The sequence below is a fragment of the Lepidochelys kempii genome, chromosome 8 (assembly GCF_965140265.1).
Source record: "Lepidochelys kempii isolate rLepKem1 chromosome 8, rLepKem1.hap2, whole genome shotgun sequence".
Lineage (NCBI taxonomy): Eukaryota > Metazoa > Chordata > Testudines > Cheloniidae > Lepidochelys > Lepidochelys kempii.
Genome location: NC_133263.1, coordinates 92485437 through 92729229, shown reverse-complemented (window position 1 = coordinate 92729229; position 243793 = coordinate 92485437). Strand labels below are relative to the sequence as shown.

Sequence of the window (243793 nt, the reverse complement as noted above, 5' to 3'; positions counted from 1 at the left end):
CTGTTTGGGCAGTTATTATACAGCTACCTGTGATGACATAGCTGGTTGCACCAGCTATTACCATGTGGAGAGGAGAATTGAGTTCAAGACTAGAAATTCAATTCTTCTCCTCTCCAAACTCTGTCAGAGAACATTCTCACTTGCTGTGGGCAAAGAGAGAGTGAACAGATTGTGTCACCCTTGAGACCTTACAAACTGACAGTCTTTGGAGTAGCATTAACAGCAGCCGCTGAAGACGATACTGTATCTGTCCTCTGGGCTATACAGTGATGCTGAGTACTTGATTATAAAAAGAAAAGGAGTACTTGTGCACCTTAGAGACGAACAAATTTATTTGAGCATAAACTTTCGTGAGCTACAGCTCACTTCATCGGATGCATTCAGTGGAAAATACAGCGGGGAGATTTATATACATAGAGAACATGAAACAATGGATGTTACCATACACACTGTAATGACAGTGATCACTTAAGATGAGCTATTACCAGCAGGAGAGGGGGGGCGGGGGGGGTTGGGGAGGGGCATTTCCAGCAGTTGACAAGAACGTCTGAGGAACAGTGGGGGGCGGGGGTTTTACTTTTTGTAATGACCCATCCACTCCCAGTCTCTATTTAAGCCTAAGTTAATTGTATCCAGTTTGCAAATTAATTGGAATTCAGCAGTCTCTTGTTGGAGTCTGGTTTTGAAGTTTTTTTGTTGAAGAATTGCAACTTTTAGGTCTGTAATCGAGTGACCAGAGATATTGAAGTGTTCTCCGACTGGTATTTGAATGTTATAATTCTTGACATCTGATTTGTGACCATTTATTCTTTTACGTAGAGACTGTCCAATTTGACCAATGTACATGGCAGAGGGGCATTGCTGGCACATGATGGCATATATCACATTGGTGGATGTGCAGGTGAACGAGCCTCTGATAGTGTGGCTGATGTGATTAGGCCCTATGATGGTGTCCCCTGAATAGATATGTGGACACAGTTGGCAACTGGCTTTGTTGCAAGGGTAGGTTCCTGGGTTAGTGGTTCTGTTGTGTGGTGTGTGGTTGCTGGTGAGTATTTGCTTCAGGTTGGAGGGCTGTCTGTAAGCAAGGACTGGCCTGTCTCCCAAGATCTGTGAGAGAGATGGGTCGTCCTTCAGGATAGGTTGTAGATCCTTGATGATGCATTTGGAGAGGTTTTAAAAGTAAGAGGAAAAAATGACAATCCAGAATGAAAAAGAGATGAGAGCTCTGTAACTATCCTCAGACCTCCCTGCACTGTTGTCGGGGAAATAAGAAGCAATATTAGACTTAACTAGAGTAATTCATCTATATTTTACTCCTTCAAGTATGGAATTTTTCCAACAATACTTAACAAGCAAATTTTGTATTACATTTTGAGCAAACATTTTATTTGCTGCTAAAACAATTATACCAACAGAACAAAACCTTAACTATTGTACCACTAAGACATAACATCCAGTCTTTAGTCTATTATGTCCAGATCCAAAGAAGCCAATCATGACTTCAATTAACTAAAAATACTTTCATTAGAACAAGAAACAGCAACATAAAAAATTACTGTACCACACCCTAAAAGTGCTGTGTCCTGACAGAAGAAAAGGAGGACTTGTGGCACCTTAGAGATGAACAAATTTATTTGAACATAATCTTTCATGAGCTACGGCTCACTTCATCGAATGCATCCGATGAAGTGAGCTGTAGCTCATGAAAGCTTAGGCTCAAATAAATTAGTTTATCTCTAAGGTGCCACAAGTACTCCTTTTCTTTTGCGAATACAGACTAACACGGCCGCTATTCTGAAATGTGTCCTGACAGTAACACCACTCATTCTTAAAAATTCCAACCATCTCAGCCTGACTCTGCTTTTAATTAAGTATATCCCACTTTTCTGTTCACAGTATAGTGGAAGGCAGTGTCGTCCAGTGGATAAGATACAGAAGTGGTTTCTATTTCCCTGTTCTGCCACTTGCTGCATGACCTTAGACAAGTCATTTTGGACAGTTATAAAGTTTGGCCTCTGATTTTTGCTTGCCCGACTTGAGACACTTACGACCTCATTTTCAGAGATGCTAACTATACACAGCTCCCACTGACATCAACTGGAATTGTAGGAACCTTAGCGCTTCTGAAAATCATGTCCAACAGTCTCCAATTTGGCACCCAAAATCAGTGGCTACTTTTAGAGAATGTGGGCCTTGGCTTCTCTGTGACTCCCTATCCCAACCTGTAAATTGGGAATAATGTTTGATGAACCTTTAGAGAGATGAGATGGGTAAAGTAATATCTTTTATTGGAACAACTTGTGTTGGTGAGAGAGACAAGCTTTTGAGCTACACAGAGCTCTTCCTTAGGTCTGGAAAAAGTATTCAGAGTGTCACAGCTAAGGTCAAAAAATAAATTATCATAACTAGTTTCCACGTATTCTATGGGATCATTCAAGACAAAGTAGCCTGTTAACACCCCGGTAGTCACAGGACAAAAAGGGGGTTAGTGGATACAAATTGTTGTAATAAGTCATAAATCCACTATCTTTATTAAGACAATTATTTTTAGTGTCTTTGTAAAGTTCATGAAGATCTACAGAGGAAAAGCTCCAGATAAATGCTAATTATTATTATTTATGGTTGAGACAAAGTGAGATATCTCTGTATCAAATTATGAACTCCACTTTGTATTTTGGGCTAACCACATATCCAAACTTGCCAGACAGCAGCCTATTATGTATTCCAGACAGCTGCCCTGCCCAGGAAAGGTGCTTGACACCTTATTGAAAGACTATCACTGAGAAGCCACCAAGACTGTGATCTGGGGCCATCAATTATGTTTCTTAACTTCTGGCCCCCAAGAAACAGTGGTTTTTCTACACTGGGGACTTAGGAACAGTGCACGTTAGGACTTTTGTTTTCAAAGACCTGGATCTTTTAAGTGCTTTCAGAATAAAGTTTTGCTGGTTAAGATATTTCTTTGCTAAGCTTGTGCTCCTTTCTTTCCTACCACATTGCCATCAGAGGGGTTCAACTAGAATCCCAGAGTGCCCACAGCCTAGATGGAGCTCTGGGGAAGCACGTAGAAGAAACTGGAGGGGAAGAGGGCCTGCGCAGATCTTACAGACCCCGATTGTGGGATCTAGAGTGGCTGGGTGGCAGCACCACACATCTCAGCAAAAGAGCATCAAAGAAGATGTCTGAAGTCTAGAACTAGAAATAGTGACGGGCCTATATACAGATCAAGTTGACTTGGCAGCATGGGGGACCAAACACCTGGTTCCACCCGCAACAGACCATACAGAGTGGTACTGGGCCAGGCTGTCACAATTATTACTATCGTTAATGCTGGGAACCAGTTTTCAGCGTAAAGCGGTGTCTGAGGCGCTGGGAGGTTGTGCGGGGGCAGCGGCCGCGTGGGTGGAGACGGGAGGGCGAAGTCGCGTCGGCTGAGGGCATGTGGATGAGGCGGCAGTGGGCGTGGTGTGGGTGACGAGGTGGAGGGGCCTGTGTGCACAGGGTGGTGGCGGCGACTGGTTGGAGGCAGGGTGACCAGACAGCAAGTGTGAAAAATCAGGACAGGGTGGTGGTGGTGGTGGGAAGTAATAGGAGCCTATATAAGAAAAAGAGGCAAAAATCGGGACAGCGGGTCACCCTAGCTGGAGGTGCAGTGGCGTCTGGTGGGTTGGGGGCCAGGACGGTGGGGCTGTGGTGGTGATGGCGGCCAGTAGGAGGGGCTGATGGTGGTGGGTGGCTGGTGGCTGTGACAGTGGCCGAGGGGCTGGACGGCGGCTGGGGAGACGGAGACGGAGAGGCAGGGGAATGGGCTGCGGGGCTCTGGTGGTGGCGGCAGCGACTGAGGAGGGCTGAGCCGCAGGAGGGGGGCGGGGTGGTGCGCGCGCTGGGGCTGTCCGACGCGGTGGTTGTTCCAGGTGAAGCAGAACCTCCCGCTTGGACTGGCCGCTGGCCAGCTCTGAGAGCCCCAACCCGCACCGCTCCCGGCTTCCCTTGCGCGGCCCCGATCGGCGCTCGCTCCCCGGCCGAACCCTCCCCGCCTCTGGGTTCCCTGATTGGTGCAAACGCGTGGTGGGCGAGGCTCTTGGCACTAGCCCCGCCTTCCCTTCTAGTGATTGGAGGGCTCCCATGTCAGTCAAGGCCAGGGCAGTGGGCGGGTGTGGCTGGGTGACCGTGGCGCTGTAGCGCGGGGGGAGGAGGGGTTGTCACGTAAGCTGCGCATTGTGTTAGGCGTAAGTGAGGTTAGTGCATTGAGTTGGTTACGCAGCGCTCCTGAGAGAGGAGCTAGCCAGCCAGCGCTGAGAGGAGGAGGCTGCCGCCGCCGCCGCCATGGAGGTGAAGCCCAGCGAGCAGCTGCTCTGCGACAGCCTCATGCTGTGGGTGAGTAAGCATGGGGCCGGGCGGCCTGACCCCTCTTGGGGCGGGCGGGGGGCTCTGGCCTGTCAGCAAGCTGCCCTGCATAAGCGATGCCCGTATCCTCCGCCCCGCATAACCTGCCCCTTGGTACCGTCACCAGCCTGTGCACCTGCCCCGGGTATTCATCCCCACGCCCGGTTAACACCGCCTCCCATTTAGTGGCCCTGGGCCGCGATCCCCGCGCTGTATCATTGCCCCTCGCCCGTGGGCTCATATCTTGTATAACGCCCCCCGCCCGCTAGAATTCCCTGCCCGTCGCTGTGGCGTTCGCTACCTTAGCAGCGTGGCTTGTATCTGTCACGGGTGGGTCTTGTCCCCTTTCCTCTCCTCAGGGGGTTTGCAGGAGGGTGTCCTTTTAAAATGCTCCTTTTATTAGATCTCTCCCTTCTATGCAGTGCCCCCTTCCCCTCACGCCCTGTGTAATATCCTCTCAGCTTACATAGCTTACACACCCTGTATAGTGCATCCAGGCCGCCCACATAAACAACTGGTTGAGTTCTTGCTTATGATGGTGTGCGTTTTGTAATGTGACAGAAGCTGGGAATACCAGGACAGAGCTAGTTCTTAGGCAGTTTCCAGGCTCTCTTGTAGACCAAAGAGGTTTAGGTGCTTTGACTAAGTGGCCAGTCTTTAGATCTGAAGCAAAACTCCCCTACCTGCTTAGTGTTGCCATCATCACTCAATATTGGGTTAGTTTCACACTGCAATTTTAAATCCACAAAGAGTAGGATTGTCCTTTACCAGCATTCTGGAAGCATTAAACTCTTCTCTCATGCTTTAACCTGTTTTGAGGTTTGGTTTTAACTCCAGACTCTCTTGATCTGTGGTATCCAGAATCTTGTTGCTTTTTCTTTTGCGGTTTCCTTTCCACCTCTTACAACAGCAGATCACAGTCCGGCTTATGAGAGTGTGATTGAAGAGGCTGACCTGCTCCGTGTGTCTCTGTCACAAGAATGACACCTTCATTCTCAGGTTCCCTTTAATGCAATCCCTCGCCCTCTGATGATAGGCTGTGCAGTTCTGTGCTTTGATTAAACATTTATAGCTATCGCTGCTTCTAAAATAAAGTCCCACAGGAGGAAGTTTTATGTTTAAAAAATGGAGATTATATGTTTAAGAGACATTTACAAACAATTTACACCCCAGAGGAGGAGAGAGACTGTTTAAAATTAATTATCCTTCTCTCCTTTTAGTCTACTGCTGTCTTTATAAAAAAAAAAAAAAGAGTACTTGTGGCACCTTAGAGACTAACCAATTTATTTGAGCATAAGCTTTCGTGAGCTACAGCTCACTTCAAATAAATTGGTTAGTCTCTAAGGTGCCACAAGTACTCTTTTTTTTTTTTTTTTTTTTGCGACTACAGACTATCACGGCTGCTACTCTGAATCCTCTCTTTTAAAGTTTCTCTCCACAGCTGAATGTGACTGTCAAATCTGCCCCATCATTTAAGTTACCAGAGATCTGCAACAATCTTGTCTAAAATGCTAGTGGTTTTGTGTGTGACATTAAAAAACAAACAACACAAAAAACCTCTTTGGCTACTGTCTTGAAATAATACTTGTGCAGAGTAATGTTAATTTTTAAAAAATAGTAATTTATATTTTATAATGTGTGTGTGTGAGAGAGAGAGAATTTTAATTTTTTCTAACTATTAAGTGGAAAGAAATAGGAATCGGACTTGATATGTTCTTTTACCAGCTTCTCGATTATGGTAGAAGGCTGCAGACCACTGAATTATGCATCAGCTTACGAAAGCTTATGCTCAAATAAATTGGTTAGTCTCTAAGGTGCCACAAGTACTCTACTCCTTTTCTTTTTGTGAATACAGACTAACACGGCTGCTACTCTAAAACCTGTCATAGTTAACAGGAGTGCTTTTGTGCCCTTTTAATATGCAAAGGGAAAATACTGCTTATGCTTACATCTCTGACCTAATAACCAAGGCTGTAAGAGATTGGGAAGGGAAATCTTAGAATCATAAACTTGTAGGACTGGTAGGGACCTTGAGAGGTCATCTACTCCAATCCTGTGCACTCATGGAAGAACTAAGTATTATCTAGACCATCCCTGACAGGTGTTCGTCTAACCTGCTCTTAAAAATCTTCAATGATGGAGATTCCACAACCTCCCAAGGCAATTTATTCCAGTGCTTAACTACCATGACAGGAAGTTTTTCCTCATGTCCAGTCTAAACTGCCCTTGCTGCAATTTAAGCCATTGCTTCTTGTCCTATCCTCAGAGGTTAAGGAGAACATTTTTTTCCTCCCTCTCCTTGTAACAACCTTTTATGTACTTGAAAACTGTTATCATGTCCCCTCTCAGTCTTCTCTTCTCCAGACTAAACAAACCCAGTTTTTTCAGTCTTCCCTCATAGGTTATGTTTTCTAGACCTTTAATCATTTTTGTTGCTCTTCTCTGGACTTTCTCCGATTTGTCCACATCTTTCCTGAAATGTGGCACCCAGAATTGGACAGAATACTGCAGTTGAGGCCTAATCACCATGGAGTAGAGCGGAAAAATTACATCTCGTGTCTTGCTTACAACACTCCTGCTAATACATCCCGAAATTATGTTTGCTTTTTTTGCAACAGTGTTACACTGTTGACTCATATTTTAGCTTGTGATCCACTGTGGCCCCAAGATCACTTTCTGCAGTACTCCTTCCTAGGCAGTCTTTTCCCATTTTGTATGTGTGCAACTGACTGTTCCTTCCTAGGTGTAGTACTTTGCATTTGTCTTTGTTGAATATCATCCTGTTTACTTCATACCACTTCTCCAGTTTGTCCAGGTTATTTTGAATTTTAATCCTACCCTCTAAAGTACTTGCAACCCCTCCCACCTTGGTATCATCTGCAAACTTTATATGTGTACTCTCTATACCATTATCTAAATCTTTGATGAAGTTATTGAACAGAACCAGACCCAGAACAGATCCCTGCAGAACCCCATGCGATATGCCCTTCCAGCTTGACTGAGAACTACCAGTTTTCCAACCTGTTATGTGCTCACCTTATAGTTGCTCCATCTGGGTTGTATTTCCTTAATTTGTTTATGAGAAAGTCACAGGAGACGGTATAAGGAGCCTTACAAAAATCAAGATATACTACATCTACCACTCTCCCCCCACCCCATGGCTTCTTCCGCTTGTTCCTGGATCAGGAAGCAAATTAACTGGAAGTGAAATTTTTTATAAGTAGAAAAATTGCTATTATGTTATAATTTGCATAAGAATCAAGTGACGTTTCTTGTAACGAACAAGTTATTGTTGCAATAACAATGGTTTTGGAGCAGTGGGCAGGTTTGACCATTCTCAGATACCAATATCCTTTGCATCTGATCATTATCTTTTCAGCATTAGCTTCGGTTTGGAAGCCTGTTAGATTATTAACAAAAACAATGAAAGGAAACTTACACCCAGTTAACACTTAAAGTGCAGACTTAAATTGACAAAAGCAAAAATGTAAGATCTTAAAACATTTAGTACAGTGGTTCTCAAGCTCTTCAAAATTTGCAGGGCTTCATGTGCAACAAATAATTTGATTAATCAAAATTGAACATTCTCCTTCAGTTCTGCTCATATTTTGGCTGATTTCTTGTCTCCCTAGTTGAGGACTTGCAGGTTCAAAGTGGCTTTGTCAAAAGATTTTGGTGGAACTGTATTGTACCAAATATTGAGAGACTTGCAGTAGGAATTATGTAAAGCCAGTGTTAGTTATACCAGGGCTATCTGGTCCAGAATGTTTCTTTGGAAATACTAGCCAGTTGGTGGGTGCCACATGGGAATGGGGGAGGGGAATTAATCACTCTTTAGAAGTAATTTAGAAATGCAGGGATAAAAAAATAACCAAGATAGAGATGGTTTAGCAGGACTTATAGGAAGTGGAACTCCATTTCTTACTCTTCCAACAAATTCAAACCATGTGCATGCATATATGGAGTAAAGTATTTGTAAATATATGGGTATGTTTTGATTACAGGGTCATGGAATTCAGATTCTCAATAATAGTTTAAAAATAACTTCATTTTTTTCTGCTAGCACATGCATAGTGTTACATGTTCAACATGTACAAAAATTAAATTCTGTATCTCTTTTCAGTCTGCCTTTCCTTCATCTTAGCATTGTTTCAGGGTTTTTTTTAGTTTTTTCCATTAATATACAAATAAAAATAGCCAATCCGAAGGCTCGCTGTAGCATAGATAAGAATCCAGAATTTTTTCTTAGTGCTGAAATGGGTGTGTCTAACTTATTTTTATTAGGACAGCTTTAGACATTATGGGCCTAACTCTCATTTATACCTCAGCTGTTTATACAGCTCTAATCATGGAAAGGGACCATAAAGTGAGTGTAATTATAATTTATTTCCACATAAAGTTCCCTTTAAACTGTTAGAGCAATGTAAAGGGGCTGTAGTGAAAATGAGAATCAGGCCCTGTACATTCAGATTGTTTGTGTGTTGCTATTACAGGGTGTACGTATTGCCATATGTGTGGTGGTGTGTGTTCTGGTTTTCTGGTCTTTCACTGATGTAACACGTAAGTTAGTGAATGCTTAACGGTATTAATAACCATATGCTGCTACAGTCTATGCAACTTTAATTTTCTATAACTATATCTAATATAGAATTCACTTCCAAAATAACAGTGGGGTGGGGGGAAGATGCTTTGTATTTGAAAGAATAGTTAATAGAGACTGTGAGCTATAATTATCTATAATATTAAGTGGTTTCAATTATTCTAGGTAATCATGAAAGAGAAGCTCAAGTGGTTTGTATTATCATTAGTATTGCAGAGGGATGTTCACCTTATTCATCATCTTCCTTTTGGTTATGCATTTTTACTGATGCAATCACTGTAGCATAAATACATATCCTCCATTGGGGGAGGGGAAAATGTGAATTACAAGTGTTAACTAATATTTGTACATATTGGATACCTGTTTAATATTTCAAAGTCATCACAGAATTAGTATGTTCTTCAGTCTGCTGTCTCATGGAATACTGTATTTTCAAATATAAAAAAGTTAGCTTAGTCAGATTAAGAAACATATTTTTATAAGTGCCCAGGAGAAACTGAACTTCTGTTGATCTAACATTATTACTTCCACACTAGTCCTCAAACTTAGATTTTCTGAATTGTGTCCCCAGAAAGAGAGCCTTTATTCCCTTCATATTAGGGAAACCACAATGCTTTCCACTGAGTTAAGAATGGAAATAATACCTGCAGCAACAGTCAGGGGGAAGCTATCTTTAGAGAAGACTTGTGTCATAGACACCTGTGTCACAGTGTCTTAGATATTTAAGTGCCTGGAACAATAGTATCTAGATAGTTTCTTAACATGCTAAAGTAATTGCTTCTCTTGAATTTCCTTTAGCATTGTGCTTTATATCAGAGGAGGCATGTGGCCAAATTATGCTTTTACATAGTTACTTTAGATTTACACCAGAATAACAGAACAGAATTTCTTTTTTTTTTTAGTAACATGACAAATACATACATGCAGTGCACTGACTTGCCTTTATGATGTCCAAGCATTACTTATGCCTCAGTCCTGCAAAGACACATACTTAACTTCAGGCACACGTGTAGTTCCATTGTCTCAGTGAGTCTGCTCATGTGCCTAAAGTTAAGCATGAGTGTGGTTTACCTCACACTGAAGTCAAGTGCTCAGGATCATGCCAGTAACCTACTTTCTTAGTTATGTTGACAGGAAACTTTTTTTTCTCCCTCTGTTCAGTATGTACACTTCTTATGTCTTTTAGACTGCGTTTTCACGCAAAACATATAAAACTTAACTCCTGTGATTCCAAAGTTTATGTGCTTGAGACAGTAAGTACCTAAGGAAATAGCTCTTAGCCAAGCCTTTGAGTGCTTCTACTACCTTTTTATAAGCAAAGGAGGAGAAAAGTCTTGGATATCTAGAGGAGCTATTTCATCCTCTCAAGTTCTAGCAGATGGTATTGCAGGTCAGGAATAACTCCGGCAGATGAGATTGATCACCATATTCAAGCCATCTACCTGGGCGGTTTTTAAGTTATTGTCGAGATTTATTTAGAATATATGGAAGTTGCAGTCTTAAAATCTTATTTGATCACCCACAAACCCAGGGGAAGATGCAGAGAGATTCTGCATTATAGAATGTTGAATCGCTGCCTCTGGGGAAGAAATCCTTATTTAAGATATTCTGTACTTATAGTTTCAGCCATTTGGCACTGGTAAACATTCTTAGTGTTGACTTCCTCTCTGTGAGTGGCTGCATAATGTTAGTTTGGGGCATTTTCTTAGTCCTAATCTTTTCTTTCCTCCCACTTGTAAAAAAAATCTGTAAACATTTCTATTCAAAATCTCTTTGGAGGCTAAACCTGTAGAACCTGTCCTCATAACTAATTTAGCTGTGGTAGCAGCTGGAGAGCCTCCAGATTGGATCCTTAGGTGGAAATTCGTTTTTTTCCCCCCTTCATCCAAGCACAGAAAACTAGAAACCTATCTGATAACTAGATATAAGTATGGTCCTACTTAAAAATGTATAGCTATTTGATGATGGAACATGCAACTTCTTAGGAGAAATCACATTAAGAATTATGTCGTAAGATGTGTAATACATCCTTCAAAGCATAGGCAATGCATCAGCCTAATAGTTGTGCTTCTACGTCAGAAAGTTTTTGCCCCACCCAATGGAGCAGGGAGCAAAGGTGATTTAAGTTGGATTCTGGGCTGTACTGGGTGCTAAAATGGGCCCCAGCACAAGTGAGAGCTGTTCCTGCATGCTCTAACTTGCAGGAGCCTATCAGAGATTGCCTATGGACTGCAGTGCTTGTGGCAGCCCTACACTGCACTAGGAGAATCATCCCCCTGGTCCTTTGCAGTGCCTTTGACTTCTGTAGGCTATGGGGTGGGGGATAGAATTTTCCCAGGATATATTTCTCTTCAGTGTCAGTTTAGCAAAGTTCCTGTCATTTTTCTATAAATGATTCTACTGCAAGTAATGGATCCTGCTTCCACTGAAGTCAGTTGCAAACCTCCATTGTCTTCAGAGGTCCAAAATCAGCCTGTAAATCTTGGAAAATTACTCAGACCTGTATAATATTAAAAAAACAAAACCTTGCTATTTACTTTCATATTGCCATTACCAGCAATGATGAGTTTAAAAACACACTGCGGGAGTACCAAGTATCAGAGGGGTAGCCGTCTTAGGGTACCCTAAATACTACGGAATTAGGTCGAATTTATAGAAGTCGGTTTTTTAGAAATCGGTTTTATATATCCGAGTGTGTGTGTCCCCACAGAAAATGCTCTAAGTGCATTAACTCGGCGGAGTGCTTCCACAGTACCGAGGCAAGCATAGACTTCCGGAGTGTTGCACTGTGGGTAGCTATCCCACAGTTCCCGCAGTTTCCGCTGCCCATTGGAATTCTGGGTTGAGATCCCAATGCCTGATGGGGCTAAAACATTGTCGCGGGTGGTTCTGGGTACATATCGTTAGGCCCCCCTTCCCTCCCTCCCTCGGTGAAAGCAAGGGCAGACAATCGTTTTGTGTCTTTTTTCCTGAGTTACCTGTGCAGACGCCATAGCACGGCAAGCATGGAGCCTGCTCAGGTAACCGTCACCCTATGTCTCCTGGGTGCTGACAGACGTGGTACTGCATTGCTACACAGCAGCATCAACCCCTTGCCTTGTGGCAGCAGACGGTACAATAAGACTGGTAGCCGTCATAGTCATGTCCGAGGTGCTCCTGGCCACGTCGGCCAGGAGCGCCTGGGCAGACATGGGCGCAGGGACTAAATTTGGAGTGACTTGACCAGGTCATTCTCTTTAGTCCTGCAGTCAGTCCTATTGAACCATCTTATGGTGAGCAGGCAGGCAATACGGATTGCTAGCAGTCCTACTGCATCATCTTCTGCCGGGCAGCCATGAGATGTGGATGGCATGCAGTCCTTCTGCACCGTCTGCTGCCAGCCAAAGATGTAAAAGATAGATGGAGTGGATCAAAACAAGAAATAGACCAGATTTGTTTTGTATTCATTTGCTTCCCCCCCTCCCCTGTCTAGGGGACTCATTCCTCTAGGTCACACTGCAGTCACTCACAGAGAAGGTGCAGCGAGGTAAATCTAGCCATGTATCAATCAGAGGCCAGGCTAACCTCCTTGTTCCAATAAGAACAATAACTTAGGTGCACCATTTCTTATTGGAACCCTCCGTGAAGTCCTGCCTGAAATACTCTTTGATGTAAAGCCACCCTGTTTGTTGATTTTAGCTCCCTGAAGCCAACCCTGTAAGCCATGTCGTCAGTCGCCCCTCCCTCCGTCAGAGCAACGGCAGACAATCATTCCGCGCCTTTTTTCTGTGCGGACGCCATACCAAGGCAAGCATGGAGGCCGCTCAGCTCACTTTGGCAATTAGGAGCACATTAAACACCACACGCATTATCCAGCAGTATATGCAGCACCAGAACCTGGCAGAGCGATACCGGGCGAGGAGGTGACGTCAGCGCGGTCATGTGAGTGATCAGGACATGGACACAGATTTCTCTGAAAGCATGGGCCCTGCCAATGCATGCATCATGGTGCTAATGGGGCAGGTTCATGCTGTGGAATGCCGATTCTCGGCTTGGGAAACAAGCACAGACTGGTGGGACCGCATAGTGTTGCAGGTCTGGGACAATTCCCAGTGGCTGCGAAACTTTCACATGCGTAAGGGCACTTTCATGGAACTTTGTGACTTGCTTTCCCCTGCCCTGAGGCGCATGAATACCAAGATGAGAGCAGCCCACACAGTTGAGAAGTGAGTGGCGATAGCCCTGTGGAAGCTTGCAACGCCAGACAGCTACCGGTCAGTTGGGAATCAATTTGGAGTGGGCAAATCTACTGTTGGGGCTGCTGTGATGCAAGTAGCCCATGCAATCAAAGATCTGCTGATATCAAGGGTAGTGACCCTGGGAAATGTGCAGGTCATAGTGGATGGCTTTGCTGCAATGGGATTCCCTAACTGTGGTGGGGCCATAGATGGAACCCATATCCCTATCTTGGCACCGGAGCACCAAGCTGGCATAAACCGCAAGAGGTACTTTTCAGTAGTGCTGCAAGCTCTGGTGGATCACAAGGGACGTTTCACCAACATCAACGTGGGATGGCCGGGAAAGGTACATGACTCTCGCATCTTCAGGAACTCTGGTCTGTTTCAAAAGCTGCAGGAAGGGACTTTATTCCCAGACCAGAAAATAACTGTTGGGGATGTTGAAATGCCTATATGTATCCTTGGGGACCCAGCCTACCCCTTAATGCCATGGCTCATGAAGCCGTACACAGGCAGCCTGGACAGTAGTCAGGAGCTGTTCAACTACAGGCTGAGCAAGTGCAGAATGGTGGTAGAATGTGCATTTGGACGTTTAAAGGCGCGCTGGCGCAGTTTACTGACTCGCTTAGACCTCAGCGAAACCAATATTCCCACTGTTATTACTGCTTGCTGTGTGCTCCACAATATCTGTGAGAGTAAGGGGGAGACGTTTATGGCAGGGTGGGAGGTTGAGGCAAATCGCCTGGCTGTTGGTTATGAGCAGCCAGACACCAGGGCGGTTAGAAGAGCACAGGAGGGCGCGGTACGTATCAGAGAAGCTTTGAAAACCAGTTTCATGATGGGCCAGGCTACGGTGTGAAAGTTCTGTTTGTTTCTCCTTGATGAAACCCCCCGCCCCTTGGTTCACTCTACTTCCCTGCAAGCTAACCACCCTCCCCTCCTCCCTTTAATCATTGCTTGCAGAGGCAATAAAGTCATTGTTGCTTCACATTCATGCATTCTTTATTCATTCATCACACAAATAGGGGGACGACTACCAAGGTAGCCCAGGAGGGGTGGTGGAGGAGGGAAGGAAAATGCCACACAGCACTTTAAAAGTTTACAACTTTAAAATTTATTGAATGCCAGCCTTCTTTTTTTGGGGGGGGGCAATTCTCTGTGGCGGAGTGGCTGGTTGGCCGGTTCTTGGGCATCTGGGTGTGGAGGCTATGGAACTTGGAGAGGAGGGCGGTTGGTTACACAGGGGCTGTAGTGGCAGTCTGTGCTCCAGCTGCCTTTGCTGCAGCTCAACCATACACTGGAGCATACTGGTTTGGTCCTCCAGCAGCCTCAGCATTGAATCCTGCCTCCTCTCATCACGCTGCCGCCACATTTGAGCTTCAGCCCTGTCTTCAGCCCGCCACCTCTCCTCCCGGTCATTTTGTGCTTTCCTGCACTCTGACATTATTTGCCTCCACGCATTTGTCTGTGCTCTGTCAGTGTGGGAGGACAGCATGAGCTCAGAGAACATTTCATCACGAGTGCGTTTTTTTTCTTTCTAATCTTCACTAGCCTCTGGGCAGGAGAAGATCCTGTGATCATTGAAACACATGCAGCTGGTGGAGGAAAAAAAAAGGGACAGCGGTATTTAAAAAGACACATTTTATAAAACAGTGGCTACAGTCTTTCAGGGTAAACCTTGCTGTTAACATTACATACATAGCACATGTGCTTTCATTACAAGGTCACATTTTGCCTCCCCCCACCGCGTGGCTACCCCCTCAACCCTTCCCCCTCCCCGTGGCTAACAGCGGGGAACATTTCTGTTCAGTCACAGGCAAACAGCTCAGCAGGAACGGGCTCCTCTGAATGTCCCCTGAAGAAAAGCACCCTATTTCAACCAGGAGACCATGAATGATATCTCACTCTCCTGAGGATAACACAGAGAGATAAAGAACGGATGTTGTTTGAGCACCAGCAAACATACACTGCAATGCTTTGTTGTACAATGATTCCCAAGTACGTGTTACTGGCCTGGAGTGGTAAAGTGTCCTACCATGAAGGACGCAATAAGGCTGCCCTCCCCAGAAACCTTTTGCAAAGGCTTTGGGAGTACATCCAGGAGAGCTGCGAATGCCAGGGCAAATTAATCCTTTCACATGCTTGTTTTTAAACCATGTATAGTATTTTAAAAGGTACACTCACCGGAGGTCCCTTCTCCGCCTGCTGGGTCCAGGAGGCAGCCTTGGGTGGGTTCGGGGGATACTAGCTCCAGGTCCAGGGTGAGAAACAGTTCCTAGCTGTCGGGAAAACCGGTTTCTCCGCTTGCTTGCTGTGAGCTATCTACAACCTCCTCCTCATCATCATCTTCTTCGTCCCCAAAACCTGCTTCCGTGTCGCCTCCATCTCCATTGAAGGAGTCAAACAACACGGCTGGGGTAGTGGTGGCTGAACCCCCTAAAATGGCATGCAGCTCATCATAGAAGTGGCATGTTTGGGGCTCTGACCCGGAGCGGCCATTCACCCCTCTGGTTTTCTGGTAGGCTTGCCTCAGCTCCTTAAGTTTCACGCGGCACTGCTTCGGATCCCTGTTATGGCCTCTGTCCTTCATGCCCTGGGAGATTTTGACAAAGGTTTTGGCATTTCGAAAACTGGAACAGAGTTCTGATAGCACGGATTCCTCTCCCCATACAGCGATCAGATCCCGTACCTCCCATTCAGTCCATGCTGGAGCTCTTTTGCGATTCTGGGACTCCATCATGGTCACCTCTGCTGATGAGCTCTGCATGGTCACCTGCAGCTTGCCACGCTGGCCAAACAGGAAATGAGATTCAAAAGTTCGCAGTTCTTTTCCTGTCTACCTGGCCAGTGTATCTGAGTTGAGACCGCTGTCCAGAGCGGTCACAATGGAGCACTCTGGGATAGCTCCCGGAGGCCAATACTGTCGAATTGTGTCCACAGTACCCCAAATTCGAGCCGGCAAGGCCGATTTAAGCGCTAATCCACTTGTCAGGGGTGGAGTAAGGAAATCGATTTTAAGAGCCCTTTAAGTCGAAATAAAGGGCTTCATCATGTGGACGGGTGCAGGTTTACATCGATTTAACGCTGCTAAATTCGACCTAAAGTCCTAGTGTAGACCAGGGCTTAGTCTGTATCCACAAAAATGAGGAGGAGTCTGGTGGCACCTTAAAGACTAACAGAAGTAGGCTCCTCACTAGGCTGCTCTTAAACCAAACTAAATGTATATTAGCATACCTAGAAGCAAATTAAATGGCAAAGATATACTTAGCAAGCACACAAAAAAAACTCTCAGGCAAAAGTGAGCATAGCCTCATAAGAACATAAACCGATTATCTTGGTTGCCTATGTTGCTCACAGCTATCAAAAAGTGACCCTGTACAACAAAGGAGAACAGAGAGCAAGTTCTTTTTAGCAAGTGCTTCTTTCCTTTTAATCCTAATTAGCAGCTTCTATTCCAGGAGATACCAGCATTTATAAAGTAGCACTACATGTCAGAAGGTTCATTAAGACCTTGTTTACTTACTTAAACAAGGGTTGAAAATGTTTATAGAAGTAAAGTGGTATGGCACATTGATGTGCATAGCAATCTTTAGGTATGAATGCCCATAAACTGAAAATTATGTTCTCCCAGTATAATGTCACTGGAAGTTTGAATTCAGATTTGCTCGAGCGTGACTCTTAGGCTTCTAAGCCCATCCTTACATGGGGCTGCTGTGTGTTGAGGGCTGCTCTGTTACAAGTTGAGACTAGTCCACAGCTGTTCTAGGGCTGTTTTCTCTAACTTACTTTTTATGCTACCAGGGACTACTGACTGTGTCTTTACCTACCTATTGTAATGTAGGGTAAGAACCACATCTTAATATAAAACACTCCAATTATGTTCTCTTTTTGCTTGAGCCATTTTCTGCCTGCTTATTTCAACTTAAACGCAACATCTTATGTTCTGGGCCCATGGACAATCTTTATAAAACATAATGCATAACAGTCATCTCAAGCTTCCACAGCTTGAAACAGGGTCTCCCACCACCCCTGCCTAAATAATCATACCCAAATTATGGGAGAATAGATGAATGAATCAATATTATCCAAAGGCCGGCAAATCCAAGCTTTGGCGAATGGATGGGAGAAGCAAAATTCCACCATTGATAATCCTTTCCTGAAACAGCTTTATCGTTTGTAGAGAGGTCTCCAAGGTAACCAGGACTCTACATATTTCACGGCTTTATAAATTGAAGTCAACACGTTAAAACTGTACTCAGAAATTAACTAGAGGCCAGTCAGAGCATGGAGCAGAAGTGTTGTCTGCGAATCTGTAGCAATAACAGGAATCCACAAAGCAGATGATCAGACACTTGACACAGTGTATCCCAGACTGTGCATGTAAAAATGTCTATTGAAGCACTGTCAGTGTTGGAGGTATGCATGTGACTTCTAGGATTTTTTTTTAAAAGGCCCCAGAGGCGATCCCGGCAATTACAGGCCAGTAAGCCTAACTTCAGTACCAGGCAAATTGGTTGAAACTGTAGTAAAGAACAGAATTATCAGACACATAGATGAACACGATTTGTTGGGAAAGAGTCAACATGGTTTTTGTAAAGGGAAATCATGCCCCATTAATTGACTAGAATTCTTTGAAAGGGCCAACAAGCATGTGGACAACGGTAATGCAGTGTATAAAGTGTACATAGATTTTCAGAAAGCCTTTGACAAGGTCCCTCACTAAAGGCTCTTAAGCAAAGTAAGTTGTCATGGGATAAGAGGGAAGGTAGTTTCATGGATCAGCAACTGGTTAAAATATAGGAAACAAAGGGTAGGAATAAATGGACAGTTTTCAGATTTGAGAGGGGTAAATAGTGGTGTCCCCCAGGGATTTGTACGGAGACCAGTCCTATTCAACATATTCATAAATTATCTGGAAAAAGGGGTAAACAGTGAGGTGGCAAAATTTGCAGATGATACAAAATTGCTCAAGACAGTTAATTCCGAAGCAGACTACCAAGAGTTACAAAGGGACCTCACAAAACTGGATGACTGGGCAACAAAATGGCAGATGAAATTCAGTGTTAATATAGGCAAAACATATTATATTGGAAAACATAATCCCAACTATACGTATAAAATGATGGGATCTAAATTAGCTATTACCACTCAAGAAAGAGATCTTGGAGTCATTGTGGATAGTTCTCTGAAAACATCCACTCAATATGCAGTGGCAGTTAAAAAAGTGAACAGAATGTTGGGAATCATGAAGAAAGGGATAGATAGAAAATATCATATTGCCTCCATATAAATCCGTGGTATGCGCGCATCTTGAATACTGTGTACAGATCTGGTTGCCCTGTCCCAAAAAAACATATATTGGAATTAGAAAAGTTACAGAAAAGGGCAACAAATTATTAGGGGCATGGAGCAGCTTCCATATGAGAAGAGATTAATAAAACTGGGACTTTTCAGCTTGGAAAAACGATGAGTAAGGGGGGAAATGATAGAGGTCTATAAAATCATGACTGGTGTGGAGAAAGTAGATCAGGAATAAGAACTAGAGGTCACCAAATGAAATTAATAGGCAGCAGGTTTCAAACAAACAAAAGGAAGTTTTTCTTCACACAGTACAGTTAACTTGTGGAATTCTTTGCCAGAGGATGTTGTGAAGGCGAAGACTATAACAAGGTTCAAAAAAGAACTAGATAAGTTCTTGGAGGGTAGGTCCATCAGTGGCTATTAGCCAGACTGGGCAGGGATGGTGTCCCTAGCCTCTGCTTGCCAGAAGCTAGGAATGGGCAACGGGATGGATCACTTGGTGATTACCTGTTCTGTTCATTCCCTCTGAAAGCCCCTGGCATTGGCCACTGTCAGAAGACAGGATATGGGGCTAGATGGACTTTTGGTCTGACCCAGTACGGCCGTTTTTATGTTCTTATGTTTTGTGCTACTCCTGGTGGAGCATAACAGAACACTGTCCCTTGCACTGGGCTCATGATTTAGCAACTATTGAACCCTTAGATATAAACTCTTAGGGGCAGGGATTGTCACTGTGTGTGTGTGTCATAAATATAAAGGGAAGGGTAAACCCCTTTAAAATCCCTCCTGGCCAGGAAAAAAAAAACTTCTCACCTGTAAAGAGAAAAGGAGTACTTGTGGCACCTTAGAGACTAACCAATTTATTCGTGAGCTACAACTCACTTCATCGGATGCATACCGTGGAAACTGCAGCAAACTTCATATACACATAGAGAACATGAAACAATACCTCCTCCCACCCCACTGTCCTGCTGGTAATAGCTTATCTAAAGTGATCATCAAGTTGGGCCATTTCCAGCACAAATCCAGGTTTTCTCACCCTCCACCCCCCCACACACAAACTCACTCTCCTGCTGGTAATAGCCCATCCAAAGTGACAACTCTCTACACAATGTGCATGATAATCAAGTTGGGCCATTTCCTGCACAAATCCAGGTTCTCTCACCCCCCTCCAAAAAACACACACACAAACTCACTCTCCTGCTGGTAATAGCTCATCCAAAGTGACCACTCTCCCTACAATGTGCATGGTAATCAAGGTGGGCCATGTCCAGCACAAATCCAGGCTTTCTCACCCCCCCCCCCTTTTTTTTTCTGACACACACACACACACACACACCCACCCACCCACCCCCCTCTGCCGGCAATAGCTCATCCAAACTGACCACTCTCCAAATTTAAATCCAAGTTTAACCAGAACGTCTGGGGGGGGGGGTAGGAAAAAACAAGGGGAAATAGGCTACCTTGCATAATGACTTAGCCACTTCCAGTCTCTGTTTAAGCCTAAATTAATAGTATCCAATTTGCAAATGAATTCCAATTCAGCAGTTTCTCGCTGGAGTCTGGATTTGAAGGTTTTTGTTTTAAGATAGCGACCTTCATTTCTGTGATTGCGTGACCAGAGAGATTGAAGTGTTCTCCGACTGGTTTATGAATGTTATAATTCTTGACATCTGATTTGTGTCCATTTATTCTTTTACGTAGAGACTGTCCAGTTTGACCAGTGTAAATGGCAGAGGGGCATTGCTGGCACATGATGGCATAGATCACATTGGTGGATGTGCAGGTGAACAAGCCTCTGATAGTGTGGCTGATGTTATTAGGCCCTGTGATGGTGTCCCCTGAATAGATATGTGGGCACAGTTGGCAACGGGCTTTGTTGCAAGGATAAGTTCCTGGGTTAGAGGTTCTGTTGTGTGGTATGTGGTTGTTGGTGAGTATTTGCTTCAGGTTGCGGGGCTGTCTGTAGGCAAGGACTGTCCTGTCTCCCAAGATTTGTGAGAGTGTTGGGTCATCCTTTAGGATAGGTTGTAGATCCTTAATAATGCGTTGGAGGGGTTTTAGTTGGGGGCTGAAGGTGACGGCTAGTGGCGTTCTGTTATTTTCTTTGTTAGGCCTGTCCTGTAGTAGGTAACTTCTGGGAACTCTTCTGGCTCTATCAATCTGTTTCTTCACTTCCGCATGTGGGTATTGTAGTTGTAAGAAAGCTTGACAGAGATCTTGTAGGTGTTTGTCTCTGTCTGAGGGGTTGGAGCAAATGCGGTTGTATCACAGAGCTTGGCTGTAGACGATGGATCGTGTGGTGTGGTCATAACTATTTTACATTTGGGGACAATGTATACCTTCAGATCAGCGGCACTGCTATGGGTACCCGCATGGCCCCACAGTATGCCAACATTTTTATGGCTGATTTAGAACAACGCTTCCTCAGCTCTCGTCCCCTAAAGCCCCTACTCTACTTGCGCTATATTGATGACATCTTCATCATCTGGACCCATGGAAAAGATGGAATTCCACCATGATTCCCTTGAGGAATTCCACCATGATTTCAACAACTTCCATCCCACCATCAACCTCAGCCTGGTCCAGTCCACACAAGAGATCCACTTCCTGGACACTACAGTGCTAATAAACAATGGTCACATAAACACCACCCTATACCGGAAACCTACTGACCGCTATTCCTACCTACATGCCTCCAGCTTTCACCCTGACCACACCACACGATCCATCGTCTACAGCCAAGCTTAGTTTACAATGACAGATAGGAATACCACTACTATGAAAAAACACTAGGTCAGCATATTTGAATATTTTAAACCAATATTGGTAATTGCTTTTCTGTCAAAGTATTGAGCAGAAATAGTTTATTGGCTTAGTTTACACATTTAGTTTGTGGAAGGGATTTTCATGTTCCAGACAACTTAAAATAAAGAGGCATCTTACTAAAGGTTCATACTAGGGAAAAATAGAGAAGTGTATCTAATTTCCTGTCTCTTTCTATGTTGAACTGGAAACATATTATTTGCCTTTCTTTAGTTGCAGACGTTTAATGCCTCTGGACCCTGCAAAGATGTTCAAGACTTGACAAATGGTGTTGCAATGGCACAGGTACTTCATCAAATGTAAGTTGACAGTTAAGTTCAAAAAGTATATATCAAATTACTCTATGATCTTATTTACTCTTTTACCATAGTACGAGATATTCAGAATAACAAAGTATATCTTCCTAGAAAATGTTACATATCTCAACTTGTATGATATGGGTGTTGTAACTGAGCGAAAAAGATGCCTTTATGGTGTCACAGTGGGGTTGATACTGACTGAATATCAACAACATGATAGAGTGGATGGTTTGGAGTAATTTCTCCACCCTCTTCTCCTCTGAGCTTTTAGTTTGGTTTTTTTAGTATAAGCATAGCTGAAGCACAGATTTTCCCTTCTGTCCCATAGATTGTTCAGAACTAGTTTGCGATGGAAAATTGATTTGTTACAGAATATGTTTGCAGTATTGTTGTAGTTGTGTTGGTCTCAGGATATGAGAGAGACAAGATGGGTGAGTTAATATCTTTTATTGGCCCAATTTCTGTTGGTGAAATAGAGAAGCTTTTGAGCTCCAAAGAGCTCTTCTTCAGGAGTTTGAAAGCTTGTCTCTTTCACCAACAGAAGTTGGTCCAATAAAAGATATTAACTCACCCACCTTGTCTCTCTTATTACAGAATAGTCTAATGGGAAAAGGTTTTGGGAGCATACATTGAATCTTTGTGTCTTGTTCATGGTGGAAAAAATGATATGGAATACAAACATTAGGATCATCTCTGTTCTCTTTTCTGTTTGTGTCTTCATGAATTGTTTTTGTTTTCTCAGTTAATTAATTGGGACAAACTATCCCTAAATTCCCAATAGCAGTACTCATGGAACTAGATGCAGGTCAGAATGTGCAAGGAGTACAAGATCATAATTAATTTCTCTTGACACCATTTTCATGGATATCAGTGCTTGAGTCCTTGCTCTACTTTCTTTTTAGAGAGAGGAACTGGAAATTCAGCCTACATGTCTTTGTGTAGTACTGCTATTGGGTTTGCCTAACTCCTTGACCCTTATGTTTTATGGGTAATTGGGAGCTTTTATAGTTCAAGTACTGAAGCGGTCATGGGAAAACCCCTATTTAAAAATGGGAGGGATATTGAAAATATTTTTCTGTCCTTCTGCTAAGATTACAACAGTGAATTGGGATTAGAATGGCGGAGTGGAGTCAAACACTAGTGGACATGTCACTTTGGTGGCATGCACACTGTTTGAAACTGCAGTCAGCTCAGACACAAGATCATAATATCATACTGTCCCTGAAATAATGTTATGCCTCAACTCAGCATTGTGACTTTACTGCTGGCTCAGATACGAAAAGAACGGTTTAATGCGGAGCCATATACTGTTTAAAAACACAGTTTTGGTGATTAGCAAGTTGATAAGTGTAAGCAGGTGTCTTTCCCAACTTGCTCCAAAACACACTACACACATGTTATATAAGGGCAAAGATAACCACCTGCTTAGGGTTTGGCTTTAACAAAATGATTCAAAGTGAAGTTACACAACTTTAAGCCCAAAATTACTCCTTCGGTTTGACTGCTCTTAGGGTTGCTCCCCGAGGACTGGTTAGCCTGGATCCTCTGACCAAAGGGACAGCACCCACTTCTGTATCTTGGCTGGGTTAACAAACTGCACCTACCACAATCAGCAGAGATTAGTTAGCGTCTTCCTGCTGTAACTACATCCTCACAGTTTGACAACGAACCATTGATAACTGCTCTTTGAGTACGGTGTCTCAGCCAGTTCTTCACCCACTTTATAGTAGTTTCTTCTCAACCACATTTCCCTAGTTTGCTTATGAGAACATCTTGTGGGACTGTGACAAGAGCCTTACTAAAATCAAGATGCGTCATGTATACTGTTTCCCCCAGCATGGTAGGCCAGTGACCCTGTCAAAGAAAGAAATTCAGTTGGTTTGGCATGATTTGTTTTTGACAAACCCATGCTGGCTATTCCTTATAACACTTTTCAGAGGAACAGCCGTGTTAGTCTGTATTCGCAAAAAGAAAAGGAGTACTTGTGGCACCTTAGAGACTAACCAATTAGCTCATGCTCAAATAAATTGGTTAGTCTCTAAGGTGCCACAAGTACTCCTTTCCTTATAACACTGTTATTCTCCAAGTGCTTACAAATTGATTGTTTAATAACTTATTCCAATATTGTTAAATGGTTCCATTGGTAAAGTAATAGCATGCATATGGACTGGCCTTTAAAGTCTCTCAAAGTCTCTTAATGAGAGCAAGATCCATTCAGTGGGACAACTTTATATTAGTGGCTCTGAAAAGAAATAGAAAAAGTTATGTAAAATGACAATCTAGAACAAATAACTTTTTCTTTCCTAATTCCATTGACTAATTAAACTGCTATAGGATAAGTGTTTAAATATGTTTACTCTAACTGTAATTGCTCTAGCTGGCTTTTGTCAGTTCAGATTTTTTTTAAATTGTTTATTCTAAACAGAAACATGATTTTTTTTGTCTGATGTTACAAAGCACAAAAACTAGGCACAGTAAAGAAATATTTTAGATATTTGTGTTTTAATTCACTATATTCTTGAAGCCTCAAAATTTCTTCTGCCCTGCAGAGTGGAGTGTCTTCTAAGGAATCTCCTTCCTTCGAAATTTTTAAGGTCAGGCTTGACAAAGCCCTGGCTGGGATGATTTAGTTGGGGATTGGTCCTGCTTTGAGCAGAGGGTTGGACTAGATGACCTCCTGAGGTCCCTTCCAACCCTGATATTCTGTGATTCTCTGATACCTAGCTTCCATGTCTTGTTCAGTAGAATTCACTCTCCAGGACAGAAAATTTCCAAGAATGTACCTCTTCAGATACTGTAGTGAATTTTCTAATATAAAACTAATGCTGGAGGTCTGATGTCTTATTTGAATTATGCCATTTTAATGTTTAGTAAATACATTTTATTTTTATTCTAGAGATGTTGCCTGGTTTGATGAATCATGGCTAAGCCGTATTAAAGAAGATGTTGGTGACAATTGGAGAATAAAGGTACCAAAAATGAAAGTTGGCAAAAGCTATTTGCAGTTGCTTAGGATGATTTTTCCTGAGTTTATCTAATATTACTATGTTGTAGTGTTGGGTGCGTGTGTGTGTGTGTGTGTGTGTGTGTGTCAAAAAGAGCAATAATTAACACATATATTCAAATTATATGTAACCGACTTGAACATATTTTACTATGATCTATGCTTCACATGCAGTTCCTTTCTCATCTTAATTTTGTCCCAGCCTCATTAAATATTTTTGTCATAAAACTACAGTGTACATTTTTTTTAAATGAAAAATAAAATGCAGTCAGATTATACTTTTGTTTTTTATCAGAGAAAAGTATCTATTCTTAATAGTAGCATATAACCAATGTTATCTTTTATACACTGTTAGGCCAGTAATCTGAAAAAGGTTCTGCAAGGAATTATGGACTACTATCATGAGGTATGGAAAAAGCAGCAGTTTTGTTGTTTTTGTTCATATAACACATAAGGATTGGTCTTTTTTGCTAAAGTTAATCCTGACTCTAGAATAATACTTACCTGTTCCTATAATGATACTCTTTTTGTGAAATGTATGTTTATCGCGTGGTATAAATGAAAATTCTCTCAATATAGAAATACTGAGGCCGCGTGTAAAACTTGTTTGGGTGGAGTGATGGGTATTTCTCAAGCATGCTATGACTTGACCAAGTAATAGAAACTCTGTAGAACTCAACACTGTGAATTTACACTGTCTAGTCCATTATGTTTTTAGCAGCAGACATGTTCAGCCAGCTGCAAATGAAATTCTCTACAACCTGGTTCTGCCTCTTTACTACGACATTAATGATTGCACATCCTGCAGAAACATGCTTGCTGCCATATAAGAAGAAAGTGAGGCTTTTGATATTGCATATTTATAAAAGCATCCTTTTGTGGAAAAGTATGCGACCTTATTTGGCTTTAAAAGCTAACTAGAGCTAGGCCTTATAACTATTTGGATGAGAAATCCCAGGAGGGGAGAGAACATCCTGTGAAACAATTTGTGCTGCTGCTCTTAGGTTCTGCAAATAGAAAAAACTGATTCTCTTAGCTTCATGGGTAGCCTGAAAGCTTTTAATATTTTGCGTGGTTTTTTTTTTTTGAAAGAAGCAAGGATAATCTTATTTGATATTTATTCACTTAGTTACTTTTCTCCACAGTACGCTTTCAAAATCAGTATTTATTTTTGCCAGAATCCACTTACTCATTGGATAATTTTGCTTTACTCGTGACTGAGAGATAGTCACTTCTATTCAAAGCTCCTTATTGTCACTTTCCAAAGCAATCTCTTGGGCTAAAATTTCAAATCTCTGTTCTAAGACTCAACGCAAATTGTTCTGGAAAACTTGCAGGGAGGGGGCGAAAAAAAAACTTGAATAAATTGATCAGACACTTAAATAAATGCACATTCAGGTTTTGACAAAATAATAATTTGATCACAGTACTTTTTCTGTTAGATTGTTAAGAAAAGGATACTAAATGACAACTGTTAATACACCACCCAACCTTGAGCCTTGAATTGCTATAAAGTGAGGCAGTTTAAAGTTAAGATTCCCACAATAACCCTAATTCTGCCTGCTTGAACGCTTTTTTTTTAAACAAAAAGATATTTCATTCTGTGATTATGTGCAAGATAACCAGCTTCCATTTGACAAACACAATATAATAATGAAAACAAACAACTTTTTTATGTCCTTCTCTCCCACTAAGATTGTCAATTGTGTTTATCTAATACAGCTATCACCAACCAGTCGATCGTGATCGACTGGTCTATCCTGGAGGATCTCCCAGTCGATCACAATCTCCAGTGTGCAGCTGGGCTGCTGCCAAGATAGGCTCCCTGCTGCCCCGGCCCCACGCCGCTCCTGGAAGCGGCCAGCGCAGCCTGGGGGTGGGGGGTCAGGGGTCTCCCGCCACACGCTGCTCCTGCCTGTAAGCACTGTCCCCACAGCTCCCTTTGGCTGGGAATGGGGAGCTGTGGGGGCGGTGCCTGCAGAGGGGGCATCACACACAGCCACATGCTCCCTGCCCCCAGGGGCTGCATTGGCCCTTTCCAGGAGTGGCATGGGGCCAAGGTAGGCAGAGAGCCTGCCTTAGTGGCAGCCATGCTGCGCCACTGACCGGGAGCCATTGGAGATAAGTGCTGCCCCACGGGAGGTTGCACCCCAGCCCTGAGCCCCCTCCTGGAGCCAGCACCCCGAGTCCCTTCTTGCACCCTGAACCCCCTCCTGCACCCTAAGCCCCAGCCCTGACCCTCCTCCCAGGATGAGCACCTCCACCCCTTCCTGCATCCCAGCCCTGACCCACCTCCCAGAGCCAGCACCCCGAATCCCCTCCTACACCCCAACACTCTGCCCCAGTCTGGAGCCCCCTCCTGCACCCAAACTCCCTCCCAGAGCTTGCACTCCTCACCCCCTCCTGCATCCCAACCCTCTGCCCCAGGCTCAGCCTAGAGCCCCCTCCCACATTGTGAAACTCTCGGCCCCAGCCCAGAGCCCTCATCCCTTTCCGAACCCCAACCCCCTGCCCCAGCCTGGTGAAAGCGAGTGAAGCTGTGGGAGAGCGAATGAGGGGGAGGGCGGGGTGGAATGGAGTGAGTGGGATGGGACTTTGGGGAAGGGACGGGGCCTCAGGGAGCGGGCAGGGTAGATCGTGGGTTGACCTTAAATTCAAAAAGTGATCTTGGGTGTAAAAAGGTTGGAGACCATTGATGTAAAATGTAGAAACAGTATTTTGTATTACTGCTCACCTGTTCCAGGAACATGTAACTAGTGATCATATAATACTTATGTGCAGGGGGCTGAGCAGGTATAAAACCCCTGAATTTTGTGCAGTTAGTGCATTGCTATTGCATATCCATTTTAAGGAACTCATCACCGTAGAATCTAGGTGTAATGTAGGCCTTTTTGTATTAACATATAGTATGGCACATTTTCATGGGTGGTGTATATGTGTTTTGGGTGCGTGGTTTTTTTTTTTTTTAGGGGGTTTTCCTGGAGATACTGCTTTAAAGCTATACATCCCTCCAGCTGTTTTGTTTTTCTAGGCCTTATCAAATTTCTTACTATTTTTCTTCATAGTCTTATTTCCTTAATTCAGTATTGCTATCTGAGTATGTTACCATTAGCAAAAGGCTGGGTGACAGACTAAGTAGTTCTTCTGTGTATAGTAACTCAAAGTGGTGTCTAGGGTCTTTCCTCCTCTGTCTCCAAAGATCATATTTACCTCCAGTAATATTTCCAGTTTTTTTGTCCAGACTGTGTTTCCCAGGCCAGATCTTTTTTTGCATGATAGATTAATATGTATATGGATGCTAAATCTTCATCATGCATATAATTGAAATGCCAAACTTATCTTTTATATTTTGCAGTTTTTAGGCCAGCAGATTTCAGAAGAACTTGTTCCTGACTTAAATCAGATATCTGAACATTCAGATCCTACAGAGCTGGGCAGGTTACTGCAGCTTATTTTAGGTTGTGCAGTCAACTGTGAAAAGAAACAAGGTACATGCTGTTTTCACCTGTTGAAACTATACCTAGGAACAACCTCCTGAGGCAACCCTTACTGTAGGAAATAGCAAATAGTAGCACACATACAGAATAAGATGGAATTGATGTCACATTTAAAAAATACTTTCTGTTCCTGAATCAAACAGTAGGTTTTAGCCTCTTTCTGCTAATGTGTTATACAATATTATTATCATAAACTCTTTGAAATTGGAGTTTGTGAAAACTAATAATAACTTTAGAAAGTGTCTGCATTCAGGTTCTTAGCTTGGCGTCAAATATTTTTTGTTAAAAGTGAACTGGAAAGTGACTTTTACATTTATTACTTATACTTTATAAAATCCTGGATTGATAACAAAATATGTGCCCAAGCATAAAATTTACAAATGAATAACTTAAACTATTGGTTTTAAAATGTATCTCTTATTTATCTGTAAAGGTCTAAGATGATTGCTTTTTGGTTGTTAATGCCCACATAAGCACCCATTACAGTGCAGGAAAACGCTTTGATCATTAATTAAATGACTTTTTTTTATTGAAAGTCTCTTTTGCATCAGTGATTATTTAGCAAAGTGGTATCATCTTGCATTGAGAATTAAAACATTTAGTGATGACATTTCATCTACCACGGTTCGTGTGCTATCTCAGTGACAAGTGTTTCTCCACCAAAAAATTTGAAAACTCAAACAAACCAAATAAAGCTGACACAGTAGGGTCAAATGTAAACTGGCAAAACTTTGGAAATGTAGATATTTAAAGGCTTTTCACTCCTCTGTACATACTGTAAATTTTAGAAGTACTCATAGTAAATAAGGTGTTAAATTGTTCTAATATGTCATGTGTTGTAAAATTTACAACTTTCATGCTGGAATGAAAAGCCTTAGTTTGAATTTTGGTCTCCTGTGAGTTTAAATGAAGCCCTTCTGTCTTAAATAGTAGTTTAATTTTGTGTTGTGAAATGGTGTAAATAGAAACTACAGCTTTTGCAATGCATAACATAAGCTATCTGTGCTATAAAACAACAGGTGCCTTTGTGGAAAAAGTTGTATTGTAAAGCTTTAGATCTGGTCGGTCAGTCTTCTTTTTTCTTAGTTAGCAGTCAAAAACATTTTGCAGTAATATTCTAGTCCTAGTATGTTCAAAGGGCCAAATTTTCTCTTGGCTATGTGTCTACCTCGGAAGGAAAACTTTGTCCTTAATCTAATCTTGCAAACTTCCGTATGATACAACCCATTGAAATTATGTGAGTAAACGTATGGGAGAATTGGGCCTATGTATATAGGGCCTCACTCCATATTTACTAATATGTCAGCATCACTGAAACTATTCTTAATAAGAGCAATAACTTTTTTGGAAATGATTTGTCATAGAATTATCATGTTCTTTGTTACATTGATGTCTGCTTTGTGGAAAGGGCAGAACATATGCCACTTCAAGCCATTTTATGGTAAATGTTGTCATAAGTAAATTATTGCAAATACTTTTTCGCCATTACAGAACATATACAAAATATAATGACCCTAGAAGAGTCTGTTCAACATGTTGTTATGGCTGCTATTCAAGAGGTAAGTAATAATTCATGTATAAACAGGAAATCTTGAATATAAATATATAGAGCCAGATCTTTACACCCTGCCCCTCTTCCCTTTCCAGCTGTTTTGCATTGATCACCAGGAAAAAGGAACCAGAAAGCTTCCTTAAAGGCAGTTGGGCATTCCCCGTGTGTCTTGTAAACAGCTCTATGCTATCTGTTCTCAATTCAGCTCTTGTGCCAGAGCACACTTTGTGTTCTGGGGATCCTTACTTGAGTGTTGGTCCTTAGAGGGCTGTTAAAAGCAGATGGAAGTTAGGGCAGCCCTTAAACTGCTCTGACTTCTGCACGGGACCAGCTCTCCTGAACTTCTTTTTCCCATGGGACCTTACCTAGCAGTTCTCTAAGTTTGGTAAAGTCTGCTTCTTTGAAGTCTGTTTTACTTGGAGCTCTTTGATTTAATTGGGGTTGGTCCTGATTTAGTTGGGGTTGGTCCTGCTTTGAGCAGGGGGTTGGACGAGATGACCTCCTGAGGTCTCTTCCAACCCTAATCTTCTATGATTCTACTAACACCTATCCTGCACTGAAAATATATCCAGTAATAAAACCTAATACAACTTTAGTTTCGATAGTTAAGAAACCAGTTGTGTTTAAGGGTACTAAGGTTTTGTGTGTAGGTAATAATTCTGCTAATCAGAATTTTGTTTGCTACATATTTTGACCTATTGAACTTCTGGCTAAAGTCTGGGTCTAGTGCTATGACTTTTTTTTTTTTTTTTCTGAGTAAGAGGCAAAGCTTATTAGCTGTGGTAGTTGGCAAACACAGTATCCAGTACTCCATACTAGTCTTCCAGTTGTTCCCTGTATGACAATTTATCGAAGAAATATTGGAGTGTGACAGCTGCTAATGCTGATTAAACTCATTGGGTGGACATCTGTCCACACTGAAATTGATGAGAGTTTTGCCATTGATTTCAGTGGAGCCAAAATTTAACCCATAAAGTTACTACATCTGTTTTGTTAAAAGAACAGAGTACTTTCTCTGGCTACTGTAGATCTTGAATTAACAGTTAAGTGTAACAGTGTAATACTCAAATACTAATTGTCACAGTTTCAGGGCATCTGCATCTGTATTCCTCCTCCGTGGTCCACCAAGGGCATCCATTCCAGGCTCCCAACTATCACCTCTCTTGCATGAAGACCTGCATCTCTCTCTCTCTCCTGACTGGCCGTTCTTTCAGGCTTCATGGTTCCCTACCTATACTGTTATCCCCAGAAAGACAGGGTCTGCACTTCGTGTTTTTTCCCAGAAGTTATGACTAGTGCATGGCTTGTAATCATAAGTTACCACACAGCTCTTTCTTTAGTCTTAATGTGAAAGCATTACAGGGAAAACATATTAAACAATAAAAGAACCTTCATGCATGAAAAAGTTTACCAGTGGTTACCCCCAACTCCAGACTCAAGCTCTGATAGGTTTCAGTCCTTCAAAACTCACAACTGGGTTTTCTCTGTGGTTAAGAGTTCATAGCTTTCTCAGATTCAGAACCCTGGTTGGGAAGTTCACCATTTCTTAGTATACTTCGGGCCTTTCATCTCCTATCTCTGGTAACAGATAATCAGCAGACGTGGCACACTTCTTAGGGCATAGTTTCAGAAGGCTGAGTTTTTGCATAAGTGGAGGTGGGAATTTTCATTAACCTCTTCCTAGGTATTCCTCCGGAAATCCACTTCAAACTTGGTGTCCTAAAAGTCCATTCTTGTCTTGTCCATACATTTTCAATATAATCCTTTGTACTCCCAGGCCTCACATCACATCTCCCCCTTAGAAAAGTTATGTGCAGTCCTGGCTCACAATAATACATAAACCATTCATTTAATACAATGGACCCCTGTCAAGGTTCCTTCCCCACTCTGAACTCTAGGGTACAGATGTGGGGACCTGCATGAAAAGCCCCCTAAGCTTATTTTTATCAGCTTAGGTTAAAACTTCCCCAAGGTACAAACTATTTTACCTTTTGCCCTTGGACTTTATTGCTGCCACCACCAAGCATCTAACAAATATATAACCAGGAAAGAGCCCACTTGGAAACATCTTTCCGCCCCAAATCGTCCCCAAACCCTACACCCCTTTCCTGGGGAAGGTTTGATAAAAATCCTCACCAATTTGCATTGGTGAACACAGACCCAAACCCTCGGATCTTAAGAACAATGAAAAAGCAATCAGGTTCTTAAAAGAAGAATTTTAATTGAAGAAAAAGTAAAAAAATCACCTCTGTAAAATCAGGATGGTAAATACCTTACAGGGTAATCAGATTCAAAACATAGAGAGTCCCTCTAGGCAAAACCTTAAGTTACAAAAAGACACAAAAACAGGAATATCCATTCCATTCAGCACTGCTTAATTTATCAGCCATTCAAAGAAACCAGAATCTAATGCATATCTAGCTAGATTACTTACTAAGTTCTAAGACCCCATTCCTTTTCTGTTCCTGGCAAAAACAACACACAGACAGAGCAAACCTTTGTTTCTCCCCCACTCCAGCTTTGAAAGTATCTTGTCTCCTCATTGGTCATTTTGGTCAGGTGCCAGAGAGGTTATCCTAGCTTCTTAACCCTTTACAGGTGAAAGGGTTTTTCCTCTGGCCAGGAGGGCTTTTAAAGGTGTTTACCCTTCCCTTTATATTTTGACACCCCCAAAGATACTTAACCTTAATTCAATAAGGTTTCCCAAGGATATGCAGGAAACTTCTGTATCTGTCCACTAACAACTACTGAAGTTAAATGGGGGAGAGGTGGTAAATCCAAGTTTTTATTCAATAACAGAAGCCACTAGCTCTATAGTAAAATAGTGCAAACAGATATAATGTATGTGGCATTTTTGTTTTGTTTTTTTTAGCTCATGAGCAAGGAAATACTGAGTTCTGTCACAAATGATACATCTGGTGAAATGGAGCAACAGGTAATTGCTTTATGTTCGTTATAATAGTCAAAGCAATGTTAAGAGTTTCAAAAATAATTTATTCACATCATGCTTGAAAATTCAGAGAGTAGACACAAAGGTGCCTCTCCCATCATCTTCAAAGAAAGACGTTTCAGTCCTTCATCTATACAAATTAACTTGCTTCTTGCTTTATACAGCCAGTGGTTTTTTCCTTCAGACCAGCTTACCAAAATCAATGCCCAGACTTGTATTTCACAAAAGGCAGAGCAACATGCTGTTGCTACCCTAGGAAGTTAGAGTAAATTTAACTCTTATCTTTCATTGTCTCCCATAGTGCAAGAAGTAGGTGAATGGCTGAGTAAAGCAGTGCACATAAACTTAGCTTTTTTTTAAAAGACGTGAAATGGCTGATCTTATCATCTCTGTTGCCTGAGTAGAGACTGCGGGAGGATATGACAGGAAGAGCAAGGAGTAAGGCTGCTATCAACCTCCATTTAGGTTAGAAAGTGCAGATGAGTACAGATACTGCAGAGAGATCCTGGAAAATATTTGAGTTGTATGTGATCCCAAACCCAGAGTTCTGTTCTTGAAGTTATAATTATCATTAATTTAAAAGCACTCCCCAAGAAAGAGCTCAGATGTTTCCCCTATGATGACATTGACCTTCCAGTTGCTGTCCGAGGAAGGATGGTCAGTAGCCTGGTTGCTTGTCTTGTATGCTGGAGTCTCGGGTTCAGTTCTCTGCCCTGCTGCAGATTCTCTCTGACCTTAGGCAAGCAAGTCACTTCGAGTACGTCTACACTGGAAGAAAAAAAAAAAAGCAAGCAAATGAAAACAAACACTTCTGTGGCAGCAAATCTCAGAACCTGGTTCTACAGTTTTTTCTGTCTGTTTTTGCAGTATAGATGTGCCTTACTCTCTCTCTCTCTGTCATATCTATCTTACATGTCACTCCTTGTACAGACAGGGAGCATATAAAATAATCTTAATTTCAATACATCTAACTTGCATTAAATCTTTTTTTTTTCTTTTTTTTCTTTTTTTTTTTAAGATGAAAAGAGCCCTGGAACACCTTCAAGAAGCACTAGCAGAAAAAGAAGAACTGAAGCAAAGATGTCAAGAACTAGACCTGCAGGTGAGGAGACACACACTTTTTCAAATATGTGACATCAAGAAATAGAAGCTCTGTTAAACAGTTGCAAAATGCAATGTCTTTAGAGGTTAAATTTCACCTATAAATTTTTTGTTCTTTCAGTTTGTACTGAAACAAAACTTCCACACTCTGAAATGCTTCATATATGCTATTGTTGGAAATATTATCCTTTAATGTAAATCCATGCTCAACTCCCCTGTGACTATTGGAAAATATATTGCTAACCCATAGTAGGAAAGATTTCTTGGCATAATAACTTGATATCTTGCAGTTAGTAAGCAGTCGTTGCAATCATGTAACTATGAATAGTAAAAATTATTATAAAAATGTTCCATAGTTTATTTTCAGCTAACAATAGCTTTAGCCCTTTTAAAAATATATTAAGAACCAATTCATTATAATGGACTGATTGCATTCACTGAAGGTGAAATAAAGCCATTTTCAGTAGGAAGCAGATGAAGAAAGTCTGTAATCAAGTAACTTTTTATCTCACTTGTTTGTAGAGTTTCAATATGGGGCATATTTTAACAGTTTTCTATATGGTGGTATTAACTTCAACTCACAAATCAGTAAAGTCGAGCTGAGGTGAGGTAATCCTTCTCCCCTGCATGATAGTGTTCCCATTCTCTTTCTGTTATTTAAGGTTCCACCTGCAGCTTTCTTTCTAAAACCAAACTTTCAGGGGTCTGTAATTCTGAAACTTGATATAAGAGGCCTCACCCTGAAAATGTGTTTTGCTCAGTGGTCAAAACTTGATCAACTTGCTTTTGCAGAGGTGGTATGGTAAATGATTTCTGGTAATTGCACCCACTGTAAATGTATGATTGTGCTGAATTTACCAAATAGCAAAGCTAAGGAAAGATTTTTAGCCTGTAACTTTATGCCAGCCATTTCTGCTTCAGTCCCAAATTGCCATTTCTGGTTGTGCTGTGATACCTATGATGCATCATTTTGAGAAGTCAGAACTACCACACAGCTGTTATAGACTTCTGTTTGGAGTAGTTAACTTGATGGTAGTTCACACAAATCTGGTTGGTCTATCCTCTTTGAATGTCATGACCGGGAGTAGTTGTTAAAAGTATGTATAGTTGAGCATGAATGTACATATGGTAACTAAAGTATATTAGTATGTACTAATGGAAAGTATATTTTGTAAAATAGGCGTCCATATTTTTGAAATTACACAATACGTATTTGTTCATTTCATCATCCAGTGGTGCGCCATGGTTTCAGCATAATGTATATGGTGTTGAAATGAAGTAGGAGACAGCCAATGTGACTCTGAGGGACCTGAAATGAGAGTGAAGGAAATGAGTGAGACATTCAGTTAATAAACATCCTGCTTTCTAAAAGTGTGTACTGTCTCCATGACTGAAGACTGATTAGGTCTTGTACAGGGAATAATAAAAGACTCTTAAGGCACAGATTTGCTCTAGGTCTGCAAATATACAGTAAATTGGCTTACCAGATATTCAGAGAATAGGACCTTAAAGCCAGTAAGTACTCAGTGAAGAGGTGGGAGAGTGCTTTTGGTTTCTTTTACATCTATTTAATTATAAACACTTAAATTGTGATATAATCATGGATAAATAAAAAATATTTTAATATTGCATCAGATTATTATGCTAACTTTATATCTTATTAAATATTGCCACCATGGTATGCTGCATATGTATTGAAAGTCATGATAATGGCTGACCTTTCTCATTTAAACTAATTCTTAATAAATTCACTTGTAAGGTCTCAGTCTTCCTTGATATTTTCCAAGAATATAAGAAAGGTAGGTTTCCTTTATGATTCAGGAAAACATAACCCAAAGAGCACATTCTACTGTTTAAGTGCCAGTTAACTAACCCATGCTATATGCTCTGATGTTTGATGAAGTATTAAAATTAACACACCATCTTTCACTAGAAAGAGCTTAAGGGTTCCGTCATTTAATCCTTGCCCATTTTATGGCTGTTTTAATATACTTACAAACTTAGTGTAATGTTGTGTTCCCGTTTGCTTAGCTGTGAACACTTTCAAAATCAAACCAGTTCCGTCACTGCAAAAATGCATGCCCTCTATGATGCTGTCTAGGATTTTTTGTGTGTCTGCTTATTAGCTTATGGCTCTTGGACCTGCTTTTTGCACAACCATCCATGACTGAATGCACAGCAGTGCAGTGTTAGTGTGCTAGCCAGTCCCATTCTGCTTTTTATTGTTAGTACACAAGCCAAATTGGAAATACTCTTCATCCTACTATTATTGTTTCTGTTCAGTTTCTATAGGCATTGTTTTTTTGAATTAATCATATTTGTTTCCTTTTGTTTTCATAAAATCTGAACATATCCGTAGGCCCCCGTATTTATAGTTTTCATTTATAAAACAAAACAAAAAAGACACACTTCCTTGCTTGACAACTTTCTTACGCTAAAGCAGCTAGGTGCTTAAGGGTATTTATAAATCACTTTCTAAATTTTTCAAATGTTTAACTTCTATGTAACAAATTATTTGGTGGCATCTTATAATCTATTATTTTGGGTTCTTCTTGGCAATTGGATGGGACCTATAAACTTGATGTTGTGTTATGTGCACTAGGTGGCTGCCCTTCAAGATGAAAAAAACAGTTTGATGTCTGAAAACGAGGTCATGAATGATCGATTAGACCAGTTAGATGGCTCTCTTGATGATCCAAATACTGTTGTTGCAAAAAAGTATTTCCATGCACAGCTGCAGCTAGAACAACTGCAGGAAGAAAACTTCAGGTACGAAATAACTTGCAGCTTTATTTAATCCTCTCTCAAAATGTTGTTGTCGTATGTGACGGGAGTTTCTTCTAAATACGCAGGATTTTCCTTCTCAGTTCACTTTTCTATTCACTATTCTAAAAGCTTCTCTCTTTCATTGAATTAATATAAACTATATTTTTAAAGGTACAGTTTAGTGTTTCCCCTAAACTACTTCCATTTTGGATGATCATTGAGACCATTAATGCTTTTCCTTCCACGATTTTCTAAAATATTGTGGGCTCTAATGGGAGGGAGAAAGGCAGGACCAAGGATAAGAACATGAAACCAAATGTTTCATGTGGTGATTTGTACTAATAAAACCCCAACATTGTCTGGGTCTAAGTGATTCACACTTTCTTTTACGGCAGTTATAAATGAACCAGAAACTCCTTTGAGTAAAATATTAACACAGTAAACTAACAGATCTGTTCAGATGATATGGTGTGTTTGTAGTAAATAGCCCTAGTGACAATACTTTCGTTAGTTGTTTTTTCCAGGCTTTAACTACCTTTTTTTTATTCTGTGTCTGCTAAGCTTATGTATTTTGAATATTTTTTACTGTTTCAATAGAAAGTGGATCATATTAGTTACATGAACAAAAGATAGGAAAATATATTTTCTTAACAGCTTCTTGTTTACAAAAGGCTTGAAGCTGCAAAGGATGATTATCGTGTTCACTGTGAAGATCTGGAGAAACAACTGATTGAGCTGCAACATAGAAATGATGAGTTGACCTGTTTGGCAGAAGAATCCAGGGCCCTAAAAGATGAAATTGACGTTCTTAGGTATGTAGTGGACATAGCTACCATTCAGACTGAAGGTTCCGAAAGAGAATGCCAAGGCTCCATATTTAAAGATAGACATTTCTGTATAAAATTACACAGCTTATGTCTTACCACAGGCAAACTTAAAACTAAATGGAAAAAAGGACCAGAGTGAAAAATAAAATTGGAAGGTGAAATGTAAGTTTATGAGCACAATAAGTACTCTGCATATCGACATTATTTTGCAAAAGACTCCCACATGAAGCAGGACTAAAAGATACAGCCTTTCTCCTCCTGATGTAGAAAACAAAATACCCTAGGAAATGAGAATGTTCTAATCATAATGGATTTTATTACCAACAGGATATTTTTATTGGCAAAGGCCCGCCTTTTCTGATACAGAAAAAAATTAATTGCCCAAATATAAGTCTCAAACCAAGTGAAAATGAAACTTAACTATCTGCACCTGTATTTTAGTTAGATTGTATTTTCAGGATTACAAGACTCAGTAGGGACAAAACACAACAAGCATGATGAGAACTCATCGTGTTGCGTTGAGTTCCACATATGTAAACTAAACTGGTTACTAAAAAGTACAGAAAGTAAATATGGTGCTATCATATTTCTAGAAATATAACCATGTAAAGTCACTCTTTTATTGTTATAGCAGATAATTTAATATAGAATAAAATATATTCCAATTTTACACTATATCAAGGTTCATAGAAGAGCATCAGGTTAAGTATAAGAGATTGGATTTTGGAATTACTCCTATGCTAATTTTTAATTTTGTAAGATGCCAGACAGTAAAGTGACTCAATATTTAGTTTAAAGGTTTGTTAATTCTTTTGTGCCAGTAAAACGAAGATCCATTTCTGTATTAAAATACCTTGATATTATTTGGACAGAACACTTTCTGTCTTATATACCTTTTTAAAAGGAACTGATCAATTTGTCTTCCTTGTTCATGCCTCCTGGCAAAGATACCCATAGGATAATGATCTCCAAAACATATCTGTAGTAGTAATGTACTGTAGCTTTGTACCTATTTCTGCTAGATAGAGGCACCAGTATTTTGCAGGCTTATTCAGCTGCAAGATCAATCTGTAGCCTAGAGCATAGTTCACTTGTATTAACTCCAACACCATCATGAATCTGTGGGGCCATTTAATATACTGTCTCCGTCTACAAGGCATATGTCAACACATGGTTTTGTGGGCCTGCATCTCCACAATGACTACTTTTAAAACTAAACTTTGTGTTTGAGTCTATATGAACCCTACAGCTTAAAAGAATTAAAATAATGCATTAGTTTTACACAGAGGACGTAACTCTAACCTTGGATATATGCATGCATCTCCCTGTCTAAGCTAATTGGAGCCATGCTTGCAGATGAGAGCAGAACTTACTGATTTGCTTGGTTGCAGTTTGTTTGTGTGAAAAATACATCTTACTGTTTCCATAATTCATATTTATTCTTGTAGAACTTTTGCAGATAAGGCAAGTAAACTGGAGTCAACAGTTGAAGTGTATCGTAAAAAACTGGAGGACTTGAATGACTTCCGCCGACAGGTAAAGTCTCTGCAAGACACCAACATGATGTATATGCATAATACAGTCAGCCTAGAGGAAGAGCTAAAGAAGGCAAATGCAGCACGTGCTCAGCTGGAAACATACAAAAGACAGGTAAGGCAACAACTGTATTCAACATCTTAACTATTCTCAGGTGTATTTTTATTAAAAATAATTACAGTTGACTGAAAAAAATTGAGCTGCTTGATCTAACGATTGTTGGGGCTGGTGTCAAGACTGTTCATAAGGAAACTTTCAGCTCTGCAATATACTCTGTCTCCCCTTTTCCCTTCCAAACTCTCACCAGCTGGCTTACCTGAGGTCATTTCTTGACCTGCAGTTCACGGCACAGTGTGCAACTCATCAGTTCAATGAGTGCAGTGGTGATCAGGTGTCCTGTTTTGTTTAATGTGTAGCTGACATCTTCTAGGTATGACATACTGTCTTACTGATTTTAAAAATCCTTTTTTAAAATATCTTGTTTTCATTTTCGGAAGTGCACAACAATTTGCTTCTGAAAGTTCCAAGCTAGTCATCAGAATTCCTATATGCCTTTTATTTAGGGGGAAAAAGGCTGCTGGCCAAGATGAACCATGTGTGTTGGTTGTATTCAGCAGAGACATAGACATTTTAGTTCTGATTAGATTACAACAACCATAGAAACCTACTTTATTAGGTTTCTGAGACCCTGTGACTAATGAACTGCTTGAACATGATCTTCCTCTTCTTAATCCAGCTCTTTTTCCCCACCCATAAGTGCCAGAGTTTAAAAAAATTATATTAATAACATCTTAGAACATACACTAAATATAACACCTATGTCATTATCATTCAAGGTCCAAGAGCTTCATAACAGACTTTCTGAGGAGTCCAAAAGAGCTGATACGTTAGCATTTGAATTGAAGCGACTTGAAGAAAAGCATGAATCTTTATTCAAAGAAAAAGAGGTAAGTCTTATGCATGAGTATTTACTCAAATTCACTAGAAAGTCTCTCAGACTTTTTGTGTGCTGGCCTGGCCAGAATTTTTCACTGTGGTCATCTTGAGAATAATTTCTCAGGTGCTCTTAGGCATCAGTAGTGCTGCCATAGGGATGAGATTTAGCCTTAGAAATTATGTATATAGTCACTTTAGTATACTGGTCTTTGTAACTTGGAAATTGATAGGTCAGCATTTGGTATAAACATTATCAAAAGCCTTCAGCATTTAACTCATGTCCTGAAAATAGTGTTATAAATGATGGATCTTTCATTCCTGATGGAATGTGCCAACATGAAACAATTTCGTCTTATTTCTACCTTAAATATGCTTTGACCTTTTCTTAGAGACTTATAGTGCAGCGGGATGCTCTGAAAGAAACTAATGAAGAGCTCCGGTGTTCTCAGATGCAACAGGATCACCTGAATCAAGCAGGTACTTTCTTGATGTTTTTTTAAAATAGATTGGTATGTTATCTGGAAGTGAATTTGTCAAATTTTCGTGCCTTTTCAGATGCATCTGCTGTAAAAAGTCATGAGAATCTTGCTGCTGAAATTCTACCAGTGGAATACAGGTAAGGAAAGAGCTCACCTTGAGCAATACCCTTCCCTTGCTAAAGTTCAGTGTCTCAAACAGCTTGTTGGGCAATTTACTACTTTTCAATTAAAAAAAACCTAGAAGTTTGATGTTCTTATAGGGAAGCCACTAGTAAAATGCTTTATAGACATTAAATTAAACCTTGCAACACGCTGTATAAGGTAGGAAGGTATCCTCATTTTGTAGATGAGGAAACTGAAGCGGAGTGGTTGAGAACTTGCTATGGTTATATGGAAAGTCTGGCAGAATCGAGGATAGGCAATCACAGAAGACTTGCAAAATGCAGGTTCAGCCCTGAATAATGTGGTGTTATATGTCTTACTAAATCTACAGTAAATGTGTTTTCTTCTGGGATAAGACTGGGATAAGAAGGCAAGGGTGGGGAAGAGACAGGACTGGGACAGTTTAGAAGGGGTGTAGCAGAAGGGGTCAAGTTTTGGGGAAACTGGCAGAAGTCTTCCCACTAGAGAACACTCCCTTCCAAGCCTGGAATGAAACTCAAGATTCCTGAGAATTATCATACCTTTGCTATCAGCAAATAGCTGAGAAACTCTCTGACAAAGAATGTCTCATCCCCCTCCAGCCCACGTAAGGGATGAGTATTCCTATCAGTTACTCTGTTAGCTCAAGTGGAAGAGGTGTGAGTGTTGCAGAAGTTCCAACTTTGCTGATGATCTATGAAGGTGTCAGTATGACACCACCTGATGAAATTTCTGCTGTTGTTTTTACAAACAGAATGATACAGGGTATAAATAGAAAAGGAGTACTTGTGGCACCTTAGAGACTAACCAATTTATTAGAGCATAAGCTTTCGTGAGCTACAGCTCACTTCCTCAGATGCATATCGTGGAAACTGCAGCAGGCTTTATATATACACAGAGAATATGAAACAATACCTCCTCCCACCCCACTGTCCTGCTGGTAATAGCTTATCTAAAGTGATCATCAGGTGGGCCATTTCCAGCACAAATCCACCCTCCACCCCCCCCCCACAAATTCACTCTCCTGCTGGTGATAGCCCATCCAAAGTGACAACTCTTTACACAATGTGCATGACAATCAAGTTGGGCTATTTCCTGCACAAATCCAGGTTTTCTCACATCCCCCCCACCCCCATACACACACAAACTCACTCTCCTGCTGGTAATAGCTCATCCAAACTGACCACTCTTCAAGTTTAAATCCAAGTTAAACCAGAACATCTGGGGGAGGGGGTAGGAAAAAACAAGAGGAAACAGGCTACCTTGCATAATGACTTAGCCACTCCCAGTCTCTATTTAAGCCTAAATTAATAGTATCCAATTTGCAAATGAATTCCAATTCAGCAGTTTCTCGCTGGAGTCTGGATTTGAAGGTTTTTTGTTTTAAGATAGCGACCTTCATGTCTGTGATTGCGTGACCAGAGAGATTGAAGTGTTCTCCGACTGGTTTATGAATGTTATAATTCTTGACATCTGATTTGTGTCCATTTATTCTTTTACGTAGAGACTGTCCAGTTTGACCAATGTATATGGCAGAGGGGCATTGCTGGCACATGATGGCATATATCACATTGGTGGATGTGCAGGTGAACGAGCCTCTGATAGTGTGGCTGATGTTATTAGGCCCTGTGATGGTGTCCCCTGAATAGATATGTGGGCACAATTGGCAACGGGCTTTGTTGCAAGGATAAGTTCCTGGGTTAGTGGTTCTGTTGTGTGGTATGTGGTTGTTGGTGAGTATTTGCTTCAGGTTGCGGGGCTGTCTGTAGGCAAGGACTGTCCTGTCTCCCAAGATTTGTGAGAGTGTTGGGTCATCCTTTAGGATAGGTTGTAGATCCTTAATAATGCGTTGGAGGGGTTTTAGTTGGGGGCTGAAGGTGACGGCTAGTGGCGTTCTGTTATTTTCTTTGTTAGGCCTGTCCTGTAGTAGGTAACTTCTGGGAACTCTTCTGGCTCTATCAATCTGTTTCTTTACTTCTGCATGTGGGTATTGTAGTTGTAAGAAAGCTTGACAGAGATCTTGTAGGTGTTTGTCTCTGTCTGAGGGGTTGGAGCAAATGCGGTTGTATCGCAGAGCTTGGCTGTAGACGATGGATCGTGTGGTGTGGTCAGGGTGAAAGCTGGAGGCATGCAGGTAAGAATAGCGGTCAGTAGGTTTCCGGTATAGGGTGGTGTTTATGTGACCATTGTTTATTAGCACTGTAGTGTCCAGGAAGTGGATCTCTTGTGTGGACTGGACCAGGCTGAGGTTGGTGGTGGGATGGAAATTGTTGAAATCATGGTGGAATTCCTCAAGGGCTTCTTTTCCATGGGTCCAGATGATGAAGATGTCATCAATATAGCGCAAGTAGAGTAGGGGCTTTAGGGGACGAGAGCTGAGGAAGCGTTGTTCTAAATCGGCCATAAAAATGTTGGCATACTGTGGGGCCATGCGGGTACCCATAGCAGTGCCGCTGATCTGAAGGTATACATTGTCCCCAAATGTGAAGTAGTTATGGGTAAGGACAAAGTCACAAAGTTCAGCTACCAGGTTAGCCGTGACATTATCGGGGATAGTGTTCTTGACGGCTTGTAGTCCATCTTTGTGTGGAATGTTGGTGTAGAGGGCTTCTACATCCATAGTGGCCAGGATGGTGTTATCAGGAAGATCACCGATGGATTGAAGTTTCCTCAGGAAGTCAGTGGTGTCTCGAAGGTAGCTGGGAGTGCTGGTAGCGTAGGGCCTGAGGAGGGAGTCTACATAGCCAGACAATCCTGCTGTCAGGGTGCCAATAAATAGTATGTGATCGTCTAAGTAGACTGCATTATAATGGATATACATTAGGGGGCTAAGTTAAGGTTTCACAGGCAATCTTAATTCTGACATTTTCCTAACTTTTGAATGCTTGATTTTGCAATATTAATAATGTTCTTTTAACAAAAGTATATTAATCACATCCAAATAAATTGATTTTTGTTAGTTTTATGTCAATTATCTCCAATTAAAATAAGCATATTTGGTTTGGTGTGTATTCTCTTTGTGAGGAAATCTACTGCTTTCTGTATTCTACTGAAACTAACAGAAAACTATGCCACTTGTTTTTACTGAAGAACATTCAGTACACTGGCATTTTAGTGAACTGGAATGCCACCTCTTCTGCAAAATTACTTTCTTTTTAGATAGTCAAGAATTATTTATATAAACTCTTCACAGAATGGAGACTTCTTGTTTTTGACCCATAGAGAAATGTTTATTCGACTGCAGCATGAAAACAAGATGCTTCTCTTGCAACAAGAGGGTTCAGAAAATGAACGTATTGTAGAACTCCAGGAACAACTAGAGCAAAAGCATCGGATGATGAATGAACTGGAAACAGAAAAAAGGTGATTTGCTTTCTTTTTTTTTAATCTTCTTTTAAAAATCTGAGAACAGTTTGGAGTAGGCACCAGTCAGAGAAAACAGCAGCTAATCGCACTGCAGAGAATAATCTCAGGGCTGCAACCTTAGAAGGGAGGCAGTGTGACTTGCCTTGCTGATCCAACACTAGTTGAAGGTAACCACTTGTTTTGTCCTTTGGCTAATGGAAGCATTGATGCAGTCATGACAAAGAGGAAGGGGAAAGGAAGCTGCAAAGAACATAGGAAGTGTAAACCTGCAGAAAAGACATCAGCAGGCCAGATGTGGCTGCTCCATGCTTTGATGAGGATATTCTTTAGGACTCATCTCTGGGTGATTCTTGATAGTCCTAGAGTGGGTGAAGAAAGTCGGTCACTATAGTTTTACATTGCTCAAAATGTAGACCTTTGGGCTGGGGAGCCAGAGTTGTGACACTGGGTGAATTTCTCCACTGGTTAAGGAATGCTGAATGCAGTTCATCTTAGGCTATAACAATTTAGGAATAGTTTAAATTGCTAAAAATTTTAAGTGTACTGCAAAGACTTTTGCGGAAAACCTAAGAATATGCTTGTGATATCTCCAAACAGGAGACTACATATAGGCCACTTAAAAATGTTCCAGTCTTATCCCCTTTCTTCATTCCAGTACATGTGCAAAGGTGTTTTTTTTTTAAATAGGATTAAAACTTTTTATTTGCATTATCTCAGCCCAAAAGCTAAGGTTTCTTCAAAACAAAATACATCAGCTCATACAATCTTACCAGATTCCCCAATAAAGTATCCAAATACTTAATATTTTAGTATCAGATAAATCATCTGCAGCAGGAAGGAAAAAATGCAATCTTCTACCCACCACTTCCAAGTAGGAAGCTTTCCGTGCTCAGCTGGGAGACCAGTGCCATCAACATCTGAAGTCTAAGGGCTTGGCTACACTTGCGAGTTACAGCGCAATAATGCAGCCCCGAGCACCCTAGCTCACTCCCCGTCCACACTGCCAAGGCACGTAGAGCGATCTGACTCCACGGCTACAGTGCTGCTGGTACTCCACCTCGGCGAGTGGAATAACATTTGCTGCGCCCCACTGGAGCGCCGCGGCGCCAGTGTGGACGAGGTGTTGCATTACTGCGCTCTGATTGACCTCCGGAAACGTCCCGTAATCCCCTTAAGTCAAGTGACCACTCTTGTCATTGTGAAATGGGCTGCAGAAATGCGGAAATGCCTGTTGAAAGCTCCATTTCAGAGAAGCCAACTGCTTATCAGCGCCAAGAAAAAGCAAAAGTTTTTACTGTTTGCTTTGAGTGAGTTGGGGGGGTGTCTGACCTTACAAGACAGCATGCTGCCACACTGTCAGCATCCCAAAAACCCACTCCCTTCCCCCCCCATACACACAACACACTCCCTGTCACACTCCACCCCACCCCCATTTGAAAAGCACGTTGCAGTCACTTGCATGCTGGGATAGCTGCCCATAATGCACCACTCCCAATGCCGCTGCAAGTGCCACAAATGTGGCTACGCCAGTGCGCTGTCAGCTGTCAGTGTGGACAGACTGCAGTGCTTTCCCTACTGCACTCTACGAAGGCGGGTTTAACTCACAGCGCTCTACATCTGCAAGTGTAGCCTTGCCCTAAGTCTTCATAAAAAAAAAAATACTAGCCCTTATGTTTTTAAAGATCATCAATCTCATTAGTTTTCATTCTTGTTGTTCAGAACGCGGAGGGCACCAGTTACCTGGACAAGAAGCATGTCCAGTTCACTGCTGCTGCTTTGATTAAGCTCCAAATACAGACCAGCATTGGAGGCAGTAGCGGCTGTGAGGGGCTAGATTAGTAGACACCCTATGTAACAGCCAGAATGAGATGGGAGAGAGAAAGTAGTAGAGACCCTCTCCATTGTTTGAAGCCAGGAGGCTTTGTGGTATGGGACAGGGTGCTCAAGGTAGTAGCAAAAGAGCAAGTAACTTCCCTTGTCCTACAGCCAGAAGGGGTTAGGGTTGGGAGGAGGGACTTCAGATTTGTCAGACTCCTTTAACCAAAAGCAGATACTGAAGATGAAGCCCTGAAATAGAGTCTAAGGGCAGCACTCTGGCAGGAATCCCAGCACTTTCTCAGGTACCGCAGACACTTCCCTTCTCTCCAGGTAGGCACTCTCCTCCACCACCTACACAGCCCTTCCCCCCCTACCCCCACCCCCCAAAAAAGTAAGTTGTAGCCTATGGGCTACTAAGTGTCCAGTAAATGTTCCAAGCACCTGCCTGCAGCAACTATAATTAGGTCTTATACACAAACAAAATATATATTGACTTCAGACACTTGCATTTTGTGTAACCCTACGGAAGAATTATAACCCAAATGTGTAGGGGAATAACTTCACTCTACATATCCTGATTACTAGAAGACAGATGAGTGACTGAGTTCTTTTACCTTGTAACAGGCTAAGCAATGAGCGTATTGGAGAGCTGCAGCAACAGATTGAGGATCTACAGAAGACTTTGCAGGAGCAAGGATCCAAGACAGAAGGAGTAAGTAAAAGCTAGAGGTTCTCAAACTTCTTGAAGGTGGAGACCTCTCACCAATTGTCTCAAAATTCTTGTGAGATAGTGTCAGACTTTCTTTAAACGTAATAAAAATGGTGCCCCGTCCCCTTTTCAGTCTTGCTGGTGCTGATAATTATTATAACAACAACAAGAATGTGGCTTGGTGGGGTTATTAGCCTAAGAGATAGTAATTTGCAGCAGGGAGAATAAAACTCTCCTGTCTGATCAGTCTGTCGAAGGTCTAGAGCAAGCCAAACTTGACAGGAATAGTTCAGCAGCATCCAGACACAGGGAAATTCTCAATCTCTCCAAACTGGGGAGTCATGAGTCCCCTCAGAGCAGCAGAGTCCCAGCTCAAAAACTTTTAAGCAACTTAAAAATGAAATGCAACTTCTCTAACCCTAACACTTAAATGCTTCCCTCCACTCTGTGAGAAGAGAATAGAGCCAGAATCCAAGTATCAGAATGCAGAAGAAGGAAGCGTTGTCTGTAGTGTGCTCCCTACATTTCCCCAACTCTGCTGAAGACCCTTTGGAATTCTTGCTCCATAGGTTGAAAAGCAGAAGAGCTGTGGGAGCCAGTCTTACTCTTCTGAGTAACTTTTTCTCGCTCAGATAGCAAAGTGTTGCAAGTTAACTCTCACAATGTGACCACAGGGATAGTAGCTGTACTGCCTGCCATTCTGCTCCTGCCATGATGCATCCTTAGGGGTCTCCCTCTTATGAGAGGGATGTGCCCTGAGGGCTAATTCATAAGGAAAGAAAGGACCATTGTAGTCTGACTTCCTGTTTAACACAGGCCATAGAACTTTATATGAATTAATTCCCGCTTGAAATAGAGCGTGTCTTTTAGAAAAAAATCCAATCTCGATTTAAAAATTTCCGGTGATGGAGAATCCACCGTGACTAAGGCTATGTTTTAGTTACGGATATTTGTAGTAAAAGTCATGGACAGGTCACGGGCAGTCAACAAAAATTCACGGCCCGTGACCTGGGGTCCATGACTTTTACTAAAAATACCTGTGACTTAAACTTGGGCGGGGACTGTGAGCAGTCTGGGGGCGGAAGTGGTCCAGGGGCACCCCGGGTGCTGGGGCAGGTGACCCAGGACCCCCACTGGTGCGGGGAGATGGTGCTGTGGGGGAGGAACTGACAGGGGCTCCCTAACTGGATCAGTGTCCCTGCAGCTTCTAGGCAGGGGAGGGGGACAAGCATCAGCTGCCGCAGCTCCCATTGGCCAGGAACCGCAGCCAATGGGCACTGCAGGGGTGGGGCCTGCAGGCAGCATGCTGCGCGGAGCCCTCCACAGCCCCTCCACCGCTTGGGAGCTGCAGTGCCATGCCAGTGGAAGCCCCCCACCCCAAGGTAAGCGCCCCACTGCCCCTAGCTTGAACCCCCTCTCACACACCCAAACTGCTGCTGCTGGCCCAAGGGCTGCCCGAGCCGGAATCCATGACAGACTCTCAGCCTACCATGACCCTTGGTAAGTTGTTCCAATGGTTAATTACCCTCACACAGTTAAAAATTGTGCCTTATTTCTAGTCTGAGTTTGTCTAGCATCAGCTTCAAGCCATTGGATCTTGTTATACCTTTTGTCTGCTAGGCTGAAGATCTTTTTATTATAAAACTTATGTTTGCTATGTTGGTTTTGGTAGACTGTCTGAACAAAGAGAAGGTTGCAGGAAGATTTGATCACAAAACAGATTGACCTCCTTAGAGTTTTTCACTGTAAGACGTGTTTTATAATGTCTTCTGTCTGCCAATCCCCTTCAACAACGTGTTTGTGTGATATAATTGTAATTATTTAAGATTACAATTTTTTAAACGTTTATGTTTTATTTACTTGAATCCTTGTTTTCAGGAGTGGTAAATTCAGGTTAGGATCAATAAGTCTTGAAAAACTAGTGAAAATTATGACAAAAAGCACAGCAATTGTGGGGTGTGTAGTTTTTACATTTTTTATTTTGTGTTTGAGTGACAGGCTTTAATCATTCTAAGGAATTCCCTATACCAGAATAAACCTCATAATGTGATTTCAGATTCTGAATTTGTACTCACGGAATTACCTCCGGATTTTAATTCCCTTTGGGATTGGGAAGATTTTCTTTCTGTGGAAGTGGCAAGTAGTTCTGTCCCCAGATCCTATTAGTTGCAGAATCTGGGAAGACTGATACTGCCTATAAATCACCCTGGCAAATTATATAATTGACTACTGTTTTTTTTTTCTTAAGTTAATCACATTAGCCTTGCTATTTTGAAGCTGAAAGTCATGGCAGTTGAGGCTACAATTCTTCCTAGTAAACAGTGAAGGCCAAAGTTATTAATGTTCTCATAAAAAGAGAGGCACTCAAAATTTAGATGGAAATCTTATGAATTGGCTTCATTTGCACTGTTTTTTTGGTAGGGGGAGCAGGTTAGTTTTTTTCAATTTTTTTTATTTTTGTTCTAACAATTTCAGAGGGAATTATTTCAAATGTAGGAAAATATTACAGTACGTACTGTGTATTTTAAAATAAACCTATTTTAAATTTCTAAATGTTCTAATGGTCTAAATTGAGACGTAAAGTTAACGAATGAAAAATATTTGGAGTCTGCTTTTGTAATCATGTTTTCTTGTTTCCTTCTTTCTGCTTCCTTCTTTGAATTGTCTCAGCCTTTCCACTTTTGCTGCCAAATGATTCTATAGCAAGAAGTATACTATAAAATCCAGAATGTCAGAGTGATACAAAGAATATGAATAAAATTATCTAAATGCGCAGAGACTATTACTTTTACCATGTGTATTTTACTGAACAATTCAGAAGTGTATCTGAAAAGTGAAACTTTTTAAAAAACCTGTTTGTAAAAGTTGGAGCTCCCATTTGTTTATGCACAGAGAGTTATATTTTTAATTTTCTGGACAATGTCTAAATTCGTTTTTAATTCTCTTACCTTTATAGTCCAGCAAGCTGAAGCAGAAGTTAGAAGCACATATGTAAGTAAAGCTAACTGATATTTATATACAGCCAAAAAAGAAACAGACCTCTAATTTAAGTTTTTCATATAAGCAGCAAATACATATAAGCACTATTAAAGGTCAACCTTATTTCCAAACATGGGAAATTCAGTTAAAACTGCCGCTCTATCCTTCAGTCACCTCATCAGGGCTCCCAGGTGTCACACACATCGCGTGATAGTCACAGCTCAGTCTGGTTGAGCGGCAGAAACTCTGCCTTTTGGTCCCCAGGGCCATTGCTGCAATGTTGAGTAGTCAGCCAGGCAGGCATCTTTTCTCTCCTTCCTCACCTTGCTGGATTTCAGTCAGGAAGGAGTTCCCAGGATGGGTGGTGGTTCTCATCCCCGCAGAGAGGCCACAAGGCTCCCTCTAACTTCCTTCTCCCTCCTGTGTTCCTGCAGCCAACTGCACCGAGTTTGCCCCACTTCCTGAACAGCAGCCTTCTGTGCCCCAATACCCTGCAGCCCCCTACTTCTTAGAAACCCCAGCACTCACCTATGCCAGCCAAAGCTGCCAGGTTTTGCGTAGCTCAATGTCCTACCTCTACCATTGCTTGGGGCAGCGTGTGTTGACCACAAGCTCAAGTTTATGATTATATGCAAATTAGCTCACTAACTTTGCAAACAGTATCTGCACAAAACTTGGCAGCTGTGCTTCACAGTGATATGAGCCTTGTTTTTGCAAGTCACTCTTCTGAGATCCCTTGAAAACAGTGTATTAGACAAACAGGGTGAATATACATATTCTCCTCCTCCAAGTGTTGTCCATATTGATCCCCCACTTTTGCAACGCGCATATGTAAGTTTTTTTTCAACTTTCCGAAAAGCAGCATCTGGGGCTGGACATATCCTCACTAACAGATCTGAATGCTTAGTGCTCTACCCCTTTGTTTAAGCTTACACCGAACTTCCCTGCCTTCCCAGCACCACAGGCTCTTTAACGATTGTGATTGTTGTCCTTTGAGTGATTGTGCATGTATACAGTCCATTGTAGGTCCATTTGTGCCCAATGCATTTGAGTCTGAGACTCTTGCTGGCAGTGCTAGGTAGTGTATGCACACCTCCTTGCACACAGAGCTGAGGGCAAAAGGGGCATGACCACTACCTCTGCCTCAGTTCTTTCTTACCACTCACGGCAAGAGTTGGAGCTTCCCATTGCTCTTAAGCTTCAGTTTGTTCAACTAACTTTACTAAAAAAAACCTTTGTGTACATAGTTTTTAGAGATTTTAGCATTAGTTACTATTAGAGCATAGTATTAGTTATGAGAGTAGTTTAGTAACTTATTCATTGGTGCTGGGTGTCTTTCATCATGCAGAGATCCCTAGGGTTTAAACTGTGTTACTTGCAGGGCCATGATCCCTGTAAATGATAGCCGCACAAGTTGCCTAATTCGTTTAGGCCAGGGACATGTTAAGGACAGATGTTCCGTTTATACCTCCTTTCCTGTGGGGACAAAGAAGCAAAGGGACTTCTGTCTTAAGGGACATTTATTTGAAAAGTGTCCTCCTTCAGCGCCTGACCGCAGCCATGAGAAGACGGAGAGTTCTTTAGTGCCTTTCTGGCTGCTTCAGTCTCAAAGCCAAAATCAGGAGAAAAATGATGTTCTGCTCCTGGGGCCTTCTCAAAGCCTTCAAAACAGTCTTCATTTTCTGAGGTGGACACAGTCCAGGTTGCATTCTTCATCCCAAAAGTGGGACAGATCTGCTAAAAATTCCTCCAGTATGGGAGTCAAGGTCTGGCCGTAAACACCAACATTCACCAGTACTGTCTGAGGCAGCACCATCAAGTCCGGCTCCAGCGGGGCCATCGAGACTGGTGGTTTCACCTTCTCTGTCAGCGATATCTACAGCACTGGTACTATTGGTTTCAGTGCCACTTGTGTTATCTGAGGAGTACTTATCTCCAATATGTGTACTGTCTGTGTCCCTGCAGCAAAAGACCTCATGTGCCTCCCTGTTCTTGACTCTCCTTTTCCTCACCATCTGGTACTGATTACAGTAGCTTTAACTACATTGGCATGAACAGCACAATTTATTTTCACTGTACATCATTCTGCATTCCATGGCCACCTGTCCTGGCCCTAGTGACTCCCTTGAACTGCTCCCAGAGCTTCCAGATCACCATCTGCTATGCAGTCTAGGAGCAAGTGACCTTTTCCAGTGCCTTGTCTATCAGGGAACATCTTCCAGTTTGTCAGCCATATCCAATTTTGGAATTGGCAGAGGAAGAGAAATCTAGGGATGAACCCACACATCTTTCTTTTCGCATTCTTCTTTCCCTGATGAGTGCATAACTCTTGAGTCATCTTCACCATTGTCTGGACACTTCCGAGTCTTTCAAGACCTCACAAGGTGTTCAGTTGTTAGGAGTAGTCAAAGTTGTGCATGAGAATCTGTACAAGTTTTTAGGTATTTTACAAGCTCCAGCCCTGGGAAGGGTTGTCCTTCCCATTAATGAAGCTCTATTCAATCCTGCTGAAACCCTTTGGCAAACCCCAGCTACTGTTCCACCCACTGCCAAACACATGGACAGGGGTTGTCAAGTTCCCCAGCAGGAATTTGATTCCCCCCACCACCACCCATTCTGTGCCAGACTCACGGCAGTAATCAAAGAAGACCTACCCCAAAGGACAAAGAATGTAAGCGACTTATACCACCACAAACCTTCAAATAAGTGTGCCAAATTCTCAAACATTGTTGTTCATATATATGTGTTATTTGGTTAGTATTTGCAAAATTTGCAAATTGCCTGAAGAATACGAGGTCCAGTTTCTGGCAGTAATCTCAGAAGCGCCTATCTCCAAGCGACCATTGATGCATCAGACACCACTTTGTACTCAATGGCTGCAGCCAGTTCAATGAGGCAGTCTTGGTTACAGGCCCTGGAGAGCTGTATAACACAATCAAAGACCTTCCATTTGATTATTTGAAATTGTTTTCTCGAATGACTGGTAATGCCATGTAGACCTTACAGACTCCCAAGCGACTCTCTCTTCTCTAGGAGTTTATATTCCAGCAACAAAAAGAAAACAGATCAAACCTCCGACACACTATCGATCTTCATTCTACCTGCTCAGACTTCAGGATCCTTCAGAGAGGAGATCTAAACCACCTAGATGTTGGACGTCAGCTTCGTCACCAGCAGGCTCTTCTTACCAGACTTCCACATTGAAACAGTCATTTTGATATTTTGATCAAGGACAGCACACCAACCACATCTCCACTCCTAGAGCCAAAACCTCCTTTTGGAAAGTGCCTCCATCTCTCTTTTGCAAGGCATGGTCTGAGATCACATAAGACAAGTGAGAGCTCAGCACTGTGAATGAAGGAGATCTGCAGCCTCCTCTTTGTGGGTTGGCCCTCCAGCCAGACCACTAAGGTCCTCCCCTTCTGGTGAACTCAGTCTTTCCAGACCTACTGTCTGGCTAGCATCTCCAAGGCCCTTGCCACTTCCCAGTGGTGGCTGGTAGGGGAACCCAGGCCTGCCCTCTATACTGGGTTCCAGCCCAGGGACTCTATAACAGGCAGCCTTGGTCCCTGTCCCTGGGCTTCCTCCTACATATCTAGCTTCCTCCGTCTCTGGGTTTGCCAGTCACCAATTTCCTCCATTCCAGTGAGCAACTGCAGATTACTTCCCTGCTGCCTTTCCCAGCAGCAGCTGCCCCCGTTTGCGGGCAGCTACCTGGCTTTATATAGCCTCTTCCCCCATTCCTGCACAGGTGAGCCTATCCTTAATAGCTGCCTCCAGCCTAAAGCTCCCCTGCTTACAGTCCAATTACCTGATTGGGCCCACCTAGCCTAATTCAGCTCGTGCTGCGCTGGTGTGGGGAGCACACCCCATCACACCAGGGCCGTACGCCCCTTTTATATCCTCTGCTTCGGGCATGAGGATGACAGGGTTGCATGCGCTGCCTGCTGTTACTGCTAGCAAAAAGTCTCTAACTTGAGTGCATTGGGCCAAGCGCCTACAGTGGAATGTATATGTGCACAATGCGTTTCAAAGTACAACAGGTGCTGTACAGTGTAGTCTCCGTTTTTCTAGGACAAAAAGAAAAGGAGGACTTGTGGCTCCTTAGAGACTAACATGTTTATTTGAGCATAAGCTTTCATGAGTCTTTTTTAGTTAGTCTTTGTTTTTGTTAGTCTCTAAGGTGCCACAAGTACTCCTTTTCTTTTTGCGAATACAGACTAACACGGCTGCTACTCTGAAACTTTTCTAGGGCAGTTTTTCGTTTATAACCATTACTTTTTTTTTTTTTTTTTTTTTTGGGTCACTGCCACAGCCCCCTCAGCTTCCTGAAAGAATTCCTTTCAGCCTATGTAGTCCCTGTCCAGGGGAGGATAGTGTGCTCTTGTTTAAGTTTGGAGTTAAATATGCCTTTTTCCAAGTCTCTCAGCTTAGAGGTGGTGCTTTTTTTCACTTTTTTTAATACTTTTTTTTTAAAAATTTCAGTTGAGAGAATAGGTTGGTGTTTCAACAACAACAACAAATCTTTTACCCGTATCATTTTTCAATATATTTATCATCACACTGAAGAATGTTCACACAAGTTTTCAGTTACTAGAGTGTGAAATGCTAGCATTAGCCTAACCTCTGGATCAAATCTCTGAATCCATAGGGAAAAACTGAATGAAGTCCATGATGAGTTACAGAAAAAAGAGGCACTTTTTGCAGAGCTCCAGCCAGATGCAAATCAGAACTGTAAGTATCTTCATGAGGTTACATAATATTTGCTCCTGAAAGTATCTCTGTAGTCATAAGTGCCTCCATGCACGAAGTACCATTTTTATACCAGTTTAACTTGGAAAATTAAGGTAAACTTGAAACAGAAAAAGAAGTGTGTGTGTGTATTTGTCCATTACAATGGGACTTCAGTCTTGGTTGGGACCTTTAGTACTAATGAAATATAAATAATTTCTTGTAAATAACTTCTCACCTGCTCTATCATTTGTCTCTCTCTCTCTAAATTATACTGAAATTTAATTTGGCCTCGAACTCTTCAGGGGCCTAATGCATTACATCCTAAACGCAATGCTCCTGGGGGAATTCTGCGCCAAAAAAATAAAAATTCTCTGCAGACTATTTTAAAATTCTGCAGATTTTATTTGTAAAATAACACTACATAATCATGCCAGTTTCAATTATTTTGGTAATTTATTTCAAAGTGCCTGTCAGCAAATATGTCTGTAACAATACAGACACACACAAAATTTCCCCCAGGAGTGAAGAGTTAAAGAAACCTCTGTGACAATACAGTTCTTGCTTCTCTGTCCCCATCTCCTCCAGAGCCCACCACTCACACACCCTTTTCCCCCAGAGCCAAGCTGTGCACCCCCCCAAGTCAATACACCCAAACCCCCTAACTCCCAAAGCGCAGCCCAAACACCCACACTCTCTCTTCTCCTCTCAGAGCCCAGTTGCAGGCCCCCACCCGGCCCAGATACCCGCACCACCTCCCCCCCAGAGCCCAGACACCCATCGCCCTACCCCTTAGAGCCCCGGGATCCAGAGGGAGAAAGAGCCTGATGCTCTTTCCCAGGCTTGCACAGAGTTTCCTGCGCGCCACCCTCTCCTTCCTGTGGGGAACTGCAGCTGTGGGGGATCCCTCTAGCTCTCTCCCCCTCCCTCCAGCAGTGTCTTCAGTGTGTGAGCTGGGCTCTGCCAGGTCCAGCAGCCCCTAGTGGCAACCAGCAGCACTGCAGCCGATTTCTGTGGGAGAAAGAAAATTCTGCGCAAAAAACATTAATTTCCGCAAAATTCTGCATTGCACAGTGGTGCAGAATTCCCCCAGGAGTCATACAAGCAGAATATTGATGAAGCTTTAAAAATACCTAGTCTCTGTCATTTTGGTGTTTTTTAAAATTTTTTTTTTCTAAATAGCTCAAAAGATTGATGAGCTGGAGGCAGCTTTGCGTAAAAAGGATGAAGACATGAAAGCAATGGAAGAAAGATATAAAATGTACCTGGAGAAAGCAAGAAATGTGAGTGGTATATTTCAATACAAATAAAGTCTATCATCTCTCCCCTCCCCATCGCCCCACATCTATGAATCAGTGATGCTGACAGGCTTCTCAAATATCCTGTATTAAAAGTGGTTTATCTTACATTTTTAGGCCAAATTCCTTGGTTACTGTAACTTGCATGCAGCATAGTGTAGAATATAACTCCAAATATGAAGAGCTGTTATTGACACTTCCATACTAACTGGCATCTTCTGTCATATTTGTGTCCTTCATTTGGATTTCACTGTTGCATGTTTTATTTCCAGCTGAGATGTGAGGTTGCTGAAGATGAAACATCAAGCATAATATATTCATTTTCTTCATACAGGTGATAAAAACCTTAGACCCCAAGCTAAATCCAGCATCAGCAGAAATTATGTTGCTGAGAAAGCAGCTAATAGAGAGAGACAAAAAAATTGAAGCACTGGAGGTAAAACTTCTCTTCTTGTTTTTTCTTTTTAAAATGCTTTGTGTGTCCTAAGTGGAGATCTCACTTGTGTGTGAGACACTGCAAAGAGTCTCTTTGATTCAGTTGCTTTTCTGTTACTCAAACTGCTCAACCTATCAAGCACAGAGATTTGACCTTGATTTGCTGACATTCTATCCTGAGGTGAATCTGTCAAGACTGTTCACGTATATACGTATTATAAAAGGTGTTTATTTTTAAGGTTACGTTTGTATTCCTTATGAAAAGTAATGTGTATGCATTTAAAACGTCTCAGAGGGATTTAAACTAAACTGTAGTTTAATCATAGTGCTACCAGTGCACTATGGTAAATGGTAATCTGTATAATACCATGCACTGTCGAACAAAACGTATGACTTCTTAAGTATAATTTAGTCTGTTACATGTCATGTATGTATTTTGCTATACATGTCAGTTATGTATTTTGCTATAGTTATTAAAATAATATTAGAGACACTAAAATATTACATGGGTAATACTAAAAATGCTGTTCCTAGTGATAGCTACCTGGGTAAATATAAAATTTCTAAACACAGTTTTTAAATCTTTAAGTTTCTAATCCTGCATTTGTTGTGCACTCAATATTCCCATTGACTTTTCTGTGTACTGACAGTAGACTCGGACCCTAGATTATTAAATCAGTGGGGATAATTGCTCATTTATGGCTGCTAATGCAGTGGAATTATGACTTTCTGAAATATTTGCACTGAACATGCTCTTGATTATATTTCCACAAAAAGGTTTCCTGTTTTCAGTGATGCATCATTTAAAAATTTTATCGGTCTGCCTTGGTAAGGGTGTTTCCTTTTCTTGCAATAGTCTATTATAATAAACAATTTCATCACTTTGATAGTCACTTTTGAAAATATATATAATTGTTTACGCTGTTTTAGTTGCGGTATTTGTATATTGCACTACTGTTTGTGTTTATCTCAGTCAAGTCCTCTAAGGAGAGTGGACTGTGATAAAGTTTTATATAATTAGCTACACTTTTCAGAACTTTTGGGTAGTTAAGATTCCCTTGTCTATTTCTAAATCTGTTTAATCTTTCTCTCTAGAGTGAATGTAAGATTGCCAAGTTGCGTGATTATGAAGAAAAGCTAATTGTATCTGCATGGTATAACAAGGTGGGTCAAAACAATCCACTTGTATGTCAGTATGGTAACTTAAAAGTCAGAAGTACCCAGGATGAGCTTATAAACAATTTGAAACTATCATTTTCTTGCTGTCTTGATCTGTTCCATACTTACATCCTGTTTCATTGACTACTACTGTGGTGATTTTGAGACCTGGTTACCTTTTTAGGTGTGTTACAAATTTGATTACCTATGGGAGGAAAAACCCAATTCTGTACAGTTATCTTTGTACAGACATCAAGGATGAAGGCTAAAACAGGCTTAGCCTCTTCCTAAAACAATAACCTATATGATAGGCGGGGCTGTTAGCACCACCTAGTATTAAGGTTGCCTGACACTTCCCATTAGAAACTCGTATTTTCAGTTTCTTAACGAGCTTTTTTTATCTGCCAAACTTTATCCATTGGGACTCAAATTCTGTGTGCTGAGTGACTGCCTCACGCGGAATTTTTTTTGGAAAGTTTTTTTTCAACCAAAACAATTCAGATATTTGTAAGAACAAAGTTAGGGAAAAATATTTTGCTTCAGTCTTCACTAAAAGGGTTAATGGTATCCAAATACTCAACACAAACAATATTAACAAGGGGAAAGGGAATGCAAGCCAAAATAGGGAAACCGGTTAAAGAATATTTAGATCAGTATTCAAGTTGGCTGGACCTGATTAAATTAATCCTAGAGTACTTAAGGAACTAGCTGAATCAATCTCTGAAGCGTTAGCAATTCTCTTTGCAAATTCATGTAGAACAAGTGAGATTTGGAGTGGACTGGAGAAGGGCAAACATAGTAGCTATTTTTAAAAAGGGGAACAAAGGCGACCCGGGAAATTATAGACCAGTCACCGTAAGTTGATATCTGGAAAGATCTTGAACAAATTATTATGCAATCATTTTGTAAGCACTTAAAGGAAAATAGGATTATAAGGAATAGCCAGTATGACTTTGTCAAGAACAAATCATGCCTCGCCTACCGAATTTCCTTCTTTGGCAAGGTTACTGGCTTTGTTGTTGGGGGGAGAAGCAGAGGATGTGCTATATTTTGATTTTTTAGCAAGGCTTTTGTCACAGTCCCATTTGATGTTCTCATAAGCAAACTAGGGAATATGGTGTAGATGAATTACTATAAGGTTGCACAACTGGTTGAGAGACCGTACTCAAAGTGGTTATCAATGGTTTGCTGTCAAACTGAGAGGGTGTATCTAGTGGGGTTCCATAGGGATCAGTCCTGGCTCTGGTACTAGTCAGTATTTTCATTAAGGACTTGGATAATTGAGTGGAGAGTATGCTTATAAAATCTGCAGATGACACCAAGCTGTGAGGGATTGCAAGCACTTAAGAGGACAGGATTAGAATTCAAAACCACCTTGACAAATTCAAGAATTGGTCTGAAATTTACAAGATTAAATTCAGTAAAGACAAGTGCAAAGAACTACACTTCAGGAGGAAAAATCAAGTGCACAACTACAAAATGCAGAATAACTTGCTAGGCAGTAGAACTACTGAAAAATATGAGTGTTACAGTGGATCGCAAATTGAATAGGAGTCAACAGTGCAATGCAGTTGCGAAATATCAATCTGAAGTGCTAATAACATTCTGAAGTGTATTAACCAGAGTGTCATATGTAAGACATTGGAGATAATTGTCCCTTTCTATTTGGCACTGGTAAGGCCACAGCAGTACTACTGTGTCCAGTTCTGGGCACCACACTTCAGGCAAGATGTGGACAAATTGGAGAGAGTCCACAGGAGAGCAACAAAAGATGATAAAAAGTTTAGAAAACCTGATCTGTGAAGAAAGGTTAAAAAAGCTGGGCATGTTAGTCTTGAGAAAAGGTGACTGAAGGAGGACCTGATAAGTCTTCAGATATGTTTAGGGCTGTTGTAAAGAGGATGGCGATCAATTGTTTTCCATGTCCACTGAAGGCAGGACAAGAAGTAGTGGGCTTGTAGAATAGAATATCAGGGTTGGAAGGGACCTCAGGAGGTCATCTAGTCCAACCCCCTGCTCAAAGCAGGACCAGTCCCCAATTAATCAAGCCTGACCTTAAAAACTTCTAAGGAAGGAGATTCTACCACCTCCCTAGGTAACGCATTCCAGTGTTTCACCACCCTCCTAGTGAAAAAGTTTTTCCTAATATCCAACCTAAATGGCTTACTCTGCAGCAAGGGAGATTTAGGTTAGATATTAGGAAAAAAACTATCTAACTGTAAGGGTAGTTACACACTGGAGTAGGCTTCAAAAGGAAGTTGTGGAATCCCCATCATTGGAGGTTTTTAAGAACAGGTTGAACAAACACCAGTGAGGGATGGTCTAGGTATACTCGGTCCTGCCTCAGCGCAGGGGGCTCAACTTGATAATTAACTTCTCAAGGTCCTTTCCAGCCCTACATTTCTATTATTCTGTTTTGCAATGTTTACCCCCCCCCCCCAAAAATCTGACTTTTTCCTCTCAGAAGCTCTAGTACGCCCATACTTTGGAGTAGGATCTTGAACTTTGGCACAGGGCTGGCCTTTGCGTTAGGGAATATGCCTTTTGCTGTTTCCGTGAAAATGCACTCAAATTTGGTTAAGTTATAAGCCTTTGAAATGTTTCAATTCCCACGTACTCATAGAGAAGACTTCAGCAGCTAAAATCTCTGAACTCTAAAGATTCTGTCCTCATTGAGCATGCTCAAGACCCTCACAGTTCTTCCATGTGGCTAGGGAAAGGAAAGGAGTAGATTGGGACAAGAAGACTGGGAGTGGTGAGGGGAAAGAAATTTGACTGAAAGCCGGGAATGGGGGAGGGAGTGGGAAAAGGGACTGGGACATGCAATTCAAAACTTCTGCTGCTTTTGATGATGTGAAAAAAATATCTCATTCACTTATTTTATTTCTTCCCAGAGCCTGGCTTTCCAGAAGCTCGGCATGGAATCCAGACTGGTGGCTAGCAGTGCCTGCAAAGACCCTGAGTCGTGCCCTCCTGGACGCTCTTTCCTGGCACAGCAACGATATGTCACCAATGCCAGGCGGAATCTCTCTATTAAAGTACCTAATGCAACATCGGATTAAACCACAAAGGAAATGTTTACACTAAAGTGTCCTTAAAATATTTTGTGGCTTCCATTGTAACTACCTGGCCGAGGAAGAGGTTGTGATGCTAGGCTTCAGCTATTTTAACATCAACACTGATTGAATACACAATGGTAAATTAATTTGGTGAATGGTTTCTAAAAATCATCAGCACACGTAGTCTACTAAAGACTGTTGCACCAGCGACCTTTTCTAAAAAGCAGCACTTAGATGGAAGTAGATTTGAATAACTGAAGTATGTGTTTACAAGCACAGCTTTAAAGATTTATATTTGTTTTCGTAATATATTGTACATAAATACAAAAAATTGACAATATATATTATATTTAATATTTTTAGTCTGGAATTGACTGTTTTTTTTAACAGAACAATTTTATGGAAAACATCAGAAAATTGATAACACTAGGTATATTTACTGGGTTCTTTATAACATAAAGAAAAATCAGTCCTTTGGCTAGAAGAGTCAATAGTTTTAAAATGATGCATTTGTGAATCAAGAGAATTTTGGCATTCCAAAACTGTTTAGTGACTTCAGGACTTAACTTTTAAGACAGAAGATATATCACTATCTCAATCAAGAGGCAGAAAGTTTCAGTCTATTTAAAATGGTAACTACTTAATTTGTTTGTTTAAATTTGTGTGTATACTTCTTAAGGAAAACCTGTCTTTAAGGTGCTGAATTCACTAAAGCCAAAAAGTCTGTTGCTTTGAATTTAATGTAGTAGTCAATAATGTTTTTAAAAAAACCCTTTTAAAATGTAGTTGTATTATATAATTTTTATTACAGTCTTTGGGAGAGGGGAAATCCCTAATATTTGTTCAGTTCACTTAGACAGCTTTGCGCATAGAAATCATTCTCATTCCTCAGGTTTTTATATATTTTCTTTAATTACTGTGAACTAATCACATCAAGCAGACAGGCTAGTGGAGATATCATTGTGCATGGTTAGTAACGATTGTTTGGCATGGAAAAGATAAAGGTATAAGACATCCGGTATTCCAGACCTCGGAAGATGAACATAGCTAGATGGATTGGTGTGAAATTTATTAATCGTAATTTGGGATGTTGCAGATTATGTACTATATGTATTTTATGACTTCTAAACAAAACTTTGTACTTTTGGATAATTTAAGTATTCTATCCAGATGTCTAGACGCTCTTTCCTTAAACCCGTTTATTAGATCATTTTAACAGTAGCTTTAATAAAAATTTGTTTCACACCTATCTATACAACACTTCAGTTGACATTTGTTTACAAAAATGGCTATTTTCACATCAAAAAGCACGTTTAAAAAAGACTTGAATTTTCCATGATCTTTATAAACTGACTAGACCAGTTTTGTCACATCAATAGTAAAATAACACAGTGAATAAAATCTCAACAGATTTAAAAGAAACCTAATCTAGCAAACTAAGGTAAAGATGTGAGGCTACCATACCTATCTGTAGCCCAGTATAGTAAACACAATCACGTGCTTGGATTAAAAGAATGTGTGTATCTTTTCAATATTAAAGCCATATTTATTTGAAAGCTGGACTCAGTTTTGCTTGCAAAATTCAAAAATAGGTCTTTTTGAGTTTGTAATGAAATATGAATTTTGAGTAGCTTTGCATTTCATTAGATACTTCACAAGCCCTCTAAAAAAGGCTTATCTTTTGATCTCTTGCTGCCCGAAGGTCCTGATAGTTCTGGAACTTGACCTCCTGCATGATTCCACAGGAAAAGTCTGTCCACTTGTTGAGTTTGTTTCTTTAAAAAGTGTTTTGCTCTCTTTACAGTATTATAAATATCGGCATTCAATTTGATTTCCTCCTAAAATGTTTATCAATAGAGAGAGCTGAAATCTAACCGTATACTACACTTATTTGTAATAAATATTCTAAATGAATTATTATTTTGTCTTTCAAGTTCTGTCTTGCAGAATTCTGTGCTTCTGTTGATGTCTCTTACTGATGCATTGATATTGCTGGATTGTGTTTTCGTATGTTTCTAAGCTTTGATTGCCTACTAATATTAAAAGTGGGTGGGTGGGTGGGGAGGCAACTTTTGCAGATGTCTTAGCATGACTCTTATGTTTAAAAAGTTTAGTATTTCAGTCTGTTCTTTGCCAAATGTGGAACAGAACAATCACGAATAGCATTGAATAGGTGTTTTTCCCTCTCAGTGCGATTTCACAAACACGGTAAGTCTTGAGCTTCCTTTTGAAAGCACTCATTTAGAATATAGTCCTAATGGATTCCGTCATGTGCATCACATTAGCGGTGCAGTGTCAATATCAGAAATCAGGTGCTAGTAGGAATAGAGCCCTTTCGCCAACCCTTCTCAAAACTGCAGACACCAGTTCCAAAGAACCTGAACAAGGAATATGATCCCTTTTACTTCGCTGAGGCTATGTCAGCTAAGTAGCAGTAAACATTTTAGTGGTTACTCAAGGACAACTTGGATTTTCAGGGAAGGATTATCTGTATGAGGGATTTATGGGATGGCCATCACTATGTATTTAGCTGTCAGCTGAAATTTTACTTACAATTATTGGAACTGGTAAAGCAGTATGTCACTTCTTTAGCATCTATTCAGGGCTAGTCAGAAGTTATAGAAGAACTATTTTCACAGGTCTGGTTAAATTTGGACCTCCACCTGCAAGTGAGGAATTGATCAACAGACCTCAGTATTGGATCACGAGCCATTAATGTACTATTCATTTCCTCTTGTTTTAAGGTGGTATAATAAAAGATGTAGTAGGATTAACCTTTATATTGAGCATGTTTTGAGCATCTTTATTGATGGCACACTCTTTAGAAAAGTGGTGAATTATTTAGCTACAAATTACTGAGCTATGTACAATTGGTATTGTGTCACAGATTTACTTAGTGTGGACAATTGGGGTGATCCAGAGACTAGGGCTATTTGCCATCTTGTGATAAATCTAATTTATGTTGTGTCCAGATGTCACAGCTGTAAATGCACACAGATTATTAAGTTAGATAATTGACTCCTGTTGTATTTCTCCAGTACAGCTAATAAAGTTGGAAAGAAGTAACTTTCTAATAAAGCTGGTAATATAGATCCAGTGATGAAAGAAAAAATGTCCTTTGCACCCTACATTGTAAATTACTAGAGCATTGTTTCATGGATGATTTTGGGGATAGAGAGTCTACCTGGTGTGAGACCATTTAATTTAATTTAATTTGTAATAAGATATTTGTGTGGGATTAACTCTGCCCCTTTGGTTGAAATATGGTTTTTCTGGTGGTTTCCATTAATAATCCTAATTTTGGATTAGTATATTTCTGTCATTCCTAGGTGTATCAGGCAGCTTTAACACACCTGTATTTTAAGAGATTAAGATACATTCAGTGAAATTAATGAAAATTTCACCCAGTATTTTTTCTTAACAAGAAATATGCAAAAGTATTCTGTTTTATAAGCATTTACTTTGTGACAACTAGTAAAAGCAATACTAATATTTTAAGCAGTCATAGATTAGGAATTTTTTTTAAAAAAGCCCAAATGCTACTTAGTTAATGGTGAATGATCAAGTAACTTTCCCAAATCTTTTACTTTTCTTTCCACTTGTCCGACCAGGTTTGAGGTTTCTGTATCAATGTCTAAATCTTCTGTTTTTAAAACAAATGTAAAAACTGTGTTATCACATAGAACTGGGGAAAAAATTGCACTAATTTTTAAACTCTGGTTTTATTCTTTCTCTGGAAAATATTCTTATATTCACATAAAGATTTTTAAAATGAATTCAGTGGTCTCTTTATTTTAAGTACTGCATTTAGTAAACTCTTTGTAATAGGAGCCATGTCTATGCCTTAGTTTGTACAGTGTCCTGATCCGCACCTTTGAGTGCTGTCATAATTACTGTGCTTAAAATGTTTGTAGTTTACAAGCTATAGATTTGTTTAAATCAACCTCGAGCTCCTCGCTCTTGCCATCAGAGTCCTGCATAACTTAATTCCTCCTACCTTTCTGCTCTTGTTTCCATTCAAGCTACATTACTAACTTTTCTTCAAGTGATTGTCCATTTGTATTCCACTTTTAGCAGTGCACATGCACCTCATGCACGTGAGATTGGATTATATTGTCCATTGGGGACTGCATCTACACCCCACATGCCCTCTGGTGTTTTGTAGCCAAGGATATAAAGGGCAGAGTGGCCACAACTGCCTATCATTTCCTTCTTGCCTCCCGGTGGCAGTGAGACGGAACCGTTTCAGCATCCACGTCTTTCTGCAAGTGTTCTCTAGTTTTGAGTTTAGCATTCCTTAGTATGGTATTCCTTGTTTCTTTGTGTGTTGGCAAATTAAAAATAAAAAGACAAGATCTCCAGCTTCAGGAGTGCATGGGTATTGGACCCCCCCAGTCCTCAAAACAGGGCAATTTAAATCCTGTGCATTTAGACTCTATGTCCCTCCTGCAAGGCAGCTGTTCATATTAATGATGGAGACTCAAAATGCTGCTTCTGCCTCAGTAAAGTATATATAGCCACTTAAGTGCTCAGTTTATTGCCTTTTTTTAAAAAGGACACAAAATGTGAGGGAATCCTTCCAAAAAACCGCTTTTCCTTGTGGAAAGATCTGTGAGTGCATCTTCTGTGCCAGATGAAGAGGAAACTGGACCAGATTGTGTCGGCTGCTGCTCCTGTTAGCCCCAGGACCACCCCAAGCTCCAGACTTTACATGTTGATTATGAAATTGTCAAGAGCCCCCCAATCTTTCTCAATGCAATCTTCTGAGGAGAGAGGGAGGGGAGAGCACTGCTCAGAATGATTAAAAAATGAAGGTTTCAGAGTAGCAGTCATGTTAGTTTGTATTCGCAAAAAGAAAAGGAGGACTTGTGGCACCTCAGAGACTAACCAATTTATCTGAGCATAAGCTTTCGTGAGCTACAGCTCACTTCATCGGATGCATGCAGTGGAAAATACAGTGGGGAGATTTATATACACAGAGAAAATGAAACAATGGGTGTTACCATACACACTGTAAAAAGAGTGATCACTTAAGGTGAGCTATTACTAGCAGGAGAGCAGGGTGGTGTGGCGGGGGAACCTTTTGTAGTGATAATCAAGGTGGGCCATTTCCAGCAGTTGACAAGAACGTCTGAGGAACAGTGGGGTGGGGTTGGGGAATAAACATGGGGAAATAGTTTTACTTTGTGTAATGACCCATCCACTCCCAGTCTCTATTCAAGTTTAAGTTAATTGTATCCAGTTTGCAAATTAATTCCAATTCAGCAGTCTCTCATTGGAGTCTGTTTCTGAAGTTTTTTTGTTAAAGAATTGCAACTTTTAGGTCTGTAATCGAGTGACCAGAGAGATTGAAGTGTTCTCCAACTGGTTTTTGAATGTTTGATGTTTGATTTGTGTCTATTTATTCTTTTATGTAGAGACTGTCCAGTTTGACCAATGTACATGGCAGAGGGGTATTGCTGGCACATGATGGCATATATCACATTGACTCCAAACCTGGGATGTTATCAGGACTCTCGCCCACTGTTTGTCTTGTATGAGACCATTCAGAAATTCTTCTAGACTATTTCTGGCCTCTGCTGCCAGAATGAAAAGTCAGCCTGTATCCTCTCAAAGACTGTCTAAATGGGTGTCAGACTGCAGGAGAACTTGCATACAAGAGCATAGATGGACCCACATACACATATTAAGGCCTATCCCATCAGAGCTCAAGCGGCCTCGGCAGCTTATCTAAGGGGCATTCCAGTGTCAGAGATTTGTAGAGCAGCTGTCTGGACTTCAGTTCACACCTTCACTCAACCTGACTCCGTGATGGGGGGACATCAGGTCCAATGTGCGCTTTTGGCAGTTATTTTACAGTTATTGTTTCAAAAGACTTAGAGTAACCTCCTGCAGGACCTGAAATCACTGCTTGTGGGTTTCTAGGAGTAGAATACTTGTGGACAATTGCTCAAAAAAGAGAGAATAGTTACTTGCTCGGCCGTAACTGTTGTTCATTGAGATGTGTTGTCCACATGTATTCCACAACCCACCTTCCTTCCCCTCAGCTATGGCACCCTATATCATCCAACACTGTCTAGAAATTGCAGCTGCTCTGCCCTTTATGCACTTGGCTGTGGAACAGAGAGGGCATGCAGGGCACAAGTGCAGCCCTAAGGGATACTGCTTTTCAAAAGAATTTGATCTCGTGTATAGGATGCATACACACCACCAGAAGTGGAACATACATGGACAACATATCTCAAAGAACCACAGTTACTACAGTAAGTAACTGTGCTTCCCCATCATGTATTTCACCCACTCTGATTTCTTGGCTTCTTCCCTGCAGCCCCTTTTTTGGGTGGAGCCTGCTGATATTGACCACTTTTCCTCCAAGGGGTAGTGTGTACCAGGGGTAACTGCTGAACAGTCATAGCTGTGGTTTCTGTTCTCCATTCTGACAGCTGACTCTGTTTGACCTAGGCAAGGGATTCAACTCTGTGTCTGTGTCCTCTGTGAAATCGGAATAAGGATCCTTATCCACCCTTTGCAAAGCACTGAGATCGTGGGATAAAAAGCATTTTCAGTGTTAGGTGGTATTACTTATTCACATCCCTCTTTAAAACACATTTCTTTTAAAAGATGGCTGAAATTTAGTCCTCTTAATGAACACTGTTAACAGAAAAGATGATGCAAACAAATAAGCTGAACAGAAAGGATGGACCTGAGAAGAGTGTGCATGATGGCTCAATGTCTTGCTTGTTTTTGTTGCATCCCAACCCTTGTATACATTAAAGAAAACTAAAAGAGCTGGACTGGTATACTGAGCAGCAATCGATGACTTCCTCCCTAACTACACAGTGACTGTATACAGATCAGTGAGCACTAGCCACTGGACCTATCCAGGATTCCAGTATGTTTTTTGTGTGGTTCAGCCATCTTTGCTTTAAAATGGAAATAGCTGCTGTTAAAATTTATACACCTGATATGATTTCAAACAACCTAATCAGCCAAATCACCAGGATCCTGGAAAGCACCTCCTTAAGGATTCTCTCCCTACTAAAGTGCAACTTTCTAGTCCCCAGACATTTCAGGCTTAGACCAAAAAATAATTTCCACACCTTGCCCTCACTCTCACATCCACAGCATTGTGGGGAGGGGGAACCCACCCTGTACACAAAATAAAGTGAAAACATTCGCACTTTGACTGAGAGTGGGCCCAGAAAATTGCAGCCTCAAAAATGAAAGAGTCCGAAAGTTATACCTCTGAGAAATGGGTTTAATGATGGAAGTTCTGAGGTAGTCTTAAGTATAGCTGTTGATAGCATGCCGGCTATTATATACAGTAGCGTAACAAATGCTAAATACATACGTATAATGTGTTTGACCGGAATTAAGTTAGCTGCTTTTAAAATACTGGGCTAAAACACAACAGCTATTTACCATGTATGTGACCCCAAAAAAGTTTAAAAAAAATAAACTACATTGGATCTGTTTAATGCAGGGGTATTTGAGAGAGGCAGAATGCAGCTACCTAAAAACAACTGGTCAGGAGAGTGGGGCTAGCCCACCTACCTCCTACCAACTAAAACGCTTTCATGTACCTTCTCTATATCTTTACACAGTAACAAAGTGTTTGGGCTTTAGTGTGCCTGTTACTGACACCTACCTAGGGTGAGGGCTCCATCTGGGGGTGTAGACTCCGAGGTGGGGCAAGAAATGAGGGGTTCAGGCTCCAAGAGGGTGTTCAGGGCTGGGGTGTGGGGTCTGAGAGGGAGTTAGGGCACAGGAGGCAGGACATGGGGGAGGAATTTCAGGGTGCGCCCTGCCTACCCTGGCTCCACACTGCTCCCAGAAGCAGCTGGCATGGCCAGGCTGTAGGCTGAGCCACAGCCAGGCGACTCTACATGGTGCATGCTGCCCTTGCCCACAGGTGCCGCCCTGGCAGCTCCTATTGGCTGTGGTTCCCGGCCAGTGGGAGCCGCGGAGCCGGCACAGGGGATGAGGGGGCAGCACGCTGAGCTTCCCTGAGCACCCTGTGCTTAGGGACTGGACATGCTGGCTGTTTCCAGGGAGCTGTGCAGAGCAGGGAGCCTGCCTTGGTCCCACTGTGCCGCCAACCAGACTTCTAACGGCAGTCAGTGGTGCTGACCGGAGCTGCCAGGGTCCCTTTTTGGCTGCGTGTTCTGGTCGAAAACTGGCTGCCTGCCAACCCTAGCTAGGGGCTGCAGCTCAGGGTGCAGGTAGCAGGTAGCTAGAGCCTGTGTGCGGGGAGTGGTGTAGCTCAGCGTACAAAGAGGGATGTAGTTTAAGGTGCAGGCGGGCGTAGCTAGGGGCTATGTGCTGGGAGCGGTAGCTGGGGCTGCGTGCTGGGAGTGGTGTATCTCAGGGTGAAGGTGAGGGGGTAACAAGGATCTGTGCACCAGGAGGGGTGAAGCTCAGGGTGCAGAGAGGGGTGTAGCTCAGGTTGCAGGCAGGGGGGTAGCTAGGGGCTGTGTGCAGGCAGGGTGTTGCTCACGGTGTAGGTAGGGGCTGTGTGCTTGGAAGGGTGGAGCTAGGGTGTACGAAGGAGCTGTGGCCGAGGGTCCAGGGGTGCTGCTGTTGCAGGGCCGGCCGGGGACTCGGTCCATAATTGGCACAGTGGAGGCAACTTCACTGGACAGGTGCTGGGGCAAGGGGTGCATTCTGCCTGCCTGATTACAAGATGGGCAGCGGGAGGGGGACACCCTGACCTCAGTCTCCACTCAGCTTTGCACGGCACTTCAGGAGGCAGGGTCCCACTCCCAATCAACTTGGCGGGGAGGGGCAGCATGGTTGCAGTGGGGTGGGGGGTGGGGAGGAGGAGTGGCACCATCCCTGTCCTGGGGCAACCTTCACCCAAATGTGGTATGAAACACAACCTCCCAGCACACACACCCCTTAGCTATCCCAGCCTGCCTGCACCCCCTCCCGGCACACACCCTGAACTGCCACCCTGTCTACACATAGCCCCTAGCTACTCCTGAGCTGCAGTCCCGTCTACACATAGCCCCTAGCTACTCCCTGCCTGCACACAGCCCCTAGCTACCCCTTTCTCTACACCCCTCTCTGCACCCTGAGCTACATCCCTCCCAGCACACACCCCGTAGCTACTACCTGCCAGTATCTGAGCTACATCCCTCCCTGTACACAGCCGCTGGCTATGGCATGCCTTGGCCCTGAACGGTCCCTGCACCCCCTGCCCACGACCCCCAGCTACCCTGCACCCTGGGCAGTTTTCAAACTCTTTGAGCTGAGCCCTCCCCCGCTTTGTGTTACAGTTTTTGGTCTCCCCCCCCCCCTCCACCCCGCATTAGCTGCAAGAAACCTACAGTTTGCAGGTGCCTAAGTAGCCCCTGGAATCATGGTGTATGACACATGCTGCTTAGTGTGAGGGCACGCTCGCTATGGCTGTCCAGCAATCCAAGCCCACTAGCTGGGGCAGCAATGCAGCTAGTGGGGAGAGGCTGAGAATAGCGTTCAGGTTTCTATTTGCCTCAGCTAGGCCAATAGGAGCACTGTAGAGGCAGTCCCTGGCGCGGGAGCAGAGTGCCTTGGCAAGCGCTTGAGTGGCAGCCTCCAGTTGCCAAAAAACATGACCTGCGTCCAAAGCTCAAGGGGCAGGTCATTGAAATGTAGCAGCAAATGGCTCATTGCACATGCTGGAGTATGGCTGCCATGTGACACCATTCCACCTCCCAGTCTGTGAAGCGCTCGCAATATGTTGCAAGGGGTGTGTACGAGAGAGAGAGAGAAAGAGAGAGAATGGGTGTCATCTGTTTTTTGTCTTGCTTGATCCCCGCAAACCAAGCCCAACAACCTAAGGGTAGCTTATACAGCCTCAGCCTCTTCTGTAGAGCCCCTGTTTGAAAGGGGTTTCGGGGGCTGAAGCTCCATTACCATGGTTCTGGGAAGCCAGTGAAGAGCAGCAAGGGGCCAGAAGATGACATGGAACCACAGGCTTTTAGCAGCTCCCGCAGAGCTCTACAGATTCTAGAAGCATAATAACCCTCCTGCCCCATATTTCAAGCAGCCACCCAGACCACTGTTGGAGCATGCTAGTCACTCAGTTGATCATGTCTGGAGGCTGCAGGGCTAGCCCCCTGCCAGCAGGACCGAATCATAGAAATGTACAGCTGGAATCATCAAGTCCAGCCCCCTGCACTCTGGCAGGACCAAGTATATCTAGACCATCCCTGACAGGTGTTTGTCTAACTTGTTCTTAAATACCTCCAGTGATGAGATTCCACAGTCTCTTTTTGATGTATATTCCACCTCTTAACTGCCCTTATAGTTAGGTTTTTTCCTAATATCTAACCTAAATCTCCCTTGCTACAGATTAAACCCATTACATCTTGTCCTGCCTTCAGTGGACATAAAGAACAATTGATTACCAGCCTCTTTATAACAGCCCTAAACATATTTGAAGACTGTTATCAGGTCTGCCCCTCTGTCTTTTCTCAAAAATAACAGGCCCAGCTTTTTAAATCTTGCCTCCCATGTCAAGGCTGCTAAATCATTTCCCCATGTTTATTCCCCGCCCCCCACTGTTCCTCAGATGTTCTTGTTAACTGCTGTAAATGGACCACCTTGATTATCCCTCCCCAGCTCTCCTGCTGGTAATAGCTCATCTTAAGTGATCACTCTCCTTACAGTGTGTATGATAACACCCATTTTTTCAGGTTCTGCGTGTATATAAATCTCCTCACTGTATTTTCCACTGAATGCATCCAATGAAGTGAGCTGTAGCCCACAAAAGCTTATGCTCAAATAAATTGGTTAGTCTCTAAGGTGCCACAAGTCCGCCTTTTCTTTTTGCGAATACAGACTAACACGGCTGCTACTCTGAAATAAATCATTTTTGTTGCTCGCCTCTGGACCGTCTCTCCCATTTGGCCACATCTTTTCTAAGGTGTGGTGCCCAGGTCTGGGGACAGTACTCCAGCGGAGGCCTCACCAGTGCTTAGCAGAGAGGGGCAGTTACCTCCCATGCAGATTTGCCAAACCTGCAAAAAATAAACCCCACAAAAAAACCCGCAGAAATTTGGCTTGTTTTTGGCTTAATTAGCTTGTGAGTTGCTGTTGGCTAGTTTCTGGCTTGTAGCTTGTTGCTTGTTGTAGCTTTTGGCTTCTTTTTTTTGATCAGCTCCTGGCAAGCAGGGGAGAGAGTCAGGGGTGCACAGCGGGCCCACCACCATCCCAGACTGCATGCCAGGCGTGGGGGAGATCTAGTCACATAGACTGTTGGAGTTCTTAGGGATTGGCTTGTTTTGGCTTTGTTTTGAATTAGGATTAGCTTTCTTTTTGGCTTATTGTGAAAGTCAGGGTGCTTATTTACCATGTGAAAGTTGAGAGCTGTGCACCCATGTCTTACATACGACACTCCTGTTAATACACTCCAGAATGATATTCGCCTTTTTTGCACCTGCATCATATTGTTGACTCCTATTCAATTTGTGCTCTCCTATAACCCCCAGATCCTTTTCAAACAGTTTACTGTCTAGCAAGTTAGTCCCCATTTTGTAGTTGTGTGTTTGATTTTTTTTCCTTCCTAAATGACGTACGTCTCGTTTGGGTTCAATTTCATCATGTTGAGTTCAGACCAGTTCTCCAATCTGACCTCTGCTGCTGAGGAACAGCTGCCAGGTAAGAGACCCACTTCAAGGAGCTTCCATGAGGTGCTGGGAAAGAAAGAGCCTTGTGGCTTGAGAGGTACTGGCCCCAGGGCAGGGACATACATAAAGACTTGATAGGTTTTGATGGGATAGTGGATGGGCTAGGTGGGACTTGTGGAGGAAGGAGGAGAGACTTTTATCCAGGTGATGTCACGTACATTAGCACTGAAGTGGATGTTTTTTAGAAGGATGGGCTCATTAAAACAGCAGCACATCACTGGCGAGCTGGGCTTTTTTTGTTTTTGTTTTTAATTTTTTTTCCTCATTCCTGACACTCCATGGTCAAGGCTGCTGAACAAACTCCGTGGTCTTACTGCTCTTTTGGTTGCGGGAGTTCGGGTGTGCGAGCCTATGTGCTAAATGCCTCCCGCAGGGAGCTGTGAGAACCCTTAACCCCGCATTGGCAAGCAACGTTAATAATCAGGAGGCTCCACTCCGTGTGCTGTTACCCTCCCTGTGATCCCCACTCCATTTTTTCTCCCAGGGACGTGGCAGCTAAAGAGGGATGTTTTAAAAGTGTATGACCTCTTCACAGACAAGTGTAATGTGTAGAATGAACAATTGGACTAGATTTGTCATGCCCAGTAACTTCATAAGCAAGGTGGCAACGCCAGCCGCACACTGGCAAACAAGAGCCTGTCCCGGCATGGTTCCGTTTAATATAATTATGCTGAGAGTATAAAAAGAGCTTCAGTGACTGGAAAAGAGCATTTCATGAATCCCAAAAGCACACATTACCTGTACAATGTTTCATGCCTCTTCCCCCTCAAAAAATCCAGCATCTTCTGTAATGGACATGTATAAAGCTTATTTTCAAAGCGGGGCAAGATGGTCTTGTTAAGACACTTGATTCGGCCTCGGGAAATCTGGGTTTCGTTCACTGATCTGCTACAAACTCCCTGAGTGACCTTGGGCAAGTCATCTGTAAACAGAGGTAATACTAGCTTCTTCCTGGTACTTCTTTTTCTGTCACTTTTGGAAGGACTCTCTGACTCAGTGCCTAGCAGAATGAGGCCCTGATCTCAATTGTGACTACAATACAACTAATGAGGTCGATGATGATGATGATGTCACTTATGCATTTGTACAGCGTTTGTCACAATGTCTTCCTGACCTGTCTGGCCTGTAGTCAATATCTCAATTTATGTGTTTAATAATATATTGGCAAAGCTAGTAAGTAATGACTTTCCTGTAACTTATTGTCACCCCTTTTTTGGCCTGAGCAGTTAGCCAATAGACAAGGGGGCCTGGAGGAATGTTTCCATTTGGAAGAAAAATTGATCAATCAGAAATTGATCCTGTTTATTTGCAAAGAATGCAAAGTCCTGTTTCCTTGAATACTGGATGATCGTACAAGTAGTCTCCTTGCTTATAATTCCAAGGCTTCCGTCTAGCCAGCACGCTGCCCAAAAAGCACTCTTGACTTTCTCTTACGGCAACTACTAATGTTTCTCTTGTTTATTTTCTGGCCCTCGCCACTTGCTTGCTAGCTGCCTCTGACTGGTACTGACATATAGACACACATATCTCCACCCAGTTAATCCCCAGCTGCCACATTTGCATTCAGTCTAGTTTTGGGCAGTGGTGTTTATCAGTCTCCGGGGGGGCCTCAGCCAAAACAATGGAAACCATTGCACCAAAGGGCCATTTAACTGTGCTTTCATTTATCCTGAATGAAAATTAGCTGTTATGATAAACAGCTTCAGAAAAATCTGGGACTTCCCCTAGAGCTAAGACACTGCTGTTAATCATGCAACCTCCAGTTTAACATTATAGTTGATATTGTAAGCGCATAGCCAAAAATGCAGTTCTGATTCTCCCTGATAAAATGCTGTACAATGACAAGTTTACAGTTTTACTTTAGGAAACTTGTAAAATATAACCACAACTATCTAACAACCTAAAAATGAACTAGACCTAAAACAATCCGTTAAAATGTGTACAGCTGATTCACAGTCCTGGACCACACACTGAATAATAGATGATGCTGAGGTCCAGTGCACTCTCCCAGGTGTCATAAATATGCAATTACACAACAGTGACTTTCTACAATGGCTGTAAAATTAAAACTAGATTGGGGTATGTGTGCCCCTGTGGTGCCTTGGGGTAGGTGGGGCATTTTATGAGAAGTGAGGGGAAGGGCAACAGTCCCCCTAATCGTACACGTTTTGTACGCCTCCACAGTCACTATGTTTAACAACTCTGAGTAGCAAAGTAACTCCTCCTCTTGTAGCTTTTATGCACACCAAAGCAAGTGTGGGGGGGGGGGAAGGGGCGCTGGGAGTGTAAAAAAGCAGGGCTAGCTAATGATAACCCAGTAGATACAAGAGAACAAGTGCTACAGAGAGTGGTATAGGAGAAAGCATAAATGGGCCAAGAAAGCACAAATGAACTGGCTTGCTTTCTGTGGAGCTCCATCTTATGCTTGAACTATTGTCAACTCACCCTTGACTGTTCTGCCCTGCCACCAGTCCTGTCTCCCGGAGGGCAGAATATGGTGGAATGGCATCTTAAAAAGGACACCCACCATTCAGGGCTCACGGCTCCGCTTCATGAAGGGGAATGTTTGGCCCCAACATACAAACATGCTTTATTTATTTAAATAGCAGAAGTAGTCTGTGTGCATGTTAACTAAAAGTTGTTGTACAGCCAAAGACAATGTTGTTTGAGAAAGCTAGGAAAGAAATGACTTGGACGGTGATATATAAATATGACGTGGGGGGAGGAGGGATTGAGAAAAGTTGAGAGGAAGTGTGCTCTCATGATTCAGCCACTGAACTGGGACTCAAGGCACATGGGTTCAATGCCCTACACTGCCAATGTCTTCCTCTGTGGCCTTCAGCAGGTCACTTAGTTGTTCTCTTTTCATCAGTTCCCCATCACTAAAATGGGGATCAGAATATTCTTCCTCACACCCCATATGCCTAGCTTGTTTATTTGAACTGTTAGTTCTCCAGAGCAGGGACTCTGGGGTGTTATAATCCCATCTGGAATTGTGGCCTCCTGTATTACAATACTCCTGTATTACAAACTATTATGAACAGTTTTTACACTGTGATTATCAAGAAAGGGAACAAAACGCCCCACAGCTGTTATTCCAGATGACCGGGAATTCTAAATGCATTCCCTAAGTCTTTGTGTGGCATTGTCATTGAACTTCCCACGAGTTACATTTTGGGCTGAGCGCCTGTCATGCATTTAGCTACTGGCAACATTAAGAAACGTGAGGAACCCGGCTAAGGACTCAAGATGCTCACACCTAAGGGTAGTTCTTCAGGGTCAGTCTGTAGGCACATCAGCTCTCCATCTGCCAGCAACTAGGCTGCCAACAGCATCAGATTGTTTGTTTGTTTTTTCCTCCTGAAGCAACCATGATTGGGACTGGGGTGACTCCGTCTGGCAGCAATCCAAACCTGCACACCTTCTGTAACGGTCTCACCACATCGCCTCCAACTGTGAGCCAAATGTAAACTGCCCAATGATGTGACTAGCTTTGTCTATGCTATGAGAGTAGTCAATAAAGAGGCACCGACTGGCATGGGCCATACAAAGCATCAAAAGCTGGGGAGGAAAGAGGATGCACTAATGGGGGGACAACAGTGAGCAGGCCAAGCAAAAGCAGAAATGGTTTGTGGCAGAGTAAGGCAGAGCTCTGTTATGGGTAAACATGGCTACCATCCTCAGTTATGCTACACATGGATAATGAAATGTTCATTTAGAATGCATGTACAACGTAAAATACAGAGACATCTTCCTAATGCAACGAGGAGTATATGTCATGTTCTTTGCTCACTAAATGAGTATATACTTACAATGTTTTAAAAACCCTCTAGGGCAGGGCTGGCCAACCTGTGGCTCCGTAGCCCCATGCGGCTCTTCAGACGTTAATATGCGGCTCCTTGTACAGACACCGACTCCGGGGCTGGAGCTACAGGAGCCAACTTTCCAATGTGCTGGGGGGAGGGGTGCTCATTGCTCAACCCCTGGCTCTGCCACAGGCCCTGCCCCCACTCCACCCCTTCCTGCCCCCTCCCCTGAGCCTGCCATGCCCTCGCTCCTCCCCCCAGAGCCTCCTGCATGACACGAAACAGCTGATCTGGAGGTGCGGGGAGGGAGGGTGAGGTGCTGATTGGTGGGGCTGCCGGTGGGTGGGAGGTGCTGGGAGCAGGGCGGGAGCTGATGGGGGGCTGCTGACCTATTACTGTGGCTCTTTGGCAATGTACATTGGTAAATTCTGGCTCCTTCTCTGGCTCAGTTTGGCCACCCCTGCGCTAGGGTTAGGGTGACCAGACAGCAAGTGTGAAAAATCAGGACAGGGGTGGGAGGTAATAGGAGCCTATATAAGACAAAGCCCCAAATATCAGAACTGTCCCTACAAAATCAGGACATCTGGTCACCCTATCTAGGGTGTCCAGCCAAGGGAGACAGATCGGGGAACACCAACTATTATGTGGTGCATAGAGAGAATTATAAGGGAGGGTTAGGACCTTAGTGCCTCAAGATGGGGAAACCAGCCCTCGAATGGAGGGGAGAGGTACTGAAATGTTCCGGTGGGCGAAGGGGCTAGGCTAGAGGTCAGAACCATAATGAACCCAAATAGCCTCATGTTTGCTAACAGCCCAGTGTGTATTGTAAGCAATGTAGAAATCAGGGCTTGGAGTGTCAGTGGTGCGAAAGGGCCCTAACGTCTTAAATGAAGACTCAATGGGGTAGATTCTATGTAAACAGTGAGGGCTTGTCTACACTGGAAATTGACATTAGTATAGCTATGTCCCTCAGGGGCATGAAACATCCACCCCCCAAGACACATAGATATACTGACCTAACCCCAGCATAGACAGTGCTAGGACAATGGAAGCGTTCATTGGTCGACCTCTCTGCTGCCTCTTGGGGAGGTGGATTAACTGCACTGCTGGGCGAACTCCTCACATTGACATAGTGAGTGTCTACACTAAAGTGCTGCACACGTGTTTGACGTGTAGACATACCCTAAGGCAATATCTGCACATCAGGCTAGAGGTGTAAATTCCACCTCATGGCGGCACAGCCATGCTAGATCTAATCAAGCGAGCACACTAAAAATAGAGGGTAGCCACAGCACGAGGGACTAGCTGCCCAACTGCGTGCCAGGTATCTGACAGGTACATTCCTGAGCAGCGAGGCCCGTCTGCTAGGAATTCCCAAAGAGATCATATTAGCCTAACTCTATCCAAAGAACCCAGGAGCACCTGAGTCAAATAGAAAGGCGGTGCTGAGCCTTATGGCATACATTTGAGAGGGGTGAGGATGTAAGTAGAGAGCATGGAGCATGTGGGAGCCACTCAGTGCAATTGAGGCCTCACTCAGTTGGCCTTGACCAGCAGGACAGAGCCCATGAGTAGAATCTTCCTTCACAATATAAAGAAGAGCGTTAATTTTCTATCTATAAATGTATTGGCTCAGATCCTGTCACTCTGGTGCCATAAAGCAACCTTAGAGCCAGCTAGCTTGTCTAGAGAGGGAGTCCTCTGCTCTTGAAGACTCCTTGGGTGCTAGAGAGCTGCTGTCACTGAAAGCAGAAGCTGGTTCTTAATTGTGAACATTCTGGTTGTAGCCAGACACTGAACTTTATTTGAAATTGTTCAGTAGATGCTTAGCCATGGCTGCAGAAAGAGTGGAAAAGCAATCTGAACTGGAGCATGTGATGCACATGAAAAATATCTGAAATGCTAAAAGAGCCGTCATAGAACAGCCTTCTGTGCAAGGCACTAACTACGGGTGTGTGGGGAGTCGAGGGGAGGAAAATGCCTTGCTAAGTAACTATCAAATGATTGCCCCCCCGCCCCCCCCCCCAGGATGTTGCCCCGGAATGGAGGGGTGTTGTCACCCCAGACTTTGATCAAGCTAATTGCAACTATATTGTGTGCATCCACCCACCATGAATTAATAAAATAGAACACCATCTAGTTGAAGGCTAATGTGAAGAAGCAGGACTTCTGGAGACAAGGTCAGATGCTAACTGCAGGCTTGCAGTTTCTGCTAATCAGAATGGGAGGTGGGGAGAAAAGAGTTAACAAATTGAGACTGAAAGAAAATAAGTGGATGGAGCCCTTGAGTTTGGGCGTGTTTGATATAGAAACTTATTATGACTAAGATTGTTAGACATGTTTTGTTGATAAGTAGTTTATTGTAGTTAGGAGAGGTGATGACTCAGTAGGGTAAGTAAGCTGTGTGTTTTGTAAACGTTAGCTATAAAAAGACTAGGTAATAGAGTGTACTTTGGAACAGTTCTCTGAAGCTATCCTGAGAGATGTTCCTGATATCATACTCCCTGGCGAAGCGACTGGCCATCATGGACCTGCTGCTAGTTTCTCAATACCAGCTCAGATTCTAGGTAATTATCCGGGATGTTCTAAACCTATTGCTTATGTGTGAGTGTGCTTGCATCTAATAAATTGGTGTTTTAGATAAGAGCACTCTTACGCATATCAATTTTGCATCAGCCGGAAGTGCTGAGCTCCCATTGATTTATTCCTGACACTGCCTGGAGTGAAACAGTTAAGTTACCACTGCTTTGGGTTCTGAAAGCCCTGGGTAACCCAGGATACATTCTTTGTGCTCAAGGTGCTATTAACCAAATGCACAGCAAAGTACATCAGCAGTAAGTGAAACAAGCAGCAGGAGAAAAAGCCTGGCGCCATAGCCAAGACTTGCAAAATAAACTGGAAGAAACCTCCAAATAGACAACCGGCGGGAGATTATTTTGCACATAGCCTAACTTCATCTCCAGTATCACTCTCCTTCTCCCCCACTGCCCCAGCAAACATTTGTAGTTGTGTGTTTGTTAATCTGTGGTGTGGCCCAACCCCCGCAGGCAAATGTAAGTTAGAGAACATGAAGGTAGGGGCAGAACTCGTGGTTCTATGACCGGCTCCAGCAGATGTGCCCCCTTTATGCTGAGGGGAGGTATAATAGATGAAGTTGCAGTGAGAGCTACCATGGTGCAGATTCACTGAACTCCAGAGACTTTCTTAGGGGGGAATGTATGCTGGGACTTGCATTTGCACCCTCAGGTGGGGCATACATGGGTAGAAATCCTTGGAAAGCCCTCCCAGCGTGGCAAAATCATTACATGGAAAAATGATGTGCATTTAATTCCTTCAGAGGAGGGGGGGGGGGTTTGCTTTGAGAAGGGACTCAGAAAAATCTTGTTTTTTCATGTAAGCAGAGTAAGTGGATCTTAACTGTAGTCCTGCCTTTGCTTTCACTGTTCCACTCTCGCCGTATGAAAGAAGCAGCAGAGGAAATGTAGTACGAGACTAACTGACAAAGCGTAAAAAGCCCATTTCCCCTCATATACACTTGGTTTCTAGACTCCAGCCTATTTTCTGCTTCACCCCCAAAGCTGGGAAGGGCTCTGCGCAATGGCTGCTTAACTGGCTGTCATCAGCGCTGGGTGTGCTTCAGCGGGGGATTGTGTGTGTAAGTACGTCTCTTTGGGATCCTTGGGGCTGAAAGGTGCTAGATCAGTGTATGATGTTGGGATTGTAGTAAACTAGCAGGAGGCTCCTCTTTAACCTACTCTTGCCCCATTAGCAGTCCTTATGAAGTTGCCAGATGAACTCAGAAATACACACCCTCTCTCTGAGTATGAGACCGAATCCTCCAATGAAAGCAAAAGTCTCTTCTTGTGTCATTAATTAGACCATCCAAATCTCCATCAGCACGACATTGCATCCATCATAATTGTATTACACTATTTTTCCTCACCAGCCTCCCATCTGGTTCAGGAGTAGGCTGATGAGGTTTTGGAGCAGAATAAATGGGAAAAGCACAATGCAACTTGGCTGGGGGAAGAAGAATGTCCTGAACTCTAATGCCATTCCACTGACTCCTTGGGTTTTTAGCAGCTGGTTGGGTGGGGGTTAGGCGCACACAACAGATAGGGAGAAAAAAGAAGGAGCCAAAGGGAAATTGCTTTTCAAATAATGGTGATTATATATACTTGAACTAAGCAATTACTATGGCAAGTGCAGGATAAATGGTCTTTTCATGTAGGCACAGTAGTGGGAGCCAGGAGATATGGAATCTACAGCTGTATACATAGATAGGAGATCTAGAGAAGTGAAAAGTGCTTTTCGTGTTCAGTGGGTATTGTGCACAGTTACTACACTGGGACTCTAGTAGGGGATTTTTCTGGATGGTAGGATTATACTCATGTTGCTGTTAGGGTAAAGCTCTCGGTGAATCGGTTATAAGGGGCTGTTAGGTATGCACTGCATTTTGTCATGGCTGCTCAGAACCTGGGCTTGGCGCTCTTTTATCTTGTTAGTACAACTCTCAGTAAACAAACTAGCTATGTAAATAACAATACAAACAAGTGCTCCTTATTAACTTAAAAATGTCAGTTATTGGAACTTTTTTTCAGAAAGTTATTTTTAAATTTGCAAAAAAATTTAATAACTTCTTTTACTCTTAGAATTTCTTGAGGAATCACTTTTCAAGGATTATAGGGCCAAAATCCAACATTGCTCAACAAATACTTTTAAATTACCCTTGAAAATACTATCCCCATTGCAAAATAAGGGATGTAACTGCTCTTTAACTACATTGATCCTCAGCCAGCCAACAAAATATCTGCCCCTCTGAAGTATTTCTAAAGCACCTAAATACCATAAAATAAACATCAAAAGTAAAATTAAGAACCATGGTAAATTTGCCTATGCAATGTCCAGCTCACCTTCGTTCAATGACATGTACACTAAACCAACCGCATCAGCAACCCCGCCGTTGCACCTGGACTAGTCCATATTTAATACTCTGTCCTAGTTCCCTTCCTGGCCCACCATCTAAAGCAGGGGTGGGCAAACTTTTTGGCTCGAGGGCCACTTCAGGGTTGTAAAATGGTATGGAGGGCCGGGTAGGGAAGGCTGTGCCTCCCCATACAGCCTGGCCCCTGCCTCCTATCTGCCCCCTCCCACTTCTCACTCCCTTCAGAACCCCTGACCCATCCAACCCCCCTGCTCCTTGTCCACTGACTGCCCCTCCCAGGACCCCCTGCCCCTAACCACCCCCCCGGGACCCCACACCCTATCCAACCCGCCCTGCTCCCTATCCCCTGACTACCCTGGGATCCCCGACCCATCCATCCCTCCCCCACTCCTTGTCCCCTGACTACCCCCTTCCAGGACCCCCATCCCTAACTGCCCCCCCAGGACCCCAACCCCTATCCAACCCCCCCTGCTCCCTGTCCCCCCTAACCTCCCACCCCCCGAACCTCCGCCCCATCCCACTGCCCCCTGTCCCCTGACTGCCCCCAGGGACCTCCTGCCCTCCCCCCATCCCCTTACCCTTACCAGGCCGCTCAGAGCGGCAGGACAGGCTTATTTGAAAGCCTGGGAGGTGGGCGGGTGCAAGCCGCACTGCCTGCGTGGTGGCGTAGCTGCAGCGGAGGGGGAGGGGCCGGGGGCGAGCCTCCCCGGCCAGGAGCTCAGGGGCCGGGCAGGATGGTCTCACAGGCTGGATGTGGCCCGTGGGCCATAGTTTGCCCTCCCCTGATCCGAAGTCCATGTGGTTTCTCCGCCACTCTCCTGGCAGCAGGGTAGAGCCCTAATACTGCTGTATAGGTTAGGAATTCAAATCCCAATGTGGGCAGGTTTTAAAAATGAATTAGTATTAACTTTTTTAAGTTCTCTCCTGGTTGTGTTTTTTTCAGTGACATTTTTAAAAAAAAAAAAATTGTTTTGAAAAAAGTTTCCATTGAAAAACTAAATACTGTATTTCATGAAAAACTGCAAATGAAACCAAATGTTCCTTTTGAAAGAATTCATGAAATATACTTACCTTTTTTCAACCAGATTGATATGGGAGTGGGAATTCTTAGGCCATCCTGAGTGTACATGCACACAGACTGGTATGGTAGGGACATAAGGAAGAGCTGCCGTCATGGTAAGATGTATCACAACAGCCAGAGCCCCTTTCCTAAATCAGGTTCCCAAATCATCCAGTTGCTGATATTGGGCCCCCGTTGGGTTATAAGAATGGAGGCAGGCAGGGAAATTTGGAGACATAGTGAACTGCAGATGCAGCCCTATATACTAGCACAGCAAACCCTAATTATTTTGAGAAATGGGGCAACGACGAAAATGTCCTGGCTTTCCCTACCGAGACAGCACACAGATCTGGTATGGCTGTGGGGAGAGAGTTAGTCCCATTCTGAACTGAAGACTTAGCTTCACGTCCTTCGGAGCTTGGAATGTGAATTTCTGGAGGAGGGTGGTGAAGAACAGGAACAGCTCTATTCTAGCCAGCTGCTCACCAAGGCAACCACGCTTTCCTGAAAAGAAGACAGTTGTGCACATCAGCCAGAGGATTCTTGTCAGAACAGTTTGGGTCTCATGACAAACGAGGCGTTAATTTCCCAAAGCAGCAATTTCGGAACAGCGAGGAAGAAGAGATGGTTTTGTCATCAGTTCCTCCCTTCTGAGTCCCTTTTTCCTGTTTTTAGGACTAAATTTTCCTTCACTTATAACTGTGGATGCTAAGGTTTACATTAATTATAACAGTACCTGTAACTCACGAAAGCTCATGCTCCAATAAATTGGTTAGTCTCTAAGGTGCCACAAGTACTCCTTTTCTTTTTGCGAATACAGACTAACACGGCTGTTACTCTGAAAACAGTACCTCCGTAATTCCTTCTATTAATAGAAAAAATCATGTCTGAGAGCTCTTGGATGATCAGCCACATCTCTGCATAGCTATCGAAGGCCTAATCTACACACATTTTTATACCAGTATAACAATGTCTTTATTCTAGTGCCTAATCTCAGTGTAGCTTATTCCCCTTCCCATAACTGCATCCACACTAGAAAGGCGGTGATGTTTTAACTTATATTGATTAAACAAAAATCACACACATAACTGACAGAAATCTAGGAGGTGTGTATACTAATAAAGTTAACACACTACAATTTCTGTGTCTAGCTGATGTCTTACTTCCCTAACACTCGCAGCTACACACAGCTGTATTATTTCTTGATTAAAAAGTTAAAATAAAATAACATAGGTGAGGTGCAATCTTTCCCTGGCCTAGCTTCTCCATGACATAACACATGGTGTGCTGAACACACGCAGGTCTCGTCAGCATTATTACTAAAGAAGAAAGCTGTGTGTCCCTGAATCTTAGTTTCTAGATAGACCGCTTAAAAAGACAAGGGTATTACATACTTTCCTTAGCCACACATAGCAAATACCAATATTGCTTGTTCTTTTCATTTGCAAGAAAGCACTGATAGACCTTTATATAAACGAGGCTTGTGCAAACCTGTGAATCCCTGGTTCACATGCATTTTTGTTTCAGGAACTTAATGCTAAAGCTCTTATTGATTTAAATTGTGTGGGATCAGCCCTTAATGAGCCCAAGTGATGGAGAATACACCACGTTCTATGGTAAAATGTTCTAAATGTTGATTGGTTTTTATGAGGGTGCTTCAGGGATCTCGCACACTTTTATCATCTTTACCACGTTTACTCCCCCTGCTGTCTCTCCCTACAACTGAAAAGAAGTGGTAAAAGGTGAGGAGGGCTATTCCTTCTGTCCTCACTCCTACATTCCCATCAAGTGAGACAGGCTACTTTCTCTTTGTGCCCATCGTAGGGTATGTCTACACTGGAGCTGGTGCACTAACACTAGAAGTGTATCCGTGGTGGCAAGAGCAGCTAGCCACCCAAGTATATTCGGAGGGTCTCGGAAGGGGGTGTACTCGGGACAGCTAGTCCATCCAGCTGCATGCACCACCACGGCTACACTTCTATTTTTAGCGCACTAGCTGACGCAGAGCAAGCATGGGTATATCACCCCCACCAAGAAAATTACACCTCCAGCTCCAGTGTACACATACCACCAAGGACAGGAGAGCTGAGGCTGCTCTTTGCCGTTGTTGTGTCGAGCCTTGTTCTAGGAGAGAGCACTTGCTAAAGAATGACAAGGCCTCTCTACCTATGAAAAAAACTGCACAAGCTGAACCCACAAACTCTGGCCATGATTTTCATTTCTGAGCTTTCTATTTTCCACTGTGCCTCTGTCACTGATAAATGTTGTGGGTTTTTTCTAAACTGAAACAGGGGAGAGGCCAAGACTTGGTGCTATAGTGCTAGTCGACAGAGTCAGACACATCTCACCTGCAGAGAATGGCAGGAAAGTTTCTCTTTTCTTGAACTGACCATCCTCCAGAAAATGCTTAGGATTAAAAGTCTGAGGGGTTTCCCACTCATTCTTGTCAAACAGCACAGATGTCAAATTGGGAATCAAAATGGTGCCCTAAAGAAAGAGAAAGAAAGGAATTTAAACCTTTCCTGATTCCATTTTTAATTGTGACCCGCAAAGAGGCAAAAAAGAAGGGGTCATGCCTTTCATTTTAATCTTTTATGATGTACAAAGAAGGCACAAAAGGATGTGTTTTTTTTAAACAGGATAATTTTCCAGCCACTTTTTTACACTAAATTTATCTAGAATTTCAAATCTGGCTTTCCCTGGTCTGACTAAAAATCACTTCCCATCTCAACTAAACAGATTCATTTCCTTCACAGGTGTGATGTTATAGACCTACTAGTTTTCCCGCATCTCCTAGGAAGAACAGCGTAGGCAAGGTTGAATTTCTAATAGAAAAAACAGGCAGAAAATATATAAACTCTCAGGTGTTCTCTATACAGCATAATACATCAAAAAGGAGCACAACCCATCCACCCACCTTTCTTTTTTAAGGGCCAAATTTTCAGGGATGTGGTGGTTGTTGGCCTTGAGTGATGTATATGTCTACAGTATATACCTATAGGCAAATCCAGCAAGTGCTCCTGCAAACTAACACTCATGTGTGCTAAAATTCTTTTTTGCACTCCTAATTGAAGATATAATGCACTCTCATAGAATATCAGGGTTGGAAGGGACCTCAGGGGGTCATCTAGTCCAACCCCCTGCTCAAAGCAGCACCAATCCCCAACTCTCCAGAACCCAGATGACCCCCTCAAGGATTGAGCTTACAACCCTGGGTTTAGCAGGCCAATGCTCAAACCACTGAGCTATCCCTCCCCCCACTCACCTCCTGCTACTGTGTGAAAATATTTCCCAAAAGTTATATTAATGAAGGGTTATTGTCAGCAGAATGGAAGGTTGACACAGGCAATGGTCTCCTGTGCACACTTGCTGGTAGAATGGTCTTCTACCTGGCTGACCTCCAGAATGAGCTCACTGCCCTTGAGCATGGATTTGTCCCCATTTCACTGAGGATCAGTCCACAAGCCGGAGAGGAAGAATGCACCCAGGTGTTAGGACCTGAGGAGAGCTTCTGCTGGACATACTCAGGGAACGTGGGGTAGGAATTCCAGCCTGCTCCCTTACATGGGGAGAAAGTGTGGCTCAGCAGCATGGCAAGGTGGAGTCAGAAAAGCAGCAGCTTGAGAAGAAAGCAGTTTAGAATTCTGGAGCTGCTGGAGACGAGATACGCCCCACCTGTAAAAAGCAGCAGCCACTCCCATCTGCAGACACCAAAACCCAGACCCTCATTTAGGCACATAACTGCCACTGATTTCCAAAAGAGTTAGGTGCCTAGATACCTTTAAATCTTTGCGTCCAAGAGCCTGGCTGACCTTTCATGAGTCAATAGGCACAGTGGAGAACTTGTGCTGGACCTAATTCTTAGTCCTTTTACGATGGTTTCACGCAATTAAAAATAAACAACTTACATCATGTTTTATGAAGACAGACTGCAAAAGTCTGCTCTAGATTCCAACTTCCTCAAAGCTTGAGAATGTGAGCATCCAAGGTTTTGGTTAAGGAATTTTAGCCCAATATAGAAATAGTTGTAAAATGCAGCTCTGGATCTGAGTTGATTCCCAAAATGGGTTCAGATTCAGAACGGGGTCCTCCTGGGTGCGAAGGTGTTTCTATCGGGGACTTTGGTTTGGGCTCATCTCCACTAATTTCTTAAACCAAGATAAGAAAGAAAATCATATTTCCTTCCAGCTTACTTTCGGCACATAGAATCCGGCCAGTGTAGTGTCACTAGTTGCCATTCTGGGCACATTTAAAGGCACGATGTTGCTTATCCTTTGCACTTCATGAATAACTGCATTGGTGTATGGCATGTTGTCCCTGTCACCCATGGCTGGCTGGCGAGACTGGCCAATCACTGCGTCAATCTCCACTTGCACTCTCTCTACGAAAAGAGCAGAGTTCACCACTGGTATGAGAATAAACAATATGTTCTTGAAACAACGGGCTTAAGTTGTGCAGGGTTCAGAGTTCATTGATTTTAAGGCTATACCTAATAAAGCTTAAGTCAAGCACTGGAAACAGCATCAATCTCAACGTAGAGATCTGAACATACAAATACATAAGAAAACTACAGCTGGTTAGCCACAGACAAATATAGTGGTAAGGAGGTGAGAGGAATTTTAAAATGTAATTCAGGCATAATAGGAAGACCTCCTTTTATACCTATATGGAAGTCAAGGGGCATTTACTCCACTTCTCAAAATCAAATGTAAAGGCATTATCAATACCTGTTTTGTCCCTGTTCAAAATAGCAAAGTCAATTACTGGCTGACCCAAGAGATATCTGAGCATGAAAATATTTATCTGCTGGTTTTCTCTGTCAGGCAAGACTCTCAAATTTTGTGGGCACAGGGTTATTCCAGCAGCTTTCCAAGAGTCCAAGGACTGCACCTATTTTGCATTAAATGAAGCAGATTATATCTGCCATTATTTTCAACACAGGTCCCCCTTGTAGCCTGCATGGGTCACATCTCAAGGCTGAAGAGGATTTAATAAATCAACATTCTGAGTTCTGTGAAAAGACCCCGCTGTGGCAAGGGTTAAGGGTAGAAATTCAAGAGCTATTAAGAAGTGAGAAATATAAATCATTACCATCTACCTTGAATGTCTGGATATATGGCCATGTACAGCAGAGCCCAGCGGAGGGTTGTAGATGTTGTCTCAGTTCCAGCAAAAAAAAGATCCAGTGTGGAAAATAAGAGATTTTCTTCATGGAAACTGGGGTCGGCGTCAGCCTTAGAATAAAGATATACGTGGGTGGGACTACTTTGGTGTATTAGTATTATACAAAACATCATTCCAGGCTCAATTTTGCAACGTGCTGGGTGCCCTGAATTTCCATTGCCTTCAGTGAGAGTTGAGAGCACCAGCACCTCACAGGACAGTACCATTAGATAGAAAGACTGTGCTTTTAGCACCATTCTTGAGAATGAAAAGTTTAAGCTGATACTAGGTGTGAGCAGAGGGCCTGCTGAAGTCAATGAAAGACTCCCAGGCACTTCAACCAGCTTTGGGTCTGGCCCCTAAAGCACAAGGTAACCTTACATTTTTAGGCCCCAATTCAGCAAAGCACTCAAGCATCCGAGTCGTCCCTCTGACTTCAGTGAGCCTGCTCTCCCCTGCTTAAAGGAAAACGTGCTTAAAGGCTTTGCTGAATCAGTTCCATCCTACCTGGGGTTTCTAACTGTAAATTAATGGCGGGTCAGATGCTCAGACAACTCAACTGGTGAGCCCTGTTACTGTCATTCTACTTCCAATTTTTAAAACAAAAAGTGCTTTGTTCCTGTTCACTTTGTTCTTTGCACTCTTACCTTTGCAATTTCCGTCAGATAACAGTCAATGAAGTCTCTGGGTTCAGATGGATTCCAGTCCTCTTTATGCTTTGCAATCATTTCCCTCACAAAACACTTCAGTTTTTCCCAGTTTTTAAAAATGGTGTGATGGGGTCCAGGTATCCACTTCATTATGGTGGGGAAGGAGTTATACAGCTTTTGACATACAAACAGCACACAATACGTTTTAGCCTCGTTTTAGAAAAGTGCTGATTAATACACTCACATGCATTTTGCTGAAGACACCGTGTTTATTAAACCACATTAATACATAATAGTATTATGGACGTGCTCAGAGCCCTCAGGACCCCAGTGTGGTAGGCAGTTCATATATACATAACAGTCAGCCCTGACTTGAGGCCCCGAGAATTCAAAGAGACAGAACAGACAAAGGGTGAGATAAAGGAAATATTATCACCATTTTAGAGAGTGAGCATTGAGGCAGAGAAAGATTAAGTGACTTGGCCAAGACCGCACAGGCATCTGTTACAGAGCCAGAAAGTGAAGCTGGGTGTCCTGAGTCCCAGTGCAGAGTTTTAACCACAAGCCCATTCTTTCTCGTTAAGATATGCACTGTGTTCTCTCCGCCCACTGCTGGGCTCGTCACCGGCTACTGCTCCTATTGCTTTGGCGCCCCCTACAGGAAAATGCACTGTATTACCTGAGGCTGTGTGTTAGCAGCCACTTCAGATGGCTGAATGGCCACCCTGGTAATGATTCGTTGATTTACTAGGGAGGAAGGATATAAAGGTCACCAGGCAGGCACTGTGCTTTGCCTCTCAACATGACCGCTGGTGCAGTGGCAGGATTATGTCTCATCTCAGCCACTATGCTGTGCTGAACTGGGAGGCAACAAGAGGAGAAAGGTCCAACAGGGGCTCGGTAACAATGTGTCCCTGGAAACCATGATCGTCCCTGATTTCAGGGCCTATGTCAGAGAGCCAGTACCATTATGAAACACAGTGCTTTGTCCCTGCAAATGGGGCCACCAGAAGAAGCTGCCAGCTGGACGAGACCTTGACCTTGAGAGTAGGTTGGCTTTGCCTCTGGGGGTCACCTCCCACTAGGCCTGTTGCGTAATAACACCTTGCCATCTTCACTGCCACAAGAGTATCCAGCGAATCTACCCCCCGCCACACAGGTCCTTTAGCCAACCCTGCCCTGAGCACAGAGTCCAATGCACAGTGTGACAGCAAGAAATGGAGTTGCTTGGGAGTAGCGAGGATTTGGCACTTTTTCTTCTTCCTCTCACCTACTCACACCTCCCTGATGCCCACTGAAACATCCCACTGGGTCGTCAGCCCCATTAGAGATCACACTAAGTGCCTGTGGGTTGGTGGCACTGGCATAGAGAAGTCAGACTGAGGATCTGCCAGGATAGCTTCATGCAGGCCAGGTGAAAGAGATTGGTTTCAGAGTAGCAGCCGTGTTAGTCTGTATCCGCAAAAAGAAAAGGAGTACTTGTGGCATCTTAGAGACTAACCAATTTATTTGAGCATAAGCTTTCATGAGCTATAGCTCACTTCATCGGATGCATGCAGTGGAAAATACAGTGGGGAGATTTTATATACACAGAGAACATGAAACAATGGGTGTTACCATACACACTGTAAGGAGAGTGATCAGGTAAGGTGAGCTATTACCAGCAGGAGAGAAAAAAACCTTTTGTAGTGATAATCAGGACGGGCCATTTCCAGCAGTTGACAGGAACGTGTGAGGAACAGTGGGGGAAGGGGGGAATAAACATGGAAAAATAGTTTTACTTTGTGTGATGACTCATCCACTCCCAGTCTTTATTCAAGCCTAATGTAATGGTGTCCAATTTGCAAATTAATTCCAATTCAGCAGTCTCTCACTGGAGTCTGTTTTTGAAGTTTTTTGTTGAAGAATTGCCACTTTTAGGTCTGTAGTCGAGTGACCAGAGAGATTGAAGTGTTCTCTGACTGGTTTTTGAATGTTATAATTCCTGACGTCTGATTTGTGTCCATTTATTCTTTTATGTAGAGACTGTGCAGTTTGACCAATGTACATGGCAGAGGGGCTTGCTGGCACATTCATGTTCTCTCTGTATATAAAATCTCCCCACTGTATTTTCCATTGCATGCATCCGATGAAGTGAGCTGTAGCTCACGAAAGCTTATGCTCAAATAAATTTGTTAGTCTCTAAAGTGCCACAAGTCCTCCTTTTCTTTTTTTTTAGGTGAAAGAGACTAACCAGAGGGGGTACTGAGGTGGAGAGAGATTTGTTGGGGAAATGAGAGCCTGGTTACCCCAGTCAGGCTATGGTAGAAGTGAATCTGGGACGACATTGTCACGCTCAGTCCTGCTTCCACTGAAACTGCTTATGCTCAAATAAATTGGTTAGTCTCTAAGTGCCACATGTACTCCTTTTCTTTTTGCTTGGGATTTTGCCATTGATTTCATGTTTACAGTCAAAATCAAACAAGTGCTACCTGGTTCCAAATAGTTCCCTGAAGGTACAAAGTCTCATCGATCAACTGCAGTAACTTCTGGAAGTGACTATCCTGATAGTCAAACCTGTCCCCAAAAGTGATGGAACAGATAACGTTGGAAACAGCATTGTTAATTTTAAAGTGAGGGTCAAAAGGTTCCTCTGGAAGAGAAAAGGAGAGAAATCGATGTTCTTGTTTCTTACAAAAGGGGAAGAAAGTTGCTGACAGACATAAACTATTTGATGTGTATGAAATCCATTAATAAAACCTGAAAATATGCATTTTTCACACACACCCACACACGCATACATATCCCTTGAGCAACGTTTGCTGCATTTCACACAGGTCTCTGGCTTTGTTATAGTACAAGGAGGTTTTACATACATGTGATTATGAACCAGTTTCTCTCCATGGTCATTAATCTTGGCAATGAACACTTCTGTGGGACTGTTTTGTAAATTTGTGTGGGTACGTAGAGTCTGAAGGCAAGCTGACGACTCAGCATTTCATGCCATTACTGACCAATATAAAAACATGAATCCCAAACACCACCAAACTTTTGGATCCGTATCCAGATCTGGACCGTGGCACCAAGGTGTATATATGTCTAATGGGCTAAGCCAATCCCTCATCTGAACTGAGGGTTAGGAAAGTTCTGGATTCAAACATCACATTTCAGGCACATCTCTGTTGTTTCACGTTCATTGACAAAGAAGAGCCACAATTTTTGATAGAACAATTAAAGTGTCATTCTCTCTAGTTCTCACCTTTTTCTTCTTCAATTGCATCTGTGAGGTATCTGCTCTCCTCCTGTATTCGTTCTTCCAAGCTCCTCTTCCCCAGGCCAAAGTTTCTTAGAGTTGATAAAGCAAATCTTCTTTGTTGTTTCCAGCCATGTCCATTAGAGTTGACTAATCCTGGGGTGAAAAATGACACCTGGTGTATTCAGAGTAACAGCCGTGTTAGTCTGTATTCGCAAAAAGAAAAGGAGGACTTGTGGCACCTTAGAGACTAACCAATTTATTTGAGCATAAGCTTTCATGAGCGACAGCTACAGCTCACTTCATCGGATGCATGGTGTATTGTAATGGTCATCAGAAGATTAGAAAACTTTAACACTCCTTTCCTTTTTCAAGTTTAAGTGAGGCCTGGCTATCTTTCCACAGGATATTTTCTTCTGTTCTGTTTGCCATGCTCATCGCTATTATAACTATTATATCAGAGTGCCTGGGCTCTAGCAATGGTGGGGTCATGTCCAACATGCAGAAGGTACACTTTTACAGAATGTACATAGAGCTGAGGTTGACAGAAGTAGGTCTCAATGCCGATCATGAATGAGGTTGGAAGATGCAATTTTGAGGGATTTCAGAAGTCTAAATCCTCCCACACTGACTCTTGCTGAAGGAAAACTTGCAAGGGACCATCCAGGAGGGAAGTCCATTCTACTTGCCATCACAGCTCCGTGGTAGCCATGTGACTCTCTGCTGCTGCCACCAGGGATGTAAACATGAGAAGTCAATGAGACATGAGCACATGTGTAAGTATTTGCAGAATTGAGGAAATTACTAAGGCCCAGATCCTCAAAGGTATTTAGGTGCCTAACTCCCATTGATTTTACTAGAAGTTAAACACCTTTGGACCTAAGTTACTACCCCAAAGCAGACTTCAATGAGACTGTTCACGTGCATAAAGTGAAGCCCATTTGTAAGTGTATGCAGGATCGGTGCCTTGATTATTAAAAATGTTACACCTGAAATACTTGAAGAAAAAGATAAAAAAGAAACTTACCAAACGTACCGAAGATTTCGTAGATAAGAGGCATTTGTGGGCGATCAAGAAAGTATTCACCCTGATGGACAAGCACATCCTTCACCAGCTGGAATCCATTTACAATCACAAATGTCAGGTTACCAGACTGCATGCTGAAAATGTTGCCATATTTTCCAGCAAGCTGGGGGGAAGAAAAGAGCATGTGGCTTAGTTCATATTTAATTTGTTTGATAATGAGAGCTAGAGCCCATGTGATGACTTCTTACTTTTTTTACAATTATTATTATTTATTATTTGTATTACAATAGCACTTAAGGTCCCAGCAGTTCAAGCACTGATTAAAAAGACAGACCCTTTTCCAAAAGAGATCACAACTGGATATAACAGGTGGATGAAGCATATAAATGGGGAGGAAAATGAGGTAACGGTAAAACAAGCATATCTAAGGACAGTGAATGCCCTGTGCCTTTTCCTAAGGGATGTCAAAATAAAACAGACCTTCTGGTAAATAATAATTATTGACAATCAGCCCACTCTAAGCTGAGAGGAGCAGACACCTTCCTGGCTGGTAGCAATACTGACTGTAGATAAGTTGCCCTTCAATGATCATTCCTATAGTGAAGAAATCAACACTCTGGTTTAAACAAAACACACTCTAGTTCTGTCAGAAGCACCCCTTCCTTCTGGCCTACACCCACCTCACAATATACTACGTAGCCCCCTGGGACACTTGGGGTGTGACTGAAAGCTGCGGAGAACAAATTACTGTCTTCCATGGAGGCCTGTGTGAAAGGAACCCATTCTAGCCCTTGCAAGGGGACGGCCCTCACAAATAACCTTCTAAATTCCCTTGGGCTTCATAAGTCACTTTCTAACCCCTTATGAGCTCCCAGTTAATCACATCCTCCCTCGTAGGGCAGGGTGCTTCCAACCCTTGCCCAACTCCCCGTACTCCTTACAAGTTTTTACCAAGCCTGCATTCTTCGCAAACCTGTTAAAACCCTGTAATTAAATTCCCTCAAGCCCTTTTGAAACGTCACTGAAAGTTCCCACACAACCTAGTTCCTTGTGAACTCTTTCCAACCCCGATGAGCACCAACCTCAAACCCTACACAGTCTCTTCCAAGTCTCAGTCCTTCGATACTTGGTAACTTTTTATGAGCCACTTCTTACCTGGTAAGTCCTTGTGGGCCTGCTCCTGCATTGCCCAACCCCCTGCACACATTGCAAGCCCCCTGTCACACTCACAACTCCCCACTAGCTACCTTCAAGCCAGGGTACATTGTGCACTGCATCAGACACTGCCATCCACATGTAATCAGGCCTCAATTCGCTGATACATCAAATCTAATTTAAACTGTACCCCAGCACAAAGCAGACATAAACCTGGAGGATCCTACCTCCTGAGGATTTCCAGGTGGAAAGGAGTCCACAGATGGGACCCCCCACATCCTGGACATTGGCTGAGGGAAAAGGGGTATGACCAGAGGTTTCCCTGTGCTCTGGTAATCCCAGGCAGCAGGCTTCCGGAATGGCCCACTGGGCCAGCTACTGTTAGTAGCTGGTACAACACAGATCAGTCTAGAGATGGCCCTAATTTATGCCAGGGGCCAGAACAGCACCAGAACAACCCCAAGGTCATGGCAGTGGAGAGGTTGTGCCATCATGAGTTGTGCCATACATCTTCAGGCGCAGCTGAGGGTCTGACCCAGGGCCTCTCTCACCCACCATTCCCTGGTTAAAAAAAACCTCTTGCAAACGGAACTCCTATCCTTGCTCCCCTTCCCCACTTACCTTCTCTATGGAGCTATGGGGCTGTTTGAAATCCAGATGGAGCATGTGGCCCAGGAAGGGCAGGGGCAAAGGTCCTGGAGGGAAATTCTTCGGCCGTCTCCTTTTCATGCAGTCAGCAATCAGCAGGAACAGGCCTAAGAACACGACCAGTGTCTGAAAGGGCATGCTCTGCCAGAGCCACATTAACCCAGGGACAGCCTGCAGCAGCATCTTCCCCGGCCAGGTGCACACCTGCAGCTGTATGAGGGACCAGTGACTGGGGTAGAGGGAAACCTGAGAGCAGCAGGCACAGCCCTGACCATCCACTTGCTGCTGACACTGGTGGAGGACAAAGTTTATAAGCAAAATCAACACGCCCTCAAACAGCTACACAACAGCTTTTGATGCCAGAGTCCTAACCCGGAAACCCTGCTAGAGCCCCCTCTCCTGGTTCCTTCAACTCACTGGGAAAGATTTGTCAGATTTTTCCTCCTTAGTTATAATTTCTCATTTTCTCCTGGTTCTTTTAAAAATTCAATTACAGATTCTCTCCTCCCACATCCTCTGTCATGAAAACTATCCAGTAAAACCAGATTTTCTACAAATCTGGTAGTCAGGAATGCAAAAGAACTTTTTACAGTAGGTGATAAATGTTTTGAAAGCATCATTTTTATTGCAATTCTTGTTTTGATGGCTTATGTTCGAGCCTGATGCCGCATTCTCTGAGCAATCAACTCCCATTGTCCTCCATAACAAGGTTTTTTTTTCTTTTTTGGCTCCCCTCACCAAGGTATTGGGCCACTTTACAATTATACATTTACTGGCCATTTCATTTAAGAATTTAGGCCCCAGGCCTGCAACGAGATCGAAGAGGGGGCCACAGTGATTAGGTTACATTATTAGAATTGAACATACCAATTGCAGTAGTTCCAAGAGGCCAGTCAGATGGGGACCCGTTGCACTAGGTGCTCTACAAACATACCATAAACGACAGTCTCTGCCCCAAAAAGCTTGCAGTAAAAGGCAGCAGTTCAGGAAACGAGCCCGATTCAGAAATGGTGCTTAAGCACATGCTTAACTTTAAGCACAGGCTTAAGTCTCACTGAAATCAATTAAGTATGTACTTGAAACTAAACAAGTGTGTAACTCCTTTCCTAAAGCAGGGTCTAGGAGCCCAACCAGCTGTTGAGCTTCAGTGATTTACTTTCCAGAAACGCTGTCATGGTGCTGTTGGTAATGTTCCCCCTATATTGTTGTGCGTCCATATTCTCCCATATGTGTACTACTCTACCCTTTGGCATACACAGCAATTTGCTATATTTAAACACACACACACACAGAGGCACACAGAATCTAAGTTTTAAATGGTTTCATAAGAATATTTATATTTTTAAAAAGTGGACACGGGGCCAGGTGTGCAAAGCGAACACAAGCTGGCTTCCATTTGAGTGCAATGCTACATTGCACATTCACTTTTGGGAAACTAGTACCTGTGTGTGCAATACAGAGCCTTTACACACACAGGCTGGACAATTGTTTGGGTATGTGTCAATTGCACCACTTCTGGCCACGCAGCTGTTTCTGTGCATGCATATACCATCTTTGGGGAAATTTGGCACATGGTGGGAGCCACCATTAATTCAGAGCCAAACACAGCAGAGTGGACCCATTGATTTCAAAGGGATTACTCACGTGACTAACTATTCAACAAAGTTAGTGAGAGGTTTAAAAATCTAACCCTAAATGTTTGGATTTTTTTTTGAATGATTTTTTTCCTGCTATCAACAATTTCTTTTAAAGAAAAAGTTAAATCAATTCTTCTTTGCTATGGAATTTAATGAGAAAGCTAAAGACTATTTTCATTTCCCTGGCATAAGGACACACTGTGGGTCTGATCTACAAGGGGACCACTCCCATGAATAAACTCACATGTTTAAGCCTTTACAGGATCAGACCGTAAACTTTCAAAACTCTTTCTTCTTGTCATTGGTTCTCTGTCCCATTTTGCCTATGAGTGATGTCAGGAAGGAAAAGTTATAGCAATGGGCTGGTTCTGTGTCTGAAATAGAAAATGAAATAGACCAGGCTTTGCATTATGAGCTACACTTGTGCCTCAAACAAATTGTGTGCATGTATCATAGGTAAGGTTGCTATCTGGATGGTTTTTAAGCTGCCTGGCTGGTATTTGTGGTGCCTTTTTGATTAAAAGATTTAATCTGCCATTTGTGTTTTCATGTCATAGCGCTCTACAGTTCACACCCCTGTAGTCTGCACTGTGGTGCTGTGTCAGGATAAGGTAGACACATGATTAAAATAGCCTAAAACTACACATACATGTGCGTGTGGGTGTAAACTGTGTTCCTCTAAAACCTTTTAGACATAATTAGCCATAGTCAGCACTAGGACCCTTTTCATCGAGGGGAGAAGGGGGAGTTGGCCAATGGCTGGTTTTTCTTTGCCTTGGAGGTGGTAACCCTAATCATAGGTCTCAAATGGACTCACATGAAATCGAATGTATATAGTGAACACAAAGAGTAGCCCTTAAAACGTCTGGAAGATCCAGATCCCTTACATTTTTTCTTTAGAAAAATTATGAGATTCTAAGCACAAAGCCTTAATTAAAAATGAACTAGGATTAAAATGATCAAAGTACAGCTCATTCGCAAAATCCCCATCTCTGAATAATAGATGCTGTGATGACATGTGCTGAGGACTCTCCCATGTGGCATAAATGGGCAATTACACAATAATTGCTCAGCAACAACAGCCAGATTATTCTATTCCTTGAGATTTCTATTGAAAGTCAGTGGAAATGTGCTTTATTTACTCTCTTATTTTTCCTGTTAATTAGTGAGTGTCTCATATCAAAAGAAAATGTCACTTATGAAAAGTAGAAAACCCTCATGAAAAATCTTTGTGGTATCTATATTCTACACCTATTAGCAAACAAAAGGCAGTCGATTTAGCAATATAAAACATAAAAAGTTTTTCTTATCTTATCAATATTTTGGCCACATGAATGGGCAAGACCTCTACAAATTACAATTCCAGATTAAATGTGGGTGGGTTTCTAAATAATTAATAGTCTTTAATAATAGGCCTAAGAAATGAGAACCCTTAAAGAGATAAATGTATATAGACACAAGGACTTTCACACAAGAGAAATCTTTAAATATGTTACTTATTCACCTCCTTAGAAGTTCTTTCCAGCAGGGAAAATATCGTCTCTATGGGCCACAATTACTTCTGGCATAAGGAGTCAGAGGAGGGGAGACCAGGGGTTCGTATGGAGGCACTAGTAAAGGAGACAGTGTTATCTACTGGATAGAGCACTGGAATAGGACTCAGGAAACATGGGTTCTAGTTTGGGCTCTATCACGGGCCTGCTGGACGCAAATCACTGCTCCACTATATGCCTTAATTTCTCCATCTGTAAAATGGGAATAATGACATTAATCTCCGTGTAAAGGGCTTTGGGATCTACTGATTAAAAAGCCACTCTATAAATTCTTAGTATTATTATTATAAGGCCTCTGCACAAATGCCTCAGTATTCTGCAGATGTCTCATGATGATTTTAGGGTACCCACGGCAGGTGAGGAGGGCTACCACCTCTGTTGGGTGAAAACCTTGCTCCTGGAAGATGTGGAGGAAATGAAGTGAGTTGAAACAAAGAGTTTTATGATCCTGCTGTGCACTTTTCCCATGAAAGCCATGATGTGGCTTTAAAGTTGTATTTATTAACAGCTTGTAGCAGGAAACAATAATGAACAATAATGATTAAGGCTGCAAGTTTGTCACCAATTCCGTGACTTTCTGGGACCTCTGTGACTTCTGCAGTGGCCATTGCGGCTGGGGGCCACTTGAGCAGTGCAAGTGGCCCCTGGGCCAGCCGCAGTGGCCGCTGCTGGGGCACTCTCAGGTCCCTGCCCCCCCACAGCAGTAGCAGGAGTTTGGGTGTGGGAGGGGGCTCAGGGCTTAGGATTGGGGCACTGGAGGAGGTGAGGGCTGTGAGTGGTGATTACCTCAGGGGGGCTCCCCAGCAGCAGCAAATTCCCTCAGCTCCTAGGCGGAGGCATGGCCAGACAGCTCTGTGTGCTGCCTCCACCTGCAAGCACTGCCCCCGCAGCTCCCATTAGCCACGATTCCCAGCCAATAGGAACTGCAGAGCTGGTGCTCGGGGTTGAGGCAGCGCACAGAGCTGCCTGCCCACATCTCCACCTAGTAGCTGAGGGAGGGAGATGTTGCTGCTTGTGGGGAGGCGCGGAGCCAGGTAGGGAGCCTGCCAGCCCCGCCAACTGTCCCCCCAGCACCTGCTGGGGTCCCAGGCCACATGCCACTGCCCTTCCCCCCCTAGCATCAGCGAGGTTTTTCCAAGCCCCCAGCAGCACACATAGCGCCCTCCAGGCAGCCTTCCCCCAGCACCCCTTGCACTCCCGGGCTCAGCACACATGGCGCCCTCCAGGCAGCCTTCCCCCAGCACCCCTTGCACTCCCGGGCTCAGCACACATGGCGCCCTCCAGGCAGCCTTCCCCCAGCACCCCTTGCACTCCCGGGCTGTCCCCCTACCCCAAGATTTAGTCAGGGGTGTATAATACAAGTCATGGACAGGTCACAGGCCATGAATTTTTGTTTACTGCCCATGACTTTTACTAAAAATACCCGTGACTAAAACATAGCCTTAATAGCGATACAATGATCATTGATGGAGAACTAGAAAGCAAAAGAGGAAATTGTACCTGCTTCTTATTTTCTACTGCAGACAGAGCTATGGCTCTCCACTGCTGCTTCCTTCCCTTACAATCATCATTTGCTCTTGATGACAAACACAACATTCTTTTATAGGCTCAGCTACTGAATTCTGATTAGCCCCCTGAGAAGTGTCTTGTAAGCATAATTATATTGGACACCCAAATTTCAAACCTACCATATCTATGCCAAGTCACTGATTTCTTGAAACAGTTATCTTTTCAGCGTGCATTTTCGTATTTGAATATGCGCACCCTCGTTAGACCATTGCAATATTAAATTTTTACAACAAAGTTCAATCAGACGGGAAGAGTGCAGCTGTCATATAATTCTCATGACTATGGTCAAAGCATAGTTTATGTTTATACCGTACTGCAATTTCGTATTTATTCTGCATACAGCGATGAGATAGTAAATGAAATGTTGCATTTCCAGTGTTTAAAGAGAGACAATAGCCATCCTTGCTTAGGAATAATCATTAATTCAGTACAAAACTCTAATGCAACATCATGAGGAATTCATATTGTAAGACAGTGGTGCCCAACCTTATTACACAGGAGGGCCACATAAACCTAAGCACAAGCTCATGTGGCCCAAACAGATTCTACATATTTTAATAAGATTTAAAGTCACCTGTATTAATTTATATTTTAAGCTCAGCTTGTTTTGTATTTAGATAGGTTGGTTCTATATACAGTATTGTCTATTTACATACTTGTGTAAACTAAAATGAAGTAAACACGATGACAAAACGCTAACGGATCGGCCATTAGTATATTGTGTTGAAGCAGGCACTGGGCCTTAAGAAATGTTCCGGTGGGCCGTGTAAGGCCTGTGGGCCATAAATTATGCACCCCTGCTGTAAGAAATCCATTACTAGTTAGGCCTTCACAGCTGTCACTATGCTGCTTGACAAAGCTAATTGGAACTTCAAGTCAACATAGATAGTCTGGATAGAACCCAGAACCTCCTGTTCCAAAACTCAGATGCTCCTCCCAGTGCCCCAGCTCTAAGAGAACGTGGTGCATGCCCGAATAGTCCCTATAATTTTCAAATATGTGATCATTTAAATTATGTCAGATGCTATTATAGGTTCTGAAACAGACACAGTAGGCCAAATTCTGACCTTGCTTGCAACTGTGCAATCTTGTTATCTTCATGGGTGTGGCGGAGGGTGGAATTTGTCCCATGGCGTGCTTTTATTTCAATGCAGAAGTAACTGGGCATTCAGCTGATGCATTCTGTATGATAATTGGAAGTTGCTTAGCTGACATAACAGGGGTTAAATTTATCCAAATGTGTCCTTATTACATATACTGTAAGTATGCCTGTGAGTGCATTTATTTGAATTGCTGCACACTTGGGATATGTAAGCTGGTAAGGAAATGCATAATAAGCTATTTTTAGTAAAGATAAACACTGATTTTACAAGGATTGCGGGGGGACATCCAAAACCATCAGAATATCAGGGATTCAGGTAGCCAGACACTTTTTCTTAACTAAGCATGATTTCCTCATTAAGGACTAACTTACATGCCAAGACTGAACTTAAATGAAGCAGATTTTTGAGCTGGGCTCACAAAAATAACACTTTGAAAAATAATTTAAGTGTAAAACACTCACAACCTTGGATAACTCTCAAATGACCAGATATAATTGTACTTAACTTTTTAAATGGATATAATGGCTTGTACGTCTGTGGCACTCTCAATGCACTTCAGAAGCATTCGTTAATTAAGCTTTACAACTGGGTTGACTGAAAATCTTGCATTTAATTTTTTTATGGCAAATTTGGGGTTTTGACTAAGCTGAACTTTTTGCAGAAAGCGTCTGCTTTCAATAGAAAATTTTGATTTTTCATCAAAAACCCAAACTCTTGAAAACCAAAATATTTAGAGTTGGATATGCTCATGCAGTGCATTGTGGGAGTTGTAGATTGGTTGGCCATGTTTCCATTTTCCTACATTTCCCATGAGCCACCATGACTAGGGACTCCCATGATGCATCGCCTCTTCCTCCAAGGGGGAAACCATGGTATATCACAGGAAATGTATTTCAGCCAGGGAGTGCAGCCTAGAAAGGAGAATGGGAGCATGAGGTACGTGAACTACAACTCCCATGAGACACCACAGCAGCATTACCAAATTGAAGTATTACTGTTTTCCAGCAACATTTTTTTGCGTTTTGGCCAAAATATTTTCTTATTGGACTTTTTGCCAAAAAAAAAAAAAAAAAAAAATAAGGAATGTCAACAGGAAAAAAAAGCCCTATTATCTGACCAGCTTTACTGACATCATCTGCATGACTCAAGTAATAACTAGCAATATAACCATTTCTCAAGGTGATTAGCAGAGGCCCAGAGTGGATAAGGCCAAAATGTTCAAAAGCGGCCTCTGATTTTGGCCTCAATTTTTGGGTGCCCATTTTCCATGACCTTTCTGACTTGCCCTCCATGTCACCCAACGAAGTGCTTTACCAAGACGAGATATCTCAATTGAAGTACACCAAATCAGAGGCCGCTTTTGAAAATTTTGACATAAGCAACTTACCCAAGGCTACCATACCTGTCAGTGGCAGGGTTGGGAATGTAATACAAGAACCCTGACTAGAGGCTACCAAAAGTTTGACTAGATCCCTGACCCAACCTGAAATCTAGGAGATTTGGGTTCTAGTGCTACTTGTAAACCTCCATCCACCTCCATGATTGTTTAAGAATCATATTTCCCACCACGGGCAAGTCCAACTGCTGCTTTCATGTCCCAGGCTCCCAACTGTGTCTGAGTGCTTTTACTGCCAGAATGGGATCAAGTGATAGTTCCCACTGTCTTGTCACTTTGAGACAAGGGGCACCAAGTAAGAGCCCATTCCTTGGCAGACCTCAGGGAGAATCAGGCTACTCCCACCAAAGGGCAGTGTACTCTAGGTAACATACCCATTACTGTTGCCTGGAGCAATCTCAGGGGCACAGATGTCCCACAATCCATAATCTGGTTGCTAGGAAACTCCTGGCATAAAATAACTGGGAAAAAAATCAAAATAGAGAAAAACTTAAGTAATGGGGCAGACAGGGAGGGAGGGAAGGAGGGGAGCTTTTCTCCTTGAACAGCAGATGTTTAATGAGAAGCAAAACCAACAACATCTTCCTGATCTTCAGCAGCGAGAAACAGCACAAATCTGGAATGGCTTCGGACAGCGTGTGAGGCTTATTGTGAATTCAAAGTTTAACTCCACGTTCTCTGGAGCTCGGAATGTGAATTTCTGAATAAGGGTGGTGAAGAAGATGAACAGCTCTGTTCTAGCCAGCTGCTCTCCAGGGCAAACCCGCTTTCCTGGAAGGGGAAGAAAGAGCAGCTGATGGATTACTGCTATAATTACAGGGTTAAGCGATAGCAAACACAGCGTTCTGTTCCATTAAAAATTCACTCAGACAGTAAGTTCCCTGAAAAACTTGCCAATTGCCTTAATCTAATCAGTACTACTACCTTGGTGTTTGCCATGTAAGATTTGGGGACTATTATTATTATAAAATGTACTGATAGTCTCAAAGGAGCTCTCGACATCTCTAATTATATCCACATTAACACTGTGCATTTTTGAAACTCTCTAGCGGCTGGACTATGAGTCTGCTGCTGCCTCTGAGCTAATACTGTACACACAAAGCCCCACTATGAGAAGCTGAATAGGACTTTATGATCATCCTTTATATTTAGTTAGAATTATGATGGCTCCTAGATATCCTCTTCCCTATATTTCCTCCTCTTGTATGTCCATTGAACATTCTTCTGCATGAGAGATCTCTTCGTTGACAGTGGGGAGGGACTGTTATCCAACAAGAATGTGGGAACTTTCCTCAGAGCTTTACCACTTAATGAAAATGTTGGAGATTGTTCTCAGAGGCAAACTCTGAAAACCAATTAACAGCCGACTTGCACTATTAACAAATACAGTAAAAAAGTCTGCATTGGTAGATGGAGTGAGGAAGGAATTTTCCTTTGTGGTACAGTATTGCCCAGTTAGTATTGCCCATTACAAGGATTTTAAGTTTTCCTCTGAAGCATCAGGTAATGGCTAGTGTCAGAGACAGAACACTGGACAAGATGGACTATTGGTTTGTCCTGGGATGGCACTTCCTAGCTTCATCTACTTTTAAAATATGACATTGGCCTTTTCATGCAAAAACATTCCCTCACACATGGTCTCACCTGCAGAAAAAGGCAGAAAGGCTTCCCGCTTCCTAAACTGGCCATTTTCCAGGAAATGCTCAGGATTAAATGTATCAGGAGTTTCCCACACATTCTTGTCAACCATTATTGATGTCAAATTGGGGATCAAAGTGGTACCCTGCAAAAGGGGAGGAGGAGGAGAATGAGAACTAAAAACAAGTCGGTGGGTGTGTGCTTGAAGGTTACATATTGAGCCATTTTGTTTTTAACACTATTTTATTACTTCTCTTAGACCTGATCTACACACACAGTGGAATTGGTTTAAATAAAGGTGTTTTCTTTAACAATTTAAGGTTTGTCTATACAAGGACATCCAAGAAAATTAATTCAAATTAACTAAAGGTGTGAATTTGAAGTGGACTAGTTAAATTGCTTAAACCCCCGTGTGAACTCACTAATTCAGAATTAAAGGAGATTTAATTCAGTTTAATAACAGTGTCCACACAGGGATTTAGTGCTGTTTAACTAATCTACTTCAAATTCACACCTTTAGTTAATTCAGATTAATTTTTCTGGATAGCCTTGTATAGACACGGCCTTCATTAAGCCAATGCAACACCCTGCACAGACACTTTTAGTTTATTTGCAGTCTGATTTTTATTGGTTTGACTTGTGTCAGTAAATTACAATTATGTTAGTACGGCTAAACCAACGGAAGCCAGTTTAAAACCAATAAAAGGGTGTCCACACAGGAGTTTGCATCAGTTTAACTTTTCAAACTGATTTTAGTTAAACTAGTGCAATTTCTGTGTGTACATAAGGTTTTAAACTAAAACTTGCTTCAGCTGTTGCTTTTTTTTTTTAAGCAAGCTAAAATTGCTACCACATAACAAGAAACTTCCCATCCTCCACCAGAGAGGGGCAAACATTGCAGTCAAGTTATAGGATTGATTGTACAAACATTAAGGAGTCAGCTCTCTCCATGAAACAACTGATCAGGTTACTGGGAGGTATAAGAAACAACAGGCTGTTTGATATTTACTATTAGAATGAGAGCTTGGTGCTTGTTGCTAAAAACTAGCTGCTAAAAACTAGCTTTTAATTAGTGCTATTTATTTATCAAAGCAGAGTTTCCTAAGACACTTAAGCCTAACATATCAAAATTCTATGTCCTCTTACTATTGGTTCCCATGGTCTCTGGGTCTCAGTTTCATATCATTCATGAAATTACCCTATATTGTATTTTTCTTAACACCAAAACTGAAGTCTTTGCAGCACACAGAAAAATCAAGGAATTAAATGAATATTTTTTTGTAAAATGAGAACGAAGCCCTTTTTACATAGTTCCTTTCTCCAGAAAAGTTATCTTTATAGAGAACTTCTGTAGACCTTAATAGAAAATTATAATTTTTCTATGGGATTTTAGATCATATATAATGTAATAAGAATTATATCACTTCTATAGATGGATTTTTAAAAGTCATGAAAATGACACCAATCTCTATTATTTTAGTTTTTAGAGAAATTTCTAAAGTACTCTGTTAAATTGCTATTGGATTCTAATAGTTTCACCTGCTTTTAAATTATATGAGATTTTGCCGTAAAAGAATTAAAAGTTAGATCTAACGTCAAACCAACAGAAGAAGAAAGGAAGGTTTGGTTTCCTTTCAGGTTACTTTTGGCAAATGGAATCCTGCCAGTGTAGTGTCACTGGTTGCCATTCTGGGCACATTTATAGGTACTACGTTGCCCATCCTTTGTACTTCATTGAGGACTGCGTTGGTATACGGCATATTCTCTTTGTCATCCATCATTGGTTGCCGGGACTGGCCAATCACTGTCTCAATTTCTGTTTGCACTTTCTCTGAAAAGAAGCCAAAAGCCACATTAACAGTTATGATGAGGAGAAGCAGTTTTTCTATTTAGAGAGCCTTGAATTGTTCAGATTTTCAGCTGCATTTTTATTTTTAAAGTGCTTTGAGTGACAGGTGCCTCCTTCCTCCTTCCAAATCCTGGATGTAAATGCTGTGCTTAGTCGCAAAAAGGTACAGCATGGGCAACAGCAGTGCAAGGCTCCCTCACGTTGCCTTGCCAACCTGCCTTGACCATGCCTGCAAGGAACTAGCTCTAGCCCTCAAGTGGTGGAAGATAAGTCAGGACCTGGCTCAAAGCCCATTGAAGTCAATGGGAGTCTTTCCACTGACTTCAATGGATTTGGGGTCAGGCCTTCATTATTCATGACCACTCTGTCATGGGGATGTCTGCTGAGGCTGTTACAAAAAGTGCCAATTAATAATAAATCATCATACATTTATGGAACTTTCTATCTCAAGATTTCAGCATGCCTTTCAATATTAATTAATTAAGCATCACATTACCCCTGTAAAGTAGCTAAGAATCATTCCCATTTTACAGATGGGGAAACTGATGCACACAGAGGTGAAGTGGCTTGTCCAAGGTCACACATGAAGTCAGTGCAAAGCCAAGAAGAAGTCAGTTCCCAGGAGTGAGCATTTACCACTAGACAGTCCTTTCCCTCTCATGCTTGTGGTGGTTGTTCTGCAGAGACCTATGCACTTAGAGCTGCAAAGACCCCACTAGCTTGAGGATTTCCAGTGCCGAAGCTCAGATGTAGCCAGTACAATAAGCATTCATTTGTTGTTCTCAGTGCTGTTCCCAGTGAAGTGAGAAAGGCAATCTTTCAGCTACTGGGGCTCACTGAGGAATTTAAGGGCAGAATATAAGGCCTGGATTCAAAGCTCACAGAAATCAGTGGGAAGAATTCCATTTGCATCAGTGGGCTTTGAATCAGGCCTATAAGGAATAAACTGAAAGGAAGGAAGGACAATTTCAATTTTAAACCATTACAAAATCTACCTTGAATTTTGGGATATACTGCCATGTACAGCAGAGCCCAGCGTATGGTTGTGGCAGCTGTTTCAGTCCCAGTTAAAAACAGATCCAGTGTGCAACACAGTAGATTTTCCTCATTGAAATAAGAGATGGAATCATCCTTAGACTTTAAAATAAAAGGAGGTAGAAATATATATATATATTAGTTATATGTGGTAGCATGGACAGGCAAATTATCCACCTCAAAAGAAAAACCTAAGGCCTCACCAAATTGACGTAATTGTTAAAATTAATAGAAGATTGTGTCTAAATCCGCTGCACTGCCTCGGAAATCTCAGTCTTGGCTTTTTCATATATCTAGGGTGAGAACTGCACCCCATTGCTCCTTTACTTTGGGTAAGAAGGTCAAAGCAGGGGGCCCCAAAAGCTCTGGTGACACCTGGAGGAGGATCCCCCCCAATAGAGGCAATGGGACAGATGGCTGGCAGGCTGCCTTTTGAGGACCACTTTCCTAATCCCAGGGCAGGAAATGTGTCAAGGGCAGAGCCACAGCGTGATGCACTGCAAAGATTCTGTTCAGCGCTGCGGCCCATAAAGCCACCCAGGCTGCTGTAACTTAGGATCCCAGGGCTGTCTAAGTTACTCCAGGGGCCTTTCCAGCACCTGAGGAGGAGGGTGCAAAGATGACTTTAATGCACCTTAGCACCCCCCACCCACCGTATTCCTTCTGCATTGCAATCTTGTAAATCATAGTCACGTTAGAAAACCATATTCAGTTGAACAGTCCTATTGATGTTTTTGATATTAACTCATGTCCATCAGAGTTTCAGGACTGGGTCTCTGATTTACGTTAATTAGTTTGTGATACATCCTTATTTCCCCTAGACCATTTTGAAAATCCCATGTGCAGTATGGCAGGGCAGTGACTTTTGGCAAATCAAGGACTTCTTTAAATTTTTTAATGTTAAATTTTTTTTCAACATTTTTTAATGTTAAATTTCATTAAAAAAATTGTACTTGAGAATTCTCAAGTACATTAGATTAAGTGACCTTCCAAGTGCTTTAAAACAGCATGCTGTACATTGTAAGTACTTTTAAACGAAAAATAACTATCCATTCAAACAACTTTTCTTAGAAAATTTTGCCCTAAAAGAATTAGTGAGCAATTTAGAATGGCAAAATCCAAATGACAAACACAGCTCCAGATAGCTTATCTGAGAAGCTAGTGTCTAAATTCTAAGTGTTGTCTATTGCTTTTTCTTTCCGTTGCGCAGTAAATTGTTGGTTCTCTTTGTCCTCTTACCTTTTCTATTTCCTTCAGATAACAGTCAATGAAGTTTCGGGTTTCAGATGAATTCCAGTCCCCCTTGTGCTTTGCAATCACTCCTTTCACAAAATATTTAAGTTTCTCCCAATGTTTGAAAATTTTATTATGGGGCCCTGGGACCCACCTCATTAGCCAGGGGAAAGCATTATACAGCTGTTAAGATGTAAGGGAACAGGAAAAATTAATACCTCGTAGGATCAAGAAAAAAAATCGATTACAGTTTAACACATCTAGCACAGTTTATTAGCCTGATTCTCCAAACATTTACACCAGGGCAAAGCAGGAGTTATTCCACTGAAGTCAATGGAGTTACACTGGTGTGAAATGGGTGTGATTTAGACCCACTGTTTTCTGACAATAAAAGTTTATTTTTTTGGAACTCATGCTGGCCAATAAAATCCCTTAATCTGAAACAAAAACTTAAAAAAACCAACCAGAGTCTTATGGTGTAGGCCCAGAATAAATCAATTGACTGTGGAGTTCTACAGATATAACTGAGATCAGAGTCTGACCCACAGTATGCAGAACTGCATAATCTATTCACAGTAAAACTCCAAATCAATCAGTATTGGCCAGATCTAGTTATAAATCTGGAAACTCAGGCCAGTCATTAACAAATAATAATAATAAATACCTAGTTCTAGTGCTTTTCATCAGTAGATCTCAAATCACAATCTTAAATGTATTTATCATCACAACACCTCTGTGAGGTAGGTAAGTGCTATGATCATCCCCAGTATGATTCAGGAATAAATCTAGTTGAAAACTGGGGGGGGGGATTTTAAGGATAATTTTGTCCATTTTCCATAGAAATTGTAGAAGTTTATGAAATTTCCCAAACACATCTATGGATAAACCTTTTAAATGAACCTGACGTGCTACAGAATTTGCATCACGATCACACAACATTTGTGTTTTCATATAGCTTGGATGTGAAACAACATACTTGGTGGTTTCTCTCTTTTTTAGCACCCACACCTTTTTTGTGAAAAGTAGGGCTGTGAAGCGATTAAAGAAATTAATCACGATTAATCGCATTGTTAAACAATAATAGAATACCACTTATTTAAATATTTTTGGATGTTTTCTACATTTTCAAATATATTGACTTCAATTACAACACAGAACACACTGTACAGTGCTCACTTTATATTTATTTTTTATTACAAATATTTGTGCTATAAAAAAAGAAATAGTATTTTTCAATTCACCTCATACAAGTAACATAATACAATCTCTTTATCATGAAAGTTGAACTTACAAATGTAGAATTATGTACAAAAATAACTGCATTCAACAATAAAACAAAGTCCACTCAGTCCTACTTCTTGTTCAGCCAATCACTCGACAAACAAGTTTGTTTACATTTGCAGGAGATAATACTGTCTACTTCTTGTTTACATTGTCACCTGAAAGTGAGAACAGGCATTCACATGACATTGTTGTAGCCAGCGTCACAAGATATTTACGTGCCAGATGCACTAAAGATTCATATGTCCCCTCATGCTTCAACCACCATTCCAGAGGATGTGCTTCCATGCTGATGACTGGTTCTGCTCCATAAAGATCCAAAGCAGTGCAGACCAACGCATGTTCACTTTCATCATCTGAGTCAGATGCCACTAGCAGAAGGTTGATTTTCTTTTTTGGTGGTTCAGGTTCTGTAGTTTCCACATCAGAGTGTTGCTCTTTTAAGACTTCCGAAAGCATGCACCACACCTCATCCCTCTCAGATTTTGGAAGGCACTTCAGATTCTTAAATCTTGGGTCGAGTGCTATAGCGATCTTTACAAATCCCACATTGGTACCTTCTTTGCGTTTTGTCAAATCTGCAGTGAAAGTGTTCTTAAAATGAACAACACATGCTGGGTCATCATCTGAGAGTGCTATAATATGGAATACATGGCAGAATGCAGGTAAAACAAAGCAGGAGACATACTATTCTCCCACAAGGACTTCAGTCACAAATGTAATTTATGCATTATTTTTTAATGAGCGTCATCAGCATGGAAGCATGTTCTCTGGAATGGTGGCTGAAACATGAGAGGGCATACGAATGTTTCGCATATCTGGCACATAAATACCTTGCAATGCTGGCTACAAAAGTGCCATGCGAATGCCTGTTCTCACTTTCAGTAGACACTGTAAATAAGAAGCTGGCAGCATTATCTCCCATAAATGTTAACAAACTTGTTTGTCTTAGTCAATGTCTGAACAAGAAGTAGGACTGAGTGGACTTGTAGCTGCTAAATTTTTACATTGTTTTGTTTTTGAGTGCAGTTATGTAACAAAAAAACCTTACATTTGTAAGTTGCATTTTCATGATAAAGAGATTGCATTACGATATTGTACGAGGTGAATTGAAAAATACTATTTCTTTTGTTTATAATTTTTGCAAATACTTGTAATAAAAATAATATAAAGTGAGCACTGCACACTTTGTATTCTGCATTGTAACTGAAATCAATATATTTGAAAATGTAGAAAAACATCCAAAATGTTGAATAAATTTCAATTGGTATTCCATTGTTTAACAGTGCAATTAAAACTGTGATTAATCACGATTAATTTTCTTAATTGCAATTAATTTTTCTGAGTTAGTCGTGTGAGTTAACTACGATTAATCGACAGCCCAAATAAAAACCAGAATTAAGGAAACGATACTCACATGAAGGAATACAGGGTCATTTCCCATAGATCATTATACTTTTTTTTTTTTACAAGGAAAAGTCAGATTCCCCTCACTTGATTCTGCTCTCACTCTAACTACTTTACTTTTCAGGTGTCTGAAATCAAAAAACAAACCAGCTTTACCTGGCCCCAAAAATTTCCTATGAGGAGTAATGTCTCAGAGAGTAAATGCAGTAATTCCTGGAACTGATTGTCATGGTATTCAAAGCGCTCCCCAAAAGTGATGGAAGAGATAATATTTGAAACAGCACTATTAATTTTATAATGAGGGTCAAATGGTTGCCCTGGAGGAGAAAATATAGGTACAGTGTCAGTTTAAAAATATTCCAGACTAGTGTAATAATACCACTGTAGATTCTTAAAACTGAAATATTATTTTAAATCCAATTTACTTTTCACCACTTATACTGTTTTGGTTTTACGCTACGTTCAGTATGGCAAATGAATAGGAACTCCCAGACTATGAGTCAGCAGACCTGGGTCCTATTTCTAGCTCTTCAATGGCTTGTTAGGACCTGGGGCAATCCACTGAACCTCTGAGGACTTCAGATTCCCACCTGTTAAATGGGGTTAATATTTGGTTACTCATCTACTTAAAGCATATTAACATCTACATATGGAAAAGCTCTACATAAGATCTAAGTATTCTTATTTTCTAACAGTTCTATAGTCAGTTTCTAGTCGATTTAACTTTCAACTTTTGTGCCCTAGCACAAAGCTGACACGTTTGGGTTTTAAATATTGCAGGGGAAACCCAATTAAAGTATCCAGGAAACCATTTATAATATTAATATAGTCTTAGGTTTTGTACATTTTAATAACATTTTCTTATTGGTCCTAAACAACCAGACTGCATCCCTTTAAAGATTAGCTCTCCTCTACACATTGCATACTAACTGTATTCCACAAACACCACAACAACGGATTTCTTGGCATACCTATATAAACTATAAAAGACAAATAGAAAGTTATGGGAGGATAAGTCTGGATGGCTGCTTAAAAATCCATTATTGGATAACAATACATATAAATCATATGCTTTTTTAAAATAAAGATTACATAGATAGAATATCAGGGTTGGAAGGGACCTCAGGAGGTCATCTAGTCCAACCCCCCTGCTCAAAGCAGGACCAATCCCCAATTTTTGCCCCAGATCCCTAAATGGCCCCCTCAACGATTGAACTCACAACCCTGGGTTTAGCAGGCCAATGCTCAAACCACTGGGCTATCCCTCCCCCCAACATCATGCATTGCATGTGCTGTTCTGTTACGTATCCAAATACTACTGAAATCTTCTATGTTTATTTTCCCAATACATATAAAACATATTCTCTAGCACAAAGAAGCCTTGATTCTTGATAGTGCCTAGGAGCCCCAATCATAATAAAAATAATAAAAAGAAAAAATAGATAAACCTCTTGTTTGGGCAGATTATTGCATAAATGTCCATTATGGACCTCTTTGCACTTCCTTCTGAAGCATCTTGTACTGGCCACTTTCGGAGATAGGCTACCAGAGTAGATGGAGCCCAGGTCTTGATCTCATATGGCAATTCCTGTTTTCCTATGGTTATTCCTTTCACTGGTGCCATCATGGTGCATATATTTACGTGTCACAACCATTCCAGGTGTTTCTGGCCTAGGCTCCCCAAAGGCCATGGGTAGTGTTGGCACGGATCAAGGGGGCTGATCAAGATCTCTGTGCGACTGTCCTGAGAAAAGCATAGCTAAAATCTTAGGACAAAATAATGTAAGTTCATTTCTTACCTTTCTCTTCCTCTATTGCTTCAGTAAGATATCTGCTCTCTTCCTGTATTCGTTCTTCAAAGCTTACACCAATGCTTTTCAGGGCCGATAAAACAAATTTTCTTTGTTGCCTCCAGATACGTCCATTTGATGATATCAGCCCTGCAATTTTTATATTTATGTGTATGTTTTGCCGTATGCAGGAAACAGTTTAAAAATCATCATTAGAGTATTAAAAAAACAAACTTATTTTTAAAGTACATTTTTGCATGGGAATTAAAACCCAAAAGCAATCGGCTTACACTCTGGAGCTAGCTTTACAGATTTGCTTTAATCTGCTTTTCCCCCTTTTCTCTTGAGCTTTGTGTGAATAAAAGGGGTAAGCACAAGTAGTTTACTATTAGTACTATTACAGTGTTGGGAGACCTGCATGTGGGGAGTGATTTTCTCTGTAAGGTTCAGCCGTGGTGCTGCGTGCAGCTGGAGGAAAGAAAAGTAACGGGGAAATTAAAAAAAGAGTCACACAGGCTGGTCTACACAGAAAACTTACATCAGTGGAGCTATGTCTCTCTGGGATGTGACAAATCCCCACCCTTAAGAGATAACCTCTAGATCATTTAGTCTGATCTCCCGTATATCACAATCCACCAAGACCACCCCACAACTGAAAGAAACCAAAGTATCACAGCCCACAGGAGACTAGACTGTTCCATGCTATAGGAGGGACAGAGGGAGACCAGCGCTCAAGGTCCCTGCAATGGCAAAGAAATGATTCAGTGAGATATACCCACATAAACCCTGGCAAGAGAACTAAACACACATGCTGCAGAAGGAGGCCAAACAGACCCCCATGGGGACTGCCAATCTGACCTGGGGGAAATTCCTTCCTGACCCCACATAGGCAATCAGTTAGACTCTCAGCATGTGAGCAAGAACCAGCCAGCCAAGCACCTGAGAGAAAGAATGCTTGCAGCTGCCTCAGAGCTCTGGCCACCCCTCCCACTGTCCCATCTCCTGTGAAACTCTTTAAAGGTGTCTGGCCTCTTGCATTTATTTAGCTCCTTTAATCTAAATAGTTTCCCAGGTATAAACAGATACTAGGATATTTGGGCCAAATGCTGAGGTGATTACTAAGGGCTTGATTGCACCAGCCTCACTCACACTGAGAAGAAGCTGTTTGTGTGAGCAATCCCATTGACCTCAGTGGGCTCTCCTGTAAGCACTACCTAGCCTGAGTATAGGCAGCAGAAGCAGACACCCTGTTTTTACTGACAGACTCCCATTATCTTCAGGGGTAGCTATGTGTGTACCTCTCACAGGATGATCAAGAGCATTTACATTACCATGCTGTTTACTACTGAACATTGAAAGAGAGAGACACAGACACGGATGGGAAAGCTTCAGGACAACTGCACTCAGAAATGCTCAAAATGTAACCACCATCCCTGTTTACTTCAAATATTTTACTCTTCTTTTCTTCTCTTATTCTATTTTTTCCTTCTATTTCTTCCCAGTAGTACGCAGCCCCAAGTAGAAGACAAACTTTCCAATGTCAGTGGGAGTTTACCTCAGTCAGGACTAAGTTTGATTTTGGCCTTATATACACAGAGTCACTTTGCCAAACATTGAAGTGCACCAAGCTCTAAGATGAAATACAAACACATGTTTTGCAATTCACATCAACCCAACAGAATGATTTACAGAATGAGTGGGAGTGTTCGATTAGATAGATAATTGCACCCACCTGAAATTACATGGGGGAAATGTGTAGGCATTTAGGTGTACAGTTTCTGGGCCTGTACAGTTAGCAGGGAGTTTTCCTAGTGCAGCAACAGGCACAGGCTTTAGTGATTGTACAGTATCCTTCTCCTACATGCCTGTTACTGTTACTGATAGGACAATACTCAGTCTATGAATTTAGCTCTTTTTACTGTGCTCATTGCTGAGGTATCGGTGTCTGACAGATTTTAAGATTGACTAGGTAGATGAGAGAATATCTTTTAGTGGAGCAACTTTTGTTGGCGAGAGAGACACACTTTCGAGCTTACACAGAGCTCTTCTTCAGGGAGCTTGTCTTCTACAGAGCTCTATGTGGCTTGAAAGCTTGTCTCTCCGCAGTAGAAGTTGCTCCAATAAAAGATATTATCTCACCCTCCTTGTCTCGCTAATATCCTGGGACCAACACGGCTACAACACTGCAAACAACGGTTTTTAAGGTCAACATTTTCCAACCTTGTTGCCTGAGGTTAGGGCCCTGCAGCTATGTAGGCACCTAAACCAAAGTGGCCAAAGGTCCAAAGCACTGGACGCTGCAAGTGCTGCAGTGCCTTTGGAAGTCAGACCACTTCTGTTTAGGTGCCTACATGGATTTTGGACCCTAGCCTCAGGCAACCCAGGTTTGAAAATTTTAGCCTAAAAGATAGCTTTGTCTCTTCTCCATTGCTAGTTCACGTTTTCCAGGTCATTGAGATTTCGGGAATTGATTCAGGTTCAGAAATACCAAACCTGCAGTAAATATGTAGCTAGCCTAGGGCCAGATGTTTAAAGGTATTTTCAATACCCTAAAAAAATCTAGGTCCTATTCAGCAAAAGTGCTTTATATGTTATGTGTCCAGCTGACCCAAAATTGGGAGGGGCTGTTTACACTCCATACTAGCTCTCATGTTAAATTCAGTGAAACCAGTCAGAACGATCCCATCCCCCAACCTTTCAGAGAGAGGGAGTAAAATAATATTTCCTCACTGAGATTTAGAAACACTGGAACAATTCCAGCTCTCCTGTGCATCCCAGGTAAAGTTGCTGGGATTGTAGCCAAGGGCAGAATTCAGCTTTTTTTTTTTTGGAATGGTCATGCTGCTGTTCAGGTGAAGTAGCAACCAATGACAACCACATCACGGGAACTCACCAAGGCCTTTAAAAATTTCACGGAGAAGTGGTATATGTGGTCGATCTGCAAATACTTCAGCTTGATGGATAAGAGCTTCCTTCACTAGTTGGCATCCGTTGACCACCACAAATGTCAGATTTCCAAACTGCACACTGAAAATGTTGCCATACCGGCCAATAAGCTGAAAGACACGTTCCTCTGATTTAGTTACCTTCTGTGTCAAACAAGCCACTGGAAGGATGGAGATGGTACAAAAATACTGGCAAGCTGTAGTGTAGGAGAGATGCCTCCTTAGCAATCTGATCATAGGCATTGCCTAAAGCTCTGCTCTGTATAACTTGGACATGACTCTTACACACTGGAACACTAATGCTAGAGGATGATCCAGATGATCCTCCTGGAATGTTTGGTAACATATGGGACCAACGTTAGGCCAAAGTTCTCATCAAAAAAAGATAAACTCCATTATAATGGTTCCTCATCATCTCCGTGCCCTCCCCCCCGCCCCACGCTTTTACACACGTAGAACTAAATCTAGGCGGTTAGAACTAAAACTTTGCATATTGGCTTATAGAGCATCTGCCAAGGCCTGGATTTTCCATGGCATATTCCCTTACCAATGTGTGCATATAGCATCTGTATGGACAGGGTTTAAGACACCTGCCACCACCAGTCAGAGTCAGACTGTGCTTAATATTTAGGCCAGCCCTTATCTTCCTCAGCAGGTTAATACCTTCCACACTGAACATTCACTTTTGATCCCACATGTTCTCTTTTTCCAGGAAAGGAAGATACCATTACCATTTAGGATCAGGAGTGTTTTCTCCATCAGATTGTAACAGTTCTGAGTGGGAAGAAGAGGACAAATCAGAGGCCTAAAAGCATTGATAATGCCCTTAATGCTCTGCCCGAATGGGATGTCTTCATCATCTGTAGGATCCTTCTTCAACACAGCAAAATAAGTACAAGGAATTATAGCTGGCCCTTGTCTTACAAGCATAATTGTTATTTTGATGCCTAAAACCTATCAGACATGTGTTTCCCAAGTTCTCCCAGGCTTCACTCAAGAGGAATGGGAGCCTGTGAGAACAGCACCCAGGCCTAGGCTGGATGCAACACAAGAGAAGACATATTTTAAAGTAATAGCAAAAGAAAACAAGCCAGACCCCGGAGGGATGTTACTTTGCCCAGCCAGTTATAATGGAGGGTAAGCCCCCTCCTCCACTTTTTCGGCGGGAAGATCCTCGGCTGGTGTCAATTGTCATAGCGCCACTGACTTCACTGGCAGTTAGGACTCTTGGATACTATTCCTGGCTCTGCCACTGCTTCTCTGTGTGACCCTGAGCAAGTCACATAGGCACTTAACCTCTTTGTGCCTTAGCTCTTCCATCTGTACAATAGATGGAATGGGACGAATCCTGGGCACCAGAACAAAGGCAAAGTAAATGGACAAAGGCTCTTCATAAGTCTGCATAATTGTGAATCCACCAATCACCTATCATCCCTTCCCCAATCTGTCTCAGCCCTTCCGTGATACCACAGAGAGGCAGAGGTGGGATGGAATCAGTTTCTACACAACCTCTCCGCTGGAGTTCTGCTGCATTTAGGTCCCATCTGCACCCAGCAAGGTCCAGTAACAGTTACCTACACCACAGGCTGTCAGGCTTACTGTCTGTAGAGCATTTCCAAGGGTCTGCTATAGAACACGCTCTGTACATGCAAAGCATTAATACGATAAACTTCAGTCAGGCTCTTACCTTCTGCAAAACGAGGTGGATGGGCTGCTTAAAGTCCACAATAGTGCCAATGAAAGGAAACAGTAGTGGCCCAGGAGGAAAATTCTTGGGACGTCTCTTTTTCACATGATCAGCAATTAAAAGAAACACAACCAGAATGACTAAGAGAGTCTGAGCAGTCTTCCTTTCCCAAAGGGAAGTTAAAATGCACCACAAACGCAGCTGCATCTTGACTGTCAAAGTACAAATTTTTTAATGCCAAAAGGGACCTGGGCTCTGACCCTTGTCTAGTCTTGCTGAGATGGGAGGTAGAGGTGGGTAAAGTAAACTGGCTAAGCTGCTAATAATGGCCTGGTTGGCAGGACTTGCCAAGGGAATGCTGCTTTCTCACAAACCTCTGTTGTCACAACCCTCACAAGATAAGCAGTTTTACACTCCGTCACAGCAAAGAAAACCCTGCTTATTCAGCTAAACAGAAGCAGTCTTGCAAGCTTATTTGCAGCTTTACCCCTCTGACAGGTCCTTCAGCTTTCTTGCTGGAAAACCATTCCCCCTCTCTGCCTTTAATTAACAGTGAGCTCCTTTATACAGATACCTAATTGGGATTATAAGCATTACAAACATTTTAGGTTGCAGTGAAAGCAGCTTACTTCACTAATTACATATGTAGGGAGTTATAGAATTTAAAAACTGTAAGGCACTTGAGGTGATGGGCGCCATACAAATGCCCAAGGGACTGATCCTCTTAAGTGCTGATCACCATTTATGAGATGCTGTGCATCCTCAACTCCCACTGAAGCCTGGGAAGCTCACTGAAGTCAAAAGAAGTTTAGCCTGAGGAAGGCTGGCACAAATAGGCCCTAAGAGCCCAATCCCGTAAGGTGCTGAGCACCCTAAATACCCAGTGACTTCAACTGAAGTTGAGGTGGCTCAGCACCTCACATGATTGGGGTGTGTGTCCCTAAATCTGTTAGGCCTTTTGCAAATCTGTCCCCTAAATAAATCCCCTCACTCTTTAGGGTGAGTAGCAGGCTGGAGCAGCAGTGAATTAGCTCATCGCTTACTGGCTAAATTTTAACTCACATTTATATGGAAATTCTTTTAAAAGTTTTTCATTTACCAAAACTCAATTTGCAGTCAAGTAAAAATGTCAATTATGATTTTTAAAATCATTCTGGTAAAAATTTCAGGAGCAAATATAATGCAAAATTTCATGGAAAATGTTAATATTGTGATGGTTTTAATTTATGAAAAAAAGGTGCCTTGGTCTAGGAAAAAGCTTTTTGTACAAAGTCTTTTCCAGATCTAATTTCTGCTGGGCTGCTATTCATTGCTGTAGCTGGAGGACTGTATACGTTAGTGGCTATTTTAGAAGCATATGTAGTCTATGTGCTAAACTACATTAGTAAGTGTAATGAACAGTAATGCTTTTTCTGAGCGACAGCCTGACTGGAACCCAATTCTGCCCTATCCCCTGTGAGCCATTGTAGGATTGCCAACCAGTTTTTGAATCCTATAGTGAGGAGCAACGTTGTGAGCGGCACACTACCTCACAAGCTGCAGGTTAGCTTCAATGTAAATACTATCCATCAGCCTGACAGAGCCATGAACACAAGCTAAGCCAGGCAACAAGCTAGCCATTAACTTTGCCAACAAGTCAGCTCTTTTGCTCGGGCAGACACTTGCACTGCTGAATTTGTGACCAGTGCAGAGACATCAGCATTCAGCAAATGCATTTTTGGTTATGGGCCAGTTTCTCAAACGTGGCCCACTGGGTTTATACTCAAGGGGACACTACAAAAACCCACAGTTACACACCTTACTCCTGCATTCCAGTTTGTCCTCTCAGCTAGAGGCTTTGATGGGTACAATGGTCCTCCCCCCATGCAGTTTTCTGTGACATTCTGGTTTTACAGTTTGTACCTAAGTATCTACTAGCACTATTCTATGCTACGAGTTGGTCCAGTCTTTCCTCCATTTGAGTAAGGAGTATAGAATAGAGCCCCTAATCCTGCCATCATGGATATGACTCTGTTGGCATAGGTAAGTGCCTGCCTACCATGTGACATTGTCTTGAAAGAGAATGGGATAATAAGTCACCAACTTCCATCGTGATGCTGGAAGCCCAGTTTCGCTCCTCTGTTGTTGGATGGATGATACGATTTATCAGAATACCAAGCAAATTGGGATGTGTGTGAAGCTCAGTTGCGACACATGTTCTGTAGTACGGGTGGGAGACTCATGGCTGGGAAAGGTGTCACACGAGGAACGTTATTTTCTGCATCATGAGTACGTTTGCTTGCACTTACCTGTGCCTTGTCAGTCAGAAATGTCAGGTCTCTGGTTTTGCTTGTCTAAACGTGTCTCTCCCTGGAGGGGCTCAATTAGCCTGCTGCAAATTTTGAGGGAGTGTTACAATTTCACCTTAACAGGTTTCAGAGCAGCAGCTGTGTTAGTCTGTATTCGCAAAAAAAAAAAAAAAAGAAAAAAAAAGAAAAGGAGTACTTGTGGCACCTTAGAGACTAACAAGTTTATTTGAGCGTAAGCTTTCGTGAGCTACAGCTCACTTCATCGGATGTATCACCATAGTGATCCCATTCTCACGAACCAGCACATTAGAGCGTTGCATTGTGATAACAGTATTTCTGGCACCAACACAATGCACGGTAGCGTGAAAGCTTCGATTATAGACACATTTTTCCTGCACAGCAATCTGTACAATAGCTACTCACCTTAGATTTTAAAGAGTCCCCATTACCATAGAGTCTGAGCACCTCACATCCTTTAATCCTCACAACATCCCCCCTTTTACAGACGCGGAACTGAGGTGCAGAGGGATTAAGTGATTTGCCAAAGGTCACACAGGGCATCTGTGGCAGAGCAGGGAATTGAACGCAGATCTCCCACCAACACCCTAAACACTGGTCCATCCTTCTATGTGACGATCCATTGCAGATATGAGTGTAGAGGGACCACAAAGAATAAGGGTATTGAACGGACAAACACAGCTGCTGATACACCAAAGCATCTTGAACAGCCAACAGACAGCAATTGGCCCATATGGTTTCTACCTTCTTCCCTGGCTAGATGTCTAACTGTTTGCAGAAGGTTTTGAAACATTCTGTTAAAAATGTAATTGCCATTTGTTTTTTGAGATCTAGTATCCTGATATCTTTTCCGGGGAATGAAATTCAATAAGGTAACAGAATGTAGTTCAACTGTTATCGTATTTTAAGAACATTATTTAAGTGACAGAATTTCTTAATGATTAGAAACATATGTAGGGAAATAACTTGATATTGAAAATAAGTGGATACACTTTGTTCCAAACCATTTTTATTGAATTGAATAGCAACATTAACCATTGCAATCCACCTTTCAAGCCTTTGCAAATCAGTGATGTGACAGACAATATGAGTCAGATTTCCACAAGTCTGTAGGGCTTAGCAGATGTAAATTGGCATAGATCCAGTGAATTTAACAGAACCACACACTGATTTACACCTGTTGAGCATCTCACCCTTGTTTTTTCTCCCTGTACCTGATGCCCAGCTGGTCAATGCCAGTCGACAAAAGCAATGAGATAGCAAACAACTTTTATGGCATTCCAGACTTCTGATTGTTTTGATCCCTATCTTAGGCCCAAATCCTGACAGGGGTTTCACACCCACAGCTCCCCCTTTAGGGCCACTACTGCTAGTTGCTGATTTCAAGGCACCGGAGGTTGGGTGCAATGAGCACTGACAACTGCCGCTAATGCCCCATTTGATACATGGAGCATGACCCAATGCTGCTGAAAGTCAATGGGAGGCCTTCATTCACATCAGTGGGCATTCAATAAGGCTCTTGGTGAGCTTTGCCTTCCTGAGCAAACTCAAGAAAGATACATTTTAATCCTAACTTTGGCTAAAATTTTCAGAAGCATCTAAGTGACTTAGGAAGTTCTTAAAGCATGTAGGTGATTTTGGAATTTTAGTGCTTGTGCCTTGGTGGATGATACTTTAATACCCCCTGGTTTGTGTATTCTCTCTCCAATCTAATAGTCCCTATGAAATTAATCTTTCTGGGAATCTAGAGTTTTGCCAACATTATCTAACTCTGTAAGGAAGGTAAATACTGTTACAGCTGGGTAAACTGAGGCACTGCGAGGTCAAGTCCGGTGTTTTGCTTGGGCGCATACAGGTAGCCCATGCTAGACCCCAGCGTAGACTCCAGCAGGTCTGACTCCTGGTCCCCTGCTCTATTAGAAAACAATCTCTTCCTCTGGAAACAGCTGATTGTGATGAAGTGATTTTTATATGAATTTATAAGCCAATTAATGATAGAAAAAAATTGGACTAAATACCATTATTTGCAAAATTATAAGGGCTGGTTCAAAGTTGAGCGTGCAGAGGCTGCAAATGGCAGCTTTGACTTTGGCCCTCTGAAGTCAATTTAAAGACTCTCATTGGCTTTGGTGTGGGCCTCATAGCACTCCTTGACACAAGATCCTTGGGCAATACATTGAATCAGACTATTGCCTGGTGCCATTCCCTCCTTGCTCCCGAAGTGAGCGCGGTCACTTCATTGTCTGCCCCAGGCCGTTATGGCCCACACGTGTGCCACTCCAACCCCTCCTCACATAGCTATTCTGTCGTCTTACGCCACAGCCTCCCTTCCACTGGCAAAACCCAGTAACAGTAAGCGCTGACATGGCAATCCTTGTACCTAAAAATCTCTTATTGTTACTCAGATTGTCCATATGCACCTTCTCACGATTCACAGAGAAGAATACAATCACACATTTCTTTCAATGCCACAAGGACTTAACTGGAGATAAAATGTCATTTATGTACATATCACAAGTGGATTTTTTAGGCACAGATGTCTTTCTGGTGCCAATATGCTGTTTATGTACTTATCTGTCACAAGCACATGTCTAGGTACATATGTTCTGCTGGCACATACTCAGTGCATTTTGAAAATCTTATTAGACTGCTAATAAATAATATGCATACAAAGGAAAAAACAGAAGGTGGAATCCATCAGTAACAGCGTCTTTCTTAACTACCTTTTAATTATAGGAGAGGAAGAACAAGAGGAGTTGCTAGGTAGGCATCTGTGCAGGCCTGGATGGAAGTGTCAAATGCAATCGTTTTGCAACTGGATTTTCACAGGTTTGAGGGTGTTTGGGGTTTTTTGTTTTTTTAATGACACAGATTATTACAAATCCTGGTGCTGATGATGTACAGGAGTGTGATTGTCACCAAGGAATTTTGAAAAGCCAGAGCAGATGTTTGGCATATTTACAGCATGAATTCTGAATATTCAAAATGCAAATGAGAATATTCAGTTGATCGATGTGGAGTAGCCTTACCTTTTCCTCAGCTATACTCAAAACCAGGTCAGTCAGTCTGAAAATCCATACACAATAGGAATATTCTTCCCTTTCCAGGCAGTTGTCTCTTTATACCCAGAGATCAAAATGATGCCCCTTTAGGCAGAGCTACATGAGAATGGAAATGCAGTTACACTGCCTTGGGCACTGGAGGGGGTATAGTTAGCACCAAATCCATTGGGTCCTGAGCACTGGTCTATTTTCTCTACTCTTTCCTATCCTTTTCTATTTCCTGGAAAATGATTGGACAAGCTTGGCTGGCATTCAGATTACCTCATCTCCATTATGCCCTTGCTGTAATGAGCACAGCAGGCTGAAATCAGGATGAACCACCACGTCCTGGTATAAGAAAGAACCAGTAGGAGGAGAGCAGATCCTATCAGCCAGATGCAATACTAGACCAGGAAGCAAGCTGGGATTCATCAGCTAAAGCAACCTGTGTGAAGCGAGGGAGGGTGCCTTGCACCAGGTTTCATCTTACATGTTCTGTGGAATGAAGCAAGCATCAGGCAGACATTTTTCTATTTCTTCTCTGCCCTTTCTCTTCCTGTGTGTTATGACTAAGTGAATTACTAAGCCAAAATTCAAATTTGACCAGCTCCTTCTGCCAAAAAAAGATGTTTATGATGAAAAGAGTAACCGAAAATCCTAAGCAAGAGGCTTTATGCAACTGCCAAAGGAAAGAAGGCGGAACCTTTCCAAAAGGATGGAAAATGCCACCCAAGATTTTTTAAAATGACTCATGAGTGTGGGAGTCCAACTTGAGATCCCTTAAAGTGGCTTGATTCTCAGAGCATGCTGAGGAGTTACAGGGTGGTCCTGATTTACAGAGGGTAAGGGGGCTCAAGCTGGGTACTAAATATTCAGACATCCACAACCCCTTGTCGCCTATGAAAAATCTTGGCCGTAACTTTTAATTTCCAGGGCCAAGAGTTTAAGAACAGCCTAAGGTTAGGCTCCTACATCCATATCTAGGCACCCAAAAATATGGCCTGACATTCAAAAGTGATGCAAACCCAAGAGTGCTTACTGTAGTCAATGCGTGCAGTTGGTGGCAGGGTGCTCTTGAGGGCAAGACCATTTATTGAAGTGGTACTGGCTATATTTGGATGTAGGAGCCCACTGTTAGGAATTCAAGTTCGAAAATCTTGTTCCAAGTATTTTTAATCTTCCTTGTTTTGTTTCTTTCCTTTGTGTGTTTCATAAACATTGAAAAGGATTTTTAGGTCAGGATAGTTTAAAAAAAAACATCACAAGGGCTTTGGAAGCCTTCACAAAAACCCATGAACCATAGATGGTAAAATTCTAGATCGGGCTACGGATACATAGCTGAGAGAGAACCCCCTGGGTGAGGTGCTGATCTCCTTTACACAGAGGTAGCACCTGGTTCTTTCATTAATGGGGTTAACTCTAGATTTACATAAATGTAACCAAGATCAGAACCTGGCTTGACTGTATTATTGAAACATCAGGACGGCTTCAGAACACTCAGTCACAGCCTAGCATGCCAACAACCAATATTGTCTAATTGTTTCCTCATCTGTCTCCACCTTGTCTTACACTTAGATTGTAGGCTCTTTGGGACAGGGACCATCTTTTTGGTCTCTGCTTGTATATTGCCTAGCACAATGGGATCTTGAGGCACCCAAGTGGGGTTTCTATGGGCTATCACAATACAAATAATAATGTCACAGAGCCTAACTGGCAAACAGTGTTATCTGGATGCCTTCTTTAGGGCTTATATTTTACACCCAGATCAGCTCTTTGGCACATAAAGTTGTGTTTTTATCCAACAGCTTGCTGATTTACTTGAAGTGTCCAAATGTGGGAGTTAGGACCTCACCTTTGAAAAGTGGACCCATAATGAATTTACCTATTAGAACAATTTACCAGGATGAAAAATAGAGATGGCAAACAGCGTGTCCAATGTCATGACCTGATTGTAAGTCTTTCTAGTAGGTTTCACTTTTTATTTTCTTCAGATTTTAGTATCAGTGCAGCTTGTCTGCTCTTCACTGGCGAGTCCAGGCACATGGTCTGCATGGATATGGGGAACAAGCAACCTGACCTCTCCTATGGCACAGCTGCACATCCCTGGTGCTCTGCCAGTAAGCCTCTAAAGAAAGGCAACAAAGAAAAGAAACAGCTTCATTTTTGCCACTTGCTGCCCAGGACAAGTGTGTTTACCTTGAAACCAGACAAGCTACAAAGCACTTGGCTGATGGAAACAATTTGCTACAATGCTTTTGTTTAAATAGTTGATGTGCTGGGGAGGGGAGAGCAGGGGCAAGGCTTTGTTTAGTTAGTATGGACTTCATGGGTGCTTCTAATCAGTATTAAAGATTAGACAGTCATTCAAATGGTTCATTAGAAAAGATTTGTCTTAAACCAGCCACATAAGAAATTCATCACTGCAGGCATTAATGTTGCACATAAGCATTTATTGACTATGGAAGCTGAATTATTCATCCATTTGTTGGTTTTACAAAATATCATGTACAATGTAAATTGAGAAAGTGTATTGCATTATTGCCTAGAGGGATCTGATGTTCTCATTTATCAGGCTAATTTAAAAAATGATATATTTATGGGGACTAACTGGCTCGTGGAATTAGCAGTGGGATGAGATGCCTTTTAACTCTAGCTCACAGGCGCAAACCTAATGCAGGCTGGTAGCGATGGAAACTCATTACCAAACTATGCAATGATCTAATTTAAGGCCCTAATCCTGCAATCAGATCCATGTGGGCAGAACCTTGTGCCTTCGTGGAACCCCAGTGATCCAACTGCAGGAGTTAATGGTTGAACATGTGGTTTGAGTGCAGTTGCCAATGGACAGGTTGTCACATTTAAAAAAAAACGATAGCACTGGCCACCATCTACTGCTTTGCTGTAGATTACAGAGAAGTCATCCATTGACTCAGTCCAAGTGGGTGAAATGCAAAGAGTGGCTTCCATTGATACAAATTTGACTCAAACCTTTTGACCACCAGGTCACAGCAGATGCATGTTGGCAGCGCAGTATGGAAAACTGTGCCATGGGGCAGCTGACCTTCTGGTGCTTAGTCTTTGGATGACTAAAAGGCTCTACTCTCCACTGCAGTCAACCTTCATAAATTTGCTTTCATAAATACACTGTGCATTAAAAACCAGTTGACTGCAGCAAGATTAACTATAAGAACTGCAGGTGACATTCTGGGCTCATTGAAGTCAATGGGAATGTGGTCATTGACTTCAATGAGGCCAGAATTTCCCTTTGTATGGGTTGTTCAATGCACTGCAGAATTTTTGACTACTCACTCTGAGCCAATACATTCAAATGACACTGTTTATTTTAGGGACAAATATAGGGTAATATAGCAGCAAATACCCTATCAATCTGTAACCTATATAGACACTTGCTCTTATATATTGTGACAAAGTTCCTCCTCTGCCAATAAGCGTAGGACCCACCAAGGTAGATTTGCTCACCTCAGAGGTTCACAGCAGCCAGAGGTGAAAGTAAGCCGGTACAGCATACTGGCAAGAGCCGGTGCACTGTACTGGGGCAGCCTGGCTTCCCCAGGGGGCAATTTAAAGGGCCTGGGGCTCCCAGCAGTGGCTGGAGCCCCAGGCCCTTTAAATTGCCTCCAGAGCTCCGCTGCTGGAGCCCTGGGGTAGCAGCTGCAGGGCTCTGGCAGCTATTTAAAGGACTGGGGCAGTAGAAGCAGGGCAGCTGCAGGCCCTTTAAATAGCCCCCAGAGCCCTGGGCTGCTGCTGCTACCCTGGTGGGAGGGGCACTTACCTTACAGGGTGGGTGGGGCTGGCTCTGACCCCCTCAGCTCTATCCCTTCCGCCCCACCCCTTCCAGGGGCAAGAGCTGGCCCCAGAGTACCGGTAAGTCACTCAGCGTACTTTTACCCCGACAGCAGCCCTCAGTTTGGCCTCTTTTGTGGCTTAAATCTTCCATTCACTCAGATTTCCCCATGCTGGCCAGTGGTGAGGTTAAGGAGAAGAACCACCCCCTGCAGTCTCTGCTGATCCACTATGTGGGTCAGGGAACAGCCCAGAGACCTTCCCCTCTGGGGGAACCCACAGTCCAGGTCAACTCCTCCTGTGTCTGATCAGGAGTTGGGAAATTGCAGTGGGGGTGGGGGGAGACCCAGGCCCGCCCTCTCCTCTGGGTTCCAGCCCAGTGCCCTGTGGATTGTAGCTGTCTAAAGTGTCTCCTGTAACAACTGTGTGACAGCTACAACTCCCTGGGCTACTTCCCCATGGCCTCCCCCACCCCCCAACACCTTCTTTATCCTCACCACAGGACCTTCCTCCTGGTGTCTGATAACACTTGTACTCTTCAGTCCTCCAGCAGCACGTCCTCTCACTCCCAGCTCCTTACGCACTTCTCCCTAACTGAAGGGGCATCCTTTTTAAACCCAGGTGCCCTGATTAGCCAGCATGTCCTAATTGATTCTAGCAGCTGCTTCTTATTTGGCTCCAGGTGTCCTAATTAGCCTGCCTGCCTTAACTGGTTCCAGTAAGTTCCTGCTTGTTCTTGAACTGCCCTGATTACTTTACCCAGGGAACAGGGATCTACTTAGTCTGGGATGAACATATCTGCTTTCAATCACTCTTCTGTAGCCATCTGGCCTGACCTGTCACACAATATGCTAAGACATAGGAGCTCAGTAATCTCAATGTCCTGCAGAGTTTAACTTAAAAACAATAGTTCAAAGAATGAGTTCGAGCTTGCAGCCTCTTATGTCTTAGTAGATTCCACTGCAGGATCAAGGCCTTAGAAACAGCTTTGTAAAATAAAAGAAAGAAGAGAGAGGGAAGGTAAAGATCAAGAAATATCTGTGTGTATTTTCTAATTTGGCCTGGCAAACTATCTGAGGGCTTGTCTATACTGGCAAGTTCCTACGCAGCGAAGCAGCTTTCTGCACTCAAACTGCAGCCGTGCACACACGGCCAGGCCACTTTGAGCGCAGAAACTCCTCAGTTGCAGCCCTGCAAAACACCCACCTTGAGGAGAGTCGTAAGGCTATTTGCGCAGAGGCTCCAACGCTTTATTGCCAGTGTAGACACTTGATTGCTTTCTGCGCTGTAATTGGCCTCCGGAGCTGGTCCATCATGCCTCAAGTGACCGCTCCGCTCGTTGTTTTGAACTCGGCTGCCCTGGAGACATGCGCCCCTCCCCTTTCCGACAGCTGTTGTATGCTGACCTGCTCTGGGACACAAAGCAAACCATTAACGTGGAATGCTCCTGCTGGTACACACACACACACACACACGCACTGTGGTCTTTGTCATTGCAAGAGCTGCTAATGTGAATGCACTCCAGCATCACAAGGAGCACAGTGTGGACATGCAACAGTGGTTTAATAGAAATGGTATAACTTGTGGCACAAAAACTTGCCAGTGTAGACATACCACAATGCCTTAGGGTATCACCTTAAGGTGGCACTGACTGCACACTATAGGGGATGTTCCCATAGCCTCTCTTATTCCTGCCATGCACATTTAGCCCCCAGTCCTGCAACATAATTGGATACTCACATCTGTGCAAAGCCCCCCCAAAATTAATGCCCATGTAGCTCCCTTTGCAGGATCAGAGCTTCAGGGGGTTGCTTTTTCTTCTTCCCTATTTCCTAGCACTTATAATCCCTCCAATTGTGGACTAGCCCTTGCAAAGTGCTTTTACTGGGGGAAGGCCTTGTTAGAAAGATGTATAAAGGCAAGATCCATACAGGGTTGAGCTTGGCCTGATTTCATCTGGGAAAGTAGCCCTGAGCTATGGTCTTGCAACTGAAAATGCTTCTCTCCTGGCACCACAGACTTAGCCTGGGCCATTCTAGCTGAAAAGTAGAGCCCAGCTGCCTTGGCAGTTCATGGACGGACATTTTTAACCTTGCGCTGAACAAAAAACGTTTTCTACAAATATCTGTGTCTCTAGTTACATCTGGAAAAACAGATACTTGACATCCTTAAAATAAAACATCTTTCCTCTACTTAGCTAAATGAAGGATCCAATCACAATCCAAAGAAAAGGAAAGAACAATAAAAGTGCATTTAGAATTCTTGAGACTATCACAACAATAGAATCACTCAAAACTTGCCCTTGCTGGCAACCTTTAGATGGCAATGATTGCAGGTAATCACATATAGGAATACCAAAAAAAAATAATAATAATAATGTCATGTGGATAGGTGGCAGACTTTCCCAACACATTTTTAAATCTCTTAGGGACATGATTTACAGCTTTTATTCTCTCTCCCCGTCACATAAAAAGGGATATTTAAAAATAGTAGATTAATACAGTTTGTATATTTTCCAAATTCTCAATTCTTCTATGGAAAGAAGTATTTCCACAAATCAAAGAGCCCTTTGGGCCTGGAGAGATGCAAAGTGACTCACTGCTTTGTTCTCTTTTTGTAATTAAAATGATATTTAGTCCTTAGAAGAGCTCTTACCTGTGTCTGTAGGCCAATTAAAGAGGGATGACTGAAATCCAACTTCTGATCTATCTGTAATAAGTGAGTCTAAAGAGGTTTTTTCTCATTGATCGGATATGGGCTGAGGATTGCTAGAAACACCTTAATCTGTAGCTAAAAAGTGCATAGAGGCTATGTTTTCCTCAGTAATTGAAGGAGTTAAATCCTGAAAGGTGGCTCGGTGCAGATTTCTGCAGAGAAGGGGTCTTCACCTTGATGGTAATTTATTTTTAGTTTTAAAATGATCCTGTAACAGGGCACAACTCACCCTCTGTGGCACCTCCTGCTAGTCTCAGAGAATTTGCTCTTCCAGCCTCCAGAGCGCTGTCTACAGGCCAGTGTCCCACTTGCCACTGTGTCCCTCCCAGACCCCAGTGCCCTTTTTTGTCCAGGGTACTGCCCCCTGGCTGTGCCCCCAAAGTCTCTGGGTCTCCCCCTCCCAGGGGAACTACCACCCACTATCCCCACCTCAGGCTTTGGCTATTACCCAGTCACCATCTAGCCCCCATTCACTAGGGCAGACTGCAGTATATAAGCCAGTCATTACAGGGAAGGGGGGTTTGGACCTGCTGCCTCTGCCTACCTTTGGGCTGCCCCCTGCAACCCCAGTACCTATTTTTGGCCTTCCACTAGGCCTACAGCAGGGGGGGGGGGGTTCCTAGGCCAGAGCTCCTCTAGCCTGCCAGCCTGCCTCCCCCTAGTCCTGCTCCACTCCAGGTACCTTCTCAAGCTCCCCAGCAGCTAGAGGAGACTGTTTACTCCTGGCCCACTGCCCTCTTATAAGGGCCAGCTGAGCCCTGATTGGGGCATGGCCACAGCTGAGCCTACTTCCCCCAATCAGCCTGGGAACTGCTTGCTCCCAGCCACAGCCCTCTCCTGGGCTGTTTTATGTCCTTTAAGGCCGGAGCAGATGAGCACCCCGCTACAGATCCATTCCTGCTTGCCTTGCACTACTAGAATCTCTGAATGGACTGGCAAGGTCATTGTGTAACTACATCGAAGTAATTAAAAACCCACTGGGTTATGCTGAGATCACATCATTGGCATAAAATTGCCCTGGAACTGGCCACAGGGGGTTACCCTGGTGGAGAGAGAACCTATGCTGTCATAACATTGGTGTAGCTGGGAGAAGGAACATGGCTAGGATGCACCTACATCCTGCTGATTCCCAACAGCTCTGTTGGGCACTGAGAGCCTGAGGTAGCAGCAGTACAAGAACAATCTTCAGGCTCTGCTGATGTGGGCAAGGGAGCTAGCTCATTGCACAGCTGGCCCGGAAGTGGTGGAATTGTGACACACCACCCGACACTTCCTATGGCATGCTACTCAGTCCCAGCCAGGAGGTGGCCAGGCCCACTGTCCTTGGATAAATAGTTGGTTAGCTTGCCTAATCTTCATGCTTTCTTATGGCCTGTGTAACAAAGGGTGTCAAAAGATGCTCTTTTAAATTAGGTTAGCTCAGTTCAGATAGGGTAACACAATTGAAACCTCTGACCACCCTCAGCACAGGAGCACACATGTGAACACACCTTAATACCTCGCTAGAGGTACGTTAGCTGGGCGTGTTGTAGCCAAGGCTCCCAGCAGATGGCCAACCATGCAGGGAGGACACCTTGTGGTGTCCTCTACTGTGCTTCCTCTAGGGAGGCAGAACATTACCAGTGGCCCGCAAGGGCCCCAGCCAGCATTGCCCCTTACTACAAGCTGTGGCCAGATGTCACAGCCAGATGGGAAGAATTATTTAACTGAGACAGAAGACATGAAAGGAAGGGGAAAATTAAACCAGCATTCTAGGCCCAGCTCTTCATTACTTGCCCACACAAAACTCCCATTCACTTCAATGAATCAGGCTCAACATATGCATTTAAGAGGTAGATAAACACCCTAGGTCAGAACAGAAACAAAACCATTTCACAAAGGGATTTTTTTAAAAAAACGACTGCCTTGTCACATACAATAGTCCTGGGAGGGGGGAAATATTCCTTTTCAGTCACCCCTTATAAACAAGCTGAACAAGACCCTGAGACTTCAGGAACAGATGGGAAAATGGGACAAACAGATGGAAACACTGTTTCTGGGGGGAATGAAAAGGAAAAAAAGGTCTAGGTGTAAACTGGAGCTGCTTTGAATCAATGTTTCAAAATTAGGGAGCTGAGGCATCGTACAATTCATAAGGGGGACGTAATTTCATGCCTCTTAGATGGATATAATGGCAGTTCTTTTAGGTAGGTTAATAATGTGTGTTTTTCAAACAGCCTATTTGCATTATTTCTGCATATTTACATAATTATTCACATGGCTTCTTTGCAGTGCTTGTGGTCCATTTCTTATTCACTTCCTGGAGAAATAGCTTTCAGCCTTTTTATATCTTCATTATATAAAAACAAGAAAAAATGAACCTCAAAAAACTCCAAAATAGGGCCTGATTCTGCTGCCATTGAAGTCAATATTGACTTCCTACTGACAAAATATAGGTCATCAGCAGGTTTCAGACCCTCAGCTCCACAACACAGACCTCTACTACTTGAACTAGTCAGGTAGTAGCAATAGTAGGCTGTTATCCTCTATGTGAACCAGTCTTTGGGGGGCAACGGGGGATGAGACACAATTTTGTCAGTGGGTTTCACAGCTATTTGCTGACAGCAGAGGAATGTAGAGGCTGAGGACTCCTCAGTTCCGTTTCAGGTTCTACAAGGGCATGTCCTTTTGTGGTTATAGGTTCTCCTACCCCTGTAACCCCAGCCTGCCTCTGTTCTCATCCATCCCACAGCCACACTGCCTTTTGCCTCCCTTTCCTGGCCCCCACTCCTATCCACCCCCTTCCCTGGCTCCTGATCCTCTCACTCCATTCCAGCCTCCTACACCACCCTGCTCCTGGGTGAGTTTCCTCAGGGACAGCAAAAGGCACATCCAAGGCAATCCCTTTGCTACATTTCGTATCTTGGCTCTAAGTTAAGCAGCTGCTAAAGCTTCTCAACAAAACAGTTGTAAGAATAATTTTAACATGGGCAAGTAGTATATTTCTCCAAATCTCATTCTTGGAAATGGCTGACACATTGTAGCTTAAACCCCCCCCCCCCCCCCCCAGTCTGCCTGGTTGGAAAATTTCAACACAAATGGTTAAAGTTACAAGCAACTGAAAACAGGGTCTTCTAATGGGAAGAGTTGGGCGGCTTTATATATATATATATATATATATATATATAGGTGATGTTACCAATTCCACCGATAATACGAGATACATTGATTCTCCCAAAGGTTCAGATCTGCCAGTCTACGTATGTCTTTCTTTTTTTGAAATATATCAAAACAACTGGGTAAGGTTGTCAGATGAGCTTGTGTTACCTTCTGTTACTAAGAGGAGAGGGGCAGATGAAATAGTTTTAACTTCTGGTGATATAATTCTGCTAAGAAGGATTAAGGCCCAGTCACAATCTGACCTGGTGAGATATAAAGCCAAATTGTACTCTTGGTTACCCCCACTGTAATTCCATTAACTTCAACGTAATTACTCCAGAGTTATACTGGGGCAACTGACAGCCCATACGGAGCCTCTGAAGATCCCAATCATCCGGTCATAGCCTACAGATCCCCCCTCTTGGGTGGATAAAGAAAAGCAATGAGTTGACACAAGGGCATATGAGTTAAGTGTGCAAAAGCTAGTTAGGTGTCATGTGGATTTAAGAGTGTTTGAGCAGTGGTTTAAAAACCGTTAAATGTGCTGGATCCATGTGAAAGAGTTACCAATGTTAAAAGGTGAAGCCCATATAATGCTCAAGCTCCCCCCCGCCCCCCAGCCAACTCCCCCAACAAAGCATTTTGTTGTTGTTGTTGTTTGGCGTGTCACTTATTTTGGGTCACTTCTTTACAGGCAACCCAGGGCTTTTAAGGACTGTGTCCCATATCTGGGTCTTAGCAGATTGGCCTGCATGGGCCTCTGTGACTTTAAAGCATCTTTAGAACATATGTTCCACATCAAAGGGGAGGGATGCCAAAGACTCATCTGCTAATGACAGAGAAAGAGAAAGAGTTTGCAGTAGGGCCACATTTTTACACTTCGGTATTTATACGTCAGCAGCAGAGGTCAGGGCCAGACCGGACGCTGACTGCCTCAATAGTGCAAGGTTTTTAGCTCAGAGGTTTTTGTTCAAACCCCTCTCTAGTTTTACGAAATCCAAATTAGGCTCATAAATGAAAAAAACGGAAACCTCCCCTTATGTACCCACATTTGAAATATGGGCTCAGGGTGCCAGTGAAATCTTGCCATCACTTTCTGAATAGCCCTGCGCAACGTACAGATTCCTCCCCATTGAACTTCCCCTTGCAGTTTCAGCTGGATACAGGATTCTTCATTCCCCATATAGCAAAAAAGAAATGTCCAGAATGAATCAGACCAGTGGTCCATCTCCTGTCTCTGACAGTGGCCAAGATCAGCTGCTTCAAAAGAAGGCACAAAAAATTGGAGAAGGAAGTGGTCGAATGACCTGCCCACAAGAGAAGTCTCTTCCTAACTCTCAAAGCTTGGCTTATACCCTGAAGCACAGGGATATATGTTTATAAGATGATCTGTAGGGCTGCTAATCAGCTACTATCTTTCACCCCAGCAATGGCTACATTTCAGTGGTGGGTAAAAGTAACTCGTGTGAAGTGCTTCAGAGGGTAAGGACTGCCCTAAAAATACTGGAGATGGCAGGGAAAGAGAGTGTGCAGCAAAATGAAAGGAATAGAAATATTAGCATTAAAAATGGACATAAAATGGCCCTTTGGTCTGTCAAGATGTGTCTGGTGTCTGCAGTCAAATCCTTCCTGAATAATGTTTGTGACTGTAATTTGTAAACCCAATTTAAAAACATTTATTATTTCCTACAGTGTGATCTAAATACCATCAATGAAGCAAGACACCAGTCTAAAGAGAGGCCTCATTTAAAGTTACAGGTGCTGCAGCCGATGACATCGGTGGGAGTTGGATCGGGCTCAGTGATGATGGGCAAAAAGGAGAGAAATTAAGCAAAGTAATTCTTGTTTTCATGGCCATACGATGCACACAAAAGTCAAGAGTTGTGAGGCCAAATGCCTATGCAACTCTTCAAGGAACAGGAGTAAATGTGCCAACTGAAGCAGGAACTGGCTGCCTGCAGCATGGATCATATACTTTAACAGGGCCTGATCCTGCACACCAGGTAGGGAGGGAGAAGGGGAAATGGAGGAAAGGATCTGTCGGGGGGCAGGAGGAAAAGGAGGTGCACAAATGAGGAGGGGGCACTGCTGTAGCCAGGAAGTGGAGAGATGAAATGGGGAAGAATGCAGGTCGTCCTACAGAGAAGAGATGAAGTGGAAGGGAGTGAAGGGAGCTGGGTAGCCCCCCCTCCCGCCCCTCCACCAGTTGCAGCTGGGGTAAGAGCCACTGTAATGCAACTGGTGGATAGAGCATAAAGCCTGCTGAGTTGTACAAGCTGCAGAGATGCTGGCCCCTGAAGTATGAAAAGTGGGGGACGGAGATGTGTGGGAGCCTCAGACTTGTTATTTCTATGTTCAACTGTCTTAATTGCTACATGTCAGCTGCCTGTTAGAAGGAACTATGTAACTGCGACCTCCAGACTGGGAATTCACAGTGATTAATGGTCCTGCAGGGAGTGACTAACGAGGAAATCTTAGAAGTATATGAAAGATACAAACACCATGTAGGGAGAGGAATCCTTTAGGATGGCCCAGGAGCCCTACAGTGTACACTAAGCAAGGGAAATGTAGGTTGGATATCAAGGAAAATTATTGAATGAGGAGATCTATGTGCCAGAGCAGCGGTTCTGAAAGTGTGGGTCAGGACCCCAAAGTTGGTCGCGACCCCATTTTAATGGGGTCGCCAGGGCCAGTATTAGACTTGATGGGACCTGATCCACCCCAACCCGCTGCAGCCCCCTCTGCCACCACCTGGGGTGGCAGGGCTTGACCTGTGGCCCCTCTCCCCCCTACCTGGGGAAGCAGGGCTCAGGGGTCGCAGTGCAATAAAGTTTGCGATACCCTGAGCCAGAGCAATGATTTCCCAGCACTTGAGACCCATCATCTGACCCATTAAACAAGAATGAGACAAAGAATGGAGAACAAAGTGTATGGGACAAACTGAGGCTGACATGATAATGGACTTTACCAGGGTGGTGCCGATCTCAATTACACAGTGTAATTTTGTTACTGTCTGTGGAGCTACTCCTGATTTACACCAGTCTAATAAAGACGAGAATTAGGCTCTAGGGCCCAGATTTGTAAAGGTATTTAGGCATTGCTCCACTCAGCAATACAAGGCCCAGGTGACTTAAATGGCTAAGTGCCTAAGTCACTTCTGAAAACGGGAATTTGCTATTTAAGTCACATAGACCTTGCAACGCAGAGCAGAACAATGCTTAAATGCCTTTAAAAGAATCTGGGCCTAGGTCTCTTCCACCTCTAATTTCTATGGGCCAAATTATGAACCCCTTCCTTATGGGAGAGCACTATCCACATGAGTCATTGCAGATGCTAAGATTGAGCAACAGGTTCACAGACTAGCCCAATTCCAAGCTTTCCCAAGGCTACACTGAGTGTCCGGCACTCAGACCTCTCCTGGATTGACACTCTATAAAGCAAAAAGACGAAACCCGTTTTTCTAAGTACACAGCACGGAAACACAGGTAGACAATTGCTCAAGCATAAGGTTTTAAGAAAACCTATTTCTCAGATGAGAACATCACATAGCTTCACAACAGAACATGTACATTTTCATACGAACTAGAGGTACTCCCCATGGGACAAGAACGTCTGCGTTTTAAAGCAGGGAAGATAGAGTTACGGTTGTAAATTCAGGGTCTAACACGGCTTTAGAACACTGAATACCAGACTCTACGATATATTGTGCATCCCAAGTAATTTCAATATTAGTAACTTCATTTCTTTCAGTTCTGACCCACAAGCTTTTAGGCTAAGATGTTCCAAATCCCACTGGAATTGAATGAGAGTTGGGCACCTAACTCCCCTAAACTTATTTGAAAATCCCACCCTTTAATCTTAAATGTAAATGTCACACCCTAATAATGACACACATTAAACTTTATGCAGATAAAGAATGTTACTGTTACCTCCTGCCCTAGGAAACACACTTCACCACCATGTTATGAATTAAGCAGAACAGCAGCTATGCAACCTGTTATTATGACTATCTATTTAGCACCACTGATGCTCTGCAGATTCCCCACCCCAAAGAGTTTACAATCTATGGGCATGATACTGCAGCCGCTCACTACCAAGTCTAATGCATACTCCCAAAAGCACAGTATCCCACTCACTTCGGTGACTGTTCGTGGAATATGTGCTGACCTGACCCTGTAAAACATCCCTCTTTGGTATGGGCGCTTAAACACATGCTTATCTTTCAGCATGTGTTTAAGTCCCATTGAAGTGAATGGGACTTAAGCATGTGCTTAAAGTTTACACCATGTACTTAAAGGTTTTCCTGAATTGAGGCCCATGCTAAGTAAGGTTTTCGGAATTTGTCCCTAGAGTAAAGACAAGAACAGGAGACATCATTAGGGAGAGGGGTTGGGGTTGCAGAAGAGGAAGCTAAGGACAATAAAATCATTAAAGCACTTAGGTGAGTCTTCAGGGTCAGTTTTGGGCTATTTTCTGCAATGCTAATATATGAAGACTTTAGTTTATAGCCCTGCTTGAATGACCCACTGTGGATGTGCTTAAAAAGTCTCACTGGTTTGAAAGAGTCTATCAGTTCTAGAGAGCGTTCTCAGTTATGAAGATAGAGAATTCCTTTAGAACCAGTAGAATCTTTCAAACAGGTGGATGTTCTTAAGAGTGACAACTTTCCCATTTTCTTGATTTAAAATCTCACTGAAATCATCTATCAATTTTATCACCATAATCAACAGTGTTCAAAATCCAGATGTAGCCCTTCATCCAAATATTGCTATCTTTATAATGAGTGGATCCAGAATTCCAATCCAGATATTCTCAGGCTTTGGGGTTAGAAGTCCAGAACTACATCAGTCTCTGAATTCTGAAGCTTGAGCTCATCTCTAAGTATCAGAGACAGAGCTCTGACTCTACATGGCCATTTAGTTTTATTTCAAACCCAGCAACTTTATTAACATTTCACTCAGGTATAAGATGCAGCTGTTTCTGTTTTTGCTTCCTCTTTTTTAGAGTATGGAGAGTTATTAACATGATGTAGTAATTAGCACATCACCAATGTTCAGTCTGTGAGAAATTTGTCATTGGGTGAAAAACGGAACTCATGAGAATGGTACAGTAAGTATTTGTTACAACTCTTTTAAATACTGCAGCACCGGCTGCAATGGCATGTTTTCTCCGGAGCGGAAGTTTCGGAAAGCTTGATCAATTTTCAGAGGACTCCGAGATAGATCATAGATGAGGTTGTAGTTGTGGATTAGACGCTTTGCTTTTTCCTTTTCCAGCATGCCTACATTTAAAAAAAAAGACTTTAAAAAAAACTGGTTCATTTTTCTACAGATTATCAACTCATTTCCTTCAGCAAAAATCAAACACTTTGATGACTCTTGTTCCTTATTAGAATATGGTTCCCAGATACCATAAAGGTTATAGATTCCCCATTTATAGGAGGGTCAAAGAGGCATGAAAGAAGCCATCATAGTAAATTGTTACTTAGCATGTACTCAAAGCATGTACTTCATTTTGCCAAAAAGCCAAAGACCACCAAACCAAAGAGGACTTTGGTAAAACCTGCAGAGCTCAGATATTGTGTGATGGGAGCCAGGTGAATATCCTGTTCCATCAGATAGAAGTGATCGGACCCAAGCAGACAGTACAGGGAAGAAGCCTAAATGTTAGCACATTTGATTCAAGCTCATCTTTGAGCACTGTGGAGTGTGATTCATATGAAGGTGGGGAAGTTACAGAAAGGTCTCATAGCAGACCAAGAGCGTATGTTTAGCAAAAAACAAGGTGAAACAGAGAGATCTATGGAAAATCACAATAAACTCCCTGGATAGGAAATTATTGAACATTCAGAGCCAGGGAATAACCAACAAACAAACCACTGTGGACTGGTCACCAAAAGGGAACGGTTGAGTCTTTGCCTTTTCCTGCCCTGCCTAACTGTGCCAGTGAAATTCTTTCTTTACTGGGGGGTGGCGGGGGGGTGTTTGTGTGACCAAAAGTGAAAGAGAGGTATGTTGTTATGTACAGTCTCTGTTATGATACAGTTGTTGCCTGGCAAATGTCTATACATTAATCCTGAGGACACTGGCTAAGCATCAGGTATTTAACAGCTTGGAGATTGGCCAGTTCTTAAACATTAAGGCTCAGCCAGGAGGGGAGGCTATGTTAGGAGGAGGCAGGCCATTTGGGCACTAGGCAGTGTGGATGGTGCAAAACCCCTCTTGCCTACTGGCAACAACCCTTGTCCTCAGCCTGCCCACTTCACCCTGTTGTCAGTTCTTCAGCCCTCCCTCAAGCTGGGAACTAGCCAAGGAGCTAAGTGGATCTATCAGGAGGACATCTGGTTGGTGGCAGGGAGAAACTACAATGGAGATGACAGCAGGTAACTTGTAAAGCCAAAGGAGCCACATATGTGCACCCAAGAGCAGATTATGACCCTCCTGACTTTCAGACCCTTCCTTCTGGCTTCAATCGTCATTAATATTTTTCTTTTGAGATGTGTTTATTCACAGGCATTCCTACGGCAGTCACTGGCAGGATATTCAAGTGCACCCAGCACCCAGCTGACATTGGGCAGTATTATTACCTCTATTGTACATATAAGGAAAATAAGTCCCAGAGACTTTCAGTGACTTGCCCAGTATCATGCAAGTAGTTCATAGTGGAGCTGGGAATAGAACCCAGACTGACATCCCTCTGACCTTGCGTGTTTTAGAAAGCGAATTACTTTCAAATAATAGCTCTGATCCCTTACTCCTGTGGGTGGTCCATTGAGTAAAGTCAACAGGCTGTCTTTTAAAACATTACCTGTGTTTTTTATATCACACAAATAAAGAGCTCTTTCTAGTTTTCTGAACCGGTCTATCCAGGCCTCCTGCTCTTCAGAGTCACTGGAGTCAGTCGGACTGAAGAAAGACTGGATCACTGGTCTTTCTTTTCCTTCAGTGGCAGGATAGTTTCGAGACCAAGTCTTGTAAGCAAGAATTTCATGCTCTTTGGTGTTTTCCTGCAAAGGAAAGGCCTGAACAGTGTGAATCAAAGACTAACCACGAATAGTTTTCTACAGAGGGAAGATAGAGTTGATCCCAGGGAGAGGAGAACTGAGATACAACAGATCTCCCTAGGCTGGTGTGACGCCACCACAAGGGTACACTCCTCCTTCTCAGTCTGACCATCCTTACTTGGAAGAAAAAATGTAACAAGTTCCCATCATTGCCCAGAACTCACTTAATGGGTTTTCTGATAACCAGCTTCCCCACTTCACTAGGACAGTTGCCAGTGCATTGCATTTCAGTGATTAGCTACAGAGCATAGTTGGCACAACAGGTTATTTTCAAGCCTACTCACCATAGTTTAGAGCTGTGACCTGAAGACAGCCAGCATACGTTTGCCAACTCTGTTCCCTTCCCTCAGTTCCTGCCTCTTCCCTGGCTACTGAACAAATTAGTCAAATTCAGTTTTTTTCTTTGACCACCCTCTCCCCATTTTAACAGTTCAGACAATGGCTATTTTTAAAGTTATCTGTGAAGTTCCTCTCTTTTCCTTCAGCAAGTATTCCTCTGAATGGCAGAGTCTCATGATGAATGGCTAATTAGCATCCTGTTTCCACTAGGGGTGCCATAAAAGCAATTTGTTATGCCAGAAAGGTCCCCACTCACAGTAATCCATGGTATGGTGCCAAGTGAAAGAATGAGGCCTACGGAGTAACTGGTAGCACTGTATGGGGTCTAAAGCAGCGGTTTCCTCCACACGAGAATTCTTTTCAGTCAATGGCGAGTACAAAGAAAATTAAGTCCCTGCTGTTCAATCACAAGTCGCTACTAAGAAATTTAAATGGAAACTTAAGATTAAAACTATTAGCGACAGTGTCATGCTGGGTAAATGGCAACCACAGAATACTTTTGTGTTTAAGGCAGCTATGAACACCACAGTCGTGGGCTTGGTCTAGAGTGTTGTCTACCTCCGGAAATAGCCCCAACTCAGCCATTGCTGAAGCTGCACTTGTGCTGACCCCGCACATGTAGACGTGGGGGGGTTGGATTCACTAACTGAGGTTGACTTCTGCCCAGTCAGTAGCCTTTGTCTATGCTTCCAGGGTATGCACTGGTGCGCTGCACTGACTGCTGACCACCAAAGGCCGAGTCAGGGCAATTTCCAAGTCTGCATACCCTTAAGACATCCTCGCCAGCTGGTAGAGGCTTCAGCAGAAACACAGCCCAGCAAGTGTTTACCCTCAAGGAATAATGGGCCAAAACTTTCAAACCTGGGAGTGTAAAGATAGGCTCCTAAACTCACAGTGAAGTTCTTAAATATGGATTATGGAGCCCAGATCCTTAAAGATGTTTAGATGCCAAAATCCCATTGAAATCACCTTGATGACCAAATATTAAATCACAAGAAAATTAAAAACAAAGCAACAAAAAAAATCCCCTGTCCTGGGATGAAACCCAGTGACCTTGGAGCTCTCCCTTCCCACAGGCATTCTCCTCTCTGTCAATTGATAGTCATGAAGGGATGGGTTAAGGAAGCTAAGCTGTGATTACTCCATTTCTTACCAAGGAGCAGGTATTTTTTCATAGATTCATCAATTCCAAGGCCAGCAGGGACCATTGTGATAATCTAGTCTGACGTGCTGTATAACACAGGCCAGGGAACTTCCCCAAAATAACTCCTAGAGCAGATCTTTTAATAAAATATCCAATCTTGATTTAACAATTGTCAGTGATGGAGAATCCACCATCACCCTTGGTAAGTTGTTCCAGTGGTTAATTACCCGCACTGTTAACAATATATGCTTTCTTTCCACTCTGAATTTGTCTAGCTTTGGCTATCAGCCGTTAAACCATGTAGCATCACTGCACTTTTCCACAACCTCACTTGCAATAGTAGTCAGAAGACAGCTCTCAGCCAAGACATTATTTCCTTTCACGTGGGCTGCCAATATTGATATTATTTTCTGAAGTGTTTTACAGCAGGAAGCAAATATAGAGAGAGGCTGGGTCACTTTTAATAATAATAAATAATAACAAAAATAGCTAGCTCTTATGTAGCACATTTTCACCAGTACATCTCAATTTTGCTAAATTCCTTAACTGAAAAACAATGTTTTCATTTCTGTTGGAATCTTAAGGCAAAGTACTGGGAAAATAACAGTTTCTTCGAAATGGCTACCAGAAACAAAGGCTCTTCTCAGTCCATTAGATTTACATTTCAAATCCTGTCATCTGTGGGTGAAGATCATTATCTCTCACATACAATGACCTTAAGACATTGACACTAACATCATGACCACTCCTTACTTTAATAAGAGCCAGTATATTGTTATTTTCCATGTGGTCAGTTGCACCTAGCTGCAGCATGACAGAATTCCAATGGGAAAGTCAAAGATTCTAAATGGCTGTGCACCAGGCCCCAGAAAAGTAAGCTTCATATCAATGTTAAATGGGAACACAAAGGAAAGACTGGGGATGTCCTTTCTCGTTAAGTCATAAGGCCCCAATTCACTAACTTGTGCACCTTTAAGCATGAAAGTCATTCCACTGAAGCCAACGGGAGTACTCATATGTTAAAGTTACACATGGACTTCGGTGCTTTGCTGGGCTGAGTTTTAGGGTATTTAGGCACAGGAAAAACCATTGACTTCCGAAGGCACAGGATCTGGCCCATGCTGTTGACTGGATATTAATATTTGGTTTATTAATTAAAAAAAAACAAGTTACAGACTTGCCTTCTCCATTGCAGAGACCCTTATATAAAAGATCATCTGTAACATACCAACCAAAGATAGGTTTCAGAGTAACAGCCGTGTTAGTCTGTATTCGCAAAAAGAAAAGGAGTACTTGTGGCACCTTAGAGACTAACCAATTTATTTGAGCATGAGCTTTCGTGAGCTACAGCTCACTGCTCATGCTCAAATAAATTGGTTAGTCTCTAAGGTGCCACAAGTACTCCTTTTCTTTCAACCAAAGATATTTATCAGCTATTTGGCTATATCCGTTCTATTGAACATACCAGACGGGCAGCCACATCATCGCTGATTTCCTCTTTGAATTTCCCTAAAATGGAAACATTCGTAAGAATTTCTTGCATCTACGTGCTCCATAAAAATAATCACAACAATGGGTTTTGGAAACGATGAGCCTGATGCAATGCTCATTGAAGTCAATGGAAATAACCTCACTCAAGCACTGGATCAGGGCTTGAATAAACATGAAGGACTATGTCACCAACACTTAGAGCAATACACACTTTCAAGTACATTTTTAAAATATGAGCAAATGCCCAACTGGCCTGGCTGTTACTGATGATCTCGATACTCAATTTGCCCACCATTGCGCGGGGAACGAAAGTGCTACTTTTAGTTTTTCAACCACTCTAGTAAGTTAACTTCTCTCAAAGGCAAAAGCTTCCCCCACTGTTGAGAACCAGTTCTGTTCTGCTGTGCAAGTGAGGTGGTCATGCACCAACTCCGTGAATTCAGTGAGTATCTCTGGAGGGGATCCCTGTGTGGGACTTTGAAGGATTCTCCAGCAACGGGGTTGGAGCAGTCTCTACAAAGCACCTTCAGCTTATGGTGAGAAATCCCTCCCCCTACTCAAGTGGGTCACACAGGAATCCAGTCTCGCTGCAGCCAATCACAGCAGAAACACAACTGGTCAATTGTATGGTATCTTTCATGCAAAGCAACCACAAAACGCTTTGCAGGCAGTTACGTTCCAACTGATGTAAAGTAGGTAGGTTACAGCTCAAGCCGAGTGAACTTCAGCAAGGAAGCAGTCAGAATTGTGTTGATGTTTTGGAGTAAGTGCAGCTGGTCAAAAAATTTCACGCAAAAATATTCCTTCTGGAAACATGGCTTCATCAACATTTTGGGTGAGGACACAGCAATGTGGACAACATTGTTTGTAATTTTCCAATCATGAGAATTAAAACAAAATATGTTGCCGTGTTTAAAGGCTTCATTTTGAGATTTCTGATCTGAAATATTCTGCCACGTTTCATCCAGTGAAGTTTTCCAATATTTCCACTTTCTGGGCCGATTCAGGATGAAACCTAACTTTGGAATGTCAATGTTTCCTGTCAGAGAAACATTCCATTTCCTAGCCAGTCCTAACAGAACGATGGTTGGCAGACCCATTTGAAGGAAATTATGTCAGAACTACAGGTTTCAGAGTAACAGCCGTGTTAGTCTGTATTCGCAAAAAGAAAAGGAGGACTTGTGGCACCTTAGAGACTAACCAATTTATTAGAGCATAAGCTTTCGTGAGCTACAGCTCACTTCCTCAGATGCATATCGTGGAAACTGCAGCAGGCTTTATATATACACAGAGAATATGAAACAATACCTATTCCCACCCCACTGTCCTGCTGGTAATAGCTTATCTAAAGTGATCATCAGGTGGGCCATTTCCAGCACAAATCCAGGTTTTCTCACCCTCCACCCCCCCCACACAAATTCACTCTCCTGCTGGTGATAGCCCATCCAAAGTGACAACTCTTTACACAATGTGCATGACAATCAAGTTGGGCTATTTCCTGCACAAATCCAGGTTTTCTCACATCCCCCCCACCCCCATACACACACAAACTCACTCTCCTGCTGGTAATAGCTCATCCAAACTGACCACTCTTCAAGTTAAAATCCAAGTTAAACCAGAACATCTGGGGGGGGGAGGGGGTAGGAAAAAACAAGAGGAAACAGGCTACCTTGCATAATGACTTAGCCACTCCAAGTCTCTATTTAAGCCTAAATTAATAGTATCCAATTTGCAAATGAATTCCAATTCAGCAGTTTCTCGCTGGAGTCTGGATTTGAGTTTATGCAAGGTTGCTTTGGGCAGAAAGGTAGAGGAGGGCACAAAGATATGGGCCAAAACACATCTAAGTGTTGCCTGGATACTGTAGAAACAGTGTGATAATAAAGCGCCCACAGAGGTTGCCATTAATGAAACAGCAGCATTTGCCAAAAATTACTACCCAGTGATATCTAAGAGATGGCCACCATTTCCTGTTCTAAATACAGGGAACTAACTGAGGCATGTCAGTTACCATTGTGTTATAGCTGTTGGCGAACAATGACCTTTTAATGGAAACACCTGTACATAATTTTCTACAGTCCTGCATCTGTTTCCATGGAAATGAAACCAGGCAAGGCAGCTGAATCTGAAGATTTTGATTATGCAGATTTCAGCTGTGGCTACCAGCTGGGCTCTGTGAATACCATTTTCCAAACAGCACCTGCCACACGTTAGGGTTCCATATGCGCCTAAAGTCTCCAGAGCCAGATTCTGCTACCAGTTACACATATATAAATCCATACTGACTCCACCTAACACCATGGAATCACTATGGATTTACATTGGATTTATATGAGTGCAGGATCAGGCGTTTAGGTGTTGGAGTGGGTGGAGAAGGATAGAGTTTTAATGTTAATTTAAAAAAAATCATAAGGAGTCATAAAAATTCTTTTCCCTACTTTTACCAGATATATTCCCTTCTCTGTGGGGGGAACTGGCTCAAACCCTCATTTTGTTACACAGTTTTCCAGGTACACTGAATACAAAGGCAGTCGACTGTCTCATAACCCTCATCTATCTCAATACTTTGCATTGGTGAATTCTGTGCCTCGCTTCATTGCCTTTCGTATAGTTTTATGGGAACTTTTTTTTAAATTCAGGATTATAGACAGACATACAATGCAGCCAAGAGTGGGGTTAAAACTCCTCTTTCTCCCCCTCTCTTTAAGGCAAAATCTGGCCTTTGTACATATCCCACTTCCCCTGCGTCATATTCTGTGATGACCCCATGCAATTCCAGTGATAGACACACTTCAGGACAGAATTTGGCTCAGCCTCTCAAATCCTACTCATTACCATGGCATCTGGGTACCTATCACTAATTTGTTACCAGTGGTGTCTATTCCCAGCTTCTAATCTCTGTTACCATCTTTTATTTTACTGCTGTATGTGTCCTATCCTGCACATGTAAAATGTGCAAGGATTCGGAGAGGCCAGTTTTTTCCCTAGTTTTAGTTCAGGTGTGTTCACTTTCCAGAGCTGGCCAACTACAAAGGACTGCACATACTGCACCCCATCAAGAGATTATATCCAGGCATACTCTCTCCTCTCTGTCCCCCACACCTATGCATACCAGTAAGTTGTCCCCTATGCAAGGGGATCAATGTCTAACAGGCTCAACCCATCCCTGTGTTTTCACAGTTACGCTGTTACAGCTTAAAATTCAAGCGCTTGTACACGATTCTCTGGCTAAGTACTGTAAATCAGTTCTCTTCCAATACCTGCTTAATAACCATCTATTTGGAGATTACACTGATTTATGCACAGCAAGATAGATTGCAGCATAACATTTCAATGGTAGGAAAGATGAATTATCACTATGAATGAAGGGTGTTTATAGTTCAACAGACAGCTGATTTGTCTCCAACCAGATGGTTATACGTTCATGTCCAAACTTAGAACCCTGAATATGCTCCTATGCTATGATTATGATTGGCTGAACACAGGGTTTGGCCATCATGTGAATATTAAAAACCCCATAACACTTTCTAAAGATTATTAGATTAGTGTAGGTTTCAGAGTAACAGCCGTGTTAGTCTGTATTCGCAAAAAGAAAAGGAGTACTTGTGGCACCTTAGAGACTAACCAATTTATTTGAGTGTAGTGTCCCTGTCAATAGCTCACAATCCAGCCTTCATTTCAGCTTTGAAAAACCAGAAGCAGAAAGAAGTAGCCTCAAAAACCAGCTGCCTCTATATAAGCAAACACATTCATTAGTAAAGCTGGGCCCGAATCCAAATGATGGATCCTACCTAACGCATCAGGGTCCTTCAGGACATTCAAAATCTAAACGTGGAGCTGAATCCAAATTTTGCAAATAGTCATTAGCTGAACCAAACCCCTCCTTACAAACATCCCAGACATGTTGGGGTTTTAAAATCTGGATTGGGATATAAATTTTGTGGTTTGAGACAATCTTCACTAATTATTCAACTAGACTTTATATTATTTATTTATATTATATTATTAATAATTATATATTATATATTATTCAAGTCTTTTTAAATGAATATTTTTTGTTTCACACTACAGTTTGGAAATAGCTTTTCCAAACAGGACAAACTATAAGGAGGTATTAACATCTCCTAAAAAATTTTGAAAACACAGCATTCCACTTTTTAAAAAAAAAATTCTGTCTTCATCCTGGTTTTTCTCTTTAAAAGAATCTGAAATTTCAAAGCAAAACTCACCTGAAACAAATCACCTTTTTCACACAAAACTATGGTCCTGAAATACAGCTCAGGTTCACCTGATATATTTGTGACTACAGCCAGTCAAAAATTCAGTAGAACCAAAAGGAATTGGTCAGTTTGAAGGAAATCTACCTGTGTTTTTTCAGCCAAGTTAGAGCAGGGAAGAAGGAGACCACATTAAGACAAATGAAAGAGAAAAAGCAAACTAGAGTAATTATCAGGGCCCAGTGAATTTTTGTAAACTATTGTGATTATCTATGCACATAAATGCTCTGGTGATTATCTGTGTGCATAAAACATGTGCCTCTCAGGAATGCACAGTCCAGCTACTGACAGCCAAGAATGTGCTAATTAATTGTCTGAAATAAGCTCCGGACAGGAAGCTCAAAATTCAGAAGTGAGTCAGTGTGCGTGGAAGAATCTAAAGGAGTCAAAGCTGGTGGGATTTACAGTTGCTTTTAGCCCCCTCAGTGTGCAAGTTACTAACAGACTCCCTCCGAATTAAGCCCATTACCCAGGTGTCACTTACACACCTTAGAATTTGTCCCTGGAATCTGAGCGAGTCTAAACTAGTTTGACTCACCTACCAAGAGACTAGAAGGGAGGACTGGTAGGAGCAAAAGCAACTAACAGGAGAGTGTAAGTAGCTACAAATGTAAAAGGTAGGGCTATTGTAATTTACGCCATTTGCACTGCTCTCTGCTATCTCTTGGCATGTAAAATATACTTAATCCCATGTACTCCTCTCCTAATCTGGCTCATTTAGGCCAAATTCTGGATTTACTTGCCTGTGAGTCACTACCATGAATTTCAGTGAGGGCCCCATCAATACATCCAAGTCTAGAATTTGGCCTGTCGCATGTAGGAGGAGCTTGGAAGGGAAATCTGCAATACGGCTGCGATTTGCTAGCATTTTGCAGGCTATTGAATGAGCAACAGACACAGGCAGAATACACATGTTCTGAGTGAGGCTGATTACACTGTGTGATCAAGGAGAGTGTTAAAAAAGTACCACTCATCAGTAAACACAGGAAAAGATGATTGAAAATGAATCCCTGACGGCACCCAAACAGCGTAGGTAACTGGAACAAGAGAAACACGTTGAAGATTTCCAAACATGGGCTACCTCACTAGAATATAGAGTCGGCAGACTCCCTGTGCAGATGCGCCAGCCAAATGGAATCTACCTGAACAACAGATCCTTAATTAGTGGCTATATTCTCCCTGAAACAATGCAAATGGATATAAACTGGCCACCAGGAAGTTTAGACTTGAAATTAGATGAAGGTTTCTAACCATCAGAGGAGTGAAGTTTTGGAATAGCCTTCCAAGGGAAGCAGTGGGGGCAAAAGATCTATCTGGCTTTAAGATTAAACTCGATAAGTTTACGGAGGAGATGATATGATGGGATAACATGATTTTGGTAATTAATTGATCTTTAAATATTCATGGTAAATAGGCCTAATGGCCTGTGATGGGAAGTTAGATGGGGTGGGATCTGAGTTACCCAGGAAAGAATTTTCTGTATTATCTGGCTGGTGAATCTTGCCCATATGCTCAGGGTTTAGCTGATCGCCATATTTGGGGTCAGGAAGGAATTTTCCTCCAGGGCAGATTGGAAGAGGCCCTGGAGGTTTTTTGCCTTCCTCTGTAGCATGGGGCACAGGTCACTTGCTGGAGGATTCTCTGCTCCTTGAAGTCTTTAAACCATGATTTGAGAACTTCAATAGCTCAGACATAGGTGAGGTTTTTCGCAGGAGTGGGTGGATGAGATTCTGTTGCCTGCGTTGGGCAGAAGGTCAGACTTGATGATCATAATCATCCCTTCTGACCTTAGTATCTATGAATCTATTTATTTTGCCATTGTAAATACGGGCCTTGTTTTCACAGGGGCCGAGCACCAACAGCTCCCAGTGATGTCTACGTAGTTGCTCAGCACCTCTGCATGGAAAGGGCCTGATTCTGCATTGACCTGCACCATGTGTTATTGTTTGCACCAATGCAAAGTGAATGTAAAATATTCTCACGATTTGGTAGCAGGTTACACCCATTTGGGACTGGTGTAAATGCCTACATAAGGTGTCAGGCAGTGGAGTAACAGCCCAATGTCTTCTTTGAAGCCAGGATGACAATTATTTTCTAACCATAATGGAGCCAGATTCTCAGCTGGTTTAAATTAGGGTAGCTCCCTTAAGGATACTTGAGTGACATCAATTGATCCCAGCTTCAGATCTGGCCTATACTCTGCACTATTTCTTCATTTTCTTTAAGTTGAAAATTCTGCAACAGCAACTGGAAAACCGGAAAAACTGGAAAAAAAAGAGAGGTTACATGCAGCCAAACAGGTGAATGCATCAAACTAGTGAAATTCCTGTACTGTCAGAATGAATCCAGGAGTGGGGATTTATTATGCATAATTTTCCTTTGGAGACTATACATTGTACTGCTCTTTAAAGTGAAGAGAAACATTTACTGAACTTGCTTTGGTGGTGGTGGGTTGTGGGATTTTTTGTTGCAGTTCCAGACTTGTGAGACCTTTTCATTTCTTAAAAACAAGGCCAATGCTCAGCATGGCTCTTTGACAGGGTGGCATTATCAACAGCAGGACACTTGTTGGAAAAAAGCTCACTATGTAGGATGAAGATATTTCAGGAATCTTTGGTCTTGGAAAAGGTTGTATTTTCAGGATGCTTGTTATATCTCATGGGTGTGATTTAAAGTGACAGCCAAAGTGACACTTACCCAAAGGAACAGGCAAATTTCGAATCGCATCAGAATGATCTTTCTTGAGCAACTCCACAAATTTCTTCCACCTGCATGTGCAAACATTTTAAAAGGAAATATAATATTTGAAAACAGTCCCCCAAACAAAACAGTCCCCAAAGTCTGACTTCTGAGATCTATGTAATGAAGGTCAGAGACATCATTAAAAATAAACAATAAATTTATGAAAAGGTTTTTTGAAATAAAGAAAGAAATATTATTTATTTATTATAAATATGCAGCAGAGCATACCACAATCACCAGCATGAAGGTTAGCTTGTGTACATAAATGTAATACATCACATGATACACTGGCTACACATTCAGGACAACATTTTCCAAACGGCAGACTCTGTATTTGCCAGTGCATTTTGGAGCTCTGTGATTTTTAAAAATACTATCTATCTATAACTGACACAAAGGATGGACACAAACTTTGCTTTATGGGCCACATCCTCAGTGGGGAGAGTTGAAATTAACAGACCTATGCCGATTTCCACCAGTTTAGTTAACCTGAGGTGGCTTTTTGGTGGTGCTACAAAAGCTTTATCTCCCCAATCCTGTAACTTCCAGAAACTGAACTGATCCCCACATTTCTCCAGGAAAAATAAATTAAAGAAGAGAGGTAGAAAAATCTGCATAGAAATATCAGGCATTCCTCCTCCAAGCCCCCATTTTTCTTTTTGACAAGTTACAGAGAGGACATAACTTGTTCTGCTTTGTTCAACAAGGCTAATCTCACGTGACTGTAATCACTCATGGTGTTTTATTGATTAAGCACATTTAATCAGAAAGTGGCTTAGAGCTAGATTCCTGCTAATTACTTGAGAAACAGCCCCCCGAATGACTTCACAATTGGACTGCAGATTAGAATGGACAGTATATACTAAAACAATGATTCATGCATTCAGCTTCCTAGATTTATTTTATTGATATTGGATTTTTTAATCTCTAAAGAGACGTAATTCAGTCTGTGGGCAAGTGGCGTTTAAAGCCCTTAACAAAATAGCTTTAATTTAACAGACAAGGCCTTAGCCAAAGACGGTATGTGTGTGGAAGAGTTTATCCTTTACAAATGTAATTCTTCACTGCAGGTCATAGGAGTGAAGGTGCCCTATCTCACACCGTGCATGGATGGCTTGTACAGCACGGAAAGGTAAGCCTTGAGAAGTCCGTGCTTTGCTGAGAGCCAAGAGAGTCCTGCTAAATCAAGACATGAGAATCCATACAAAGACTCCTCTACAGTTAGGTTAAGGTCTGTGTTGCAGGATAAGGGCAAATTAGCCTCGTATGGGCGAAGGTACTTTGATTTTGTTGTAAGGTTCTCCTAAGTTCTGCTGATGTGAAAGGGGCTTTGGGTTGGTTTCTTCCTTCCAGTCATGCTATGAGGAGCTCTACCCTGTATCTGTGACCAAAGTCAACCCGATTTTGACCTTATAACTGGCAGGGATCCCAACGAAGAGTGGGACCTCAAGCTCCCAGGAAGGGGATATGGAAAATCACTGAGTGATCTCCCATTTCAGTGTCTCTACCAGAGCGAAGATTGGGCCAGCCTGTGAATTGCAAGTCTCCATGACACACCTAAAAACAGGGAGATGGGAGAAGCCCACGCACAGAGCAGCTGACTTTGTAGCTTGTGTGCGAGGCTGACCCTGTGCAATCAAATGTCTATTTTAGAAGGAATTATCAAGTGCGGATGGTATTAAAAACTTACTGTATTTTGCCTTGTTTGCACAAATCATGGTTGTTGAGCAAAGCTTCCAGCAATAAAGAAATTAGAGTTAGTCTATGCTTCTGGCAAATGGTCTCAATCTGGAAACAAGATAAAATTTCCCACTGAAATTTGGGATATCATTATCTTCAGCAAAGCAACTGAGAGGAGCAGATTTTATTATAAATCCAGGGCATATCACAGCCATCAGCTCCGGTATAAAAGATACATGGCAAAGTGTTTTCAAACAGTCTAGTAAAACAGCATATACACATAGAATCATAGAACCATAGAAGATTACGGTTGGAAGAGACCTCAGGAGGTCATCTAGTCCAACCCTCTGCTGAAAGCAGGACCAATCCCCAATTAAATCACTCCAGCCAGGGCTTTGTCAAGCCTGACCTTATAAACCTCTAAGAAAGGAAATTCCACCACCTCCCTAGGTAATCCATTCCAGTGCTTCACCACCCTCCTAGTGAAAAAGTTTTTCCTAATATCCAACCTAAATCTCCCCCACTGCAACTTGAGACCATTACTCCTTGTTCTGTCACCTGCTACCACTGAGAACAGTCTAGAGCCATCCTCTTTGGAACCCCCTTTCAGGTAGTTGAAAGCAGCTATCAAATCCCCCCTCATTCTTTTCTTCTGCAGACTAAATAATCCCAGTTCCCTCAGCCTCTCCTCATAAATCATGTGCTCCAGCCCCCTAATCATTTTTGCTGCTCTCTTCTGGACTCTTTCCAATTTTTCCACATCCTTCTTGTAGTGTGGGGCCCAAAACTGGACACAGTACTCCAGATGAGGCCTCACCAATGTCGAATAGAGGGGAACGATCACATCCCTCAATCTGCTGGCAATGCTCCTACTTATACAGCTCAAAATGCTGTTAGTCTTCTTGGCAACAAGGGCACACTGTTGACTCATATCCAGCTTCTTGTCCACTGTAACTCCTAGGTCCTTTTCTGCAGAAGTGCTGCCTAGCCACTCGGTCCCTAGTCTGTAGCACTGCATGGGATTCTTCCGTCCTAAGTGCAGGTCTCTACACTTGTCCTTGTTGAACCTCATCAGATTTCTTTTGGCCCAATCCTCTAATTTGTGTAGGTCCCTCTGTATCCTATCCCTACCCTCCAGCGTATCTACCTCTTCTCCCAGTTTAGTGTCATCTGCAAACTTGCTGAGCATGCAATCCACGCTATCCTCCAGATCATTAATGACCATATGCAGTTGTGACCAGGACTGAGCCTTTTCTTCTTGTGAGCCTGACTCTGCAGTCATCTAACATGTTAAACTCCATGTGCAAATTCTGCAAGCAGAATCAAGTGACTGTGCAAAAAGATTACCAGCAGATCTTATTAAGAATTAGGTCTGGCTGAAAATTTTCCTTCAAAACCATTTCTTGGATGGAAAATGGGTTTTCAGGTAAATGAAGGTTTTCACAGAAAGCATCCAATTTCCTTGAACATTTTCGTTTTGTCATTGGAAAGCTGAAAACCCCAAAGGTTGAGCAGATTTGGCAGTTTTCTGCCAGACATGTTCAGTTTTTGGTTTTTTGATAAAACTTGAAATTTTCGGCAGAAAAAAAAATCCCATTTTCCAACCAGCTCTACAATAATTCTTAAACATAACTCATAAATCTATTTTTTAAAACAGACGAGCTCAGAATTCTGTGTTGAATACCCCCAAACTGAACAACATTCAACACAGATCATCTAATTCGTCCCTTCCTCCTTTTTTCAGATCTGTGACACCATGGCCCACTGCTCGTTACTGCCTCCTGAATGGTATGAAGCCTCAAGCATTCACTGTGCTTAGAAACTCACCTCAGATTCACCACTGAATTTCCAAGGAGCCAACCTGTAGGCATGAGGCACGTCATTTATCATTCAAAATGATGTACTGTTTTCTAAAGTCTTTCTATTATTTTAACCCCATGGGTGTCATATAGGAATGCTCTAAACTTTACAGAAGCCACAAAGTATAACAAATCCAGGATTTAGCTTTTAGCCTCTTCAGCCCTCCCTCTCTTCAGCTCTTCCCACTCCACACACTTTCAGTTTTTTACCTTAACAAAGACATGAGATCACTGCTGTTGGGATACTGCAGAGCAGTAACCAAAAGCAATATAAGCCCAGCAAATTCTGCAAAGTATCAAGTGTTCTCAACTCCCATTGACTTCATTGGTTTTCGAGAGTCTTCCCACTTCTTAAAGTCTGTGTCTCTACATATGTCTACACTGCACTAAGAGATCTGGGGCTGGCCCAGGTCAGCTGAGTCATGCTCGTGGGGCTTGGGCTGTGGGGCTATAAAAATTGCAGTGTAGACATTCGGGCTCGAGCCTGGGCTCTGATCTGGGCTCTGATCTGGGAGAGGGTCCCAGAGCCTGGGATCCAGATCAAGCCTGGATATCTACACTGCTGTTTTATAGCCCTCCAGCCCGTGCCCTGTGAGCACAAGTCAGCTGACAAGGGCCAGCCACCAGTGTTTAATGGCAGTGTAGACATATCCTTTTAGACCAGTTCTGCAGGATTCACATTCTTTTCTTATTTTTAAGCATAAAAATATAGCTTTGAAATACATTCTGCAATAGTAACAGGATCTATGCATATAATTGAAACAAATTGTCCATCAGTGGCTTTAAGTGTATACACTGCTATTAAATGACAGCGGTCTACCTGTGATTACATGACTAGACTGAACCCTGTTCTGGGGCCTGTTTACCTCATATAGAGAGAGGAGGCCAGAGAAAGAGTTATCTTCTTTTTGAAAACTCAGGATCAGTTTCTCCATGTCTAGTTCCCCCTTATATTCCTTCAGTATTTGCTTCAAGATCTGCAATGGGTCTTTGGGAGCCAGAGCACTGGAGGATCAAAATATACAGATTACCACAAAAATAATACATTATACTTTACAGTTCACCTTGTCCCACAAAGGATCCCAAAGTGTTCAACAAGTATATTGCCCTCTGGTAATATAGAACCTCTGAGGTGTTCTGGGGCAGCTGTTGAGCTGATCACAGCAACGCAACAAAACAGGCTTGGGTAGGAAGCAAAGAAAAATAGCAAATCCAGCTAAAATGCCGTGGTAAGGAAAACATAATGACCTAAACTGGGTTTTGGCTAGATTATCAGGCTTAACGCTGTGATTCATTTGAAAAATGCCTTAAGTTTTTTTAATGTTATACATACCTCAGATTTTTTGTTTCACCTAAAAGAGGGTACTTCCAAATACCTCCTGTCTACATGCTGGGGCATGGATCAAGACTGACTCAGAAAGAAGGAGAGCCATCTACTGAATCACTAGTAATGCTTCCTGGGGTTTCCTTGGAGGTTTCCCATTCAGTAATCAGCCAGGCCTGCTGTTTTTAGGGTCTGATCAAAGCATAGGTGAGCTGATGTGGCTGAAGACTGTATATCATAAATACCAGCCTGACCTTTGCCTCAGGCTTTTTCTGGTAGAGCATAGCTTACTACATGTGTAAATAAAGTCACATACATGTGTATGGCTCCTAACTTTGTAACATTGTTGGTACCGCATAATGCTGCTGTGCCACATAGTGACTGGAATGTACAGTAGAAGGGGATGGCTCAGTGGATTGATAATAGAGCAAAAGATAATCAATAACTGAGTTTTTTGATTGTCTGTCAGTTCCAAAAAAAAAAAGAAGTAAAATAAAATTATTTCAGGTCCACCCACAATGAAAAGTTTCTGAAATTTTCAGCAAAGTGAAAAGTAAAAGAAAAAAAAATGTTTTGGGTTGAATGAAACATTTTGTTTGTCCCAAAACGTAATGTTTTGTTTTGATTTTGAGCTTTTTTTTTAAAGTTTTTTTTGAACAATGAAATAAAATTGAAGGAAATTCAAACAAAAAGTCATTTTGAATAAAAAATCAAAATAATTCATTAAAAAATATCAAGACAAAAAGTCCTTTTCATTTTTTCATAATTTTTGTTTATTCAATTAAAATAAATTGGTGAGTTTGACACAAATTCACTAAAGGTTTTGATCAACCCATATCTGTATTTTTTGCTGAAAAAGAGTTTTGGTAAAAACTTCTCCCAGCTCTACAAAAGATTTCACCGCTTGGCCTCAGGTTCTAAAATCCAGCCTTGGTTAACGGTGACAGAAGTCTGTTGCCCTCTGTTGGCTGCTCAGTGGACTATAAGCAATGAGATCGTGATCTCAAATCCAATTTCTGGCGTGCTGATGTTCACATCACATAAGATCACAGTCTCTATCAACACCCTTGTTGTCAATTTCAGCAGTGTGATCATTTGCACTGACAGTGGGAGCCTGCCTCATCCAGGTAAATTATGTTGATGGGGGAGTATGTACTGTACTTATTCTGTGCATAGAGTACTTCAGTCTTCAGTGATTTCAAAAGAGCATTTATCTCATACATATATCTAATCTATCTATCTTATATATACACACGCAATTACACACACAAGGATAAAAAAGGTAATTATTAAAATTGTCTCTAATTGAAACTGTTTGCCTTGCCAAGGTTAAGTAAAGGGGAGTCTGCATAATCTCAAATGATCCTTCTAGCAGTATGTAGTATAGGTGATCAATGACCCAAAACACGTAGTGGTTTGAATGGATGCAAGAGAAAATCTGTGCTCTTCTACACTATGTAAAATGCTTTTTAATTTCATAATTGAAGAACCAGTTTTGCTTTCAGAATCCTCAATGAAAAGAGCAGGCTTGAAAACATTCTGAAAATACAACACCTACAAGACTTTTACCAAAGAAAAAAAGAGGATTTCTCAGATATTTTTCTCATTTGTTTAGAGTAATAAATACATTTAGAAAAACAAAAATAGAACCTTTTGCTATGATCCTTTAAAGTTACACTCTTTGCTTGAAAACCCAGATCACATGTCTTGATATTCTGCATTTCAAATGCTGCAGCTAGTCTTAGAAACTGAATCAGCTTTTCAGAATTTACCTTAAAAAACAGATAGGTATAAACACAAGCAAAGTGCATAGGAAAATGTCAGTCTGTTATAACCTCTCTCATAAATTGCATCTTCCTGAGAAAATTAAAGTGAAAGTAAAGTGCTTTAGGGGAACAAAATCACATTTAATTTTACTTACAAAGTTAAAAGGTATCTCATACGTGAAAAATATTGGATTTGTGCCTTTTTATGTTTGTATATGATGTATAATGAATCCCCTGAAATGAACAGTTAAGACCACTGAAGTCAATTGAAATCAATGGGAGTCTTTTCTCTGACTTCACTGGACTTTGGACCAGGCCCTTATAGGCCAGTGGAGGGCAAGAGGAGAAGAGGAAGACAGGTCCCTAGGATTAGTGGATTAGCACCTGAGCATTTAGTGGGATAAGAAAGAGTTTGGCAGCAGGAGGTTTTGTGTGTGTATGGGGAGATCTGGCAGGAAGAGCTGGGTGAGGGTGTGCGTCGGAGGACTGATTTATAGGGCTACATCAGAAATACTCAGTATTACAGAAATGACTCCATGAGACAAGGGCTCCCCTGTGCCTCATTCAGCATACCCCTAACAAGACGCAATACCCACTGCACCGCTAAACTGGCTGAGTACTTGCACAGCACAGCCTGCCTTCCTGCTAATTGTTATTTAGAAAGTGCTAATGTTAAAACTGAGGAGCAAATCCTACCCCTGTGTCCCCTGCAAAAGAGAAGACACCATTTGGGGGGGACGGTGAAAAGGGTGCAAAGTAGCTTGTAAATGCTATGACTGGTATGGGAGAGAGTGGAATATATTGACAGTGGTCCTAGGTGCTGGAACTAGGAGTGCTGCGGGTGCTGCCACCCCCTGGCTTGAGGTAGTAACAACAACAAATACATGGTTTCCTCCTTCAGCACACCTACTATAAAAATTGGTCCAGCACCACTGGACGTAGTAGCATGATACTTAGCACATAAAGCGCAAGGCGGTGGAACATCAGGACCATTCCCTAAAAAAATACACATCTCTACTACCTGACCTGAAGAAGAATCTCCATTCGTGGTTGTGTTGGAGCCAATGGGCGGGATTTGCAAAAAATCAATGCTGGATTAACTCAATTCCCTTTCAAGTGAAGGGTAAAACTTCCAGAATTAAGACAATGCTGAATGATTCTGAAAATCCCACCTGATTACATCTGTAGTTCAATCACTATGGGCAGTGATACATAAGCAAAATTGCCAGTATATTGCAACTTCCTTTCTGCTGTCAGTTACTGTAATCAATCACAGTAGCAACACTGGAGGCATATTAAAAGACAGAAAATGTCTAAAACGCAGAGGTCGTTTTGGCCACATTTGCTGATTAATCCTCAAACAAAAAACAAAGCCTAACATACGAGCATGTCTAAGCTAAGGAAGTTACTGCGTATTAACCTCTCTCTTCTATTTACTTGACTTGCATGGATAAGTAAAAAGGAAAAAAAAAAGTGAAAAAGACTAATTGATTTTCCCCCAGTTAAGACACCCTGATGAACATACCAATTCAGAGTCATTTGACTCAGAAAACCTCTCAAAGAGGAGCTTGACAGTTGGTAATTGAAGAGGGACTTCATGCTTCAGAAGGAAGGAGCTCAGCTGCGACTGAGGAAGAAATCCGGAGATGGGATCCAGACTCTTAAGCTCTCTCTGCAGCTTTTCTAACCCGGCTAACCTAACAGGACCCAGACTGAGCTCATTTCTGACGAGAGCCAGGAGAGAATCCTCTTCCTCGGGTGACTCCATTGGCCCTTGGCATATAGTATGCTGGAAATCATTTAGAAAAGAAACATCTGATTATCTAATATACAGTAACTCAAATGAAGAATGGTAAAGCAGATGGTTGAAGGGAGATTGCTTTATAACGTCGTTACAATGGCTGCACTGAGCAAAACAGCAGGCTCAGTCCACTCAGCCCCCTGGCTGCATGCTAAAGCTGTGCAACAGGGCTAAAGCTGCCCTACATGGACAGCTGAGGATTCCATCTGCCACAGAGGAATCCTGGGATTGCACAAAGCGGGCAAAGCTGCAGTTCCCCTCTTTGGTATAGGGGGCATGCTACGGTCAAACGTTGGAGGATGAGAGCCTGTGGTGGTTTCCAGATTCTCAGATGCTAGTGATGTAATTTAGAGCAGCCCTACAGCTGCTCTCAGTTACACCAAAGGCTGTTTTGTCTGGCTCAGGATTAGGGAGATAAACAGGTGGCTTAGAGTCCCCTGCCCCCTGGCTCCTTTCCCGCTCTTTTTCCTCACTTATTCAACGTGTAAACTTTGTCTAGCTGAGGACTGAGCCCATCATTAGCAGGCCAACACTTGAACAAAATTGTCATTGAAAATATTTAATAGATGACCAGTTGTGGCAATATTTCACTACATTTACCTGGTGATGTCCTACATGTTGTCTTAAAGACCAAGCTCTAAGAGATGGCTTTTGGAGGGCATGAATGTAGGACAAAGACTGATCTCCTGATGGGACAGACACACAATGAATATTTGGTGGTTTTAAAACCTTGAAGAACAAATGTGGAATTAGACATAAGGCAATCAAAGAAAAACAAATAGTTGTGTTCTAAACAAAATATACTCTGAGTACAAATATTGACATGCAAATATTTCATCATACAAAATATATGCTAGTTATTCCTTTTTAGAAAGCAAACATGTTTAAACTCCAACAATAATACATCCTGAAGACATATTTAACTGGAACAGCTATTAAATTATACCTCATTTTATTAGTATAATTAGCTCGTCCAGCTCTGAAAACATTCCCCTACCACTTAAGATGAAGGAAACTCTCCATCGGCTGTTGGCATTATAGTGCCTATGACTCATAGATGTGCAGTTCTAATTCCACCTAGTAGAAGGCAGTGGTGCTCACAAACACTAGCCAGTTTGTTGCAATCATGGAATGCATTCAACTTTCCAGTAGCAGGGTTAGTAAGTCTCATTGTTTAGTATTTCATACTGAGCATTAGAAATGCTCTCCTGCATGAGAGATTAGGGTTAACAGTCCACATTATTTTCAGCAAGAGATTAATTAAAGCCCAACATTTCTAAAAGCAAGCTGGCATAAATGAATCAGTTCATTGAACAAATATCTGAACGGATAACATGTCTTTCCTTTATTCCTCTGCTGAAAGCTAAACCTATCCTGATGCAGAAAGAAACAAATGCCAGGAGCTGCCTTTTGCAATAGGTTTAAAACAAACATAAATGATTAGCTACTTTCAGTGCTGATAGTCCCCAAATATTACCCTTCCTTATAACTACTGCACATACTGACAGGTTTCAGAGTAGCTGCCGTGTTAGTCTGTATCCACAAAAAGAAAAGGAGGACTTGTGGCACCTTAGAGACTAACAAATTTATTTGAGCATAAGCTTTCGTGAGCTACAGCTCACTTCAACGGATGCATGCAGTGGAAAATACAGTGGGGAGATTTACATACACAGAGAACATGAAACAATGGGTGTTACCATATACACTGTAAGGACAGTGATCAGGTAAGGTAAGCTATTACCAGCAGGAGAGCTGGGGGCGGGGGAAACCTTTTGTAGTGATAATCAAGGTGGGCCATTTCCAGCAGTTGACAGGAACGTCTGAGGAACAGCGGGGGGAAGGGGGGGGGAAACATGGGGAAATAGTTTTACTTTGTGTAATGACCTATCCACTCCCAGTCTTTATTCAAGCCTAAATTAATTGTATCCAGTTTGCAAATTAATTCCAATTCAGCAATCTCTCGTTGGAGTCTGTTTTTGAAGTTTTTTTGTTGAAGAATTGCAACTTTTAGGTCTGTAATCGAGTGACCAAAGAGATTGAAGCTTTCTCCCACTGGTTTTTGAATGTTATAATTCTTGACGTCTGATTTGTGTCCACTTATTCTTTTACGTAGAGACTGTCCGGTTTGGCCAATGTACATGGCAGAGGAGCATTGCTGGCACATGATGGCATATATCACATTGGTAGATGTGCAGGTGAACGAGCCTTGTGCAGGTGAATGAGCCCTGCAGTGGCTGATGTGATTAGGCCCTATGATGGTGTCTCCTGAATAGATATGTGGACACAGCTGGCAAGGGGCTTTGTTGCAAGGATAGGTTCCTGGGTTAGTGGTTCTGTTGTGTGGTTGCTGGTGAGTATTTGCTTCAGGTTGGGGGGCTGTCTGTAAGCAAGAACTGGCCTGTCTCCCAAGATCTGTGAGAGTGAGGGGTTGTCCTTCAGGATAGGTTGTAGATCCTTGATGATGCATTGTAGAGGTTTTAGTTGGGGGCTGAAGGTGATGGCTAGTGGTGTTCTGTTATTTTCTTTGTTGGGCCTGTCCTGTAGTAGGTGACTTCTGGGTACTCTTCTGGCTCTGTCAGTCTGTTTCTTCACTTCACCAGGTGGGCATTGTAGTTGTAAGAACACTTGATAGAGATCTTGTAGGTGTTTGTCTCTGTCTGAGGGGTTGGAGCAAATGCGGTTGTATCGTAGAGCTTGGGTGTAGACATTGGATCGTGTGGTGTGTTCTGGATGAAAGCTGGAGGCATGTAGGTAGGCATAGCGGTCAGTAGGTTTCCGGTATAGGGTGGTGTTTATGTGACCATCATTTATTAGCACTGTAGTGTCCAGGAAGTGGATCTCTTGTGTGGACTGGTCCAGGCTGAGGTTGATGTTGGGATGCAATTTGTTGAAATCATGGTGGAATTCCTCAAGGTCTTCTTTTCCATGGGTCCATATGATGAAGATGTCATCAATATAGCGCAAGTAGAGTAGGGGCATTAGGGCATGAGAGCTGAGGAAGCGTTGTTCTAAGTCAGCCATAAAAATGTTGGCATACTGTGGGGCCATGCGGGTACCCATGGCAGTGCCGCTGATTTGAAGGTATACACTGTCCCCAAATGTGAAATAGTTATGGGTGAGGACAAAGTCACAAAGTTCAGCCACCAGGTTTGCTGTGACATTATCGGGGATACTGTTCCTGACGGCTTGTAGTCCATCTTTGTGTGGAACGTTGGTGTAGAGGGCTTCTACATCCATAGTGGTCAGGATGGTGTTTTCAGGAAGATCACCAATGGATTGTAGTTTCCTCAGGAAGTCAGTGGTGTCCTGAAGATAGCTGGGAGTGCTGGTAGCGTAGGGCCTGAGGAGAGAGTCTACATAGCCAGACAATCCTGTTGTCAGGGTGCCAATGCCTGAGATGATGGGGCGTCCAGGATTTCCAGGTTTATGGATCTTGGGTAGCAGATAGAATACCCCTGATTGGGGTTCCTGGGGTGTGTCTGTGCGGATTTGTTCTTATGCTTTTCCCCATGTTTATTCTTCTCCCCACCCCCCCAGCTGTTCCTCAGACGTTCTTGTCAACTGCTGGAAATGGCCCACCTTGATTATCACTACAAAAGGTTCCCCTCTCCTGCTGGTAATAGCTCACCTTACCTGATCACTCTCGTTACAGTGTGTATGGTAACACCCATTGTTTCATGTTCTCTGTGTATATAAATCTCCCCACTGTATTTTCCACTGAATTCATCCGATGAAGTGAGCTGTAGCTCACGAAAGCTTATGCTCAAATAAATTTGTTAGTCTCTAAGGTGCCACAAGTCCTTCTTTTCTCTGTACTGCACAATCGACCATCCTCCCCACGCACTGTATTCCTAATCTCCTACCACCTGAAATGGTTTGCTTTGCATCAAAAATACAGTAGGTCCCAAATACAGAAACGATGACCCAAATATCAGCCTTCCAAAACAAGGGCTGAAGTGGTTTATTTATGAAATTCCTAGGGATGGAGGAGAAGCTGCACAAAGACCGCAGAGTTGTACATGGAACAACGTAGAGTATTGTTAGGTATTTAGCAAACAACACTGCAAACTGAAGGAGAGAGGAAGAGAAGGGAGAAATACGTTTCCTGACTGGGAAGTTATTGAACATACTGAACAGGAAACAGATACTGATTCTCCCTGCCCCAGGGAGAGAATGTGTATCTTCTCCTGTGGAAATTTGTCTCTGGTCTTAAAACTGAAGGGCAGGATTGTGACCCTGTGCAGTGGAATAAAGGTGAATAAGATCCCCTCCACCTATATGGCCACATGAGCGCTCCCTTCATTTTTGCTCCTGGTGCTGAGGCTAGAACATGGGGGATAGAATTCGGACTGTGAATCTGGTACTTCTTCCAAGCAGGGAGCAAAGAGCAGGCCAAAGAGGCAGAATTAACATGCTGAGCTGGCACAAATGGGGAAGTCAGCCATACGTAGTAAAGAGCTCCAGTGAGTTACTTCCCCTGAGCAAGGGAGCAGCACTCAAAAAGGCACAATTCCTGCCCCTAGGACAATGCAGTTATGCACTGTCCCATGTGTGAGGCAGAGTCTAAATTTTTAAAGCATACTTCCCCTCAGCACAACCTCTAGGACTGACACAGTTTGACTCAGGGGTGTACAGCACCTCTCAGAGTCAGGCCGGGCATTCCAAGCTGTGCACCCACAAAGGGAGGTACCCAAAATTACTGAACACTTCTAAAAATCTAGGGTCCAGCTAGAGCGGGGCAAATAATGGATTTTTTTGGTTCACTGGCAATTCTGAATTTTTTTTTTTAATTTCTGGTCGAAGAAAATATTTCTTTTGACCCAAAACAAAATGTTTCATTTCAATTTCAAGCATTTTTAATGTTTCTGCATTTTGTAAAAAATAAAATGGAAGAAGTTTGATTTTTTCGAATGTTGGGGGGCAGGGGTAGGGGTTCCAACACAAACAATATGGGAAAACCAACATGAATTGGCAAAGCATTACAGTTAGACTGAATCTAATTTTTTTGCTGAAAAAAGTTTTGTCCAGAAAATAGGGCTGTCAAGTGATTAAAAACATTAATCACGATTAATGGCGCTGTTAAACAATAACAGAATACCATTTATTTAAATATTTTTGGATGTTTTCTACATTTTCAAGTATATTGATTTCAACTGCAACACAGAACACAAAGTGTACAGTGCTCACTTCATATTTATTTTTATTACATATATTTGTGCTGTAGAAAACAAAAGAAATAGTATTTTTCAATTCACCTCATACAAGTACTGTAGTGCAATCTCTCTATCATGAAAGTTGAACTTACAAATGTCGAATTATGTACAAAAAATAACTGCATTCAAAAATAAAACAATGTAAAACTTTAGAGCCTACAAGTTCACTCAGTCCTACTTCTTTTTTAGCCAGTCATACAAACAAGTTTGTTTACATTTGCAAGAGATAATGCTGCACGCTTGTTTATGTCACCTGAAAGTGAGAACAGGCATTCGCATGGCACAGTTGTATCTTGCGATGCCGGCTAATTACATGTCAGATGTGTTAATGATTCATATGTCTCTTCATCTTCAGCCACTATTCCAGAGGTGATGCATCCATGCTAATGAAGGGTTCTGCTTGATAATGATCCAAAACAGTGCAGATCAATGCATGTTCACTTTCATCCTCTGAGTCAGATGCCACCAGCAGTTGATTTTCTGTTTTGGTGGTTCGAGTTCTGTAGTTTCCACATAGAATCACAGAATATCAGGGTTGGAAGGGACCTCAGGAGGTCATCTAGTCCAACCCCCTGCTCAAAGCAGGACAAATCCCCAATTAAACCATCCCAGCCAGGGCTTTGTCAAGCCTGACCTTAAAAACTTCTAAGGAAGGAGATTCCACCACCTCCCTAGGTAACCCATTCCAGTGTTTCACCACCCTCCTAGTGAAAAAGTTTTTCCTAATATCCAACCTAAATCTCCCCCACTGCAACTTGAGACCATTACTCCTTGTTCTGTCACCTGCTACCACTGAGAACAGTCTAGAGCCATCCTCTTTGGAACCTCCTTTCAGGTAGTTGAAAGCAGCTATCAAATCCCCCCTCATTCTTTTCTTCTGCAGACTAAATAATCCCAGTTCCCTCAGCGTCTCCTCATAAGTCACGTGCTCCAGCCCCCTAATCATTTTTGCTGCTCTCTTCTGGACTCTTTCCAATTTTTCCACATCCTTCTTGTAGTGTGGGGCCCAAAACTGGACACAGTACTCCAGATGAGGCCTCACCAATGTCGAATAGAGGGGAACGATCACATCCCTCAATCTGCTGGCAATGCTCCTACTTATACAGCTCAAAATGCTGTTAGCCTTCTTGGCAACAAGGGCACACTGTTGACTCATATCCAGCTTCTTGTCCACTGTAACCCCTAGGTCCTTTTCTGCAGAAGTGCTGCCTAGCCACTTGGTCCCTAGTCAGTAGCACTGCATGGGATTCTTCCGTCCTAAGTGCAGGTCTCTACACTTGTCCTTGTTGAACCTCATCAGATTTCTTTTGGCCCAATCCTCTAATTTGTGTAGGTCCCTCTGTATCCTATCCCTACCCTCCAGCGTATCTACCTCTCCTCCCAGTTTAGTGTCATCTGCAAATTTGCTAAGGGTGCAATCCACACCATCCTCCAGATCATTTATGAAGATGGGAGCATGGGAGTGTTGCTCTTTTAAGACTTCTGAAAGCATGCTCCACACCTCGTCCCTCTCAGATTTTGGAAGGCACTTCAGATTCTTAAACCTTGGGACGAATGCTGCAGCGATCTTTAGAAATCTCACATTGGTACCTTTTTTGCATTTTGTCAAATCTGCAGTGAAAGTGTTCTTAAAATGATCAATGTGCTGGGTCATCATCCGAGACTGCTATAACATGAAATACATGGCAGAATGTGGGTAAAACAGAGCAGGAGACATATTATTCTCCCCCAAGGACTTCAGTCAAAATTTAATTAATGCATTTTTTTTTAACAAGCATCATCAGCATGAAAGCATGTCATCTGAAATGGTGCCCAAAGCATGAAGGGGCACTTGAATGTACAGCATATCTGGCACATAAATACCTTGCAACGCCAGTTATAAAAGTGCCATGTGAATGGCTGTTCTCGCTTTTAGGTTACATTGTAAATGAGAAGCGGCCAGCATTATCTCCCGTAAATGTAAACAAACTTGTTTGTCTTAGCGATTGGCTGAATAAGAACTAGGACTGAGTGGACTTGTAGGCTCTAACGTTCTACACTGTTTTGTTTTTGAGTGCAGTTATGTAACAAAAAAATTGGCATTTTTAAGTTGCACTTTCACAATAAAGAGATTGCACTACAGTACTTTTATGAGCTGAACTGAAAAATATTATTTCTTTTATCATTTTTACAGTGCAAATATTTGTAAGAAAATAATAATATAAAATGAGCACTGTACACTTTGTATTCTGTGCTGTGATTGAAATCAACATATCTGAAAATGTAAAAAAACATCCAAAAATATTTAATACATTTCTATTGGTATTCTATTGTTTAACAGTGTGATTAAAACAGCAATTAATCAAGATTAATTTTTTAAATCGTGATTAATTTTTTTTAGTCAATCACGTGAGTTAACTGCGATTAATCAACAGCCCTACCAGAAAATTGCACCTCAATCTTGTTCAGACTTCTGTGAGCCAGTTTATCCATCTGTGAGATGAGTATAATCCTGCTTATTTATATCACAGGACACAGTGCAGCTGAATTAACATCAGCAATGCCTTTTGAGATCCTCAAGATACTAAAGACCTGAGTGCAAAATTCTTATTCAACTTGACTTCAGCAGGACTATTTGCATGAGCAAGTGCTCACAAACATAAGGATTGCATTACTAGGTTCCTAGTTCACATAATATTTATATTGCTGCAAAGAGACCTGGTTATTTCAACATTAAGTATTACCCATGGATTTCCCCTGTAACTGATTGTGCAATTCAAATTGTTGCGGCTACAGTTTATAGCAACTCACTTTGCCATCCAAAAATCTGCTGTTGCTTGTTTGCGCTTGTTTAGACTCGTGTTCTTCCTGTTTGTCTGTGCTCCGTCTTTCATAATCTAGGTCATAACTGATTTGTTGACAAAGAGGGTTATTGAGACCTGGAGGATTTCCATGTGTCTGTCTTGTATTACAACTAGGCAATTTCCGGAGTGCAGACTGAGTTTCCACTTTCGTGCCCTCCTTTGCCTTGCTGCGAAAAACAGGAGCAGAGATATAGCCTTATGCAAATATATATTCCATTTGCATTTAGATTAGACAGTAACATACATATTCTGTTCTTAGAAAGTTAGTTGCTTGGATTTGAAGCCCTCAGATATTATCAGTGGAATCTAGATTCGTATGTTTCAAAGCCAGACAAGACCATTAGATCATCTAGTCTGACCGCCTGTGTAACAGGCTAGAGAATTTCATCCAGTTACTCCTGTATTGAGTCCCATTATTTGTAGACAGGGGTGAAAGTAACTTAAAGGACTTAACGGTATGCAGGGTGGCCGGAGTCCTGGGCAAGGTGGCAGGTGGAGGGGGCCGCTCTGGGCCCCCAGAAAGGGGGGGGCCTCGGGTGGAAGGGGCAGGACTGGGGCCAGACTTCCCCAGCCAGCCCATCAGCACTGCCCAGCCCGCGCTCTGGCAGCAATTTAAAGGGCCTGGGGCTCCAATCACTGCCACAGTAGCGGCTGGAGCCCTGGGGCCTTTTAAATAGCCAGGCCCCGGCAGCTGCCTCTTTTGTTTCCCCCCCCCCGCCCCCGCCGCCATCAGCGGCCTTGCTGGTACGGTGCTTGAAGCATTGCCGTGGCAGCACTTTAACGTCGGCTGTGTGCCGGCCCATACCGGCAGCCACTTTCTCTCTGGTACACCATACCAGCCCGTACCAGCTTACTTTCACCTCTGCTTGTAGAGGAGGAGACATTAGGAAGCTGGAATTGCTATGGCTTTAGGATTCAGTATTAGGAAGGCTGACCCAAATAAACACTTACTGCACCATGGGACAAGTTCAGCTCCAGCGTCAATTTGGCTCAGGTCTAGTGAACGTCACTGAACCGCTGACCTAACTGGAGTGGTATTAATCCTGTCCCAGGAAAGATTTTGACCTCACAGAGATGGCACAGAGAGATTAGCCAAACACACTTGTCTATGGGTGTTCTAGAGTGTAAAATGGATCTTTGCTTAAAGGTTCCTTTGGGTTTATACAGTTTCCCTCACTCTTTCACTGATGTTAGATTGGAATTTCAACAACCAGACACATATTCTGTTAGTAATCATCAAGTTGGGTTTCCTGTGTAAAGCAGGTTATTTCTTATTATACCCCATTGTAACGTCATAGAATCATAGAATATCAGGGTTGGAAGGGACCTCAGGAGGTCATCTAGTCCAACCCCCTGCTCAAAAGCAGGACCAATCCCCAATTAAATCATCCCAGCCAGGGCTTTGTCAAGCCTGACCTTAAAAACTTCTAAGGAAGGAGATTCCACCACCTCCCTAGGCAACGCATTCCAGTGTTTCACCACCCTCCTAGTGAAAAAGTTTTTTCCTAATATCCAACCTAAACCTCCCCCACTGCAACTTGAGACCATTACTCCTTGTCCTGTCCTCTTCTACCACTGAGAATAGTCTAGAACCATCCTCTCTGGAACCACCTCTCAGGTAGTTGAAAGTAGCTATCAAATCCCCCCCCATTCTTCTCTTCTGCAGACTAGACAATCCCAGTTCCCTCAGCCTCTCCTCATAAGTCATGTGTTCCAGTCCCCTAATCATTTTTGTTGCCCTTCGCTGGACTCTTTCCAATTTATCCACATCCTTCTTGTAGTGTGGGGCCCAAAACTGGACACAGTACTCCAGATGAGGCCTCACCAATGTCGAATAGAGGGGAACGATCACATCCCTCAATCTGCTGGCAATGCTCCTACTTATACAGCTCAAAATGCTGTTAGCCTTCTTGGCAACAAGGGCACACTGCTGACTCATATCCAGCTTCTCGTCCACTGTCACCCCTAGGTCCTTTTCCGCAGAACTGCTGCCTAGCCATTCGGTCCCTAGTCTGTAGCTGTGCATTGGGTTCTTCCGTGCTAAGTGCAGGACCCTGCACTTATCCTTATTGAACCCCATCACATTCCACGTCCTGGAAGAACGGACTTCTCTTCCAATTTGTATTTTAATTAAGACTGCAGGTTACACTGAATTGGAAGACAGACCACTCAAATTCTTCTGTTTTCTTTTTTTGATGACCAGCCCTTACAGCAAAGGGAGAAAGGCAATGCTCATGGAAAATTCTTACCATTGATAATCTATTATTAATACCCTTCTTTTTTATGCACGATAAACAAGTTAACTAAACACCACCATCAAATTACTACATGTGATATATTATCAACTAGATGAGAAGAACCAGTGGTAAGTCATTAATTTTAATAAATGTCATGGTGTTCACATTTTCCAGTCTAGTTCACAAAGAGAAATATAGGATTGGGTTTTTAAAAGTGAGTCAGTGGTGGGGGGTTTTTTAAAGCACAACTGCAGGAAATCTATAATATTTCCTGTGAGTGCTGCTATTTTGCCTATAATGCTACCTAACTAATGCTTGATTTATTGCACATACTATAAAATGTTTTCTATTGCTAGATTTAGAAGTTAGATATTAAGATCTCTCTTTTCATTTTCTTTTTAAGTAGCTAATTCCTATTTGTCATCCAGCTGTCTCTTTTTTAAGGCCAAGGTTTTCAAAAATGGGGGCCTAAAGTTAGAAGTGGGATTTTCAAAGTCACTAGGGATTCAGACATCTAATTCCCATTAGAAATAAATGGGGGTTACAATTTTCAAAAGTGCTTAACGCCTACTTACTTTCAATGGGATGTAGGCTCCTAAATCACTTAGGTGCTTTTGAAAATGTTGCCCTGGGTTTCCACATCTCCTGGGCAGCTTTGCAAACCCAACTCCTAAAGGCCAGATTTTCAGAGTAGATTACGTCCCATTTAGGTTGCTAAATTAAGTGGCCAGCTCCTTAAATGTACTCAGCTTTTGGCAGCTCCCAGTGGTCTCAGTGGAAGCTGGTGGGTGCTGAATACTTTTGAAAACCTCATTTTTTGCTGAGCTCTTTTGGTAACCTGGACCATATTTTGGCATGCAAGGCACCTGATTTTCAAAAGTGCTGAATACCCAGTAGCTCCCCTGGAATTTAATAACATCTGTGCAATCTGAAAATCAGGATACATACTTAGATGTTTACATAGGGACTTATGAGCCTAACATTAAGCACCCACTTTAAAAAAAATGTCTTGGCCCTAAGTACTTATAGGCTACAATTTGGGGTCTTGTTTTTATTTTTATTGTAGTCTTAAACTCATCCAGCATTTCAAATTCCTTCAGTGATGCTTCCTGAAACAAATAAACAATTACATTCATATGCTGTAGAGTTCTTCAGCATCATACTTACATTTTTGGTTTTTCCACCATGCACCGGACGTACTTGCTCCCAATGATTTTTACGATGGTCTCAGTATGTGCATCAGCCCCATAGTGAACATTCCTGACTGAAGACATGATTGGCATCAAGTACAACTATCAGTCTATATATTGTCCATTCCCACTCTCCTGTAACATTAAACAAGATGTCATCACCAACTGCGTTTGACGGGTAAGAGGGATGGTGGGATCGAGTAAGTCACCTCTCTCCATTTATGAACGGAATTGAAAATGGGGTGGGGACAGAGCCTCGACTGGCGTATATTGGTGTAGCTGCCTTGGTTTGGATGGATCTATGCAGATTTACACCAGCTGCCTAGAGTGCTTGTACAAACTCACTCCTACCTGGGTTGCCAATTCAAATCCAAAATGTCTTGAAAGGAATAAATAAATAAACAAACCCAGGTTCTGATCAGCAGTCACGGTGGCAGCCCTGGGAGGAATCAGCTGAGCAAAGATCATATCAGGATGTTTCATGGGGTAGGAGGAGGACGGAATGGTTTTCCCTGGGAAGAAAACTACAGGGCACAAAGGCAGCTGGTATACAGGTGAGGCTCAGCTTCTCAGGGGACCCTGACGTGGCCGTTCCTGAGTCCCTCCCTCCCTCCCACAAGCTGTTCGCCTGCCCACACGAGAGAGGAAAGAACAGAGGCCCCGCTGCTGCCTGGCCTGTTTTCGGTGCGACCCGGCCGGGGCAGAGGGGTGGGGAGGGCTCGGGCAGACACAGGTGGGTCATCCCCAGTGAGACACCTCCGTACCCCCCTCACCCAGCAGGCTTCTTCTGCCTCCCCACCAGGCGCTTGCAGCCCCTACCTGGCTGCTTCTGGCCAGTGGCCGCCGTCCCGCAGAGGCCGCCGAGCCGGGGGAGAGCCGACGGGAGCCCCGCGGCAGCCGGCGCGGGCTACCCCGGGAGCTGCCTGGCAGGAGGCGGCGGCTGTTGCTAGGGGCGCGGGGCCGGGCCCAGGCTGCAGCGCCGCCGGGAGGCAGCGGGAAGAGGAGCTGAGCCGGAGCTCGCGCCGCTGCCGGCTCCCCGGGCCCGTGCGGGGCTCGCGCCGGCCGGCCAGCCACAGCGGTGGCAGCCCACCCAATGCACTAGCCGCCCCCAGATTCATACAGATCTGCTCTTGTGGTCTGACCCAGAGCCCAGAGAAATTAAAGGGAGGCTGTCAAGGTGCCTTCCCCGCTCTGAACTCCAGGGTACAGATGTGGGGACCTGCATGCAAACCTCCCAAGCTTACTTTTACCAGCTTAGGTTAAAACTTCCCCAAGGGACAAACTATTTTAACTTTTGCCCTTGGACTTCCGCTGCCACCACCAAACGTCTAACACCAGTTACTGGGAACAAGTCTGTTTGGAAATGTCTTCCCCCCCGCCAAAATCCTCCCAAATCTTACACCCCCTTTCCTGGGGAAGGTTTGATAAAAATCCTCACCAATTTGCAGAGGTGACCACAGACACAAACCCTTGGATCTTAAGAACAATGAAAAAGCATTCAGTTTCTTAAAAGAAGAATTTTCATAGAAGAAAAAGTAAAAAGAATCACCTCTGTAAAATCAGGATGGTAAATACCTTACAGGGTAATTAGATTCAAAACACAGAGAATCCCTCTAGGCAAAACCTTAAGTTACAAAAAGACACAAAAACAGGAATCTCCATTCCATTCAGCCCAGCTTATTTTCTCAGCCATTTAAATAAATCAGAATCTAACGCATCTCTAGCTAGATTACTTACTAAATTCTAAGACTCCATTCCTGTTCTGTCCCTGGCATCACACTGACAGAGAGAGATAGGCTTTGTTTCTCCCTCCCCCCAGCTTTTGAAAGTATCTTGTCTCCTCATTGGTCATCTTGGTCAGGTGCCAGCAAGGTTATCCTAGCTTCTTAACCCTTTACAGGTGAAAGGGTTTCTCCTCTGGCCAGGAGGGATTTTAAAGGTGTTTATCCGTCCCTTTATATTTATGACAGAGGCTGACGCTGGCTGAATCAGGGCTTGAGGTTATTAGTGGCACTAAATTCAAATGGGAATTTTGGGGTGCACAAGAATGCAGAATCGGGCCCAGAGATAGACCCTCATCCTTGTTATTGAATCCCTGACCTGGAGCAGCATCACTATAAGTCACCAGGAGAAAGCGTTCACTGAGCACACTCCATTTACCACGTGTTGTTAAAAGGAAAGGAGATGAACAGTAGTATCAAGTGAATTAAAAATTAGCCCATTTTAAACCTCCGTTGAAACTGACTAGGTATAAAAAGAAATCCAACTCCTAGGGGGAGGTACAAAAGTCAAAATCCAACACATTTCTTTACAGGCAGTTATGAAAACTGTTCTTCCTGAAAGTTTAATTACAGATCCATTTCAAAGGTTGGATATTTCACACTGGGATGAAGTCTGCCCTGAGTGTGAACAAACACGGATGTTAAAGCCACAATGCAAAGAACACAGCACATTCCAGGTTTTGACAAGCATATACATGTAAGGAATGCACAGAGAGCCAAAGGTGTAAGGTAAGTTTGCAATGGTTTCCTGACAAGTGCATTTTTTTCTTAAACAGAAACACTGACTAGAAGGCACGTTGACTTCCTCCAGATAAGCAGCTAATACCATTGCCATAATAATAGCCAAGCAGACATAACAGATCCCTGGTGCTGGAACTAAGGGGGCTACGGGTGCAGCAACTAGCTTGTAGTAGTAGGAACAAACATCAAATACGTGATTCCACCGTTTCCATCATCAGCACCCTCACTATAAAAATTGTGCAAGCATCCTTGTAACAGATCATTGTTAAAAGACAGTTCTTTCTTTTACTACTGGAACTTTCAGTGCAGCCCAAAGTTATCAAATTAGTAAAATAAAAATGTTGTGAACCCTTACATTACTATGTCAATAGGCCAGATTCCCCCTTGATCTAAGTAGATTAGTATGATTTATTTTTCACAATATATACAGCCGGAAATGGGCCACAACTTGAACCATTTATGCAATGCACCAACTTCCAGACTTGGTGGTTCAGATAAAACAGGATCAAGTTTTGATTTTGCAAAATCAAACCCTAACTGATGAAGTTTTTCAAAACTATATCCAGTCCCAGTTTTGCGCATTTCTAATGTAATAGATGATGACATGAGCAACCAAGCATCTGAAGAAAGTTCATTAGCAATCACAGTTCAGTCCTTTTCCAGAGTGCTGGACAGCAAGTCCTGTGTTTTATAGAGAAGACAGATTCATGAATGACTCTGACTCCCAGTCTCTGCCCTTCAGGGACTGATTCAGTGGTTCTCAACCTGTGGCCCGGAGCTGCGGCCCATGTGACATCCTCAGGGCCATATAGGCTGTATTGGATGCGCCCCACATAACAGTTTGTGAGCCGCATATGTGGCCCACAATGGAAAATAGGTTGAGAACCACTGGTGATTGAATCAGGAAAATGTTACTCTTATTACACTTCCTGTCTGCTAATCCATAGAAAAGCTATGATAACACTATAGAAAAGACATGGCGGGGGTGGGGGGGAGGGGGAATCACATAGGCAGCTTCTGCTATAAAAATGAGGCAACATCCCCTCCCCAGAAAAAAAAATAGGTCATATGCCTGGATCAGCTGAGACAGACCTGCCAGAAAAATATCCGGATCAATTTTAGATTGCAAATATAATAGCATATATTAAGATTTTCCCAGAACACTTACAAAACAGCTTGGTAGCACGCTTTTCCTTTTCCACAAATGCAGCCATTTTTAGTGTTAAGGTCCAATCCATGCAATATTAATTGAAAATGCCTTTGCATCTCATGTCTATTATACATTACATTTGAATGAGTGGCAAGTATGCAATAAAGTGTTTGTAACTATGAAACTGGAAATTGCAATTCTAGTTCTGATCACTGGATGGCACTACAATAGAAATTTCGACCAAAAAAGAAAATCAGATTAGAATTTGATGAAGGCATATGCAATGTGAAATATTGTAATGTAACATTTGATACATTTGCTGATCTAAACTTGATAAACAAAATGGCTACATGAATAATGGGCAATTTAAATCATTTTCTTTTCTGGATTCTTTGTGTATGTATGTTACTACTCCACAGAAAAATATCATGTAATAAAATACTTGGCCCAAAACATATGATTTTTTATTATTTGTCTATGATCATCAGAACATAAATCTTTCTTAATTGAAAGCACTTATATATAAACAATATAATCTACTGTTAGCTCATTAATCCCATTTCAAAAGAATACATCTGTAAGGAGCTAATGTACACTCCAATTGGGCAGCCATTTAGCTTTTTCTATACAAAGCTCATTTTCTTTCACTACAAAAGCACAGAAGTTACTCAGAAAGGTTGCCAAGCATTTGTATTCCTAGAAAATTAAAATAAATTCTATAACAAAATGATAGTTGAATTCAGATAATATTTTAAATACATAAAAGTCTGGAAATTCAGAGGTGGCCGAAACACTGTATTCAGTTATAACCTTTTATAAACCATGAAATCACAGCCTTTTCAGCTTTACCTTGGCACATGTATAGGAATGTAAAGTTGAATGGCAGTATTGATCTGCATATCATTGCTTTTGAAAGTCCAGTTTACCACTTTGATGCTGTTCATGATAATTTCCCACATATATATTTGCTAGAATATTTGGTGGGAATGTTTTGAAAATAAGTATTGAACTTTCAGTTGACAAAATAAAATAATCTTACATTTTACGTAGTACTTTTCTTACTCTGTGTGCGTGTGTGTGTGTATTATATATATCATAGGTGGGATTGGAAACATGGCCCATTATTAAGGCTGCGAGTCTGTCATGGAGATCACAAATTCCGTGATTTCTGGGACCTTTATGACTTCTGCAGCAGCTGGTGCGGCTGGCTCAGGGGGTGCCCAAGCACCCCCGGAATCAGCTGCACAAGCTACTGCTGGGACACTCTAGGGCCACTGCTACCCCACCCCCAGTAGCAGCAGGTCTCGGGCCACCGCGCCCTCTCATCCCCCAGCAGCAGCAGTGGGGGGTCTCAGGCCACTGCACTCTCCCGTCCCCCCACAGCGGGGATCTCGGCCCTCTGCCCCCCCCCCCCGCAGCAGCAGCGGGGGTCCCAGGCCACGCACTGCTGCTCGCCCTCTCCCCCGCCCCTTGAGCATGAAAGATTTAGTCAGGGGTATATAGTACAAGTCATGGACAGGTCACAGGCCATGAATTTTTGTTTACTGCCGTGACCTGTCCATGACTTTTACTAAACATACCCGTGACTAAAACCTAGCCTTGTCCATTATTAAGGTTGCCTGATACTTGCCATCATAAGTCCCCATTTTCAGTTGCTTATAACTTTGGCAAACTTCAACCATTTGGCTGAAGTTTTCCATGCCATGCATCAGCCTCAGATTGATTTAAAAAACAAACAAACAAATATTTTTATTATTATTTTGGAAAATTTCACTTAGAACAGGTCCACCATTTCCAAGAATGAGGCTAGGGAAAAATATGTTGCTTTGACCATGTTAAAAAATTATTGAGACCTATGTTTTGAACTGCTGTAGCAACCCCATGCTTTGACATTTGGCGGTGGGGAAAGGGAGTATTACCCCTTTTGCCGTCGATGAAAATCTGCCCAGATTTGTCCGAGTTACAGGCCTTCGAAAGATCACACTTCACACATGCTCAGGAGAGACTTTTCATTTTAGCAGCTAAAATCTCTGAAGATTCCATCCTTACTGAGCATGCTCCTGCCACTTACAGCTCCTAGTGCTGATGACCTGGTTTATGCGCCATCCAGCTGAGCATGCTCTAGCCCAGGGCTCCCCGTTTGGTTCTCCCAGCTGGCTCTGGGCTGGACACTGGTACTGAAAGCAGGGAGCCTGTTTCCTCTCGGCTCTCAGTGACCTCTCTGCTGGTGCTCAGGCAACATGGAGGACGAAGCCATTTGATTCCAATGAAGAGGGGGAAACAGTCAAACTGGGGAGAGGGAAAGGAGTGGATTGGGCCAAGGAATCTGGTGAGACTGGGACTAGAGGGGGAGGAGAGCAAGTGTGACTGGGAATTGGTTGGAGTGGACACGGACTGGCTGGGCAAGGAGACTGGGAGCTGGATGTGGGGAGAGACTGGGACTTGGAGTTGGGGAGGGTAATGGGGAGGGGATTGGAAGCCAGTTGGCTGGGAACAGGAATAATGAGACTGACAGAGGAGATGGGGGAGGAGGGAGACTGGGATTAGGAACCAATGCGGGTAATGGTGATAGATCTGACAAGGCATGTGTGGGAGAACTGGGAATGGCTGGAAACTGAGAATGGGACAAAGAGCCGGGGGTGGGGGGACACTGAGCCAAGGAGCCAGGGAAGCAATTGTGGGGAAGGACTGAGATTGAATGAGAAACGCAGGGAGGCAGAGAGGAGAGACAGATCACAAGAGGAGTTAAGAAGGGAGAACTGGGTTTGGCTGAGCCAGAAGACAGGACTAAGTATGGGGAGAAGGAGAGACTGGGAGTAATGGGGGAGACTGAGACTCAGACCACACTGCGCATGCCCTATCACCACAGAGCATGCTCTATCTTTCTGCCGCTCTTGCCCATGCCAGACTGCACGTGTCCTGTTGAAAAATTATTACATAATATCATGTAGCTAACGACTCAATCATAATGCACACGCACAAAGGGACTGAATTCAGGTTTTGCAGCCCCGGCTTCACAAGCATAATTTTGAATGGCAGTTGTGCACTCACAGTTGAATTCGGTATTTACAGTCTGCCTGATGGTTGGTATAGAACAGGTAAAGATGACTACAACGTTCAAATAACCACATCCAGATTAGTGAGCCAGTGAAGAGCTTCAGACCTGGGTTGGTGTAAGTGTGAGATGCCACTAGCAAATGGTCAAACCAGGTGCGGATTGACAGCGCCTATGCCTACAATTCAGGTTGTGGGTAGAAATGTACCTTGCAAAATGGGGGAGTGGGCCTCAAGAATTTTGCCAAATGTACCCTGAAGTATTTTTCACAATGCAAATTTCCCGCAGACGCACAACATGAGATGTGTTTTCTGCTTTGTTTGTGAACCAGCTAACATCAGAAGTTAACAGCTGCTCAGATGATTTGCACACAGTTTCCTATGTCTGCCAAATGAACTTGATTCTTAAGGCAAACAGCAAATTGAAAGGCCTGACTCATTAAATTTTCATATCTGTGTGAGCTGTGTCAGGCAGCACTTGCCACAAGCTATCACCTTTGTGGCATATCCTCACACCACTTACAATGGGTTCTCTTTCCAGTGACATTAGATCCAAACAAAAAAATAGAGTGAAATATACAAGAGGGTAGGGCTGTCTAGCAGCATTGTGAAAACCCCCTTTTCCCCTCAAGAAGAAAATCAACCCAGTGGGTTGTCCATTTTTTTTTTAACTTTCATCACTTTTAACTGTTCATGTGAACATAAACTGCATTTGAAAATGTTTTTCTGCTATAAACTTTAGGCTCTAATTTCAAGTATATGAAAACGTTAACTGTTCTCAAAAGTTAAAAGGAACGTTCTGAGGGCATCAAGGTTCTTGTTATGCATATGAAGAAACAATTAGAAAGCTATAGAACTATCCACAAACAGGAAGGAAAGAAGAATGGGTGGAGTCATTGGTAATTGGATAGAAGGGTATAGCAAGTGAATGGTATTTTTATTCTCTTCCTCTCATAAAACATGTGTTTTTGTGTTATGGTAAGCTGTTAAACAGCTGCCACATTTCACCCCAGAAAGGGTTGCACTTCAGCAGTGAGTAAATTGATTTGTGTAGGTGCGTATTACACACATATACATAATATATTAAAAGAATATTTTTAAGGTTACAAAGTCAAGCTTTCAAGGTAGGAAATGCTACAATGAAGCTTGCCTGTGCAAGCTAAGCTCCCCTTTGAAAACCTGGCCTTTAAGGTGCTGCTTATAAAAAGAATGTGGACAATTTGTAGAAATCCATCTTTTCCCCCTCGAGCTTATTTATAACTTGCTAAGAGTTTTTTTATTTCTTTTAAAGAGAGTTCACTGTGCCCAATTTAAGTCAAATTATCCATACAGTAATTCATTTAAGAATACAACTTCAAGAAACACTGTAGCATAAGCCCTTGTCCTGGGCTGTGGTACAATGATTTACCAACTTTATTGAAAAATAGGATTGGATGAGTCCATTTGCATAAAATAAGAATAGACACAAACCTTTTCCTTAGATTAAAATGAATCTGAACTGATCATTTCAATAGAATTGGGGCTGAATGTTGTGGCTGTCCTCATTTCTTTACTGGGCTAAGTTAAACCCTAGATCCAAACACTATGGGAAAGTTTGACTCCAGATCTTTATGTTGTATGTTGGACTCGCGTAAATCTAAGAAGTTACTGCAGCTGTGACATCACCCTCAGCCACAAGAAGACTCCTGATAAAGGACAACATTCTTCTCAGTAGATACGCAGCTCACAATGGCCCATAGCAGAGTCAGCAGTGGGTCAAAACTTACAGCAGGGCACTATAATGTGTCATAGCTGTATGGGTGCTCATTAACAGTGTCCCTCAGTGCAGTGTAGCTGCTCACAGGCTGTTCAATGAATTCTTTGTTCTGAAGATGCTTACTGGATCATGCACTCTACAGAGTCATTGTCCCTGTATGGATCCAGAGTAAATTGGATAAGTTATTAACTGTGGATGACAAACAGAATTGCAAAGATGGTAAATCTATTATCCTTTGCACACACTTTTCCTGGGTTAGGCATTGTTCTAAGTGTCCCAATGCCAGACCCTCCCAGTGAACCCCAGGTGACTAAATAAGCCCTCTGCAAAATGGTGTGGCCTGCAAACATCAGCCCAGTTTGCCAGAGAGTTAAAAACAAAGCAACCCAAGCTGTTCTTGGAAGCCCCAAACCCCTGGATATGCAGAAAAGGTGCCCCTGGCAGCCAAAAGTCTACTGATCAGTGCACAAGTAGCCCCAACTGTATCTATCTGCACTTCTTTCACACATGTCCTGCCAAGAATAGTAACTGCTATGAAAAACCCCATAGACCTAGCATTATCAGCATGTTGCCACTGGTTGATCACGAGGGACCACTTAGATTTGTGGACCCAATTAACAGCAGCTGTGATTTGTGTGCATATCTTCCATGCATATGATTATGCCAAACTTTTACTCCACTTCATATGTCCTCATATAGTGTAGGCAGAATGACCTGCACAACCGTTTGTCGCTTTTTGAAGGACCTTTATAATGATGGATGATCAACCTTTTACATCACTCACTAACTTACCAACACATTAGCAATTGTCATTGTACTCCCTGTACAGTAGAAATGGCAAGAGATGAAAGAAACCCTGTGCTGCCACAGAAGGGGTAACTGGTGGGCTGGAGCAGGGCAGTAGAACAGGGCCGATGTGTTTGTTGGACACTGCTGCACAGTTTGCCTGAAAATAGCATATTGAACTGGAATTGCAGGCTGAAAGCACACGTGTCCATGCGTTAACCGGTACAGACTTGCTATCACTTGCGCTGAAGCCACCTAGGGAGACAGCTAATATCCATCAATATTAATGGCAATTGGGCATCCAAATCCCTGAGATAGCTCTGTAAATCTCAGCCCTGATTTCTCTGTGCCTCAGTTTCTCTTTCTCTGTAAAAAGGGACAATGGCACAAACCTGCTTTTGTAGTGTGTGTTGAGATCCTTGGAGGAAAGGGGCACTTTGGGTGCCAAGTATTATCCATTGTTATCTCCGAGTAAAAGGCGATTGAAGAGCAAAAATAAAACTAGAGGGCCAGACTTTGTTGGTGTAAATGGATGAAACACCATGGAAGTCAATGGAGCTGTTTCCATTTACACCAGCAGGGAATTTGGCCCAGGCATGGAAGATTTCTTAAGACTGCCACATACCTGAAGTTCAGTGATCCTGATCAAGCAGACCAAGGCTGCTGCAGCACTGAAGGATACAGTAGATCTAAGGCAGGGTTTATTGGTATTGATCCTAGCAAGGATAGTAAAGCTGCAAGTATCAACTTTCCTGGAGAACAGGTTTGTGGTCATTAAAAAATAAACAGATTAGATGGTTGGGTTGGTGGAGAAGCACACCAGATACAAAGCATAAATAGGAGGTACAGAAGTACTCTAAAAGGAATTTTAAAATCTGCACCTGGAAATGTTCTGGTTAAAACTAGGGGAAAAGAACACTTAAAAACCATGCCTCTACCATAGCTGTGCTGTGAGAAACGAGGCCCTGTTCCTCTTCATTTCATGGAAAACATTTTGGCAGCCACAGCTGAGATGTCTGAGATGTTAAGGAATGTGCTCTTCAACTCAATCCAGTGTTACTGCATTCCAGTGTGCATTCAGACCAGCAGGATAGGTACAGTGAAGTTCTCAGGCATCAGAGACAGCAGCAAGAAAAGGCGACCTGCAGTGAATGAGAGCGAAAAGTTACCTTTCCCAGACTTGAGACATCTGATGCACAGAGCATATGATAAGATTTTCTTCCTACACAAGAAAGGTGCAGAGAGGATGCTGGGAAGAAGCCACATGGCAGCCCCAGTAACAAATTCTTTGTCTTACTGTGTGCTGAATCTGCAAATTCTTTCTGAAAGAAAGAAGAGGGAGAATATTAATTAATTAAAGAAAAGTCCTCCTTTTCTTTTTGCGGATACAGACTAACATGGCTGCTACTCTGAAACCTGTCAATATTAATTCTGTTACTGGATCTTTATGTAACCCTTCTGCCCGTCAGAGTTGGCAGCAACAAGGGCTGGGTTCAATATCTAGGGGATCCATTCCAATAACACAATGCAAACCGGCTCGAGCCCCTACCCAGTGACCTGGGACAAATATATACCACCCCCGCTGGACGCCTCCAAGAGGCAATACTTCCCCTCTTGCAAGCACCTGGTCTGAGTGTAGCAAAAAGCCTTTTAATAACAGAGAGAAACAATGTTGGGGAAACACCACCAACAGGATTCATAACACAACCCATGAGCAAAAACACCCACCCCAAGCAAATTGGGGCATGCCCCTTTCCCTTTGGTTCTTGAGTCCAGCAACCCCAAATCACCCAAAGTCCCAAAAGTCCAATGACCCAAAAGTCTCTGTCCCGGGTCAGGGCAGCCCCAGAGATCGAAAGTTTATCTGCGGAGCTTTACCTCATCAACCTGGGTGGAGATGGGACGGGGGTAAGAGGCACCTTACATGATCTGAAGCTGACCGCCTCACAGATCCATAGGCCTTTACTCCGCTCCGCCAGCCACCCCACAAACTCCTTCACTCAGCTCCACTCCGCGGCCCACAAGCAGCTCCCGCCGTCCCACGAACTGCTCCACCAGCCGGTCCACAAACTGCTCCACGTCCCACCAGCAGCTCCCGCTGTCCTACGAACTGCTCCACCAGCCTGTCCACAAGGCACTGCAGCCGTCCCGCAAACTGCTCCACAATATATCTTCAGGCTCCCCCACTACTTAACACAACGCTCAGTGATTTCAGCTCTTAGGCAGTTCAGCTCTTTGGTGAATTCAGCTTGTAGTAAGGGAGCCTCAGTGCTGGTGCACTGTTAATCCAAAGTGAGCTCAGCAGCCTGTAACTAGAGGTCTAATGAAATCAAAATTAGCTCTGATAATCCACAGTAGAGAGAGGAGGAAGTGCAATTAGCATGTAAGGCCCTCACCAAGGGGGCCCATGCCACCAAGTATTAATACTTGTCCCCAACCTCTCTCAATTCACAGAGTTTTGGAACCCATGACCCTTGCCTAGCGAGTGCCACTTAGCTGATGGTGAGTCCCTCCATCATAACAAAAGGCCAAGTACAGTTCCAAGCACAGTTCCCATAATCAGGGTAATAACAATTTATTCTTCCTGCCCCAATAACAGAGACACTGGGGATCCCACAGCAGCCAAAGTGACCATTTGGGCAGCTATGGCCTCATTCTAGGCAGGGTGGGTGTGCCTATGCAAATGAGATTGGCCCCTGAAGTTCTTTCCCACAACTTGCCACACCTCACCACCAGATGTCAGGGTGGAGCTCATCCTGACACTGCTTACATCCAAGGATGAGGACTAATGCAAAGTTTCAAATTTTGTGCTATTAACTTGATTTTTGAAGGTAGATACGTATTTTTGAAGATTCAGGTAAAATTTTGAAGCTACCATACCTGATCCACAGAGAGGAAGCATTAGCATTTTTGACTGAGTTGGGAAATCCAGGTTTAATTCCCAGCCTGCCTCAGACTCTCTGTGTGATTTTGTACAAATCACTTAATCTCGCTCTGCGTCAGCGCACCATGTAAAACAGCATGAATAGTCTGTCCTTTTAAATAAATACCCCTTCCCTGAAGAGTTTACAAACCAGGGTGAGCTTACAGCATCTCAAACTAGCAACAAGTCTTATGAGCAATTCACCTCGATACGCAGAGCAACATTTTATGTTCCTTTATGGAGAAAACCAAATTCTTGCTTAAAAGAAACAAATATTGTATCTACTGTCTATTCTCCTTCGTGGGTCAAGACAAAACCAAATTTAAAACAAAACAGCATAGTACAAAAACAGTTTAATTAGGTTAGGAGACAGTCAGCATGAGTACAAAATACCCTTGTGCCAGATCCTCTACAACCAAATAGAGTCCTTTAGGAAACTTGGCATTCCTTCCAGACTGTGTGTCAAGGAGATTCAGAAACTTTACATCAACACAACATGGATTTTCCTTCTACCAAACTACTATGCAATCTGTAATTTTTAACCTCACAAGTTTGAGATTGTACCTTCACATTTGCAGGAAGCAGATGGCTTCGGCAAACTGCCAACCTGTTGTTACAAAAGCATCTTCCAAGAATTGTTTTCTACCCACAGTCGCTAACCATAATTAACCTTTCATATGATTTAATAAACAGAAAAAACATTTGCCATATCAGATTAATAAAGAGAGCTTTTTAGGACACAGGGTTTTTTTTTTCTCCTCCAGAGCACAGAAGCTGTTGCTGTAATTCTTTTGTGCTTATTTTGATGGCTTTTAAACGATTTAAAGACATAGATTAGTTATAAGAATTAAAAGTTGCACATAGGTGAAGTACTAATAGGCATGCACGGAGTACCCTCTAGAATAAAACAGAATGGCCCTCTACTAAGGCACACGCACTTAACAGTGAGACTAATTATCCAGTGGAACAGCTCACCAAAGAGTGTGTTGGATTCTCCATCACTGGCAATTGTTAAATCAAGGTTGGATGTTTCTCTAAAAGACATGCTCCAGTTCCAACAGGCACTAAAGTGAGGAAAATCCTATGGCCTGTTTTATGTAGGAGGTCAGACTAGCTGATCACAGTGGTCCCTTCTGGCCTTATAATTGATGAAAAAAACGAGAGCTTTAAAACCAGGGTAGAGATTACAACTGCCATCCAAAGGGGAGTGCACAGTGGCACCCCTAAGACACTGCTTACATTTTACACCTTTCCCACTATTACAATTTTTATGCCTCATATAAGTGATAGTCCTGTAGTGTTCTGACCTTTTAAATATTCTGAAACTTTACTGATGGGTCATTTTTGGATGGAAATGTGCTATCTATACACACTGTGGTGTTGATGATAGGCACCTGAGATAGAGATAAGTGCAAAGTATTATTATTATTTTATTATTTTACTAATAAAGGAAAGAAAGGGGTTATCAGATAAGATCTTAGCTCATATTGTGGTGGGAAATTAAATGACAGGAGCAAATAAAACATAGGCATGGGGGATTAAAGTACAACCACCAGATTTCCATGGGTAGATGTTTTGCTTTGGGTTATGATAGTGAGGGCTTTTTGAGGTGCTGAACACAAAGGAAATGTTCACTTGCCTTAACCAATTGCCATATTGGGGATCAGGAAAAACTCTTCCTCCTAAGATACATTGGCTAGGACTTCTTTTTTAAATTAAGGTTTCTTGTGAGCATTGAGTGGGCATCATCCATTAATATGATTATGCCTACTGGAAACTACCAATACAAATTCTCATGCTGACTGCTTGCCCTTCAGAAGATACACCAGGGGCCTCTTTACCAGGCCACAGAATCATACAGAAAGGGTGAAATTCTGTTCCATTGACTTCCAGATTTACACCAATGTAGCTGAGAGATGAATGTGGCAGGAAGTGTCTCTTTAAGCATAGTAGGGGAACCACTGTTGACTGAACATGGTTCTTTTGTTCTCATTCACTGTCAGCATGCTGCCAAAATTAACATGGAACAACTGGGATTGTAAACACTTGGATGGCAGGTTTACACTGTTTTTTTGTTCTGTGTTTGTACAAAGCCTAACACAATGAGGTCCTGATCCATGACTAAGATTCCCAAGTGCAACGATACCACAATAATAAATAACAGCATGAGTTAAAAATGGTTAGAAAGCGTTTTATGCAAACCCAGGGAGAGTCATGTAAACAGATTTTATTACTAAAAGAAAAGCAAACAAAACATCTAACCTAGGTGCTCACTACAGATTTGCTTTTAGAATGTACCACAAATTAAACAAATACTTTACAGACTTTAGGACACTGAGAAATCCTCTTATCTGTAGTTCTTTTTGCTATCCTGGCAGCAGTTTCAAGTCAAGAGGCTGTGTTTAATTGATTGATTGAGTTTAGCGAGAATGCAGTTTTCTCCCAGAGATGTTAAAAAACATTGTTCTAATACAGTATAGTTCTATGGTGGCTTCCCTTCAATGATAGCCAAATGCCTTCTGAACATTATAGAATTTTGCCTCAAACTCACCTATAGAAGTAAATAAATATTCACTCCCATATTTACAGATGAAGGAACTGAGAGATAAAAGCCCACATTTTCATCAGTAGTCTATTTGGGATGCCTGCATTTTTGGATGGTCAGGGAGAGACACCTGGGGCCTGCAGGGTGCACAGAACTACTATGGTAGTCACCTATGCTAGACACCCAAATATCAATGGCTGTTTTTGAAAATTTGTTCCTAAGTGACTTGCTGAAGTTTATAAAGGAAGCCCTGGGCAGAACGCAGACCTCCCTACCCAACATTTTGCCTTACCCACAACATCATGCTTCCTCTCATCCTTTCTTATCAAAATGGAGATTTGATAGACCTTTGAAGGTGTGCTTGCAGAGAAAGACGTAGGATATTTTTAAGTGCTACCAGTTTTGGGAAAAACTTCTGCATTCTTCTTGAGCCACTGATCTTTCCAAGGTACTTATATAGCCCTTATTATTGTGGTATCTGAGCACCTCCCAGATTTTAATGTGTTTATCTCCACAACACCCCAGTGAGGTAGGGAAGTGCTATTATCCCCATTTTACAGTTGGGAAATTGAGGCACAGAGAGGCTAAGTGAATCACCCAAGGTCAAACAAAAAGTCTGTGTCAGAGCAGGGCCTTGAACCAACGGCCTCAAAACTTATGCCTTAACCATCTGTCCTCTGCTCTTCTACCCCATCTTCAGTCACCATTCTGTCAGAATTGGAAGTGGTGAGTGTTGTCACCTCTGGTGATTTTATCGTGATGCTCATGGCATTTGGTGCTTTTCTTAAAGTTCCATACCCTTGGAGTCCTGTGATTATGGCAGAGTCTCAGCTTTCATTAACAGGAGAAGTAAGTTTCTAGCACTCATGATTGTACAGAAAAGCTTTGACAATATGACTCCAAAAGACTCAAACCCCGGAAGGTTATTAGAAGAACCCAACACTGACTCTATTTTAAAATCTAATTCTTTTTAAGTAAATCCCATGATTTTCAGGGGCCTGACTCAGGGTTTTTGAACACTTGCAGTTGGCACCCGCTGTACAAATTGCTGCCAGTGTGCTAAAAATAACTAAAAATGTTCAGATCCAATCAGGTCTTAAAAAACATAGTGGCAATTTAATTTTTACCTCACATTAGCTAAATTAAATCACAATAAATATCAGTGGAAGTATCGCACAGAACATAAAAATTATCCATATGTGCTCTACCCATATGCTGCTTGATGAGCAGTTATTGTGTTTTACTTATGGCCAAGCTGTATAGCAGCAGTCTCCACGCCATGTGGCCATAGTGAGGAGTAGAGTCATCTGTGTGCTGGAGGCATTCGTGCCTCAAATACCACACTCCAGGGTCTGCCTATGCTTCACTGTAACTGCCCATGGTAGCAAGGTTATTACCTATGTACAGCATGTTCATACAGCTGGGTTCCCAGCACTGCAGACATCTTCGGGTTACCCAGCGCATCGTGCTCTGCTTGCCTGCTACTGGAGTTGTCCCTACTGAGTTGGCGGAAGGGACTACTCATTGTAGACAACGCTCCTGTTGGTGGCAACTGCCTGTGGGTACTGGCCCTTCATGAACTTTAAAACACATTTCTGCAAGGAAAAGTAAAAGGAAACTAGATTAAAATAAATTTAAACAAATCAACTGCATTTTGAGATTGTGCTTTAAACCTAGAACACATTGTCACATACATTAATTTGTTTCTTGGGGATTCCAAATGTTGGTGCGTTATCAAGATCAGGGGTTCTCCAAACTGGGGGTCGGGACCCTTCAGGGGGTCGTGAGGTTATTACATGCGGGGGGGGGAAGTTGTGAGCAGTCAGCCTCCACCCCAAACCCCGCTTTGCGTCCAGCATTTATAATGGTGTTAAATATATTAAAAAGTGTTTTTAATTTATAAGGAGAGTTGCACTCAGAGCTTGCTATGTGAAAGGGGTCACCAGAACAAAAGTTTGAGAACCACTGATCAAGATAAACTAGATTAATGGTACAGCTCCTTTAGATATCAAACTGACAGCACAACAGCTCCCTATAGGTGTAATGCTCTGCATGTAACATTGGGTAAATATAGGATGGAAAATGATGCAATGAACATTTCTCGGGGATCATTTTGACTCAAATTGGTTTTAGAAAGTGAATAATTTGTGCTGGTTCAGAAACATCAATGGTGATTTCTGTGTTAGAAGTCAATGTGTTTAAAGATAATTTGATTGGGACTAAGAATTACACATCTCCTTACTGTTTAGCTGCTTCATCTCAAATGCATAGGGTTTGTGGGGAGCAGGTTTGGAAATTACACACACAGCCAAATTTCTGATTTCCCCTTCACCAGGGCATTGCTGAGAGTTATTACTCTTTTTGAGGTGCATTGCACTCTCCCTCATTTTTGTTTCAAGCAGTGGAATGGCATGTCCTCAAATCCTGCTAATTGGTTTAGCATTAAAATGCAAGGTCATATCACTCTCCTGATTAACCTGAAGTGAAACTGCTTCTAAGGATCGTTTTTGAGGAAAGAGAAAAACTAAAGCATATAGGGGAAGCTCTAGGCTTCTTCAGTAAAATGCATGGGGAACTGCTTTTAGAAAACAGTACTATAGTTTTGTCTTTGATCATTTAAAAAGAAGCACTACAAAGAATAGAGATATTAGGAAGCAGAGAATGTCTTTTTATTTTGTATGTGTCTGGTGCTTGTCACAACTGAGCCCTGATCAGGACTTGCAGGTTCTACCTCAATACAAATATTTAATAAATAATAATAATAGAGGTAAAAACATTTCCATCCCAGTTCTGCCCTCATTGACACTGGAATGCCTCTGAAATTAATGGGGTAGGATTGGTGTAATGGGGTAGAGCCATTCACACCTATACTGGGTGCAGAGCTCTGAAGCAAAAATTTTCACTAATAGAAAAAGAGGATGAGAGCCAGGGTCCAGAAGGTGAGTCTGAAACAGAGTTTAAGGTCAGAAAGAGAACATCTTTCTTCTGCCTAGACACAAGAACAGAAAAGTTTCCAGTTATGAGGTCCAGGAGCAAGATGAAGAAGAAGGGAATTTATACCCTCACAAGGGCTCCCTACCCACGCTAACTCCTGTTTAATTATGCAGCTCCCGTGGTGGATCGTTACCACTTCAAGACACTGAAAGAGTCCAGATACTTTTCCTAATCTCGTGTTATCACATTCTGAGCAGTGTATCACAAAATTCATTTTAAACAATGAATTAAGTCTATGATTCAAATAGTAAACTCAACAGCTGGATAGTGGATGGACTGGGAGATTTCCTATCTGAAAAGACAGCATGTTTTTAAAAAGATTTTCCCTGTTCCAATCTTTAATCTTTTTTGGTTCCTGTTTTCCTCTGAACAGCTGAAGATTTAATTTCCAGGGAATTAAATGCACAATTTGCCTCATTGTTAATGGTAGCTGTGCAAATGATTTGCCATGCCTAGTCCTGAAAAACATTCTGAGAGCTCCCAAAATGCTTCCTAGATTTTCTTGGCATGGTGGCAGCATTATTTTTGAGGTATCGATGCATTTGACATATCTTTGAACCTGGCTCCCAGAAAAGAAGAGAATGAGATCAGCTATAGAAGGAAAGAAAAGAAAAGAAAAGATCCTTCCTGCTTGCCAGGTTACATTCAATAGATAACTATTCAGAAGCTGTAATGGGCCTTTTTGTGTCCCTTCTGGAGATTTGTTCTGGTTAGCTTCTAGAGCTCTCAGTGGGTATGGTCTTGATCTGCCCTCTCTCTTTCTCACTGCTCGCCATATTCCAGCCAGATGCTGAAAAGAAATGATGGCCTTAGCATGGCCACTCTGCTGCAAACAAATATGCCTTGTGTAGTACCCTGGAAAGATACCCTTTGTGGTCTTGCACCATTGAAGTGTATGAGTTTTGCTACTGGCTTCAAAGGGAGCAAGATCTCACCTTTTGTTCCTGATCACGTCCTTGGAACAACCAAATAAGAAACCAAATAAGATCCTCAGAGGATCCATCCCAGGTTTGATCAGAGAACACATCAGACACTATGGCATTGGGGAACATATTAATACCTAGATAGATAGAAGACGAGCTCACAGGACAAGACACTGAAAGTTTTCTTTGGTTTGCGTGTAGACCACCAGCAATTCTGCACATATCCAGAACGTATGTAAAGAACAAACAGACTAACATCAAACATAAGAACAGCCATACTGGGTCAGACCAAAGGTCCATCTAGCCCAGTATCTTGTCGTCTGACAGTGGCCAATGCCAGAGGCCCCAGAGGGAATGAACAGAAAATCAAATGATTCATCCCCTGTCGCCCATTCCCAGCTTCTGGCAAACAGATTGCATCATGGCAAACCATGATGTCGAAGCTTTGGTGTGTTTATTAAAAGCAACCTGAGACATGACACCTTGTAGAAATCTTTTCATGGGATTTTTCTGGGCATCATTAATTTAGAAGGGTTACATATATTGCACTCAGTCCTTGGGAAACACCAGGTGTCTAGCATAGGACAGGACTGAAATTTCCCTGGAGGTCCTTGACCATCCTAAGAATATTTCTACATCACAACTATTACAAATATTTCCTCTAACACCTGCAGGGAAAAGTAGTTCAGCACATTTGATATTTAGAAATACAGGGCTGACTTTTACTTGCTTGTAAGACCAAGCAGACCAAAACATTCTGCACATATGCTAAACAGTCATCCCTTAAAACCAATAGTCACATTTTGGACACCAACAGCTCAAGTACTTCAAAATTCCAACCGGTTAATTCATATGCACATATATTTAAATATCAATGAAATATACTGAGACTTGTTATTTATAGTAAATTGAGACACCTAAAAAAATGTTTATAATGAATTTGCTCTTATCCTACCAACATTTTATTTATTTTGCATATACAGTACAGATACGGATCAGAGCTAACATTCACAATACTGTAATGAGAGACATATTTGTAGACACAAAATGCATGTATAGCATTTAATACATGTATCACATTTAAGGCAGTGAGTTTAAGCAATAAGCTTTGAAATCAGAATCTAATTTTGTGAAGTAGTAAAAACATGTAGGGGGAAAGTGTGTCTGGTTTTACATTAACTAAAAAATGCCCAAGCTCAACCCCAAAGGTAGATGGAAGAAATCCAAATCAGGGGGATGCTACAGGAGTGAAATTATCTCCTCAAGCAGAAAACATAACATTTGAGGCTCTTACATCCTTATATTTTCAATTTTCATCTTCATCTCCACCCCACATTTCAGGCAGTTTCTTTCTGTGCTTTCCTTTGTTCAGACACCAGATTCCTGACATGATATACAAGTTGCAAGATTTAAAGAATTAATATAATATGAAAAGTGACCCCATAAAAATAACATTGCATGGTTCCATCTGTATTGCCTTTACACCATTCCATTTCAAAATAGCCCAATTCACAAGTAGAAAAAAAAATGGATTCTGTTTAACTGCCGTGCACCCTGCAAACTCTCTCTGGGATTTGAAAGCCAAAATGTGTTTGTCCTGGCTCTCACATAATCAGTAATAAATGTTCTGCAGTTGGAACCTAGTTAACAATTCTGTGGATGTGTGAACCTGTAAAGAATCTGGCTCCCAGTTGCCTGGCATTTGCAGTACTAAGAGGAGTGAAAAGCAGTTAAATCTTATTTCAGTCAATAAAATCAGCAGAGATATTTGAAGTATGCAGAGGGAGCAGATCTCTTGAGTAAAACGGAGCCATTATTAAAATAGTCACTTTTCTAACCAGAACCACAATTTAAATTCTATGGTTTTCGTTTGCTAAGAGTTACCGAGTAGCTGAGGTTTGTACTCTAGTGATAATCACTGAACTCCAAGACTTGTTTTGAGAGTTAGAAGTGGTAGAGCCATGTGTTTTGAATTTAAAGTCTTAAAATTAGAGGCTCGATGTTATTCTAGCAAGGATACCGCCAGTGTCTCTGTGGGTCATAATTTTAAATCATCTGGAACCTGACTACTACTCATTAATGATTACAGGGAACAGTAATGAAAGTGTGGCGAGGGGGGAATAAATATGCAGCTATATAAGCAATGGTGTGTATTTTAATGTAGGGAAAGAATGTTATTACCAGTCTGACAGAGGACAATAAACATATCAAGCTAACTCTCTTCCTTCATTTAAGGATGCAATCTTGTTAAAGTAACAAAAATCCTAGACAGCGGCAGGGTAACTTTACAGAACTTTCAGTCTAGGAATGGAGCATTCCCATAAACATGTTATTGCTATGCTATCCTAGCAGAGTTAACTGGGTTTTTACATTCCACTTTTTTAAGAGTGAAATTATCCTGAGCAGGAAAGATTTGGTGGATTGGTATTAAAATTTTTAGCCATAGATCTAATCCATAGCTAGTACATACAATAAGCCAGTGATGGACAGCCACTTCCCGCAGCTCCCATTGGCCAGGAACGATGAACCGTGGCCACTGAGAGCTGCGGGCAGCCGTGCAAATGTAAACAAACAGTCTGGCGGTCCACCAAGCTGCTTGCCCTGACTGGCTGCGTGCGGCCCACAGGTTGCCCACCACTACAATACGCTGTTGCGCTGTGTTTTCCTCATTAGGAGTTTCCTGTCTTTCATATGAGGAAGCAAATATGGATGAGCAATAACTGTTTCCACTGAGCATTTAATTGTGGGCCTAAGAGGAACACAGAAACCTAAGTGAGGGCATATTGCATCTCCGGATGAGCTTGGGGCCTACTCTGCTGCACCAGATTTTCTAAATCTTTATTGACTCCTGTCCTGATAATGGGATACTGTTCCATTTGATGCTATGCATGAGACCCCATACTCTTTACACTGGGGCCATACTCTTTACGCTGGGGACTAATGCCCTTGTTGACTTCAATGGCAAAACTCTCATTAACCTCAATGGTGCAGGATCAGGCCCTTGAAGGGCAAAATTCTAGAGCCCTGTGCAAAGTGTGAGTAAATGGATCTTGCCCAGGTGATGGTTACATGAGCAGGGGGGTGATGAAATCCTTTCTTTCCCAAGGCAGAGTACACCAGCTCAACTGGGTACTATGTTCTCAGCACCCACCCCCTATCACGGGGACTTAGTGGATCTGGGTAACTGCAGACACTAGTGAAATCGAGGGCAAATAAAGTTTACCCCCTTCTCCTTTGGGAGCGTGAAGTTTAGTTTAGATGTTTACCTGCTTCTTTTTCTTTCTTTTTTTTTTTTTACCACTTCAGCACTGGTGGCTGAGCCACTGCCCATACTACTAACCTGTGCCCAGCTGCCTCTAACAATGTGGCAAGGCTAATTAATTCCAAATGGTACAGGTAAACCTTTACAGAGAGACCACTGTGACCTCTCAGGCAAATTTATGGGGAAATGCATGAAATCCACCAGCAAATTAAAACCCTGTGCACTTCTCAGCTTGTCCGTTATTTTTTTTTTATCAGCTCTGGCAAGGTTTAAATGGATTTAGCTTTCCAGAAGGAAAATAGAGATGGATTTAGAATACTTGCTAGAGTACTGTCCTCCATTAATATGGTATTTAATATCATTCTGCTAACAGCTTTTCTTCCTAGATTGCAATGACTTTGCTGACCATGCACCACCCCCATCACATCCCCCTTTTCCAAAGCAGATACTGGGATATTTGAAATGAAGTTACTTTGGGTTCTTAGAGATAAGGTCAGTTAGCGAAAGAATAGAACAAACATCTCTCTTTGTGATCCTGCTTGCACTGTCTTGTCACCCATTTTTCCTTCTTTTGCACAAGAACACATCGCAGTTGAACTGTTTGGTTTTGGGATGGTTTTCCTTCCTTAAAGTTATGAAAGGTCACTGGCTGTCCATTACTCCAGACCCACTGGTCCTTCTCACCTTTTTCCGGAAGTCCTGCAGCAAGAGAAACTGCAGTTAGGAAACTCACAACCAATAAAATCCACAGTATGTTCTATTGACAAAATTAGTTTCAATGACTTTATGTGAAAGAAAAAATCCATTAAAAGGAAAATCTATCATATAAAAACGGAGCACAAATATTTATCAAAACTTTAAATATATCTATTTCCAGACAATGTGTTGATAAAAAAATTAAGGCTCTTATTTTTTTTTGTAAAGTACGGCAGGTCTGCTCACAAACAAACCACCCCTACACACATTGGCTGGTGATCCTATAGCACATTTGCTTTGACCTAGAAGGCTCAGTACAAAGTCTGAAGATAGGATTAGAGATGATGTACAAGATCCTCAATTAATGTATGTTTGCACAGCTCCACTGACTTCAAGTGAAACTACACCAGTTTACATCGGCTGTCGATGTGGCCCAGTGTTCATGCCCTTTATTATTTACTTACAGCGTTGGTACCCTATGGGATGTTCAAAACATGTTTAAAACAGCCACTACAGATAAAGTTTTGTTGCTTCAATTTACAGTCTGTCCCATCATACAATATAAATACGGACTTGATACAAAGTCCTTCGGTTGTATTCATTTTTCCAACAGTAAAAAATGATCAGTGGTAAAAATATAAACAGCCGTGCTCTTAGTAGCCAGTGGATAAGGTATGAAACTTCTAGTGCTACTTTGGAAAATACAGGACAGAAATAACTAAAAAGCCAGCTCTACATGCTTCTGTATGTTAAATATTGTTCGAGCACTGAAAACATACCACATGCACCTTTACATTCCTTTATAAATGAGTAATGTGCAAGATCTGAGAAAACAACCAAAATAAAGTTACTTACCAATCCAAAATGGCTGTTTATTGGCAAACTTCCAGAGCCATGACATTTCTTTGGGAGAATGCACACTGGCTAGGTGACCATGGGACCTACACGTCAGACAAAAAAGGCCAAAGAGAGAATGACTTCCAACATTTTATAGTCAATGTAATAACCACTATTTACATTCAAAAATGTAAATCTTGTAGCCCTAGTCCTGCAGTTCTGACCAAGAATCGGGTCCTTTATCAGGAATGTTTACAAAAGAGATACTAACATAGAGCAAGCTCTGTGTACGTGTCATTGACATGATTTTAATTTATGATTTGTACTGCAGTAATTCCTAAAATATTCCACTCCGATCATTATACTAGTAAGAGAGATTCCTTGCCTTGAAGATCTTTACAATATAAGCAAACAAAAGATGGGAGGGAAAACAAAACCACAGAGAAGTGAAACACATCAGGGGCAGAGCTGTGAATAGAAGCTAGGTCTTCAGATGCTAGTCCAGCGTCCTATCCACTAGACCACACTGAACATTCAGCTTGTCGCTTTCCATCAGTAGGAATCAGCAACTAAGAAACCTGAACAAAATCCAAAAAAACTCTTGAGACCTGATTGGCTGTTTAGGAAACATTTTATGTTACGTTGCCAGAAGATTCATCAGAGAACAAATCATGGCTGATCCCTCTATTGTGGGCCCACCTAACACTTCCAATCTGAACACCCACTCCCCCTTAAACCTGGGATGCTCAAACTTTTTGGCTTGGACTCTTCTGTATTTATAACAGAATTCCACCTTTATCTCTACATTAAAATGATCATGTACGTAAAAAGGACATTAAAATATATGCTAAATAAATAGCAATAGTGACTTTGGTACATTCATTGAGCCAGTTGATCTCTAAACAGGACTACTTGACTCATTTCTTGAAAATTCAACATACAACTATCCTCACTGCTCAGTCTAAACTTCTATTCTGTTTTATTGCATGCAACGTAATGGTACTTTGCAAGTTAAATAACCCTCAGTGCTTTATAAGCTACACAGCCCTAGTAAGATGGATGTTTATGAGATACTGTAAACATGTTTGACAAGTAGACACATGCTTTCAGTTTGATTATTTGTATTACTGAGGAGCTACATGAAGGCAGCATATTTTGAATGGCTGATTAGAGCAATTTGCTCATATACCCAAAAAATAACATTTCTAATCCCATTGTCATTTCACTTTGAAGAACAGAAGTGAATTTTGGATCTTGGCCTTTGTATCATTTTTAAATAAAGCCATTTCTCTATACGACTTTTTCACAATGGCTCTCATTGAGCAATATTTACAGAGCTCTTGCATGTGTACATCGAAAGAAAAACAAATGCAAGAGACTTGTTCTTACATTATCCTCTATCCATGGATGTTGTGTTCAGTAACTCTATTGATTGAAAGCTCAAAAAATGATGAGGTCTTTGCCATTACAAATATTTTATTCTGTAAACACATACTGTACCTCCAGCCAACCAGCTTTGAAAGTGTGTGCTGTGTACAGCAGATGGCCTGGCTTGCTGAAACATACAGTATTTATACAAATTTTTATACGTGAGTTTACTGTACTAATGAAGCTACTGTGATCTATAGACCCATTTTTAGAAGCTTTTTAAATAACTGAGTTTTGACTTGACAGCGTGTGAAAGCTCCTAAGATGTGACTATGATATCTGATGTGAGTAGACATTTTGGAGTTGCATACCACACAGTGCATGTGCAGTGAATAGGCCTAATATTCTTATTTGTTATTTCTATTGTGCTAACATCTATGGATACCGAACAAGGATCACAGCACCATTGCGCTAGGCACTATACAAAGAAATAACACAAAGGCAGGCCCTGCCCCAGACAACTCAATCTTGGCGTTAGACGTTATGCAACAGATGAATAAATGGATACGTTGGGCTGGGGTGACCAGGTAGCAGCAGGGAATCACAGTCTTCTCAATAGTCTCACCAGCATCAGATGGCAGTGATTTTCAGAGATGGTGGCAAAGATAGGTTTTAAGAAGGGAATTAGATGATACGGCATTTAACCACCAACAGCTTCCTGGAGCCTTATCTTCACTAGCCCTCCCACTATTGCTATCCCTGGTGGAACTGAACAGGTGGTAATGTTGGTGGGAAATGTTCAGGAACAAAGCCTAGTATAGGCACAGCCTTAGAGAAATCTTTCCTCCCTATCCTGCTAATCCTCTTGGAATGCAGCAATTATCATCTACTGGATTAGGATAAAATGATACATTCCAAGAGGATTATCACCGTCTCCTCTGGTTTGTCTGAGCAGGACATGAGAAGGAAGTTTCTGCTATCCCATGAGAAAGGAAGGTAAAGAGGAATCTGTTACTCCCAACCTTTCTACAGCAAGCCAAAATCAATTCCCAAACAGCATGGTCTCAGTGAAAATGGAGGTTTCCCACCCACTGGCCCGAGGAAAATTAAAAATCTCATAACTTAGTATTTTTCCCAACAGTGGTAGTAATGGTGGGAATACTAGTGTAGACCAGGCATTGGAATTTTAGCCACCATATCATCTACGCCTGCTCTAAGCATAGGTAAACAAGATAGTGATTAAAATGCCCACAGGCCTGTCAATGCTGGTGCAACCACTGGTGAATCTGCACGGGTGGAAGCAACAATGACACATCTGCAGAAAAACAGACTAGTGTAGCTCTCCTCCCGCCTTTATTATTTGACATTAACCTTCAGCTGCATTAACCAGGAACACCATCAAAATGCTCTTTATTTGGAGAGACATCACTCCTTTTAATCCCCAAAAGTTACACATGTTCCATGCAAATCTGGCCCCTTACTTTTATTGTTGAAGTATATTTACAGCAGATATAAAGCATAATGAAATGGGAGTTATGGAAAGTTATTTATGCTGAAGAGACAAATCCCACAGAATTGTATAGTTTTCCTTGCTAAATTTCTTGTCTCTCTCTCTTATTAGGTCTTTGTGAAAAGTCATGGGCCACATTTGAGTCTTGGCAGGTTGAGAAGGACAAATAAATCCAGTCCATCAAAGACCAGTGTATTCAGAGTCAAACTCAAGTTTCAGAGGGAGGGTCAAAGTGCCCTGGCAAACTTCCCAGTTCAGTAACAATTAGGAGCTGAGCCTCAATTCTTAATTTCATTAAAACACTCTCCATGACTCTAGGAGAAATCTGAATTCATATTAACTTTCTCATTTGATTTTAATTCACTCACTCACTCAAGTCTGAACAGAGAACTTTATAAATCCACAGGTTTATCGGAAAGAAAACTTGCGGGAGGGGCGGGGCGGGGGGACACGACACAGGGAGGTTGGTAGAGAAAAAAATAGAACCAAAATAAGCTCTTGTGACTGGTTCCTAAAGCCACTATCAGCACAGCAGCAGCCATGGTTTCATACACCAGTTTGCCCAATTCTACCCTTACTTAAATATTTATACATGTACAATTTTATTAAATGGAAAAACTAGAGCAGAGGTTCTCAAACTAGTGGTCCACAAGCTCCATTTAGGTGGTCCGTGGATAGTTCCCTCTAAGGTGCATGCCTGGGCGGCCACACACAAAAGAATGAAGGGCCACGCACCTAATTAGTGAAGCCGTGCAGGTGTGGCTCCACTAATTAGGTGCCTGGACTCTGGAGAAGATGCACACGTAAGGTGAGGTGGTGGCCTTGGGAGGAATAGGGGGTAGGTGGGAGGGGGCAGTGGGGTAAGAAGAAGGGGTGGGGGGAATTTGGGACATGCAGGGTTGCGGCAGCCAGAGAAAGAGGTGACTTTCCCCAGCTCCAGGACTGTGGCTGCTGGGGAGAGATGGCCCTCCTTCCCAGCCCCAGCTCGGACGCTGCCATGACCGGGGAGAAAGGGCACATCCATCACATTAGAAAGGGAAATTAAAATATGAGTTGTGTGCTTTTATTTGTAGAACAAAAAAAGGTTTTCTTTATATAGCACTTTTATCCAAAGCGTGTTACAATAGTTAGCTAACGATACAAACACCATTTGAAAAGATCATTAAGTGGTCTGCTGAGACCCTCGGCAATTTTCAAATGGTCCGCAGAAAAAAAAGTCTGAGAACCACTAAACTAGAAGAATTTAGATTCCCCCTTTGTGATTCAATGATAGAAAAATGAACATTTAAATTGGAGCAGGAGCTGATAAATATCTTGAACTACAACTACCCATGTCACCCATGTCACTATACCAGCAAAAAAATTTACAATATACATTTACAGCTTATCTCCAAATTTAAATATAGCAGAAGGCAATTAAGAAATTTGCTTTAATATATATATATATGTATTATATAAATGTATAAGAGTTATATGTAGTAATATGCATAGTTTCAGAGTAATATATGAGTTTATATATAAATATTTGTATTATACTTTTATATACAATTACATGTGTGCACCTATATATTCTTCTGTGAATCTATGCATACTAATCTGCATGTTGTAATTTAAAATAGAACATCTACTGTAATAAGACAAAATCTACTGCAATCACAGAATGCCATTTCATTTGATTTTTCAAAGCTTCCACACCTTCTCTAGCACACCTGCTGCCATGCTGAATCAGGGAGGAGGGGTTCACAGGTGCTCAAAGTCATATAAACGTTATCATTTATTACCTAATTTAAGGTTCCATTTGAATGAAGCTGCAAGAAGACATGTGGGATTGCTTTGGGAAATTACACATCTTTTCTTAAACCCATGAAGGAACTTTTCACCTCAACTGTTTGGAATTCTCTGGCCCTATATGTAACAAAATTTCTCTTTGTCTTGCTTGACACCCTTGCTCTGGGTGCCCCATCAGCTCTCAAAGTTTCAGTTACAATTTTTCTGTTGGTGATTCACAAATCTGTGTCTCTACTCTTAATTGGGCTCCACATATACAGTCCTACATTCCTGCCTGTTTTGCTGACATTTCTTCCTGATGTCCCACTGTCAACTCTAGGTTCCATAAGAACATAAGGGCGGCCATACTGGGTCAGACCAATGGTCCATCTAGCCCAGTAGCCTGTCTTCCAACAGTGGCCAGTGCCAGATGCTTCAGGGGGAATGAGAAGAACAAGGCAATTCATCGAGTGATCCATACCCTGACATCCAGTCCCAGCCTCTGGCAGAGAGTTAGGGACACCCAGAGTATGGGGTTGTCCATCTTAACATGGACAAAACATATCCATCTTATCCTTACTCCCAAGCACTACACTTCTTCCCATTCTTCGTCATTGTTAACAGCTACACCATCATCCCTGTCATCCAGGCCTGTAACCTGGGGATCCGTTTTTTAAACCACCCTTTCCCTTATCCCAACTATCCAAGTCATATTCAAATCCTGCCACTTTTTCCTCGAAAACATCTCCAAGATCTGACTGTTTCTGTCTATCCCTACAACTACAGTGCTCGTTTGCACACATTGTGTTATTCAGATTTTATATTACTGTGACCTATTACTACCATGGCCACTTTGTTCACTTGTCTTTTAGGCCCCCAATCACACGTTCAACTTTATGCACGTGACTAGTCACACTGAATTTAGTGGAACCACTCACATATGTAAAGTTACAAGCATGTGCATATGGGTTTGCAGGATCAGTCATTAGCTTCTAAGCGCATTAGGGCAAGGACTATTTCTTTTATGTCTGGAAAGTGCCTAGCGCATTGCAGGTGCTACCAAAAGTAAATAAGTAATAATTATGAGACTAATTATTTAGATCTACATGATTAATTTATCAAAGATGAAATGCAAAGCAAAATGAAAACTGAGCTAAGCACTAATTTCTTTGCTAATATCCCCACTACCCAAATGGTGAGGGACAGTTAGCAGAGAAAGAAGTTGGTTTTTTTAAATGCTTTTTTCTGTCTGTAAAACCCTTCTAGAACTTCCTGGTTCACTGAACATGCCCCAGAAGAATCACAAATATCAGAATGCTCAGTGCAATCTACACAACCCATGGTATCTCTCATGTTCATTCTGGGAGAGTTTCAGGGAACCAGGGAGGGAAAAACTGACAAAAAATAAAACTGGCTACTTAACATTTGTTTAATGATACTTTTCCACAACCCAGATTATCATCTGAATTTAACATAACTTTCTCACTCACTTTGCAGCTCTCACTTTTAAGAAGGAAGAGGAGTGGGAATGCTTTTATTATTACTTATGGACCTCAGCCCTTCCCATCAGCTTCCCTGTTTCCCAAAAGCTTTGAAAATAAGGCAGGTTTTTCCTTCTCTTCATATGTTGAACATACATCCCAGCCAATACACCTTGCCTGTATTTTTTTCTTTAAATTTATCCCACATTGTCTTAATTTACCCACAAAGCAATTATGAGCAATCACTTCCCCCTCTTTAATTCACCTGACTTTTTTTTTTTACTTCAAAGGAGTTTTTAAAAAACTATGCAAAAAAGGCAGAAAGTGAACAGCATTTTTTAAAACCACATCCTCTCTCTTTCCTGTTTGAATCTAATAACATTTTAAAACTGCATGGATATTTTCCCTTATGAAAAACACATGAACAAGACAAAAACCCTAGTATTCTGATGAGATACTGTAAACAGGACAAAATGTTAACTGTGGAAATACATCGTTTAAGACCTATGTTTGTTCCTAGCTCTTTCCAGGAAACATGCAACCTTTGCTTGTGGATTTTGTTTCAGCTTAGTGGAACCGTTTTCACCACTATTATCCAAAACGAGCATTTCAAGGTCAGTCCTACAGCTTGCCGGAAGGGAGGAATATTAACAAGTGTGACTATCCCATTCCCTGCTCCCTTCTTAAATTGCCCAGAGGTTGTCAGCAAGCATGGAAGCACTAGATCAAAAGCTCGGGGTTTCATTGTTGGAACTGTATGTCAAGGTGGACGTTGGGCAGGTGAAAAACCAAACACCTCAAAGAAGGTCTGTTAAAAGAGGGACTACTGGCCTGCAAAAATATGATCTCAAGGTCCTGTAAAAATACACACTCCCCTTCCAGTAACATTCTTCTGTGACTACCTCCCATTCCTGACATGTGCCCTCCTGTCCCTACCCCTATGATGTGCCTTATCCCACAGCCTGTGAAGAGACCAGCAGTGGATTGATTATGCCAGTCATATGCTTCCAGGGAAATTCCTCCCAATCCCCTTGTGGCATCTTTACAGCTCACTCTAATTGATGAGTCTGTCTGATCTCCTTTAAGATTAGTCTTTTAGATGTAAAATCTCCTGAGTGTGAAATGGGGAAACAAAAATCACTCTGTGCTGGTACCATGCAAGATCATGGGACAAAATAAGAAACTGGCCACCTTAGTCTTAGCAGATCTTTTTCAAGCACTTTAAGCACTGAGTGGTCAGTGAACACCACAAAGGAGATCAACAGACGTTGGGTTCAATTCTCATCTTATCCTAAGCTGGTCATGCCTAATACATACAGTCAAACCATCAAGTTGCCCAAGGGATGTGTTTAATTCCCACATTTTAAAAATAGCCATTAATAACATGCCCCAGTTTTTAGAATATGCTTTGCACCTACCTAGCTGATCCAACAAGAAGTCATCCAGCTCTTTTTTCCATGCCTGGCTTTTCTTTTTACATGATGCCAAGCTGCAGAGCAGAGCATACTGAGATATATAAACAAACTCTCCTCCTTCCATGGACTGAAGCACCTTCATTCTCATGCAAGGGGAATTAAGTGATTTTTTCCCCCAGTAAGAAAGGTTAACTCCAACTCAAGATACATACAACAGTCTTGAGTTGCAGTGACTAGGGGGTAGGCCATAGCATCCACAGTAAACCACTGGAAGCCTGCTGAAAGGTGACCTGTAAAAGGCTCTTCAAAGCCTTGAGAACTTGGAAAGGAAAGCACTAGATAAATGCAAAATATTATTATTAAATGCTCCATAGAGTCCCCCTAAAGTCATTCTCCATTGCATCACTGCAATATGCATATGACAACTGAGGCAAAAGAACAATATAGGAGAGGACAGAACCAAAAGTCCCAAGAATCCCACGATAACCCTCAGGATTTTTGCCTCTGAATTTAGGTAGTGGATCTGTAAAACTTCCTTAAGCCAGCAGCTGGCAGGCTGAATTATTACTGAGTGGTGCCCTAAGCAATTAAGATAAGAACTGGGTCTACAAATCTAAGATGATGCATACAAAATATGTTGTGAAGACAGAGCAAATTAGGATGGAAAAAATCACACTGTATATTATTCTAATGTATATATTAGATGTTAGACCATTCCGGATTTCTGGATTAAATACATACGCATATGGCTCCACTTGGAATCACTGGCTTTATAATTATCCAAAAAGTAACTTACAGCATTTTTAAAGGTTTTTGGATGCCTGGTGGCATCATTATGCAATGTATTAATATGTGGGCAGAGTGACTAATAGCTCTCTAAGGATATATTTTTAGTTTTAAAAAAAATAAAGGGGAAAAACAGCTACAAGTTGATGCTGTATGCTAACAGAAGGTAATGGTGTACATAGTTCTACTCCTCAATAATCAGAGAACACAAAGCAAACCAGACGTCCTTTCAGATACAAACTATTAGGCTGGAACTTTCAAAGGATCTTAAAGGAGCTAGTGAACTAAATTCAATGGGATTTGGGCAGCTAACTTCCTTATGGTTCTTTTAAAGTCTAGGAGGGGCCATTAGACCATCTCCTCTAACCCCCAGTATAATACAGGCCAGAGAATTTAATTCAGTTACTCATGCATTGAGCCCAATCACTTGTGTCTGGCTAAGGCATATCTTCCAGAAAGACATCCGGTCTTGATTTGAAGACTTCACAGAGAGAATCCATCACTTCCCCCGGTAGTTTGTTCCAAATGGTTTGTTACTCTCATTGTTAAAAACATTTGCCTTATTTCTAATCTGAATTTATCTGGCTTTAATTCCAGCCATTGGTCAGGTTATGCCTTTTTCTGCTAGACTGAAGAGCCCTTTAGTAACTATTTTCTCCCCGTGAAGGTGCTTGTGCATTGTAATCAAGTTACCTCCAATTCTTCTTTTTGATAGGCTAAATAGATTGAGCACCTTAAATCTCTCACTTTAAGGCAATTTTTCCAGACCTAAAATCATTTTCATAAAATCTCAGCCTTAGGGGTTCAGTTTTACAAACTCTATCTCATGAATTCAAGCACATGAATATCAGGTTAATAAAGTGTGTTTCTTAGTAGGTCTTCCCTTAAACAAATTGCCAGAATCAGGCTGACAGTATGTTATTCGCACTTGCCCATGTCCACAGAGGCAGTTGTGCTGGAGTAACAGATTAAGGTGGAAGGACAAACTAAGAACAATGGGAAGACTCCTTCCTCTTTACCATTTTCTGCAGGCTCTTTCAGCGCTCTCCCAGATTGCATTTCTAACTGGAGTCAGAAGGTAGCAATGTTTATCCTGGGGACTCCATCCAGGAGGACATTTCCTGGACATCACCCCCTAGGGAAAAAAAGCAAAATTCAGGAGACTGCAAATGTGTATATACTTTTTGTATGATCCAACTCCTGTAAAAACGGCCCCCTTCTAATATGAGTAAAATTATACATATACACACAATAATACACAGCAGTACCACTGGGCCAGTGAGCAACAGCAAGCCCAGCAGAGGGAGAAACACCAAGTGAGCCAACCTCCAACTCGGCCAAAGAAGAGGTCTATGAACCCTGTGTGTTATCAGCAGAATCACCAACCCCAAGAATTCAAAAAATCATGAGTCAGACCCCCTCCCCACCTCAAATTCATGAAAGTGTAAAACTAATATACACCAGAGTTCATTCCATTTGTATTCTGGCTTTTGAACCTTGAGGGTTTTCTCTGCAATCATGAAGGCTAGACACTTCCTTTTTAAAAAAAAAAAAAAGAAAAAAAAAGAAAGAAAGCTGAGATTCTTGTGTATTTGTGTCACTCCAGGCTCTAGGGGCTTTAAGGAAAACACCAAATATCATGAGAGTTGGCAACACACCCCACGTGCCATTATTATGGCCTAAGTTTCCTTGGACTCCTGGATAAGCCAGCCTCCTGTCATTTTGTCTTGAGCATGTGTGAGTATATACAGTAGCCTAGTAACCAAGTGCTAATTATTTGACAGAAGTGACAACACTGATGTTTAAAAATTCCATTTGGTCTGTGCTTACATTCTGGCAGGGAAAAGCTGCTCCAGACTCTAACCAAACCCTAATAATTTACAAGCAGAGTGGGATCGCCAAATACTCTGGTGGGTCGCATTCCTTTTCTCCTGATCTTTCATTTCCCACCCCATATAATCTGGTTCTCTGCCATGAAACTTTTCTCGATATAGGCCTGACCCAAAGCCCACTGATGTTCCATTGAAATATCCTATTGACTTCAGTGAGTTTTGGATCAGACCACATATTATCAAACATTACCACCTCCTCCTCTGTGTGACAGAGTTTCTTGGGGAACAAGAGATGAACCTAAGTTTCCCACTCTCCTTAAAGAGAAGCTATGGGGAAGAACTATAAATAATCTGCTTGGGAGACAACCTATGGGAAGGCAAAATGCCATTGTGCTACATTTTTCCTCTTATGTTAATTTCCTTTGTTTCCTGGTTATAAACATTGTGCTTGAGAAATCAAAACATTAAAATGACTATAGACAAAAAAGCCCCAGAATTGTCTAATCTATTTTCACCATCACATCTGACTGAAGTGCAAAGAGCTAACAATGTGAATGGTGACCTGGAAAAGGTTTTTGTCTGTAGTCATTTTAATGTTTTGATTCTCATTTACTAGAACAATTCTTTAATGTTGGAGTTGAAATAGCTACATTTTGGGTCTAAACTGACCTGGAGGTCTCTGTGCAACTCTCTCTCTCTTTCATATGACCGAGCACTCTCTAATGCAGTCATCTTATAATTACTTCTGAGTGGAATGGATGACACAAAATTAGACTTCTGAATCTTCACCCACTTTTAGAACCAAACATGAACAAAAACATTTCCAAACCATTTTGATAAATGTTTTCTCACATCTGGTATCCTGTCCAAGCCATAAATAAAAGTGCCAGGAATCTCACAAGAAATCCTGAATTTCTGTGATTTCCAGTCCAATTTTGCAGCCTTGACAGATCTGGATAGTTCAGATAAAGTTCTGAACCAGAAACCAAACCTGATAGAAGACAATGACACAGGATATTGAATGTGCTGGCATCTCCTGGGAAGAAGAACCACAACTAGCAAGTGACTGTAATCAGTGCAGGAACTGGACTGCCTGATGTATCAGAGACACAGGAGGAGCTAAGGTCTAAGGTAAGGTAAGGCAGCCCATCACTGTCTAGTAATCCATGGTTAAAGTTCCGAACAAGGTGATGTCTATTGATTATAACACTTCAATACTCTTTAATATCTTTTATCCACATTGGGCATTTGGGACTTGATCTAAAATCTATTGAAGTCATTGGGAGTCTTTCCACTGTCTTCATTTGGCTTTGAATCAGGCTCTTGACACACAGTTTCTCCCACAGGTCAGTCTGTAGGGCATGGGTTTCTGCCAGCAGATTGTCCATAGAACACTTTGTTGCAGATTTACAGTCTTTATACAATTTGAAATGCTATCCTATAGTTAAGGTCATATGGTATATTGTAACTTAGAATACACTCTGAGAGCTTGGGGGAGGGGGTTGGTTTGGTTTGGTTTGGTTTTGAATGATCATTATTATCTGGCTCCAAGAGAACATATATTTTTCCATAGGAATTTTTCTTTAAAAGCTAATTTTACGTGCTATGTGCTGTTTTGCAAAATGTTGTGTTCATTCCTCATCCCCAAGTCTCTCTGAGGAAGGTCATGTCTGCTATTGAGCTGGAAAGGTAGGACAGGTAGAGGCCAGCTGTCAGCTGCCCTGATGTTAGATGACGAGACAAATTCCTTTCTGCCCCTAGATGGGATTCTTCCTTGGTACTATTATAATAATAAATAAAAAAAAGGAAAAAAAAGAAGGAAAAAAATGTAAAAAGGAAAGGCAGGTCAAATATTAAAGATTTTTTCTTTAATAAGCAGCTATTTTAAGCGTGGTATTCATAGATTCCAAGGCCATTCCATCAGAGGGACCATTGTGATCATCTAGACCGACCTCCTGCACAACACAAGCCATAGAATTTCCCCCAAATCATTCCTAGAGCACATCATGCTGGATAGGGCAAGGGGCTGAGATTCAAGACAGCTGGGTTCTACTTCCAGCTCTGTCACTGACATGCTGTATGACCATACACAAGTCATTTCCCTTCCCTGTGCCTCAGTTTCCCTTCCCCACACACTTTGTCTTGTCTATTTAGATTGTAAGCACTTTGGGGGCAGGGATTGTCTTTTGTTCTGTATTTGTACAGCACTTAGCACAATCGGTCACCAGTCTTAATCAGGGCCTCTAGGTGTTACTCTAATACACATAATAAATAAAGTGACTCTATAGTCAGGTAGCGAGAGAGAGGGTCTGGGAGTTAAGAGACCTGTGTTCTAGACCTGACTTTTCTACCAATCTTGTGTGTGACCTTTGGCAGGTAACTTAACCAGCTCCAGCTCACCCATCTGCAAAGTGGGGATAATAATACTTAACTACCTTTCGAAAAGTGCCTTTGGAACATGAACTATGTACGCACAGAGTATCATCATCATTCAATATGAAAAGAAACCTTGTTTCATTTCCTTGGCTATGTCAAAGTACTGCAGGTAACAATCCTACCGTGGCAGTCAATTAACTGGATGGGACCCAGCAGATTTCTTCCATCTCTAACTTACATTTTCACTGTACTGTTTCAACAACATAATTTCCATTTATTTCTTTTTCCTATTACAACTTTTCTATATAAGTTAACTCACCTGTGAAGGGAATGATCTTCATAATTTTACACCTACCCTTTTGCAGCATCAGCAGGAATCTGAACTGTTCTTAATAGGATCATAGTGTTTCCTCTTTACTTCTTTGCCCTCATTTAGTGTAAGAGGCTGAAGAAAATCTATTATTTAATAACATTTGTTCCTGTTGAAGGACCATAACGCTGGACACTTGATTTCTGTAAAAATGCAATGACAGCACTTCTACAAACACAGGGTCAGATCTTCCACTGGTGTAAATGCACATAGCTCCATTCAAGTCAACAGAGTTATGTTAATTTACATCAGTTGGGGATCTACTCCATTGTTTTTGCAGCTCCTACATCAGGTCCCCCAGATTTTCTGTATTTTTGTGAGGTTGGTCATAAAATCCATTCCAGGCCATAGTGAATAGCAGAAGTCAGATAGGGCAGTTCTCTACCCATTTCATTAATTACTTTGCAGCCCTTTTTCAACAAAGGATGTTGATTCTGCTCAGACCATCTGAACAAAGAGGTTTTCTGTGAACTGGGAAGGGGAAAGTAGGAAACCAAACATTTTTAAAAGTCAATTTACTTCTCAGAAAAGGTATCCTGCAATAAAAATCTATAGGCTATTTTCAAAGTAGTGCAGGGGATTTGACCACACACCTTCAGTTACAGATGCATGGTCAAGTTCCTTGTGCTGATTTGAAAATCTAGATTATAGTAAAGATACAACATGGATAGCAGCAGTACAAGCTTGTCCTTAATGTCCCACCAATATCCCTAAAGCCTATGCCCTGGTCTACACTAGAACTTTAGGTCGAATTTAGCAGCGTTAAATCGATGTAAACCTGCACCCGTCCACACAATGAAGCCCTTTATTTCGACTTAAAGGGCTCTTAAAATCAATTTCCTTACTCCACCCCTGACAAGTGGATTAGCGCTTAAATCGACCTTGCCGGCTTGAATTTGGGGTACTGTGGACACAATTCGATGGTATTGGCCTCCGGGAGCTATCCCAGAGTGCTCCATTGTGACTGCTCTGGACAGCACTCTCAGATGCCCAATTGTTTGCCGTTGCTCTGACGCAGGGAGGGGCGACTGAGGACACGGCTTACAGGGTTGGCTTCAGGGAGCTAAAATCAACAAAGGGGGTGTCTTTACATCAAGGAGTATTTCAGACAGGACTGCACGGAGGGTTCCAATAGGAAATGGTGCACCTAAGTTATCGTTCTTATTGGAACAGGAAGGTTAGCCTGGCCTCTGATTGATACATGGCTAGATTTACCTCGCTGCACCTTCTCTGTCAGTGACTGCAGTGTGACCTAGAAGAATGAGTCCCCTAGACGGAGGAGGGGGGGAAGCAAATGAATACAGAACAAATCTGGTCTATTTCTTGTTTTGATCCACTCCATCTATCTTTTACATCTTTGGCTGGCAGCAGACGGTGCAGAAGGACTGCATGCCATCCACATCTCATGGCTGCTCAGCAGAAGATGGTACAGTACGACTGCTAGCCATCCTCATCTCTTGCCTGCCTGGCAGAAGATGATACAGTATGACTGCTAGCAATCCGTATCGCCTGCCTGCTCACCATAAGACGGTTCAATAGGACTGACTGCAGGACTAAAGAGAATTACCTGGTCAAGTCACTCCAAATTTAGTCCCTGCGCCCATGTCTGTCCAGGTGCTCCCAGCCGACGTGGCCAGGAGCACCTCGGACATGACGATGACGGCTACCAGTCATACTGTACCGTCTGCTGCCACAAGGCAAGGGGTTGCTGCTACTGTGTAGCAATGCCGTACCACGTCTGCCAGCACCCAGGAGTCATAGGGTGACGGTTACCTGAGCGGGCTCCATGCTTGCCATGGTATGGCGTCTGCACAGGTAACTCAGGAAAAAAAGCGCGAAACGATTGTCTGCCCTTGCTTTCATGGAGGGAGGGAGGGAACGGGGGCCTGACAATATGTATCCAGAACCACCCGTGACAATGTTTTAGCCCCATCAGGCATTGGGATCTCAACCCAGAATTCCAATGGGCAGCAGAGACTGCGGGAACTGTGGGATAGCTACCCACAGTGCAACGCTCCGGAAGTCGACTCTAGCCTCGGTACTGTGGAAGCGCTCCGCCGAGTTAATGCACTTAATGCACTTAGAGCATTTTCTGTGGGGGGACACACACTCGAATATATAAAACCGATTTCTAAAAAAACGACTTCTATAAATTCGACCTTATTCCGTAGTGTAGACATACCCTATGTTCTAGACAGGGAGAAAGAGTGGTTCAGTGCTTGGCCTCTTTGCTGACAGCAAGGGTGACAAGTGTGATGGGCTGCTTTTATGATGTGGACATTAATCAACGTGAAACTGGACTGAGACCATCAATTCTACAACGCAAGCCACCGACCAGCCAGTGGATGGTTACTTTTTGCCAGGACCATTTGCAGCCGGGTTTGAAGTGACAATAAAGGTATCTTCCCATCTTTTTTTTACTACTCAAACTTAATACAATTTACTTTATTATTACTTTCTCATTTGGCAAAGATTGAGAGCATGTGCGACACCTCCCATTGGAAGGGCAACTCAAGGGGTAAGAATATATCAGATGGCTGAATGGGAGATAGTTGAATAAACTTATGGGGAGAAATCCTGAAGTCATTATTCAGGGCTAAATTCCTGCTGAGGTAACTCTGCTGACTTTGATGGAATTACAACAGCAGAGAATTTTAACTCAAATGCCCAGGGAAGCCAGGGACCAAGTAAAACCTGATGCTCACACATTCCCTTGAGTGTCTGCAGATCCAGGCCTGGGAGACATGGAAGCGGGGAATGTTGCTTTGTGGCATACTCCCTACTTCCACAGGAGCTGCTCACTGCGGGCCCTTTTGGGTTTGGGTTCTGTGGAATTGGAGGGGCCAGGCTAGGGAAGGAGAGGTGAGATGGAGGAGCGAAAGCCAGAGAAAGTTAATACAGGCAGGGCATATATTGACTCATACTGGCTTGCCCCACTGTGCTGTAGGATCCCCCCTTAGAGAGGTTCCCAAAGGCAGAGGGAGCCCTTGGAAGCATGGTTCCTGTTAGAAGGATCAGGGGGATAGAGAAACCGTAGATAAAGGCAGCAAAGCAGAAGCCCCTTGCCTCTTGCAGCTCTCAAGGGTTATAAGGCAACATGCATCTCAGCTACAGTGTCCTTAAAGGGTGCAGCACATGATTTGTCCTTGTCTACAGTTGCAATTAAAGAAGGCTCAGCTTCACCTATGGTCAATCTCTATTTTACAGTTGTGCAAACTCTGACTCAGAGAGGTTGAGAATTTGCCCAAGGTCACAAAGCAAGCCAGTAGCAGAGCCAGGAATAGAGACCATTAGTCCTCCTCCTTTGGTAAAAGTCTCTCTCTGTCTTGTAGAACTGCAACAAGACAATCACAATACCTTGGAAGAGAATGAAAGTGTATAGTGGTTTTATTATTAACAAAGTACAGACACAATCTCCATAAGGGGCCACAATTTAGCTGAATGTGACTGTTGAATGTAAGGCAATGAAACATATCCAAATATATTACATGTAGCTACTCAGAGTCCTACACCAGAATATATGGACAGACAAATAGTGAAGCGACACAAGTCAAAACATACAGAGATCAGCTGAGCACCTGGAAGAAAAATGTGGGGTTTGCCTAACTGACTTTGGGGCTAGGGGCAGTTAGCTGAAGACAACCATGTGCACTTTGTCACAAAGTTATCAAAACTATTTAAAAATTGAATTGTCGGTAATATGTGGTCAGAATTCTGAAGTAAATGGACTCAAGTGACCAGAGAAAAACTCTTTGCCTTAGTATTTCTCTCTCTTTTAAAGTTTTCGACAAACTCTGTTTAGGTCTCATCTAGGACTTGTATAGTCTTTCATTCGGAACTGAAATTCTTTTTAAAACTCCATCACATTAATCAAAATGATATTTTTTTTTACATTTATATACAGCCTTTCTCCCTGAAGGATACCCAAACACTTTCCAAATCTAAACTATGCTGTGCACACTATACAGGGGATTGACTTCATTCATCTCTGATTCTTTTTTTTAGTACCAGGATGGACCATTATGATCCATAAGGACCATCTGACCATAAGGTTTAATACTGCCCATCACCGTAGAATCTGAGTACACTGTATCTGACCTCCTGCAAAACACAAACCACAAAATTTCATCAGTGGTTCCTGAATCTAGCCCAACTTGTGGCTGAACTAGAGCACATCAGTAAGACAGACATCCAATCTTGATTGAAAAACTCTAAAGGATAAATTGACTCTAAAATTAGGTGAAATATACTCTCCGCTTAACAGCTGACAGTAGTACCACACAACAGTAAGTTAGGAAGAGAGGAATACTGTATTCGGTTGAAACTGGAGGGATCCTTTAAGTAGGAGGAACATAAGGTACCTAACATGAAATTTGATTGGGAAAGTGGGATTAACCACCACTACTCTTGCCAAGACGTGCCACTGGATCTTTAAAGACAAGAATCTCAGATTTATATCCCAACCAAAAGACCACACTTCCTATGGCAAAGGCCCCTCATACACTAGGCTGGGGTATTGACTCAAAGAAAATAGTCCCACCTACGAAGTCACCAACACAATTTCCTGCACTAACTGTAAGTAAAGGGTGACAGCGCTGATAACTATCTGCACTGATCTCCATCCAGTGATGCCAAGTTCTTTCTACCTGTATCTACTGCCTGTGTAAAGTTAAACAAATAAACATACCACCCTTGGGCCACCTGAAGCTTGTTGCCATTTTCTTACAGGCCTATGGAAATCAATGTCTGGATAGCGAGGCAAGTGATTTGTCTGAGGAACATCTCCCCTGGGAAAAGAGCCAAGATGCTGCCCCTTCTCAATGGCCCTAGTCTCTCCCTGAAGGATTTTCCCACTCCCGCTGTGGACTTTCTGACACTTTATTACTTCTTTCCAACACTTCGAGAGTGCCACTGAAGTCTGCTAAGTCACAGCCACCTAGGTTTAAGAGGGACATTCTTGGTACATCATCAGTGCATACAGTTATGTTCTCCTTAAAAAACAATCTTATGGGCCAGCCCATTGATCTCCTGGTATTGTTTTATAAGGCCTGGGAGGTTGCAGTTGCATCCGAATCTCTCTCCCCACTCCCTAACTGCAAGTGGCTGTGTGCCCAGCTCTGCATTGCCACGGTGAGACAGAATGAAAGTAGTGACTTCTGTTGCTCTGGCGAGAACTCTTCCTAGCTAATATTTAAACTGACAAGGACAGGCTTAAGAATAGTCTACGCTGGAAAAGTATAGCTATGCCAGGAAACCCTCATAGTGTAGAGAAAGCGTCTACCTAGCAAAAATGTGCTTTGCCTTCACAGTGGATGAAATAAGCTATACTGGCAAAAACACTTTTTTGCTGGTATAGGGCTTTTGCCAGAATAAAAATGTCAAAAAAAATCACACCCCAACCAACATCATTATAGCAGCAAAAGTTTCTAATGTCGACCTGTCATTAGAAAGAAAACCAGTCTAAGCTAGCGGTCACCATGCCAGGCATTGAGGACTGGGAAGTGTTAACCGGTTGGGAGGAAAGCAAAGGAGCTGTCAGCCTTTGTCAGGATTCTGAAGCCCTGTTATCCCCTTGTTTTAGTTTCTTGTGAGTTTGGATCCATAGAGCCATGAAGGGATCCTGCAGCATCAGCTCAGGTGACAGTCTCAGCTCCAGAAAAGTCGAGGAGGGTTGCGGCAGGTCAGGACCGAGGAGCACAAGCCTAGCTTGAAGCACATTCATCCACTGGGCTATCAGTCTCTGCCTTTTATATATTTTCACTCAAAACAAAAGGCCGGTGGGGGGGGGGGGTCAGAGAGAGTAATCCTGGAGGAGTTAAAAAGAATACCTTGACCACAGGGTGTCACTCTAGACCCACATTTGGGTCAGCACACAACCTTGTCTATGGCAGCAGGAAATTTGTTTCCGTTGCAGATTCGTAATAAGCCTTACATCCACTCTTACGCTAAATACTGGATGGCACCGATAATTTTATGCATTTAACCCCCCCAAATATAGTGGGTGCTGCTTTCTTAATGCCCCGGGTAGAGCTCTCTAATATGGGCACTAAAGCTAGCAAAAGGAAAGGGTGTCCTGATCTCAGTAGTTTTCTAACTTTCAGGAAAAAAGAAAAGATGGTGGTTCAGAAAAAACATTCCGCTCAGAGCCACATTCATATTTGCGGTGCACCGTGGCTGCTCCTTCTTGACTTAATTATATGTGATCTTTATCCTGTTGAACATCTGGATCAGCAGCCTTCAAGAAACTCCACTATTGAAACTAACACCTGGGAGAATGTAAGACGGAAGGAGGAAAGGAAGTTACTCTAGGCATGGGATACGGCTGGTTTAAGGTTAAATAAGAGCAGTCACTTTGGTCTGTGTTTCAGTTATGTAAAAGGAGGAAAAAAGAAAAGGCTCTCGAATACATTTTCCATTCACCCTTGCAATTTTAAAAAACATTTTGGTTTAATATAAAATTAATCCTCAAAGCCAGGTTCCAAGAATTTCCTGGTGCTACTATGACTCCCTGTTTGTTCCTTTCAGGTGCTCTGTGTTCCGTATATGTTAATCTGTGCAAGACTACAGTATGTTCTCCCATGGCAAGGAGTTTGATAGATCTCTAGAGTTGGATCGAGTAGTTTAAGTGCCGATGGAGGGCGTGGACCAGCGTTCTTGTCGCACTCCCCATCAGCACCCAGCCTGGGTCAGGGAAGCTAATGATCCAAACAGCAGACCAAATTTGGTGATCAATCCTGGTCACATGACACCCAAGGCATGCTGTGCATACGCTAAGAAGGAGTGCTGATAATGCTGTGCTTTCAAGTGCTCGTGCCCCTCAGAAACCGGTTTCTGATGAAGTAGGAGCTGGTTTTTAGTTCCACTCTCAAATAAACCAAAAAACAACGGCATCGTTTCTTGCATCAAGTTCTGGTGTGGGCTTGTCAAATTCCGCTACAGTCTTAACTAGACTTCTCCTACATTCAGCCAGCTCTCGAAACTGCACGGTGTATTTCAGTCTTAGATAAGTAAAAGGCATGATCTTTGCTGCACTTTTGTGCTGGGGTCAGCAACGGGAACCGCCACTCACCTGCACTCCCCACACAAGCAGCAGGGCAGGATCTCTGCTTGGTGCTAAATAGAATGCTTGGATAGTGAGCAGGCTTCTACAGAGGCCCCCACAGGGATCTGATCTACTAGTTACGAGTCTGACTATCCAGCAGGCTAGAGGGTGTGCTGCGGTCAGCAGCATGCCAGCTCAGGAGCCGGCTGCTCTTTTTCAAAGCATCAGCAAAGTGTGACCTTTTGCGTTTCCTCTCTGGCAGGAGTCCTGAAGCAGAGGACACGTTTGCAAGAATTCCTGCTGGTTGGGACAGAATTTGTCCCTGTGTGTATAGTGTGCGATTCAGGTGACTATCATGTACATCACACGAGTTCTTCACTGCAGCCATCCATCAATTATGCTTTGAACCATTCTACAAGGTGCTGAGCGCATACATTGAGAGCAGGGGTGCTATCTACCTTGGAAGGAATGCTTATCACCATGCAGGATCAGACCCTTTGCTTCGAAAAAGGCACTGCCCAAAGTTGTATTTAAAATCAATCTTACCTGCCCTTGAATCTATAATTTCTACAGTCAGTTCATTCTTCTGTTCCGGAACAGCGTTTTGAGGCATGCTCAGTATTATTTTTAACACTTCATGGTTTTCCTCCAGGACATCATCCTTAATGTGGATGTTCCAAGACTTTATAGAAACACCTGCAATGTGTAAAAGCAAATGAAGGAATCGCAGTAACTCTGGAAAATGTCTTTTATGCAGCACAACAACAAAAAACGCAGTCATATCACGACAGCAAAACCTTATCTAAATAAGATCAAAGTAAGCAGCAAAATCAAACTTTAATTGTAGAAGTGAGGACTGGAGAGAGAGCGCAGTGTCAGTAACACCCTACAATAGGAAGTTCTTCTTGTACTAATTCATTTATAGTTCAATCTACGCTTGACACAGCAAATTTTGATCACAGAATTGTTTCTACCTGGGTACAAAAGCGCTTGGAAATAGCCTCACTTCAGCCATCACTGACGTAGCTCTGCTGTTGCTGCTGACTCTAAGCACAGAGAAGGGCAAGCAGAGGTTTGTACTGACTGAGCTGATCAGGGTTTACTCCTGCTTGAACCTCTCTCTGCAGTAAAATAAGAGCACGGTGGGAGTGGTTTATGATATTGCCTATGCTCCTATAAACATAGTACAGGAAACACTGCAAATTCTTTACTGTGGGTAATATCACTGAGTTTCAGAAGCAACTGGACTGGTTTAAAAAGTGGCCAGTATATGTGGATAAATGTTGGTATCCATAAGTTCATTTGGGTAACAACTAGAAAGCATTCTCAATCAGCCCCATCTAGTAGAGAGAAAAGCAACTGCAGAGGTGACAGCTCGAAGAGGGAACTAACACTAAAAAAATGAACTAACAAACCACATCTTGCAACTGTTAGCCCCAGTTCCATCCTAAGTTACTTTTCCATTGGTGATAACTTTCACACTCACAGCTGCTGATGCAAGGTAGAGTGCAACAGTTCGTCAAATTTCCATAGAAGACCTTTTCTAGTGCTACCTATTAAGAAGCAAAAGCAGCAGTGCATGCAATCTCATAAGCACCCCAAAGCCAGTTCTTTGTTTCACATTACCTCTTTCACATCCTTGAGACACCTGCTCCATGCTGCATCTTCATCGCCTAGAACAGTTAAGTCCAGAAAGTCACTGCTACCACTGTGGTGTAGCAATCAAATGTTATTACCTTGAGTGCCATTATGGTCTTTATTAAGCCTTTGTAACCAAATTCTTAGCCTAATTGTTTTCATAGAAATACAGAGCACACTGGACATTTCCTGCATGAAGATTTAATAGAATGCCATCCCTCGCCCCAAATTCCGCTTTACCCAATTTTGCTTTTACAAAGCTGCAGGAAACACAGCATGAAAGACAATGGGCCAGATTCCAATCATGCAAACTGGTGTAAAATAGAGTAATTCCCTGGAATCAATAGTTCCTCTTGATTTGCACCAAAGTAACAAAGATCAGAAACTGGCCCTGTATCTAGAGCCACAGTTTACTTCAGACAGCAATAAACTACTTGTACGTGGTTTAAAGAGCTAATGGGGGACAGGGCTGTTTACTAGAGACAATGGCTTTGAGAACCAACATGTAATCACCTGAAATTAGCAGTGGCTCTTGACTGCAGAAACTACACCTGGGCTATGAGGGCTGTGTGCAGCTGGTGTTACAGACCTGCATTCAGCTGCAGAGAAGATGAGAGGTTGGGGAAATGATTCACACACCTTGCATATTAGACAAGGGCTAGCACAAGTACTAATCTGGCTACTACTGTAGGATGAGTGGTGAGAGGATGATGTGGACTCCAGAAGAAGGCTCATTCCCTTCCAGATCCCCAAATCAGGAAAGTATGTACTTATGTCCCATTAAAATAGATGGGCTTTAAGCATATGCTTAAGTGCATTCCTGAATCTGAGCCCTGCAGCAGAATGTGCCCCACAAACACCTAATAATCTAATAATCAGAGAGGAATAAAAAAAGAGGAAAAATATTCAAACTCGAGTGAAATTTACTAAACCAAACACCATAAATTAATTTCAAAATTATGCTCGAGTCAACAGTGTGCCCTTGTTGCCAAGAAGGCCAATGGCATTTTGGGATGTATACGTAGGGGCACAGCCAGCAGATCGAGGGACGTGATCTTTCCCCTCTATTCGACATTGGTGAGGCCTCATCTGGAGTACTGTGTCCAGTTTTGGGCCCCAAACTACAAGAAGGATGTGGAAAAATTGGAGAGAGTCCAGCGAAGGGCAACAAAAATGATTAGGGGTCTGGAACACATGACTTATGAGGAGAGGCTGAGGGAACTGGGATTGTTTAGTCTGCAGAAGAGAAGAATGAGGGGGGATTTGATAGCTGCTTTCAACTACCTGAGAGGTGGTTCCAAAGAGGATGGTTCTAGACTATTCTCAGTGGTAGAAGATGACAGGACAAGGAGTAATGGTCTCAAGTTGCAATGGGGGAGGTTTAGGTTGGATATTAGGAAAAACTTTTTCACTAGGAGAGTGGTGAAACACTGGAATGCGTTACCTAGGGAGGTGGTGCAATCTCCTTCCTTAGAAGTTTTTAAGGTCAGGCTTGACAAAGCCCTAGCTGGGATGATTTAATTGGGGATTGGTCCTGCTTTGAGCAGGGGGTTGAACTAGATGACCTCCTGAGGTCCCTTCCAACCCTGATATTCTATGATTCTATGAATTCCTTGAGGTGACACTATTGGACAAAATATCTGGGCCATTTTATAAACTATAAACAAGTAACTGTAAGGTAAATCAAAAGGAAAGTGCTTTCTCTCTCATTTTTGGCACAGATTTTGGATATTAAGAGTTGAGAGGCTTACTCTTGAGTCCTTAATAGGGCAGAAGAAGAAATCCACAAACAATAGCAGAGTCTTCCAAACTCCTAATTAGAGCTAAGCGAAAGTTGGAATTTCCATCATGTGGGAAATTCTGATATTTCAACATGGGTTTTCATCCTAAATTGGGACAAAATGTTAAAATATGAAAATTTTTCACAGAGCAAAAAGTTCCAAAAAATTTCAGTGCGGAAATGTTGAATGGTCGACTGAAACGAAACATTTCAATATTCCTGAAGCAAAATATTTGCTTTTGGTTAGTTGAACCAAATCTAAACATTTGATGTTGAGAGTATGCTCAGCTCTTCAGGTGGGCAGTATAGCTTATGGGTCACCTTGCAGTGCTCATCCTTAGTATTAAAAACAGGCCAAAAATCCTTGCCATTTTAATATGTAGAGCCATTACTTGTATATTAAAAATGTTCTCACTGAAATAATCTTTAACCTTCTTGTTTGTTCTGTCAGGACTGGCAGAGGGCGGGAGATGGTTAGCAGGGAAGCACATAATCTGCAAAATCCATGTGAAGAGAAGGGGAAGTTACATGAGGAGAATCAGCTCTTTCATTATACACTCAGTGCATTCAAGTGGTAATTATCGCCCCCCCTTAGAAAGCCATAAAGGCAAGACAAGGAGCAAAGAGGCCAGAACAAGTGGTGGTGAATATAGAGGCATCAGTGCCAACAGAAGTCCCTAGTGAACTGGCTTGGCAGTGGTTAGAAAGTGAAATAAATCCCAAGCACCAGCCAATGTAGACCATGGAAGATGGTCAGCACCACTCACAGGAAAGCCTTTCTGTGTGATGTTCTCCTCCCAAGTGTACAGTAGCAGAAATAATACTTAGTATTTCAATTGTGCATCCATCCAAGACTATCAAGACTTTACAAAAATTAATAAATTAATTCCCACAACACCTCTGTGAGACTGACTGTCTCCATTTTACACATTGGGTACTAAGAGCTTTTGAAGATCTGGGTCTGTATGTCTATAGTTGGGCACCCAAACATTGAGATTCCCAATGGAGAACACTTTTGGAAATTTGGGTCCAGGTGGCCTAAAGAGAAAGGATGGTCTTGTGGTTAAGGCATTGGTATTCCTGGAATTATAGAGGCCTGGGTTCTAGTCCCTTCTCTACCACAGACTTCCTCTGTGAACTTCGGCAAATCACTCTGTTCCTTGTGGTTGTTTGTATTTTTACAGACACGTCCCGATCTAAAAGCGTGATGATACCTGCAGAAAGGATTGTGAGGTGCTCAGACATTGCAGTGATGGAGTCAATATACCCACTTAGAATATTCCTCTCTCTACCTTTTTTCAGCACCTGACCACTACTGAGAAAGCCCTATGCACAAGCATCCCCTAAGTGTGAATAAATCTGAAATCTTTATCCAGTTCTGCACAAACATCAAGGGTAGCTTTTGGGTAGTCATTTCTATCTGTCTAAATACAGTAGTAGCAGAGCACCTCACAATCTTTAATATATTTATCCTCACACTTTTAGGTAGGGAAGTAGTATCCCTAGAGGAGGAACAGAGCGACTGCTTTTTGGGCCGCTGGTGGATATGAAATTCACATAGGAAAAGCTTAAAAAACTGACTTCGCGGAAGTAGTCGGAGTGCCACAGAGGGGAAAGACAGCCCCATCACTGCACTGGATTTTTCTCTCCAGTTATACTGCCTCAGTGCATCTGGGTATTTGTATGGAGATGCTGTTAGAAGAGGCAACCGAGGGCACCCACGTGGGAGCAGCTGCTCTAAGAAGCCACTTGAAAAACAATCAGTCACCAGAGTGAGTGAAACATCTGTGGTGCTGCTGCTCCAAGCCTCTCTCAACACAACATTAGCGCAGCAGGGGAAAGGGCAGATAGAAGCAGCCCCATCAATGCAGTAGCTCAGTGACCGGACCAAACAACATGTGTGGCCCACTCCTCACTACACGGGTCACAGAACCAAACAAGTACACCTGGCAGCATTACGGGCATGGCTGCATAAAGGCAGTTTGCTCACATGATATTGCAACTCACTGCTGAAGGGATACTTACAGAGGATAACCAAGCACGGCCGAAAGCACCCTTCAGCCTGCATCCTAAGGGAAGAAATGGTCAAAGGCTGGCCGTGCACTTTCACCTCTCATGTAGGCAGAGAGAGGGTGAGAGGCGCAGCACAGAACTCGTAGCCCAAGGGGAAGGGAGGGTAAAGCCACTTTAAAGTGATCCTGGGCTGCTCTGAGAGCTGGAGAGGACCCCAGAATAATTTAGACACCCTTAGGAGACTCCCAGGGCTGCCCTACACAGCACCATCCAGAATCTCCACACCACTACTTGCTGCAGCCCCATCTTCAACACACAACCTCCTACCCCTGCACCAGGGCTTGCAAAGGAATCCTCAAAAGGCATCCACAGTATGCACCCAGGCAATCCTCCCACAGCTGGAACCAGGGCTTTTAGGGCCCTTTCACATAGTGTAAAGGGTCCAGAGCAGGACTGAAGAGCTCACCCAGAGCATTCCATGGGGATTTATAAAATATTCGCACTACACAATTCCAAAGGGGCTAATCCCAAATGTTCTGGAGTGAAAACTGCTCCGTGGACTAGCTAAATACACAAATAGGATAATTTGCTGCTATCTTCTTATAATGTGCCCATGAGCATCTATTAACTGGCTGTTTCTTTTTTCAGGGTAGTGAGGGAAGTGGTAAACCAATTTATTTCCCATCAATAAATATCAGCACAACAAATGGCTCTCTTCATGTACACCTTGCATACACCGTAATGAAGCATCTTTGAAAACCCATCTGACCATCCTGCCACATTTCTGACTTCTGCTTTTTCCTCCATTGGGATCGTCACCACAGTTAGTGAGACAAGTGCCATCAAGGACATTGATACCATTGTGTTTGATCTTAAGAATGCAGATGGCAAACAGCCTTCCTGTCTACCAGCTCCTCCCTGAGGTAAGGACTAGGTAGAATTCTATCCTCTGAACACCAGACACACTCTTTCAACTTTGTAATGACTTGGTCAAGTTGCAGAAGTTGGATGGGAAGGAGTCTAGGCTGCAGCAGGCACTGTTTTAATTGGGACGTAAAGGAAAGTCTGTGTGTCAGCATCTTGAGATATGATGGAGAGGAACAGAGAGAAAGACATGTATGTATATGCTAGTCAAAAGATTTTAATATTGCTTGGGCTATTGTCACTGTCCTAAAGGTTTTTTATTCAAACACTGATGTATGGAGACTGTCCTGATCAAAACAAAATCTACCTCCAGACTAGGATCTGAGGGCAGTTCTCCTATCTTACTGAGGAAGAAGGAAGAGAATGGAAGAAACGCAGAAAGAGCCTTTTTCTTGTGACGATTGCAGACCTAAGATGAGACAGTATATAAAAAACAAGACATAAATAAAAATAATCAGTGATTTAAAGTGACTCGATTTTAGGACAATCAACTTCATACTGCTTAAACGAGCATGATTCTCAGAGAAGGTTGGCATTGAACAGCCTAAGTCGGGCACTCAAAAGCTAAGGCTTCCAAATGTGTAGCTATAATTGCTGTTTTTTTTCTGCTCCCCAGCAGATAAGGGAAAGGGTTGATTGTTTTAAGACCTGCTGTATGAAAGAAAAATGACTGTAGTCAGTTTATAAAACTATACTTAATACATTCAAGACGAAAGAAATAGAATTAAGACTATAACAGGATCAAACTGCACTGAATTTGCAGTACTGTGAGTGAAGTCTAAGCCAGCTCTAGCTGAGACCTCTTGGACCTTAAAAACAAAACAAGACACCAGTAAACTGCTTTAGATACAGCAACCAGGAATTTTGGCTTCATATTGTTAGCAGGTGTAAATGGCAACATAAATGTGGTCAGTAGAGATTCACCCATAGAAACAGGTCTCATATCCTACCCTTATGCCACCAAAGGATGGCTCTGCACTCTGTCCTGTCCTTACCACCGTAATGGCAACAGTCCCAACATTTTCACAGACACGATAGCAAGTTTCCACCAGTTCAACTCTGGACCATTTCATTTCAAGTCTGAAAAAAAATTAGATCTGAAAATATTAAAATATTCCTTATTGCTAGCGCATATGCAGCACAGAAATGTGGCTTATAGCCACCGTTGTTTCCTGCTCCTGGCTGTGTTCAGGAGAGCTCAATACAGCTGTGGATGGAGCCCTGGGGCTAACATCCTCTGTACCACTCAGCTATTGGACAAAATAATCTACTTTACTAATCCCACATAACTGTAAACAGTACATCCAGCATGTTTCAGGCTGGACAGAATCTGCAGATTTAACTGTATCCCATAATTTGACATACTTGACCCCTCAACGTCCGATGTTCTACTTATGTTCAGTATCCAGGCATTCTTCATTTTCTTCCCTATCACATATTTATCAGCTGCTATAAAAAAAAATACAGATTTAAAGTCTTCCTGTAACATTTCACTTGTTCTGTGACTTAATAACAAAAAGAGCAGTGACTAGAAAGGCCAGAGTTCAGTTTCTGAGCTCTGTTACCATTTGCAAACCGCATTTTCCCTTAGCTCCTCACTTGAAATACAGCCGACGGTGCAATTTTATGCTATCTCAGGAGCTGTAAAACTGTACATTGCTAGAGGAATTTAAAATCATTGTTCTACACCAGGGCAGAAATCTTAAAAATAGAAATATAAAAGATAAAAAGGGAGGATTAAAGGGAAAGTTCTGGATTATACTATGTATAGGAATGTTCTTTAGATTTTTAAAACAGATATTTGATTTGCTTTTAGAAGTGAAATGGTGCATTATTTTTATGATGATTTTTGTTTAAATTCCCTAAGCTTCCAAAAATGTAAAACATAGTGTTTGGGAAGACAAAAAACAAAACAGAAACCCCTCCCCATCCCCAACAATCCACCCTAGCTAAAAAATCTTCATCTTGACAAGCTTACTTCAAATCATTTAACTACATGAGCCAACAACCTAGATTCTGGTCCCATGTTCAGATCCTGGCAGGCAAACCTACAAAACCATGAGGAGCCCAATTGATCTCAGTGGGACTCAGCGTAGCTGAATCTGATGGCAGGATTGGGGCCCTAATTTGTACAAAATGATCTACAGTGTGTTGAAATGTACAAAGTGATGACATTAGTGTTCTGAAATGGCAACGTGGTCTAGTGAACAGGGCACAAACCAGCAGGCAAGAGACCTGGGCTTTGTAGCTCTGCCATGGACCTGCTATGTGACCTTGGACAAGTCACTTCTCTCTATGTCTGTTTCCCTTGCACCCTTCATATACTTTGCCTATTTAGATTGCAGGATCTTTGGGGCAAAGCCCATCCCTTACTACATTTTAGTGTATTGCTTAGCACTATGGGACCTCTATGGGCTACTATCATATAAAGGATTAAAAACAAAATGTCTAGAATTTTGTTACTGTTTTATTTTTGCAATTTCATGCCCATGAAGTTCTGCCTCTCTACAAAACTTCAGGCCCATTATTAATTTTCACCTTATGACAAATGAAATTAGCACAAAATGTACATTTTGCTCAAAATGTTGTGCTGTAGAAGTAATGCAGAGGTTGTGAGCCAAATTCTGCTCTCAGCTACACCACTGAGTAAAACCAGAGTAACTCCATTTGATCACAAAATGTGCTTTATATTATATTCTGGCCATTTTCAGGACCTGATTTCACTGTCACTTACAGGTTTTATACCAGTCTAACTCTAGGGGACCTGACCACGGTTCCTGCTACAGCCTCTTTGTGCCACACCTGTGGTACAAAAAGACTACTAAAGTCAGCTCAGTAAGCCAGCTGAGGGTTCTGCTGTCATAGAAGAATCCTTTGATGGTGAACAGCTGGGGTGGTCAGTCTTGCACCACTATCCTTCATTCTGAGCAAGCCGGGGTTATAATCTGTTGCACAGAGGACATGTCAATGTGTCCCAGAGGAGAGGGAGGTGTAGCTAGAACACTAGTATTCCAGAGATCAACAGCAGTTAGAATAACCACTGCAGCTGGTAAAATTTAGAGCCACTCTGAAGTTGCTGTATGCTACACTGTGGACCCCCACATAGCACCAGTATCAAGGAACCACAAAGGTGGCTGAGAACTGTTTATCAGTTACTTCAGGGGGGTTGTTCCCGACTTACACTGATGTAGACAAGGTCAAAATCAGGCCCGGATTCTTACTGACTGTTTTATTTTTCCATCAAGTATTGGACCTGGCCAGGGAACAGATGACAGAACCTTCAAACTCCACCTGAAACCATGTTAGATTCTGAAAATGTGCCTGAAATTTAAAATAAATTCTTTCTGTGGGGATAAAATTTCCTCTCAGAAAAACTATAAGCACCTTGATATTTTACAAGGGACAAACACTGCTATTTGTGAAGATCATACATTCCCCTCCCCCAACAGATTATACTGCCCCCTCAGTTCACCCCCGAGTGAATATACTTGACTGGACTCTGACACTTACTCTTCTGGAACCATTGTATTTCCTGCCATATCTGATACTTGAAATTCAAAGCTATATGAAGTCACTTCAGTGGAGGGATTTATGATGTACCGGATGATCTGCTGGTTTAAATCATTCTGGGTAAAAGTACTGCGTACATAACTACCTGCAATAGACAATGTACCATTATAGCAGAGCTCAGATTTTCCAATTCATTATGGTCACTGCTGTATTTTTTATTATTAATGTGCCTTGAAAAATAAGATGTTTAGCTAAGACTACTAATTCTTTGAAACTCAAATCATTGAAGCTGTCTAACCTTATTCAGGATAATTATTTCCATCCATTATCCATCATTCTAAAAATGACAGCTCTGGGACAAGGAGGCTTTTCAAGCAAATGTTTTAAGACAGTGTTTTAGGTTGCAGGCATTGGCAAATGTTAATTAAATTAGATAAACAGTGACTCAGAGTAGCTGTACTATACTAGAAAAGAAAGATGGAGATGGAGAGGGGAAGCAATTTAACATCTTAAAACCTATTAGATTTTTGGAAACAAGAATCTATCCCTTAGAAATTTATCTTGCCTAAATTCAGGTGCTTTCAGAAGATAATGGGACATTTGGTTGGGTATTTTTCATAATCACTGAGGGCTCAATAGTGAGCCAAGCAATGCATCTGTGCAGGGGACTAAGGAGGTATAAAAGCTCTCCTTACCTCCCTATACAGCCTACCTGCATCATGAGAAAATGCAAGTAAAGGGGCAGAGCAGCCAGCACTGGGCTGTTACTTCCCATCTCTTGCAGCTGGGTGGGCAGAGGTGGAGAGTGGGAGGAGCCTTGACTATATCCTGCACAATGCACCAGCAAGAGCAGCTGTGCTGGTAGGGAAGGGGAAATAAATCTCCACTGAGAAAAGGTTGGGAATATACGCCATAGAGGAATCAAGGGGGCAGTTAGGGCCCAATTTTGATTCTCAGAGCATAGCTGCACTGCACCTTACTTAGGCTGGATGGCAGAGTTCAGCCCTTAAAACATAAAACACTTCAACCTAATAAATAGCCATGGTGAAGCTAAACATTGCTGAATTCAGGAATCAGGCAGACACCCAAAATTTTGGCTTTTATTCAGGTTAATGAAGTCTCTTCTCAGTCTCCAAAGCTTTGCTGGAAATTCCAGGTTGTTTCACAGGATTTCCAAAACTTTCTACTTCTGATTCCAGCTGGATCCTGGTAAGGTAGATGGGCACAAAAATTAATCCAAACCCAATTTCTGAACCTAAAAGTTGGTTGCAGAGTGTAATTTCAGAGAAGAGGAGAAAGTTCTTATTCTTTCCAAAAGGGGTTTGGTCCATTCCTTATGAAATGATAGGCCAAATTCACCTCTGCAATAAAATGGCAAAACTCTATTATCTTCAGTGGAGTTGCATCTGCTTATGCTAGCTCTGAAGTATGCTTTGTGACCTTATTCTTTAAGTTCTTCTATTTTCAGCTTTCATCAAACGTTATCAGAGGCTAGAGCTGAAACATTTAGAAGCTGTTCTAAAATCTAAAATCCACATATGTGGCATCTTCCTCCATTTGGTGCACCACACCTAACATCGCCTCTGAACAGGGGACAGACTGGAGTGACCTTGTGGAAACTGGATTGGTGGGCACCAAGCCACTAAGTGTCTCCCATCCAGAAGATTTGGTGCTGTGAGTAAGGAGTTGGCCAGGATTGTTCATTGGATGCTTTGGCATTTATCACTCTAAATCAGGATTCAATTTGGGTTGAGAGTTGGGCAGAGATTTTTCTATCCCTCCACCCAAGGTATTTCTAGGTGCTTATCACCATGGTATCAGAGTATCTCATCCTTGCTCTTATTTAAATCCATGCAATTCACCCATCGATATTTATAAATGAATACGGCACTGGACAGAATACAGACGTGCCAAACAGCTCCATTTATTTCAGATGGAACTAAACCAATTTACACCAGCTGATGATCTGGCTATAGTCCTTTGGGCAATTTACTTATAACATCTTGGACAAGCAACCTTAATTCTGGCATTTCCAAATTTTTTAGTGATTAACTTTGTAACCTCAATAAGTACTTTTAAAATAAAATTTTGATTTCCTTGCGTTTTAGAAAAGCAAAATGAAAAAACAAACACTATCACATGGCATCATATTGACACCCACAGGGATCATCAGCACACAGACCTCTGTGTCTTGAGCGAATGAAGTAACTGATAGCAGTGGTATGTTGTCATCTTCTGAGTGGACCAGCCCTAGAGGGGACTGAGGCACAGTCTTTGCCAGGGGGTTTCGCAGACATTTGCTGACAGCACAGGAATGGTAAGACTCAGGGATCTTGGGTCCCATTCCAGGCCCTGAGGGGAGTGGAGTGTACTCTGTGGGCACAGACTCTTCTGCCTGTTTCCTCAAAGCTTGATCTCCTTTTCTTCTCCACTCCCTCCAAACTTTCCTTGTCCCAGTCCCATTCTCTTCACCTATCCAGTCCATCTCCACAACTCAGAGTTCTTATCTCAGTCTCCTTGCCCAGCCAGTCCTAGTCACCCCCACCCCAATTCTTTGCCTCAGTCTTCTTGTCCAGCCAGGCTCATTTCCCCCATCTCAGTTCCTCATCTGATCTGTCTTTCTCCCCACTCCCACTTGTTCCTAGTCCCAGTCTCCCTACCTCCCCACACCTCCGCATCCAACCTCAAAGTTCCCCTCAAGCCAGTTGGTTCCCAATCACCCCTGCCACCTTTCCTCACAAGCTCCTACTCACAGTTTCTCCTTCATGGTTCCAAGTCCCAGGCACCCCCTTCCCCAGCTCCCAGGCCCAGCCTCCCTGCCCAACCAGTCCCAACCTGCCTTCCCATCCTGGCCCAGTATTCTTACCTAACCAATCCAAGTCTCCCCACTCAAACTTCCAGTCACAGTCACTCACTCTCTCTCTCGCTCGCTCTCTTCTACTCTCCACTCTCAGATTTCTTGTCCCAATCTACTCCTTTCCCTGCCCTGGTCTAGCATTTGTCCCATCTGCATTCGAGTCAGACAACTTCCTTCTCCACGTTGCCTGGGCACCAGCAGAAGGGCCACTGAGAGCAGGGAGCTCTCAGTTCTAGTGCCCAGCCTCACTCAACCCAGAGCAGCAATTACAGGGAAAGTCTGGCTTTGAACCTTTAGTGCTGGGCTGGGGCATGCTTAGTCACTCTGTGGGGATGGGCATGCACAGTCCAGTCACCAATATGAATGGTGAGAGGACTCTCAGTGAGGATGGAATCATCAGAGATTTTTGCTATTAAAATCAAAGAAATCTACTGAGCATGTGCAAACTTCAATTTTTCAAGGGCATTTAATTGGGACAAATTTGGTCAGATTTTCATGCAGATGACAAAAGGCACATCCCTGACACAAAGGCCACTCACAAATTTCAAGTCACTCCTCCAAACCATGGGGACACTAAAGCTGTTCAAAGAAAAGGTTGCCAGATTTTTTTAACATGGGCACAACAATGGATTTTTCCCTGGCCTGATTCTCAGAATGGCTGAACTGTTTTGACTGAAACTTTCCAAAAATATCAACTTTAGGCAGATGCCCAGCATGGAAAATTTCAGGCAAATTGTTAAAGTTTGTCAAAGTCATAAACAACTGCAAACAGGGCGTTATAATGCAAAACAACCTTAATATTAGGTGGTACTACCCACCTATTGTATTGTATTGCAGCCCCTGCCAGTTTGAGGGCTTCAGAGCTGCAGCTCCCAGCAGCTCCCACAGACAGCAGCACAGAAGCAAAGACCTGGTGCTGGAGGAGTCACAACAAGGAATTTTATTGGCATGTTGGGGTGACCAGCAGCAGGCTCCAAAGAGCCTGGACCAGGCTGGCTGGTGTGAGGTTCCGTCTGAAGGACTGTGTGGCCAGGGGGAGAGAGTCTGAGGGGAAGAGGCTGGTTGTTGCCCTCCACTGCTGGAGCAGAAGGAGCCATTTTGACTCTCCCGCTCAGACGGCCGGGGACCTATCCAGAGCTCTTTCCTGTTCCACCACAGAGAGCCTGAGCCCCAAGAAGCTGTAGTACATTAAAATTAGTGAAGCCTGTAGGCTCCTTCTGCAGTAGGACCCAGGAGCCAACCAGGGCTTGACACTGTCTGGGACACCAACAAGCTGGAAGGAGAGCTGCTGGCTGCATGGGGAGGAATACCAGCCCTATGCCTCGGCTCCAGCTCCACTGCCCAGATCAGACCTTTGGGGAGGGCTGGGTTCTTCCCACCATTATACGGATATCACTGAGGGCTTTTAGTTGTTGTCGTGGGATTGGTGGGCGCCTTATGTCATCATCTCTGTGTCCTTTACATGCCCCCCCCTCCCCAATTCTGTTAAGTTACCTCTATGCAGTTCTGGGAATAAATAGTCACTTATCTCTCTGTACTTGTTAAGTAATCTCCTACAGGTCATAGGATTGTTACTGGTTTGTGCACCCAGCCACTAGGGTGGAGGCACTGGCCACTAAGAACCCAGAGTCCATTGGTAATGTGGTGGGGGGGGCAGAGTCCCTGTGGAGAAAGAAGGGGCTCCACCACTTTGGGGGATCAGGGGTGCCCCAGAACATAGGGAGAACATCTACAATATTTTAAATGGCCATACAGTAGATCAGCTGCAAAATTTTTTAAAAAGTGTTTTGGGAGCTTTATTTACATTCCAGGAAATCCTGCAGCTGGGTGTTTACTTGGGTCAACTGAATTCATTTCTTCCTAAAGTCATATTACCCTCCATCCTTCTTTTCATGTGCCATCTACCCTCAGGAATGCCCTTCCTGAGCTTGTCTGTAAGGCCCACTACGATCTCGTCATTCAGATCCCTTCATTGTCCCCACTTCTGTCACACCTACAAGTCATAAGTCAACAGTGATATTTATCTCTCTGTTTGTATTTATGATATAAACAAAACAAAATTCCTTTACTCCACTGAGCTCTGCGCTAGCCCTGGCTGAGTAACCACAGCATTTTATTGAGGTTCCCTCTTCTTTCCTCCACCAGCAATATCTCCTTTCTTGTGTCATGCCTGAAATAAGGTCCAGTCTTGCAAAGAAGTACTTAATGTTAAGAAGTCCCATTGTCTTCAGTGGGACTGCTCACCACATAAAATTAAACACGTGAATAATCAGGGCCTTTGGCAATACACTCTGCAGGGCAGGGACCAGAGCTTCTGATTGCTATTGTGAGGTATCTATCACACACTTGAGTACTGTAAAATAATAAATAATGAAATAACAGTACCAGATTACTCCCATTCCAAATACGGTTTGATTTATCCATTGTGAATCCCTCCAGCTAAGAGTTCATATGCAAATCAAATACCTGTTTTTGAGTTTTCCAGACACCCAAAGAAAGGAGGCCGCTGACCTTTGAAGGTGAGATCTTCATCTTTGTTATCAACATCTGTGAATTTCAGATTGCAAGCCATGATCAGAATTCCAAGCCTGTTATCTTCCAGGTTCTGTAAGGTGGTTGGACTTTCTTTCACTTGGAGCTTTGGAGAGATTTTGTCATGTTGCTTGACCAGTTATGCATTATATTTGGGATGAGGGAAGGAGAGGAGAAAGTATACAGCGTTTATAAAATCTTCATGTGATGATTTAAAGAGGATTCTTAAAAACACTATGTCCAATCATTTTTTATTTATAAGTTTTTAAAAGTCAACTAGAAGCACACTACCCTGCTGTGTCCCCTGGTTTTCCCCATCACTTCACTAGAGAGCTGATCATTATTCATAATAAAAGGCAGAGTTAGCACTTTTCATAAACTTCAAAGCCCTTGAAAGTCATCCATCCTACTCCATGTCCACATGGAGAGAGGACCCAGGATCCATAGAAGTGGGGAGTTCCACGTACAAGTCATACTCCCCCTTTTTCCTAGCCTTATGGAACCTTTTTGGTGGAAGCTCTGTGTAGTTTGGGCTCCCCGGACATGGGGGTGGTGAGGCGGGAGAGCCAGCTGGGCTCCTCCTAATTCTCCCCCTGTTAGCCTCATGGGGAAGATACTGCAAGTGAAGGCAGCTAAAGCTTGGATTCACTTACACTAGCTTCCCCCACTGTGCTGTGAAGAAGGGATGAGAGCAGAGCAGCAAACTACAGTGTAGAAAGAAGAAAGAAAGTCACAAGTGTTCAGAATTTAAATCAAGAAATGTTCAGCTATTCTAACTCCTTTACGTTTCTGGTTGTGTTCTTCCAAGCATGCAGCTAACTGGTAGTTTCTTTCTGAAAAAAGTCTAGAGAAGGAAAATGTTGGTACTTTAATCCCTTATAGTGTACAGTCCCTAAAGAAGGAACAAAGCTGCCCTAGCAGTCACTGTAATTCAGCCAAGTGCTGAGTTTTATACCATTGAGATACTGATCTATCAAAACTTTCTTCACCTTTTCTGATAATTTGCACTCCTTTGGGATGCGCACCTTCATGCCATTGTCCAACTAATTAGTTGCTTCACTGACTGCATTCTGCAATTCTTAAGTGATTGTTCCCCACATGACATCTTATGACAACTGATTAGTAAACTAGGCCATGAGTTTAAGAAATATGCAATTTGGGCACTACTTCCTAGTAACTCTTTATATACCAATTTTTTTTATTTTTGTGAACTAAATAGGAAACAATCTGGATGAAAACATGTTTGCCAAGTGACTATATTTTACCAACTAGAATAAAGAAAGCATCTTAAGATTTACTTAACAATAGGTATTGAAGATGCAATCATGGAGGTATGTTCTGAAAAGTAAGACAAAACCTTTATTATAATGTCTAGGTGTAAAGGCATATTTTTAAAATTTCTGGCACAAGCTTATCCAATAATTCATGAGATACTGAGTTAGGATTTAAAAACAAACAACAACGAACAAATAGAAAAGCTAAGTCACAACATATATGACCTGAGATTTAAATGGGTGATTATCTCTCTAGGTTTAAAGGCATTTCAACAGCAACAAGCCTCAGCATCATAGCAGTTAAATGTCGTTTAAGATTTGATTGTGTTTGGTCTGGGATTCGCTCTCACTTGAGAGCTGGTCAAACCAATCTTTCCAAAACACTGACTTCTGAACTTTTGCCAGAGGTACCTCTCTCTGGTGACTGTGAAGGCTGATTTACCAGACATGTTAAACCTGTCAGTTCTGAATAAGCAGTTAAGTATGCACACACAGTAAGGAGTATGTTTAAAGGTACAGTGTTTTATTTTGCAAGTAAGCTACAGAATTTGAATTTATACCAGACGGTTTACAAACCTTTAGCTGGAGATTTTGGGCCGGATTCTCACTGAACTGGAATAAATTCCAGTAAGTCAGTGAAACTACATTGATTTACACTGGCTAGGAATCTGGTCCTCTACTCTCTAAAATGTTGAACTCTGCTTTTCTATATCATACACATTTCAGTTGTTATGGAATTCTGAGTTACTGACAAAAATGAGAGAGAAAAGGAACAAGAAACAATTCATTTGTTGCTGAAATGTTAGCCAGACAAACCTCAGAATACCTATACTTTCTCAAAAAGAAAAAGTAAAAAGCTATTACCAGCAGGAGAGTGGGGTGGGAGGAGGTATTGTTTCATGGTTTCTGTGTATATAATGTCTTCTGCAGTTTCCACAGTATGCATCCGATGAAGTGAGCTGTAGCTCACGAAAGCTTATGCTCAAATAAATTCGTTAGTCTCTAAGGTGCCACAAGTTCTCCTTTTCTTTTTGCGGATACAGACTAACACGGCTGTTACTCTGAAACCTATACTTTCTCAATATCCAGCACCTCAAATATCAGATGACATTACTGTCAATTGTCCAAGTTATCTACAAGATCAGAAAATACCAATGACACTGAAGGAAAATTAGGATACACTAGGTTACAGAGAATAAAGGTGAATATCTCTATCAATCAAGAGACAAAGGATTCTCAATGAAAGTTAATTGGCCTTTTGCTCCTAAATCATAGGATCATAGAAATGTTGGATTGGAAGGGACCTCAATAGGTCATCTAGTCCAGTCCCCTGCACTGATGCAAGTCTAAGTATTATCACTAAGGACTAAGTATAAATCACATAGATGCTTTGGAAAATCCCACCCTTTTTTAATACCTCTTAAAGGGGAGTTTGTCAAAGGCACAAAGGGCAGTTAGATGCTCAACTGCCACTGACTTCCAATGTAAATTGAAACTGTGTTTTTAAAAATCGACCCCATAACATACTTTTTCACAGATTTGGCAGTGCTAATATGGGAGTTAGGGCTGGTCTATTTGCCTCAAAGAATTTATCTGACAGATTTACCCCTTGTTTTGCTCATGAAATATCTGCAAAACAGGTTGAGATTTTTAAGAATTCGTTTGCTTGTCACAATTCTTCAATCAGTAGCCTGCGTGAACAAATTTTAGCCCATAGTGTATTAGCAAACTGATCTCTGGGATCAACTATTCATAGTTCTCTGCTTATTATTGAACACAATTATTTTTTCTGTTACCTGATTGGGGCCCCAATTCAACAAGGAAAAAGCCCAAGCCTGGTTTTAAACATGTGACTATTCCCATTGACTTCAATGGGCATATTCATGTACTTAAAGTTAAAGTTATTCAAGGATTTCCGGAACGAACAATTGCTTAAGTCGGGGACGTCTGTACTTAAGTCCCATGATCAGTCAGAACCTGGATAATCTATGCTTTGTAAACAGGAAATCCTTCCACTTCTCTTATCCAGGAGCATTTGTAATTGTTCAATGACCCTATAGTGCAAATAATCAGAATGGTTTTGCAAATAGCCGTCAACTCGCTCCAATGTGAATACAATTGTGAATATTTATTCTCACTAGTATTCACAGGGCTTTGCATTCCACCAGCATTCTTGCAAAGTAAAAGCCTCACCTCACTTAGAATGGATGCATATAAGCAAACAAAAAGAGTCAAGAACGCCAGTGAGACAGTCAGCAAGCTTTATTCAAAGGATATTCTCAAATAAAGTATTTATTTGATTTATTCCTCCAGCTCTAATCAAAGCTCATGACATCAAGGGGGATGGGGACAAGAAGCTCCCTGTAAATGTGGGAGGGGGTGAAGGGATAGGAGGAGGATCAAGTGGAACTATTGAGACTCAGAGGGAAGTGAAGAGGTGGGGGGATGGGGGCAGCCAGCTCCAGGACAGGAAGGGGCAACCCAGTAGTTCTTAATTGAGCATGAGCTTTCGTGAGCTACAGCTCACATGCATCCGATGAAGTGAGCTGTAGCTCACGAAAGCTCATGCTCAAATAAATTGGTTAGTCTCTAAGGTGCCAAAAGTACTCCTTTTCTTTTTGCGAATACAGACTAACACGGCTGTTACTCTGAAACCAGTAGTTCTTACTGCTGATCTTACAGAAGTTCCTGGGTGGCTGCTGCCCAGCACCCTGTGCTCCCCCAGTCAGTTGGCACCTTGTGCTCCGATCTCCCCCACCAAGTTGCCGGTGCCCTGTCCCATCCGTCTCCCCAAAACACACCCCAGTGGGTGGAACACCTGCTGCTGGCCCTCGCCCAGGCTGGGTGTCTCCACCAGGACCATAGTGGTTGGAAGGCGGGACTGGGCTGGGCCAGGCAGTCCTAGCTGTTGTCTGGTGGGCAGCCCAATCTTGTGCAGCATGGCAGACCCTCCTTCTCACCCCCCCCCCCCACACACACACGTGCATGGGAGCTTTCACCCCTGCAAGATATTGGGGAGAGAAGGAAACGTAGATCTGCTCCCCACAATATTTCCACTTCAGGGCTGTTAGCCCCCACCCTCTGGTTCCACCACCCCTGAATGACATGATTTCTCACTTAACCATTTCACTGCCATTGCAGGGGCCTCGAGTGCTGGTGCAGCATGATCCTCCTTATTATCTCACTGTGGAACATAATCCAGGGTTGTAATATTTTAGTCTCATTTCAGTTGTTGGGTTTAGTGTGCGGGTGCTGGGTGGCACTGGTGGTCTGTGAGATATAGAACATCAGACTAGAAGATCTGGCAGTCCCTTCTGGCCTTAAACTCTATGGCAACTGTGAGTTTTTCAGAAGAAATTACATCACTACACAGAGTTCGTTCCAATCTATATAGATTAGTGATGGGCATACATTATGAAGTTCAGATCTGGATTTGAACTTTGGAGGTTATACCATCTGGGAATTTGATCCAAGCCAGTCTATACAATAGAAAAACAATGGATAGTATTCACTCAAGGGGTGAATCTTAAAAACTTTTGTTTGCTTCACACTGGTAAGCATTCACATTCCTGATTTGCTTATCTGATCAGTTTTGGCAGAGAAATCAAATAGTCTTGTGAGATTTCCAGTACCTGGTTGGGTCAGAAATACCACATGAGTAACATTTCATACTATCTTTGCCAGCAGCGTAAATCAAAATCAGGAAGCTTGGAGGGAAATGCACAATAAAATAAGTAAATCAATAAAATCACCAAAAAGCTGATCACTTTTTAAAAAAATAACATTTATTTGCTCCAAGTTTTGGCAAACAGCACAAATTAGATTTTGTGCTGTGTAAGCCTTTTAAGTCATGCCCTAGAAATAACGACTGTTAATTATTACTCAGTTAATGAACATTGGCTATTTCAGTTTACTATATTTCGCAGTTAAGAGGCCCAATGGGCTTGGTACATACTTTCAGATGCAGTTAATAGAGATTTGATCTCAGATATTTTAATGGTTCCACTGGATTCAGAGGAGCACCTTCAAATTCACATGATTTTCAATCTATCTGAGCCTCTTGAGTCTACACTTTTGGCCCCGATTTTTCACGGAAACATTATCTGAAACAAGATTTTCAGCAATTCTTGACTTGAACCGAAAAGTGTAAAGCTATATCAAAATGAAAAATAATGGTAGCAAGGAGGTAAGTTATCCCAAAAGCTGGCAAAAAAAAGCAAACGGTTTGTTCCTCCCTGACAGTTAGAACTAGAGCTGGGCAAAAAATTTTGCTTGAAACTTTTTTGGGCAAAAAATGCAGATTTGGCAACACAAAAATGTTTAACAAATGTGTGTCTATTTTGACAAATTATTTCAGTTGGAAAAAAAAAACCCTGAAAAAAACTGAAACAATTTGTTCTGACATTTTCAAAATGAAATGTTTCATTTTTTTCGTTAGAAATTACATTTTATTTCAAAATTTCCTTTATTTTTTTTAAAAAACAATCAAAAAGGTTGAAAATGGTAAAAATCGAAACAAGATGCTTTGATTCTGTTGAAATGAAAAGTTTTGTTTGACCCAAAAAGTATTTTTTTGAATTTTGATTTGCCACAATTCTCAAAAATGTTCATTTTCAATTTGACCCAAAATTGTTTGTTTGTTTTTTTCCAGAATTGCCTGAAAACCAAAAAATATGTTAACAACACAGCTCTAGTTAGAACTTAGTGGTCTCTTATTAGATACTTGTTAATTTAAGAGATGCTTCAGAAGGGAGATAGCTACATTTAATAACCATACTTACCTGTATTGTAAATTCCACTGGCTCTTCTCTCATTTGCCCATTGACCAGAAAACCATGATTGACTTTGTGGGTAGCTACAAATGAAAATGTATCAATTTGCCCAGCACCTCCATTGTGTCTGTGGTACACTTCCAAGTTATTGATATCCATCTGTGTAAACTGGCCTCAAATACAAGACAGTCTCTGTCATGTAGAGATGACCATTCTGTGGGTGCTTGGTAATATGTGAGTAAGGCTTTTTAACGGACTATCCAGGTCTGTAAGCTGAAGAACATCTGAATGAAAGTTAAATTTTCGATGAAAAGTAAGAGGCAAAAATAACATTGCAGAATTCTAGAAGAATGCAGCTCTTTGTTGGACAGCAAAAAATATAAAAATAATGAGATCTTCCTCGAAGACTTGGGCTCTGATTCAGCAAAACACTTAAGTGTAAGTTCTTAAGGGCTTTGCAGAATTGGGATATAAGATATAAGAACTCAGTTATGCCTTTAAGGACAGTCCCGTGTTGGGGTGACGTGGAGTCACATTGCTCCAAAACTTTAACCTGTTTACCCAAAAATCTTTGGTGCCTAGGAAAAGCATGCCTGCTGCACCATTTCACCTCCTCTTGCTTCCTTTGGAGAGGCCTGTGTCCTACAGGGCATTAGTGGGGAGCCGTCTCTGTACGGACAAGAGGGTAGGACTGCAATTGTGCCTGGCTCCTGCATGGCAGCTGCTAGGGGATATCAAGGGCTCTTTGTTTCCTTCCGAAGCCCCCCCATCTTTTGAGCATCCACATGGGTGCAGCTAAATGTGTGTAAATTATTTTCCAGACACCAAGATGATGCGACTAAGGGATTATTTCCTTCAGGTAGAACAAATCAGTTAGTCCAACAACACACTATGGCTGGATAACATATGGGTCCTGCACTCCTTATTGTGAAAATCATCTAGTAAAGCCAATGGGAGGTTTGTTGCATGAAGATTGCTGGATTGGTGTCATAATTCATGAAGCTGCTTAAATGGTTAAGTGTACTATACACATGGTATAAGCACTCTGGTACTGATGAATGTTGAGTGCTGAATTCAGTTTAAATAATATATGTTGCATTCTTTTACTGAGCTCCTAAGCCTGGAACATGTCTTCAAGTGTAGGAAAAGCAATGCTTGCTCCAGATAACCACTCACAGGCTTGGGCATCGATACTACAGGAGGGGTTGCAGAACAAAGAGCAAAACGGTGACATTTACAAATATACCCACCATTTTAGATTTCCCAGGCAGTTTTCTGACAGCTTCTAATCTAAAAGAGGCTTGAGCTGAGAGTTTCATAGGTAGTGCTTAGATCTCTAAATACTGCACTTCATGTTCTTAATCACATCTGCTACAGAGAGGAGGCTATGAATAATTAACTATGCCTCCAACATTACAGTCATAGATTATGGTGGTGGTGACTAGTGGACTGCCATGCGCAGCATAAACCATTAGGAAACTCAGTTATCCACTTTCCCTTTATATTTGTCTTGCAGTCACTTCCTGCTTAAAAGGGTAAATCTTTCATAGCTTTAATTAAAGCATTTCAAATAATTTACACTGAAATTGTATGTGCTGGGGTTTGTCAAAATTGATGCTTTAATAACATGTCATCCCTTTTTTCAATTGCCCTGAAATCTGTTAAAATTACCACTAATCTAATTGGGAACAAAGTTGTCAAATGCACGCAGCTCTGACAGTTTGTCTTTCTGCAAACTGCCGACAGATTGCAAGTTACGCATGTGTTGAGCAGATGGGTAAGTTAAAAGGAACACGGGGAAAAAAAAGAAGCAATTTATTAAATCACCTGGAACCAGCAGCTCCATTCCAAAAATAGTGAGAATGAAATATAGCGAGGGCTAGGAGAGTTGGCACTGGAACATGCCAGAAGGTACCAGTTACAAAACAAGATAAACATTTTGAGAAGGCTCAGCTGTGTTGAAGAATAATGAGGCGTTATTTAACCCAATATAGATTACCAGCAGAAAGTAATGTAGGGTGCCGGGTTTTTTTAAAAAGGGTTTTTAACTCCTTCGTTCTTGAAAAGCAGGCGTCTTTTTCTCCCCCATGCCTCCCCACAAACCCAGTGTACCTGTTTTAAATCACCTATGGCAGAGTGGTGAAAAAGTCATACAGATGATGTCTCTGCTACAGGTACTTAGCACATAATCTCTTTTGTGTGATCACCCCCCATTTATTGAGGGGATGCCAAATCCAGCCACGAATGTGGAACTGACAATGCTATACCACCAATGCAACTCCAGGCTAGTATTTGGATTTTATCTCCAATAGAGGGAACCTAAATATTAGCTGTAGTCTGAGCAGATATAGGAAAATGTCAGGTATCTCCAAATGTAATCATTTTTTGGGTGAGTCATTTCTAGGCTGCTCACTGTTAATACTTGTAGATCAAGGGCTATTTATCATTACTTTATTTGTATTACAATAGTGCTTAGGAACCCCAGTCAGGGATCAGGGCCCAATTGTGCTGACAAGCAAAGCCAAATAGACAAATAGCAAAGATGACAGCCTCTGCTCCAGAGAGTTTATGGTCTAGATGAAAGACAGGGCAGGGCTGGTGAACAAAACAGATGGACAGGACATGGGTAAGAAGGGAGAGGAGATAACATAAGGTGGAGTGTTTAGCAATAAAAATAGAGGTCCTGACTTGCCACTTGACCAGCCAATGCCAGGCAGGAGTGATTTGTAGGTGTCACAGCAGAAGTAGGTTTTAAGGAGGGATTTGAAACAGGAAAAGGTGGTGGCTGTATGGATTTTGAAGGGGAGCTTTCACATGGGGGTAAAGGTACTTAAGAGAGAAGTGGACCAGCTGGTGACTGAGGCTAAATCACTATCAGAGCAAAGGCGGAAGTCAATGGCTTGATAAGACATTAAACATGCGTCATAGGGCAGGGGCAAATAGTAAAAGGATCCTAAAGGCAGAGATAAGGTGATCAGGCTTTTTCAGTGGAGGAACACAAAGAAGGAATGGACTTGGAGTGGCAATGTGGCTGACCCCCAGGCCAGAGAGGAGGAGACTACATCAGTCAAGGGATGAGATGTTCAGGACTTGGACAAGAGGCTTGGCACGACAGACAAAGAGGCTGAATCTTTGAAGTGTTATGTAGGCAGAGGTGGCAAGACTTGGATATGGCCTGGAAGCATGAGTCAAGAGCCAAATCAAAAATGATGCCTAGATTGAAGGCTTGCATGATAGGGAGGATGGTGGTGGTATCCATGGTGACAGAGAAATGGCGGAGAAGGAGAAAGCTTCATGAGGGAGAGAGAGGGGAAGAAGAGGGAAATCAGAAGCTCATTTTTGGCAGTGTTGAGCTTGAAGTTGTTAGCCAAATCAGTGGGTGACAAAAAGACAGGCCAAGATGCACAATAGGATAGGGGGTGAACAGGTCTTTAGTAGAGAGGAAGACTTGAGTCATAAGTGCAGTTATGGTATTTGAAGCCATGCTTGTGGATAGGAGTCTGTGAATAACACATAGGAGGAGCCCGGATATTACTTGTGTGTTATACTAAATGTGGTGAGTCTTGCTAACTCTGGCTGGTGAAATCTTTACTCCTAATAATGATGCTGTAGTATCAGCCAACACTGATTGGCCGATTTCATAACAGCACAGTTCATATAACGGTAAGGGTGTAACAGGGCAACATTTCCGTAAGTGACACAAAATGTATAGCAATAACAATTAGCAGCTACCTGGAGCCAGATGCATTACATACCCATAGCACAAAGCAAGAACTCTGCTCACATCCCTACATGAGTTACCCAGACTTTGGGTATGTCTGGGAAGGAAAAAAGGGAGTATTTTTCAATCATGTTAGTTCAAGTTAGTTTAACGTGATTAAGAAACCCCATTAAAATGCAGGTAAATACATCTGAAGCTAGGTTAGCTGGCCTTGTTAAGCTAACATGATTGGGGGGGGGAATCATTGTTTACCCATCAAGACATGGCTTTTGATTCCAGAGGTTAATTTCTTCCCCACTGAAGTTGATGGAAGCTTTGCAATTGTTCAATAGGACCAGGATTTCATCTTACATGCATAGGAGTAAATAGGTGCTGCATTCCCCTACTGCTTCCAGAACAGGATGGTGGAAAATTGGCAGAGAGAAAGGTGGAGTCTTGGCTTTACCATTCCTCTCCTCACTGGCCATTGCAGCTGAGGCACCATGGGATTGTCAGAATTCACTGCTGGTACAGGCCAGAAACAAACTACTACTTTCCCTAGAGCAAGGGGGAAGTAGAGAAGGAATCACGATTCCTGGGGTGTCTCTGAGTCCTAATGCCATGCATGGTTACTTCTTCATGGTGGGAGGGCAGGGGGAAAGCAGCTCACATGGCATCCTTAGCTCAACACTGGGCCTACTGGCACAGTTTAGCCTATAGGGCTTTACAGTTTTGAAAGATTTTAATTTTCAAAGGAAGGACTGGTGCCCCTGGCCTTTCACAATACCTACTTGCTGATGGGAGCAGATGTGGAACTGAGCTTCATGACACATGGGGAATGTGTGTGCATCCCTTGTGTAGCCCCTCTAATTACACACACACACACACACACACACACAAACCCTGTGTCCAGAGGAACTATACCAGTTCCACTGCCAGAAAGCACTCAAGACATGCAAAAGAGGAGCCAGGATTTACTCCATGGAAACCAAACCAAACAACTGAATGAATCCAAAAGAATCACTCACACAGACACACACAATGCTCTGGACAGAGAAGCACATTACAAAATAAGGAGACTCTTAGCAGCAGCATTATGAACTTTCTTTATAAGCCAAAGAGCCAGTGTAAAATGGACCTAGCACAACTGAAGTAAATGCAGTGCTATTGATTTACACCAGCTAACAGCCTGGGCCTAGAATACAAAACATTGGGGAACCATTCTTCACAGGAATAAGCAAACATAGCTCAAGTGACCTCAAGGGAACTGGGTCCACAGGTTCCATTTTATGTATGTTTTTAGGAAAGAAAATAGTTCATAAAAATAATTGCAAATATGAGGTTAAAGGAAGAGCTCGTTAAAAAATGGAACTCTCCTTTCGTTCTCTTTTCCGCATCAAAATTTTGAGGAAAAAGTTCGCTGAAATTTCTAAATGTTGAGATGTTTTAGCAATTCTAGTTAAAAGGTTCTGTATGTTTGCATAGAGTGGAAGGTGTTTGCATAACTCTGCATTACTGATAGCATTCCTTAAATAAAAAAACATTTCCAAAAGATACAGGGCTAGAATTCTCAACAGTGTGATGGGTTCGGTCATAGAGATCCCTTTGGGACTGTCACCTGACGTGATGAAGTTCTCTCTGAGCCAGTTTTTCCTGCCAGCTTGGGACTCCAGAACCCTGCCTTGTTGAGCCAGACATGCTAGCTTGTTGCAACATAGACCCAGGTCTGGTCCACGCCCCCACAGCTGCAGACTTTAACCAAAAACTGCTCAGCAGGTCCCCTATCTCCAGTACCCAAACACCCAGCTCCCAATGGGATCCAAACCCCAAATAAATCCATTTTACTCTGTATAAAGCTTATACAGGGTAAACTCATAAATTGTCCACCCTCTATAATACTGATAGAGAGATATGCACAGCTGTTTACTCCCCCAGGTATTAATCACTTACTCTGGCTTTACTAATAAACAAAAGTGATTTTATTAAGTATAAAAAGTAGGATTTAAGTGGTTTCAAGTAATAACAGACAGAAAAAAGTAAGTCACCAAGCGAAATAAAACAAAACATGCAAGTCTAAGCCTAATACATTAAGAAACTGTTTACAGGTAAAATCTCACCCTCAGAGCTGTTTAACTGTGGTGTAGACATTAGGGCTTGGACTGGAGCCTAGTATCTTGGACCCTGCAAGGTTGGAGGGTCCCAGCTCAAGCCCGAATATCTACACTGTAATTAAACAGCCCCATAGCCCCAGCCCCATGAGCCTAAGTCAGCTGGCACAGGCCAGCTGCAAGTGTCTAACTGTGGTATAGACATACCCTCTGTTCCTGAGCTTGGTGCAGGCACACCAGTGGGAAGGCAAAGGGACTTTAAGCAACTTTTGTGCCGTCCATATTCCGGGTCTGATCCCCAGCATAAATTAGATTGGCCCTACGGATACTCCAACCTATGTTAGGCAGTTACAGCCCCTTAACAGCCATTTCACAGCTGAGAATAGCCAGCATGCAGCTGTGAATACAACCCCTCCCTCCCTGCCACAGCCCAAGCTCAGGGCAGCATTTTGGGTATTATTACTGCAGCCCATGGAAACTGCTTATACTGGGGAGGATTCCTGCAGGTGGCTCGGTCTCCTTTACACCTCCTGGATGGTGTAAAGGGGCTGTAGAAGCTTGTCCATATTTTTTAATTTTCCATTTCTCCAAGAGTTTTGAAGGGGAAAAAAAGAGATTCTTTCTCATATTCAAGTGGGTCATAATTTAGAATCTATGATTTATTTAATGGTGGTTTTAACCCCACTTAGAAATAGACCACTTTCATGATTTATAGATTCTTTCTTCCCCTTGTTAATTTGACTCATTTCTTAGGAAATTATTCCTAGTTAATCATAGTAAGAATAAAATTAGCTATAGTACCCATTTTGCTGCAAAGGGAGCGTAAATAACTTTTAAAGCAGATTGGAAAGAAAAACATGTTAAAAAAGCCCAGAATAATATATAAAATTATATTTCAGAGTGGGCAGTAAATCAAGTCTCTGCCCTGTTACTGGGCAAAGTTGCTCAGAAATTTACATTCCACCGGAGTATGGTTTTCACAGCAGTTTCTTATCAATTGAATTTGCCACATCTTTTGGGAAACACACCATTCTGGAAGATAAAATCTCCTGCCTCCCCCTCTCCATTCATAGGATAAAAAAACAGCCCTGTTGTGTGCCTTTTTTACCCACTGGAGGAATATAAAACCATTATATTTAAGTATCATAATAGCCAACATATGCTTTTTTCTTAGAAACGACACCACCATCTGGATTAAGTTCTACCGACAATTTCAGACATTTTTTTTTCTTCAGGAGGAAGAAACTGACCAGAGAGCAACTGCCTTTTCAGATGGGGAATAGATTATTTTCCTTGCCCTGCCACCTGAGATCTTGGAAAGGGCAGGATGGGGGAAAAACCTCTTAAATGTACTAACATATTTTGATTTCACATGCTAATTGATTATGAACATCTAGCCAGGTATCCCTCAATACTAAGCATGCATGTCTCCTATTGCCTTTGGACATATAACTTCAATAATAAAAATATGTCATGACTGTACTGATGATAACATACCACGATATTACTGAAGCAGTCTCTTCAGTACTATCATATCAGTCATTAAATACTGCACTTATGGCATGGTGTAGGGAGTACATGAGAAGCAAATTTAACCCTTAGCCTACTCAAGGTCTTTAAATACATTGGAGAGTAACAGGGAAGCCTTCTCACCTGAATGAATCCTTACTAGCCTCATGGCTATTGTCATGAACGTAGCAGACCTTCTGGGCCACCACATCCAACTGGCTGTAACTGGAAATGGGCACGCCGGGGATAATTGATGTACTCAATCTGACCGTGCACAGGTGGCACAGAGATGGCATACAGCAGCTTCTCGGGTTTGCTAGTGCCATCTGTTGCCATAAGAACATCTGTCATCAAGGTCACCCTGTCACCCTCTGTTAAAGTTACATATTTGGTGAGTAGAACAATGTCCCCTAAAAAATTATAATAATAAAAAAAATCTCTGGAAGAGAAATTAAAAGGGGGGATAATCCTTTTACATTCCACTGGAAGGGGAAGGAGGAGGGCGGAAATCAGCTTTTTGTACACAGAGGGAGAGGTCGGGGAAATGAACCACAAAACACTGTAGGGGATTTAACAAAGAGAACTTTATCAAAACAGCTTGGGAAAGGATTTTTTCTTTTAGCTTGCTAGGTTTTGGATTTTCCTCAGTTAAATTACTACCTTTTATAGCACAAAGAAACTTTAACTTAGGTGTGTACAAGACATTTGCAACAGTACAGCCATACAGATCTAGAAGCATTTGTTTTAAAAACAAAACATTCCTCCTCCTGATTTTTAACTTCCAATCTGATCCATACAATATGGAGATGCCACTCAGTGTGTGTGCGTACATATGCATGCATATTTTTGCATGTACATGAGTTCCCCAAAATATTTAAACTGGCTTTGAGGTTCTCTCTTTGTGAAGAGAGAACGACCCTTTGTTCACAACGAACAATTAAGTTAATAGGCCCAAATGAGCCGATTGACAAAATGCCTTAATGAACTAAGCATTAAGCACAACATTGCATTTTAAGCTGTTAGTGCTATGTGATGCTGTAATCTCAGCAACAGAGGTTCCACAGCCATTAGATTTATTTTTTAAAATCACAGCAGCACAGGAAGATCAAGACAATTCTCACCTATTTACAAAACAGCAGCCAAAATACATTAAAACCATGAGGAGCTGGACAAGTAGGATCAGAAGTAGAAATGATTTGCCAGTTCGCAGCCCTCTGATACAGTTCTATCGTATCCACTCTTAACTCTCCGAGGTTATAAAAAATGAAAGTGTTAAAATTACAACACAATGAGCTGGATGACAACAATGGGACAAAAGTAGAGAATGGCATCTTGGACTATCCCAGGGCTCAGGATGAATAATCTTCATATCACCATGAGAAAGCCAAAGGCTGAAGCAAAGAGAAACTTTACATTTGACAGTATACATAAAAAGAAACAATGCCATGCTGATTTCCTAATGCACTGCTGCAGATTAACATGTTGATAATAACGGTCAAGCAGGGTGTTTGTAGCACTGAGCCAGCAGTTTTCATGCCTCTTACCTTCTTATAATGTTGCCAGCTGACTTTCATGTACAACAGAGCTCCTATTATTCATGTAAGTCAGTTAGCAACGTTGGAGATTGTAGATTTTAAATGTGTATTTTTTTATTCCTGCTGCAAACTCTGTTCTGTTCTGTTTCCGGCGCTGCTCTCAAAACCAGTTTGATGGTTCAATCTTACCCAAAATGTTTCATGGCAATTAACCATGAAAACCATCATTGCTGGCTTCCCACTGCATCTGCTGTGCTGTACTGGTATGCCACTGAAACCAATGGGACACTTGGATGTAACCGCATGTACTATATTTCATGCATTAAGCAGGTGACTAATTTCTTAGGAACTTATTCATGGTTAACCACAGTATAAACACAATTAGTTATTTTGTGAAGTGAATGTAATCAACACTTGAAAGCAATTTTTGGAAACTAAAAGACAAATCACCACCACCACAAAACTCTTCCTCGGAACACATACTTGAAAATGCAGGACTTGGAACGTTTGGCAGAAGTCAAGTCATTAAAGTTGTGTTTTAAAGGCGGGGAGGTTCCAGTTATATGTTGCCTCTAGGAAAGAGTATTATTACATTCATAAGGCTCATCTGAAGTCAGGGAACCATTTCCAGGCTGTTTCCAAAAGAGATCAACGCGTGTGGGAGGAAACATCGAAGTCAAGGAGAGAGGAACAAAGCTAGCAGGGGAAGGATGGTCCAGAGGTCAGGGAGCTTGCCTGAAACTCAGGAGATCCAGCCTCTGTGCTCCCCCATAATCAGGCATTGTGGCAACTTAGCATTTTTGAGTGGGCCTATAAAATTTTTTTCCCTGTCCCCAAAATGTAACTGACTTCTGTCCACTGTGATCACAACACTCAGCATAAGGTCACCTTGAAGGATCTTAGGTAGAAGCCACTAAGGCTTGTTCTACACTAGACAATCTGGTCGGTTTACTTACATCGGTCAGGGGTGAGCAGCATAGTTAAGCCAGCCTTTCGGGGAGGTATATTACCTACCCCAATAAGAAAATCCCTCCTATCGGTGTAGGTAGTGTCTACACTGTAGGTAGTGTCATCAATATACTTCAAAGTACTTTCCAAGATCAGTACCATTATCCCCATTTTAGAGATGGGAAAGTGAGGCATGGGGAGGTGAAGTTGCCCAAGGTAACTCTGTAGCCCAATGGAAATGTTTCAAAAAATACATCCAAGCCTGTGGTGACAGAAGGCTGCCAGCCACTGGAGGGTTGTGTGTTCATTCTAGTGTTGTTATTATTTCTTAAATATCTGGGTCCCATAGTGTGCTAAGCATTCCATTAACAAAGACAGGCACATCCCCTGCTCTAAAAAGCTTCTATCTAAATAAAAGACAAGACTAAACAAATGAGAGGAACAAACATTAGGGGGTGCAGGGAAATAGAGGGGAAGGAGCACAGAGGCTACAAATATAAGCTTATGCAGATACTCAGCTGTAGCAAGCCAGAGCCTCAACTTGTGTTGCTTAATTGAAGGCCATGGAGCTATGGCAATTTACACAAGCTGAGGAGTTAGCCAATCATATTTACATCTTAAAACAACTAAGGAATTTAGTTTTCTTTGCAAAATGTATATGGTATTTTTTCAAGCGCTAGTGAATTGATCATCACAAAACACCAGCAAGGTGGGCAAGTATTATTAACCCCATTTGACAGAAGGGGAAAAATAAGGCAGAAAGGTTTGGGGCCAAGTTCTCAAGAGCAGTCTTTACACTGAGATGCCCAACTTGAGATGCTTAAGTTGGGTCTAACTGGCAGTTTTGGGGAATCTTTCCCTGGCGAGGCTTCCTGTCACGAGGCTGTGTAGACCGAAAATATCAAGTTGTCAAACCATTCTCAGAGTCGTACTGGATGATGCAGTGCTAAGAACGCCAGCAGCTGGTCGAGAGTAGCGCCCACTCCATTGCTAGTACCAGTGGAGTTGCACCTGAGCTGCGCAATGGTGGGGCACTTCCCGAAACCTGTCAGTGCAGACAAGGCCCTAGGGGTGAAGGTCTGAGATGTTGAGGGTCCGCACTTGTACTGGAATTTATAAAAGCCGCAGGTACTTAGCATTTTTGAAGATTAAGCTATCTTGTTAGGTCTCTCACTATGGAATTAGGGCCCAGATACAACAAAGCTCTTAAAACACACACGTACATCACATTGACTTCAGGACATGCTGAAGTGGAGCCTAGGTGACTCACTTTAAGCACTTATGTTTGAATACCTTGGTCATTGCACATCATCTAATAATTTATAGTAAAAAAAAAAATCTTTGCAGCATAATACTGTAGCATCTGGAATTACAATAATATATTAAAATCAGATGAATACATAAAGATGTCAGTTATCTTCTAGGTAGTCCAGTCAACTACTGTTCTTATCACTTTTTTCTTATATTTCAATACACAGAGGGTACAAACTGACACGGGCTACAAATTCTAGCGTCAGATCTCTAGTGAAGTCATTTTTATTTGATGACAGAATTTGGCCCCAGTATGTTTTCAAAAAAATAAATGATAAATCATTTCCATATCCAATAAAAACACAGTCAGACTCCCAAGACTGGCAATATTGCCCAGCCTCTTTGACTTGGGCATCTGCACACTTGAAACCATTCTCAGCCCTCAGCATTTTTGCAGGCAGCTTCTTGAAAGTTCCATTAGGTTAAATGGCCACTGTGTATTCTCTCTCTCTCTACCAAGGTCAGGGGAGATTTGTGTGGCTTTTGTTATGAACTTGCTCAAACACTGTGGGCTTGAACGTTCTGCTTGAAATACAACATTGGTGGGCTTGCGGCAGAA

General features: G+C 42.3%; 5 protein-coding genes and 1 long non-coding RNA gene across 12 annotated transcripts; 1 reads left to right on the top strand and 5 right to left on the bottom strand.

Moving 5' to 3' along the window:
* The first annotated feature begins 4213 nt into the window (after positions 1 to 4213).
* Positions 4214 to 61888, top strand: HOOK1 (hook microtubule tethering protein 1). Of its 5 annotated transcripts, none has more exons than XM_073357522.1 (22): positions 4214 to 4380; positions 21547 to 21632; positions 24529 to 24601; positions 24992 to 25042; positions 27992 to 28124; positions 29625 to 29692; positions 32558 to 32620; positions 33654 to 33737; positions 36339 to 36505; positions 37174 to 37314; positions 38778 to 38979; positions 39702 to 39812; positions 40191 to 40278; positions 40357 to 40417; positions 43644 to 43784; positions 46230 to 46317; positions 49271 to 49305; positions 53945 to 54027; positions 55207 to 55307; positions 55657 to 55758; positions 56853 to 56921; positions 59810 to 61888. In XM_073357522.1, exons 1-22 carry the CDS (start codon positions 4330 to 4332, stop codon positions 59975 to 59977), a joined length of 2166 nt encoding a protein of 721 aa, XP_073213623.1. In that variant the 5' UTR covers positions 4214 to 4329; the 3' UTR covers positions 59978 to 61888. The 5 variants fall into 5 exon arrangements, with proteins under 5 accessions (XP_073213623.1, XP_073213624.1, XP_073213627.1 ...); XM_073357524.1 differs by lacking the exon at positions 4214 to 4380 and adding an exon at positions 20219 to 20293; XM_073357523.1 differs by lacking the exon at positions 24992 to 25042.
* Positions 30375 to 49823, bottom strand: LOC140916225 (uncharacterized). Of its 2 annotated transcripts, none has more exons than XR_012160469.1 (4): positions 49617 to 49823; positions 38703 to 38874; positions 34319 to 35045; positions 30375 to 33403 (listed from the first exon to the last, which is right to left on the bottom strand). It is a non-coding gene; the product is annotated as an uncharacterized lncRNA (long non-coding RNA). The 2 variants fall into 2 exon arrangements; XR_012160468.1 differs by having other exon boundaries at positions 34939 to 35045.
* LOC140916224 (uncharacterized) lies at positions 41490 to 49902 on the bottom strand. 2 transcript variants are annotated; one of them, XM_073357528.1, is made up of 2 exons: positions 49468 to 49610; positions 41490 to 44146 (listed from the first exon to the last, which is right to left on the bottom strand). In XM_073357528.1, exon 2 carries the CDS (start codon positions 43240 to 43242, stop codon positions 41680 to 41682), a length of 1563 nt encoding a protein of 520 aa, XP_073213629.1. In that variant the 5' UTR covers positions 43243 to 44146; positions 49468 to 49610; the 3' UTR covers positions 41490 to 41679. The 2 variants fall into 2 exon arrangements, with proteins under 2 accessions (XP_073213629.1, XP_073213630.1); XM_073357529.1 differs by lacking the exon at positions 49468 to 49610 and adding an exon at positions 49822 to 49902 and having other exon boundaries at positions 41556 to 44146.
* Positions 61889 to 81028: 19140 nt separating the features above from the next.
* On the bottom strand, positions 81029 to 93515 carry LOC140916222 (cytochrome P450 2J2-like). The gene is made up of 9 exons (XM_073357521.1): positions 93306 to 93515; positions 91530 to 91692; positions 90509 to 90658; positions 89742 to 89902; positions 87268 to 87444; positions 86556 to 86691; positions 85651 to 85838; positions 83806 to 83944; positions 81029 to 81961 (listed from the first exon to the last, which is right to left on the bottom strand). The coding sequence occupies exons 1-9, from the start codon at positions 93513 to 93515 to the stop codon at positions 81786 to 81788; spliced, it is 1500 nt and encodes a 499-aa protein (XP_073213622.1). The 3' UTR covers positions 81029 to 81785.
* A 7667-nt stretch (positions 93516 to 101182) lies between these two features.
* Positions 101183 to 115662, bottom strand: LOC140916637 (cytochrome P450 2J2-like). The gene is made up of 9 exons (XM_073358309.1): positions 115456 to 115662; positions 113717 to 113879; positions 110833 to 110973; positions 109190 to 109350; positions 106352 to 106528; positions 105073 to 105214; positions 103872 to 104059; positions 102235 to 102373; positions 101183 to 101361 (listed from the first exon to the last, which is right to left on the bottom strand). The coding sequence occupies exons 1-9, from the start codon at positions 115660 to 115662 to the stop codon at positions 101183 to 101185; spliced, it is 1497 nt and encodes a 498-aa protein (XP_073214410.1).
* A 19917-nt stretch (positions 115663 to 135579) lies between these two features.
* On the bottom strand, positions 135580 to 169186 carry C8H1orf87 (chromosome 8 C1orf87 homolog). Its single transcript, XM_073358251.1, has 12 exons — positions 169166 to 169186; positions 167406 to 167563; positions 163949 to 164168; positions 156546 to 156674; positions 155670 to 155933; positions 154029 to 154150; positions 151921 to 152059; positions 149206 to 149303; positions 147471 to 147541; positions 140471 to 140514; positions 137267 to 137480; positions 135580 to 135740 (listed from the first exon to the last, which is right to left on the bottom strand). The coding sequence occupies exons 2-12, from the start codon at positions 167519 to 167521 to the stop codon at positions 135580 to 135582; spliced, it is 1578 nt and encodes a 525-aa protein (XP_073214352.1). The 5' UTR covers positions 167522 to 167563; positions 169166 to 169186.
* Positions 169187 to 243793: the final 74607 nt, after the last annotated feature.

Excerpts from the sequence above, each read along its gene's own strand:
- HOOK1 (XM_073357522.1), top strand. The coding sequence starts at position 4,330 with ATGGAGGTGAAGCCCAGCGAGCAGCTGCTCTGCGACAGCCTCATGCTG. Across the intron at positions 4,381-21,546 it reads GCGACAGCCTCATGCTGTGG|TTGCAGACGTTTAATGCCTC; the intron begins GTGAGTAAGCAT and ends GCCTTTCTTTAG. Across the intron at positions 25,043-27,991 it reads TTATGGACTACTATCATGAG|TTTTTAGGCCAGCAGATTTC; the intron begins GTATGGAAAAAG and ends TATATTTTGCAG.
- LOC140916224 (XM_073357529.1), bottom strand. The coding sequence starts at position 43,242 with ATGTATATCCATTATAATGCAGTCTACTTAGACGATCACATACTATTT.
- LOC140916222 (XM_073357521.1), bottom strand. The coding sequence starts at position 93,515 with ATGCTGCTGCAGGCTGTCCCTGGGTTAATGTGGCTCTGGCAGAGCATG. Across the intron at positions 87,445-89,741 it reads AGGGAACTATTTGGAACCAG|CTGTATAACTCCTTCCCCAC; the intron begins GTAGCACTTGTT and ends GTATGTCAAAAG. Across the intron at positions 83,945-85,650 it reads CCGGATTCTATGTGCCGAAA|GGCACCATTTTGATTCCCAA; the intron begins GTAAGCTGGAAG and ends CTCTTTCTTTAG.
- LOC140916637 (XM_073358309.1), bottom strand. The coding sequence starts at position 115,662 with ATGCAGCTGCGTTTGTGGTGCATTTTAACTTCCCTTTGGGAAAGGAAG. Across the intron at positions 110,974-113,716 it reads TGAAATTTTTAAAGGCCTTG|GGCTGATATCATCAAATGGA; the intron begins GTGAGTTCCCGT and ends TAAAAATTGCAG. Across the intron at positions 109,351-110,832 it reads AGCAATAGAGGAAGAGAAAG|GGCAACCATTTGACCCTCAT; the intron begins GTAAGAAATGAA and ends TTTCTCCTCCAG.
- C8H1orf87 (XM_073358251.1), bottom strand. The coding sequence starts at position 167,521 with ATGCCAATCATGTCTTCAGTCAGGAATGTTCACTATGGGGCTGATGCA. Across the intron at positions 147,542-149,205 it reads TGCAAACAAGGCAAAATACA|GTGGAAGAAATTTGTGGAGT; the intron begins GTAAGTTTTTAA and ends TTGCACATGCAG. Across the intron at positions 135,741-137,266 it reads GTGTGATATAAAAAACACAG|GCATGCTGGAAAAGGAAAAA; the intron begins GTAATGTTTTAA and ends TTTTAAATGTAG.